The sequence below is a fragment of the Tachysurus fulvidraco genome, chromosome 19 (genome assembly GCF_022655615.1).
Source record: "Tachysurus fulvidraco isolate hzauxx_2018 chromosome 19, HZAU_PFXX_2.0, whole genome shotgun sequence".
NCBI lineage: Eukaryota > Metazoa > Chordata > Actinopteri > Siluriformes > Bagridae > Tachysurus > Tachysurus fulvidraco.
The window spans coordinates 7,361,229-7,567,896 of NC_062536.1; the positions used below are offsets into that span (position 1 = coordinate 7,361,229).

The window sequence follows — 206,668 nt, forward strand, 5'->3', positions numbered from 1 at the left end:
TGGTTGTGTGGTCTTAGTACCTGCTCAAGACCAGCAGTAAGACTGGAGGTGGAAGTAGGGCTTGTAGCACTGTTCACTGCTGATTGGTTGCTCGTGCTGTGTTACACGATATGGGCAGGTTTTAAATGCTACAATACACAATATTTCCAGACAAAGTGCGATCCCAAAGAGTAGTCAAACGATCCAGGCAAGGGTCAAACACCAGAATAGCTACCATGATCAGAGAGATTAGCAAGCATTTGAATGTTTGCATGCACATGGGAGATCTGGAGTGGCAGAAGATCGCCCTCCTGTGGCATGGAGGTATATAATCCCTACATAGGACCCCTTAGTGCAGAATCCAAAATCTAGTGGGTGGAGTCAGACCTCATTCAACTTGTCTTATCTGGGCAGAGTCCAACCAAAAAACCAGAGGGTGAAGGCAACTGTGTGTTTGTGCTAAATGCCATGTCAAAGTCAGGGGTGAGGGATTAGAGGTTAGCTTTAAAGGCTCATAGTCTATTATATGCCGTGGACTATTGGTTTTGTACCAAGTCTGGTACTTTTTTCTTCTTTAAAATTGTGCTATCATGAAGCACACAACGTTAGAGTCTAACTTTAATTTGTTATGTTAAAGTCTAACTTCTTGGTTTTTTTCTTTAAAGTGTTGCATGTCCAGATCGTGTGTTTGGCTGGTGTTAATTTCTTTACTTGAGTTTAACAGACTGTTTATTTTTTTTGCTGTTGTTGTTTTTTTAACTCACATTGGAAGCACTGCTGTGTAAAATATTCACTGTTTCCACAACAGGACTTCCGGGATGCGGTTGCCAAAGCGACCCGTGCCAGTGGGAAGCCTGTGGTGGAGGAGCGAGTGCTGAATCAGATCCTCTACTACCTGCCTCAGCTCTACGAGCTCAACAAGGACCTGCTGAGAGAGCTGGAGGAGAGAGTCGCACACTGGTACACACACACACACACACACACACACACACATGCACACATTGGGAACAGCTAACCATCATTACATTTCCACATAATATTTTGCTACCTGGGTCTCTGCAGAGTTAAAGTTCTTCCCTCAGCCTTGTAGACTTTCAAATTTCTCAGTATATGGATGACTGCTTGTTTTGTTTTTTCTATATTTTTAATATATGAAATCTATATTGTGCCGTTATGAAGCCTGTTCAATTGCAATCTTTAAGAAAACTAATTGGATGGATATCTAATTGAGGTTTTGTAATTAGACTGAATTGGTGCCGGTTTATGTACTTAGAGAGAACGTTAGTGCTTGAGTAATTTCTCGACAAAGATCTTGGAACACCATGCTATCAAACAATGGGAAACTAGAAACAGCATTCCTGTATATGGAGAGAAACACCTCCTGTAAAACAACTCTCCCATTGCTTTCCTCATCTTCTCTGATTACAGTCACACCCCGATTATCACTGCAACACGGATGAATTTGATATGCAGGGAATTCAAGTGCCTTTTAACACAACAACATTCATTCATTCATTCATTTTCTACCGCTTTATCCGAACTTCTCGGGTCACGGGGAGCTCAGGCGTCATCGGGCATCGAGGCAGGATACACCCTGGACGGAGTGCCAACCCATCGCACTCACACACTACGGACAATTTTCCAGAGATGCCAATCAACCTACCATGCATGTCTTTGGACAACAGCATTATGCCCTTAAAAAGCATGATGGTTTATTGTTTTTGTTTTTTTATTATAAAGAGTTCAAGCTAGTCCACTAAAGGATTTGCTTTTCAGGTGTAGCACATTGTCCTCATGTTAGCACACAGACCGCAACATTAATTTTTTTTTCCATGCTGTTGCATGATCCTAAATATACAGGTCGGATCACCAGAGGCTGGCGGACATCTTTGTGCAGAAGGGACCGTACCTGAAGATGTACTCTACGTATATCCGAGAGTTCGATCGCAACGTGGCTTTGTTAGACGAACAGTGCCGCAAAAACCCTTCATTCGCCACAGTTGTCCGTCAGTTTGAGGTAAGCGTGTACGTTTGTGTGCGTTACTAATCGTGATTGTGAATGTTGGACCCTTTTTATTTTAAATATTCCGTCACGCATGAACAAACGAATCGTGATTTTACAAATAAACGTTCAAAACAGAAGAAGGAAACTGCCATTTTTCACATATACGTCACATCACAGTGAACCTCCTTGCTTTGCATATCCTAACGTTTTATGATACACCGTCCCTGTAGCATAGACGGTAAAGAGCTTAAACCACTGACTCTTAATCAGTAGCTATAACTGTTACCTTGCTGCTTTCTAATATCAAAGTCATCACGTTTTGACCAAGACCTAACATGAGTAGCCTATACAAGGTCCCTGTTATGTTATGTTATCTCGATTGACCCAGATGTCCTGGTTGTCCTCCAGTGTTTAAACGTGTAGCCTTCTATACTACATCCTTTCATCCCAGACGGGGTGCGTCCTAATATGTCCCGATCTGGCCAGTAAATCAGGCCAAATGATAGAGACAGCACTCATAAATATAACTAATACTACATCAAGATGATAGTTCACTGTGTAGGTGTTGCATTCTATTGAGTATTAGAATTACACTGTTGTCATTTAGGGATAAAAATAAGAGATTTCTTGTCTATGCTGAACTAAAGGACATCATCTAGGCCCTAAGATGACTAATTACCTATCTATCCCTAACCTGAATGTCCTATTCCTATAAGTCTTATTTACCCAATAACAAACCCAATAAGAAACAAAAACTATTTTTCTCTCTTTGGATATTTTTCATCGTAGATACATTTTATACTACTTTTACATTTTATAAACTTGTGCACTCCAATCTTATTACACTAATAATATAGTAATCATTAATACAGTATCAATTTCTGACTTGTTTAATCCTATAACATTTCTGTCCAACTCCCTCAGTCATTCTGCAATAATGATTTGGTTTAATGTGTTTTTAAATCAGTTCTAAGCTTCATATGCTGCTGCTGCACTGGCTTCAAATTCAGGCCTGTTAGAGCAAGAAAACCTGAAAACATGCAAGACGTGTCATCCCTGGAGCTGAAACATAACACTACACATCTAGTCTAAGATTGATTTTAGTTTAAAATGAACCAAAGTGTGAAAGTTGCATGTTTTTTTTTCTTTCCTCTATGTCCTTGTAGACCAGTCCTCGTTGTGCCAGTCTGGCTTTAAAGCATTACCTACTGAAACCAGTCCAGCGTATTCCACAGTACCGACTCCTGCTGACTGGTACGTGACACCCCGCTGCTCATAAAGCAGATTACATCTCAAACATGCTAAACGTTTTTCATAATAATGCTACAGTTTGTTAGCTGGTTAGCTACAGACCTAAGATAAGCTATATATAAAACAGTCTGTATGAAAGTGCATCTTTCTTCAGTTCTGTGTTTTTATTTACAAGGGACTAAATAACAATTGTATGGTCATCATCGACATCTATAAACATGCAAATAATCTCAGATGGCAACAGATTCAGTGCTAACATTCGGTCCAGGTGTGAAGTAATAAGAACAGCCTTACTACATGTTCAATTATTAAGAGAGTAATGGGTTGCCAAGTGTTACTAATGAAATGCACAAGATTAGATCATTATCAAGAAGTGCCTCTACATCTATAAAAGCAGAACTTTTAACAGTTTGGTGTTGAGGACTCGGGTGTCATGCCAAGAAGAAAAGGGACATGGTCTGGGACAGATTATAAGGCCATCTCTAGTCAGTTCAAAATTCATCAATCTACGCTGAAATGGATTGTTTACAAACGGAGAGCCTTCAAGACAGTTGGTAGTTGTCTTTCCCAGGAGTAGGTGTTCCAGCTCAGTCAGTCATACAATTTAACATGGGGTTAAAGAAAACCCCAAGAACTACTCAATGTGAATTACAGGCCTCTGTGAGCATAATAAATATTTATGTTCATGACCACACAATCAGAAACAGACTGAACAAATATGGCTTTCACAGTAGGGAGTCTAGGAAAAGGCCCCTTCTCTCTTAAAGAATAAGGAGCAGACTTGATCGAACAAACCATAAACGTTCTAGAACAATATTCTTTGGACCGATGAAACCAAGGTCGAGAACATAGCAGATCACGACAAACACCTCATACCGGCTGTTAAGCACGGTGGTGAATGAGTTATATTTTAGGCTTGTTTTTCAGCCACAGGACCTGGGGAATTAGCTCCACTTTATACAAGCAGCGTAAACTGTTCGGAAATCTATATGAATGACTATAGAAGAGAAAAAATTAAAAAATGGCCAAGTCAGACCTCCAGAGCTGTGTCTTCAAACATAACTGAAGTTAAACAATTTGTAAAGAACAGGGGGCCAATATTTTTTTTCAAAATATGCAAGAGTGGCCACAGAAATCTTCTACAGAAAACATTTACATCAAGTTATTGTTGATAAAGATGGTTAGGCTTGTTGTCACCTGAGGCTATTTGTTCGTTTATAGAAACGAGGACCATACAATTGTTATTCAGGCCATGACCACTAAAACCATAGCGTTAAAGGAGGATGTACTCACTTTTTTCCCCATGACTGTATAATTATCTTAATAAAACTAAGTATGACAGCATGTTAAAAATAAATAAATAAATTACAAAAAAAAAAAACACACAATCGTTTTTCTGCCTTTCAGATTATTTGAAAAATCTTCCTGAAGACTCGTCTGACTATAAAGACACACAAAGTAATTACACACACACACACACACACACACAAAATCCTGAACTTAGATATATACAGAATTCACCTTCCAGTATTTCCAGTGAAATTAGTAGCTTGTATGAGAGTAAAACTTGACAGGACATGCTGTAATGGGGAAATAGTACATGACGAGTTGGTGCAGTACACCAGCTGATGGGGATTGCCTTTAACACCCTGAGTTGTGCTTTACTGGTTTTACACCACTGCCATTTGTCAACATATAAATGAACAACATCTCATGATTTATAAACATTCATAATTACATGTAACTCAATGGAACTTCCACGAGACAAGTTAGCTCCTGTTATCGTTCAGGGCATAGCAGCTCTAAACAGTCATTTTATTTTACCAGACTTTGTTTCTTATTTAAATTAAGATCATCAGCATTTAAAAAACACACACACATTTCATCATGTTTGAAAGGATACCTTTGTCCGTGACAGAACATTACTTATAACTTAATGTTAAATCATCATCTAATAACCAAACATTTTTCTTTGTGAAATAATCCAGTTATTATTAGCCTTAGATTATTTCCCATCATTATCATTTCCATCAGACAAGTCCCCGAGCTGTTGCCATAGAAACATAAACGGCTTAAAACAAGCACATCGATATACTGTATAGCTATACTTTGAATCACAGCTGGAATGCTTTTGTCTGAGAAAATGACCAACCACATTCAGTTATCCTAATCAGACAAATCACATTCGACCAATCAGATTTCTCCATCTGGTTCACTTTTACTTTGCATCTATACTCAATGAAACATTCATAACGGTTATATTATTACAGTACAAATCTATACAGAAAATATTTCTGTAGTTTTGTGGTTTCACTTCTCTAGAAATTTAGATTTACTGTTAATACTGCTGCTCTTTCAGTACTGTATACAGTGCAACACAGTTTATAGAGCAAATGCTGAATGAGGAAGCGAAAGAGGGAGAGGTTTCTGGTACTACAAATGTAGAATTAATAATCTCTTAAATTCGTTCCTGTGTAAAATTCTTATATAACATGAATATTCATTAACTTTGTCTGATTTTGCTTTTTTTTTCTTCCGTTTCGTTTTCATGTAGCCGCTCTTGGGGTGGTGAAGGAAGTTGCAAATCATGCCAATGACATCATGAAACAAGGGGTAAGAGACAGAGCTCATCCTAGCAAGAGAAGATATCTCGAAACTAGTCAAATGCTTCTAGTATTACTTATTATAAGTTTACAGTCATCCCTGATATAACGTTATTCACTGTAGTTCTAGGCATATTACACTATTGGCAGATAATTAAGCTGCGCTCTAAAAACGATTGCTTAAAATGAACAAAACAATCTGACAATAAAACAAGAAAAGCTTAAAAAGTCTTTACATGAACCCTAATAATGTTCTTTTTGCTTTACTATAATCTTGTGATAAGAAGTAGTAGATCAATTCGACTAGAGTCTAGACATGTTTAACTTGCTAAGATGTCTTTTTTTCTATGCTGGTAGTGACTTGGTTTAATGAGGTTCTTCCTTCTTGTTTGATGATCACACGTTCATGGTATATAATACTGTGGTTATTATACTGTAATATAATTACTGCAGTATTAAGCTACATCACTTAAATAGTCAGTAAAATATTCAGGAAAATAGTGTTTATATACCGTGTCATAAACAATGCCAGCGAGTCGATGTGATATTTGTAAACAGCGAAGTGTGGCTTGAGGCAGAGGTTTGGTTTTATCAGCAGGGATTTTGAGTGAGACAGATTTCCATTCATTCCATTAGTCAGCTGAATGAGCCTTGTTCTTATGGGTAGCTAAAGCATGACCTCTTAGCCATGATTAAATGATTCAAATGCGGAGGGGGTTAGTGGGAAATAAGTTAGTTAGTTAGTGTTTTGACAATATTACGACATTTAACAATTTAATCCTTTAATGTGTCGTGTTTCTGATGTAGCAGAGAAACACGACACATTAAAGGATTAAATCACTCCTAGTATTTTGGTGTATGTTGTTGTTCCCCAGGATTTAATGCTTTCCTGCTTTTTGTTTGTTTAATGACTAAATACGTTCCAATTCTTTTCTTTGTTTTTTTCATTCAGGACAATTTCCAGAAGTTGATGCAGGTTCAGTGCAGTTTGAACGGACATCATGAAATAGTGCAGCCTGGAAGGGTACATGTTAAATCCATCTCTCTCTCTCTCTCTCTCTCTCTCTCTCTCTCTCTCTCTCTCTCTCTCTCTCTCTCGCTCTCTCTCTCCTGTCTCTCTCTCTGTCTCTCTCTCTTTCTCTGTCTCTCTCTTGGCCTCTCTCTGTCTGTTTCTCTCTCTCTCTCTCTCTCTCTCTCTCTCTCTCTCTCTTTCTCTATGTATATATATATATATATATGTGCTGTAATTACTGAGAGTGAGAATTAATGGACGATATTCCTGCGCAGGTGTTTCTTAAGGAAGGTACGCTGATGAAACTATCCAGGAAAGTCATGCAGCCCAGAATGTTCTTCCTGGTGAGAGAGGGATTTTGTCTTTTGTATTCTTTTTTTAAACATTTTTTTAAAAAAGGATTTTTTTTTGTTACAGTGACACTCTTTTAGATGTGCATGTAAATATGTGTTTGGAGCATGAATATTAATACAAAAGGTGGAAAACCAGATGAATTTGTTAACTAGCCCCATGGTGCTTTTACCCAGAAATGTAATTTCTCAGGCAAAGAAGTTAGCCTTTGTAATCAGTCACTATATTTATTCTACACACGTTTGCATGCAGAAGGAGTTTGTTTTGGTAGGAACAAGATACAACATTCAGCAATACACGGGAGTGGCAACAAAAGTGTAACTGTGCACAAAGAATGTGTAATTGTTTGGATCATGTAGGCAGTCTACAATAATAAACAATTAATAAAAAACATTCAATGTTCTCCCTCTCATTTAAGTGTCTCCAACCATACCCCCCCCCACCCCCACCTCTCTCTCTCTCTCTCTCTCTCTCTCTCTCTCTCTCTCTCTCTCTCTCTCTCTGTGTATAATTGTGCGCAGTTTAATGACATCCTGCTGTACACCACTCCTGTACAATCCGGCCAGTATAAAGTAAACAGTATGCTGTCTCTGGCTGGTATGAAGGTCAGCAATCCTGTATTTTATTCAAACACACTGATATACACACACAGAGACACACACACACACACACACACAGGATAATTAATGAGTGTGTTTCCTGCAGGTAAGCAAGCCCAGTCAAGAGGCGTATCAAAATGAACTGAACATTGAGAGTGTTGAACGTTCTTTCATCCTGTCTGCCAGGTAAGAAGCGCACACACACACACACACACGCACTGGAATGACATTAAACACATGCCTAAGCTGGTTTTATCTTCTCTAATGTGCTTGTTCAGCTCAGCCACAGAGAGAGACGAGTGGCTAGAAGCAATCACTACAGCAATAGATGACTACACAAAGAAGAAGATCTCGTTTATCTCCAGCCGAAGCCAAGAGGTGTGTGTGTGTGTGTGTGTGTGTGTGTGTGTGTGTGTGTGTGTGTGTGTGTGTGTGTGTGTGTGTGTGTGTGTGTGTGTGTGTGTGTGTGTGTGTGTGTGTGTGTGTGTGTGTGTGTGTGTGTGTGTGTGTGTGTGTGCGCCTGCCTCTTGTATATTTGTTAGGCCTGAGAGTGTTAGTCAGACTGAAAGCAGGACTCATGCAGAGTGGAAATGTTTAAATCAGACTGAAACTGAAAAAGAAAGGTATTGAAAAAAGGTGTGTTAATATTGGAGTGTCCTGCACAGAGCCCTGACTCTGACTCAACCCCACTGAACACCTTTAGGATAAACCGGAACACCAACTGAACCCCAGACCTCCTCACTCTTACACCATCAGTGTCTGATCTCACTAATGCTCTTGTAGCTAAATTATCACTAATCCCCACAGACACCTCCACTAATCCCCACTGACAACAATTTTAGCTCCATTTCCACTGGCACCATGTTGTCCACTCACATACACAGTCATTGTGTTGGATTCATTTCTGTTGCATAAACAGTGCTTTAATTGCGAGAATGACAAACAGCTCCAGTTGTGCAGGAAGAAGGAATAGAGCAAAAAAAAATGCACAAACAGGATTATAGAGTTTTATTTGTGCTGTAAGTGCTATAGTGTTATATATTACACTTTCCTTTCAGGGGGCTCAGAATTCCTAGCCAGTAAATGAGAAATACATTGAGATCCTTGTGTTTGCATCACTGTTGTAAAACACACACACACTTTATATGTAAAAGATGGATAGACAGAGTCTGTGTAGACCACCCTGAAGCTCCAGTATTATAAACTATTACTCACTGTTACACTGCTGTAGCTCATCTCTGAAGGTCATTTTTAGGTCACATATTACATTTTACTGCAAGGTGTCATCTCTCTGCTTTAAAGCACACAATAAATCTAGACATATTAGAATGAAACTATAATTTTCCACCAACCAAGACACCACACACTAGTTTAACAACTAAAGAATTGTTAAAAACATGCGGCTTTACACGCAACCAGTTACTCAGTGTGTATTGCAAATTATAGCAAGTGACCCTCAAATATTTAGATATTGGATGTTCACTAAACTTGTTTAAAATACACAGACTTAGTGCTAATACACACTGTAGGTGTTTTGGTCTAAAGTTGGATTGAGGGTTAATTTGTTAGGTTTTGTTAAGCAGGAAAGTAGACAGGAATACATGTCGTCTTCACCCTGCATCACGAAGTACATTCCTGATTATTTCTATCATTTAGGGTTCTATGTGCACTTTTTGAGCCCAGAAACTAGCTCCACGCCTTTCTCATCCAGAACGATGGGATATCTTGTTGTAGTGCCACATGACAAAGTGCTCCTTTAAGTCCAATCACATAAAACTTGAATATGAAACAGGATGGCAGCATATTCCCCTCGTGCACCAGAGATGCTTTCTATATTGTGTGTGTGTGTTTTTTTTTTTTTTACATACAGTCTGAGGAAGTCCCAGCTGACGATTCTCCACTGGGATCTAAAGCTCCTATCTGGATCCCTGACCTCCGCACCACCATGTGTATGATCTGTACCTGCGAGTTCACGCTCACCTGGAGACGCCACCACTGCCGAGCCTGCGGAAAGGTCAGGGGTGAACTCGGGTCTGGAACACAAATATGGAGACATGATCATTAACATTTATAACATGGCTTTGAAATTTTGTTGCGCAGGTCGTGTGCCAGGCGTGCTCGTCAAATAAATATTATTTGGAGTACCTGAAGAATCAGCTAGCACGAGTGTGTGATCAGTGTTACGTCAAACTACAGCAGAAAGATAAAGGTCTCGAACGAGTTTAAAACCGTTAATGCCGAAGGTGAAAGCCGTGTCTTGTCTGACTGATCTTTGTCTTTGGTTATCTCACAGGAGAGCAGTCCGAGGTGGCTGTTTCACCCAGCGGCCGCAGCTCGGCCTTTTCCTTCTCTAGAAAACAAAAGAAGATTCCCTCAGCGCTGAAAGAGGTTCTATTTCAGATATTCTAATAACATTAACTCTATGTTCACAGTGCTTGTGTGATTTTGGGATTTTTTTTTTATAATTAATAAGGTTTTTTTTTTGTATACGTTATCTTAAGTTAGCTAGACTTTGGTGTCTGATTACCTCCTTCTGCTCTGGGTGTATTTGTGAGACATCGGTCCTAATTTCTAAATGGAGACCCAAAGCTATGGGACTTTCTCTATAACTATAGTGCTACTACATTTAAGGTGGCATTTTGGCTTCACGTGAGGCCTCAACGATACCTCACACGTCTGGAGGTTTAGGAGACATCACCTTGATACCATTTCCTCTGTCAGGTTTCTGCCAACACAGAGAATTCTTCTATGAGCGGCTACCTGCAGAGATCGAAAGCCTATAAGAAACCGTGGAAGCGGCTGTGGTTCGTCATCAAGAACAAAGTGCTTTACACGTATGCTGCTAGTGAGGTATACCACTCGTACTGGTGTACCGTTCTCTTTTTGCCAGGATTTGCCTCTCAGGCTGTGTCCTGTGTGTGAATAAAAATGTTGCTGCTGTTTGCGTGTGTCTGTGCTCAGGATGTTGCAGCTCTGGAGAGCCAGCCACTGCTGGGCTTTTTCCTGAGGGAAGAGAAGTCTGGACCAGCAGAGAAGCTGCAGTTTAAACTCTACCACAAAAACATACTGTATTATATCTTCAGAGCAGATGATATCCCTACAGCTCAAAGGTATACATACACACACACACACACACACACCTGCACACACTGTCAGTACTTGTGACAACCATAACCATATAAACACTTTCCAAGCAAAATAACATCACATAAATCTTTAAGTCTTGTGCACATTCACTGCTGAAGTTAGTCTGGGAAAAATTTTCATGTAAACACTGTTGAGCGTTTTTTTTTTTTTCTTAAACTCTAACCATTTCCTGCCATGTGAACATTTTTTTCTGCTGCAATTAACATTTTTCTGTTTAAAAGGCCAGTTGTTTTTAATGGGAAAAGCTAAGAGAATATGAAAATAAAAAAAATTAGCTTCTGTTAGTGGGAATTTCACTTTGTGCCTTTTTCATTAAACTTCAAGTCTGTTCATTGTAATTAGGTTTCTGTGTATGTTCTTGCCATGATTATGTGGGTTTCTATTTTTTATTTATTTTATTTTTTTATGCTGATCTTTAAAATTAAATATGCCAGCACACAATTGTCACATTTATTGTCAGATTAATTTTTTTTAATTATTATTCTTTTTTTTCTTTTTTTTCAGGTGGATTGAGGCATTTCAGGAGGCTATGATTCTTTGACTAACGTGGATATAAGTAGTTTCTTAGAACTCTTTTTATTTTTCCAGCCTGCAGCAAGAAAGTAAAGAACTGTGCCTGTACTCAAAAAACACCAATTAAAGTATTAAAGTGTTAAAGCAAGTGTGGAACAAAGGATGCGACTTATCATCCAAAGGAGCATGGCTTCCAGTTTTTCTCCATTTATTCTGTTCTCAAACAAAAGCAAAATATAATTGGAAACACCAGGACTGTCAGAAAGCCAATAGCGTTAATTTCCTGTTCCTCAGCTGAAGCTGGATTCTGCCTCACATTCAAGTCTTTTTGTATGCGTGTGTCAAATAAATCAAACGGATATCTAGGTCAAATGATTAACTGAGATCTTACATTAAAGATACCAGAAATTAGTCAGATTCTCTAACATTTAACAAGCTTTGCACACTGTCCAGACACCTGAAATGGCACTTGAACATCCAGTGTGAAGTTCTGGGAAAGTGAGGAAGCCTGTAAGTGTGGAGAGTGTGTCAGAAAGGTCACGTTTGATCACCCGTCAAATGTGGACGGACATGCACAAGTAAGTGTGAATATTCAGTGCCTTGAGTTCTTCGTCGAAGAGTCTGCATTGGTGCATCATAGGAGATGTAGGATACCACTGTAAAAGCCAGTAGTCTTTATCATTATTATTATTATTATTATTATTATTATTATAAGCCTGAAACAGAAAGAAACCACACTTTTATTTTATGTTTAGCATTTTTAAACATCTTTTTAGCTGTTTTGTATAGGACTGACAGTAAAAAATTAAACTATGATACTGGGAATAACTGGATGTATGTGTAAATAAGCTGTATATGGTAATATAATGCAGGTTTAATGCAGTTCTATTTATAACAATTCAAGATTGTCAGTCTCCTTAAATGAATTTAATGAATTTTGTAATTTAACAGTGTCAGGTTTTCAGCAAGCGAATAACTGCGTAATATCACTGAGTGATAACGAGCATAGCCTTGTAAGATGTCTTGTAGCACACTTTGAGAAAACACTGCACCTTGTGCCATTTTGTATATTAAAATGTTGGTGATTTAATTCTTTACTGGTTTACACAATCACACGGTTTGTTTGGAAAATGTTGGGAAAGGGTTATTCTAATAAAATCAGTCATTTTTTGTGATTTTTTGTCATGTTCTTTGAGGTGTTATGATGTTGGAAAGCATCACAGCACTGAACACTATGTTTTAGGGGTAAAACTGCTGTTTTAGTCACTCATCCCTAAGCTGATTGGTCAAGGTTTGCTTTTTATTTGTATTTTTCTCCCTCAAAACCTATTTTTGATAATGTTTTAACACTCAAATCAAACCCCAACACAAATGCACATTGTGTTCAGTGTGGCATGTAAACAGGTGTGAATTACAACAGTAACAAACATCAATTCACTTGTTTATTGTATGTTTAAACTATAACTAAGTAAAATACAAGGAGATCCGGATCATATTTAAGTTAACCATGAAGTTCTTGCAGCATGATATAATAATAAACATAATAAAAAAGCAAATGATAATTTTTTTTGGAGCACACTTCCTCGATGAACGCCTTCATTCCGCTGCGCACGCGCAGTAGCATTTTTTAAAGCAAAAGGGTCGCGAACTCTGACCTCCCGGAGGCGAAGCGGTTTAGGAACAAAAATTGACAAAAAACAGTGGATTTTTGGTGATAAAATATCGCGTGACACGGTAAGAGCAAACGCTTTTAAAAGTAGACGTTCGGTTCCACGCGTAAAGTCTCTCTCAGCGGTGTAAAAGTGCGTCGTTGCTATAGCTTTAGCTTTAGCATGTTAGCATGTCAACAACTTCACTCCGTTTCTCTTTTATTTCGCCGTTTCGTCTCGTTAAACTCAAGTCGTTACATCACGAGGTTTAGTTCAGTCTGCTGAGGTTTGTAAAGCAGCTCGCGTTCGTTCCGGTGTAAATATTCACCGCTAACGCCTCTGTAGCATCTGTTAGCCGGTTAGCATCGCTAAATTAGCTTCGGAGCTAACTCGGTGCGCGCGCGCATGCATCTGAAACGCACGGTTTGTTCAATCGGTGCAGAAAGTGGGATATAAAACATAACGTAAGTCGTGTCACAATGTACGTGCGGCGTGTAATTCACTACTCGGCGTGTGTTTAGTGCTCGTAGTGAAAAAGGAAGCAGCGCTGGGATTCCGTTATTAGCGTCCTTTAACCCTTCAATGTTGACCTTTCACCCAACAGGAAAAGCCCGTTATTTATCTTCCGTCTCACGTTTCTGATCAGTTTGTTTGTAGTCTTCTGTACACTCGGGTTCAGTCACTTTTTCAACGTGTCAAATGAAATACAGTATTAAAATTAAACATGTCAACTCAATGCTATGCTATGTTATGCTATGCTATGCTAAATGTGCCTGCATGCTAATCAAACTAAATTGGATGGCAAAAAAAGGAAGTCTATCTTTTATCAATATATTTATTTGTTTTTGGGTGTAAACGTTTGTTTGTTTGTTGTTATTGAACACCATTAGGAATTTCTTCTGACTTTAACCCTGGTCTGTTATATCACACGTTACTTTCTTCCCTGACATACAAACAAACATTTCTTTGTTACATAGAGGTTTTATTTTTTGTTTGTTTTTCTTATTCCCGACTCAACTCATCAAAGTACAATTCATAGCCAGCAAGTCAACAATCTGTAATACAACTGGTGGCTAACATGGTACATACTTTACACTGTATTCTTCTTTTATTCAGATTTGGGCTAAGTGAGTTTATTTTAGTGCATTAGGTAAGATTTGTATTTTTGTATCTGTTTGTTTTTTCCTCCTCGAGCCCACCTCATTCCTGTCAATGTACATGAAGCGCCGCCTCCAAAATGATTGACAAGCTTCACTGATCCAATAAAACTTGTCTTTGTATAGGTTCTGCATTGTAAGAGAGAGACAGAGAGTTTGTGTGTGAGTGTGAGTGAGTGAGTGTGTGTGTGTGTGTGTGTGAGAGAGAGAGCGTGAGTGAGAGTGAGAGGAAGAGGAAGAAAGAGAGTGAGATGGGGAGTTGCATTTAAGCCCAAGTGGTGTGTGGGGTTATCATGGCAGGGGAAAGTCCCAGAATTCAGCTGGTGTCAGCAGATGGAGGTCTGCAGGTAATGGACTATACTCATATAATAATCATAATGTAATTTCTGCTCCAGTTTCTGATTTTTACAAACACGTGTGTGTATGTGTGTGTGTGTGTGTGTGTGTGTGTGTGTGTGTGTGTGTGTGTCAGATCGTGACAGATCAGCAGCTGGGCCAGAAACTCCAGATAGTAACAGCATACGATCAGGCGGGGGCCGGCAAGCAGCAGTTTATATTAGCCAATGTGGATTATCCCAATCAGGACAAACTCCTCCTAAAGCATGACAGCTCACCCGGGAAAGTCTTCCTGACTTCATCTGACGGATCAGCTGTCAATCAACTGCTCTTCACATCACCTGAGCTGACAGGTCAGCAGATACAGGTAAGAAATATGTTTAGATAAAACACACACACAGACAAAGGGGGTGTTAGTAAAAACTTAAGTAATAGAGCATCCAGAGTTTTGCACATACCTCAATTACTTTTTTCCCCAAATATAAATTAATTATGCATTAAGAAAAAAAATTACTTTTTAAAAATAGTTTGCTATAGAAGTTTTTTTTTTTTGAGTGACAGGGTGCATTAAGATTTGCATACAGCTTTGTATACTAAATGTATTTCTATTTGTATGTGTTGTTCTACCACAGTTTGTCACTGAGGGAACAGAACAAAGCTCTGTTAAGCCTGTGGTCGAGTATTGTGTAGTGTGTGGAGACAAAGCTTCAGGTAAGTGAGTGCAAGCTCACACACACACACACACACACACACACACACACACACAAACCTCCTGTCTGTGAGATTTCTGACAGATTTTGGAGAATACATTAGAAAAATGTTGGGAATACTACTACAGATCCGGTATAGTAGATGTCTCTGAGCATAGTTAAACTCTTATCTGATTGGTCAGAAGGTGTGTTATTTTTGAGTAACAGCATGCCAAGGAAAGTTCCAGCTATAAGAGGAATGTTTAATATTAATATTAATGAGCTTATTTTGTGTCATTGTTTTCATATACTGACTTTTAGTTCACATGAAAGTCTCAGTGCTTCATAAGTCATGGTGCTTTGCAGATGACACCCAGATATACTTAGCCCTGTCCCCTAATGACTACAGCCCCATTGACTCTCTATGTAAGTGTATTGATGAAATTAACAGTTGGATGCGTCAAAACTTCCTCCAGTTAAACAAAGACAAAACCGAAGTCATTGTATTCGGAAATAAAGATGAAACTCTCAAGGTTAACACACGACTTGACTCTAGGGGTCTAAAGACACAAAATAAAGTCAGAAATCTTGGTGTAATTTTAGAGTCTGACCTTAATTTCAGTAGTCATGTGAAAGCGATAAGCAAATCAGCTTACTACCATCTCAGAAATATAGCCATAATTAGATGCTTTGTCTCAAGACAGGACTTAGAGAAACTTGTTCATGCTTTCATCACCAGCAGGGTGGATTATTGCAATGGACTCCTTACTGGGATCCCCAAAAAGACAATTAGACAGCTGCAGCTCATACAGAACGCTGCTGCCAGAATTCTGACCAGAACCAAAAAATCTGAGCACATCACTCCAGTTCTCAGGTCCTTACACTGGCTTCCAGTTACATTTAGAATAGATTTTAAAGTATTGTTACTGGTTTATAAATCACTTCATGGCTTAGGACCGAAATACATTACAGATATGCTAATTGAATATAAACCAAGCAGACTACTCAGATCATTAGGATCAGGTCAGTTAGAGATACCAAGGGTTCACTCAAAACAAGGTGCGTCAGCATGTAGTTATTACGCCACCTATTGCTGGAATCAGCTTCCAGAAGAGATCAGATGTGCTTCAACAGTAGACACTTTTAAATCAAGATTAAATACACAACTCTGCATTTACTGAATGAGCGCTGTGCTGCTTCACACTGACTGCACTTTTCATCCAAATCACTTTTACTCCTGTTTTATTCTTTTTAACATATTTTAAACAGTTTTTATTAAAATAAAATCATTTTAAAAGCAATTATTTTCTTTAATTGTTCTTTGTTTTTATTATGATTTTATCGTGTGCCTTATTTCTACATATATACATTATATATATATATATATATATATATATATATATATATATATATATATATATATATATATATATATATATATATTCTCTTATAAATTGTTTTTTTAATTTCTATGTAAAGCACTTTGAATGACCTCTGTGTATGAAATGTGCTATACAAATAAACTTGCCTTGCCTTGCCTTGTTTTTTTTTAAGTTTTCCAGCATTGGACTTGGAGTTTTTTTTTTTAGCTTTCTGTTTGCTATGTAAAATGCCAAGCTGTGATCGAGACATTTATGTTTTAAGATTGAAGTCTGTGAGAGAGACATTTAAGTTTTGTTTGTGTTTGTCCTAAAGGTCGTCACTATGGGGCAGTAAGCTGTGAAGGCTGTAAAGGCTTTTTCAAGCGAAGCATTCGCAAGAACCTTGTTTACACATGCCGCGGCTCAGGGGAGTGTGTGATCAATAAGCATCACCGCAACCGCTGCCAGTACTGCAGACTGCAGCGCTGCATGGCCCTCGGCATGAAACAGGATTGTACGTCACACACACAGCAGCATGAACACATCTCATGTTCACACACTGATTCTCTTATTGAGTGAGATTTCACCTTTACTGACTGAAAATGTGGGTACATTGTGCTGTTTATTAGACACTCAAATGTGACAAAGGTCTTTCCACTGAGCAGATAATCTCTCAACTTCCTTTCATTGTAAAATGTTTGTTTTCTAATTACATGTGCATGGTGTAACAGTCATTTAATTTCAATATAAAAAGATAGATTGTTTTATTCAATTGAAGGTTTTGTAAAATTGCTCCAACTGTTATAATATTTTATGTAATATTCTAGGCCCTGTACAAAAACCGCTTAAAGACCCTGTTCTTTTTTTATTTTCTCTTTTTTTTATTTAAATGATTGAAATGCGCTCTGTTTTGCATTCGTCTCTCAGCCGTGCAGTGCGAGAGGAAGCCAGTGGAGGTGACGAGGGAAAAGCCAGCCAACTGCGCCCCCTCCATCAAAAAGATCTACATCCGCAAGAACCTCTGCAGCCCCCTGGCCGCCATGCCCACCTTTGTAAACGAGAAAGAAACAGCCAGGTTTGTGCCTTCTGAGAGTTGTGCTTCAACGTTCATATACGTGTCTATGCTGTGGTAACAGGACAGTGTCGTATAAACCAATGACTAAGAACAGCTCCTATTTTGCTCCAGCAGGAAGAATAGTTAGAGGAAAGAACAGGGTTTTAAGGCGACTATAAGTGATCTATAAACATATCTCACATTACTTTATTTCTCTTTAACAACTTTAGAATTGTTTATTGTGTGTTTATCGACAAGTAGTATACTGTACAAGATTGTATTTATAGAAGTATTTTTCTTCCTTTTATACCAAGTTGTTGTTTATTTGATCAAATCCAACCTTTTTTATGTTGCACAATATAAACATTATATATGTATGTATGTATATATATATATATATATATATATATATATATATATATATATATATATATATATATATATATATAGTTTATTATATATATATATTGTAAGCATGTACAGGCATCACACTTCTCTGTTCTTCCTATACGTATTGAAACACTTCCCGATTCAGCCAGTCAGCATGCAGAGCATTCCATATTCGCCTGACCCAGATTCCTTTGAAGCTATGCATGAGTTATAATTTAGGCTTAAGATTGCACTTTTTTTGTTTAAACAAACACATTTATATTTGCTCTGCACAGGTCAACCAGTGTGTTAAACTCCAACATGCTCCTGAACATCCAGCAATCTTTGTCTAAGTTAGACAACACAATCCTCATCCCTTCCTCACCAGATCAGGTAATGCACATGCACACAGTTGTTGCAGTTATCAGAATATCTTTGCTAGTATTTGTTCTATAGACAAACAGGGAAAAATTCTTTGGCATTTTCTTAATCTCTGTGTATATATGTGTATGTGTGTGTGTGTGTGTGTGTGTGTGTGTGTATATGTGTGTGTGTGTGTATATGTGTGTGTGTGTGTATGGGTGTATATATGTGTGTGTGTATATGTGTGTGAGTGTGTGCATGTGTGTGTGTGTGTGTGTGTGTGTGTGTGTGTGTGTGTGTGTGTGTGTGTGTGTGTGTGTTCTATTATGAAAGGATACCAGACTTAAAATTGAGAGGTTTTATATGTAGACAAAATCAAAAACACATCAAAATGCTTCAGCAATAATTAAGGGTCATTTCAGTTTCATCTGAGCTGTTATTTTGTGGTACTTTCTCATACTATGTAAATGAAAAAACGAGACTATACTGTGAATATATTCAGCGTGAATATTTTGCACCCTCGTACAGAACGACGAATCTCAGGGCGATCTCAGCACGCTGGCTAACGTGGTCACATCTCTGGCCCACATGAGCAAGAGCCGTGAGGTTACGGACAGCAGCGCCGACCAATCAGGACTGGAGACCATGAGCACAGAGGGAGGCTCTGTGACCGAAGTCCAACCGGACGAGCAGAATTCCAGCGAAATCACTCAGTAAGAGAACAGAGTCTTCCTCTGTAACTGATGGACAGAAAACCCAGAGCAGTGTGGTGTTAGTAACATGTGTCTATGTGTACAGAGCCTTTGACTCATTGGCCCGAGTTCTGCAGTCAGAGGATGGGAACAGTTATGCTATAGAGGGGAACGTTTCAGAGGAGCACAGCGCCACCATGCTGGAGCTGGAAGGACCCCTGCTTTCTGACATGCATGTGCCTTTTAAGGTCAGAGGTCACCATTCATCTTTCTCTCTTGTAACCCCAAACACAAAGCTGGAACTGGACCTTACTGTGAGAGTCTCCAACCTGCTCATGTTACTTTAATGCAAATTAGGACCGAAATTTTAAATAGGTGTTTGGTAACATAAGACTGAAATGAATGATTTTGAAATTTAAAATAAAGCCTAATGGAAATGTGTGTTTGTGTGTGTGTGTAGTTGATGATGCCCTTGCCTGTGCCGGAGTTTCTTAATTTGAACTACATCTGTGAGTCAGCGTCTCGCCTGCTGTTCCTTTCCATGCACTGGGCCCGCTCCATTCCTGCTTTCCAGGCTCTCGGGTGAGTGCGAGCTTGTGCGAGAGTGCGTGCGTGTGCGAGAGTGCGTGCGTGTGCGACAGTGCCTGCGTGCGAGCGAGCGAGTGCGTGCGTGCGAGCGAGTGCGTGCGTGTGCGAGAGTGCGTGCGTGCGAGCGAGTGCGTGCGTGCGAGCGAGTGCGTGCGAGCGAGTGCAAGCGTGTGCGACAGTGCGTGCGTGTGCGACAGTGCGTGCGTGTGCGACAGTGCGTGCGTGTGCGAGAGTGTGAACAATGAAAAATACAAAATTTTAACAGTGTTTCAGGCTCAAGGTACCTTAAGTCTGCAACCCAGTGAACCAGAGTTAATGTACTGAATGATAGAGACTTGAAAGCACTTTTGTACGTCTCTCTGGATAAGGGCGTCTGCCAAATGCTGTAAATGCATGTGATAGAGAGACTGCGTGAGTGTGTGTGAGAGAGAATGTGGGTGTGTGTGGGTGTGAGAGAGAGAGAGAGAGAGAGAGAGAGAGAGAGAGAGAGAGAGAGAGAGAGTGTGTGTGTGTGTATTTGATCTCTTCCTTTTACAGTATTTTCTGGGATGATTTTTCACCTCAATTTTATCCACTTTATGTTTGCTCTCACTATTTATGCCCCTAACATATCTCTCTCTCCCTCTCCCTCTCCCTCTCCCTCTGTAGGCCAGAGAACGGGATCACTCTGATAAAGGCATGTTGGAATGAGCTGTTTGCTTTGGGCTTGGCTCAGTGTGCTCAGGTCATGAACGTGGAGATGATCCTCAGTGCCATAGTCAGTCACCTTCAGACCAGTCTGGAAGAAGGTAGAGGTCACATGACCGCATAACATACAGTCGCCAAGTCTCTTTCGTTAGCTCCACACATTGTTCCATAGTGCAGTATTTGAACAGGCAGCTTTAAATGACTAAAAAAAATAACTTTAAATGAATAACTTCTGTGGTCATTGGAGGGAATCTCAAAGCAGATACAAGCGAGTCAGCATTTTGAGGGAACCTTGCAGAAAACAAGAGCACACCATTACATCAGGATAACATTGGATTTAAAAAAAAAATCTTTTTTTGTGACTTAGATCAAGTCTATGCTTCTGATTGTATTAAAATAATGAACATTGTGTCGATAAAATAATAAATACTTTTTACGATCAATTATTAAAATTTGTTGAGCGAGTGACCTTGTGTGGTCTTGATAGTTCACTCTGGAGAAAATCTGTATAACGATGGACACTGTGTGTGTGTGTGTGTGTGTGTGTGTGTGATTATTTTTTTGTATGTGTTAGAGAAACTTTCTGCAGAGAGAGTAAAGCAAGTGATGGAGCACATCTGGAGAATGCAGGAGTTTTGTAACAGCATGAATCGTGTGAGCCCTGATGCCTATGAGTACGCCTACCTCAAAGCCACCGTCCTCTTCAGCCCAGGTAACAGAGCACTTCACGCTCAAGCTGTGACATTGTTTTTCCTGCACCGACAGTTTTTTATCCTGCTCACAATACTCCACACTAACTCTATCAGTGAAAATGTAGGAGGGGGGGGAGGGGGGAATGATCAGAGCTTGTAGAGTTATTATAATAGCCAGGATTGAACCTGAAGCAGCAAAGAAAGATCTAAGAGAGAAAAAGGTTAGAGAATGAGATGAAGAGCTGATTGTGTGTTTGTGTCATGTGGTAGATTATGCTGGGGTGGACAGCAGTCTACAGATCGAGCGCTTCCAGGAGAAAGCTTACATGGAGCTGCAGGACTACGTCAGCAGGGTTTACCCAGAAGACACTTATCGGTAACTGCCACGTTCTGTACTCGGACAGGGCCTCGCTTTGGTATACACCCACAATAGAACTATTAAACATTTTTAGTGTTACAACCAGAAACTGAAATGGAATCATACGTCATGAATGTATACAGATTAGCTAGTAGGATGACCAATCTAAAAATGTACAACTTTATTTAGATTACTTCTAGTTATCCGCCATCAGAAGTCACATAATCAGTTGAATGGAGTCAACCCACCGTGCGATTAATATTCAGTGATTCAGAGTTTGAGATCATGTAGACAGAGGAGCTGTCTGAGCAAGTACAGACAAAGCTGTGGAACTGCACCGGTCTGAGTTTGGTCATTTAAATTAAATATCGAAACATCCCATAGAGCGGGCATCACCAAATGGCGGACCGCAGTCCGAGTGACGGGTCTGCCCGGACCTGTTAAAATTCTAATATTATCATATTAAGCATCTCCTTATTATAATCTAATATTATAAGATTATATAAGCTCTTTGATATTAATAAAAAGATAAATCTTTTGTTCATGCTCAGTTAATCTAGTTATTATGACAGGAGCGTCATCAAAAGCCAAGCCAAAAACACATTGTTTCTGTTCCATACTCCAGAGCAGAAGGTGGCAGTAATGCACCTAATTACGCTGGCAGGACAATTAAGATTCAAACTGCTGGCAGGACAGGAACATGTCCATTTCTCTCACTAGGAACGGAAGATGGAAAGGGAGTAAGGAGAGGTGGAAAGGAGAGAAGAAAAAGGGAGCTGCTCAAAGCTCTGCACATTTATTCAGTAAATTCTGCCCTGTTCTATTTTACTTGAAATGTTCTTTTGCCTAATGCTCCTGTGTTATTAATGTAGTTAATGTTTAAAAAAGGGGCAGCTCAAAAGTCTTTTGTTTATTTTTTTTTTCTTAAAGATTAAAAGCACTTTTATTTTATTCAGAAGATTCTGAATGTTTTACATTACTTGAAATATAGGCCCTAAGTTCAGGCTGCACAAAGCTGTGTTTGCACTTTTTATTTATTTTATTCAGAAGAAATTCAGTGTCTGTTGTCTGTTACTTGACATGTAGTAAAGACAACTACAGGATTGTTTTCCATTCAAGTGCCATACAAGTTCAGACTTTGAAAACACTTGAAATTTAACAATAAATGATATAGAAATGTATGTGCGTTATTGATTTTATTAACATGAGGGTACACTATTTTAAGTGACAATGTAAGATTCGGACCTTTGCTTGGAGGAAATTTTAGTAATTGGACCTCTTTGAATTTTAATTGAATACCCCTGCCATAGAGTATCATTTAACCCAGTAATAAAGACTGGGTAGAGTTAATGTCACAGCTTTGACTCAAGTTTATCATCCACTAAATGTCAGTAAACAGGCATTAGTGAGAGAAGCAGAGACTCTGAACAGAAGTCAGGCTCCGTTTTGGAGTTTGATAACATCGTGTTGTGGGGATTTTATTATTTTTTTTCATCAGACTGGGAAACTGGAGCAAAAAACTGATGTTCATTAACGGTCCGGTCTCCGTCCATGCTGATATAGATGTAATTCCAAATGACTTTAAGTTGTAATTACATCTAAAGGTGGATTTACCAAGTTTTACCTGAACGGGTGAATACTGTACTTATGCAACAAAAAACTGAACTTTGTGTCACAATAATAATAATAATAATAATAATAATAAAAGCAATTTGTGACTTCAAACGTAATATATTTTGTAAATCAAATGATAAAGATCCTTGTTAAAAACATACAAAAATATACAAAGATGCAAGGGGGTGAATATTTATGCAGAGCATGATTTTAATATTCTTTTTTACATAAATTGTGTTGAATGCAAGTCTAAGATAATCATTTAAGTGTCTCCTACCATAACCTCTCTCTCTCTCAGTCTGTCAAAGTTGCTGCTCCGCTTGCCTGCTCTGCGTCTGATGAGTGCTGCCGTGACTGAGGAGCTGTTCTTCGCCAGCCTCATTGGGAATGTCCAAATCGACAGCATTATTCCCTACATCCTCAAAATGGACTCCACCGATTACAACAGCCAATCAGCCGGCACCACAGAGTGACTCAATCCCCATCCGCAAAAACACTCCAATCAGCCTCAGGGCCACAGTGCCTGCTGACAAACTGCACCATCATCTCACTGCCCTAAAAGTGACCTTTTGACTCTGAAGAAGCAACCAGTAAGACATGGCCTTTTGACTGCGCATGGAGCTTGAAGGTCAATGTGTTACTAGCTGGTGCATGATCCCGGAGTGCTCGATTTGCAAAGGTTCACTTAAAGGAAGTGGCTAAAAATGTATGAACTGTGAAAGGACATAATTGAAGCTTTATCTTGCTGTATTTACCTGAATTGTGTATATAAGTGTAATAAATGTCACTCTTATACGGAGATAATTACACTCTTCCTGTTATTGCAGTATATTATCACACTAAAATATAAAACCCCCCATGTGTGTTTTAGAAATGATCTAAGATCTTGTGCCTAAAACAGTGGCACTGTGCTGCTATTAATGAAACATGCCTTGCTGAATCTACAACAAAGTTTTCCAAGAACAGTTTTCTTCCTCTCCTCCACAGCAACTTCAGTGTGGAACGTCAGCAACTTAGTAGCATTTTCTTTTCTTTTTTTTTTAATTTATATAAAAGCAACACATCTTGATTTTAACCATTTATAATTACATTCGATGTTGTGGAATGTCCATGATTATAATTTTCTGTTTATTATTATTATTATTATTATTATTATTATAGCACCTCTAAACCGGTATTCCCTCACCAGCCACTCCTTTACTTTAACTCATGATGATAGAGTCTCATGGAGGAAAACCTACTGGAAAATGCCGAGTGCTAACACAAGACTCCTGCTATAAATGTTAAATAACCATCTAATTACAGAAATCTTCACCCCATCAACAGGTATGCACTTCTTTATGAAATACATTGTTACTGTAGAAATGATAATCTAATAAAAGAAGTACATTGATTATAAACTTGTGATTTTGCCTTTTAGTCTGAACCATATTCAGAGCTGCTCTTACAGAGAATTAATCAACATCTGACCAGATTCAGGTGTTCAGGGATGTAATATAATATATATATAAAATATAATATGATGTAATATAAATAGTAATACATGTTATTATTATCAACCAATAGTTATGTTTTTACTCTATATCATTATAGCCTGCACTTTAATATTAATTAACAGGCAAATTAAACATGGTTGAAAGATTCCCACACGATTACACCTGTTTTTATTTGCTAATAAAAACACTGAATAGTACAGCTGAGAGCTTGTTTTGGTGAGTGACAGTAGATTGGTTCTTAGTAGCCAATCACAGTGCAGTAAGCGGCATAGTATAAGCCAATCAGAGCGCAGTAGGCGGTGCTTGTCAGTAGTTTGTCTATTATGGCTGAGTATGTTCACTTAGTCCGGAGAGCCGTTAGCCAAGTCACCGGTCACGGTGGGGTTAAGGGTCTTTTCCTGCAATTTTTCAGGTCGGTATGAGAACAGCAGCGTGCTCTGAATATGTAAAGAAGAAACTGGAGATTTAAAGTCACAAAATAAGTAAAATAATTCAGTAAACTGTAATGACCTCTGTGCTTAGCTTAGCATAGCATAGCTGCTAGTTAGCTACGTGCTAAATAGGTAACAAGTCTTCATTAGTGCTTGGTGTGTTTACATAGGGTAAGTTTTATAGTGAGTAGTGATCATGGGGTTTTTGTATCTTAATTTGTGGGTTACACATCCACATGTTAAGATGGGAAATGGTTAGATTTGTAAACACAGCTGATTTAGTCTTACTGTGCTCTTAGCCAGTGCTGCTGATATTCTAAATATCAGCTAAATCTAAACTCTATACACATCAATGTCACGCGTGTACTGTATGAGCTTGTTGGTTGCTTCTGTAACACGTTCCACTCTTCTGTGTAGGCTTAACACTAGATATTGGAGTGTGTCTGTGGGATTAGTGATCATTCAGTTACAAGAGCATTAGTGAGATCAGACACTGATGTTGGAGTGTGTCTGTGGGGATTAGTGATCATTCAGTTACAAGAGCATTAGTGAGATCAGACACTGATGTTGGAGTGTGTCTGTGGGGATTAGTGATCATTCAGTTACAAGAGCATTAGTGAGATCAGACACTGATGCTGTAAAAGTGAGGAGGTCTGGGGTTCAGTCGGTGTCCCAGTTCATCCCAAAGTTCAGTGAGTCGGGGCTGTGTGCAGGACACTCTTCTTCCAGTCAAACTGTAACACACTATGTTTTCATAGACTGAACAGTTTTTATAAAACAGGAAGGGGTCTCCCTCAAATTGCCAAAAAGATGGAATCATACAGATGTTTTAAATGTGTACATTATGCTTTATCCATAACATTAATCATGGGAAGGAAGGAGGCCGAACCTTGCCAAACAGCCCCATTATCCCTCCTTTACCAGACAGCACAGCTGGCATAATTCAGTTCAAGCAAAAACTCCTTCAATAATGCGTTCCAGCATTCACATGGGATCGTTTGTCCATACATTTTACACTCTACTCTCTTAGCATTGTGCACAGTGGCTTGTGTGCAGCTGCTTGTGCATGAAAAACTCGTTTCATGAAACTGATCTTGTGCTGAGGCAGAAACTCTCATGAGTCATACTACAGCGGCCGGTACAAATAACTCGGCACCTTTCCTGTGAGTTTGTGTGGCCTGATGTGGTCATGGTTGAGGTGTTGTTGCTCTGATACACTTGCATTTCTCTGTAATAGCGCTTACAATTACAGGGCAGTGATATCATGAATTAGCTCCCTAGGTCGTGAATCAGTGACTTTATTCTGTACTGTACTTTTTTTTTTTCCTTTTCTTTTTTTTAACAGGGTAAATGATGTAAAGACAGGAGCTCTGATCGGCACCGACAAATACGGCAACAGGTACTATGAGGACAAGATGTATTTCTTCGGTAAGTTCTGAAGCGCTTTCTAGGGCTGTGCATAAGAATCTCTGAACTTAAACAAAAAAGAAATCCTGGAGGGAACGAAGGTAGATTGTGTTGATGTTCTGTATTTTGTGAATCTGCATTTGGTCTAAATATAATTCAATACAGAGTACTAATCACCGCTTCTTTTGATGTCTCTCCTGCAGGCCGTCACCGATGGGTCGTCTACACCACGGAGATGAACGGCAAGAGGACACTGTGGGACGTTGACGGCAGCATGGTGCCTGCAGAATGGTAACAAATCTCACCATCTCCCTTGTGTTACATGCTGCACATTGTGTTTTTATGATGTCAGCTGTAGCTGTGTATGAGTAAGGAATTCGCTCGACAGGCTGTGTGCTTATACGTGATGTGTGATGCAGTACAGAGTGCTTAATAACCTTAAAGTGGATTATTTGTTGTTCTGCTCAATAGCACAGCGATTAAGCAATGATTACAATGTTTAACAGACAAGTTATATCCTGTTATCACCTGCTATATAAATGATAAATGATCATTCCCTCACCAGCATCTCTCTCTCTCTCTCTCTCTCTCTCTCTCTCTCTCTCTCTCTCTCTCTCCATGTGTCTCTGTCTCTCTCTCTGTCTCTCTCTCTTTCTCTCTCTCTCCCCCTGTCTCTCTGTCTGCTTGTATCCCCCTCACGCTTAAAAAAAAAAAAAAAAAAAAGCAGCTTGTAAAGTAACTGCCAAGTAAAACCCCTCTGTTCTGAGCACTTTCTCATGCTGAGACACTTTGCAAAGCATCCTGATTGTTACAAAGTGCTGAGACTGTTTCTGTAAAATTGAAATATCTCCTAAAAAAAACAAATGAAATGAGTCTTCGATGATGTCGTACCTGCACCGTAGATGTCCATGATGCCTATTTTTTTGATGAGTATTTTTGAAAAATCAGCGATGCAATGAGGCCGTGAAACTTGAACCGCGAAGTGGCGAGGGATTACTGTATACCAAATATATATCCACCTCCACCACCCATGTGACCAAATCTGGAAATAGAAATCACAATACAAAATAAAAAGCAAACATTTTCAGAACTTACATAAAGGCTTCTGTTCACTACAGGAGCACATTGTGAGCTTCAGCAAATCATTTTCTTTTTTCTTTTTCGCCCTCAAATATGCATAGAGGGGAAATCAAATCAGATCGAACTGAAAATAATCCCAAAGTACTGATTTGCCTCTGGTGCAAATTGGGACCGAGTTGCATGTTTGGTTTCAATTAATAAAAAAGGAAGAAGCTGATAAAAGTTATATTTTGAGCATCACCTGGTTCAGTAGCTGTCACTATGACAACAGTGGCATTTGGCTGGATTTGGATAAGAAAGTGAGAAACGGCCCAAATTTCTGGACCGTTGTTTGGGGCGTGAGAATTCATTCTGACTCGTCGCTGTTTAATGAATTTCTCAGGCACCGCTGGCTGCACTGTATGACTGAGGATCCTCCCACCACACATCCTCCAGAGCCTAAGAAGTTTCTGGCTGAAATTCATCAGATCAACGTGAGCGGAACGTCCGCCTGCTACGTCCCGTACTCCACCACTCCTAAGAAAATCCACGAGTGGGTACCGCCTAAAGTTGGACAGCAGTGAAGTTGTGTAAATTATAGCTGGGATTTATATGTGTAAATGATTAAATCTACAAAACCTCATTTTAGTGTGTGTCTGTTTTTTTTAATCTTTTAAAAAAAAATTTAATCACAATATTGTTGTTTTTTTTTTTTTGTTTGTTTCTTTTAATTAATGAGTAGCTGAGAGATGCTGAGCTTTCGTATTGCTGTTACTGTAGTTTCTGAAGAAATGTGTTGGACGACCAATCGGAAGGTGGTGAGTTCGATTCCCACACCCGTCTGCCACTGTGTGGCCCCTGAGCAAGGCCCTTAACTCTCAAAGTGCTCAGTTGTATAAAATGAGATAAAATGTAAGTCACTCTGGATAAGGGAATCTGCTGGAAATGGAAATTATTTTGGTCGTTTTCATTAATACAGAACATCTTTAAGTTTTGTTTAACTATATAGACGTCTCTCTTTAATTCAGACAAGGGTTTTTAGTTAGGTTTTAATCCAGTCACCATGCCAGGATCATGTCAAAACACTGAACTTTTGTCTCTAAATATTTCTGGGTTCATGTGGTGAACCCTTCCCTCTGAAAGCTCTGACTATAGCCATGTCTGAACCTCCTGGGAGAGGCAACCAGATGTTGGGATATCCTGGTAATTGGTGTTTTGTCAATAAAATGATTCACAACATGTTCTGAATGGTAATATTTTAAAATATCACTTATTGTTCTAAGGTTGACGATAATTCTGAAGGTTACTGTGTGTATCCTCCAAAAAAAAAAATTGCTGTTTCAACGATGTTGTGAGAACGCTGGTCCAAAATGTTCATCAGATTTTCAGGTAGGTTGAGATCTGACTGTGTATGATTTCCATAATCATATCATTTTTCAGTACAGGAGAAACGTATGAAGGTGATTAATTTGCAGAGACGCTTCACTCTCAGGGGACAAGCTGACCCAGATCCGAGCCAAACGTTTTCATGATGTGTTTCAATTCATTCCTCTGGGTTTTGAAGTGAAGAATTCCATGTCATTGCTCCCATAGCAACAGCTAGTGATGTGAACTGAGATGTTGTGAATGTTAGGTCTCAACACAAGAAAGGAGACAAAAGAAAGAAACCCTTCGTTCTACTTTCGGTTTCTTGGTTCTAAACAGCTTTTGCAGGACAACTCGGCAATATATGAGAAATCCTAAGCGACTTAAACCCTTGGGTGCCTGTTTGTTTTAGTGTTAATTACACTAATGATGAAAGTCAGTGATTCTAGAGAATGTATACACTCATAATGTCCACTTTAATAGGAACACTTGTAGACATGCTCGTTTATGCAGTTATCAGTTGAAAGCTTGACAAAAGACCTTGATTTGTTAAGTCTGTGCACATGTTACTTTGAGTCATGCTGAGAAGCTTTTCTGCCCACCACACTTAGTTATTCAGTTACTTATATCCTTCCTGGCTACTCAGACCAATCTGGCCATTTTCCTCAGACATCTAATCAACAAGGTGATTGTCCCACAGAATGTTGATCACTGTGTGAAACCTAGAGACGGTTGTGCGTAAAAATCCCAGCAGTTCCTGAAATACTCAGTATGGAACCAACAACCATGCCACGGCTACAGTCACAGATGCCACAACTCTCCCCCCATCCTGATGTTTGATGTGAACATTAACTGAAGCTCTTGACCAGTATCTGCATAATCATGTACATCGTGTTGCTCCCACATGATTGGCTGACTGAATAAAATATTTGAAAGGAATTGTTTTTCCTGTAGAGGACAGTGTTTTCTTAACTTTGGTATTTCTCATTTTGACAAATTCTGGAACAGTCAGACTTCTCTAAAATATTAAGTAAAAACATAGCAGTAATGGATTAACCTGCAAGGTTAAAGGGAATACTGAGTAAATTATTACGAATTTTTTCCTGTGGAATTTTAGAAGGTATATGGTAGAGGGTAAACAGGGTTATGTTCAACCTGAGGGGAAAAAAAAGTGCTTCTTTAATACCCTGAGTGTCATTTTGGCTTAGGCAGGTCTGCTCTTTTATTTTGATTAGTAAGCGTGTGTCTGTTTTATTGGCTCTCTTCTGCCTTTTCTCTCACACTGTGTTAAATGGCTGTCTGGGGTCATAAATTATGGATAAACACACACACGCACGCACACACACACACACACACACACACACACTGAGCGGCAAAGTTTAACTTTGCAACCCGTTCACAAGCAGAGGAACCTTTATCAGTACACTGTGTGATTATGCAAGCAAATACTTGGCCTACTGCTGTTGTTTTTATGATAGCATTAAGATAGCTAATAGCATTTTAGTGTAAATGAGGCCATCTGCCCTCATTTCCAAACACAGCTTAGAGTAAATATAGCATATGTTCCAAATTCTCTCTCTCTCTCTCTCTCTCTCTCTCTCTCTCTCTCTCTCTCTCTCTCTCTCTCTCTCTCTCTCTTACACACACACACACACACACACACAAACTTATTCTTTCGTTTATACAGTATTATCCAGTGTGCATTCATAGCATGCACACTATTTCTGTACTTTCTGTGTGCGATTTCTTTAAATAAATGGTCTGGAGAAAACACAGATGTACACAAAAACTGACTCATCATATCTAGCTAAATATTAAATATAGTATATTAATATTACTAATCAATATTATTATTATTATTAATAAACATTAGTTTTTATTTTCTTTGACACTCAGATTTTTTGTTGTTGCAGATGTCTTAAAGTTTGTTTTTGTTTTGTTTTGATTTTGATTTTTTTGATTTTTGATTTGTTTTGGATGTTTATTGAAACAAGAGCAACCACCCCACAAGTAAGAAAAATATGAAGAATGGTATGAAGTTCTTTCTAGCCCAGATTGCAGAGTCGAGTGAAACATTGTAGACAGAAGATTGTACTTCACTGATGCTTCCTGAATATGTCAGCAGTAGCTGAGATGCTCCCCTTTTTAATACTCTAACTAGTGTAGATAATATCCTTGCCATTAATCAAAATACAATGACTGGAACCCTTGTGGAAAGTTTTAAATGTTTGAATTATCAGGCAGGTCTGTGAAGTCAAAAACTTTGAAAAGCCAAACACACACACACACACACACACACACACACACACACACACACACACACACACACACACACACACACACACACACACACACACACACACACACACAGTTTTCTTCATCTATAATTCAAGTGTGTTCGAGACAGGAACCTGAATCATTCATAAAGTGACAGCATGAGCAGTGTGTGTGTGTGTGTGTGTGTGTGTGTGTGTGTGTGTGTGTGTGTGTGCCAGATAATATTATGCCATCAGTCAAGCAAAATGGTAGCAGCCATTCTGCTGGTGTGTGCACACATGCATGTGTGTGTGCGTTTGTGTGTGCGTGCTTGGTCTCACATAAGTCTTTCAGCTCTTTTTATCGTCTCCATCAGATGAGCTGAAGTTCTGAATAGTGATGTCACACTGCAGGAGGGCTCGGTGGGTTGATGGGCCAGAGGTCACTCTCTGGGTCACGTTGCTTCAATGCTCCTTTTATCTTCTCTCTCCCTCACTCACATGCTTTCTTTTTGCTGTCTTTTGCTTCAATTAAATTAATGAATTGCATATACCAGGGTGATTCCATAAAACAATGAAATAAATAAATAAATAAATAAATAAATAAATAAATAAATAAATAAATAAAAGAAATAAATAAAAGAAATAAAATAAAATAAAATAATTTTTTTTAACCATACCCAGGATTTGGGTATTTGTTTCACAATCATTTAATGGTTGGTGCTAATTCAGTACTGACAAACAAATAACAATAAACAATACATTGTAGAACAAAACAAGATTTGAGTGCAGATAGTGCAAATCCTGCAACAGAACTGATTCTCTAAAAACAGTAACAGCAGTAGTGTGGAACAGTAATGACCATAGATTAATATCAGAATTAGGAGTGCATATTTAATGCCATGGTAAAGTATAGTGTGTGAAAACATGAGAAAGAACCTGAGACTTTAAAGTTTCCTTTGCAATAAAATGTTTTGTTTTTTTGTGTAAATCGTGTACACTGTTACTGGTTCTACTGCCACTACTGAAACTGTCACTATAACTGTCTATAAATGTCAGTGGTGCTACTGCCACTACTGTAGTTGTCAATAGCATATATGTCTGTGGTGCTACTGTCACTACTGTAACTGTCACTAGCGTACATGTCAGTGGTGCTTCTGTCACTGCTGTAATTGTCACTAGTGTACATGTCAGTGGTGCTTCTGTCACTGCTGTAATTGTCACTAGTGTACATGTCAGTGGTGCTTCTGTCACTACTGTAATTGTCAATAGCATATATGTCTGTGGTGCTACTGTCACTACTGTAACTGTCACTAGCGTACATGTTAGTGGTGCTACTGTCACTACTGTAACTGTCATTAGCGTACATGTCAGTGGTGCTACTGTCACTGCTTTTACTGTCACTAGTGTACATGTCAGTGGTGCTCCTGTCACTACTGTAACTGTAACTAACATACGTCAGTGGTGCTACTGTCACTACTGTAACTGTCACTAGCGTACATGTTAGTGGTGCTACTGCCACTACTGTATCTGTCACTAGTGTACATGTCAGTTGTGCTCCTGTCACTACTGTAACTGTCACTAGCATATATGTCTGTGGTGCTACTGTCACTACTGTAACTGTCACTAGTGTAACTGTCAATTGTGTTACTGTCACTAGTTTAACTGTCACTTGCGTAACTGTCGCTACTCTAGCTGTCACTAGTGTACATGTCAGTGGTGCTACTGTCACTACTGTAACTGTCATTAATTAACTGTCACTACTGTAACTGTCACTAGTGTATCTATCAGTACTTTAACTAACACTGTAACTGTCAAAAGTTTAACTGTCAATTATGTTACTGTCACTAGTTTAACTGTCACTACTCTAGCTGTCACTAGCGTAACTGACACTACTCTAGCTGTCACTAGCGTAACTGACACTACTCTAGCTGTCACTAGCGTAACTGACACTACTGTAGCTGTCACAAGTTTACCTGTCATTGGTGTTACTGTCACCAGTGTCACTAATACTGTCACTCTTGTAGCTCTGGTGCAAAATTAAACAGATGTTTCTACAACTAATGCAACTGGCACTGGTGCTAACTGGCACCTTTGTAACTGGTACCAGTGTTACTGTCACTGGTGGTACTGTCACTAGTGTAACTGGCACTGGTGTTAATGTTGCTGGTGTTACTGTCATTAGTGTAACTGGCACTGGCGTCACTGTCACCGATGTTACTGTCACTATTGTAACTGGTGTAGCATTGTAGCTCCAGTGCAGAATTAAATAAGCATTTCAGACACCAAGCATATCTAAGACTAGTCTGCTTCATTAGGTGTAGGGGAACATTATCTTTTTTTTTTTCAATTGTATTTCATTTCAAAGGTTAAGCAGGTTGTTCAAGAAAGTAAATTTACAACAAAATCTACAAGAAATCTACAGATTACAGCTACAGAGGAAATTCACTTTTACCCACATCCTGTAGTCCTTTATCACACAAACAAAAGTACAGGCTCAGAGTTTGTCTCTGGCTGCAGGCATGCTGACGTTAACCTCCACAAGTCCTGATGTTAATGGATATGGATTGGATCATTAATATCTAAGCTTTCAGCACAGCGATCACAATAAATTGAAAGAGAGAAGTAAAAGAGTGTCACAAATGTGAATGAAGTGGCTGAAATAACCTGGCCAGACTGGAGACACTCTCATGTTTATGTAAATTTCACATGGTCTTTACATAACACCACCATTTCTCTATTTTCCACCCACACACCATCTGATCTATATTATACATTTATCTGGAGACATCAATCAAAATGTTCCCTGTTACTATCCTCCATTCAGTGAACAACTGCACATTTTTCTACATCCTGGGCCCATCTGTTAAACAGGAAAAACTGAATGCTTTACATTCCTGTAACTAAGAATCAGCAATGCTAAAAAGACAGCACAGACTTTCATCTGGCTTGTTGGCAGTTTTAATAAACATAAGAGACATTAAAAAAATGCTTTAATTGATCTATTTAGACTTGTTGATTACATGGAAATAATTTGCCTGGGCATATTTAGACACTTCATATTTTATGCATCATCAATTTATTTCCTATGATTCATATATTTTCCCCGTTATTTGCATATTTAAATGTACCTCACTATTTATAATGATCAACCGTTAAGTGTATGTAAAGGTGCTGATACGATCAGTGGGAAATCTGAGTTCTTATTGAACATATGACGGTGTTAATATGTCCTAAGTTATATGTAACATGATGGTGTTAATATGTCCTAAGTTATAAAAGATAATTAGGCTCCAAATCACTAACGTAGAGTGTTCTTACAGAAAGTTTATTAGGTAGAGATGGAAGATGAGATTACGGTAGGTTTCAGTATTTGTGTTTTTATAGAATCATGACTTCTTGATAGATGAAGACTGGGTTGGAAAATGTACTGAAAAAATATACTTTAAAATTAGGAATAATGTGTATGACTGAAATATATCAAGCCAAATATGTACTGAAGTGAAAATAAAAAAAGTTGCTACTTTTAAATATATTTATTTTCACCTAAAATTGCCAGATGATTTTAGTTGTAACTATTAACAACTACTTAATACATCAATGCAATTCTGCTTGAAAATATCGTTTTATCTCTGTAAGTTTGCTGGTGTTATGACTGTCACTATATTATTTGATAATTAATTAATCAGAAAATAAATTAATTTGACTTGCTGCCTAGTTTGTAATGCTAGTCTCACCTGGCATTAACATAGAACACATACTGACTGGGTTAAAAGTGCTAACTTAAGTTGAATTTGAAAAAAATGTGTTGGTTTAAAAAAATATGACCTCAGGTCACTTTCTTCAAATTAGACAGAGTTCATACTTTCTAGTTAGATAAAGGTGACATCTTATTTCATAGTCATTTGCGTACTCCAGCTTATTACTGTGATAGGGCCAGTTGCATTATGCTTAAGTCAAAGCTCATCCATCTTCAGTAGCAGATAAATAGGTTTATTATTATAATATAATTATATATATATATATATTGCATAGCATCAGAAAATCACCGCAGGTGGCTTGGTAATTGATTAGCTGCTACTGTACACTGAGCTCATTTGATTGATATACCCATAGCATCCAGTCAACAGTTGCTTTGTAATGAGTGTTGTGAAGGTCTAAATAAAAAGTGTTATGAAGAAACGTTTTTCTTGAAAATGCAATTGAGTGGTTTTTCCATAAAAATGAAACTCACACAAAGTATAAATGGCCCAAAATAATGCTCAAGTATAATTCAAAGGTACATTTATAACATTTTCTGTAAAAGTATATCAGGCAAGTCATTGTTCGTTATAAAACCAAAAATGGTAATCATAATAAAACAGATGCACTGAAACAAGTGTATTCAGATAGCAAGAAAGCTAATGAACTCTTTCTTCTTGTTTCCTGTTCTCTAATGTGGTAGCGATTTTGTGTCATTCTGCATGACTGAGTCCATTGAAGCTTTTTGGATAATTAGTGTTTGATTGAGTTTAATGGAAGCCCAATGTTATCTAATGGTGAAAAATAGACTCAGTTTAACACTACTTAGTAAACATAGTGGAATGTAACCCAGGAGAATACACTGGCCTGTGTCAGTCTGTGTCAAGCTGGGGCACAAATATATTCAGTGCAGGTTGTTCCAGTCAGATGAACAATGATAAAGTCAGGCAAATGACAGAGTCAGTAAGTTTTTCAGGAAATCTGAGGGAACAAACAGGAATCTCTAGGAATGTTCATGTGGGTGTGTGTGTGTGTGTGTGTGTGTGTGTGTGTGTGTGTGTGTGTGTGTGTGTGTGTGTGTGTGTGTGTGTGTGTGTGTGTGTGTGTGTGTGTGTGTGTGTGTGAGTGATACAGCGAACCAAGAATACAAAGTCCTTACAGTTATTTATACTGATTTCAGGATTTTTAAATGCACTTTTTTCCTTTTATTTAAATATCGTTTCAGATATTTCAAGGTAGCAAATGCAAGTTAGCCTGCTAGATAGCTAACTTTGCTAGCTTTGTAGCTGCGACTGATATCTAAATCATTTATTCTGGTGAAGAAATCTTATATTTGTTGGAATTGTGACAGAGAAATTTAGACAGGAATTTAGACTGAAATACTAGTATTGCTTTATTAGGAATTAACAAGAGGGTTAGTTAGCCATTTAGTTATATTCATACATTCTGACATTTTAATGATAGTTAAAGTTAAGTTGAGTAGAAAATGTACACAAATGAATGAATGAATGAATGAATCAGTCAGTCAATCAATTAATTACTTAAATGAGCTTACTGTCATGTTCATGAAAACCTGACTTTTGCTTGGTGCATTATCATTCTGAAAGTAGTCATTAGGAGATGCACAGAGAAACAATAGACCCTTTAAACCTTCCTCACAACATTAATCACCATCACCACTTCTGAGGGCCTGTGGACTTTACCACCTACATGTCAGAACAGAAATTGAGATTCTTCAGACATTGACCAGCTGACATTTTTTCTAAACTTCAACTGTCTAGTTCGAGTAAACCTTTGCCCACAGTAGCCTCGTATTCCTGCTCGTGGCTGTGAGGAGTGAAATTCGATGTGGGCTTCTGCTGTGTTGTGGCACCAACAACCACACCACAAAGTCCCTGAGATCACATTTATATATAAACAGTAACTGGAGCATTTGACCTGCATATGAATAATATATATTGTGCCACAGCAATGTGTTTGGCTGATTGTATAACTTCATGAATAAATATGTAAACGTGTGTAACCAGGACTTTTTCTACTGCAAAGTTTTTCATAATGTGTCAGTAAAAACAAGGCTAGAGATGAACTACAGTTGAATCACTGAGCTGTGGTGTATAGCTTATTATGCAGTTTGATGGAAAGTTCAGTTATGGCATTTACACAGTTTTCCACAAAGGTTTTTACTTCACACATTTAAATAATCGCACATTATGACTCATTAACAACAAACCCAAGTGTATTTTTGCTAGCTAGGTTTCCATAGCTAGGTTTCCTTTACTTACTACAACTACATTAGTGTTAAAGAGTTATGAGTTAGTAACTAGTAATAAGTAGTAAACTTAATTCTTAACATGTCTTGGCCGATGGACTACATTTATGTTTATTTATATTTTTCTTTTAAGCTGAACTGCTGTTTTAAATATTTATAACCTAATCCATCTGATTAAAGCAGACTGAAAATCATTGACTCACAGTGAAACTGTGTTAATATGGAATAAAAACACTGTCAATAATAATCGTACGTAATCACATTTGTGTGTAAATTTTAATTTTGCGCAGTTGGATCCCAAAATTTACGTCATCACGTTCACAGGCATTACCATCCGAGGGAAGATGAATCGATTCCACGAAATGCGCATGCGCCCCGCCCTCTTTTAAACCACTGGCGCCGAAATGGCGGATCAGCAGCCAAGCGCTCACTCATCGCATCGGGTTTTTTCCTTCCAAATTCGGACATGTTTAAGGGTTAGTTATCACTAATAACAGAGAGGAGTAATATTACAGATATAGGTTAACTATAGTAAGTAAGATTAGCTCTCAGAGTAAGGTTACATTAGGGGCTTAAAGAATACAGCTGTTTAGGAGGTCATCACTGCAGTCTGTAGCGTGATGAGATAGGCCTACATAAAAGACACACACACAGACACACACACCTAGCCATTTCCTGCAGCACTGACTGCCCATTTGACTTGGACCTTCTTACTTGTGCTGACTGTCCACTGATATTGGACTGGTTCGCCATTTTCTGTTGTCCAACACTTAAGGTGTTGGTCAACATTGACACCAGAATCAGGGCTGAGTGCAAAATGTCACCTAATGGAACCTGATAAACAATAAAATATGACTTTAACACTTAAGTAGTGAACACATATTGTATGACCTGTGTATTCCAGTGCATGTACACAGCTGTTAGTAAGTTAACACTTAAAATGGCTAATTCTTTTATGTAGGCCTATCTCATCACGCTACAGACTGCAGTGATGACCTCCTAAACAGCTGTAAACTTACCTGAGACGATGAGCAGTGTTGTAATGTAACGGAGTAAAAACACTTCGTTACTGTGCTTAAGTAGAAATGTCATGTATCTGTACTTTACTTCGCTATTTAAATTTGTCAACTTTCACTTTTACTCCACTACATTTCCTAGATAAAATGTATACTTTTACTCCGTTATATTTCCACTAAGCATCTTCGTTACTACAAAATAGAATCAGAAGAAATGTGTGTGACTGCAATAAGAGAGGTTTGGTGAATCACTACTCCTAGATTGCATTGCACGCTGTACGGAGAAACACAGGTACGCGCAGTGTGCACGCGCAGTCAGAGCTGGAGGCGTTAATGTATAACGTTAATCGGAAAGCTGCAAATACAGCAACCAAAAGCAGTGAAATTTCACTATTCTTATTACCAGAGTTGTAGCACAAACAAAATATTAATGCAAACAATCCATACAATACTAAATAAAAATAACATTTATTGATCTGGTCTTTGTGAATATTTGTTTATTAATGACTGCATTCATTGGACACACTGTTTGTAGAGAATACACACACATGAACTGATTTGATTCAAGACTGGCCTCATTACATCATGCATAAAATCTTGGTGTCAACTTTTGCCATTTAATAATACCATAACTTTTGGCTTACTATGTAGTCATATAATATATAATATAAAACTCTTCTTGCTTTAAATTCTCACTGAGGGCTAAAACTCCTAAAGATGAAACCCTAGAACCGTCCCTGATCTTATACCTACCGAAGATCACTGAAATTTTACTTTTACTTCAAATACTTAAGTACATTGAATATCAGAAAATGACTTTTGATACTTAAGTACAGTAAATATCAGATACTTTAAGACTTTTACTTGAGTAGTATTTTGAAAGGTGACTTTCACTTCTACCAAAGTCTTTGTCTAGTATGATACTTGTACTTTTACTCAAGTATTGCTTTCTAATACTTTATACAACACTGACGATGAGTGAGCGCTTGGCTGCTGATCCGCCATTTTGCCAGTGGTTTAAAAGAGGGCGGGGCGCATGCGCATTTCGTGGAATCGATTCATCTTCCCTCGGATAGTAATGCCTGTGAACGTGATGACGTATTTTTGACAGTTGTTTCGCAGACCGTTTTCGTGTGTGAAAAAGAGGTGTTGTGAAAACAAGCGTTGTGTGTGTAAACTGTCATAGTCGTACATTTTGGAGTTGTATTTGAACAAACACACAAAATCGCGTATCTGTAAACTGTCGTGGCCGTAAATTTTGGGATCCAACTCCGCAAAATTAAAATTTACACACAAATGCTTTGAATTACGTACGATTATTATTGACAGTGTTTTTATTCCATATGTCAATGGCTTAGTGTCACTCAAGTATCCTTAAAAAGATTGTTTTATATATATATAAATTTGCAATCATTTGCTGTCAGTAAAAAGGTAAAATACAGCCGTACAAACTCTCGATATCTGTAATGCCAAATTAAGTACATGTAGTGAATTTTAAATGTTTGAACCTAATACTAATGCTCTGGTTTAAGGTACAAAAAAAGCCTTTAATGCAGACACTTCACTGACACTTTACTGTCTGTAGCCTGAAAGACTTGAAATGTGAGATATGAGCGAGTGAGCATGTGTGCTCTATCTCTCAGCTCAGTGGACCGTTTAAAAGTATACGTATGGGACAGATGAAATTCATTTTCATCAGTCCATTTTTTTATATGAGTTTATGAGGCTATGTTCACAGTCTCTTCACCGACCTCTTTAATAAAATCTTATTTCTTTTTATTTAATATATCCCTTGATTTTTGTGTTTTAATCTTATGCTATAATAATTTACCCTTAACAGTTTTATTTAGCATGCTAGTGTTCCCTGAATTATTTATTTATTCAATTCAATTCAAGTTTATTTGTATAGCGCTTTTTACAATAGACATTGTCTCAAAGCAGCTTTACAGAACATAAACATAGAGCAGAAGGTAAACATAATTAATGATAAAGGAATTAACGAATAATAAAAGAAATAAGAATTAACAGAATAAAAATTCTAGATTATTATTAGTTGTATATAGTTCAGTGTGTATGTATTTATTCCCCTATGAGCAAGTCTGAGGTGACTCAGGCAGCAGTGGCAAGGAAAAACTCCCTTAAATTGGTAAAGGAAGAAACCTTGAGAGGAACCGGACTCAAGGGGGAACCCATCCTCATCTGGGTGACACTGGGGTGTGATTGTAATATACAGTCAGTTAAATGTTGTATTGGTGTAAGGATCATGGACTTCGGATCTCCTGAGTACCACAGAGTCTAACTGGAGATGTCTCAGGATTCTTAGAGTCGGCCTCGGCTCAGTGGACGTCCAAAGGCTTCGTCCCACAGAGGACGTTGGGAGCTGGTACAGTGTCTGGATGCCTCGGGATGGGTACAAAGAGAGAAGCAGTGGAAAGGGATTAACATATCTGCTGTTCATAAAAATGTGCTGGTCTGATGTACTAGTGCATGATATTATGGGATGTATTATGTGTACGCCTGACTAAAGAGATGAGTTTTTAATCTACATTTAGACTGGGAAAGTGTGTCTGCGCCCCGAACACTATCAGGAAGACTATTCCAAAGTTTGGGAGCTAAATAAGAAAACGCTCTACCACCTTTAGTAGACTTAGATATTCTGGGAACTACCAAACGTCCTGAGTTTTGTGATCTCAGAGAGCGTGAAGGATTGTAACGTGTTAGAAGAATAGTTAGATACATGGGAGCTAAACCATTAAGAGCCTTGTACGTAAGTAGCAGCAGTTTGTAGTCAATTCTATACTTAACAGGTAGCCAGTGTAGAGATGATAAAATTGGGGTTATATGGTCATACTTTCTTGTCCTAGTGAGAACTCTGGCAGCTGCATTTTGGACTAACTGTAACCTATTTATTAAAGATGCAGGACAACCACCTAGTAATGCATTACAATAGTCCAGTCTAGAGGTCATGAACGCATGAACTAGCTTCTCAGCATCAGATACAGACAGGATGTTTCTCAGCTTGGCAATGATTCTAAGGTGGAAGAAGGCTGTTTTGGTAGTATGAGCGATATGATTTTTAAAAGACAAGTTACTGTCTAATATAACACCGAGGTCTTTCACTGTCGAGCTACTAGTAACAGTACATCCCTCTAAATGGGAGTTAAGTTGTGAGAGTTTCTGTGCACTGGTTTTTGGACCTATGAGTAGTATTTCTGTCTTATCGGAGTTTAACAATAGAAAGTTGCAGCTCATCCAGTCTTTTATCTCTTTAAGGCACTGAGTTAATTTGGACACTGTGGCTATTTCATCTGGTTTTGATGAGATATATAACTGTGTGTCGTCAGCATAACAATGGAAACTAATCCCATGTCTTCTAATAATGTTCCCTAATGGAAGCATGTATATAGAGAAAAGCAGAGGTCCTAGAACTGATCCTTGAGGGACCCCATAATTAACTGGTAGTAAACTGGAGGATTCACCATTTAATTCTACAAAATGGTATCGGTCAGACAGGTAGGATCTAAACCAGCTTAAAGCCTGTCCATGAATACCTGTGTAATTTTGTAAGCGATCTAGAAGAATGTTGTGATCTATAGTGTTGAATGCAGCACTAAGGTCAAGTAGAACTAATAGTGACATACAGTCTTGGTCCGAAGCTAAGAACAAGTCGTTTGTAACTTTAACAAGTGCAGTTTCTGTGCTATGATGGGGCCTGAAACCTGACTGAAACTCTTCAAGGATGTTGCTCTCCTGTAAGAAGGAGCTCAGTTGAACAGACACAACCTTTTCAAGTATTTTAGACATAAACGGAAGGTGTGAGATAGGTCTGTAATTTGATAGTTCATTAGGGTCTAAGTTAGGTTTTTTGATGAGTGGCCTAATAACTGCCAACTTAAAAGACTTCGGGACGTAACCTAAAGATAACGAGGAGTTAATGATATTAAGAAGAGGCTCACCAGCTTTATGTAACACTTCTTTCAGTAGTATTTACTATGAGGAAATACTTTTGGAATGGTACATTTCAAAGCATCAATTTCTGTGTAAAGGCATCTGTTAAATGCTAGAAATGTAAATATAAATATCAACCATTTTTGGTCTGATTTTATTTCTGGACAACGTAGGAGAATGTGGCTAACAGGTATTTAGGGATGCTATTATCCTTCAGTTTAGCACTGTTTAGCACTTATCAGTATGTTAAGCAGGTCCATCAATCTGAAGTCTTCAGAACTTCAGACAGTTTGTGTGCTTTCTGACACTATGACACACACTACACCAAATGTTCTACAGATGTTGACAATGTAAAATATCTCAAATGTGGTGGTTTGTCAACACGTATTTTAGTATCAGTGCACATCTGCATCAGACAAATGGTATTACTGAGACAATCAGTGTGACATGAGTGTGTGATGATTCAGACATGCAGCTTGCATGGTACTAAACTGGAGGCTATAATATTTCCTCACTTGTTAGTCATATAAGCCTCTTGGCTCTAATATAGAACTAAAGAGGATATATTTGGACATCAATCATTCTGATTAGGGTGGATAGAGAACATTTTGTATATCTCCTTCTTTCATAATTTCTTTTTTTTTTTTAACTCCCACAGAGATGTCTAGCTGTCTTGTTCTTTCTGCTCTTCCCCTCTCAGAGATTTGTATTCACATGGAGATATTAGTACAGCAATTTAAATCAAATGATTTGTGCTGGGAGATTACATCGCATTGTTACTGAAGCAGTCCACATAAAGCCAAATCTTTACTGGATGCACCGAAAAAGGTAAATGATTAATACTAGAGCAGGCTCCATCTGTTTAGGAAATTTCAGATTTGGACTAATCTCATCCATGAAAAGTCATCTGAAACATGAGTTTATAGCTGCTGGTCTGTGCTGTTCAGAATATGTCCTGCCTGAGAGAATGAGAAAATTAAAAACAGCAACATGAAGCACAACAGATGATCTTAGGCTGTACATGATTTTTTAATCCCAGGTCCTTTAAAAATTAACTAAAGCCGTGAAAGCGGTTCTCCGCTGAAACATTTATGCACGCAGGAACCATTGTGTCTATCTATTGCAAGAAACGATCAGATTTCACACTAGCTCTCTTTTTTTTTCTAGTGAGACATACTGGTACTTTATAGCTTTGTTGCAGTCAGACAGACATGGGCAATTTCAAATTTTTGTAGTGAGAAAGATTGAAACAACCCAGAAGACATCTGATGTTATCTCTGTGGAGGTTCTATCAGCCATGGCTTTACTGCATTCTGGGATATTTGAGCTGTGGTTTTGCTGTGCTGCTGATCAGGTGTGATTTGGAAAAAAGGCTGACATTATGCAAGTCTGGATATAGATTCTCATTGAAACAAAGTGCATATTTCCATAATTTCCAAGAAAATAGCTTCATTTCGTCTGAACTTGCAGGTAAGTGTCCTAACACATCTGTTTTCCATGCTGGGCCTTGAGTTTAACCATACATTTTAATGTTTCCTGTTCTAACCCACCTATTTTCCCTTCAGGGTAAAGCCTGTTAGTGAACATATTATTCATGTTAACTGTGGAATCCAGGAAATCACTGGATCACAGTGAACATTGGTTCTGTAGTATACATCTTTAATGATGTCCCACAACAACATGACATCTCATTTGTTAAACTGAGCAAAGATACCACAAAGCTGAAAGTATAGAATCAATTATTTTTTGTTATTACTCATCGCTTGCCAGCCATAGATTATATAGTGTTGCTGTATTACAGTATTATAGCTTGCTATTAGCTAAATTATTTTATTAACATTTGTGAGAATGAAATGCTTATCAAGCTAGGTTTTTCAATTCAATTCAATTCAAGTTTATTTGTATAGCGCTTTTCACAATTGACATTGTCTCAGAGCAGCTTTACAGAACATAAACATAGAAAAAAAGGTTATTATAAGGTATAATATAAAGATGAATATAATACAAAAATTCAAGATTAATATTAGATATATTTGAATGTTTGTATTTATCACCAATGAGCAAGTCTGTGGTGACTCAGGTGGCTGTGGTGAGGAAAAACTCTCTTTAATGGAAGGAAGAAACCTTGAGAGGAACCAGACTCAAAGGGGAACCTCATCCTCATATGGGTGACACCGGAGGGTGTGATTATAAATATACAGTCTGACTAATGTTGTAATGATGCAAAATACCACATGGAGTTGGCATCTCCTCTTTAGAGAAACAGTGGAGAGGGATTAACGTAGCTGCTGTTCATAATGTATCATAATATATGTTTGTGTTATAAACGTTGTTTCAATGCAGTTTATGTTGATTCTGCATCGTAGACGGTTCTGCACATTCATCACTGAGCATAATGTCTCAGCCTCAGATGCTCCACTCCCCAGACCACAAGACCTTTCTGGCCACAATACTCAGAATCATGGAGTCAACCATGATTTTTCCACTGAATGTAGGTTTAGTGTTAAAATGTACCCGACTCAGTAATAAAAGCTCGATTCCTACCCCATTAAAGTGACTGGTATCTAAGTATACAGAGTACATCGTTTATTCTGGTGGCAGTGAATGTACTTGCTAGCTAATTTTCATATTTACACCACTGAATTCACATGTACTCCGACTTATGTAGGTAAAAAGAAATATTTGACTCCAATCGATTCATGAGTCGTAAATGAGAATCGGTTCATTCACGAATCAAACCTTAACCAGCCAGAAGGAGGGGCGAGTGTCGGTGAGCGCGCGGAGGGGCGCGTGAACACTTAGAATAATAATGAATGTATCGGCTGAGTCGGTGCTTCGGTTTCAGCTTGAGCTCGAGCGCAGTCGGATTATCATCACGAGGGGCAGAGAGAAGGAGAGTGTGTGTGTTTCTAGAGAAAGGAAGCAAGAAAGAAAGAAAGAAAGAAAGAAAGAAACAGAGAGAGAGAGAGAGAGACAGACAGACAGAGAGAGAAAGCAAGCGCGCGCGCGCCCCGTTCATTCCACTCAAATAATGTAGACGAAAGCAGCAGAGACGCCGAGTGATACTGTGTTTATAGCGGAAAGTATGTTCACAGTGTCGGTGCTGCAGCTGGGAAAAGTTCAACTCAGACCCCTACAGAAGACTTCAGGGAGAAAATGGTACAGAACCTGGTCTATGTTATATTCTGTGTGTGTGTGTGTGTGTGTGTGTGTGTGTGTGTGTGTGTGTGTGTGTGTGTGTGTGTGTGTGTGTGCTACGTGCGTGTGAGTGTATATGTATGCTTGTGTGTGTCTCTTTCTTTCTGTCTGGGTGTGTTTCATGTGTTGTGATATCGCTTAGTGATTGAGGTTGGGTACACACACACACACACACACACACACACACACACACACACACACACACACACACACACACACACACACACTCACTCACTCATGTAAAGTTGATATATATGATACATAACTAAACAATCATATATACGTATGTAATATATATGTAATATATAATATATAAAACCAAACTCACTATTGACAGACTCAGTAAATCAGTGAATATATACACACACAGGTATATATATATATATATATATATATATATATATATATATATATATATATATATATATATATAAAACAAATGTGTCAGGGTTCACACACTGTTGAGAAGTAGCTGACAGTTAGCTTTGGGGTTTGAGTGTGTGTTAGTGTGAGTGTGTGTGACTCTCGAATCATGTGTGAACTGTAACATCACCAGCACTAAACTTTTGCAAGGCTATAAACGATGCCACTATGTGCAGAGCAACCTTCATGAATGGCCCTCATTAACCTCATTAAACACCTTTGGTATGGACTTGAACACAGACTCCACCTGGACCACCTCACCCAGCATCAGAGATAACTTAAGACTAATTTGTTTTTATCACATTTTACTTTCTTCTGTTTTGCTCCTAAATTACGTATATGTAAAATTTAGTAGCAAAGGGTTTTACCTTGTGTCAAACCCAGGGATCGTATGACTTTCATTCTTTTTAATTATCACCGGCTTCCAGTCAAATATCCTGTTACTTTGAAGACACTCTATATTACCTGTGAGGCTGAAGTTTTTCTCTCTATAGACCTTCTTGCTCTTTAGACTCTAGTTACAATCTATTGTGCTCAATTGAAACCAGCCTATTATTTCTTCTTGTTGCTTTTGAAATGTTTTTTTTTTTTGTGAAACTAAGAATTTCTACTTTTGGTTGATTATTGCAGAGGTTTAGACATTTTCCATTATATAAGTCCGTTTTTTTTTAATCGATCTTGTTGTGTGTGATATTGTGCATTAGAGTATGTTTGTGTCTGACTTCATCTGCCTGTAAGAGCGATTGTACATTGCACAAGTTCTGAAGTGATACGATCTCGTACTTACAGTCATGCATGATTTATTAAAACTGTTGGTGTTTCATCTAGCTCATGATTACCAACGAAGCCATGAGACTCGATGATGTGTGATCACACGTTATAAGTTAAACAGCATATGACGGTAAGTGTGTAATTGTTTTCTCCAGAAGTATTTTAAAAGCTGTAACTGTCCCAGTTAGGTGTTAAAATTGGACTTTTCTTCCGTAACCTTCACTTGAGAAACTGCCTTGATTGCCGTTCTAGCTGAGCTGGTTATCAAAGTGCTGATTGCTTTAATTCATTCAAAATGCTAATCAGTACGTATAAAGTGAAATTTTATCTAAGAGGAGAATAGAACACGGAGGATGGGGATGAAAATTCAGGACTCGGGTGGGGGGGATCAAAAGGTTTACACTCGTTGATAGAAGAACAAGAGCACGATTAAGCCTCGGTCATGCAGTGATCTTTGTGCACTGAGAGTTCTTGGAGGAACAGAGCAGAACCTGATCCACTCAGGAATACTCAGGATCCAGGAATTTTTCTGGTCCTGCATGCTCGGTCATCTCTAGCTGAGAGTAATATGACCAAAATGCTCAGGCATACAGAGCCACAACAAACAAACCAGGTGTAAAGTGTCCTTCAGTAGCATGCTCGGAATATGATGAATATTTAAGAGGAATACCTAAGCGGCTTCCAGTGCCATGGAGTGAGCTCTTTGGTTAAATAACTGTGCATTTACGCATGAAGTAGCTAAACTGGTTCGAGATGGTTTGAATAATGTAAGTGTACGTGAGTCAGTGTTTTACTCCTGTGGGGTTCATTAAGCCGTACATTAATGAAATGAAAGCACAGAACCCATCTTATCAGACACCTTGTAATTGAATGGCTTTAACATCGCAGCTTGACATACTCTTAAGAGATTCTAGCGAGGAACCGACTCGGTAATTGTGAGGTTTATGGATTTTTTTTTTAGTCAAAACAAGCTAGCCATACCCTGTTAATGTTGATTTATTCCATTCTAATAAGAACATTGTGTCTATGAGTTGTTATGAAACAGTAGTGTATATGAAACGAATGCTTGATGACCTGTCTGGCTCTTATAGCTGTTCCCACGCAAAGAACATTTTATGCGTCCCATTTGGCAGATGCTTTTTTTTTTTTCTTTTCCAAAAAGGATTTATAGTTGAGCTGAGCAGATGAAGGTTATGGGCTATGTTCAACAGTAGCAGTTTGGCACTATTCATTTCAGTCCAAAGACTTAATTACTCAAGTGTTTGTGGACACCTATATGTGGATCTTTCACTGTTTCCATGAAGTTCTGCATCCCAGATGTCTTCACCCAACATCAGTGTCTTGATCTCACTAATGCTCTTGTAGCTGACTGATCTAGAGGCTGAAGCCAGAAGAGTGGAGGCTGTTATAGGATTAAAAAGGGGTCACGTTCATATTTATGCCCAATGGGATGTTCAAGAGCAGATATAGGATTAATAGGAGCAAAGTGAAAGTGTGTCACGGAAGTAGCGATCCAGTCTCTATCCCAAAATATCCCACATCGAGTATGTTTTTAATGGTATAAATTAAACATATAAATGAAAGACATGTGAGACCTCTGATTGAAGAAGCAGCGGAAGGTTTAAGACCATATTTATTCTTTCTGTTCTGACTGGCTACTCATTCTGCCCCAGGTATTTGTTTTCACTTCTAAGATAATGGAAGAAAGACCCAACTTAAAATTCTCTTTTTGTATCACCTGACTCGTCTTGTATCACCTGAGCGGTCTACATGTTAACCGTGTTACTGTTTACCATGCCTATGATGTATCCTGCAGTTGTTTGCCTCATCGCTTGTGCACCAAGTGACCACAACAGAATAAACAAACTACCGTTGTGTGTCAGATGACATTGGAGTATAAACACTAATGGTTTTTCCTGTTACAAACAGTATTTGAGTCTTAAACCTTACAAAAGGTCTTTTAATCTGTATTTTGGATTTTCAGGATTAGTGAATCTTTTTGAATGTATAGTGAGGGATTTTGGTTGAGATAGAGATCATGACAACCGTCACACCAGTGACGGAGCCTGTTTAATGCCAGTGCGCATGAACTTGCTAAATGTTTCAGTCTGAATTGGACACCAGATGGACAGAAGTGTTTAGGCTTTGACATGTCATTTAGTGAATGCTGCATTTTAATCTTTCAGATGTATTTAAGATACTAAGATGAGTATGTGAACAATGCTGCTTGTGTAGCTGCCGCACACACACACACACACACACACACACACACACACACACACACACACACACACACATGCACACGCAGAGACACACACACACACAGGGTACACTGTAAGATTTTGCACTAGTGATAAGAGATAAGTTCAAATTCCAACAAAGACCGACCCATGAGAGTTCATAGATCATAGTCATCATCTGCTCTGAGTTACACTTAGAATTATTAGCAGATTGCTTTCAGTTAGAGAGGTGACAGACAACAACTGACAGCTAAAGACCTCTTTGAGATCTTTGGGTAGAAGGGATGACCTTAACACTAACCGAACATAGGCATCATCTGTGAAGTTGTGCATTAATTACAGAGTGCTGTTAGTTTGTGTCAACATGTTCAACTGTACTACATTGTCTGTTTCCTGTGTCTCAAGATGTGTCTCAGCTGTACACGGCACGAGTTCCTTAGGATTTACAGCACCAGGAGAACATGTGCTCTCACACACTTTATAGACCTGATGCTCAAGGCAGTCATAAACGTTACAGTCATAAACTTTTCAAGACACGAGTACAAATGGAGTTCTGTCGCATTCAAGTTTTGCTGACGCCTGAGTTTTCTCATGACAGTTTATTTCTCGTGTGTCCAAACACGATAAGGATGTCATATAATAATCACTTACCTACATAATCACTTCACAAGCGTGATTATTAGCTCATATACTGAGCACCTCATAAGCAGCAAATGATTTCTGACTAACTTATTTACTAAAATTATTCTGCACTGTTTGGTAAAAGCAGTCAGGAGCACATCACAAAGACAGGAAGCATGTGTTAGCCCTCGCCCGCTGAGATTTATGCCTGATGGGTATTGTGCGACAGGGGAAATTAGCTAATGGGTGGGGAGATTCAAGGGACCTTAAAAAAAAAAAAAGATCCCTTATTAGTGGAAATCACACTCACGAGAGCAACTGTTTATTAAACTGCATTCATGAATGTGACAAAAAGTGTGTTCATGTTTTATATTTGACAAATATTTTGTCATCTCAAAGGTGGTTAGGTGTGTATTCAAAGTCATTAAGGCGGACAGTTATGTCCACATACATACACAAACACACTAGTATGTATGGTGTATAATATGGGATCGGCCATTACAACCACACAGATGGAATCATGATGCCCTCTCTCCCTTCCCTCTCTCTATCTCTCTCCCTCCCTTTCTCCCTCTATCCCTCCTCTCTCTATCTCTCTCTCTTTACCTTTCTCCCTCTCTCCCTCCCTCTCTCTATCCCTCTCCCTCCCTTTCTCCCTCCCTTTCTCCCTCTCTCTATCTCTGATTCTGATTTCTCCCTCTATCTCTCTCTCTTCCCCTATCTATCTATCTATCTATCTATCTATCTATCTATCTATCTATCTATCTATCTATCTATCTATCTATCTATCTATCTATCTATCTATCTATCTATCTATCTATCTCTTTCTCCCTCTCTCTATCTCTCTCTATCTCTCTCTACCTCTCTTCCTCTCTCTCTCTCCCTATTTCTCTTGCTACCTCCATCTCTCTATTTTTCTACCTCACTTTCTCCCTCTCTCCCTCTCCATCCTTCTCTCTCACTCTCTTTGTGATTCTGATATATACAAATTTATGCCCTTGCGGTGACACCGTGATGTTCGTATTACACCTCACACATATTTCATGTTTCTAGAGCGTGTGTTTGTTGCCAAATGAAGCACCGGTACTGGCAGTACCTCTCCACTGAGTCAGATTTGTGGAGAGGGGCTGCCTTTTGGCAGCTATTTTATATTCTCCCACTTGCCCATTCATCCAGCTTTAATTTATTACCTCATCACTATGGTGAGTATGTCTCTATAAGGACTCCTTGCACTGAAATCCCCCAGCACTCGTGTAAAGCTTTTTGAGCAGCAGTGCTGGCAAAGTCCATTGTTTGTTTGGGGACATTGTGATAGAACGTGTCGAGTTGGATTTGTGAGTGTGATTCGGTTATGTAGTTCAACTCAGCTCAGTACACACCTGCTATTTACAATACAAAGGGCAAGCTGTGTGTGTGTGCACGTGCATGTGTGTGTGTTAATGTAAGTGAGACAGAAGGGTACGGTAATGGTGCTTATACCACAGTATGATTTAAATTCTCAAATCAGAAGACTAACATGAACATTATGTTATATTACTTCAAGTTGAGTTTACAAACGTTTTTAAGGCAGCAGGTGAAATTTCGTTTTTATGTCCAACCACCTTGAAGTGTTTTTAGTGTATTAACATAAAAAGAGGCTGAAGCGACTGTTTATATCTATAACGTAAGTAATAACAGGAACCAACTTGTCTCGTGGACCTTCCATAACTTTCATTAAAATATAGAAAAAACTTTTTTTTATTATTTAAACAGTGTAAAAAGTGTTGGAATTGTATTGCGGTTGTATGTGTTTGTGTGTGTACGCGTGTGTGTGGGTGTGTGGCGTGTTTCCACATTTTCTTCTAAGCTTATGTTTATTGCTTAAACTCAGGTGTGTGTATAATGAGTTTGCAGTGCCATGTTGCCAAGAAAACACTCCAATTATTTATAGGTTTTTATAAGACTTAATATTTCTAAGACTTAGAAATAAGTCCAGTTGCCAAATTATTTGCTTTGTTTACTTTAGGGTTCTTCACCTTAAACTATAGACCTTAATAGGTATTTATTCCTTACAGGGAAATTACCTTGCCCTTTAAAAAGGAAAATGTAGGTAAATGTAAGTAAATTTAAGATGTGACACAAATTCTAATCTGTTACAATACAGTGTGTAAAGCTAGTGTAGAGGTGTCTCTCCCTCTCTGAGAGACGCTAGGAGAGAGCGAGAGGCGAGCGAGAGGAGAGAGAGAATGAGAGAAAGGAAGAAGAAGGGGGGAGAAAAGAGAAAGAGAAGCTCCAGCTCCCTCTCCCTCCCCTCTCTCTCTCTCTCTCTCTCTCTCTCTCTCTCTCTCTCTCTCTCTCTCTCTCTCTCTCTCTCTCTCTCTCTCTCTCCTCCCTTATTCCCAGCAGTCTTATAAACTGTATTATTAACTACGGGTGAATTTATTGATGCTACAATGCTAGTGTGTGTAGCCAGACCCCACCCACCCAAACACACCCACACCCACACACACACACACACACACACACACACACACACACACACACACACACACACACACACACACACACACAAAGACACCAAAGCACAGCAGGATTTCTGCAATAGGGTTTGTTGAAAGAACAATAAACTTGTAACGCTCAGATAGTGTAAGAACACATTTGTGAGAATTTTACCCTCAAATAGTTTTTTTTTATGTTTTAAATCAATAGTTTTGAATTACAGGTCCCTAAACGATTGGATCGAGGCTAAAGAAACTAAGAACAGGTTTCAGTTAGAGGCTAATAGCAGAGTTTAGCCAACTAGTTTATTTTAAGTGAATAAGGATCTGGATGAGTCAGCATGCACTAGCTAGCTAATTCACTACAGCTAACTTTAGCTACATCTGTGTTGTTGAGGATGTGACGTCGTCATGCGGTGTCAGAGGCATGTGTACTAGGAAAGTAATCTGTATTAAATGGGCTGGTTTTCTGAAAACAGTTTTTCTTCATTTTATGCTAAGCTAACTGCCCAGTCATGTCAAGCCTCAAATAAATGAAGAATAATGTGTGTGTTTATTTAAGCCATTCAGTTCCATGTAATGTTTGAGACATTTAATAGTTCCTTGTATCGCTGATTAATAACAGTTGTTCCTTCACCGCTGCCTTTTTTTTTCTTTCTCTTCACATTAATGAGACAAAAAAAAAACAGAACACGCAGTCTGTCATGAAAGCAGAAAGACCTCGGCCATTAAAGCCTTCACCCCATCAGCTATTACGCATTGCTCCTTGTAAAATAATAGGATTAAAAAAAATAATATCGGTATCGATTATATGGAGACATACGAGGTCCTGTGAATTAGTGGTTACTATGGAAACGTTGCCGTATAAGAATAAGCTCATTATTATCCAGCATGTCCTTTGTCTTGCAGTCGCATTATGGTCACAGCTGCTGTTCAGGAAAATTAATCTAAACCTTCTGACCAATCAGAATCGAGACTATAATACTGCTTTGGCATCACAGAATTTAACACATGTTCAAGATGGCCTTGTCTTTCAATGTGTGTGTGTGTGTGTGTGCGTGTGTGTGCGTGCGTAGCTGATGGTGAGGACTAATCCACATTTCACATTTCTTAAAGTAATCTCACAGGATTTCATACAGACTCCTTTACTTCATTGCACATCACATTCCATTACCTCTTCTTATTTGATTCTTTTTATCTAATTTGGTTCTTTAGTTTATTTTTATGAGGAATGTCTGGGTTTGTTGTATGCCATATGTACCTGTGTATGTGACAAAAAAAAATCTATCTGTAGTAGTCATTGTGTAATAAACATTGTTCAAGTCCGTTTGCATTGATGTAATTTCCCCTGAAACAGGAAGCCAGTCTGGGACACATCGAGTGGCCCCTCCACCTTTTTATATAGCCAATAGCATTTAACTTACCTCACAGCCCCGGCTAAGACATACTTAGACAGTTAGTTGGGGTGGAGAACTTCATATTCTAGAGAGTGTTTGATTGGACAGAAAATCTAATGAGAAGCTGAAGAGCAGTACGATGTCACGAGAAGAGACCGCGACATCTGAACGCATATATCTTCTAAATGCACATGGTCTTGGGTGTTGGTGCACACTATCTTATAGATATCGTTAAGGCTAACGTTAAACCCCCCCTCCACAAAACTTCAACTTGATTTAATGGGGACTTGAAACATTTGGTTGGGCTTGGAATTAGTCACTTCCAGCAGGGATTGTAACTACCAGGATGGATCTTTGTGGAAGTTTATGCAAATGTCTTTTTTGGTGTCTTTGTTGTCCTAATCACACAGCAGCCTGAGGCCGAAACGTCTGCGTAAACACATTTTGCAGTGTGTGCCATCGTGCAGTGGATCTGAGCCTATTTGATTTTTTTTTAATGCTTTTTTGGACGCTGCCCGGCGTAGTAATTTGAAGATTAGTTCTTTATCAGTCACATTTTCAGTGATAAAAGCTTCTGTAAGGCACAACGCCAGAGGCTGAAGTTTAAAGTCATTGTGTAAAGTCAGTGCTGCATGTCACATTAAGCTTAAAGAACTGCTTCTGTATTTAACACCACACACACACACACACACACACACATACATACACACACACACATACACAAGCATACATACACCAGCATGACAACTTTCCTTCGAAACACCACCTCCTCTGCTCCTGGCAAACTTGAATCTGTTCAGGGAAGTAGGGATTACAACTGAGAAAGGGAGAGAGATGTGTCTTTATTGGCATTGGAAGCCCATGGAGAATTAATTGGAGAAATCAGTCAATGTTTTATATACACAGGTCCAGAGTTACACCGGCTGTCATTGTGCTTTATTGACGTTGGCATGTAGGATGTAAATTGGGTGCACTGTCTTCGTGTTTGTATTTAATTTCTGTTTGACGACACATCCAAGCGTATACAGTGCAACTACATACATGCAAATCACAGACCAAGATAGCTGATGATCATTCAGTACACAGCCAGGTGACGCCACTGAGAAGCGCCTACTGGTCTTTCCAGAATGACTGTATTCTGGGAATCAATAAACCAGCTTTAATTCGGCAGGCATTTATTTCCAGGGATTTCAGAACAGCGTAACAGACATTGCGTCATCGGGTAGGCGTGGCCTAATTGATAATCTAACCCTAACCATAATTGTATTTTTTGGTTGTTTATATGTTTTCTAAAATAAATCTACCTGTATGACTGTTTTGTCCTTGTTAGTATGCTGGGTTTTTTTTTTTTTTTTTTTTGAAAGAGGCCGTTTTTTCGAAGACCTCCGGAAACACGCCCACTTTACGTCGTGGCAACGAAACCCCTGAAATTTATTGACTGCCCTTTAATTATAGTAACAAAACTTTCATCTGTAAGTATTTGTTTAGACATTTTATTTTATCGTGTCACTCAGTTGAGCTTTTATACAGTATGTGCTTTGTGTTTTAGATTATTCTTATTCTTTGCTGCTCAGGTTAGTCAGATTGACAGATTATCCTTGTAAATTTTTTTTTTTCTGCTTCACACATCCGAAGTAGGAAATGACATCATTACAACCCGCAAATGACCACTTACAAGTCTCCAGGAATACAACATTAGCCCCGGGGTAGATGTGTGTATGCGTACATGAGGGTAAAGAGAAGAAGGCCCGAGACGTTTAAAATGCTGCCCCGCCTTCTCGGATACTTTTGCAGCTTATTACGTTAGTCACCGAACACTTTTGTAAACGAATCTGGATTCAGAGAATCTATGTATAGCGAGTGATACGACATGCAGAACTCGATTACAAGGTTCTTCGCTAAAAGTTAAGTAAAGATCACTGGGATCAGGAAGGACAGCTGCAGAATCTGACCAGAGGATGTTGATGATGAGACAGATGTGCAGTCACAATCCAGCTGTTTCTATATTAAGCATATGGCAGAAAGGACATGCAGTTCAACTCAAGGTTTGCATGTGACTTGGTGGACAGTTTCACCGGATAAGAGCTCGAGTACTTGACACTCGGAAAAACAGGAACGTACGTTTTATCTAAAGACCGATGTCTCTGACGGTTGTACATTAGCGAGAGAGTTTCTGGTTATTGTAATCCTGTAATCTTGAACTACTCTGCTGTTTGGGTTTGGAATGTCTGATAAAATATAAAACGTACAAATTGTCCACCCACTGAAGACATTTATATGTAGAATTTCCTCCATAATTATACAGCGCTGCTCGCAGGCTGGAGATGATTCAGTAGTTGGTCGACAGAAAGCCTTTCTCTCCAGACACCCCAGAGTGTCACCATTCAGCTGCACTAATATCGCTTCCTGTTTAAAAGACTGAATAATTCTGTATCAGCTCTGTTTGTCCCCAGAGAAATCGCAGTCCAGTTTGAATACCCAATGTATGTATATCGACGAAGTAATGGTTTTGCCGCAAAGACGTCAGCTGGTCGAATTAGTTCAGCTGAACCTGAACATCCACTGGTGATTGTATTGTAAAGTAAACGGAAAAGGAAATGATAGCCAAGTATCGTAATCCAGTCTTTTTCTGTAATGCGTGTAGACCTGTTTAGGAAGTTTCTGCTTTGTGTCATCTAAAATTTTGTTAGATTATGTATTATGCAAACCACACACAGATGAGATATCTGAGCCGTCATTCACACACCGCTGTTGTCTCTGCAGTGTGCCGCTGATGGTGTTGAGAATGTTCGCATGTTTTTTTAAGGCACGGTTTGCGCGACGTTAGTGCCAGCGTAAGGTCCCTAGAGCGCATTATTAATTGATTATTAATCTCTGTCTCTCTCTCTCTATCGCTCTCTCTCTCTCTCTCTCTCTCTCTCTCTCTCTCTCTCACTCATTCACTCACACACACACACACACACACACTCACACACAGACACATGTACACACACGTACAGACACACACACACACACACACACACACACACACACACTCACACACAGACACACACACTCACACACAGACACACATGTAGACACATACACACTCACACACAGACACACACACACACGTAGACACATGTACACACACGTACAGACACACACACACACGTACAGACACACACACACACACATACATACAGACACACACACACACGTAGACACATGTACACACACACGTACAGACACACACACAGACACACACACGCGCGCGCACACACACACACACACACACACACACACACACACACACATACAGACACACACACACACATACAGACACACACACATACACACACACACATGTACAGACACACGTAAAGACACACACACGTACACATACACACGTAGACACGTACACACTCACACACAGACACAGACACACACACACACAGACACACACACTTACAGACACACACACGTACAGACACACACACATACAGACACACATGCACAAACACACACGTACACACACACACGTACACACACACACCTACATCATGCTTATTTCTAATGGAGATGGAATCATTTTCTGGTGATTTGCACACATTAAGCTGTAATGTGTAAACTCTTTGTCTTTGACCTTTTCTCCTCCTCCTCTTATGTGCTGGTGTGAGGCCACGTAAACCATGATTCAAACCGTTATGAGAACAGCTGCAGATATTCCACAGTATGTATAAGTACTGTGTTCTTTCTAAAACATCTCCACATCCCAGTGGTTCATTTACTGGCTAACATTATGTGGGAGTTATTTGTGCTCTGATTTTGCCGTTAATAAGCAACCATAAGGACTATTTTATTTAAACTTAGTGTTGCATTTCAACTCCCCTTCAAAACATTATGCTTGATGGAAAAAGCTATTTCGTGAACGTTCTTCTTCCTCATGACTTCCTTTTAATTATCTGGGTAATTAAATATTTAGTTTAATTGGATGAATTAATTCTGGTTCTTATTGCAGCCATTATGCTGCTTCTCTGTACAGCTCCTTTCTTATCTTCCCTCTTCCTATTCATTATAACAGTTTTCCAGACTGCTAGAAAACTCACATGTTTACCTATTTTCTTGCCTTCAGCCTCTTGCACTCTTTTCCCCCCAAACACAAATATGTTGCATGTGTGAGATAAAGGATCCATCACAGATCTGTGTGTATGTAAAGGTAATGACCTAATTCTTGAAAAATTGAGCTCTGTCTATTGCAGCATAGCAATCATATCTGAGAGACTTCCTTAGTATTAATAAAAGGCCACGTCCTTCTTCTTAAGGTTCAGGGTGTTTTATTGCTGGCTGCCAAGGGAACTGTTGCATTTTTGTTAATAGTGAAGATACAGAATTGTCTTTTATTGTGCGTGAATGAGCTAGTGCGTGAATGAGCGAGTGCGTGAATGAGCGAGTGCGTGAATGAGCGAGTGCGTGAATGAGCGTGAGTGCGTGCGTAGGTGATAGAAGTGTCTGTGTATTAGGACTTTAATGAAACCCAGACCCTGCCTCTTTATCAAATCAGCTTCAGTAAAATGTTTCCCTAGGTATATCATGGCTTGTTTATTTAAGAGCTCAAGCTAAAGTTGACGTCACACACACACACACCAGATCTTTGTAACCAGACTCGCCAGGAGCAGTTTGGATAACTGCTTCCTCCTCCTTTTATCTATTTGATTATTATGAATAGAAATGGAATCAGTAACACTGAGAGCTGTGTATTCTCAAGCACAGAGACTACGAGTCAGGATGTGCTCTGGCACTCAGCACTCATTTAAACAGCAGTATCCTACACTCTGGTTCAGAACAGACCCTTGGGCCAGTTCTTTAACCTGTCTGACTTGAACGTGCTCAGCACACACACACACACCTACAGGCAGGATTTCTGGCTTGCGTAAGACTTCAAAAGCACCACAATTGAAAAGATGTTGACGACCATGACTGAGTCTATAATAGATAGTGTTATTAGCTGACATCTCCTGAGGGGTTAGTTTATGTTGCTTCAGTAAGGAAAATTAGAGATCATTTTTTGCGAGTTATTATAATGTCTAAAGCTGTGTATTGCACAAGCTGCTCTTACACTGAGCGGATGTTATTGCATAATCTAATTGTTGAAGCTTGATCTTTTCCCTGGGGCTCTGAGGGTCCTTTTGAGGGTGTGTTCAAGACAGACTGCCTCATATAGCACATCTGCAGTGGTAGTGTCCTCTTTAGTAAACTCATTTACTACCTGAGTGTAACTTTTAATCTGGCCAAAAAGACCTGACTTGAGCGTTCTTGCTGCTCACAGGTTTCAGTTTCTAGTCTCGCAAACCAGACTATTATCACACCAGGTGTTTTCCAAATAAACATGGCCAAGGACTGTTTCCAGTGACAAAAGAAGACAAGAGCCACGTTCACACTGCAGGTAAAAGTGGCCCAAATCTGATTTTTTTTTGGGTCCAGTGACCAGGTCAGACTTCTTCAGGAGTAGTGTGAACACTCAAATCTAGCCCAGATCTGATTTTTTTCAAATTAGATTCAGACCACTTCCATATGTGGTCCTGAATCAGACCCAAATCAGATTTTTTCCAATGTGGCCGCAGTGTGAACACCCAAGGCGGATTTGATGCGACTTTTACGTCAATCTACATCGACACTTGTCACAATTATGCGCCGGCGAGTACGCACACAGACGTGACTACGCCTACAAAATGGATCAAATATTCAGAAGTTGCCCTCGACATCCGAAAATGTTCAAAAACGCTGCGTCTCTGTGCTGCCATTACACAAACATTTAGAAAGAAAAGCGAAAATGCTTACTTGCTCCATAAGCTCGCCAACTTTAGCGCAACGGCGTGCTGCATGTGACGTCATTGTTATTGTTCGTTTGCGCATGCGGGTCAGTTCGAAACAGCAGACAGTTCACACTGGTATCTGATATACTGTAGGCCACATTTTAAAAGGTAATGTAAACAGCCAAACAAAAAAATCAGATCTGAGCAAAATATCTGAATTGAGCATTAAGACTTGCAGCGTGAACGTGACCAAAATGACTGTCATGGCCGATGACTAACCGGGCGTAACATCAGTGAACATTTTGTTAACTTTTTACAGTCTAGTTACCATAATCATGCTCCAAATTGCACCAGAGACCATAGTGTCCTGTTCAGAACCAACGCACAGAAGCACTGGAAGCCAATCAGACTTCAACCTTCAGAATAGTGTACCAGAGGTTCTGTGTGCTGTGGGCAGAGCATCTGCAGTCAAGAGTCATTATTTTACTTGTGTCTATCTCTGTCCACAGTCGGAGCGAGCAACCGAGGGGGTCATTCAGCCAGGCGTGATGCAGCGCGGAGTTTCAGACTTGTGTCTGGAGCTTGAGGCTGATGCGACTGTTCGAGATGGAACACGTCCCCGGCTGGGTCTGGACAACCTGCAACAGAAGATGTTGAAGGTGACTGAACAGCTGCGTATCGAGCAGGCCTTGAGGGACGAGAATGTGGCAGAGTACCTGAAGCTCATTGATACCGCTGACAAGCAGCAAAGCAGTCGCATCAAGCATGTGTTCGAGAAGAAGAACCAGAAGTCCGCACAGAGCATCGCACAGCTGCAACGCAAGCTCGAGCAATACCACCGGAAGATCAAGGAATGCGATACTGCCGCCTCGGCCAACGGCACCAAACAGGCACAGATGCCTAGTAAAGATGTTAAAGAAGCTAAAGAAGCATCCAGGGACAGCCTGAAAGACTGCGTCAAGGAAACAGGGGCCAGAAGTGCATGTACCCGAAACCAACATTTGGACAAGGTGAAGACAGTGGGCCCAGGGGTCTCACTCTCGCCACCGTTCTTCTTCAACAAGTCACGAGGCATCGCCAGCCTCATCCGCAACAAATTTGGCAGCGCTGACAACATCGCACACCTGAAGAGCACAATGGAGACGGGAGGCGGGCTGAGAGCCGAGGGGGCGGGACGAGCACTGAGCGGCAGCGCCACGCTAACGAGCAAGCCAAAGTATCCGAGCGACGATGAGTGTTCAACAGGCACATCAGCTTCAGCAGAGAGCAGTGGGCACGGCGGACAGGCCGAGGACGGACAGGTGGAGAGTGTAAGCAGACTTAGTGATGCTCTGGAGGAGGTCAGGGAGCTTCGAGACGCACAGGGTCACCTCACCGAGGACATCGAAAGTCTGAGGAACCAAGCCAAACGTAATTACGGCTTCATCTCCCAGATGTTGCAGGAAGAGCGCTACAGGTACACAGACCATTACAGATGTTAGAATGATGCTCACAGGTAAAAAAATACCACTGCAATGCTTAAAATCCCAAATTATTTTCCAGTACATTTAGGTTAAATAACCTTCGGATTATCTGATATAGGAAATGTTGTACTTTTACATTTACTACATTTTTTTGTACCATTTCAAATTAAACAGAAAAACCAGCAGAATAAATGTGTGAAAGTTATTAGATGTGTGAGTAGTTAAAAATTTCCTAAAGATTTATTTATTTCATTTCATTTCTTTTTTTTTTCTGGATTAATCTGAAGTGATGCTTTATTGGGTGCTTTATATACTACACTATTCCCATTATTCCCACTACAGTATTTTTCATTTTTCACGTCACACACACACTCTCACGCACCACGTCTCCTCTGGTAGGTGTGAACGACTAGAGGATCAGTTGAACGACCTGACGGAGCTGCATCAAAACGAGACCACCAACCTGAAGCAGGAACTAGCCAGCATCGAGGAGAAAGTAGCCTACCAGGCCTACGAGCGAGCCCGTGACATGCAGGTACGCACAGCACACACAAACACACTGCAGTCTGTCTAAATATTCAGCCTGTATGAGACAAATATCCCAAATGAGGAACATTTCTTTCTTGCATAACCGTGACGTAGCTTTTTAAACCAGATGCAACCAGGAGCAAGCCACACTGCTGCAGTCACACATGCTCGTTCTCTAAACTATGCTTTGTTGTATACGTGCTGCATGTGGCTGTTCCTTTATTCAGTGTGCACTCCCTCATCCTCCCTGGTGACTCATCACCCCTTGATCTCAGTATTAGAAGATTCTGTACAGCATTTTGCTCACATACAGTACGAGTTATCTGCATAAACTTTACTGCAGGAGGCACGTTATTCTTCTGTGGTGTCATTTCAGGGGAATGTTAAAAAAAAGGATTTAAGGGTTTAGTGTAGATGGCTGTGAATATTTATAGCTATGGACAACCAGTAAAAGTTGTCTTTACACTCAGACATTTATATTCGATTATACGGATCATGTTATACTTTTATCGTAGGAAAAAAAAAGAATCAGTTCGGCTAAAAAAAAGTATATATGATCAATGTGGCGGGGCATGTTGGCTTATTGGTTAGCACGTTCTCCTCACACCTCCAGGGTTGGGGGTTCGATTCCCGCCTCCGCCTTGTTTGTGGAGTTTGCATGTTCTCCCCGTGCCTCGGGGGTTTCCTCCGGGTACTCCGGTTTCCTCCCCCGGTCCAAAGACATGCATGGTAGGTTGATTGGCATCTCTGGAAAATTGTCCGTAGTGTGTGTGTGTGTGTGTGTGTGTGTGAGTGAATGAGAGTGTGTGTGTGCCCTGCGATGGGTTGGCACTCCGTCCTGGGTGTATCCTGCCTCGATGCCCGATGACGCCTGAGATAGGCACAGGCTCCCGGTGACCTGACAAGTTCGGATAAGCGGAAGAAAATGAATGAATGAATGATCAGTGTGGACCTTACAGGCTCACAACCACTCTGCTAAATTTCTTAGGATTCAATATTTATTTATAAAAGACTAAAGAGATTATGCATATGAATACTCAATATGAATGTTGTGTAGAACTTTACACCATGGAGAACAATCTGATCTGTTCATTTAAATATCAGATGTCTAATATTTGACATCACACATCTCAGAACTGCTGTTCACCAACAGAGAACCTTCATGCTAAAAGGTTAAAACTCGTATGTCATAAAGAACTGAGCTCAGTATAAATAAAGCTCATACTTTAGAACAGGAACTAAAAACAGGAACTAAAAAATTCTGTATCTTTGGCCCAGGAATTAAAATCAAATCAAGATATGCTGCAAAAAACAAAACAAAACAAAAAAAAACGTGTCTGCAGTTCCACAGTCTCTGAAATGTTCCTTTGGAAAAATTCCTGAGTTCACTTCAGCAGGCCCGTGGCATCAGGAGATGTTTGTTTGTACACACACACACACACACACACACACACACACACACACACACACACACACACACACACACACACACACACACACACACACACTGGCACTGATCACAGAACTCTGTTGTGTATCTTGAGTACATCAAGTGAAGGGAAGCAGTAATGCACAGCAGTGTTAAACAGACTGACGAACTCTTCTCTATAAAACTTTCTGCTGTCTGCGTGATTGTTGTCACGATCATCTACAACTGAAACCACTATGTATTCAGGTCTGGCCACAGTATCACATGGTGTTTTGCTGCCTCTTGTCGAATCCCACACTTTCTGTCTTTCTCTTGTTCGTCTGTGTCTGACTTTTTCCTGATGTGTCTGTGTCGTCGCTGTAGGAGGCATTGGAGGCGTGTCAGACACGGCTCAGTAAGTTGGAGTTACAGCAGCAGCAGCAACAGTTGGTGCAGCTGGAGAGCACAGACGCCAAACTGTTACTTGGAAAGTGCATCAACATTATGCTGGCCATCGCCACGGTGATCCTGGTGTGCGTCTCTACGGCGGCCAAGTTCACGGCACCACTACTGCGCAGCCGCCTGCATGTGCTCGCCACTTTGGCATGCATGTGTTTGCTTGCACTAGGCTGGAGCCACTGGGAACATGTTCAGTGCGTGGTGGAGCAAATTCTTCTGACCAGATGAAGGAGGCAGCCCTGCGCATGTGTGTGTGTGTGTGTGTGTGTGTGTGTGTATGTTTCAGATTATGATTCGGGACACTGGTACACGGGTCAGGACTATTCCGATTTAACTTTACATCTTTACACAAACTTAAGATTTGTGTGTGTGTGTGTGTGTGTGTGTGTGTGTGTGTGTGTGTGTGTGTGTGTGTGTGTGTGTATGTTTATCTGCTCCAGGACTCTGTAGGAGGTGCTGAGGTTTCCATCTCAGTAACTGTACTGTATTATTTGTTCTGGTTCGTGCAACATGCAAATGTGGAGGAATTCTCAGAAGTGCAAGGAAACTTGAGTCTATAATTGTTTTATAATGAGGTTAATATCCTCCTTGTGACCACAGTATGCAGTCCAAAGTAGAAATAATTGGTTTGGCTCCAATGTTTACTTTTACTTTGCCAGAATTTCTTTACTGTTCAGGGTGAAGTGGGTAGAGCTAACCTTCGATAAGGGTTTGGTATGCTTTACTCTCACCAATGACGAGCAGTCTAGGGAGCGAAAGCAAATGTAGCATGCGGAAACTACTGTGTTAATTGTGTAATCGAGTAGCGGAATAGAGAATAGGGCCATACTCACACCATGCACCTACTCCCTGGGAATGCAATAGTCTGGAGTTGTAAATGGATACGGTTTACGGTGAGGTGAGGGATGTTTATTTATCTATTTAATTAAATCACTCCTAGTGGTCGAATCCTTAAAACTCTGTCAATGATCATGTTTTGATTCACTGTTCTGTGTACTTACAGTCCTGGTGTAAATATGTTCACCTGCACCTTGTGTGGTGGAAGTCTTTATGGACAACTTTTCCTTTAGAGCAGGAATAAACCAAAGCTCAGCATTCACCAGCTCTCATAAATGCAGTGTGATGCTCACCTTCAACTGTGCAAGTACACTGTGTGTGTAGGTAGGTGTGTGTGTAGGTGTGTGTGTAGGTGTGTGTGTGTGTGTGTAGGGGTGTGTGTGGATGTATGTAGGGGTGTGTGTGGATGGGTGTGTGTGTGTGTGTAGGTGTGTGTGTGGATGTATGTGTGTGTGTGTGTGTGTGTGTGTGTGTGTGTGTGTGTGTGTGTGTGGTTAAGCCTTGAATTAAGCAGTGGAATGCTGAGCTGTGTAATAGAGTGAAATGTAGGTCTTTTTAAATGAAGGTTTTAAGGACTATTTTTATACCTCTGTTATTCAGAATCTGTTTTGATGAGTCTGTGAATACACTGATTAACTGTCTCTCATGGTGTTTGTGTCTTCATCACCTCCTTTCAAATTTGTAGGACAAACACCTTTGGTAATGTTCTACTATACATTTGCTTTTCTTGCTGAATGACTGATTACAATCTTTCTAATCTAATCTGCGAATCTGTAACTTCAGACCACTTTATGGATGGAGCACACTTCATTAATTGGGTTCAACCCATAATAAGCAATCATTTCACTTCCCAGATGTAGTTGATCAGCCAGATTAGGTTTGGTGTATGTCTGTTTCTTTAATTCGACACTAGAGCTGATGCCAAGGAAGCAGTGAAGATTTAGAAGCAGCATACCTATAAATATTGTCGCATCACTGTTGGAACTGAGCATCCAGGAAGTCTCCATGGTGTTCACCAGACGTTTAACACAGGTAATGTCTGACCCAGTAACCGCATGCTTGTGGTGATTTTTTTCCGATGCACTGAACACACATCTGTATGAGCCTGTATGAGCACAGGTCTTGCCACATGGCTCAGTTTATCACTTATATTGGGAAGAAGCGGCTTGGCAGTGAACATTGTGCAGGAAAATGAGTGAAAATCCACATAGCCAGTGGACCACTGATCAGCTAAATATTGATGACTGAACTATTCTGAGGAGATAATAATAAACATGACAACACACGACATGGTGGAGAACGAATGAAAACGATCACAATGTGCAGTGTTGTAGGCTGACACATGCTCGGGGGTGGTGGTATACTAGAAAGAATTGAACAAGTTTGTAGAGATACAGTACGTAGGTGAATGCTAATCAAACTAACAATGCTAAAGAAAACTAGTGGGAAAAAGTCTAGAGTTTCCTTCACAAAATGAAACGAACACGCAGGCAGAGAAAACGAGTGAAGGTTGGCGTCATCTTTGGGGAACATCTATTAACTTGAAGAAGAAGGAAAGATGGCTGTGTGACAGCGGTGTGTATACAGTGTGTGTGTGTGTATGTGCATATATATATATATATATATATATATATATATATATATATATATATATATATATAAATATATATATATATGTAAATGTGTATGTTATAGACTTTCACTGCTACTGTAAAAATGTGTTTATTTAAGAATGAGATAACTATGACAAGAAAAACTGTTTAGTCCACATTTGGGGGTTAAAATGGCAAAAAAAAAAAAAAAGTCTTTACTTCACAGGTTTGTTACTACATGTTTGTCTCCTTGTAGCTTAGATGCAACAAAACAATGTTACCTCAGTGTTCCTAGTCTCTCTGCATGAACTTAATGAGTTCATTTTGGGTTTCACAGAATGTAAAAGTGTTCCTGTTAACAGTAGCATTTCTTTGTCGATGCTTGAATAATTAGTATTTTTCTCCCCTCTTGTGCTAGTTGAGAGAAATACACTCAGATGTGACGATAACACCGTGTTGCCTGTCTAAAGCACTGGGGAGAAATCATTTTTTTTGGTAGTGGGATTGTAGTTTGCATCACTGCTTCATTGTCACTGAGTTTTTGGCTGCAAGGACGTAAAACCACTAAACGAAACAGTAGTGGTTTCTATAGAGTTCTGTAGTTAAAAAAAACCTGTCCCGAGTGTAGAGAGAGAAAAATACAACCCCAAAAACTGCAAATAAGTAAGAATCCGGTGATGTCTTAGAACAAACTATACTAGCAATGTCATAAACATGCAAACTGACTGGGATTAGGAATATTCAAAGGAGAAAATAAAGGAACATTATTTAGAACATGTCATTTGATTCTAAAACTTTTTTTTAAAGATGTTTAAGAAATAAAACTTGATGCATGTATCCAGTCACATGTAAAAAACACATTTATTATGCTATTGCCAAGAAAAGACAGACAGTTCCTTATAATTCCAAGGTTCTATTTTAATAGTAAGGAGAGTAAAAAAATATTATTCATAGTTTATATTTAAAACCTCTTCCACTGGTCTCTTTTTCGCTGGAGATTTTGTAATTATTGGACACATATTTATTCGTAAAATGTCAGACACACACACACACACACACACACACACACACACACACACACACACACACACACACACACACACACACACAATTATAAAGCAGGAGACAGTCAGCTTGTGTGGGTTTGACAATTAATAATAAAGTTAGGAAGCTGTAGTTAAAGCTAAAAGTTTGTTTGTTCCTCTTTTATAGTCTACTGTTAGTCTACTTTGGTCTCATATGCAGGTAAAATAGTATTATAGATATAGAACATATAAAATTTTCAGGGTGCTTTGAACTATTGGACTATTGGTAAACATTGTTAATGTATTAAATTGTGGGCAGTTAGTAACACGAGGGAGTCTTTGTAAGAATGAATTTAGTTTTTGTAAAAAAAAAACAAAAAAAACCTTTACATTTACTTAATTTCCAGCTGCGTACTGGGGGCATACATGTAGAAATAAATAGTATTAAAAATAAGTGCTATGATTTAAGTGGAAAAAAAACAAGTCAGATTATTGCATTACCTTAATTTTTTAAATCAGCTTGCTATTTGTAGCAATGGACTAGGTTAATTATTATTTTTCATCTTTAATTCCTCTATCTTGTTTTCACAATGTTGAATAAATAAGTTGATGCTTAGCAACCAAATGTGCCAAACATATCAGGGATGAAAATAACTTAAAAAAAAAAATGCTTACTTAAATATTAATCAAAGGAAAATGATCTCTCTAATGAACGTATTACTTTTTACTATACGTGACTCTACAATGCATTTTAAAAAAAGATTATTTCTATTTATTTGTATTTACATCTGGTTACTTGTTACCATATGGAAATTCTGTATGTTTGGCTGTTTATGGTACGGATACTGAATGAAAAATGACAGAAATCAAAGCAGGGATCGTGTTTTCTGTGACACAACTTTTTTTAAACAAATCATCTTAGACCTCAAATCTAATCCCTGTATTTTGATTAGCTTAACCTTTAAAGGTGTATTTTATTTTATTTTTTAAATTTATCGATTATTATAAATTTTGCTCAGTTTTTGAGTTTCTCAGAAGTGAAAAATACTGGCTTCGCAGATGGGTGTGTGTGTGTGTGTGTGTGTGTGTGTGTGTGTGTGTGTGTGTGTGTGTGTGTGTTGGTACCAGAATGTCATCATTACTCAGCTTAATGTTACAGTCAAAACAGGTATTGTATAATACAAGTAAGTCTAGAGGGGAAAGGGGTGTGATTAAATTAATTCAGTGTTAGAAAGAATCAATTATGTGGTGTTTATAAATGAATCACTTTTGGGATCGTTGTTACTGACAGGTGCCGTAAACCGTGACACTGTGGCTGAGCTCCTGTAGCAAGGCCTGTGCTTCTTTCTCCAGCTCTTCCACCTCCTGTGCTTTCTCTTCCAGAGTCCTCTGATTCACTGAGAATGACCGCTCCAGCTCTGCAGGAATACACACACACACACACACACACACACACACACACACACACACACACATACACACACACAGTAAATACACTACAGAGGTGAACCTTAGGTTTGTTAGTGAACCTATTTAATTCACAATCCTTTAGCTTTCAATTAGATTCAAAATCAGTTAGTAAATTATGAACATTTTGATTCAATACACTTCCTAAGAAACATACAAAGTATTTTTTCCTCAAGGAGATTTATTAATGTTATCGTTCTCTGACCGTAACCTTCAGTGGGTCTCGCTATGATACTGTGACACAGTATTACTGTATTACAGCAAAAAGATGACAATTTTCGAGATTTGTTTAAATTCTTGGTGCTAAGAAGTTCTTACAAATAAAATAAGGTTTTACAAATAAAAATCTTCTGGCATCAGCACCAGATTATTAATAGTATTAGAACCGAGAAAATATTTCTTCATATATGATCATGTGAGTAAATCATAGCTCTTTTAATTTTAAGATTTAAAAAGATTCAAATCTAAACACACTCAGAAAATGAAAGTGAGAGTGAGCGAGAGTTAGTGTGAGCGAGAGTTAGTGAGTGTGAAAGTGAGTGAGTGTGAGAGTGAGTGAGTGTGAGAGTGAGTGAGAGTGAGTGAGTGTGAGTGATTGTGAGAGTTAGTGAGTGTGAGAGTGAGTGAGTGTGAGAGTGAGTGTGAGTGATTGTGAGAGTTAGTGAGTGTGAGAATGAGTGAGTGTGAGTGATTGTGAGAGTGAGTCAGTGTGAGAGTGAGTCAGTGTGAGCGAGAGTGAGTGTGAGCGAGAGTTAGCGAGTGTGAGCGAGAGTTAGCGAGTGTGAGAGTGAGTGTGAGAGAGTAAAAGAAAGAATGATTACCATTTAAATTCTGTAATTTTTTGATGGCGTCAGTGACTAAGTCTTTTGCTTCCTGCTGCAGCTGTTCTGCTCTCTGGCGTGCATCAGACACACCCACCGCTTTGTCCTCCATCAGGCCACTAACTGACTGGAACTTAGGCTTCACCTCTAAATCTAGTGTCTGACACACATACACACACACACACACACACACACACACACACACACACACACACACACACACAATTATCCAGATGCATGCAGATATCTTGTTTTCTAAATTCCTCACTGCTATCCAATTCTTTTGTTTTCTTCTTTCCTCTCTACTATCCCTCCATCCACCCCTGTTTAAGAGAGTATCAGGTTACCCGTTTGGTTTGCTCCGTGTCCTCAGTGGAGTCGTCTGCTTTGCTTTCAGCAAGTTCTGCTTTGTTAGAAATGTCCTGTGTTTTCTGTCGCACTGCATCCACGTTTGTCTTGAGCTCCAGCAACCGCTGAGTGGCATTACTCAGCATAAACTCAGATTCAACTGTCTCTGATTCCACCTACAGAACACACACACACACACACACACACACACACACACACACACACACACACACACATACACACTTAAAGTAAAGTACTTAAAGACATAGAAAAGATGCAGTTGGCTGGTATCCGAGCCTGCTTCCTAGCTGAAATACGATATGATGTAGAGAGCCAGCTGACAAACAATGAACCTCAATGGAATCTTTTAACAAAACCTTCTTTATTTAAGAAAGCAGTTCTTTACTCAAAGGAACTAATGTCTCTATCTCTCTGTCTGTCTGTCTGTCTGTCTGTCTGTCTGTCTGTCTGTCTGCCTATGTCTATCTATCTTTCTCTATCTATCTATCTCTCTATATCTCTATTTCTCTCTCTCTCTCTCTCTCTCTCTCTCTCTCTCTCTCTCTGTCTCTCTCTATCTCACACACACAAGAACGTAGAAACACACACTCACAGTGGTTATTAGTTGCTTTGCATTCCCCAGGTCTATCTTGGCGGCTGTCAAGTTCTCTTCTGCTGCAACTTGAGCTTGGTCGGTCTCGTTTAGCGTTGCCGTCACTTTGCTCACTTCCTCCCTCAGGTGTGTAGCTTCATCACTGCAGCACAAACAGCATGAATGTAGGTAGTGTAGCTTACATGACTACAGTATTATATGTGTGTGCATACAGACAAACAGCATGTTTATATATGAGTGTGTGTGTACCTGATGGTGCGTGCCTGTTGCAGCAGTCTCTCAGCTGTTTGAGCTTGTTCAGCACTTTGAGCCAGAACATCATCCACACCGGTCAGACTGGCGACGTGCTGCCGGAGCTCTGTGGTCACGTTCTTCAACTCGCCAGCAACCACCGGCATCTTTACCTTCAAAACCTCATCAGACACAGCTTCAATCCGCTCCAGGTCTGTTCCACCTACACACACACACACACACACACACACACACACACACACACACACACACACACACACACACACAGAGTCATGTTCATTCCTATAACATCTTTTCAGGTAAACTTTTTTTTACAAATTTTTTTCAGACGGTGTTTTTTGTTTGTTTGTTTGTTTGCTTGTTTGTTTGTTTTATGGACACCGATGAAGTAATATTCCCAAATGATATCTGTAGTAAAAATGACAAATTTGACAGGATTGACAGGATTAGGTGATCCTTTATTTCTAAAAGGAATGAAAACTCATTAAGATTAAATTTCTTTGACAAAATCGACCTGGCCTTAAAGGCAGCAACAGACACAACAGCATATTACCAAAAAATTTTTTTTTTAAAACAACAACCAAACACTACAGTGTTAATACTGTGTGTTTAACAATATTGTGTGTGCAGAAATACTGGAATGAACACAGTGTTATAGCAGACGTTACATGAGATATTGTAAAGTATTGTGCAAAACAGCAAGCGACTGAAATGTGAGACGCCATAAATTCACTGCAAGTCTAAGTGTTTCTGTATGCTGTTGCATGTTGTTGAGGCATTACATTTTACGGTGATCTCACTATGCAGCTACCAAACGAGTATTTACAAGATTTTTTTCCACAATTAATCTTAACATACATATTTTGACGTGTTTTGTCCATTTTTTTTGTCAAACAAAACACACTTGTGTAAAATGTTCTAGTTTCCAAAGTTCTGTGGCACGTGACCCATGTCTTTGGGTCTGTGTATGTTCAACTCTTGTAGTTTTCACTGCTGCTAATTCTGTTCCTTAAAACTCTGGTCAGTTTTCGGGTTGCTTTTCTTGTTTTATGACTACGCAGAGTAAATTTCATGCCTTAAATAAAAAGCAACTGTGTCGAATATTAAGTCACTAACTTGCCAACGTGCTAATGAGAAAAACTGCTGACTAGGATTTAGTTGATGTAACATCCTAAAATTTCCTATAATATAACATAATTACAGCCTATAATAATATTTATGGGTTTGTTATAGCCCAGATTCGGGCAGGAAAACATCACTTAATATATCGCTACAATTCTGTTTTGGGTATAGAATAAAAATATATATAAAAAGTGTTTGCTTACTTGAAAGAAAGTCTCGTATCTGCTGAATTAGCTCTCGTAGCTCCTGATTGGTCTGCTCAACTCTTGCTTTGCTCTGATTGGCCTTCAACAGGATGTCCTGTGCACTGACTTTACCCTCGTCTGCCCGTCCTTGAGCAGCTGAAACCTGTGTCACATAAACAACTTGAATAGATTAATAAATACATGGAGTTTCCTGTCATACGGATACGTGTGATAAAACGCACCATCCTCTGGAGCTTATCCACTTCTTTTAGCGAGTCCATGATGTCCTTGTCCAGGTCTTTAGCTTTTTTCCACACATTGTTTGTTTGAGTAACCACACCTTCACAGTCCTGTCCTCCACACTGAGGCTCACCGTCTTCACCCACACACCCGAAACCTCCGCATTCTCCACAGCCATTTTCACTCATCTCTCCACCACACACCTTCACAAAAACAGAGATATCTCACTCGGACGATTCATAACAAATCTAATGAGCATACTTGTTATTAGAAGTTTATTTTAGCCTATTGTTCTTTTCACTACATAGCAAATCACACACACATTCACACACTAAAGGCAATTTAGTGATGCCTATCAGCTTACAGCATGTCTTTGGAATGGGAGAAATTGAAGGAAAACGCTGATACTTCGGGAGAACATGCAAACTTCAGGGAAGAAATCAATCCAATAACCCAACTGGACCCAAATGTTGCCATACTTTTCAGATCTTTATTTGCAAAACATTTTGGACCCCATTTATTATGTTCCTTCACAGTTATCTACCACTTTGTGTTGATCTATCACATAAAATCCCAGTAAAATACATTTTTTGTTTGTGGTTGTAACGTGACAAAATGTGGAAAGGTTCATTCATTCATTCATTCATTTTCTACCGCTTATCCAAACTCACGGGTCACGGGGAGCCTGTGCCTACCTCAGGCGTCATCGGGCATCGAGGCAGGATACACGCTGCACAGAATGCCAACCCATCGCAGGGCACACACACACTCATTCACTCACACACACACACTACAGACAATTTCCCAGAGATGCCAATCAACCTACCATGCATGTCTTTGGTCCAGGTGAGGAAACCGGAGTACCCGGAGGAAACCCCCGAGGCACGGGGAGAACATGCAAACTCCACACACACAAGGCGGAGGCGGGAATCGAATCCCCAACCCTGGAGGTGTGAGGCAAACAGGTGTGCTAACCACTAAGCCACCGTGCCCCCCTGGAAAGTTTCAGAGGGTTTGAATTCTTTTTTTCATGTTGGTTTACCTGCTGGCTGAGATGTGAAACATCCTTTGGCTCCAGCTCCTGGTTCAGAGTTTTCAGTAGCTCAGAGTCCACCCGTTGTCTGAGCTCAAACTCTCCCGTCACTGCATCGATTCTGGCCTGTGTGGCTTGCCGTAGACCAGCTGACTGCTCCACTGGGTTGTGTGTGTCTGTGGTGGCCCTGTTCACCTGGCTTTCTGCCTCCACTGACTGCTGGTAATATTCCTTAATGCTGTCTACTGCACCTGTAAAACACCCAAATCACATGTTAGAAGGAAACCAGTAAAGCACAGGAAGAACATACTTACATACGCCACACATACACAGAGTGTCTAAACCACTGCATGCCTCATAATATAATAGATTATAATAATAATACAGTGATCCCTCATTTATCGCGGTTAATGGGGACTGGAACCCCTCGCAATAGGGCCAATCCTACTTCGCGGATTTTGTCTGGCATCCTGGGAAACTGTTTTGATTTTATTTTTTTCTATGAATATTTTTGAAAAATCAGCGATGCACTGAGGCCGCGAAACTTGAACCGTGAAACTTGAACCGCGAAGTGGCGAGGGATTACTGTAATATACTATAATATAATTATTCAATAACAGTTGTAACGACAAAGATACACAGAAAGCCAACAGTACTCTTGTTCCTACCGACTGGGTCTGAGTGTTTCATGCGCAGCACCTGTTGCTGTGTGTTATTAATGCTTTCTTGCTGTTTCTGAGTGTCCAGACTGAGTGATTCAAGCTTTTCTGCGACCCTGTCATGTTCCTCAGAGATCTGATGTATGTCGACCTCCGAATGGTTCAGGGAGCGGTCCAGATCAGACACGAGCCTCCTGATAGAAACCCACAGAAAAAAGACAGATACTGAGAAAAAAAAATAGATGTGAAGTAAGAGAACGAAGGTAAAGGAAGACGGAGACTGAAATCTTTAGTGAAAGTGGATGACTGCATTAAAGATGTGCAGTGGTGAAAAAAACAAATAGAAAATAAGTAGAATCTTACTCATGAGCTATTATGCTTTATTGAGATTTTTCCTATTTGGGTTTTCCTAATAACTCTACTAATGAGCCGAAAGAGTCGCAGGTTGTCAATACTGCAAAAATATAATATTGCAGTAATAATAAATAATGATATCTAGTTTTACAGATAAACAGAAGTGTTTAGAAAAAAGGCAAAACATTAAAGTAACTAATTCCACCCATGACTTATAACCATATGATAATGCTGATTGATTTATAAGATTGTAGGGTGTGTGTGTGTGTGTGTGTGTGTGTGTGTGTGTGTGTGTGTGTGTGTGTGTGTGTGTGTGTACATACTTGGACTGCTGCAGAAGCTCTTGAGTGTGTCTAAGAGTTTGTTGAGTTTTGTCATCCTCTAGGATCTGAGTGAGCTTCTTGGCTTCACTTTCCATTTTGTCTATCGTGCCCTTATAGGCTGCTGTCACACCTGTCACTTTCAGGTTTTCCACAATGTCCACCAATTGCTGCGTCTGATTGGTCAGCTCACCCACGGTGACATCCCATTCACGGAAGCACTGATGGCACGGCTGGCAGTCTGGGAAAGTTCCCACATAGCCCCGTCCACAGGAGTCACACCGCTGACCGGCTACACCCTTCACACATACACATGCTCCTGTTGACTTGTTACATTGTGGTGTAGAGATACCTTGGGGGTCACAGTCACATGCTGAAACACACACACACACACATGAGTTCAAAATGCTTAAGTGTGTGTGTGTCACAGCTGAGACAGTGTGCTGAAATCTACATTTTCTACTTTGATTGTTACTACTTGTACCACTTGTACATGATGTATGTGTGTGTGTGTGTGTGTGTGTGTGTGTGTGTGTGTGTGTGTGTGAGAGAGAGAGAGAGAGAGAGAGAGAGAGAGAGAGAGAGAGAGAGAGAGAGAGAGAGAGCGTGCACATGTTCTCACATCTGTTTAGAGGTTAGGGTGGGAAAATCTGAGCTAGAATCTGAGTAAATTTTTTTTTTTCATTTTTGTAAGGAGCACGCCCAGACCTTGTGTATTTTTCTGCCATGGAATGTGTGTGTGTGTGTGTGTGTGTGTGTAAGAAAAAATGAGTAACTCTCAAGACTAAGAACTTTCTGCCTAAAAACACACATGTAAGCTAAGTATAGACAAGCTCAAAGTTTCTGATTTAAAGGTGCTTTAGATGAAATGTGCCAAAATTGATCAAGAAAACAAATAAAAACGATCTAAAACATCAATAGGAGACGACGCATAAGATTGAATTAAATCTTTTTACTCATTAAACTCTCCCGATGTACACAAACTCAAAGCTCCGCCCCCAAAACCTCACTACAATTGTATATTCATCTGCTTGAAAGGCAAGTTCTCTGTAAACTCTGTTAACACACAGCATTGTGCCCATGTAATAAAATAGTCAACTAACAAAGAAAAAAGGCTTATCTACTTGATTTGCAATGTAAAGCCATAACCGGTGTTTCCTTTGGTTTTAATATGTGTCTTGACATATTACATAACAGTCATACAGCCAGCTAAACAGGGAAGGAGGGAAAGTTTTAATCTCACCATGACACTTGACCTCTGGATCACCCCAGAACAGAGCTCTACACTCATCACAGGTTCTGCCACCGAACCCTGGCATACAGGAGCACTGACCGGACATCTGAGGAACACATCTGAGGAGGTTAGTACGTATGTGGCTGATTAAGCAGTGACAGAGTGAGCCTGGATAAACATCAAGGCTGAAGTGTGGCTGGCAAACATCACTATGAGTCAACAGGATGAGAGGAATTATGCCATGTGAGAACACAGCCACATGCTGTACGCTATCAGGATTTTGTGAATGATTTTTATTTTGTAGAGATTGTGAGATCAAAATCCCTGGATTAACATCGAGCAACTGGTGGATGCTTAATTAATATCACTAACCCTGAATCTCCTGCTTAGGTTGTGCTCTGTCTAGCTTGTAAATTGCCTTGAATGAAATCATCCATGAATTAAACAAACTTTACATTTACTGGCTATGGTATGATCCGAATGTGCGGATAGAGTAGAAGTGTAACAAAATTACACTGATTCTGTTTCTCTATTTAGATTTAAACTCATTGTGGGTAAATTCTGTGTATATTCTGGCCCAGACTATTCCTCAACCTCAGATACATCATTCGAGTTCAAAAGTCACGAGTTGTGTACATAACAGTTTTTTTGGTTCTGTGTGTCTATGATATTTTCTAATAAATGTAAGTCTACTGATCAACAAATGAACAAGCGAGTAGCCTAATACAAGCCACTGCAGTCCCGATCAGGCGGTTAATAGAGTGATGGAATGAAAAGTGAATGCTGTCTTTCGTTGTCTCGTTCTTTTTTCTGTGTGCTCTATATCTGCCCACTTGCTTGCAAGAACAGGAACGTCAAAACCACAGGATCCTGATGCCCATCTTCAGTATCAACAACCCTTAAAAATCGTTTTTTTTAAATTCAGGATAATGTCTCAGTGTTTAGTTACATCCCTAGCATACGTGTTTGTGTGTGTGTGTGTATGTGTGTGTGTGTGCTCACCCCATCGCAGGACAGGCCATAAGAGTGTGTGGGGTGACACTGGCATGGCTCGCAGCCTTTTCCACTGTGAAAGTTCCAGGTGTTGGGGGCACAGTGGTCACAGTGCTGACCTTCTACACCCGGAAGACAAGGGCACTGCCCACTGACCTGTTCACACTCACACTCACCATCTACACACCTGTGACTATCAGTGCCCAAAGGCTGGCACATACACTCTAATCACACACACACACACACACACACACACACACACACACACACACACACACACACACACACACACACACACACACACACAATAAAGATTAAAACAAATAAACACCTACGGACATGGACAAACAAACACACACACAAACACCTACTTACTCTGGCATTTCTGTGTACTCGCATCTCCATAGTAGCCATGGCGACAGCGATCACACGCCTGGCCCACAGTGTTGTGCAGGCATCTGAGGCAGGTGCCTGTGCGAGCATCACAGGACATCGGGTCATGCATGTCAATGTTGCCGTTACACCGGCATGGGTGGCACCGTCCACCTGACACTAATGGGTTTCCATAGTAACCAGGTGCACATTCCTCACACCTTGGTCCTGAGGAGAGAAATATCATTGTAATCAATTAAAGCATCGGAGTAATGAAAAATCTATATAAATATAAATGAATAAACACTCAATTTTGTCCGGAATAATGCATGTTGAAATGAGATGCATTACAGTTTGACTAGTTGCTAACAATACACTCTAATATCAGGTCTGTAGCTTGATGTGAGCATTAACTGAAGCCCGTAACCTGTAGCTGCATGATTTTACCCACGGAGCTGCAGACACATGATTGGCTGCTTGCATGATTGCACAGGGTTACATATATTTCTAATACAGTACGATGGTGGATGTTGACGCCAGAAGGGCTGCTGTGAGTATTTCAGAATCTGAGATGTTTACTCGTGTTTACACAGAATTGTGTGAAAAACAAAGGACATCATGATTGCAGAGTGTAGCAGTTATTTTTGGTCCGTATTTACGCAGCTCCGGTTCAAACAGCTAATCTATTTCACTGCTGCGATGTGAAGTTTGGTCTGGACAAAATCCATTTCTGTGTGTGTGTGTTTTAGAGTGCAAATTAAGGCACTGAGTTTGAACCTAAATCCTGTTTGTATCAGTTATACTTTCAGTGGGGAAAGTCACTGCTTTGCACAGATCTCTGGAAACCATTAGCACATGGCAAGTTTCCCACCCTAAAGGCTTTTTACTTACTGAACATACTGCCAGATTTCTGACAGAGTTGTTTACGTTAGGATCATTTGGTTAGTTCTTTATGAGATAATATATAAGACGTTCATACAGTCTTGTAGAAATAACATTTTAGAGCAACAAATAGTCATAAATATTTATCCCTCAACCGAGATGCAAAAAAAACAACAAAAAAACAACAACTGCACAGCTAGACGTTTTTACATTAAAGTCAACATACGAGTGGCTTATCAACATATGACATTAGTGGCACATCTGCCAGAGACCTCTACCAATAAAATCAACTGAAGATCTACATTAACGATAAGCTTAATAAGCTTAAGACTTCCTCTACACTAAACATTTCAGTAATGCCAGCATGTTTTCTTGTTTTTGTTTTGTTTTTTAAACATAACCAGATTTGTGAAAAACTGTTTGAAAATGATGTAACTGATTCTCTTGCTGGACTGCAAAACAACATATTCCAAAGTTAGCTATGCAACTGTAGAGCTTTAAACCCACATAGTTGTAGGCTAATGTAGGCTCTCATGAAGACTATGGGAGAAACAGCACATGTTCACTTGCCATGTTTTTATCCAAATCTAATTACAAATGATCCACATTTTACTCCAGGCTCAGAGGATGTTCGATTTTAATCTAACTAATTAATAAAATGTTATTATGAGTTACCTCTGGCTACACTCTCTCTCTCTCTCTCTCTCTCTCTCTCTCTCTCTCTCTCTCTCTCTCTCTGTCTGTCTGTCTGTCTGTCTGTCTCTCTCTCTCATCTCTCTCTTATCTCCCTCTAACTAATTAATAAATCTAACTAATTAATAAAATGTTATTATGAGGTACCCCTGGCTACACTTCGCTCTCTCTCTCTCTCTCTCTCTCTCTCTCTCTCATCTGCTACACTTCTCTCTCTCTCTCACTCATCTGCTACACTTCTCTCTCTCTCATCTCTTCCTCAGCTCTCTCTCATCTCTCTCTCTCATCCTCTCTCAGCTCTCTCTCCCTCTCAGCTCTCTCTCTCCTCTCTCTCCCCTCTCTCTCTCTCTCTCTCTCTCTCTCTCTCTCTCTCTCTCTCTCTCTCTCTCTCATAATTGCTTTCATGCACAAAGTTGTGGTGTGATGACATTTGACATATCTGACATATTGAAGGGATATGTGCTTAAAAAAGTCCCTTCAGTTCAACTCCCAGATGAACTGAACATCAAATCCTTATTTCTCTCCTGACTCAATAATCAGTTCTTTTTAGCATTTTCATAAAAAAATGTATTCAGTCTATCTTTAATGTTACTGACACCAAAGCAAGTGATGGTTGTACCATGAACACAGAACTAAACGCTTAGAAATCTGTTCTAATACATACAATAGCTGCAGCCTATTTATCGGTCACCTGCTATATATCAGAAATGTTTTTTACCTTTGTATCCTTGGCTGCAAACACAGAAGAGCTGGAGTGAGTTGGGGTTTTGGTAGCAGGTATCTGCAAACTGTCTTCCACTCCCTGGGCCTTCTGGACACATACAGGGCCGACAGCGGTCACCGCTGCCTAGTAATGCGTTGCCATGGTAGCCTTTCTCACACCTATGAACATATTAACGTTGATATTAGAAAGATGCCACAATGCCCACCACAGTACTGTCATCATAATTAGGCTTCAAAATGCATGTTTTATTTCCTGTTGTATCTTTAGGTAAAAACAACACTAAAGAAAATTGAGAAACAATTCCGCAGTCACAATCCTAGAAGTACTGTATATCATGTGAGAAGTCAGCCACATCTAAAGTCTATCCCTAATGAGCAAGCCAGAGGCAATGGTGGTGAGGAAAAACTCCCTGAGATGATATAAGGAAGAAACCTTGAGAGGAACCAGACTCAGAAGGGAACTTCATCCTCCTTTGGGTTACACTGAACAGGAAATAATCTAAATGTAGATAATGTCATTTGTACAACAGTTTGTAGTCGAGTGAAATTAAGCAACCATGCAGATCAATCTCCAGCAGAGTGCACACCGGGCGACGAGACTCCAACCAGGAGTAGGGCGTCAGACCAGGGGTAGCGGTAGGGCGTTAGCTACATCCCCTTTTCCTTCCTCCTTTTCTTATCTCCTAGTGTGTAAATCATACTATACTATACATCTCCCTCTTTGAATGAATGCTGAATCAAATCACATACTCGTACCGATATTTGAGAGCTAATTTAGAGACGACACTCTGCATAGTGTAATGTAACATACTTCTTTAAGCAAAGCTCTGACTAAAACTATGGGCTTTAACCCCTTTAAGAGACATTTGAACCCTGGTTATCGTAATAAATATACACAACGTCTAAAAATCACCCTAAGTGTATAATGTAGCTTTAAGACTGGTAAAACTACCTACTGTACATTAAAATGTTTTGCTGCAGATTCACAGGAATCTAAACAACAATCATTTCCAAGTCTATTCAATATTAAGGTGTAATATACTAAACATATTTTATATCAAAATGTAGAGTTTTAAGGATAGATTCTGTGTACCTCTCACACTGGTCTCCTGTGGTGTGGTCTCTGCACTCCAAGCACTGGCCTGTGTGAGGGTGACAATGATCTTCATGCCCATTACAGAAGCAGGGCTTGCACTGGGGAAAGCCCCAGTGTCCGGGCAGACAGTGAGCACACTGACGTCCGTAAACACCAGGTAAACACAAGCACTGGCCTGTGGTCGAATTGCAGAAAGCGTTCATGGAGCCCAACGGGTCACACTCACATGCTGGGAATGACGAGAGAGAGCACAAATACATACACAGCTAAAAAAAGTACAAGTGATGCAAAAAACTACTAATGATTAAAGCAACAGAAAAGTATTTTACTATTTAGTACATTTAATATTTGAATATTAATAATCCTATCATTTCAAATTTACTAAGGGTTCTAACAATAATTCAGATTATTTTATGCATTATTACAGAATAACCATGAATAACCTGACTCATTTGTGTGAGATGTGTGTATGTACTTACGCCTGCAGCCAGAGGGTCCGAGTTGAAGGGTGCCCAGGGCACAGCGGTCACAATTCCTGCCCACTACATTCGGCCTGCATGGGCACTGGCCACCATTAGGTTCACACATCGTACTGAGAGAGCCTAGTGGGTCACACTCACATTCTGTGTGTGTGTGTGTGTGTGTGTGTGTGTGTGTGTGTGTGTAAGAGACATAAAAACATACAGAAGCTTTGTCATCACATGACCCAGGTATAATCCATATGCAATTAAAGTGTGTATTGCACAAAAATGTTGTAAGCATTTCTATTAGATGCAGCATTTCACACACTTTAAACACAGCTCTTTTGCACATTAAAGAGCAAGTTGTGCTCACTTTGTATTAAAGATGGCAATTATTCTGCACTTAATTCTGGCAATCATCTATGGCCCGGTGTGTGTGTGTGTGTGTGTGTTTGTGTTTGTGTGTGTTCAGACCCATAGCTCCCTGGTGCAGCAGGGCAGATGTGCTGAAGATGTATTCTCTGCAGATGTTGGTCATGGGTAATTTCTGGACACTCTTGCTGTTCTCAAGACAGCGGTATTTCTGAAACATTTCCCACGCTTCCTCTCTGTCAGCTGCCCCTGAGAACAGCTCCAGATCTTGCACCACAGGCAACAGCACAATCTAGAAAGAAGTCAGAAGTCAGAATAACTTGAATAGTTGTGTGGACATGGAAGTGTACAGTAACTGATAGAGTAACAGTAAAGAAAGAGTGAACGTTTATGTATATGCAAGATCATCCAGCATAGACTGAGAATATCGGGTCATTAAAGGAGAGCCGAGAACTTGATTAGTCAAGACATTTTTTTCTTTAAGCCTTCAAGGATTTAAGTGATTGTTAGGATTGATTGTGACTGCTGTGATGTCTGAGGTGAGAGGTGTAATACAAAGACGATTACTCACAGAGTCAATCAGTATGTGTGGCTCGTGATGAAGATCATTTGATGAAAAAAGCGCTAGAATCATTTTCACTGTGTATTTCTGGCCCTTTTCCAAACACAGTGGCCTGGGCAGTACCACATACCTGTAAACACATGCACACACACACACACACACACACACACAAAATATAAATTTAAAGTCATACAGAACATCAGTGACTTCTTTATTCATTTATTTAATTTAACTGTAGCTAAAAAAATATGCCTTCAAATCACTCTGAAACCAGCCAGAGACTTTGTTCATACGGGAGAACGTTAGAGCTGCAGTTCATTCTTTCAGTAAGCAAATGTTACTCTGATTAATAATAACAGAAAACAGCATGACGGCTGAATGTGTGTGTTCATTTTACTCTGTTAAAATCTGACTTTGTTTAACTTTAGTGATCTGACCGCCTTGGTGATGAAAATGATTTGTGTAACTGACTGTAAATGTACACAAGCTCTACAGTACAAAGCTTCTTCTCTCATGTAAAGAAGTGAGAAAGAAGAAAGCACTGAAGACAACATGGAGACAAACACCACTCACATACATAAAAATGACACTTCAATAACAATACACACACACACACACACACACACACACACACACACACACACACACACACACACACACTACCTGGAGCCTGGAGGAAGGGAGGTCATCTGATGGTCAGCATAAGGAGCTGAACAGTGTGCAGATGGGGAGGGATGGCCAGCACGTACCACATCTATCCTTACCTGCTCCCACACATCAGGCAACTATGTATGCACACACACACACACACACACACACACACACACACACACACACACACACACACACACACACACACACACCAAAACCCTTAGGAACAGATTATTCATTTCATGCAAATTTTGTGTGTGTGTGCACTTGTGTGTGTGTGTGTGTGTGTGTGTGTGTGTGTGTGTGTGTGTGTGTGTGTGTGTGTGTGTGTGCTCTGGACTGCAAATCAAAGAAGGCATTGTGACACTCCCTTTGTCACTTCACCTCAATTACATATTGTGTTTTTAATAGAAACAGAGAATACAATAGAATATAAACATAATGTATATTATGTATATAAAATAACACAGTTGACATCCATGCTAGTAAAAAGACAATATAAGTAGTAAATACAGCTGGAGTTAGAGTGCGTGTGTTACCTGAGGTTCATAGCGGATTAACAACTCATATTCCATAGACTGTGGGATGTTGTCAATGGTAAACTCAAGTGTTTCTCCTTCAGGTACGTTGGCGAATCCAATACCAGTCCAGGTCAGGGGCCGATCTACGGGCAGAGTCCTCGCCACCACAGTCACTGCCTGAATACAGTTATTGCACAATAATTACATTTGGCACACACGTGTATAGCTAATAAGCCGTTTTCTCAATCAGCCAAATGTTATTGTGTGTAAAAAAAAGTCTTTTTGTGTGCACTTGCTTTTAATACACCGATTCTGATTTCCTGATTCGTTTAGTTGATTCATTTGCTATATCAGCAATAATAACAGTAGTGCTAGCTGAAAAGCAAGCCACAATGTATGACAGGCTGCAATACTGAAGGTGGGTGTCACAATTACTAGGTTAAGAAGTCTGTTATCTGATCTGTGTAATGTTATTCTGTATAATTTGATTCTGGGGTCATTGAGGGGGTGTCGAAGTGATTTGCATTGATAGGATATTAAGACTTGGCCAAAGTTGGAGCAAGAGCTGCTAACCTCTACTATTAGCATTTTATTGTTCATTCAAATCTGAGCCCATAGTTCTCTCCCGAAAATGTTCAGATTGCTCTTTTCAGGTCAGATACCGTGAACAAGGCAGACGGTATGTGAATGTACTTCATTAAACAGCCACTAGGTGTGAATATTGGTAGAAAGGCCGCACTTGTTGCTCTGTGATGGATTAGCATCTTAGGTGTTTCTCTGCCTTGCGCACAGTTCCTTGGACAGACTACAACAGATCTGCATTGTAGCACTGTATCATGTCATGACCACCACCACAGCAGCAGAGGGCTCCTCCTTGTTTGATATAACAAACAAAACATAACATCCTATTTTGCAGTCACTTACTGTTTATGGACTACAAAATGACAAAAAAAAGCTCTCGTTTGTTACTTTTATGCTCAATTTGCTCATAGCTTTCATTTCACTTCTTCACTTCCTGTCTGCACATTTTGGATTTGTTACTACTGAGATAAATCTTGCCCTTCACCTTGTAGACTGACCCCTAAACCCTGACCTAGATAAAGGAAAACAAAGTTTTGTCACAGAAAACACTGATTTAGTGAATATTTTTGAGATCTTGGGATCTCTATGGGGAAAATTACCAATATATTGTTGCCCTTTGCGTTAACACAAGTACAGATGTTGGGAGTTTCTTTTTAGAAAATGTGTGATCCTCATACTCCCATACTCCCTGGGTATGACTAACCGGTTTGAATTTTGCTTCCTCTCCTTCATAAGTGTAGTGGTCAAGTGCAGTGAAATAATAACCAGGCTTTATGTTGTCACAGCGCCTGCCAAACATGTGCTCTCTACACACACACTGCCCCGTCTGTGGAGAACAACTACAGAGACAGAGAGAGAGAATGTTGGAGAAAGTCACACAAACACACAGTGCTGATAGATTAAAACAATATATGTTCTCATCATGTGAGGAAGGCTGTTTATTCTTACTCGTTGTTCAGAGCTCCTCCAAAATCACAGTCACATGGCCGACAGCCATCCTTATCTGTGCTCAGGCCCCAATGTTGAGGCTGAGACCAAAAATAAAAACACTCATTTGAACATAAGCACATGTTCACTGATCTCGACTCATATTCATACAGACATAAACATTACTCTCACCTGACACTGGTCACAGTTTCTCCCCGTGACCAAGCGTTTGCAATAACACATTCCTGTATCTGTGTCACAAGGACTTCCTCCAGGAAGAGTACCCAGAGGATTACAGCTGCATGCTGGATTTACATGTACAGACACACACCAAACACAGAGAAATAAACAGGAAGTATTTCATAGTTCAAGGTTGTTATAACCCAAAGATACAAAACAGATGCGTTTGTGTGCATGTGTGTATGTCTGTATACACGTGTAAGTGTGTATGGGTTAGTGTTTCCTCACAGAGGCAGCCTAGCGGGTCTTGGCCAAGTCCGTAGTGTCCTTGTTTGCAGTGATCACAGCGTTCTCCCTCCACATTCTGTTTACAGTGACACTGACCGGCGATCAAGCCCTTCATTACGTCAGTCACGCTGTCACACACACCACCGTTCAGTGAGCCCCGTGAGTCACAGTCACATGCTGCAAACACACAATTAAGCAATCAATTTTCATAATTATGCTACTTTTATTTGTATATGCACAGAAGAGACAGATGACCGGGTTGCACAGGCAGTGTCATAACCAGCGTTGTAATGTAACGGAGTACAAATACTTTGGTACCATACTTAAGTAAAAATTTCACGTATCTGTACTTGACTTCGCTATTTAAATTTGTCAACTTTCACTTTTCCTCCACTACATTTCCTAGATAAAATGTATACTTTTACTTCCCGCTATCGTAGATAGACGATCACCCCGACGATAGTGGTGAACAGGGTGAAGAAGATAACATTATACACCCGTGGCCGTATTTGCAAGAAATGTTTCTGTACATTGGAATGAAAGATTCTTCCTACCGGATGAAATGCCTCTTATGCCTACCGAAAATCACTGAAATTTTACTTTTTTACTTTTACTTCAAATACTTAAGTACATTAAATATCAGAAAATTACTTTTGATACTTAAGTACAGTAAATATCAGATACTTTAAGACTTTTACTTGAGTAATATTCTAAAAGGCAACTCACTTCTACCAAAGTCTTTTTCTAGTACGATACTTGTACTTTTACTCAAGTACTGCTTTCTACTACTTTATACAACACTGGTCATAACAATCAGAACAAAACTTTGTTTAGATTGTGGTTCTCGATACACAACAAGATGTGTGTTTATTCCCAACCTGTCCCATCTGCTTCCTGTGTTTGAATTATTTCCCTGCCTTTACACAACTCGAACAACTCTGAAACTGTGGAAAAGGTCTTTCAAGCAGATTCAAGAGTTTTAGACCGATCTTTGCCAGAGGTCAGCAACACAATTGGACGGCACTGGTTGGGGTTATATTAGTGTTAGAAGTTGTTTATAGAGCTAGCTGTTGTGGCTTCGTGGTTAATATGCAGAGTTATAGATCAGAAGGTCACGTGTTCAGATCCCAGCGTTGCTTAGTTGTATCTTGCCTGAGTAAATGTATTGACTTGACAAACCTTTCTGTAGAAACATGGCTCAGTGCCAACAATAGAATATAGAAAGGAAGTTCACACAGGCATCCTCAAGCTACTAGATAACACAAGTAGCTGACAGGTCAATAATACAGTTCAACTGTGCATATGGGTAATATAGTGTGAATACATATTTCTTTGCATAGAACATGATTTATTAAGTTATTCTTTTACATGAGGAGGTGCAAGAATTCAGATCTACCGCATTCCATGTGCATACAGAAAACTTTAATGGCAGAATATTATCTTATATATAATTATATATTATTATATTATGTAATTATATAATATATAATATTATATAAATTATATAATATTATATTAAGAATATTATCAGGAGCTCTCATGCCTCTCATTATCAATCATGTCAATTTAATTACCGTTTTCTTATGTACAGAATTAATGCTTAAATCTAAAGTGACATAAAAAGTGACGTGACATACGGCTAAGTACGGTGACCCATACTCAGAATTCGTTCTCTGCATTTGACCCATCCAAAGTGTGCACACACACACACACACACACACACACACCGTGAACACACACCCAGAGCAGTGGGCAGCCATTTATGCTGCGGCACCCGGGGAGCAGTTTGGGGGGTTCGGTGCCTTGCTCAAGCGCACCTCAGTCGTGGCCGGCCCGAGACTCGAACCCACAACCTTAGGATTACGAGTCAGATTCTCTAACCATTAGGCCACAACTTGCCCGCAAGTCTAAGCAAGGTATTTATATGGGTGTCTACAATACAATATTAAATACCTATTTATTAATCCTGTGATTTTTTTATTTATTCTCTTAGTTCTTCCACAACAATCTAGACCTGCTTTAATAAAAGTAAAAATCTGTAATTAGTACTGATAGTAATAATACTATAAATAATTAGTACTAGCCAATTAACACTAAAGGGGATACTATATACTGCATGTAGACAACAAGCATAGATTACCTAGTTGCAGTATGTATGTAAATTTAACATCACCCTGATGATCAGGATTACTTACGTTCACAGATGCGAGGGTCTCTTATGTCCCTTTTGGGATGCAGGTAGTAGAAGGGCTTGCAAACCTCACAGTGCTGCCCCTGTGTGTTGTGTTGACAACCATCACACACTCCTCCACTCATGTTCCCCGACGACACATACACGGCCATGTCGAAGTGACACGAGTATGCGTGCTGGTTACACTCACACCCTGAAATATGCATACATATGCAACAACATATCAGTAACACAAATTTATACAGACAATAAGTGTACATCTGTGTGTGAAACTCACGCTTGCACGGATTGGCGTTTCGGCCCGCTGCTGGTCTCCATGGTGTATCTTGATAAAAGTCTTGACACTTCTCACAGTTTAAACCAGTGGTGTGATGATTACACACACAAAGACCATGTACCTGTGTGATCATGAGCACACACACACACAAATACACAAACACACACAGTGTGACCTTGATTTTGTATGCTGATTGTACTGAAGATTTTTTTTCCTTCAAGGATGTGCTAGATGACTCCACCTTACCATGCCTTCAGGCCCTGCATCGATGTCGTCCACTGGTGCACACTCGGAGGCGTGGCCATAACAGAAACAGCTGCCGCGGACAACCATGTCATAAAGAGCATAGTAGTACTTCTGCTTTACCTCATCTCGGCCATCCAGAAGATTATCACCCAGAGTGTGTAACTTCACCATCCGTACTCGCAGGCTAGTTATCCTCAAGATATCTACACAGATGCGATCACACATAAAAAAGTCACCAGCTACCATTAGCTACATAACAATGAGTAACTAATGATTATGTAGCTAATGGTAGCTGGTGACTTTTTATTTGCATACACTTAATCCTAAAGATATATCCATAAGGTTCAAGCTGTGATGTCTCTGTATAAAGGGGCAGGATTTTTTACTACTTACCCTTGATTCGTTGGCTGTAGGGATCAGGAATCTTAAATTTTGGATCAAGTGCCCTGAAAATAACCTAAAACCACACACACACACACACACACACACACACACACACACACACACACACACACACACACACACACACACACACACACACACACAATGGCTCAAGGGTTTACTGAGCAGTGTTGCTTACACAAACATAATCTGCATGGAAGAGTCATCAGAAGGAAATCTTGTGTGCAACCTCATCTGATTTACACAAAACAATATCAGGATAAGTGAGAGGAAACAAATGGCACAATAATAATAGCACAATAATAATAATTTTAACCCTTAGTCAAGTATGTGTATGTGTGCACGTGTGTGTTATGGAGACCTCTCCCTCTGTTGAAGGCTCAATATTAGAGTATCGGGAGTCACAGATGACATCATCAACACCCTTCACTGGTCCCTGGGATATGTGTGGAAATGAAGCAGAGCAGTTGAAAGCAAAGTAACGGTACACCTGCCAGGTCTGGCCAAAGTCTGATGAACGCTCAATCACCATGGCAGCAGGACGAAATGTCTGTTTGTAGAAAATATCACAGACATACACACACACACACAAAGACACACACACAGACACACACACACACACAGACCTGACTCAAAAGATGAAACACACTTACAAGTATATTCCAGATTCCTCAATAGCAGGAGATTTCTGAGGTAACATATCATGTATATGTTAATGTGTGTCTGTTACCTTAAAGGTCATGATGATATGTGTGAAGTGAAATTCAGCTTCTAAGTCCAGTTGAATGGCCACATTTTCCACTCCTGAGACAGAAACAAAGAGCTGAGTGTGTCTCAGGTTGATGTTTTAATTAACCTAACCTTGTATCTGAACTTCATCTTCATTATTAACAATATAATTAATATTAATGGAAATATACTAATAGCCGGTGTGTGACAGGACATGGAAAGAATTGGTCACTTTTTTGTTTCAGACCGTCAAAAAGTAATCAATTTAAACAAACTTTGGTTTCACCAGAGATCCAAATAGGTCAAAAGACCCCAAGTTTCCAGTTATTATTTATAGTGTATATTAAGAATAATTTAATCTGACCACCTTCTTCTTCATCGTTAGCTTTGATACCACTTTACACCAGACCTCAGTAGCACAGCATCCTACATGCTCTCTTTTGTAAAGGTGGTGTTTTAATGATTTAATTTAATTTAATTTTAAATGGTGGTTTAAGAAACAGTAATATATATATGCCCTAAATTGTTCATTTTTGCACTGTATATCCATAATCTAAACGGCAGATTGATGATATCTCAAACTGACATAAAGTGTAACATAATGAAATAAATAAAATAGGAAATAATAAAATGTATATGTACCTTGATGCTCATAAAAATCTTATGTGGCATGTGATACATGAACTTGACTAAACTGTCAAACCCTACCATTGTTATGTGCAGCAAATCAACTGGCAAACAGGTTTGGTGATGAAGGGTACACCTTCAACTGTATCTCTGGATAAGCTTGGGTAAACATGAACCTTTCTTATGACTCATAAGAAGTGAATTCTCTCCAGATGCCAGAACTAACATTCCAACAATTCTCCACCCAGTGGTCACAAATAAATCACAAATTAGTGATGGAGCAAAACTGCACATGAATCCCATCATTCAGTGCTGTGGAAAGTGGCCACTAGAGACCCACTGGGAAAAAGTCAGAAATGTTCCCACAACCAGCTGCACCACTCATCCTTTTCTCTTTTTCATTCCCACCCTTTCCTCTTTTCTTCATCTTGGCTGAACTCTCTCTCTGTTTCCCTGCTCAGGGGTCCCACCCCAAGGGACAATGTGTAATTCTACAGGAAGTAGGACAGGATCGAAAAGCTTCAGTACTGAGCTAAGAATTCCAGTGCGTGGTTTTTATGATATCCACTTCACATTATGTTTTTTCACTACGTACATAACGTTTTTATTCGTGATCGGCTCAACCTCATATGTACACAGAACACTCACCGTTCTCAGACTGCCACCATGTTACGAGACGGTTGGGAGTAAAGGTTGTGACCACGTTGTCAATGGTGTGGCTGTTGGGGTGTGTGACCTTGTTGTAGAGTCCTCGAGAGTCACACTCAAAACACTTCTCAGCCTGAAGATGGATTGAGAAAAGCATTTAGGAATCAGGGTAGAAGAATGTGTACACCAGATGTTTAGGTCTTGCACCTGGTACTGTCTCTCTTACTCATATTTACAGTATACCACACTTGCAAACGTGGATCAGATGACACAACATCCAGTGTGTAGTGAGTAGAATACACTATAGGAATATAGGAAATAACTAATTTTTTTTTTTACAAATATATTATTAAAATGGTGTGAAAAAAACAACAGATAACAATTATATCAATGTCGTGTAAATGTAACCTGCCTGTAAATTTAAAACAAATAATAAATGGTAAATTTAAAACAAATAATAAATGCTAGTGAAAAGCTAACCTAAAGAAAAAAAATAAATAAGAGTTTATTAGTAACATGTTCCAGATCTTTAGAGCAAAAAATAAGTATGTCTATCTATATTGATTCTTCTTGATCTTAGTGCCACTTTTGACACTATAGATTATGCAATTTTGATCACCCACTTAGAGACTATCTTTGTGGTTTCTGAATCTGCATTAAAGTGGTTTAAGTCCTAACTTTCTGACCGTAAGCAGTTTGTTGTGATTGCAAGTCTAAGGTTGGTGTGGTGAAATCTGGTGTTCCTCAGGGATCGGTTTTGGGCCCATTACTTTTTAGGGTTTACATTTATCCATTTGGCCAGCTTTTAAGATCACTTGGTCTTAACTATCACTGTTATGCCGATGACACTCAGATCTATATACATTCTAAACTTGATGTCAATATGCCTGTGTCTTTTCTCTCTCAATGTTTTACTGAGATTAAGAAATGGATGTCTGAAAATTATCTTTGTCTGAACAGTGACAAGACTGAAGTGATGCTGATATCAGTTGCATAAAGCAGAGTCCGTAACCTTAAGTTTGGATGGCTCAGCTTTACAATTCCAAACTAAACTAAAAAATTTGGGGGTGATATTTGACGCCAATTTAACATTTGACCATCATGTTCGAAACACTGTCAAAGCATAATTTTTTCATCTCAGAAACATTTCCGAATTATGTCCCATGTTGACTTTCTCTGTGGCTAAAAAGCTAATCAACACTTTTGTATTTTCAAGTCTTGATTACTGTAAAGCTTTACTGGCTGGAGTTCCTAAAGCTACCCTAAGTAAATTACAGTTGGTACAAAATTTAGCTGCTAGAATTCTGACTACGACCAGTGCAAGGGAGCACAATACACCTATCCTGGAAAAATTGCACTGGCTTCCTGTTAGTTTTCGAATTGATTTTAAAATTCTCATGCTCACTTATAAGGCCTTGAACAATTTGACCCCTCAATATCTGCATGAGCTGTTATCCCCCTACATACCTTCACGTGCTCTACGCTCTTCTGAAGCTGGTCTTCTAACTGCCCAAACAACACGGCTAAAAACTATGGGTGATTGGGCTTTTTCTTCTTTGGCTCCCAAACTGTGGAATTCCCTGCGCTCAGAGATTAGCAATGCAGAATCCCTGGGTGTTTTTATATCTTATCTTAAAACATCCTTTTTTGGGGTAGCTTTTATGTGACTCGTTTGTTTGTTATTTATTGGCTTTTTATTTTTTTGTATAGTTAGTTTTAGCGTCTGTAATATTATGTGTATCTTTTAATTTCATCTTTTATGTCAAGCACTTTGAGAAGCTACTTTTAAAGGCACTATACAAAATAAAGTTTATTATTATTATTATTATTATTATTATTATTAGTAGTAGTAGTAGTAGTAGTAGTAGTAGTGCAATGGTGTTGTGTTTTGTCCATTTAAAAAAAAAGTGGTTTAAAATGTTTAAAATGTTCTGTATGTTCATGTATAGTTCAACACTGCTCTAAGAACATTAGCCATGTTCAATAAACTAAATTTAAAAGGATTATATCAAGCCAGAATCAGCTGTTCTCCTTGTGTAAAGAAAACAAATCTGATTCTTAATCTTAAAGATAAGGTCTAATGTTTGAAAGTATTTTTCAACATATGCTGTAGATTCTAATCTGATTTCCCTGGAAGCATGTGAAAACCTATTGGATGTGGAAGTTTAGGTTTTCTTCTTCTTCTAACGTATTCTGCCACTTCACATTTGAGAAGCCATAAATATTGTGAATGTACACTTCACCGAAACAGTGTGAACATGTTTTTGTTTAGGGTACTTCATAAACATCCCTAGCCTAACATCCTGCCAGTTGGCTGAAAACAGTCTTCCTAAAGATTTCTAAACGCTTGCTAGCTAAGTGTGATTTCCTCATACTGAGAATGAATAGCATTCTTTGCTCCAGCGCTGTAGCAATACAGACTAAAGCCTCATCAATTTGGTTTGCAAGCAGATTAGCGACCGTCAAAGTGTTCTACATGCTCCTGCCTCACGGTCTGTATGGAGTCTTCAGGTATGGTGTGATTTTTGTTTCTTTTGAAGGATTAGAAAAGTTTCAGGAAATAAACAACAAAAAAGAAAATAAAAATGAAAGAAATTTTAAAAATGTGGAAAATCAAAAATGAACAAAATCACACGATGAATTTCCTTTCCAGTGTGATTTCAAATACATAATAACTGAAAACTTTACTAAATTCAATTCTTGGCCTAAGTTCCTGTTCTCAATCTGTTACGTCTTACACCCCTGGTTACGGAAAGAATGACTTTAAATCACTAAAACAGCAGAATATCTGTGTAATTTTATTTTCCCTTTGATTCTAGCAGCAAATCACACTGCAGTGTAAAAGGTTCTGAAAATAAAAATGAAAAAATCAAGTTTCTGGTTAAATAGAGTGTTCTATCTTAGGTGTACTGGTTTTCCGGTGAACAAGGGAGATATGAAACACTGGATCGGGAACACAGAATGATGGCTTTTGTTCAGAATGAACTAAAATGAAATATGACCACTACAATATACAATGAAAAATAGCTTTCCAAGTCTAGAACATATGTTTTCAAATGTTATAACTATGCAAAATTCTCACTACAAATTCTGCATTTCAAGCTTACAATTTTCCAACAAAGAATTTAGCTCCGCCCACACAACTACTTAACTGTATGGAGAATAACAATTTATGTAGGTTTATGCATGTTGAGTAAGTAAGCACTTTTCAAGCGATAGTGTCGTTGCTCAGGGTCTTTTCAGTCCTAACTAATACATTTATTCACACCGAATATGTATGAACGCCTGTGTGTGCATATCTCCATGTACCTGACATGAGAGATACAAGACTATTAAGCCACTGACATACTGGAATTTATAGCTTTATCTTCTCAACGCTTCCTTCTTAGTCGCACAGAATACACAGAACATTCTCAGTGTGGATTACAGTAGCGTGTGTAAGAGCTCGGAAAGAAGCCTGAGGGCGGTTGGGTCATTCTGACAGAAAGAAATCATCCTCTGCACATCACAAACTCTACAAAGGGACCAATTGTTGACCAGAGTGGTTTTTTTTTTTTTTACTACAATAGACAGAAATAGTGACGTCTAAATTACTCCAGGAAAATAGAGACAAAAGCAACAACACCAAAAAACAAGACAGAAAGTGAAATACATTTTCTGAAAGTGATTAGAAATTAGAACAATCTGATCAGTTGTAGATTTCTAGTCTTTATTTGGCATGTATTTATCTCTCTGCTTCTGGACATCTGTGTAATTGCTACTCTGTGGATCTAGGAACAGTGATCTAATTCACACATTTAGCAGAAGGGAAATACAAGCAGGATTCAAGATAAGACGAATGGTACAGTAAGAAAATAGTTTTCCTTCTTAGCCTTAATGCAGTCAACTAAATGGGACCAAAGTTTGTTCTTTTGCTCTGTTGTATGTATGCTAATGCCAATTATGCTAATGTTGGTTTAGGTAATGTCAGCTTTATAAAATGAGATAAAAATATCTCTGTAATAGAAATCTTGGTACATTGATTTTTACATACACTTTGAATTTGATGAATCCATTACTGGAATCCGTCTATCAGTGAAGGCCACTGTGACCCACTGTAAGTGAAATTCATGCAATAAAGTTAAAGGCATAATATTGTTAGTTGAATTGTGTTCAGTTTTGTTACCGGAAGGTTGCTGACAATGCAGAAGCGTTCGGGAGTGTGCAGCCCGCAGGTGGACGAGGCTGTAAGGCGATGAGCTCTGCCGATCAGCAGGTCGCCTGTGGCAGGGTAACAGCTTCCCTCTGAACACATATTGTTGGCCTCAGGAAGAAGCTGTGCTGGGACAGCTAAACCTAAAGCTACAGGAGAACAATAAGAAAAAGAGCTTAGTGCTGTACGATTGAAGGCACACACACACACACACACACACACACACACACACACACACACACACACACACACACACACACACACACACACACATCCTGGAAAAATAAGCCAGATCCCAAATGGAAACCAAAGTGCCCAAAGGAACCCCATGAAGACAGGAAGAACATGTGAAAATAATGGAATTATTGCATTGTCCTAATGGAACATGTTTGTGTTTGTGAAATCATATTGTACAGGATAAAAAGACATTCTATACAAGTGGTTGGGAATCTATGGCACATGAATTCAAGCAGCAATAGCTAGTGTGCAAAAAAAAAAAACCAATTGCTCTTAGATATGTTTATAGAAAACTGATGCCCTGCAATTGTTTAAAAAAAAAAAAAAAAGATCAAATGTTAAGAGACATTTTGAACCCCAGCATGCAGCTTTTGAAGAACGGTAGCCAGTGGACAAACTTCCCTCATCTGCTTGTAGATGCCCACAGCTGGCTAACATCACAGTAATAAATTCCTTTAAAAATCCTGATGGTGAATTTCCCAGACAAGGAAAAAATCATAGAGAAAAAGATGTCCTAAATAGTGCATGACCATGCTGTCCTGATAATATGTCAGATAGAGAGAGTACAGATAAAGGATCAGGCTGCATAATTCATTCCATATTGATTCATCATGCTTTATATTTATATGTTTTTGAGTTGACTATGGAACAAAATTATGTTACTGTTATTAAAATATGTTATTTTTATTTTAGTTTTTTGTTTTAATGATTATACTAGTAAAATATTTTTCAATGGCTTTGTTGAAAAATGCATTTGCTAAAGATAAAAAGGGCTCTTTGTTGAAGATCGGTTCCTGATCAGGTTTAACTGAAATACCAATAGGATTTTTAAAGGAATTTATTACTGTGATGTTAGCCAGTTGTGGGCATCTAGAAGCAGATGAGGGAAGTTAGATTTAAGCACTAACAGCTTTTTAGATTCTTCCACTAGACTTTAATTGGACCGTAGAAAAAAGTAAACAAAATCCAAAGGAAGAATTTGAAAAGGTAAATAAGTGTAAATAAGTTAAGCCTGTTGCTTGTCTGATATGGCTATAGAGAGAGAAGAAGATCTAGGATTTTTTAAAGCACAGATTGCTTATAGTCTGCAGATCAAACCTTCTAAGATACACATGCATGCGCTACAGCTATAGCCTAATTAGGGTGATAGTAATTAAAATATCAACATTACAGGTACATAAATAAACGTGTGTGTGTGTGTGTGTGTGTGTGTGTGTGTGTGTGTGTGTGTGTGTGTGTGTGTGTGAGAGAGAGAGAGAGAGAGAGAGAGAGAGAGTGTGTGTGTGTGTGTGTGTGTGTGTGTGTGTGTGTGTGTGAGAGAGAGAGAGAGAGAGAGAGAGAGAGAGAGAGAGAGAGAGAGAGAGAGAGAGAGAGGAAAAGTTACCATCTCTTTGCTGGATGTCATCATGTTATTTAACTATTTAACTTTTATCAAATAAATAAAGCCTTGTTTTTAGATAAAAAGTTATTCAAACTTACCCCAAATCATGGCACACTGTAAAATCCGCATTGTTGCATTGAGGTTGTTTGTGTTTATTGTGAAAGCCTTGCAGCAGAAGTCAGTGCTGATGCTCTCACTGTACAACTGCTGTGCGTGAGAATCAGCTCGAGGAGAACGGTCCCGGGTGGAGCAGGGTTGCCAGATCTTCAGCAATCGTCCAGTTCAAACTGCTGTTTAAATTTCCCGTACAATGACTATAAAAACAACACTGGCAAATGATCGCATGTTTAAAATCCATCAGATAAGGACGATCCAGGGATTTGACAAATAGCAAATAGCAAATAATAAATAAATATGCTCAATAATTGGATTATAAATTGGTTTCTTCTTCTTCTTCTTCTTCTTCTTCTTCTTCTTCTTCTTCTTCTTCTTCTTCTTCTTCTTCTGGGGGAATGCTATTGGATTTATTAAGTTATTGGCTACTATTATCAAATAATATGAAATCTATACCACTAGTTTAAGATGTAGTGCACTATTATGTTAGCTCTGACTTCTTTTTGTAACTAGCTTTAGAGCAAGCAGTTATTTGTTAGCTGTGTGCTTTTTGTCACAGATGGGGACCTCATGCAGACTATAGATATAAAATATGATTGGATTGGATGATTCCATAAGTCCTACTTTTCTATCCCATACTCCCATAAAATTTGTTAGAAAGTAGTACAAAGGATGAGTTTGCTCAACCTGGCAACACATGGTCATAACCCACGCCCTACATACTAAAACAGATGTCAGAGGAACAAGAGCAAGATGCCAAACCCTTGGAGTCACCCTAACACTATCAGCTACAACTGAGCTGGTTCACTGATCAACCTGAGGGAATTTCTTTAAGAAAATATTTCAGGATTTGGGAATTTGGTTTAACATAAAACTTTACATGGAAGACAGCAGTTTTACTTACTGATAAACAAAATCATGGCCAGAGTCCTAATTTTCATAAATCATGTTTAAGTGCTGAGCTGTTTGTCATCATGTCAGCTACGTTATTTTTATCCACTTTGTGTTGCTGTAACTTACATTATAATAACGGAGTATGTGTGTGTATATATATATATATATAGTGTCGCTTGAAAGTTTGTGAACAGCTTGTATAACAGTGTAAATTTGCTGTTCCCTTAATGTCTAAACCGCTGGCCACAAAAGTGAGTACACCCCTAAGTGAAAATGTCCAAATTGGGCCCAAAGTGTCAATATTTTGTGTGGCCACCATTATTTTCTAGCACCACCTTAACCCTCTTGGGCATGGCGTACACCAGAGTGTCACAGGTTTCCACTAGAGTCCTCTTCCACTCCTCCATGACGACATCACAGAGCTGGTGGATGTTAAAGATCTTGTGCTCCACCACCCTCCGTTTGAGGATGACCCACAGATGTTCATTAGGGTTTAGGTCTGGAGATAAGCTTGGCCAGTCCATCACCTTTACCCTCAGCTTCTTTAGCAAGGCAGTGTTCATCTTGGAGGTGCGTTTGGGGGTCGTTGTCATGTTGGAATACTGTACTGTGGCACAGTCTTCGAAGGGAGGGGATCAAACTCAATGAACTGTGTGAACTGTATCCCTAGTGTCAACAGCACTCATGCAATCCCAGACCATGACACTCCCACCACTATGCTTGACTGTAGGCAAGACACACTTGTCGTTGTACTCCTCACATGGTTGCCACCACATGCTTGACACCATCTGAACCAAATATCTTGGTCTCATCTGACCACAGCACCTTTTCATATATCCCTCCTCCTATATATTTTTTAGTCAAAAGACATTCTGTGAAATTTCTTGTGTACTTGTTTCCCCTTACTGTATATACGTATGCATAGTATACAGTACACTTCAGTTAGCTACGTTCTTTAGCTCCAATGAAGGGAAATTCTAATGCTGTAGCATACAAAGACATCGTACACAATTATATGCATCCAACATTGTGGAAGACACACATATGGGTCTGATGTTCTGGTGTCCACAACCATTTTTAGTGTGTAGTGTATAACATTATGTTTCATGTGAAACAGCAACACCATTTTAATGTGTGAACATAAAGCCTTGAATAAATTTCACTATTCATCATGCTATGTGGTATAAAAAAATAAAACATTACTTATCATGAATTTAACATTACAGCAATGGCTTGTAGTTATAGCGCCCCATGTTGGTTAAAGAAAGTAGGACCCAACACAGAATTTGTAGAACTCAGTACACAGAATGAATACATTTTACAAAGCTTTATTTAGTTATTCATTTTTTGCATTCTGTTCAATCTGAATGTATACTTGATTATACTGCAGAAAATATTCATTTGTATTTCATACAATTGAAGAAATTCATTTTTTTTTCGCTGTCTGTTCTTACTTCTAAGGAAAAATAATAGCAGATGAATTCTTACTGGCCTGCTAGCTAAATATATTTTAATCTGTTTTTGTTAGATTATTTACACATATTAGGGGGGCATGGTGGCTTAATGGTTAGCATGTTTGCCTCACACCTCCAGGGTTGGGGGTTCGATTCTCCGCCTTGTGTGTATGGAGTTTGCATGTTCTCCCCGTGCCTTGGGGGTTTCCTCCCCTGGTCCAAAGACATGCATGGTAGGTTGATTGGCATCTCTGGAAAATTGGCCGTAGTGTGTGAGTGTGTGAGTGAATGAGAGTGTGTGTGTGCCCTGTGATGGGTTGGCACTCTGTCCAGGGTGTATCCTGCCTTGATGCCCGATGACGCCTGAGATAGGCAAGTACGGATAAGCGGTAGAAAATGAATGCATGGATGAATTTACACATATTAAAGCTGCACTGTCATTTGTATGAAGTGTTTATACCAGGGGTGTACAGTCTGATCTGTAAAGAGCTGTAGAAGCCAAAGACAAACTAGAATCTACTGAAAGTTGATTAAACTGATTTAATGAACTGGTTAAACAGTTGGAGTCATACTTTTGTGTGTTTTCTATTATCGATTACACAAAGCAAAACTCATGCCACTAGAGTCGGGCCCGTGGAGCGTCACTGCAGAGGTGTTGGTATAAAAAGTCCAAAATTTTCTCCCATGAGTTTTCTTGTGCATATGAATGCAGTCGAGTCTGTCCACCCCAAAGCATGATCACTGTGAACACACAGAAACATTATATACTGTATAAATAACAGTAAGATTTCTTGATATGACTGCACGTACAGTACCTTTATCTTTGTTTTTAACCGTGAAGTTAGAGGCTCTGTGGTGTGGCATGTAGGGCGGCTCTATCAGATGACCTGCACCAGGATAGACGAGGACACTGAGCAAATGCCGATTCCCTGCTTTTTCAGTTATTTTCACCATCTGAGGTCAAAGAAAAGATATTAATAAAGAGGTTGAAAATGCCTGTGGTGATCACATGTGGCATTTCTGTCCAAGTCGATTTTTGTGTCATCAATTTGAGTCCCATCATTATGATATATCTGGAGCACATTTTTCCAAGGAAAAGTTGAATACATCACATGCTGAAAGTATCACATACAAAGTATTAGTTAAGAGATGTAAACACTTGTGCAAGCAGAGCATCGTATGTTTTTTCATATTTATATCCACTGTACAGTTGCACTATGTGGGCTTACAGGCACTGACTAATTTTTTATTTTTTTTTCCTACTATTACTAAACTTTCCAACAGGGTTTTTAGACTAAGAGTATTCTTACTCTGACCAAGTGAACCAGTATAGTGCCCAAGGTTTATATACTGTACAGTTTTGTAATAAAGTCAATAAATGATGTGGCTATAGTCTTATATTCTCTGTGGTCATGCAGGTCTGTGTGAGTTTCTTACATCTTCAGCTGACTCCAGTGAGGCACAGTTCTGATCATCATCACCAACAACCAGAAGAAAAGGACATCTCATGAGGCCAACCTGTGTGAACACATGCAGGAGTAGTTTAGATTAAGTTAAACATCAGTAATAGGATGAGTAAGATGCTTTCTGTCTAAAAGCTACTGTAGGATGCTACAAAAAGTTGCTTACATCCAATTTCTCAGCTGGATCTGTTGGAATGGGCAAGACGAAGTCTCTCCAGATCAACTGATTGTCCTCTATACGAGTTTTATAAAACATTCTAAAAATAATTCAAAACAATTGTAAAATTTTTGATGTACAGCAATAAGCTTGATGCTTCCTTCAAATAAAGATCAGATTTGAGCTCAGAGCCCTTGTAATAAAGATTTCTGATCGCGTTGTTCATTGTAAAATACATACAAAAAGCTTGCAAACATGGAATGAAAACTTTGCTTCAAAATTTGCTTTTAGCAAAGAAAGCTGTTCATTTTGAGGAGGTTAGTGAACTTTATTTTTTCACTTTGTGTCCCTTCCTCTTCATATTTTATAGCGAAGAATGTCATAAGTGAGCAGCGATGGTTGCAGCGAATGATGCAATTGGGATGCAGATGTCACTGGTGCATTATGGTACCTTTATAAGGACAAAGTTGTAATGTTGTCTAACGACTGAATTAACTATTTGTATATTACCCTGACATGTATTGCCATGGGACCTTCTTTGTATGCAGCCTAAATAGCAAATCACAAGTCTGAAGCTAATGTACAGGAAAGTGGGAGTTGGTAAAAGTGCCCTGAAATGATGAACAGCATGTATAATTTTTGTGTACGTACCTCTGAAACCTTTCATAGAAGTCAGACAAAGAATCATGTATAGGAATGACATGACTGCAGCTGATGCATACACAACACCGGGGCTGCAACATAATCACGTGGGAAGAGTGTTTATAACCCCTAAATGGCAGATATGTTACAGAGAGCAAGTAAGAAATTACACACACATTCAAGTTACACAGACTTTCACACACACAAGTTACACACACACATTCACACACACACAGCACTGATCAGCCATAACATTAAAACCACCTGCTCAATATAGTGTAGGTCTCTCTTATGCTGGACTCAATGAGGCACCCAGGTTATGTTATGGCTGACTAAATTACAATATTTGGTTGCATATCCCTATGGAAAGTGTACAAGCATATCAGTAATATTCATTTTGTTTATTTATTGTATGTTTAATAGAAAATCACCTTAATGACAGAGGAGTTGGCAGCTAGAGATAGAGCAACAATACCACCAAATGAGAGGCCCAACAGAGCTACTCTGTCCCTAATGACCATGGGATGCTCCTGCAAGATCTGATATGCTACCTACAAAAGAGAAGGAAAAACATCCATGTGATCTATGTGCCATGATGTGGTGAGCTCTTAAGAATTTAGGTTCTCTCTTCAGGAAAGCTCTCTCTCTCTCTCTCTCTCTCTCTCTCTCTCTCTCTCTCTCTCTCTCTCTCTCTCTCTCATATATACATATATATATAAACATAACAACAAAAACACAAAAATGTGCCATTTGTGGCAAATAAAAAACATGTGCACACAGAAATCAGTACTGTATGTAGTTAAGTGTAATCACTGGATTGGACTTTGCTTCCTGTTTTCCTAACAATGAGCAACTCATTTCTGCTGCAAGTGATTTATGACAAATAACTAAGGCTGGCTACACATTAGACAATTTTCAAATCTTTAAACAGCTAAAGAAAGATTATAACATTGGAGACTGTCAAGCGTGACTTCAGAAGAAAAACAAAAAAGTTGAATTGAATGGGAAAATATGGGCGAAATCCTGGCTGCGAAGACGGTGTAGGTGCTTCATTTGGCTTGAGCTGTGTTGTGATGTGCTACCATGTTTGTGAGTTGTAAAAGTACTCTACATCCTTTTGGACGATGCTTCCCAGGCTGCTTGCTCTCATTGGCTGTTGTGGGTATTAAAGCTTCCTGTGCACTTACACCTCTCAGGCTTGAATATATGTATGTGCAAACCATGAGATCATAAAGAGCTTTGGGTTGAATCACCTCAAAGTAAATGTCATCAACGTTTTCTGAAAACAGATAGTCCAAAGCTAAAGCAACAAAGCCATGTGATGCCAGGAGGGCAGCTCGATACTCCACCAGGCCTCCACCTCCTCCCCACATGTCCAACACACACGGAAATGGGCCAGGACCTGGATTAACATGAAGGGTATATATATATATATATATATTATATATATATATATATATATATACACACACACATACACACACACACACACACACAGTACTGTGCAAAGGTTTTAGGCAGGTGTGAAAAAATGCTGTAAACAAAGAATGCTTTCAAAAATGGAAGTGTTAAACATTTATTTTCATAAATGAACAAAATGCAGTGAATGAACAAAAGTTAAATATAAATCAAATCAATGTTTGGTGTGACTGCCCTTTGCCTTCAAAACAGCAGCAATTCTTCTAGGTACACTTGCACACAGTTTTTGAAGGAACTCGGTTGACAGGTTGTTCCAAACATCGTAGAGAACTAACCACAGATCTTCTGTGGATGTCGGCTTTCTCACATCACTCTGTCTCTTCATGTAATCCCAGACACACTGGATGATGTTGAGATCATTGCTCTGTGGGGGCCGTGACATCACTTCATGCTGATTTGAAGGCAAAAGGTAGTAACACCAAATATTGATTTGATTGAGATTTTTCTTTTGTTTGCTCACTTTGCATTTTGTAAATCGACAGAAATAAACACTAAGAAATATAAATAATGAGTGTTCATTTCTGTCAATTTACAAAATGAAAAGTGAGCAAACAAAAGAAATTTCATCGCTTTCATCTGTAATTTACTCACATGCTTTATCCAAAGCAACATACATTTGAAACATGATACAAGTCAGCAGGCAACAGTGGTAGTGATGCTGAGATCTGAACTCACAAAGCAGCTTCTACCCAGTACTAACTGTTTGTGAGTTGTGTACCTGGAGGGATAAACAAAGTTGCTCGAACTCCTTTCTCACGCACATTGACCCTCTGCACACCAGGAGCTATGTACCACCTTTCTATGATGATAGTCACTAATGGTTTGAGTTGTTCAAAGTCCTGAGCGATATGTCCATTATACACAGAAATGTGGAAAATCATTGGTGAAAGGACATCTTGCTTTCGCAACCTGAATGACACAGATTGAGACTGATTAGACAAACTGCAAATGGTTTAAATAAACATTACAAGAAATGGATCTAACTTTCTGTAGACCCCGAACATGCACACAAATAAAGACATAAATGGCTATTGGAACACAAAATATATTTTGGCCATCCCAGTTTCTGAATTCAGACCTGTGAACAGAACTGAAGACAGCGAACAAATACAAATGAGCATGAAAAGTTATAAAACACGGAACATGCAACATGCAACAATGTTTTGCATTAAAAAATAGTGTGCAAACAAATAATAATTGCAGTATATTTGCATTTATATTACATAATAATTGATCTTGATTAAACGCTGTAATGTGACATACCTCAGTCCCTTTCGGCTACCTGGTATTGGCCGCAGACTCCACATCAGTGCCATGGGCTCCACACCTGTATATGTGCCTCCCACGCTGGAGTCCTTTGCCACTGTGTGCACATGTGTTCATATAATAGTCTCTAAATGCAGACTGAATAATTGTGTTTTTTGCTGAATTTGAATATAAAATTTGAGTAAAATAATGCAAATGAAAATTCCTTAAAGAATAATTAAGTGATACATATTTTTCCTGGAAATGTGTATTGCACTGTGTTGGTATCAAAATTTGGCTTGCGTGTTCTGTGTCCTCCAAATTTAAACTTAATGAAACTATATACTGTGATCCTATGATATCTTTTTTTGTCGTTCTTCCAGAGCTCTGAAATGAGCAGCACAAGATTGTAAATGAAAGTGAAGGCTCTCTTTAGGTCTTGTTATATGGTACTAGACTTTAATGATGCTTCAATACTTTTTAAACTGAATAAGTAATGTACTGCTGTGTTGTATATTTATTTTGTTTTTACAATAAATCATTGCAGTTAGTTATGAGTGCTTGATTCCCACTCCCCCTTATATTGGCTTGTGTAATACTTTTAATGTTTAAAATTGTTCCTCACAGTGTTTCATATGCTACTGGGTTTACACTTACAAACTTTTGACTTTTCTAAAACCCTGTCCTGACCGGATTCACTTTACACTGGAAGGCGAGGTAATGTATTTATTTCCAGAGTATCTCTCTCAGGTTTTAATCTGCTTACAACCGTGGTGGGTCTCATCAACAAGAACGACTGTGTAACAAGTAAACTAATGCTTGAAACAAATGCCTTATTACCATGTTTCCCAACAACCAATTACTGATTACAATGTTTCCCAACAACCAATTACTGATTACAGTGTTTCCAAACAACCAATTACTGATTACAGTGTTTCCAAACAACCAATTACTGATTACAGTGTTTCCAAACAACCAATTACTGATTACAATGTTTCCCAACAACCAATTACTGATTACAATGTTTCCCAACAACCAATTACTGATTACAATGTTTCCCAACAACCAATTACTGATTACAATGTTTCCCAACAACCAATTACTGATTACAATGTTTCCCAACAACCAATTACTGATTACAATGTTTCCCAACAACCAATTACTGATTACAGTGTTTCCAAACAACCAATTACTGATTACAGTGTTTCCAAACAACCAATTACTGATTACAGTGTTTCCAAACAACCAATTACTGATTACAGTGTTTCCAAACAACCAATTACTGATTACAGTGTTTCCAAACAACCAATTACTGATTACAATGTTTCCCAACAACCAATTACTGATTACAATGTTTCCCAACAACCAATTACTGATTACAATGTTTCCCAACAACCAATTACTGATTACAGTGTTTCCAAACAACCAATTACTGATTACAGTGTTTCCAAACAACCAATTACTGATTACAATGTTTCCCAACAACCAATTACTGATTACAATGTTTCCCAACAACCAATTACTGATTACAATGTTTCCCAACAACCAATTACTGATTACAATGTTTCCCAACAACCAATTACTGATTACAGTGTTTCCCAACAACCAATTACTGATTAACATGATTCCCAACAACCAATTACTGATTAACATGATTCCCAAAGAACAATTTGTGACTGCAACTGACTGACCATTTCCAGACCTGCCAACCTTGGAAAAATTTTTTGAGTAGCAACTTACTGCATCGACACGGCACAAGGTCATGCACATTTGCTGGTCAGTGTTGATTAAGTTCACACGCTCATTCATAACAAATTTTTACTATATTTTCCTATATAAATACTGGCAAATAAAGTAAAATTTGATCTGTTCGTAAAACTTAAACTTGAGGCACAACACCGGTCAAGAACTTCTGAGGGGCATATACTCGCTTCTTTTTAGATTTGCTTCCCTCTGCCTCTCTGTCAGTATCCTCATCTGACATCATGTGCATTACTAACTGAAAGGCACACACAACACACACACATCATCATCATCATGTTTTTCATAATAGGTTTCCATGCGCATTTGCATGGAAACACTTTGTATATTATTAATATGTTTTAAGGCACAAATGGCATGTAAGAAGATTTGCATTTTACACTACTGATGTACAAAATGTACAATAACAATACTTGGCTGCTAATAAAATAAAGAGTATAATGTTATGTGCATGATCGTTTGTGTATAATATCTGCATACTTTTTTAACAACTCTATGTATTGCCATAAATTAGATCTAAGGAACTAAACAGTAACTTCATATCTGACAACACATACATGTGTTAATTTTCACATCAATAATGCAAGACTTCACTATGGTTTTGACTGGCTGATCATATTATAATACCTCCCTCATACTTTCTGCTTCTATTTCCCTGCTTTTCACAAAAAAATATGATGTCCATCAGATGTGATCTACAGGAGACAGTAATAATCGAGTCAGAATACGATTGATATTTAAAAAATTACATTAGTTTCATCATGTTATAGCATGACTGCGTGCTATAAAAGGGATACACAAACGCTCGCGGATATTGATAGTGACGTGACATACGGCTAAGTACGGTGACCCATACTCAGAATTTGTTCTCTGCATTTAACCCACCCAAAGGGCACACACACAGCAGTGAACACACACACCGTGAATACACGGTGCTCAAGGGCACCTCAGTCGTGGCCGGCCGAGACTCGAACCCACAACCTTTGTGTTACGAGTCAGACTCTCTAACCATTAGGCCACGACTGCCCCATAAACTGGCTCTTATTAAAATAAGGTGCATGTACGTTTGAAGGTTTAATGTGACAACCATGTGTACATTATGGAGATGTCCTACATTAATCAACAGACTCTGATAAAATAGGTTACCTGTCACACTGCCATGTTCGTCGCTCACATAGTGTCCAAATGCGTCCCACACGTCCTTGTCTTCTGAATGATGCAGACAGTGAAGGGTCACCTCTTGCTGCGGGTTCAGATTTGTCACAACGATCCGGAGTTTTTCGTCCACGAGTCCCCGAGTCGGTTCAACTGACAGCAAAGGGCACGGGCAACCCACCACCATCGCTGTCTGAGAAGATCCATGACGTGCCATTGCTGATTCTATATAATCTCACAAAAGCTGTCACCTAAAGAGCTCACCTGTTTGCAGACAACATAAGGCCAGCAGTCTTTAAAGTGTGCCAGCAATTGCGACACTGTAACAAACTTCTTTTGAATCGAAGAATGCGGAAGTGACGCGTGTTGTGGCGCAAACCAAGAGCTCCCAGTTCCAGTATTGAGATTCATTTATTATTTCCTAAACACACGCACTGGTAGGTTCAGAAAAATACTGCATTGTTTACACATTATAAAGTATTACCTGATCTCGTATTAATCCAGTCAGTAGTGCTGCTTTATGTAGGCAGGTTTAATACATGTTTATTGTTATTGTTCATAACACTTAACTAGATACCAAGATCAGATGTCAGTTGGCTTACATTTAACACAGATTCATTAATTACAGGTATTGGAGTTATTTTATATAGATTTGTTGTTAAAACACTCCTTGGTTTATTACACACACGGCTAATAATTTTAAGCTGCACAGAAAGGAGGCTGCAAATACATAACCTTTCTTCTTAAAATAAACTGTGTCCTGTGTTTAAAAGATTAAACACTTGTAATGTAATTGAAAAAACTATGTAAAACCTATAACTGTCTCTGGAGGGCAGCACTGGTTTGTTTGCATCTGCAGAAGCTTCATTTATTCATTTCGATTTTGGTTTGTTGGCTGAAATTTATGCAGCAGGCTACAAACTGAGCAAATTTTGTACGGTACATTTTTAACAGTATTGCTTAAGTAATATTGATCATTTTAAAGTAAACCTGTGACCCCCCCCCCCCCCCCCCAAAAAAAAAAAAAAACTGTGATCAACTATACTGTATATAGATGGAGAGATAATGAAAGGAGAGAATGTAAACAGGAAATTTATATAACATCCAAAACCGAGGATAATAGGGGGATTTTTCTTATTTGGCCTGTTGCACATCTTAAAATAAAAAGACTAGATGACTTCTATGAAATCGCTGTACTGAATAGCACATTTTTATTCTAATTTATATAATTAATTATGTAATTATAATTAATATATATAAATATATATTTATATATAATTAACAGTCTAAAGCATCTGCATCTGACTACATTTTTTTAGCCTTAATTAATAAATGACTTTCAGGGTAGTCATGAAAACAGAGAATGCAAAAGCATTTGAATAGCTTTGTTTTCTTAAGTACTGTAAATGAGTCTTTAGTTCATGCGCATGCAACTGTTTCTTTGCAGCACGACGGCACTATTGTGCACGCGCGTTGAATGTAACGTGCACGGCGCTTGGCGCGTTCTCGCAACAAAGATTTACGCAAGATTTTGCATTTACGTTGTTTTCGTAGCGAACTTCTCTAGACGACCTATTTTAAGCTGCATTTTAGCAACAGCGCCCTCTAAGGTCACAACATACGATAGATCACAGATTTTGGTGTCACACCGGCACACAGTTTATATAAAGCAGAATTTATAGTGCTGGTAAATTTTTAACAAAGCCTCAATTGTCTTGTTTTTATCTTAACAGGACCAAACCTGGATAAGTTATGCTTGGTTTTTGCGTTAAATCTTACCCAGATAGTGCTATTTTCTGATTGGCTATTGTGTAGCCTCCTTTTTTGATTGGCTGATAAGTGTCAGGCTCGACTAAGAACTGAGATGCGTTTGATTCCTGTCCGGTTCCATAGAGACAGCGGTGTGGACAGATACATTTTGTGCGCTGTGGCATATTTAATATATGATAAATAGTCAAAAAGTTTTTCTGCGTGAGAAATACAATGTGTGGCAGGAGAGCGTGACAAAAGACCCAAATGCGTGACTGTCACTCTCAATGCGTGATACTTGACAGCCAGTGGTGTAGTCGGGGCCATACGCACGTACACGGAGTATGCTTACTTTCTCCAGAGCTGTCTGCGTATAACGACTTATGTGGCTTAATATTAGCGTATACTAGGGCTGCACGATGTGGGGGAAATGTCATATTGCGATTATTAAGGTCAATATTGCGATTGCGATATGCGATTGTGATATAATAAACAAATGGTATCATGAGTCAACTTGCTTGGTTCTCAAGGAAAATGCACACACAGATTACTGATAATGCTGAAATTTGTATTTCTAAACTCAAACAAGCAACAACAACAAACAAATGTAAAACGTTTTCAAATTAAAATATAAAATAACACATTGATGCTGATTAATGAAAAGCCTAAGATCAAAACTGTAGGAATACACTATATATATATATATATACTTATATATATATATATATATATATATATACACGTATATATATATATATATATATATATATATATATATACGTATATATATATATATATATATATATATATATATATATATATATATATTATATATATATATATATATATATATAACATAACAACAAAAACACAAAAATGTGCCATTTGTGGCAAGTAAAAAACATGTGCACACAGAAATCAGTACTGTATGTAGTTACACTAAGCAAAGTCACTGGATTGGACTTTGATTCCTGTTTTCCTAACAATGAGCAACTCATTTCTGCTGCAAGTGATTTATGACAAATAACTAAGGCTGGCTACACATTAGACAATTTTCAAATCTTTAAACAGCTGTGTTTAAATGTGTGTGTGTGATTGATATATATATATACACACACAATCAGAAGTGGCTTATATGAAAGGCAAAGGCCTCTAGATTATGCTTATTTTACCAAAATAAAATCTTATCATGCCTTGATTTTTAATTATTTAATTAGGACAGAAAGGTGGAGCCTGAAGTATGAGAAGGAGCACCATCCTACTGAAGAATTTGCCCTCTCCTGTGGTATGTAATGGGCAGCAAGAATGTCTTGATACCTCAGGCTGTTGATGTTGCCATCCACTCTGCAGATCTCTCGCTCGCCCCCATACTGAATGTAACCCCAAACCATGATTTTTCCTCCACCTAATCTGACTGTTTTCTGTGTGAATCTTGGGTCCATGCGGGTTCCAATAGGTCTTCTGCAGTATTTGCGATGATTGGGATGCAGTTCAATAGATGATTCATCAAAAAAAATCAACCTTATGCCACTTTTCCACAGTCCATGTTACAATAGATAGAAAAAATGTTTGGAACATACTGTAACTGAACAAACAATGCATAATTGAATGACAAAATAGTTTTTAATATAAGTGTATGAGTGCATTATGGTAGAGCTTTTCATTAGCATTGCAAAGGTTGTGGGTTTGAATCCCAGGGAACACAGATATGATAAAAATGTATGTAACTCAAATGCACTGTGAGTTTCTTTGGATAAAAATGTCTGCTAAAAGCATGAATGTTAACAGCCCTGTTTACAGCCCTGTTTAATATCATTACACATTCGCTATCTGATGAGCTAAATTTTGACTTGCTACTAGCAAGTCATTAATTTTCAGTAACCTGAAAGTTTAGAAGCAATCATTAATCCCTTCAGAGGCAGTTGGTGGTTTTCTGTCAGCAGGCAAGACCAGTAGGACCAGTGATTCAATCAACGTTACTGTACCAATAGAACTGAAGAGGAACTGATTTTGCTCTATGACCTCTGATCTAAATTCACCTTGGCCTGCTGTTATATCCTGACTCAGCCTCTCCTCATAAGTAAACAGGACATCAATAGTGTCTGCCATGTAGTATCAGTGCTTACATTTAAAATCCTGTCAGTCATATTCGTTACAGTTTCAGTGTTGGCAGAAGCTGCACTTCAGGTTGGAGCAAAATAGAAAAAAAATACTCTTAAAAATAAATGTAGCAGGAAGAAACAAAAACGGGTTTTCACAATGATGCTATAGAAGAACCATATTTAAGTAAATTTGGGGGGTTATTTAAAATAATTTTCATAGTGCCTTTATTATTTTTATTTTTATTAATGAAGTTTCTACTTCAAAGAACCTTTTGTGCTAGTGCTTCTTTTCCCCATTAAAACAGTGTATTTGGGTCACTGGATTTGTATCAGACTGAAATAAAAGAATACAGGATGATATTGCTGTGATATAATGCTGTGATATATTGCTGTGATATATTGATTTGTTATGATAACAAATGTTACCAAGAGTGATAAGTAGTACAGACACTATTTAATCGACACGTTTGAATGAAATTTAATAATAGGGAATTAGGTCAGGCTTCCCATGGAGCTTTAAAGCCATCACTCTCGTTCTGCTGTGTTTCAGAGAAATCAGGTTTCCTACATCAGAACACACCCTTTGCTGTGTGACGCAAAAATGGAAATATAGCTGGAATGCTAGAGAGTGAAAACATTGTAAGAAACCAGATCTCCTTATTTTCTCTGAAGGGTGTGGATTTGTTTCACTATATGCATTATATGGTTTCACTATATTCACTATATGGTTCTAATGAGGGAAGGCGGGGCGACGGGCGGTTTGCCGCAACAACCCTGTTGTGTGGTGTTTGCTAACAGTGCCTAGACCAGGAGGCAGTGTATTAGGAAAGGTGTGAGTAGAGACAAGAAAAACTTAAGTAAAGTTGGCCTCATATTCACAGATTCGATTTTCCCGAGTCAATAGCTCCTGAGCTAAAGGGTGTTACTACACAAATAACACCTCAATTTTATCGTAGTAATGTAATTTTCCTCAATATCAGCTTTCCTCCACATTGGACAAAATACATAAGTCTCTATGTGCGAACACCGAAGAAACAGATTGATTCCAAGCGACCATCTGCAAAGTGTAAAAACCGAAAAGCGAATACAAAAAACAGTCAATAGCTTTACTGTAATACACTGTACTGTCACCAAACTCATAACACACATCACTGATGTCCTAATACATATACTAAAACACTTATTTTGGGGAAATGTCTTTTTGTTTAATTTTTATGATTTTTCATACTATAAAAAAATCAATAACTTTTTTGTACTACACTGTACTGTCACCAAACTCATAACACACATCACTGATGTCCTAATACATATACTAAAACAATTGTTTTGGGGAAATGTCTTTTTGTTTAATTTTTATGATTTTTCATAATATAAAATAATCAATAAATTGACTATTATGGACATTATATTCAGTAGCTTTACTGTAATACACTGTACTGTCACCAAACACAGATCACACATCACTGATATCCTAATTGATATAGTACAACACATATTTTGGGGAAATGTCTTTTTGTTTATTTTGTATGATTTTTCATAATAAATAAAAATCAATAAAATTATGAAAAATCATAAAAATAAACAAAAAGACATTTCCCCAAAATAAGTGTTTTAGTATATGTATTAGGACATCAGTGATGTGTGATCTGAGTATGGTGACAGTACACTGTATTACAGTAAAGCTATTGATTTTTTTATATTATGGAAATTCATAAAAATTAAACAAAAAGACATTTCCCCAAAATAAGTGTTTTAGTATATGTATTATGACATCAGTGATGTGTGTTCTGAGTTTGGTGACAGTACACTGTATTACAGTAAAGTTATTAATTTTTTAAAATTATGAAAAATCATAAACAAAAATCAACAAAAAGACATTTCTCCCAAATAAGTGTTTTAATATATGTATTAGGACATCATTGATGTGTGATCTGAGTTCAGTGACAGTACAGTGTAGTACAGTAAAGTTATTGAATATTGTAAGAAAGATTCCTCCTCGCACTTGTCCGCATCCCTTTAGCTCTGCAAACAATAGGAGCGCTCCGGAGCACTGAGAGAACAAACCACACGAGTGAAATCAAATCTGGTTTATTCCAAATAGCTGCTCAAAGAACTGAGCGACAGAACACAATATATAAGCAATGAAAATACAGTAAGCTATGGTGTATGACATAAGGCGGAGGCCAAGTTTTGTCAACGTAGATAGGGGTATGCTAGAATGCTGCTTCCTCACAACTCTTATCCAAGCATTGAAGGTCAGAAGGCCTGTACATGAGCAAAGAGAAACTGAGTGTCCTGCGAGTAATCTCACAAGCAGGCCAACCTATCTTGTCTTTTCATCCGGTCAAGAGCACTAAAGGAACAGGATAGATTCAAATCAAGAACATTAAATCAGAAGAGGTGATGATGACATATAACATATAATGCAGAAATACAATTTTACATGACAGAGAATCCTCATTTTCTATTCCCTTAAGATTATGGTTACGTTATCAGCAAGCCTTACCATCCTGCTTATGTTTGCAGAAACACAGGGTACAAAAACAAGAAAGCAAGAACACACTTATCACAGGTCAGCATGACCATAGTGGGGGGAAGAACACATTCAGTCCGACATAGAAAGAGAAAGGTAGAAAGAAAATGAAATAAGCACAAAAATTAATTACCATAAAGAAAATTCATTTCAACAAATATAATTTCCATAATAGTCAATTTATTGATTATTTTGTATTATGAAAAATAATAAAAATTAAACAAAAAGACATTTCCCAAAATAAGTGTTTTACTATATGTATTAGGACATCAGTGATGTGTGTTATGAGTTTGGTGACAGTACAGTGTGATACAGTAAAGCTATAGATTTTTTTAAATTATGAAAAATCATAAAAAAATCAATAAAAAGACATTTCCCCAAAATAAGTGTTGTAGTATAACTATCAGGACATAAGTGTTGTGTGTTATGAGTTTGGTGACCATACAGTGTAGTACAGTAAAGTTATTGACTGTTTTTATAGTATTCGCTTTTCGGGTTTTGCACTTTGCAGACGGTCCCTTGGAATCTGTTTCTCAATCGTCTGCACATAGAGACTTGTGTATTTTGTCCACCGCGGAGGAAAGCCGATTTTGAGAAAAATTTGGTTTTAGCTGCATCTCTACATTACTAAAATAAAAAAGAGGTGTTATTTGTGTAGTAACACCCTTTAGCTCAGGAGCTATTGACTCGGGAAAATCGAATCTGTGAATATGAGGCCAACTTTACTTAAGTCAGGCAAACAGCAACATCAGAGGAAATCCAAAAACAGTATTCAATAATCCAGGCGTGGGTCAGGGCACGTAGCAAACATTCATAAACACGAAAACGACGGAACCGATAATACACTCAGAATGCTAACAAACTAACAATACTTCGCGACATCCAGGATTCTGAGTGAGCTTAAATAAACCAGGGGATTGCAAATAGGAAACAGGTGTTCTGAGTAGGTGGTGCAATGAATTGTGGGAAATAGCGTTCTGATGCTAAAGTGCAGCAAATCCTCAGCAGGCCAGCAGAGGGAGCCCTCATGGCTCTCATAACATTATCATTGAATACATTGATACTGGTCGCAGACTAGTTATACCATCATTCTAAACACTTTGTTGGGGATATAACAACAAATGCATTGACAATTGAAAAAAATGCTAGTTTAAGTAGTTCAGAAAGCATTATTTAACCAAGAAAGTAACTGAGACATGGTAATGAGTTTGCTAAAGAACAATAAGTATTAAAGCATTTATTATATGACCGGAAAATTCACCACTCCAAACTTGTAAAGCTCACTATAACCCCTGCCATCTCCATCACCAGCTTCCTTACAGGCAGGAAACAACACAAGATTGGGAGGTGTTATCTCCGGTATTCAGACAATCAGCACTGGTGCTCCTCAGGGATGTGTCTTCTTCCTACTGCCCTTCTTCCCCTATACCAGGGTTGGCAATCTTAAACACTCAAATTTTCTTAAACACCCATTTCCCACAGAAAAAACACAGGGAGCCACAAAACCCTTTTAACATCTAAAATGAAGATAACACTGCATATATCATTTTTTTACCATTATGGAAAGTATAGAAAAAACTGTAGGGTGTTGCACTTATGAAATTAATAAACTGCTACTGAGTAAACCAAATTTTATTTCTGCAGGCAAACAAAAATATTTGAAACAGTTTGAACTAACCTTAAGAAAAAAGACGCTAGGTTGAAGGTTACTTTCAAATAAAATGTTCATGTCTAATTGAGTCCTCTTCGTATTCATGATCAGGGCTCTCATGTTTTGAAGACAGGCAAGCGTGACATCTCCAACCCCCCCGCAACCCCAATTTTTTTTATTGGTTGTTGCGTTAAATCTTTCCCAGATAGTGCTATTTTCATTCCGCCCCTTTCCCCGCCCCCGACAGCTGACTTCACTGAGCGTTTACAGGGAGGAGAGTTTACTTCATCAACAGAAGCTGGTGTCATGCTGAAGAAGACTTAAGTAAAGTTGGCCACATATTTACAGATTCGTGTTTCCCGAGTCAATAACCCCTGAGCTAAACGCTCTTATTACACAAATAACACCTCTTGTCTATCGTAGTAATGTAGAGAGGCAGCTACAACCCAAAATCAGCTTTCCTCCGCGGTGGACAAAATACACAAGTCTCTATGTGCAGACGACTGAGGAACAGATTCCAAGGGACCGTCTGCAAAGTGCAAAAGCGAATACTAAAAAAACAGTCAAAACTTCACTGTAATACACTGTACCGTCACCAAATTCAGCTCATACATCACTGATAGTTATGCTACAACACTTACTTGACAGAAAAGTCTTTTTGTATCATTTTTATTATTTTTCATAATAAAAAAAACAATAACTTCACTGGAATACACTGTACTGTCACCAAATTCCGCTCACACATCACTGATGTCCTGATAATTATACTACAAAACTTATTTTGAGATACCTTGCTTTTTGATTATTTTTATTGTTTGCATTATAAACAATATACAACAATATACATTTCCCTGTGATGTAAACTTCAATGTGTAAATCAGCTTTTGTCAAACATATGTAATCCTGCTGCTTATATAAGAGCTATTACAGATATTGTTAAACTCTATGGTTTCTGTACTTGCTTTAGCTCAATGCACAATGCACAATACCAAGGGATATGTCCCCTTGGTATTTGTGCTTCTGTCATCCCGAGGCATTTTATGTTGAACCATTTTGTGCAGGTTCCACACTGAATCTATAAGGGGGGAAATATGTAAATTATATCTATAAAATATTTGCTTTAGGAATGCTGTCAATATGCATAAACATATTGAAATATTTAAATACTGTAAATTTATCCATACACTCCCTGACAAAAGTCTTGTCGCCTATCCAAGTTAACAGATAACTTGACTTCTAGTTGATCATTTAGAATCAGAAGTGGCTTATATGAAAGGCAAAGGCCTCTAGATTATGCTTATTTTACCAAATAAAATCTTATAAAATTTTATAAAATCTTATCATGCCTTGATTTTTAATTATCTAATTAGGACAGAAAGGTGGAGGCTGAAGTATGAGAAGGAGCACCATCCTACTGAAGAATTTGCCCTCTCCTGTGGTATGTAATGGGCAGCAAGAATGTCTTGATACCTCAGGCTGTTGATGTTGCCATCCACACTGCAGATCTCTTGCACGCCCCCATACTGAATGTAACCCCAAACCATGATTTTTCCTCCACCTAATCTGACTGTTTTCTGTGTGAATCTTGAGTCCATGCGGGTTCCAATAGGTCTTCTGCAGTATTTGCGATGATTGGGATGCAGTTCAATAGATGATTCATCAATAAAATCAACCTTATGCCACTTTTCCACAGTCCATGTTACAATAGATAGAAAAAATGTTTGGAACATACTGTAACTGAACAAACAATGCATAATTGAATGACAAAATAGTTTTTAATATAAGTGTATGAGTGCATTATGGTAGAGCTTTACGTTAGCATTGCAAAGGTTGTGGGTTCGATTCCCAGGGAACACAGCAAATCCTCAGCAGGTCAGCAGAGAGAGCCCTCATGGCTCTCATAACATTATCATTGAATACATTGATACTACTCCATCCAGGGTGTATCCTGCCTCGATGCCCGATGACGCCTGAGATAGGCACAGGCTCCCCGTGACCCAAGAAGTTCAGATAAAGCGGTAGAAAATGAGTGAGAGAGTGAGAGTACATTGATACTGGTCACAGACTAGTTATACCATCATTCTAAACACTTTGTTGGGGATATAACAACAAATGCTTTGACAATTGAAAAAATGGTAGTTTAAGTAGTTCAGAAAGCATTATTTAACCAAGAAAGTAACTGAGACATGGTATTAAAGCATTTATCATATGACCGTAAAATTCTTCACTCCAATCTTGTAAAGCTCACTATACCCCCTGCTATCTCCATCACCAGCTTCCTTACAGGCAGGAAACAACACAAGACTGGGAGGTGTTATCTCCGGTATTCAGACAATCGCACTTTGAAACAGTTTGAACTAACCTTAAGAAAAAAGACGCTAGGTTGAAGGTTACTTTCAAATAAAATGTTCAATGTCTAATTGAGTCCTCTTCGTATTCATGATCAGGGCTCTCAAGTTTTGAAGACAAGCAAGCGTGACATCTTCAACCCCCACCCCCACCCCAATTTTTTTATTGGTTGTTGCGTTAAATCTTTCCCGGATAATGCTATGTTCTGATTGGTTATTGTGTAGCCTCTTTTTTGATTGGCTGATAAGTGTCAGGCTCGACTAAGAACTCCAGGAGATGCGCTTGATTCCTGCCCGGTTCCATAGAGACAGCGGTGTGGACTGATACATTTTGGGCGCTGTGGCTTATTAAATATAAGATAAATAGTCAAAAAGTTTGTCTGCGTGAGAAATACGATGTGTGGCGGGAGAGCGTGACAAAAGACCCAAATGCGTGACTGTCACTCTCAATGTATGTGTAACGAGTCTGTCTGTGTTTCCCCCTGTTTCTGTCTGCTGTCATTTCCCTGCTGTTAATTGTTGACCCTGCCCACCTATCTGTTACCATGGACATTAACTACAGTCATTCTCTTCCCCAGGTGTCTTGTCTTAGTCTGTGATTGCCTCTGTCTTGTGATTGGTTCTTGTTCCCTATATATACACTGTTTGTTCATTCCCCTGTTGTGATTCATTGTTGGTGTTCAGCGTATCCTGTTCAGCGTATCCTGTTCAGCGCATCCTGTTCAGCGCATCCTGTTCAGCGCATCCTGTTCAGCGCATCCTGTTCAGCGCATCCTGTTCAGCGCATCCTGTTCAGCGTATCCTGTTCCCTGTCCTGTTCCCTGTCCTGACCTGTTTTGCCTGCCTGTTTCTGTTCATTAAAATAGTAAACTGCATTTGGATCCTCACTTGCCTTTGTCTCACCATGTCACATCGTGACAGAACGACTCACCCCATGGATCCAGCAGTAATCCTGTTTCGTCTACATCAGGAGGACTCCCCAGTCGAGGAATATACGGAGGTATTCGTGGACCTGTGCAATCAGGTAAACTTCGACAAGAAGGCGCACAAGGATATCTTTAAGCATGGACTAAAGGACATTCTTGGAGGCCCGTGCTAACCGGCTGAGGCCCGTGCTAACCGGCTGGTCTCCAATCTAGCAGATACCCCGATGAGGTCAGCTCGGGCGGCTGGCATCCCTAAGTCGCCAGCTGGACCAGCCGGGTCGCCGGAACCGACCGGGTCGACGGAACCTGCCGGACCAACCGGGTCGACGGAACCTGATGGGCCGCCCGGGTCGACGGAACCCGCCGAACCGCCCGGGTCGACGGAACCAGATGGGCCGACCGGGTCGACGGAACCTGCCGAACCGAACGAGTTGACGGAACCTTCTGGACCAACCGGGTCGACGGAACCGGGTCGACGGAACCGGCCAGGTCGATGGAACCTGCCGAACCGCCCGGGTCGACGGAACCAGATGGGCCGACCGGGTCGACGGAACCGACCGGGTCGACGGAACCTGCCGGACCAACCGGGTCGGCGGATACCAGGAGGCCAGGGCGGCGCCGGACCGACCGAACCGAACCTGCCGGACCGACTGGGTTGACGGAACCTGCCGAACCGACCGGGTTGACAGAACCTGCCGGGTCGACGGAACCTGACGAACCGACCGGGTCGACGGAATCAGCTGAACCGACCGGGTCGGCTGAACCGACCGGGTCGACTGAACCGACCGGGTCGACAGGACCAGCCGAACCAGCCGGGTCGACGGAACCAGCCGAACTGGCCGGGTCGACCAAAATGACTGAGTCGGAGAACGCAGTCGACATGGTGACACCCAAACTTCCTGAACTCTCTGCCTGGCCTGAACCTATTTATGTTCCTGTTTTATCTGTCCTGTGTTTCGTTTCGCTGGATTTGCCAGCCCTTCTACCTCCTGTCCCGGTTTACAGGCTCAGAGCACCACCCTGGCCACCAACTTCGTTATGGTCCCTGGCTCGGCCTGCAGCACCACCCTGGTCTCTGACTCTGCCTGGTGCACCACCCTGGTCGCCAGTCCTGCTCTGGTCTCTGGTTCTGCCTCTGGCACGACCATGGTCTCCATTCCTGCTCTGGTCTCTGACTCTGCCTGCAGCACCACCTTGGTCTCCGGTCCTGCTCTGATCTCTGGCTCCGCCTCCAGCACCACCCTGGTCTCCGGTCCTGCTCTGGTCTCTGGCTCCACCTAAAGCACCACCCTGATCTCCGGTCCTGCCCTTATCTCTGGCTCCGCCTCCAGCACCACCCTGGTCTCCGGTCCTGCTCTGGTCTCTGGCTCCGCCTCCAGCACCACCCTGGTCTCCGGTCCTGCTCTGGTCTCTGGCTCCGCCTAAAGCACCACCCTGGTCTCCGGTCCTGCTCTGATCTCTGGCTCTGCCTCCAGCACCACCCCGGTCTCCGGTCCTGCTCTGGTCTCTGGCTCCGCCTCCAGCACCACCCTGGTCTCCGGTCCTGCTCTGGTCTCTGGCTCCGCCTCCAGCAACACCCTGGTCTCCGGTCCTGCTCTGGTCTCTGGCTCCGCCTCCAGCACCACCCCGGCCTCCTGCTCGGCTGGCGCCGCCACTACACGAACCCGACCCGCCCTCCCTTTAATGCTGTCATTTCCCTGCTGTTAATTGTTGACCCCGCCCACCTATCTGTTACCATGGACATTAACTACAGTCATTCTCTTCCCCAGGTGTCCTGTCTTAGTCTGTGATTGCCTCTGTCTTGTGATTGGTTCTTGTTCCCTATATCTACACTGTTTGTTCATTCCCCTGTTGTGAGTCATTGTTGGTGTTCAGCGTATCCTGTTGTCTGTTCAGCGTATCCTGTTGTCTGTTCAGCGTATCCTGTTGTCTGTTCCTGTTCCCTGTCCTGTTCCCTGTCGTGTTCCCTGTCCTGTCCTGTGTTCTGACCTGTTTTGCCTGCCTGTTTCTGTTCATTAAAATAGTAAACTGCATTTGGATCCTCACTTGCCTTTGTCTCACCATGTCACATCGTGACAGAACGACTCACCCCATGGATACAAACAATCATGATACATACAAAAGCCACAACACATTTAGTATATATTTATTTACGTGTAGGTTCACAACAACATAAAATCTAACAAAGTGTCCACAGTGTACCACACATTTGGGTTTGGACATAAAAATTTTGGTAAAAAAAGTGAATTTATTCATTATTTACAGTTTAACAGGAATGAAAAGCTACATGTATCCTATATTTAATGCAAATAAATAAAAAAAAAGATGCATGTAAAACAAATACAGTGAATACATAAAGAGCCATGAAGCATCAAAAGTGTGTCATGAATATGAAAGAAATTTATACACTGTTTGTTCATTCCCCTGTTGTGAGTCGTTGTTGGTGTTTAGCGTATCCTGTTGTCTGTTCCTGTTCACTGTCCTGTTCTGTGTTCTGACCTGTTTTGCCTGCCTGTTTCTGTTCATTAAAATAGTAAACTGCATTTGGATCCGAACTTGCCTTTGTCTCACCATGTCACATCGTGACTGTTATGAATGAAACACCTGTCTCGCCTCCCGACCACCACCAGAGGGAACCTTCTCCCGAGTTTTAGTGACTTCGGAACTACATCTCCCACACTCCAACGCTCCTGCCACAATTACTTCACCAGCTGATATAAATCACCTGCTTCCTATTTAAGCTGAACTTGAACGCCATTTCTGTGTGAATCAGCCGACTGGGACAAATTTAAAGAGGTGTGCAGTAACAGAATGTCAGAAATTAGTAAGTCTATGGACGATGTAGAGGACTTCAATTTTAAGATATGTGAAGTTCTTCAAAGTACCTCTATAGAGGTAATAGGTAAGAAGAAGGCTGGTATCAGGAAGAAAGCCGTCCCATGGTGGAATGAGGAGTGTAGTGAGGCAATTAGGAAAAGGAATAAAGCGTTTAAGAAAGTTAGAAAATCATTCAATTATAATGAATTTATTCAGTATAAAAAAACACAGGCCATAGTGAGAAGAGTAATACGGACATCTAAGAGAAATTATTGGAGGGAATTTTGCAGCAATATTGGGGAAGATATTGAAATAAATGAAGTTTAGAGTATGATAAGGAAAATGGGAGGAAAACAAAGAAATAGCAGCATTCCTGTTTTAGTATATAAAGATAAACTAGTCATATCAGACAGCAAAAAAGCAGAGGTTCTAGCAGAAACATTTACTAAAGTGCACAATAGTTCAAATCTGTTAGATGAAATGAGGAGGCATAGGGAACATATCCTGAATAAGTACCCTCAACTACTGAAAGAAAAAGGACCATCTGGATGTACTTTAGACTCAGAATTTACTCTATATGAGCTGAAGAAAGCACTTGCAGGAGTCAAACAAACTTCACCAGGAAGAGATGATATCTGTTATGAAATGGTAAAACATCTGTCAGAGTCATCATTAAGTATAATCTTAAGTCTTTTTAATAAGGTGTGGGAGTCAGGGAAGTTACCGGCTGACTGGAAGCATGGTGTTATAGTACCAATAGCAAAGCCAGGCAAAGAGCATACTCAACCAAATAATTACAGGCCCATTGCATTAACTTCAAACCTTTGCAAACTAATGGAACGTATGGTAATGAGCAGATTGGTGTATATCATCGAGAAGAATAACATTTTATCACCATATCAAAGTGGTTTTCGGAAAGGGCGAAACACTATGGACTCTGTGCTGTGTATTGAAGCTGAAATAAGAAAGGCACAAGTAAACAAAGAAGTGTTAATAGGAGTATTCTTTGATGTTGAAAAAGCTTACGACATGATGTGGAAGGAGGGACTATTAATAAAATTAGAAAAAATGAAAATACAAGGTAGAATGTATAATTGGATCAAGAACTTCCTGTTTGGAAGAACTATACAAGTTAGGGTGGGGTCTGAATTGTCTCAGATATATCAAATAGAGAATGGAACACCTCAAGGAAGTGTTAGCAGTCCCATTCTGTTTAATCTAATGATTAATGATATCTTTAATCAGATAGACACGGGGATAGGAAGATCTCTGTATGCAGATGACGGCGCACTGTGGAAAAGGGGCCGCAATGTGGGGCATGTGGAAAAGTGTATGCAGAATGCTGTTAAGAAAGTAGAAAATTGGGCTAATGAATGGGGTTTCCGTTTCTCTGTAGCAAAAACTCAGGTGATCTGTTTTACAAAAAGGAATATCAATCCAATAATGAATATTAAAATGTATGACCAGCAATTGGAGCAGGTGTCAGTAATTAGATTTCTGGGAATGTGGATGGACTCAAAATTGAATTTTAGAGCTCATATTCAGAAAATGATAGACAAAGGTAAAAAGGCGATAAATGTAATGAGGTGTTTATCAGGAGTTGAATGGGGGGCATGTCATCAGCCTCTTAAAATGATTTACTGTGCACTGATAAGAGCAGCTATTGACTATGGCAGTATGGTGTATAGTTCTGCATCTAAAACTCACCTGTTAAAGATTGAGGCAATCCAATCACAAGCTATGCGAATATGTTGTGGAGCAATAAGAACGTCTCCAATAACAGCAGTACAAGTAGAGATGGGTGAAATGCCTCTGGAAATCCGAAGGCTCAAATTAAAGATGAGATATTGGATCACTGTAAAGGGACACTTGGATAGTCATCCAGTTAAAAATGTTTTAAAGAATTGCTGGGAATATGAGTATAAAAGACTATCAAGCTTTGGATGGACTGCAAATGAGGAAGCACAGAATATGGGAATTAGTGCCATCAATATTGCTCCTTCTGTAGCAACTTCAGCAATTCCTCCTTGGCTTTTCCCTTTGCCAGTAGTCGACACTAAGCTATACAAAGACAAACATAAAGAAAGAAATATGTTGACAAATATAGCAGTACAACAATACATCGAACAGTCATATTTCAGCATATTACAAATATACACAGATGGCTCCAAAGATCCTGAATCTGGAAGAACAGCATCATTATATTCCCCAATTCAAAGTCAAAATATACAAACGCATTTCAGATCACGTATCGGTTTTTACTGCAGAGATAACAGCAATATTTCTAGCACTCCAGTGGATAGAAGAAGTACAGCCAACAAAAACAGTCATTTGTACAGATTCCCTTTCAGTTTTGAATAGCTTGCTAAGTGGAACATCAACAGCCAGACAAGATATGATCATTGAAGTGATGCAGAGTCTATTTAGAATAAGACAGTATGGAATTATGGTAAAATTCCTGCGGCTACCATCACATATGGGTGTGGAAGGAAATGAGGAGGTAGACCATCTGGCTAAACAGGCCTTAAAGCATGCAGAAATTGACATTAAAGTGTCAATGAGTAAAACAGAGGTAAAAGGGATAATTGCAAAAGAAACAAGAAAGAAATGGCAGAAGGAGTGGGATAGTGGAACAAAAGGTAGACATTTTCATCATGTTCAAGAGAACGTAGGGCTAGAAAGAAGAAAGTTTGGCAACAGGAAAGAAGATGTTTTAATGTCAAGACTGTGTCTCGGACATTGTGCATTAAATCAGGGTCTATATAAAATGGGTAAACATGAAAATGGAAATTGTGATAAGTGTGGTCAAGCAGAAACAGTAGAGCATGTACTTATAGAGTGTGATGCATATGCAGGAGCAAGAAATAAATTAATTCAAGCACTACGATCGTTTGGTATAAATGATTTCTCCCTTCGGGTTCTATTAGGAAACGAATCAAAACAGTTTAGGATATTCTAGGAATTAGTTGTTTTCTCTCACTCTCTCTTTCTCTTTCTAACGCTTATCCGAAATACCTCGGGTCACGGGGAGCCTGTGCCTATCTCAGGTGTCATCGGGCATACACCCTGGACAGAGTGCCAACCCATCGCAGGGCACACACACACTCTCATTCACTCACACACTACGGACAATTTTCCAGAGATGCCAATCAACCTACCATGCATGTCTTTGGACCGGGGGAGGAAACCAGAGTACCCGGAGGAAACCCCCGAGGCATGGGGAGAACATGCAAACTCCGCGCACACACAAGGCGGAGGCGGGAATCGAACCCCGACCCTGGAGGTGTGAGGCGAACGTGCTACCCACTAAGCCACCGTGCCCCCCAGTTGTTTTCTTAAAACAAACAAAACTGATCAATAGAATTTAACATACAGTTGTATTAATAATTATTTTATTTTATTTTATTTTATTTATTTATTTATTTATTTATTTATCTATCTATCTATCTATCTATCTATCTATCTATCTATCTATCTATCTATCTATCTATCTATCTATCTATCTATCTTCCAAACCATTATGCGCTCCACACTCCAGTCCAGTAGGTGGCGGTAAATGCACCTAAAGTTGGTTTGCCATCCGCCAATAAAAATCAGAAGAAGAAGAAGAAGATTTCTGTGTGAAGTCTCGATTAGCTGCTGCTGTCGGTCTGAGCGGTTTCCTGTCTGTGTTTTCCTGTCGTTTTGACTCTGTTTTGATTTAATTCCGTTCTATGATTGTTTGCCGCCTGCCCCGACCTCCTGCCTGTATTACTGTTTCTGATTTTTGCCTCTCCTTCGATATCGTGTCTGCTAATTCTGATCTACGCCTGTTATACCTTGAGTTTGAATTAAAGAGCGTGCAAATGGATCCTCCGTCCCATGATCTGTCATTACAGTGACAGTGTGACACTTGACAGCCCTGTATGACATCAACATTTTAACTTGCCGGCTGCAGCAAAGCAAAAATACTAATCTGCTTCTGTATGTCGGATTTCGCAAGTCTGCAGTTATGACGCATATTTTGAGCAGTAAAAAAATTAAACACGGTTTATTTTAATGTTAAAAGAGCATCATAATATTAGAATTTAGAATTACATTTTTTAAAAAACTAACTAACTAAAATAAAATACATATAACTGCACTTCAAGTGTTAACCTCCTAAAAATTGCAGATGATACTACGCTCATTGGTCTCATCCAAGATGGCGATGAGTCTGCATACCAGTAGTAGGTGACGCGGCTGGTGCTATGGTGCAGTCAGAACAGCCTAAAGCTAAACACCCACCATACTGTGGAGATGATAGTGGACTTTAGGAAAGACCCCTCAACACTACTCCCCCTCATAATATCCAACAGCCGTGTGTCATCTGTGGAGTCCTTCAAATTTCTGGGCACTACCATTTCCCAAGACCTGAAATGGGAGTGTAACATAAATCTATCATCAAAAAGACCCAGCAGAGGATGTACGTTCTAGGTCAATTAATGAAAGTATGTTCTGCCACAGGAGCTGTTGATGCTGTTCTACAATGCAGTCATTAAATCTTTCCTGTGCACATCCATCACCATCTGGCTTGGAGCAGCAACAAAACAGGACAGGATCAGACTGCAACGCCAGAAAAAATAATTGGTGTCCCCTGGAATTGGAATCGTACCATACAAAAACCAGAAACTTGGCAAACTTGGGAAAATTCACTACTGACCCTTTACACCCTGGACACAACCTCTTTCAGCTCCTCCCTTCTGGCAGGTGCTACAGAACTTTGTTTACCAAAACTGACAGACAGGAACAGTTTCTTTCCCCAGGCAATCACCCTGATCAACAACTTACCATAATTATATTATTCCTCCATAATTATTATCAGAACTGTCAGTCATCACATCATCAGTATACTGTATGTTACACACACACACACACACACACACACACACACACACACACACACACACACACACACACTACTGCTGCTGTATATTGTACAAAAAATATAATACTGCACAATACTGTTATTTGCACTACCATGCACTTCTCACACTTTATGTACATAACTGATGTCATATATTGTGTATTCATATTTAATACTCGTAATGTCTATATTGTCTCACATCATCTGTATTGTCTTGTATAGTCTGTTTTGTCTTGTATAGTCCAAGCTAAATGTATAGTATAGTGTTATTTATGTCTGTACTTTTGAGAATCACAAACAGCTGGAACCAAATTCCTTGTGTGTGTCAACACACTTGGCCAATAAACTTGATTCTGATTCTGATACTGATATTGATTAAAAAATGTATTGAATCTTTAGTGTTAATGCAAAACTTAAAATCTAAAGTACTAGTTTAGTAGTACTTCAAAAAGAGGAAGCTATAGATGTACTTACACAGACATGGTTTGATGACAGACAGTGACTCAGCTGTTTGGACATCTAGAGCAAGTTCATTCCACTACCTACAGTAGGTGCCAAATCTGATGGCATCTTCAGGAAGCCAGCGTAGTGGGGTGGGGTGGAAACATTTAGATAGAAGATAGATAGAAGCCTTTATTTCTGATGAAATGTCTCCTAGAGATGCTGAGGTCTGAGCAGAAAGGTTAGTGTTTAAGAGAGAATACGTTGAGTGTCATCCACATAGCAATGGTATGAAATACCATGTGGAATCTGTATCCACAGGCCCATATTTTATAGACTGAGTGTTTATATAAAGACGAGAAGCTGTAAATACCTCAGGGTTATTATTGTTAACAATTATTACTTAAACTTCTGACACAGTCAGTATTTGAGCTTGTAAAAAGAGGTGCAATAACTTGGGAGTTTATTTACAGGATTTAATTTTTTTCTTAAACAGAATCTTACATTCAAATAGAAAAGATGGCTCATATTTAATGGTAAGCAAATGCAGCTCAAGTGACATTAGAGCAATGCCCTGAATGTTGAAATCCATCCTCTAAAAATTACCCATTTCCACGAAGTAGTCATCCACATCCGTTGCATGATGTAATTATTTTATTTATATATCATGTCCAAAAATAGTATTAAAAAGACATTTACATCATGATACATACAAAAGCCACAACACATTTAGTATATATATTATTTACGTATAGGTTCACAACAAAATAAAATCTAACAAAGTGTCCACAGTGTACCACACATTTGGGTTTGGACATAAAAATTTTGGTAAAAAAAAGTGAATTTATTCATTATTTACAGTTTAACAAGAATGAAAAGCTACATGTATCCTATATTTAATGCAATTAAAAAAAAGGGGGCATGTAAAACAAATACAGTGAATACATAAAGAGCCATGAAGCATCAAAAGTGTGTCATGAATATGAAAGAAATTTAATAATTACAAATCAGTTAGTTTAGATTGGGTTGAAGAATATCTGCTGCATGTATGTTGTAAGCTTGCAAATTTGATATATAATGCATAATGTTGTTGTCCAGGCATGTAATATGTTACGTTTAACTTGCTCTGGAAAGCATTTCAAACAGATAGAGGATCATCTGTATACATGTTCTCAGAAGCGTCTTTAAAAGGAGTAAATGAAGATTGGACGGAGTCTGGAGCACCGCTGCTCGTGACGTTCATTATTAAAGGATGTTCTGAGCCAAGTGTCAGGCATTTCATATGTACAGGATTGCCACCAGCTCTGTGTGACTTTGAACTAAAAGAGAGAGTCACAGACATCGTAATGAGTTTGTGAAAGTACGATAAGCATTAAGGCATTTATGTTGATTTACATTTGCATTGAAACCTTACCGTCGACACATAAAAAGGACTGCTACTGCTACTGCCACCCCAAGGATTACAAGCACTACAATCCCTAGAGAGATGCCCACTGTGTCCAAACATCAACAAAACAGAGAGAGATTAATAAAGAATGACAAAGAGAAAGGGAGAGATCTGAAAATGAAGCTACTGGGAGGTTAGAAACATGCATGAAAATGAGAAGAAAGATAGTCACACATCCGGTGGTACTTACAAATTTGTTTTCGATTGTCTTTTATTTTGTCAGTGACTCCTGAAAGACAAAGACAAAGAGAGGTTGTGAAGTGGTGACTACCTGTCTAAGTGAATTAGCAAAGAAAAGCACAAGCACATCTGTCTTGTTAAAGTAACTATCACAAGAGGAATCACATATAACACTCAAACCGCAGATCCACATCAGGAGTCGATGCCGATTTGATCCGACGTGAGCTGCTAAACTGACATGTAAGATGTACAGAAACTGACAGTAGACAGAGTTTAAAGTGCTGTTTTAATCGCTTTAAAATTAACTAAATTATTTATTCATTGGTTGATGGTTCATTCCTGGCACACTGGAGACAGTGGCATGGTAGTGTTTGTTGCTACAAGTGGATCAAGAAATTGCTACAACAGAAATTTGCTATGGTGCACTTAAGAGACACCAGCATGCAATTAAGACAGACAGACAGACAAAAAACAGTACACAGTACTGTAATACGACCTGGTTGACCTCTTAATCAAAAATAAAATGAAGTACAGTAACGATTAAAAAAAAAAAAAGGAAATTTAATGTCAAGGCAATAAACTTAAAGCTGTCATTAGCTCAAACTACATATATATATCCTGTTTATAATGATCTAATGATATCCAACTAATAATTAATTTAAATTCAATTAAAAATTCTACTTCCACTAGTACTAATGTATTGAATACAATTCTGTAGATCAGAAATAGGGCAAGGCTTAAACTTTAAGCAGCTCAGTGCATAGGAGGCAAAAAAAAAAAAACTACACAATACAAACTACATGAGACAGCACTCATAATTTTATCACACACACTTGAATCCAGTCAAACACAATCACGGTTTATAAAGACTATAAAGACACTCACAACTATGTATACACTCTTTGCTACCAGCGGTTACCAAGCTCTTTCACTTTGTGATACTGACACACTTCTTTCCTTGTCTTGGGTTCCTGTTCTGCTTTCCCTATGCTGTCTGACAACTGACTTCACCATTGCATGATTTTGGATACTGAAGTTCTCTTAAGATTTTGTCTGCCGTCTTGGAAAAATACAGTTTTTTTTTTTTCTTTTACTTGCGGCTGTTCTTGTGGCCTAAAAGAACTTTTGGTCTGTATGCAGTAAACAAACTGTGGCAGACTTGGACTTCCTTAATGCGAAACAACAGCAGCAGATAGACATGATCAGTCTGCAGATAAGACAGAGTCTCTGAGCAAAACAAAATCTGTTCAATGTAATTACCATCTAACCGATAAATTGGGGCACTATAGTTTAATCATATCGTGATAAACACACTTCCTCCTGTTTCCTGACCTTTTCCTTCTGCAATTCCAACCGGCATACAATAATTCACCAGAGGGCAAGGAGATTGAAGAGAGACGCCACAGCATCAAAAGACAGAGTTATTGTTATTCATTCATTGTGATTCATTAATTTACGCCTGGGAACTATACAGCGTCGTCTTATCAAGAAGGATAAGAGGCTCACTGTGAAGTATATATTGTTCACTGTTCATATATATATATATATAGTATATATTTTGTCAGGTGGCAAACAAATAATAAAAAAAAACTAAACAGGAAAATCAAAAATAACAGTAAACTGTGATGAATAGTGTGGTATAAATTAACAGTTAACAGGAAATAGGTATGTTAGCTCGACAGGCAGGTGAGTAAGAGTAAGCAAATGTCTATGAAGGTTTGGATTGTAAGATCTATCTTTTAGTATAATAATAGTATAATAATATAATGAGGTAGTATATTATTAGTAGTATAATAATATAATGAGGAGTTGTAGTGTTTTGGTGGTGTTTGTTTCATGGATGAACAGGAAAGAGAAAGGCTAGTGAATAGTACATTTAATTAGCATTTACACTGATCAGCCATACTAGTAAAACCACTGACCACAAGTGAATAACATTTTCTTGTTTTAATGGCATCTGTCAAGGGGTGTTATATATTAGATAGCAGTCAGTTCTTGAAGTTGATGTGTTTGGAAGGAAGTGGGGAAAAAGGGTGAAAAGGGTCCCATTATGATAGCTAGATGAACAGGATTAGAGCATCTCCAAAATAGCAGGTCTTGTGGGATGTTCATGTATGCAGTGATTACTACGGTACCTACCAAAGGTGGCAAAGGAAGGATAACTGGTGAACATAGTTGCCCAAGGCTCACTGACACAGATTGGGAGCAAAGAATAACCTCTCTTATTCAATCCAAGAGCAGAGATACTGTAGCACTAATTGCTGTAAAAGTTAATGCTGGCTATGAATAAAGGTTTGAGAACCATAGTGTATCTCATCTTGCTGAATGTGGGGCCGTGTAGCCACAGACCAGTCAGAGAGCTCATGAGGTTTACCATGAAAGTGCCCACAATGACATCAGAACTGAGCATGGACCAATGGAAGAAGGCAGCCTGGTCTGATGAATCATGTTTTCTTCTACATATTTATGTTGTTTTCCTGGAGAAGAGATGCAATGTTCTGTTGAGAACACTCGGTTCCTGCAGTCATGTAGATGTTACTTTGACGCATATCACCTACCTAAACATTGTTGCAGACCAAGTACACTCCTTTATGGCAACAGTACTTCCTAATGACCTCTTTGAGCAAGATAATGCACCCTGACAACCTGCAGAAATTGATATGCGGAGCTTGACAATATAAGGCTGGTGGTTTTAATGTTATGGCTGATATATTGTGTATATAATACAAAGTGACATATGAACCGGTCTAGATTCCACTTGAGAGAAAAGAATAATAATTTAATAGATTATGATGCCAATTTTCAGCTGTTAAACCTGGATAAAGAACAGCTATATATGCTGGGAATTTATGCTGACCATATCCTGTGGTAATGAGGCTGCTAGATGTGGACATAGTGATCAGTATTTCTTTCTCAGTCGTGGATGAAGATGTAATTCTAGCTGTAATGGGTGTGGTCACAGATGTCTCCTCCATTGTTGTGGTCCTCTGATAGGTTTGGTACGATGTCTGCGACGTTGTGGTAGCTTTGTGTGTTGTTGTGAACACAGTTTTTCCTGTCATGGGAGTGTATCATACAAAAAAAATATCAGCAACTCCCCATGCAAACAGACACAAACACACACATACAGCACAGACATCCACACACCCATACAGTTTCTTACACCATACATACCATTTGTTGTGCTTTGTCCTTTTTCCTTCATGCCAGTTACCTTCTGTGTTAGACTGGACTGTGACGGAGAGACAGATGGAGTCGGTCCGACTAATTCTATAATATAACATTCGACATGAGTCAGAATTAAAATGTGCTCGGACAGCCATTAGAAACATTTTTGTAATTTTGTATAGAGTATGTTTCATTGAAATAAAGCTAAAATCAGAAAGAGATGTGCATGCAGAAATACATGAAAATAACTGATCTGACACCATGGCCCGTATTTCTGAAAATCCGTAGTGCAAGGCATTGCTCTGCTCCTAGTGATGGAATTCTAAGCAAATTCTTAGAAATGTGGGTGTTTTCTCTTAAAATTAAAGAGAAGATCCTAGTAAAGATAAAAGTTATTCATAAAGCATCTTAACCCTTAAAAAGGCTCATTAGATCAAAAAGTCTTATAAGTAGGAAGTGGGACTTTTAAGAGTTTCTTTAGTGGAGGAGAGAATGGCTTAAAGGGGACGAGTGAGAAGAAATGTGTTACATACAATATTTTGTAATGATAACGAGTTAAGAAGATACTACAGATTAGATCATGTGGGGATTATTTCTGTAATCAAACAGTCTTCAAAAGAATGCGTCATTCGTAGTAACGGGTTTTGCCCAATCTCCTCTCTAAAATAAAAGCTGATTTGTGCTGAATCACTCTTAAGATAACATTCCTAGTTAGAATTTCTTAAGATAAAGCAGAATCTTTATGAATACGGGCCACAAATTGAAATCCAAACCAAATGTCAAAGAAAGGTAGACAATTTATAAAACAAAGCATAGGATATTTTTATTAACGTCAGTCTGTCTAAAAGTTTATAAAGCTTACTAGCTAAATATGATTTCATCACTCAGGGAAACAATCTTATGCTTTGATGAATTGTTGCCATAGTGAAATAGGCATTGCCTAAATAATACATTTTCACATTTGGGGTTAAGAGACACGATGTGTAGCATCTGATATTTAAATGATATTAGAACACCGGGAGCAGCCTTAAGGTCAAGGGAGTCCAATCTTCACTTGAAATCCTAGTGTAGGCCAGTGTATGTCGAGACAGGACATTAAAGACATAGAGTATGTGCTAAATAAAAGCTTAACACTTTTTAAAAGTCTGTCAATCATCTGTCTAACTGCTGAAGACAACATGTGAGTATCTACACAGATCAGCGTGTATTCTGTCTACTGTAATACTATATATATATTTATATACCAATTGTGATATTGTGCCAACCTGAGACTGCATTGTTGTGGATTGATATACACACACTATTATACACCACTGTAAGCAAATGTATGAGGTCACTTACGTATGCATACTAGAGGTGGAATGTTCCTCCATGTGTTATTTTCACATTTAAAAAGGTTGGAGGATCCAACTTTTCTGGAGTATCCTTCTGTACAGTTCATGCGGAACCTGTGAGTGACATTTTTCACTATCTTTGCATTTTTGATCTCTGGAGGATCCCGACAATTTCCTAATACAAAAAAAAAAGGAATAAAACATTTCAAACACTGATACAGCCTCAAGCGCACACACACACACACACACACACACACACACACTGAGATAATATTATGATTTATGAATATGCAATAAGCAGACAGTTAGATAAAAAGGTCTATTATATATACACACACAACATTTCTCAAGGTCCTTCAGGTAAAACTGTAGTGTTGTAAGTAAGTAAGTAAGTAAAGTTTATTTATATAGCACCTTTCACAGATAGAATCACAAAGTGCTTTATAAAATATAACAATAAAACTTAAAAGTACAATAAAACAATCTTACAAAGTAAAAAGAGAAATTTATAGAGATGATAAAACTTCAATTTTAAAATAATAAAACACACTACAACAGAGATGAAACCATAAAAGCCCAATCAGCTAAGCTGTCATAAAGTGAGAATAGTGTAGGTATGATGACTGGGGTACAAAGAAGGACTGCAACAAACAAAGAAACCCAAATATATATTATGATGGTGTTCCTAATAAAGTGGCTGGTGAATACAAACATATTTATTTGTCTTTACATGAGAATTTGCTTCGAATTAAAATTACAATGTTATTTGTCACGTACGTAACCATACGCATTACGCCACATAGTGAAATGCTTTTGCACTGTTTGTGAAAACAAAAATTAACAAAGAAGTGCTTTGTTCAATCCAGAACAAAGAAGTGCACATTTGCTCTGGATTAAGATTCACAATAGAAATAGAAAACAGAGCCTTACAAAAGTACAAAATACAAAAAACTGAGAGATGACAATATAAAAACCAAAACCAATAAAAAAAGTGTTTTCTTTAAACTTCCTTATCTAAATAACACCACAACATACTGTAGTCAAGTCTATGTCAACATTTGCTCTGCTGTTCTGTGAAGTTCAGATCACTTTAAAAACAAAACCAAATATTATCAAAAGACAGAAAAACATTGTACCCATTAAATTTGTACCCATAATATTGCCATAAAGGAAAAAGCCAAAAGTTAAAAGGAGATTACATTGTCTCCTCGGTTGACATGCTCAAGTTTATATAATCACACATGGGCAGTCGTGGCCTAATGGTTAGAGAGTCTGATTCGTAACCCAAAGGTTGTGGGTTCGAGTCTCAGGCTGGCCACGATTGAGGTGCCCTTGAGCAAGGCACCGAACCCCCCCAACTGCTCCCCGGGCGCCGCAGCATAAATGGCTGCCCACTGCTCCGGGTGTGTGTTCACGGTGTGTGTGTGTGTGTGTGTGTGTGTGTGTGTGTGTGTGTGTGTGTGTGTGTGTGTGTGTGTGTGTGCACTTTGGATGGGTCAAATGCAGAGAACGAATTCTGAGTATGGGTCACAGTACTTAGCCGTATGTCACGTCACTTTAGATTTAAGCATTAATTCTGTACATAAGAAAACAGTAATTAAATTGACATGATTGATAATGAGAGGCATGAGAGCTCCTGATAATATTCTTAATATAATATTATATAATTTATATAATATTATATATTATATAATTATATAATTATATAATATTCACGGTGTGTGTGTGTTCACTGCTGTGTGTGTGTACTTCGGATGGGTTAAATGCAGAGAACAAATTCTGAGTCACCGTACTTAGCCGTATGTCACGTCACTTTCACGTCACGTCACATCATTTCCTGGAATCATATCACACCACATAGCTTTGTTACTTGATAACCTGTTTGTACATTGCCTGACCTTTAGCCTTATATGACAATCTGAATTAGTTTGTAGCTGCCAGTCTCATTTAATTCCCCATTAATATCATTTTACTATTGTCTGACATACAGACACATTTCTACATTTAATACAAAAACATTTTATTGCTGCATTTTAATGAAGTTTTAATGAAGTTAAAATTTAACAAAGTTCACTGGACAGTTTCATTGACAGTTGGATACTTTTGGCAACATGAGCAACATCGACTACTGGAGACTAGATGTGGGTATGGAGCGACTTGCTAAATATAGAGCGACTTGGTATAGCATCTGAATTTGTACACAGATGCACAAATCTCCTTCAAGACTGTTCTATTTTAACTGTGAGAAAAGAAATTTGTTTTCAAGTGAAATATTAGTAGTGCCATCCATTTTAACGTTATTACTATGCCAATGGTAGCCTACTGGTGGCTGGTGACTTGCAGCAATTAAATCAACGGATGTGTGAACGTAGCTGAAGGCTTCCCATGGCCTACATGGTCTACGCCACTGTTTATAAACATGAGCACTCGCCTTTCACTCAGATTTAAGGTGTTTCCCATATATTTGGTTAGAGTTGCATTAACAAAGTGAGCACACTGAGTGTCTTAGATGGTGCAACATGGTCTTGCACAACATGGCATAGCACATTTAACCTATGGAAGCTTGTAAAATAAATATGAGGTCACTGCACTGTGACAAAAATCAACCCCAGCACTGACCAATTTACCGAGTCAGATAGTCAGTGACTTCAACAATTTACCACATCCTTTTTACTATGTATTCTATAGAAGATTCAGAATGAAGTAACACAGAGTGATTCAAGCTATGTGCCATTTCAGGCTCATTATTAAATCCACAGTAAAAACTTGTTTCTTGGAAGCTGTAGGAAAGTGCAATGTGGTGTTTAATTAAACGGCTGGAGATGTATGGTGTACCAGTTTTTGTATGGTGTACCAGTATTTGTATGGCGTTTTTGATAAAGTTTTATGCTTCAACTTCAAATTTTGATTAGAGTGAAAGATTGAACTGTTAATTAACTGAGTGAATGATGGACACAATACCTTGTTGTGTTGTCAAGTGAAGAAAGTGAAAGTGTCCCATTTCATGTCAATTTCCATTCAATTCTGAGATGGTATTAGTAAAAGCTGTGCAAGCAAAAATTTTTCCTGTACGAGCTACACTTTGCAAGCTTCCTTAACTGACCACATCATTTCCTCTGTATATATAAGAAGATCCTACTTTGTATACTCCTTAAATGTTGCATGCAAATGTATAATGCAGAACTACAACCTGAACAGAAAACAGAGCTACTGACCAGCATAAACAACGTGATACTTTCATGCTCAACAAAGAGCGTATTTATTTATATAATTTATAAATTAAAGGGGGAGGGCCTCCAGGGTCGGGGTTCGATTCCCGCCTCCACCTTGTGTGTGCGGAGTTTGCATGTTCTCCCTGTGCCTTGGGGGTTTCCTCCGGGTACTCCGGTTTCCTCCCCCGGTCCAAAGACATGCATGGTAGGTTGATTGGCATCTCTGGAAAATTGTCCGTAGTGTGTGCGTGAATGAGAGTGTGTGTGCGCCCTGCGATGGGTTGGCACTCCGTCCAGGGTGTATCCCGCCTTGATGCCCCACGACGCCTGAGATAGGCACAGGTTCCCCATGACCCGAGAAGTTCGGATAAGCGGTAGAAGATGGGAGAGTGAGTAAATTAAAGGTACACAAATCTATGCTGAAAAAGTCAGCATGATCTGTTGAACAATATAGTTTCCCAAGTCAAGACTAACTAAACCTGAGGTAGAGTCTGGCAGTGAAAGAGTAAACAAATATAACTAGATGAATATTGAGATATAGAGTATATTTAGATAGAATTGTAATTCCGCCATGAGGCAGCTTTAAGAGTTGTACTGACTGTAACTCATTGCACATGCAACTGATTTTTTAAAAAATTTGGATTCTAATGTAAACATAAATATATATTTGATTTGCAGTGGTACAGCTGGGGGACACAGACTAATTTACTGATGATTAAAATCTACTATAATAATAAAAGTACAGCAGTCAAAGTGCCCCTTAAAGAGAAATCAGTACAGAGGTGGCCCTTCACACCAATAAGGGTAGTGGTGGCTCAAACAGCATTAGAGGCTCAGGGTTCAAGCCTCAGCACTGCCAAGCCACCACTGTTGGGTCCTTGAGCAAGGCCATTAACCCTCATAGCTCCAGCGGTGCTTTATCATGACTGACCCTGTGCTCTGCCCCCAACTTCCAAAGTCGAAATATGTGAAGAAAGAACTTCACTGTGCTGTAATGTATATGTGACAAAATAAAAGCTTCTATTCTACAACAGAGTCTTTCTGTCAAATTAATTTAAGCATCTAATGCTTAGATCATAATGCACTTATTAACATGCGTGTCAAGTTACAGTATCCGGTAACAAGTAGTCAGTCAAAACACGCAGCTCACACTTTCATTGTGATAGTAGATAGAAGTCTTTCTTAAATCTGTCTAGTTTGTGTCATGCCAGAACACCTTTGATGTTGATGTAATGTAGATTGTCTATATATTTTCATGTTTCATGTTCAACAGGACAATATAAGAGCTTCAGAATCATGTCTGGTGATTTACCTGTTGTGTGCTTTCTGAACATTTAGTGTGCTCAGTCGCTTTATAGGAAAAGGAAAACAGGTGCAAGCGCTTACATATACGTTAGAATGCTGCACCTTTATATTAAATCCTTCTGTAGTGAATAAAAAGTAGAAGAAAAATCCACCAATCACTTGCACCAGTCTTTCACTATCACAGTGCTAAACTTCACAGTGGTCAGATCCCTATCTCACCAGATCTGAAACACTTCAACTAGCACTTCCTTCTATTTAAACACTTCAACTAGCACTTCCTTCCTTTTAAAAAATAAATAAATAAATGAAAGAAAAAAAAGAACAGTGATTTAGGCTTTTGGTATCTTAAGTCTGTAACTTAGTTAACCTGCACTTTTGTACATCACTCTGGATAAGGGGCATCTTCCAAATGCTGTAAATGTAAATGTTTTTAATTTGCTGAAATGGAAACTGCCTTTACTTTTCTTTATGTTATCACTGGGCAGCAGGATCATATCATAATCTTATGCTGACTGTTATTGTAGCAGCAGGGTGAAGCTTCCTCTCATCTTATTCAGAATATCTGTGCATTGTCCAAAGAAAATGTACCAAAATGTAAAAAAAACAAAAAAAAAAACCAAAAAAAAAACCCATGAAAGACAAACAACGAAGTTTAGATGCGGTTAATAGAATGTGGCATTCAGAATTAGTACCAAGATTAGTGTTTGGACAAATTGACATAAACGTAGAAAAATAGTGGTATAACTATTCTTATAATAATAATAATAAAATATAACATCTTATAACATATAAATAAAATAATAAAATATAAAGAAGTCAGAACTTCTTAAAAAATAAGTTAATTGGTTATATTATGGTTGGGAAAATTCCACCAGCTAAAAATATCGGCAAAAGCAGAAAGTTAGGGTTTCCCCCTAAACCTTCCATGACCATGACTGTTGTAGAAACAATAGAACACTTTTCCAGTAAACAGTATTTAAAGTGTTAAGGTTTTTGGCAGTTAGACCTGCAGGTACAGTGAAAGCATCCCCTGATCCCATTGTAACATCAACTCGCTGCAAGCATTTACCTGTTGCTCCTGTTGTAATGTCAGGTATGTTTCGTCTACAAATACTGTATTTTATAATAAACTATATGAGAGATTGATTTTAGGACATATTCAACAAAAAGATCACAATAGTTTACTAGCTGCCCTATTTCGGTTTTAACTAGATAAAATAAGCACTAGATTAATTATTAAGCTGATTAAAATGTATGAGAGATAACATTATTTGATTGGTTTTATGTAATAAACAAGACAAATTTGTAATTATATTTCAATTAGCACCAAGTTGCCTAATTTTAGGCTGGCGCCTAATGTATTAATGTTAGTGTTAATTTATTTATAATTAAAAAAAAAGATTTTTCTGTAACATTATTGTAGGCTATTGTCTAGCACTGGAGTCACATGCATTTAATATTCACCATTCAGTACTTTGTTTATTTAAACTATTATTATTATGATACTGAATTGTCATGTTTAAGTCTAGTAAGGATGAATTTTCCTTTTGCAGAAAAAACATAGCTGACTGAAGACATTTTTTGCTGAAATATAAACAAAAACTGCTCAGATGATATGCACTCTGTAACCACTTTTTGGGTCAAAAGACTTTTTTGGGTCAAGACTTTTTGGGTCAAAACAACACACAATGTTATAATGGACATATATTATTCAGGACAATGTTATAATATTTTAAGGATGATGAAAGTTTTATCTCACAGTTCACTTTATATCTACAGATTTTGGAGTCATCTATGAAATTGTAAATGACTGTAAATAGCATTAAGAATGTGGTGCAATTCATGACTTACCATCTCCACCGGTGATGATGGAACATTCGGATATGATGAAGATGAAGGTCAGTGTGGATGCGCGCATATCCAGTGTGTCCAAGTTGTCTGAGCTGAATGTCCTCATAGAGCTTTCTACACATTTTAAGAAGTACACTGATGTGGCATTGTGTGTGTGTGTGTGTGTGTGTGTGTGTGTGTGTGTGTGTGTGTGTGTGTGTGTGTGTGTGTGTGTGTGGTTGTGTGCGCGCGCTCGCCTTTCTGACTGTGCGCGAAGGAAAAAACTTTCACTTTCTCTTTGGTAACGCGAGCTTGTACTCTTGGATTAAAAACAAACACGACGCTCCTTCTTTGAAATTCATTTTTAGAATAAGTTTCTCTGTAATGAGATCCAAGTCCACACACACACACACACACACACACACACACACACACACACACACACACACACACACACACACACACACACACACACACACACACACACACACACTAATTAAGGCATAACTGGCAATGCAATGGAATATACTGAGCAAAACTAGTCTAGACTCAACACGCAGTCAACACGGCTTACTTCGATGATTATTTATTTCCTACCTCGAGTCTGGTAGTGTGTTTATTATGACAGCACCGGAAAATACCTGTAGCCGAGAGCGCCGGATATTACTGATGAGATATACAGGAACATGTGAACGCGGCTTCCGTTATTACACACGTCACCAGCTTTTATTTCTGGGTTGGCGTTGCGTTTTGTTGTTGCTTTTCTCTCTCTTTTTTTTTGTTGCGTTTTTTTTGTTGTTGTTGTTGCTTTTCTCTCTCTCTTTTTGTAAAAATTGTTATTTATTTATTTATTTGTTTGTTTGTTTGTTTGTTTGTTTATTTTATTGCATTTAAATTTTAAATGTTTTATTTTATTAAATTTTATAAAATGTTTATTTTATTAAATGCTATTTATTTGTTTGTTTGTTTAATTTAATTTAATTTAATTTAATTTAATTTAATTTAATTTAATTTAATTTAATTTAATTTAATTTAATCATTCATTCATTCATTCATTCATTCATTCATTTTCTACCGCTTATCCGAACTTCTCGGGGGGCACGGTGGCTTAATTTAATTTAATTTAATTTAATTTTATGTAATTTTTAAGTAGAACTATTACTTGTCTTGTGTGAAATGAAATCCAGTTTTTTTCACTGCTTGTTATTTTATCATCATGACGTTTTTAATTATTGTTTTTTTTATTATTATTCAATATTCCCTCAAAATTTTAAACCATAATGTTATAAACAGTTACGTTTGCCAAACAATGCTTGGTTTTTATTTATTTACATTATTACATTATATAAAACTCTTCTTACCAAAGCCAAAAAAGGAGTTGTTGGGTTTTGGGTACCTTAATTTAATTGTGATTGTGACGTCACACTCCACAGTAGAGGTTAATAGCATCAGGTTGTGTGTGTGCAGAGTATCACATCTATATGTTTAGCTGCCGATGGACCGAGTGATGAGAAAGGTGGGAGAGGTGTGATCATATGGGCAAGCAGTGTCAAGAAGCTTTTATAATCATTTCAACCATACTAACACAATACATAAATAGAACAACGTAGCCTAGTGCAAAAAGTGCAAGACAAAACAAGATCAAACAGACAATAAAATTTCACAAATACTAATCTGTTTGCTTGCAAAATATTGTGTCTCTCAATACCTCATTACAACTGCACGGTTAATAAAGCATTTCATTTTTTATTTTGTGGTTCTTTCATAAGATTACTGAATTAACTGTGAAATTTTTTTGTCTGCATGCTCTAGTCTTGTCTTGCACTGTTTGCACTAGGTTACACACTATGCACTACTTTACGTGGCTAGCTTAATTTACTTTTGAGTGTTTTTATGTACCTCTGTGTTTTTGTGTTGCACCAAAATGGTCCCTGGAGAACGTTGTTTTATTTCACTATGTATTATGTTAAAATATATGATCGAAATGATTATAAAAGCTTCTTGAACTGCTTGCCCAGTATGTGAATCACACCTCTTCCACCTTTTTCATCACTCTGTCTATCAGCAGCTATTTTTAGATGTTTCTGTGGTCAACACAAATACTCTTCCTGTCCATAGTGTGATATATGGGCTTGACGGCTTGGTGCAGTGTTATAACTGTTATAAACAAATGAGAATTAATGAGAATAACTGGTTTAGATAGTAGGATTATAGATAGCTTTAACTGGAATGATCTAAAATCTTTTAATCAAATTAATGTTAATCTTTGAGATCTATTTCAGCCTGCTTGAACAGGATGTCTTCACTTGGAGGGTGTACACGAGTAAATAGATTCAGATTTATTGTCACATTAAAACACATTTACAACTGCATTTATTCGTAAGATTTTTTTTTAAAGAAAGCAAAAAACAACTCATAATTTACATTAATTTGCTCTCCTATTCAGCTCCAGAGCACCTTGAAAGAAGCAGTGTGTGCCGGCACAGGCTTTCATGGGGTGTAGAGGAAAATGGATATCAACAGATCTACAGGTCAATTTCTTGCCAAATAAAGTTTATAACAGTTCTAATCATTCATACACTTCTTTTGTACTTGTGCATGTACAGTTCTGCCCTCAGGGAACAGCATTCTGTTTCAAAGCAAAACAGAGTGACATGATACTGTGTATTGTGGACTATCATCTACAAAAGTATCACATTTCATATTCTAACATCTTAATATAACGACTACAATAACACATGATCCTCTTAAGACAAACATGACTGCAGTTAACTGTCTCTGTTTTATACCTCCACACAGTTATTCTATGAATGTTAATAACTATATGATTTAGAAATGAATGACTGACATTTATGACGAGTTTATAACATAATGACACACTATTTGAACCTGTTGCTTTTAAATGATTTAAGCTGTGAGAAGATTTAAGACCCTGAAGGATCTGGAGAGATTCTTTATAGAGGAGTTCTCTGAGATTTCATTAACTCTATAGAGGTTGCTACAGTGTATTTGTGCAAAATTAGGTTGCACAAAGCACTAAATGCACAAAGAATTAACTGCAGGGGTTAAAATAGTTTGCCAATAATTTGTCAGTGGAAATGATTTTGGCCGACTATATTTTATTTTCAAAAATATATACATACCCATATCTGAATGAAACAACTTCTCTTAATTTTGCATGAAAAACAATACGTTGTGGGCTTTCTAATACTTTTCTGTCCTGTACTTTTCTGTATTTTTGTCTTTTGTCTTGTTTGTCCTGTCTGTATCTGATGCTGAGAAGCTAGTTCATGCATTCATGACCTCTAGACTGGACTATTGTAATGCATTACTAGGTGGTTGTCCTGCATCTTTAATAAATAGGTTACACTTAGTCCAAAATGCAGCTGCCAGAGTTCTCACTAGGACAAGAAAGTATGACCATATAACCCCAATTTTATCATCTCTACACTGGCTACCTGTTAAGTTTAGAATTGATTACAAACTGCCGCTACTTATGTACAAGGCTCTTAATGGTTTAGCTCCCATGTATCTAACTAGTCTTCTAACACGTTACAATCCTTCACGCTCTCTGAGATCACAAAACTCAGGACTTTTGGTAGTTCCCAGAATATCTAAGTCTACTAAAAGTGGTAGGGCGTTTTCTTATCTAGCTCCCAAACTTTGGAATAGTGTTCCTGATAGTGTTCGGGGCGCAGACACACTTTCCCAGTTTAAACGTAGATTAAAAACTCATCTCTTTAGTCAGGCGTACACATAATACATCCTATAGTATCATCCACTAGTACATCAGACCTGCACATTTTTATGAACAGCAGATATGTTAATCCCTCTCCACTGCTTCTCTCTTTGTACCCATCCCGAGGCATCCAGACACTGTACCAGCTCCAAACGTCCTCTATGGGACGAAGCCTTTGGACGTCCACTGAGCCGAGGCCGACTCTAAGAATCCTGAGACATCTCCAGTTAGACTCTGTGATACTAAGGAGATCCGAAGTCCATGATCCTTACACCAATACAACATTTAACTGACTGTATATTACAATCACACCCCCCAGTGTCACCCATATGAGGATGGGTTCCCCCTTGAGTCCGGTTCCTCTCAAGGTTTCTTCCTTTACCAATTTATGGGAGTTTTTCCTTGCCACTGCTGCCCGAGTCACCTCAGACTTGCTCATAATGGAATAGATACATACACATTGTGAACTATATATATATCTAATAATAATCTAGAATTTTTTTTCTGTCAATTCTTTTACTTTTATTATTTGTTATTTCCTTTATCATTAATTATGTTTACCTTCTGCTCTATGTTTATGTTCTGTAAAGCTGCTTTGAGACAATGTCTATTGTAAAAAGCACTATACAAATAAACTTGAATTGAATTGAATTTATCTTGTCCTGCACTGTCTTTTTTGTCTTGTCCTGCACTGTCTTGTCTGTCTTGTCCTGCACTGTGTACACCAGGTTGCACAGATACACTTTATGTATCTTTATTTATTTATTTTAATTTTTTTATGATACCTTTATTTAACCAGGGATAAAATCACATTGAGATAGATATTTCATTTACAAGTGAGCCCTGGCCAAGGTAGCAGCACACAATAGACAACATAAAAACAAATTAAGTACATAGAACAATAATCACAACACACACATTTCCAACAATAAAACAAGACTAAAACAAGATTAAAAGCAAGTGCAGACAGTTTGGAATGTTAGGTTGAGATACAGCTTAAACTCATTCATTGAGATAAGTACACTCAATTTCAATGATCTTTGAATCTCATTCCAAGCAGTTGATGCACTATAAGTAAAAGCAGTTTTTCCAAACTCTGTCTTCATTACGGGAGCATTTAAAAAAATATATCTACTTGAACGAAGGTTATGCCCTTGACTAATGACAGTTAGTAGACTATTCATGTAAAAAGGAAGCTGGCCAATTATGGCCTTGTACACTAATATAAGCCAATGCTTGTATCTTCTTAAGTAAAGCGAAGGCCAACCTACCATTTCATACAGTGCACAGTGATGAGTATAATGAATGGTATGAGTTATAAATCTTAAATCAGATTGATAAACAGAGTCCAATGATTCTGTAAAAAACATCTCCATAATCTAAGACAGGTAAGAAGGTAGCTTCCACCAACTTTCTCTTTGCTGACTGTGAAAAACAAGCACTATTTTGAAAGTAAAACCCCAGTTGTAACCTTAGCTTAGGCAAAAAAATGTTTAACATGTAACTTAAATGATAAGTCCTCTTCCAACACAAAACCTAGATATTTATAGGAGGAGACTAGCTCTATAGCATTACCCTGTAGAGTGGAAAGCGATGGAAGATAAGATACACACTTATATTACCTCGAGAAGATCATATATTTTGTTTTCTTATCATTCAGAACTAATTTTAAAGAGATAAGGTTATGCTGAACTATTGCAAATGCTCCGTGCAACTTTAAGATGCAGCTATTAATGGAGGGTGCAAAGCAATAAATGATGGTGTCGTCAGCATATAAATGAATGCTTGCATGTAATAAATTATCACCAAGATCGTTTATATATAATGTAAATAACAGGGGACCCAAAATGAACCCCTGTGGCACACCAGATTCGATACTAAGCTTGTCAGAGAGAAACCCCTTAATTTGCACTCTTTGATACCTGTTCTTTAAGTAGTTCCTAATCCAACCTAATGCAGTTTCAGAAAGACTGATACTATGTAGGCACGATAGAAGAATACCGTGATTGACAGTGTCAAAAGCTTTAGCCAATCATTAAACACTGCAGCAAATGATCTTCCACTATCTAGGGCACAAGTAATGTCATTTAGAACTTTCATAGTGGCAGATACCGTACTGCGATTCTTTCTGAAACCGGACTGATACCTGAACAAAATGCTATTGCTAGATAAAAAATTCCTTTAGCTGTTCACTGACAATAGTTTCTAAAATTTTGTCTTTCACTGATAACTTGGAAACCGGTCTATAAATATTTAAGATGGTTGGATCTCCACCTTTCAGCAGGGGAACAACCAAAGCAGATTTCCAGACATCAGGAATAACATTCTGATCCAATGACAAATTAAAAATATAAGATAGTGGGCCAGCAATAATCTCAGCATCTAATTTCAAAAAATATGGCTCAATTTCATCAGGTCCTGCAGACTTTTTAATATCCAGGTTTTTAACACCTTTAAAACTTCACTTCTTGAAATAGTAGAAAATTTAAAAGTAGAGCTGTCTTCTCTCAGAGGAGGAGATGGATTTGGTATAACAATCAGAGGAATTTCATTAAAAATTGAACTTGAAGAAATAAAATACTTATTAAAAACATTTACCATATCCGTCCTACTAGTAAGAAGGCTATCTTTTACTAAAATTTGATCAGGAAAACCAAATTTTAGTAAAAGATAGCCTTCTTACTAGTAGGACGGATATGGTAAATGTATCCGTAATTATATAATAATTATAGACCGATTTCCAAGTTATCAGTGATAGTCAAAATTTTAGAAACTATTGTCAGTGAACAGCTAAAGGATTTTTTTTTTAATCTAGCAATAGTATTTTGTTCAGGTCTAGGACTAACTTACTAAGCCCTTATAGCTCTGTATTTGTGTTATGTGACACCCTGATCCTGGAGAGACGTTGTCTCATGTCACTGTTTACTGTGACAGCTGTATATGGCTGAAATGACAATATAAAGCTACTTGGCTTGACTTGACTCACAGTAGGCGGCGGTAAACCAACCGCCATAAAACCATACAAAGAAGAAGAACAAGAAGAAGCAGTAGTGTAGCATAGTGATGACGTCATGCAGTGCGACGACAACAGCAGGACGGTGCAGTTGTAGCTTAGCATGTTGTGCTAATTCTCTGGAACATCCCGAGCTTTGTGACTCTTGGTAAGTATTTATTCTCAGTAGACTTACTTACTTACTGCGGTAAAACTCGAGCCTGAGTTAAAAACCCGATGCTTATTATTTGTCGGATCTGTGATTGAAGTGATGTGTGTGTTAGCTAACGCATAGCTGTGCTTTACATACTAGTGCTGTTACAGGGTATATAAGGTCTAATACCGTCTACTGTTTAAGTCTCAGCAGCAGTGCTGTTATGGCTTTGTGATATGGAGAGCACATTTAACGATATACTCATGTTGATCATATATAACAGCGTCTATAACTAGAGTTAGTATATAGCTGCCTATATTAGTGTAATATATATTAATGTAATCATGCTTTTCTTTCTTTTCCGTGTGTATGTGTGTGTGTGTGTGTGTGTGTGTGTGTGTGTGTGTGCAGGAAAACATGTCTCTATATGATGATTTGGGGGTCGCGACCAGTGATGCAAAAACTGAAGGCTGGTCGAAAAACTTCAAATTGCTGCAATCCCAGCTTAAAGTAAAGAAAGCTGCCCTGACGCAAGCAAAGGTACCTGCTGTTTTAGTGGATGTGATAGTCTAGTGGTCAAGGTGTTGGATTACTGACCAGTAGGTCATGAGTTCGAATCCCACCAAGCTTGCCACAGCTGGGCCGCATGATGTAAATAGCCAATATGAGGATATTGAGTGTTGCGAGTGTCATGAGTAGTTCTGAACCACACAAGATGTTCAACTGATTGTAAACAGGGATGTTTCCTGTTTAATAGGAAAAAACAAATCAAACCTGTTATGTTACCGTCTTTTTGTTGATTATTAATTGCTTCAGGTTATAACTGAAGTTTCTCGGCGATTAGTGGCAATTTTCAATTGTTTTCTATAAGAAGTGATACATTGCATGACCTGGAACTGACTGTATTAAATGGAAGATGTAAACATCACAGACGCGTCAGTAGTTACAGAATCAAGTTTTGACGTGGTCCTTGGTCTAAACTGTTGAAGCCAGTGAGGTGTTCTCTATAAACACTAACATATTTCATGACATGAACAGCAGAAATCTGTACATTATCAATATGAAATCCCGATCCTGGTAAATCAGACATTTGCATATTAGAACCTGATTGGATTATATATTTTATGACCCAACAACTCTTACCCCCTTTTCTGAGAAACTATAGGGCAGAAACCTATAAGATTTTCCACACTTTGTCTACTTCATGTTCTCAGATTTCTCCCTAAAATGATTTCTCAGTTAAAATATTTACAATGACTCGAATGATACTGAGGTTTTTCTCACGTGTTTTACAGACACAGAGGATGAGGCAGTCAAATGTTCTGGCACCGGTCATCGATCTGAAGAGAGGAAGCACTGTAGATGACAGACAGATCTCAGACACACCTCCACACACAGCAGTGGGATTGAAGGTGAGGACTGTTTATATACAGGGTTGTCTTTGGTTACAAAATCTAATCAAAATTATTAAATGATTTTATGAACAAGTCTCAATGCTATTAATGTTATATGTTGTGTTTTAATGTGCGTGCACTTGCGTATGTGTGTGTGTGTGTGTGTGTGTGACAGGACCCTGCGCCCGCTAGCTTTTCCTCAGGCGATGTCCTGATCCCGATCGCTGATGAATATGATCCCATGTTCCCCAACGACTACGAGAAAGTGCTGAAGAGACAGCGAGAGGAGCGGCAGAGGCAGAGAGAGCAGGAGCGCCAGAAGGAGATAGAGGAGAGGGAAAAGTATGTGCATATATTACTTTAATCTTACAATATGTACCTCTCATCTGTCAGTAGTTGTTTCATTTAAGCTCCGTCTTTCGTTTTAATAGGAAGCGCAAAGAGCGTCACGAAGGAAACGCGCCCAGCGGTTTCTCTCGCTTCCCTGCAGAGGCAGAATCTGACGAAGATGAGGAGTATGAGAAAGAGAAGAGGAAGAGAAGTGGGTATCTTTTGAAACTTCTGCGTATTCTCTTGCTGTCTTAATTTCTTACATATTAGACATAAACATGATCCCCATTGTATACAGTAAACAAAGAAAGACAAATCCATGCTCCATACTGATTTCCAAATGAAAGGTACTTGACATTTAAATACAACACACAAGATCTGGCACAAGATACACTACAGAATGTTTTTTCCACAAACTAGTGGACAATTTCGACTGTTCTTAAGAATATTGGTATCGCATCCTCATCAAACTTTATTCAATACTAAAATATAATCTTAGTGTGTTCAAAATAATGATTTTGTGTGCAACGGAATAGAAGACAGTCAGTTAAATGAAAACGTACGTAATTGTAGTGTATTAGATCAGTAGCTTTTTAAGTAGTAGAAAGAGCGGGGATTTTTGTTCCTTCATTATAAAATGCCTTGCTTTTATCTCGTCAGAGATGAAGTCTGATCACGTCATCTAGACAATACTTGAACATAATATGGTTTTATTTTGACCAGTGTCTTGTTTGGCCCACAGATATCGTTGGAGCTGCGATTGCACCTCCATCATCTCTAGTGGAGAAAGACTGTAAGTAAAATTCTCTAGCTGTTGTGTATTGTCTACTGTAACTGTGTATTGTTTTGGTGTCTGTTGTGTAGCTACGATGTGTTAAGTGTACTACACTGTACATGATGGTTCATATTATCTGTACATATGTTGGTCTTACTGCACACTGTAGTTTATACTTGCCTCCACTAGGGGGTGGTGTTGTCCTTATTTTGTCATGCTGGTGTTTCACAAAGCTTTTAGCTCATTTAAAAAAATCTCTGTTAACGTTAAAGAACATTTGTAGTAATTAAATGTATATATAAAAAAAGAATATATACACGTCATTGTATTTTCTCAACTTCTACACCTTCCTTTATTTACCTTAACTGTATTTCATTATTTATATATCAAGGTTTTTATATTCAGTATTTCTGACAAATTCTTAAGTGAAGGACTGAAACCAGAAGGAAAGAAACACAAATAGGGTGAATGTCACTGATTCTTACGATGTGTGTTCTCTGTAGTATCAGCGCCATACTCGTACGAAGATGAAGGTCGTCAGCGGTCCAAAGCAGCGATTCCGCCTCCTGTTTACGAGGACTCTGAGAGACCGCGCTCACCTCCAGGACCCACCAGCTCCTTCCTGGCCAACATGGGGTCAGTGTCATTGCTGAACGCTGCTAATTCCTTTCTCTTTTCCTTTAGTTAGACTAGAGCCTGACTTCCAATCCAGTGTTTGCTTTTTCACTATTTAACTCTTGACAGGACAATTAGAGCTTTTATTGTAACGTGAATAAGTACAGTGTAGTTAAATGTTTTTCACATTTCCTTGTTTATTATTAACTGGAGTCTAAGCACAGGCTCAACCATGCTGCAGCACTCCAGGAGCGGAGAGGGTTTCTAAAGGTAGACCAGAGTCTTCCTCACTCAGCCTCCACTCTTCCCCATTTAACTCTTTATCTACTAAAAGAATGAGATAGCTAAGTGTTAATGCTCTTGAAGCTGACTTTGTGTATCCATAGTGTTCCTGAACCAACCAGTATCGTATGCAGAAATCTAAATCAACGGCTGGCTGATTAACCGCACGATATATATTCGAAACATTTTACAAATGTAGTTAAAGTTGTTTAAGTAGGACGTGAGCTACCTGGTACTTTAGAGAAATCATTAACATGGTTAGCACGACTCGCTATCAATCGAGTGGTTATGTTTGTCAATCGAAGTATTGTCTGATGTGCATGTGTTTGTACTGCAGAGGGACAGTGGCTCACAAGATTATGCAGAAATACGGTTTTCGGGAAGGCCAGGGCTTGGGCAAGCATGAGCAGGGGCTGAGTACTGCTCTGTCAGTGGAGAAAACAAGCAAACGGGGTGGAAAGATCATCATTGGAGACTCGACAGAAAAGAGTGAGCTCTCGTGCAATCAGACACACTCACTAATCACGATAATCACACACTCCATCCAGGCCATTCAGGATCTGGATCTAGCACTGGACCTCTCCTCTTCGCTGTTTTTCTGCACACCATTTTTGCACTGACATTTTAACTCTGCACTGTCACTTTAACTCTGGACCTGCACAGCACAGTGCCACTTTATACACACCATAATGCACATGGACACTTTAAGGACAATAAAAAACATACGCATTTATGTACATGTATATACATTATTTTTCACTTATCTTTTCATGTTTTATTATTTTATATAGTTTATACTTTTTTTTTATTTATCTACCTCCTTATGCTTATACTTTTTTTAATCCATAATGTTTGAATACCCGACACATGCAAAAAGCATTTCACTGCATGTCGTACTCTGTATGTATGTGTATGTGACAAATAAAATTAGATTTAATTTGATTTTGATTTCCTCAGCTTTAGTACACTGTATAAGTAAATTTGGGTGAATTATGTTTCTGTTTATCAATGGGAAATAAACCCATATTTAGGTTCCATGGTTATCATATTTCAGATCATGTTTAATCTTTCATGGACTCTTTAATCATTTGTCTAATGTGTGTGTGTGTGTGTGTGTGTGTGTGTGTGTGTGTGTGTGTGTTTCTCTCAGCTGGAGGACCTAGTCAGAATGCAGCCGACACGCCTGGTTATATTGCTGCACCAGGAGGTTTGACTTCTCTAGCGCATTACTATCTCAGCTACACATCCAGCGTTTGTCTTTATCTCATAGATTTGCATGTCTTTACCTCGTATCTTACGTGCTCTAACTTTAAGCGTGGGACTTTAAATGTTCCACACTTGGTTAAAATCGGTTAGTCCCTTATTCATGCTGGATGGCTAGCTTGCTGCACTCACTCTATATGTAGCTCTGTGTATTTATCTGTCTTTCAGTATAATTTATCTGCCTGTGTGTCTGTTTTCAGACTTGCTTGTGTGTGTAAATCTAGAAGCTCGAACAAACAAACGTGCTTCTCTGTATTTCTGGCTATTTCTAGCTTTGCAAAGAAATTTCAAATAAATGAATAAATAAACGGGTGTTTCCAAATGATTAGAAAGTCCTGAAATGGTGACATTGTGGCATTCTAATAAACGATTACATCTTTGCTGCACCGGATACAGTAGACTTATTGTTATATAGTATAGATCATGACGTCCTACAACAGGAATATCTCCTGGAATTCACTTCAGAGAGAATCACAGAGCTACATTTCGGTTCAGTTCAGTTGAAAGAAACAGTTGTGCTGTAACACAGGGTTCCTGACGTGTTCCTTTGTCGACAGATGCAAAGAAGAACGAGGTCAACCCTCTGACTGAGATCCTGAAATGCCCTACAAAGGTGGTGTTATTACGGGTAAGTGATGTCAGGCAGCATGTGATAAGTGAGAGTGTAAGGACTCTTATTTATTTAGTTATTTATTTATTTATTTATTTATTTTTAATCCATGCATCATACTGTATGTATGTACTAGTGGTGAGATTTACGTGTGTGTGTGTGTGTTTGTAGAACATGGTGGGAAGAGGAGAGGTGGATGAGGACCTAGAGGCTGAAACAAAAGAGGAATGTGAAAAATATGGCAAAGTCATCAAGTGTGTTATCTTTGAAGTGAGTAATTGGTCATATGTGTCACGGCTTCTGTTATTACTAAATACATGCACAAATCTTGGCTAAAACAGCTAAGCAGACAGTACAAGATCGCACGCTGAGTGTGCTTTTTAGGTAATACTACAGTGAAGTGTGAAAAGATTATGTACAAAATCGGGCTCCTGATAATTCCTCCTTTTTATTTCTTATTTCAATGTAAATAAATCCTTACACATCACTAGCTAACACAGTACGCTAATTCCGACTAGTTTCGAGTCAGATCAGCAGCACACATATATAATAATGTATAATCGAAGTGCTTTTTTGATACTGAAACTTATTAGTCAGTCGGAAAATTATAATCGTGCCAGATTTTATGTTGTTCTACTGGCTTTAAGAGCATATTTCATCATAATCTAAGTACACAACACGCATGTCAACATAGACAACATAGATCAGGTGATAAAACAATGCTGAATCTAAGAGCCGGACCAGCAGCCTGTGGGTGTTCGGTGATCAGCTGTTTTGGTGGTGGAACACGGTGCTCAGATTTCAAATGAGGCACTGGCACTTTTTCACAGGAACTCATGTCTAATTTCTGTCTTTCTACAGTTGTACAAATTCTGATCCATGTGTGTGTGTGTGTGTGTGTGTGTAGATTTCGGATGTGCTAGATGACGAAGCTGTGAGAATATTCCTGGAGTTTGAACGTGTTGAGTCGGCTATTAAAGGTGAGAATTTTTCCTCTCCACCTTTTTGTGTCTATAGCCGACAGACTTCACATCAAGTGGCTTTCTCATTTCTTTCTCATCATCTCATCTCCCTTGTCCTTCTTTTATTCATTTGTAATAAGTTACATCACATCCCCTGTGGAGCCACGTCCTCCTAACCCTAACCCCGACAAAGCAAAACACTTCTCTGTATCTGTTCATTCATTCGTTCACTCGCTCAGACATGGACTGCGGCAGCTCGCTCGCTAAGGTACTGTATTAGTGACCACAAGGTTAAGGAACACTTAATCCCCTCAGATGTTGAGCTTTAGGCTTCGATTGCATTTAGTAGCTTTGGATAAAACCTTCTGCCATGTGAATAAAAAATAAAAAAATACACAACTTTTTTTTCTTTGCACTTCTGCTTCACCTCTTATTAGCACTGTGTGTTGTAAGTGAATATGGACGTTCAGGGAAAAACTTGATTCATGGAGTTATGAGTAAAGACAAGGAATGACGCATTCAACACACTTCACTGAAACACCTCGGAGTGGCAGACAATCTGTAATGTCTATAAACAATACAAGCTGCACTCTAACTTACTTTTCTGAGAACGACAGGAAGCAAAGGTGCTCTCAGGAGCACCGTCATTTTAGTAGCATGGAGGCGACTATCTTACATAAAACATGTCCAGGATAACAATAGACCAGGATCTATTCGTCGCCATAATTGTGCTCACCAAGAACTATGCCGGCTTTGTTCTTGTCATTTTGGGATTACAGTATATAAAAGAATGAAATCTGAAATCTTGTCCTCTTTAATTAGTTTTTAGAATTTTTGCCACTAAATGTGTTCCTTTGAGCTTTAACCAAGCTGCTTTGCATATAGCACAAATAAAATATGTTTGTCCTCTTTTCTCTTTATGACCACTTTTGGTTATGAACATTAAGAATACTGAAGCCTCAGTGCATTTATCCATTTTTGTTTACAAGAAGAAGAGATCAATACTCGAATGAATTATCTTACTGTCTTTAATATTAGGATTAACACAACCAGGTCACAAGGTAAATTATTTTCCTATGACATCATGACCTGACGTTTTATTTCAGGTCACGATGAAATCACGTCTACCAAATACACGAGTCTATAAACAGTCATTTCCTCACCAGTCCTGTTGTTGGTGAATTTGATGAGACGGGAAAAAAAATCTTTTCATGTTACTAAGAATGAGAGAGAGAGAGAAAAAAAAGCAACAGTTTCGGTCCTGAACTCTTTCCTGTCCCTGACAGAGCTCTGATACCCATAAGGTTAATAACAACACGACAAAAAAAAAAAACATACTGAAAACTCCATACTCCTTATTTCTTAATACTGCTAAATAACTAAAGTTTAAAGAGTTCCATGAGAATGAGCTGTCACTATAGAGACAGTATCGTGTTCGAGCAAGCGTATTTGATTTAGACCTGAAATTGATATCCGACTCACGCTTTTATAGAGAATTAATCTGCACCTTTAGATTTCAGGACTTTTTTCCCCTCTTAATATTTTTTCCTCATATAACTTAAACGTTGCATAAAGATTGTGAATGACTGTTCCTGTTGTTTATAGATACATGTTTATGAATGCGCGCCGGATAACCCGTATCTGGGTGTGTGTACATTTTCTTTTTCAGCCGTGGTGGATCTGAACGGAAGGTATTTTGGAGGTCGAGTAGTGAAAGCCTGTTTCTATAACCTGGACAAATTCCGTGTGTTAGACCTGGGAGAAGTGGTGTGAGTCACACGAGCTGCGTAACATCCCTCACTTCCTCACTGTGGGAATTCCGTGGGGAAAAAATGTCTGGCCCAGTTTTTGTACATAGCATGGATGTTTTTTCCTTTTCTTCCTTTCACATATTTGTTTATATTGAACATTAGCATATTTAACTTGCAACCTGATAGATTTCCTTTTTTCCCCCCTCCCTTTTTTAAAATATTCCCTGTGTTCTGCATTCAGTGTGTATTACAGTGAACATCTCATTCTTGATTCATGAAGAAGAAGCATACTGTGTTATAGAAACCCAGGAAATAAACGGTGTAATTTGGAAACCTTCAGTTTTTTTGTTTGCTTGAGTGTGTACGTGTGTTTGTTTAACTGGTGTTTAGTTTAAATGGTAAATGGTTCTCACTGGGAAAGTGTGTATATAGTGTCAATTGTTCTTTACCATTTAGTACTTTGTGTGCCAAGAGCCATGTGATTATTTTCAGGTGATCTACATAAAATGGTTTCATAATGTGCTATCCATGCTTGGAGACAAGAACATGAATGAGAGTGAATGAGTCCTGGTTCTTTAGTTATGCAATGCCACTCACCTGTCCCTCTGTGAATACGTAAAGTAGGGAACCTACATACGGCTGATGTCATCGCAGCTCCTGTGAGAGTGTCGTGCGCTCATCTGCCGACTATTGATAGACCCGAGGCCTGGTTTATATGTCCCTATCTTCAGAGGCCATTCCAGTCCAATAGACTTGGGATGTAATTATCCACCATTGTTCTATCCAAGTGCAGGTTTATTCAATCAGATCATACAGTTCTGACAGGAAGTGGATCAACTGGACTGGAGGAAAAAATAAAGATACTACTTATAACGCAAAAATTCATTTATGAACATTTTGGTGTTCAAATGGTGTGATTTGAAAAAAAAAAGGTGTCAATGAAGTTATGTAACTGCTAATTAATTATGTAATCTGTTATGAGAGGTGTTCGGGGACTCGCTGAGTTACTGTTCAACACCGTGGGGATTTTACCTGGAACAGAACAGAGAGTGAAGGAAACGGACACATCATGTGCGCTAAGAAACAAGACAGAGAATGGCCTGCATGTACACTTAAAAATAAAGGTTTTTAAATGATTCTTTAGTCAGTTGTATGATCCCAAGACCCGTAACATCCATGGAATGTTTCAATTACTCAAAATGTGCTTTGTGGGGGAAAAGGCTTCAAGAAAAAGAACCATAAACTAGAGAACCAAAAATAGTTCTTCTATGGCATATCTGTGAAACCCCTTAATAGGTTTGTGATCTTAAAGTCTTTAAGTATTGTATTGTTTTTGGTGTCGAAAGCTGCTGATCTCCTGGGATTGTCATACTTGACACAACAGTCTTTGGAGTCTACACAAAATGGTGTGAAACCAATCCAGTGAGTAGTTCTTTGGGCAGGAACGTAATGAGAAACATCAAAGGAAAGACTGGCTAGAGTTGACAGGAAGGCTGTGGTAACTTAAACGACCACTCATTACAGCTATGGTGAGCAGAAAACCATTAGCCAAGAATAGGAGTCTGAGGCTACAGTGGGCAACCCAAACTGGACAATTTGTAAGAAGACCAGCTACACTGTTGCCTTAAAACATACACTCAAATGTGGATTTGGCAACTTTTTTTATTATTATTATTTTGTTTATATATTATCATTTATACCCACTCTCCACTTTATTAATAACGCCTGCAAACCTGCTCTTTCTAACGGTCATCTAATCGGCCAATCATGTGACAGTAGTGCAATGCATATATTAATGCAGATACAGGTCAAAAGCTTCAGTTAATGTTCACATTTAAAGGACTGAAAATAAAATAATAACCCTGTTTGGTTTCTGTGTTTTTGCACCAATGATGCTTTAGATTCTTGTTCTTACTTTACAGGACTGTAACCTGGTGTGGTCTTCTGCCGTTGTAGCTCGCTCACCTCCATGTGTGATGTGTTATGCAAGCAGAGATGCTTTTCTGCTCACCACAGTAGCAAAGAATGCTTATTTGAGTTACAATAGACTTCCTGACAACTTCGAACAGTCTGCTCATTCTCCTCTGATCTCTCTCATCAGCACACAGGAGGTTTTGTTTTTCACACCATTCTGTTTAAACTCTCAAGACTGTGTGTGAAAATCTCAGGAGATCTGAAATACTGAAAATCAGCATATCACAAGCTAAAATTTAATACAAATTTATATATCTTTAATAAGCCCTTATTTTGCCTGGTCATGGTTGCTGTTGATTAAGGAGGTTATTTTGGGAAGAGCACACACACACACACACACACACACACACACACACACACACACACACACACACACACACACACACACACACACACACACACACACACACACACACACACACACACACACTTGTACACTCATGAGTTATTTAGAGTAGCCAAGCCACCAATCTGAAGGATAGAGGAACTCTGATAAATCCACAGAGATGCTGATTAACATGTAAAACTCATCACAAAGAGTAAAGGGGAACTCTGGGACCAATTCCAGTGTAAAATGCACACATGCATGATATACAAAATATCTTGTCTAAACGTACTTTGTGAAATTGCGAGTTTCTATATTATTTCAAACAAATGTCTGCTCTAGTATCATGCACTGGGGCTCAGCATGCTTTAGTTATTTATTAGTGAGCATGACTGCACGTGTAAAATCCATCAGGTCTAAACTACACAAGTGGCCCTAAAGTGATGGTGAGGATGCTCTGTGACTCACACCCTACACATTCACGCAGAGGTACGTGCGGGTTCGCGCGTGCACCAGGCGGGACGTTTGCTTTTCTAACAAAAGGAAGCATGAGTAACAGGTACAATGATATATTGTAGGTGTAAAATAAGCAAAGTTTTAGCTATGATACCGAAAACACAACAATCCCACTTTGCGAGATGGAATACAGTTAGACGCGTTAACACAAATAGTTTTGTTTTTAATGGACTAAATAATACACGTTGCTCGGATGGATGCCAGAGCATTTCATTAAATAAACCAATCAATATTTGTGTCGCACGTTTCCATAGAAACCGACCATCTCATAGGATGATGGAGACGCGTGACAATGTACAAATAATATATATATAAGACTATACAATAATACTGTATAGAACTGTTATATCATATCACATATTGTAATTTTTTATGCATCTGCACTATTTCATTTATGTGTATCTTATTGCATTTATTCACTGTACATATGTTGAAATAATAGATATTATGAAATAATAGATACATGTAAGTCTATCCAAGATATTTTCATTTCCTTGGTAATGTATAATTATGCCGAATATTCATTTATAACCATGTATAGCATGCATTATACATCACACATTCATGTGTTCATCTCTAAGCTTCCAAACGCATTATTTTTTTATTTATTGTAAATCAAAACTGAGATGAATAATTCAAATGTTTAATCTTTTTAATGTTGCCCTAATTTTGAACATTTTTTTTAATTGCATAATTTTAACTTATTTGAATATGATATGAGCTTTATAATGTTTTTTTTTTAACTTATGGTATCGGTAATGGTCATTTCTATTTACAGAACAAAACTGAAAACCAAAGCTTATGGTTATTTATAATAACAGCTTAAATTAACACCCACAGATGAGTAAGAAAGTCCATGCAAAGTAAAAATGTCCTTAAATAAAGTTGACAGGAATGCAGAGGTGGGTAGACTTTTTGTTGCTGGTGATGCAGTGACACTCTGCACGTAGGCATTTGGGAGGAGGAGAGGATGATTTGGTGCTCTGGTCAAATCCTTGGTTAATTTATTATAGGGAATAAATTAGAACCAGGAGGCTTTTACATCCCAATACGGCTTCTGACCTACGATTCCACTCACATGGGCATTTTAATCACCGATGTTAGGAAGTATTTGGTGAACATAATAGAGAAAAAAGAAAATTTGGACAAAAGTTTGGTGAATTTTGATTTTTTTTCCCACCGCAGCGTGGCGCACCGTGTTCATGCCCTGCGCACGTGCTCACAGGCACCGAATGGGGGACGGGGATGGTGGGGGATTCCGGCCCCTCCCCCCTCAGCTGCTTTCCAAAAAGTCCCACTTCCTGCTTTTAAATCGATTCAGCAAGTCTGTTAGTTTAAACACACAAGTTTTAAAAAACGATTGTAAAACGTTTATTAGGTTCAACATCTCCGATATTTATTCGATATCTCAACTCCAAGCACGTTTCCGTAATAACGGTTGCCGTGGTAACGTGAAAGACTCCTTATCGATCCAATAAATTCCTGCACGTGAGAGCGTGAGCTTTTTTTTTACCCAATCACGCTGCAGGAGGCGGGGCTTGTTTGGCCGGCGTCGAGAAATGACGTCACGCACAAAGTCACGAGGGGGTAGAACGCTTTAAAACGCGCACCTGCCGGCTCACGAGCTCCAAATGTGAGCGAGGAAAAAGAGGAAGGAAAAGAGGAAGACGGTGTAGAAATACGAGCAGAGAGGTGCTTTTCGTCGTCTCTTACGTTACTGGACTTGTTGAAAGTTTGTTTACGTGATGACAAGAGAACTAACACAGACTAGGATCCAAAAGATCTGGGTTCCATCCAGGGATGAGAAACAAGCAGTGCCTCGTAAATGTGAGTGTGTTTATTATCTGTGTGTGTGTGTGTGTGTGTGTGTGTGTGTGTGTGTGTGTGTGTGTGTGTGTGTGTGTGTGTGTGTGTGTGTGTGTGTGTGTGTGTGTGTGTGAGGATGAGGAGGATGAGGAGGATGATCATTATATTCCACTGTGTGGTATTTATCGTTATAATGCCACGTGACAATAATAAAATAGTAATAATAATAATAATAAAAATGTTTATTGTGATTATATTTGCTCATAACAGAACTGTGTGTAAACTCTTTCCTTTTTTACGTGATGTTAGAATAATCTGTCCATAAGTTTATATAAAGAATCGACTCTTATCGAAATGATTCACTTTTTAAATTTGACACACCGGTAAAATGTACGTATATAAAAAAATACTAATATCAATATTAAAATAATATTAACAATAATTAACAAAGCACGGTGTTAGTTTTAACCGAATATGCTGTTATAGTTGACAGATTAACATTAGTATCGATTCATGAATAAAGCAGGAGGCTTTCAGAATAGTCGATGTCCCCATGGCAACCAGTCAAGATTCGGTTCAGTTTAACGCCATTGATTGGAAATGTATTCACTGCTGGACGAGATGCTCTACACAGGGTGAGAACTTTCCTGAGAATCCCTCCAACGTTAATATTAATGTAGGAATGCTGACAAATTTCAAATGGTTTTATAAAATGGAAAAAAAAAAGTAAATAAATAATGGGATTAAAAAAAAAAAAGTAAATAAATAATGGGATTATGACATGGAGCTAAACAAAATGACTTAAAAAATAAATTGGGGAAAGTCAATAGAGCTTACTAAATTTATATATATATATATATATAAAATTATTATTATTATTGTTTTTTTTATTCTATTGTGAGTTTACCTCCATCTGTTTTAGAGTCTTTATTATGCTGGTTTTAGTAGACTGTGCTGTTTGCCATCCCTTAGGTCATAAAACCATTGACATGTTTATTTGAAAGGAGGAATTACAAATGCATACATTGGTGTGAGGTCCTCCAAAACCTGTCAGAACAATTGCCAATACAATACAATAAAATGGGGTTTATTACTATGCCCTTAATGAGGCTGAGGGGTGAGAATGTACTATCCAGACGCAGCTCTGTCTCACGTATGACCGATCAGTCTGAGCCGTGGAGGTTAATGAGATCAGCACTGTTCTGCTTACTTTGTGGCTGAAGAATCAGAACCAGAATCGGCTTTATTCAACAAGTGTGCACAGACACACAAGTAATTTGTTGTGGCTTTTAAGGTGCTCTTGGTAAAGATTACTGGAGTTTACACACTTTTTTGGACCATTCATACTTTTGCCTTTCTAACTGATGAATGGAGACATGATGTTGTTAAGATGTAGAAAAGTGACCATTGTAAAACGCATACAATACAGATTTTTTTTAATGATTCTAATATACTCAGAAAATTGTAGTGCAATAAACACTACTATATTATAAATATGTATGTTATTATAATCACCCTAAACAAATCTGATTAACATGCTGTATTAATCTATGTTTTTTTCCCCAACTATCCCACTTTTCTGTTACAGCTAGTGGAGGTCCCGCTTTGGCCAACTCCCCGTTAGTCATAGTGATGGTTGGTCTGCCTGCCAGGGGCAAAACGTACATGTCTAGGAAACTTACTCGCTACCTCAACTGGATCGGCATCCCAACCAAAGGTAAACCAAATTCCAAAAATAGTCCTACCCAGATATTTGCATTTATACAAACGCAAAATGCAAGTGAGGCAGGTTTCAATCCCAGCTGAGAGTTAAGTGTTTTCCCAAAGCTCTCTGTTAATGTGTTAATGTTTGCTGCACTTTCCATCTGTATTTATACAGTTTTTAATGTTGGCGAGTATCGCAGAGAGACAGTAAAGAACTACAGCTCATACGACTTCTTCAAATCAGACAACACGGAGGCAGTCAAAATACGAGAGTACGTCAGACACCTTATATTATGCTAGTCAGTAAAATGAGAACGTAATAAATTAATCATGTCATCTGTTTTGGCCATTTTATTTTAGACAATGTGCCTTAACTGCCCTCCAAGATGTCAAGCTGTACCTCACTGAGCTGGGTGGTCAAGTTGCAGTAAGTATCTTCCCTCTTGGCATGTAACTCCTGTACTATACACCAGGTACAGATTCTTACTGGTATCATTGTCTATAGGTTTTCGATGCTACAAACACCACCAGAGAAAGAAGAGACATGATCCTGGAGTTCGGTGCTGAGAATAGCTTTAAGGTTGGTTGTTTCATCACAGCATATGTCATAATGCTTTTTTTTTAAAGTGACTTCCAAATGAGAAACAATAGATTTATTTATTTTTTTTCTTTTTCTCCCAGATCTTCTTCATTGAGTCTGTATGTGATGACCCCAATGTCATTGCAACTAACATCATGGTAAGCTTACTGATAAGCAGCGAGTCTGAAAAAATGTCTACTAATAAAATAAATCTTGACTAATCTTGATCTATCCTGACTAATATGAACTTGCTTTCCGAACAGGAAGTGAAGGTCTCCTGTCCTGACTACCAAGACTGTAACAAAACAGACGCCGTAGAAGATTTTCAAAAGCGGATCGAGTGTTACAGGGCAAACTATCAGCCTCTGGATCCTGATGATTTTGACAGGTACCCACACAAACGCATGTTTATCTCGAGTTGTCTTCATTTGATATCATAAATAACACTTCCTGCCTCGAAGTTTCACATAAATGGCCTTTCACATCTATAATTAATCAATGGGATTTTCAGGGAAAATTATGGTTTTTGCACTAAAAGAAGCGAAAAAAATTAAGGACAATTTCAGTGCTTTTTGTGTGTGATTTTTATATATATATATATAAATATAAATAAATATATATATATAATTTAGTTTTTAATACAATTTACTTATAGTAGATTTATTCCTACATTTATTTATTTGTATAAAAGGAAAGTGGTGCTCAGCAAAACATTTACAGTATCCATGACTAAATAGTAAAACAAAAAAAAGTTCAGCAGAATTCTCTATCCATTCTTAACCTCGATTTCCCTTTCCTGTCAGGAACTTGTCCTTCATCAAGGTGATCGACGTGGGTCGCAGATTCCTAGTGAACTGCATCAAAGATCACATCCAGAGCCGCATCGTCTACTACCTAATGAACATCCACGTCCAACCACGCTCTATCTACCTGTGTAGACATGGTGAGAGTCAACACAACCTGCAGGGCCGACTGGGAGGAGACTCGGGCCTCTCTAAACGTGGTAGAAAGGTACGGTTAACAGGATGGATATGTCTTTTATTTTACATTTTAGTTGAGCTGTGCATTTAAAAATACGCTTTTTAAATACTTGCTGCTTTATTAATTGAAACACTTTCAGTATTTCTATAAAAATGACTCGCACATTACACTTTTGGAATCGAAACTCATCAAAACAAAACTATCTGTGCCAAAGAAAAGCTACTTAATTAGCTGTTTCCTAGCTGTGTGCTAATGTGAACTAGCATAGAGGAATTCTATTCCATACACTATTTCAGAATAGCAGACTTCACACAGACTGTGACTGCTCTGAACACTCTAACTAGGGCTAATACATTTAAAGTAAACAACAAAAAATAACAACTGCTTCTGTATCATTTGTATGTGTTGACAGTATTCTGAACACATGCTTGCAAGGAAGTAACAGTAAACCATACAGTGAATCTCTGAACACCTGGGACAGCGTTAAGTGAAGTTACTTTTTAATATTTTATTTAAAACCTGATTCTGATTCTTCTTCTTCTTCAAAATTTGTTCTATTTAATACGTTTTCTCTCGTTCAAACTTTTTAGAGAAGAGAATTATTATTCTGATGTGAACATTTAATCAGCAAAAAGTTTTTTGTTTTTTTTTCCGCTGACACTTCTGCAACTTACAGATTGTGTAAGAAAGATTTTGAGGTCAATCACAGGGAAGCTGTCCTTACTAACAGATCTGATGGGAAAACAATGAAAACCAAAATTCCAGGTTCTATCTGAAAGGATTCCTGGTCTGGAATACTGATGCATATAGAATACTGCACCCTTGCATAACTTGCTTTAATAAAATTGTAAAGTAATAGTACAGCTCACAGTAGTAAAAGAACTTTCCGGTAAGTTTGAGGTTCAAAATACTCGTGTAGTGTACTAGTATGCTATGTTACTAATTTGTAGATTTGCATCTGTCTTTCTGCAGTTCGCTGGAGCTCTGGCCAAGTTTGTCTCAGAGCAGAATCTGAAGAAACTGAAGGTATGGACAAGCCAACTAAGGCGAAGCATTCAGACAGCAGAGGCGCTGAACATCCCGTACGAGCAATGGAAAGCCCTAAACGAGATCGACGCAGTACGTTCTTCGAATCGTCCATTTTCCTTTTGTTTAATCTCTTGCCAGAAGTTTTTCTCGTAAACCGTACATTTGTTGTTTATGTCGACAGGGTGTGTGTGAAGAAATGACCTATGAAGAAATACGGGAGCGATACCCAGAAGAGTTCTCTCTCAGAGACCAGGACAAGTATTATTACCGCTACCCCACTGGGGAGGTGAGTGCCATCGACTCACAACTCACTCACGCAAAAAAGCTGTCGTATTACACTGATAAATATATTTACTGTAATTATAATCCATATGCAATTCATGTATAAAGAAGACTGAGGCAATAGACTAAATGAAGTGGCTTTTAAATTAAATTCGATATGTTTAGGATCTAGAATTCTCAAAATGCTGGAACATTTCTAGAACAATAAGTGTCTTAATATTTTGAACTGGGACAAATGTTAAGACTGTTCTATATTATACCATGTGCTCAATCCTGATCGGGCAAAAATTGTTCATTTATTTTCAATGTCATCAGCTTTGACAGTAGATAACAGCTGTAACTATCATTTGTAACGATAGTGATACACAGGGACTTGCACGATGGACGCTACACATAAATATATTTAAAATATCAAATCACTGAAATGCTCGATTTTTGGGGAGAATCACCAGTGTGTGGATTGCGGGGATAAGGCGTGGGCTGCTAATAGGACAATATAAGTATGCATTGGAACATGCTGTTTATTTTCCACTAACACCACGTTATGTTTTTATAGTCCTTACATAAAAATAACTTGATGCTCTTAATTACAATACCACATAATTGCAGCACCAGTTTTAGCAGTGTACATGTAATACCACCTCTTGGATTTGTCTACAATGAGCACACTTTGAAGCATCAGTGGTGATTGTTCTTCGCTGAACATTTGTCTTTTTATTTATTTATTTTTTAATTTCTCTCTGCAGTCCTACCAGGACCTGGTGCAGCGTGTAGAGCCAGTGATCATGGCGCTTGAGAGGCAGGAGAACGTTCTAGTCATCTGTCACCAAGCTGTTATGCGCTGCCTCCTTGCCTACTTTCTAGACAAGAGTGCTGGTGAGGCATAATGAATCCCTCCTGATTAGCTACTATGTTTGGTTTTGGTACTAAGGGTAGGGTTATGGTACTAATCCTTGGTTCTTTGGCTGCAGATGAGATGCCGTACCTAAAGTGTCCACTTCACACCATATTGAAGTTGACTCCAGTGGCTTATGGTAAGAACCTTTTCATTATTTCAGTGCAGTTAAAATCTTTCCCAGACTTTGTCACCCAAGAATATAAGATGCAGCCCAAAGATTTTGATTGCATTGCAATTTGATAACATTACAATTAGGATAGATGAAAATATTATGTTATAATATGTATGTTCAAAAGTAGAAACTAGACCATATCTTATAGTCCAGTAAATATATCAGAATGAATCCATAATATAAAGGGCGGCTATTCTAACTGGTGTGTTTTTTGCTACATTTTCAAGGATGTAAAGTAGAGTCCATCTCATTAAATGTTGAAGCAGTAAACACACACCGGGACAGACCTGAGGTAAATACGACACGCAAGCAGAAATTAACATGCGAAAATTCTACCAAGTTAAACCTCAAGCATAATCATGACTTCTTTTTACTTTCTCTGTCTCTCTTTAGGAGATAAAGGGAAGTCAAGGCACGTTAATTAGGAGGAACAGCGTGACTCCTCTCACGAGTCATGAACCCACCAAGAAGCCTCGTATCGATAGCCTAGATGACACGGTCATCCCTGAACTCGCTCCAGCACCGATGAGCTTCTGTGCCAGTGCAAACAACTCCCTTGCTCTGTCCACACAGGTACGATAACAAACCCCAGTGTGTGTATTTGTGTGGATGTTTGTATAGACGTGGTGACCTGGAGTGCGTTCGTTGTGTGTGGTTTTCCCAGACTGCCACACTCTTATTGCTCGTCTGCTACTAACAGAGATCCATGTGCTCTAATAGTGTAGTCACACATTTCCTCATTTTCTCTCTTTTATTAACACTACAGCAATGGCTTGGCCAAGCTTGTCTGTAAGTATCAGTGGCATCCGTCTTTCTTCTTTTATTTAATTAGACTTAATTTATCTTAATTGGTGACATTCAGTCATCAGTGTTTTTTATTTATTTATTTATTTATTTATTTATTTATTTTTTATTCATAGAGTGAATAAAAAATTCCAGATAGAACCTGACTAAAGTAATATTTAATATAATAATCTAACTTTGCAACATTATATTATTTAGTAATTATACTACACCTGTCCTCATAAGGTCCCCATTTACAGTGGGATCACTTCTGGCATTTTCCCCTTTGCTTTAGCAGTCAGAGTTAAAACTCATTTCTTTGTATGTATAACCCGTCTGTGTCTGGGCTTGCTGTCCTTCTTTCATCCGTCAGTCAACACCTTGCATATTTTCTTACTGTCTCATCTATCTCATCTGTCTTTGTTCTGCATGCCTAAAGACGCACTGTGTTCCACTACTTGACCGTCATATCTTTGTTGCTGTTTCAGAGGTAATATCCGTGCCTCTGGTGCTAATTAAAAAGCTGCCCGCTTTTAGTTCACTGACTAGACAGCGATTTCCATTCGCAACGTTTCCTGCGTGCTTGAATTGTCATTTGACCTTGATATTCTTTGTAAATTTCCCTCACCTCAGATTGCACTGCAGGCTGAAGGGAGGGGTTCGGTTACCGAGGTCAAACAATTTCCCCGTTTATAATCAACACAAGCTAAATGTTAAAGGGGTCAAAATCAGACTTGTTGTAGAACACCCTAGCACATAGAGCATGGATACTGAGGCATGTGAGAACACTGTGCAACAAAGTAGATTACTGTTTTGTTTGTATTTACCAAGAATTCAGCACTGTCAGTTCTACTGGTATTATACACATGCTGTTCACTTTATTAGGAACACCTTCTTATAGAATTAATCACCCAATCTGGAGTTGGAAAAATACCTGTTTTTCCCATCTGTCCAGTTTCAATATGCCTAATATTCCCGTTGTTGGCTGACGAGACTAAAACACACCATGCTGTTGCACACTTCTGCTGTAGCTATTGTTCTCGGACACGGCTTAGTGGAGGTTTTCTGATTTTCACATCATTCTGTTTAATCTGTGGACACTGAGCCTGAAAACCTATGGGGTAACAATATTTTCCAAACGTGATTGAGTGATTAAGATCAAGGCTATAAAATGGCTTCGTAGCTAGTTTCTTGCTATTTTATGGTTTGTTTCGACTTTTGTTGAAATTTTATAGATTCATCATCCACCACCATCATCTTCACCATAACGATGGTTTTTATTCAAACTGATTATCAAAGTAAAAATTTTTGTCCTTGTTGTTGCAGGACCTGAAACATCACATCACCGAGAAACACGCCCAGCTCTGTCAGTGAGGTGGATGACGTCGCATGACATTGCATTGCTTTGATGACATTCTGATGGGAATTGACAGTAACTTGCAGTGTAGAAACAATCTGAGTCTCTCCATGCAAGGACAAGGACAAAAAATGGGCACTGAGCGACTTTTTACACTCAAAGGGGAATTATGAAGCACCTGTGTGTGTGTGTGTGTGTGTGTGTGTGTGTATGTATGTATGTATGTATGTATGTATGTATGTATGTATGTATGTATGTTTCCAAAGCACACTATGCCTCATGTAAGGCCATAGATACAAAGTTCTTTACATATCTTTTTATTGTCTTATGATTGTTATTATTTCCTGAGTACTGCTGCTGGCTTTAGGAAAACAAATTTGTTATAGTTGTGTTCAACAAATGTACGTTTAATAATTTCGGAACATTTCTGTGATGAAAGAGGTGTACGTATGATTTCCATGTTGCTAGTTGTTAACTGGAATCTGTTTGTCTTGACAGGGTATTTATGATTGTTTATTGCAATGAAAAGGAGGGGATTTTTTTTTTTTTTAATAACTTGAAGTGTGACTGAACAAATTCCATAGTGCCTAGTGCTTCGGCTTCCAGGCCGACGATGCTTTCCGGATCTAATGATCGAAGATCGTACTATTATCCTATGTTTCTAAGGAGAAAGTGACACGCGTTTAATTTCCATATGCAGTTAATGTAAACCAAATGTTTACTGTTTGAATGCCATTGATTTCTTTATATATTTCATAGGCAAAAACAAGCTTTACTATTTACCATGTCAGGCAAGTATTATTTCTAGAATTTAGTGAAGATTTCATGCACTTTGAGGAGCCGTGGTTAGGCCCAAATGCTATTTCTATAAACCTAACAGTGTTGGTGCGATGTACTTTATTGCTCTTAAACACAGTAAGAGGTACTATTTTCTGTTTGCTTTGGACTTGAATACTGTGTTTTGTAATGCTGTATTTTTTTTTTCTTCTTCCTGTTAAACTATTTATTTTTTAAATACAACTTTTCATTAGTATTTTGAATATAAAGCACCCTTGTTGAGATTACTGCCACACTTGCATGGCTCTTTAACACAATGTTAGATAAGGAAAAAAATGTATTTGATAGACTAATAAATAACCTGAAGGAAATGGTATTGCATTTATTTATTTATTTTTAGTGACGTGACCTACAGATAAGTATGGTGACCCATTCATAATTCGTTCTCTACAGTTAACCCATCCAAAGTGCACACACAGCAGTGAAAACACACCCAGAGCAGTGGGCAGCGATTTATGCTGTGGCAGTTGGGGTGGGGGGGTATGGTACCTTGCTCAAGGGCACCGCAGTCGTGGTATTGCTAGCCTGAGACTTGTACCCACAACCTTAGGGTTAGCAGTCAAACTCTGTAACCATTAGGCCACAACTTCACCACACTGGTTGTTTCTACAGAACTTTCTCATTTCCTTTTCCTTGTTTTCCCTAAATGGTCATGAGCAGAACTTGTCGTTAACTAAGCGCACAGCTTGCGTTGGCCCACAGCCTGTCTTTATTTAGAGTGTCTGACAATGATTCTGTATCTCTCCAACATGCTGTCCTTTAGCTTACTGATTACTCCGCTCACGATTTTCTCATTTACAAACAGAACACGCAGCCCAAGCCATTTTAATTTGATCAGTCTTAGACATTCCACATCAGTTTTGTGAAGATAACAGGATAGCAATACTGAATGAGTCATTTAAATCATGTGCTATCTTTTTAAAGTGCAATAAATAGAAAGTAAACAAGGAAATGGTACAAGGAAATGACTCTAGCATGTCAGTAAAGTGGCCCGGATGCAGACCTAGGAAAGTTTGACCAATGGATCAAAAATGTATATGAGCAAGTGTTAAGTGAGTTAATTGATTTAAGTTTTCTTAATTTAGAAACCATATTTTCTATAACAGATCCCTGAAGGTGATCATTAGGCTTGGGACTAGCTACAGCGCTAGAGAAAGAGTGGAGTTTGATAAATCATACACAGTATAACATGTAGTGAAACTGTATAAAAACTGTATAAAAGTAAAGTAAAGGAATAATGAGAGGCGCGAGTTCGGTACAAATTAATAAGAAAAGAATAGATTAAAAATAGAGGTATTAACTGAATATGGTAGAGTGATGCATGTGAATATGAACATAATGTCATATTATATATTGTGTACTGACAACATGGCTTGTTTAAAGATGCAGGGACATAGAAGTATGTTGTGTTCCTGGGTTGAGTTATCGATTACAAAATGGACATCTCAATGACGCTAATCAGAAGCGGTAACATGAACTCACTAATATGAAACCATGACAGTTTTAGTTGATAACTTCTGATCTAGACAATTTCACTGGGGAATCATGGTGGATTAGTCGTAAGCACATTTGCCTTTCACCTCTGTGGCTAGGGGTTTGATTCCTGTGAAGTTTGCATTTTCTCCTTGTGCTTTGGGGAGTTCCTCTGTGTACTCTGGTTTCCTCCATTCCAAAGTCATGTTTTACAGACTGATTGGCATATTAATTGTCCCTTGTGATCGACTCCTGTGTGGCATAAGTAATCCGGAAAATTCTACTAATGCAGATTTGTTTGCATAAATATATTTACCAGAGATCTGGCTGATTAAAACCGATCCCAATACAAATACCTCCACTCGTACTTAATCTCTTCCTTACATTTATATGAATGATATATAGCAAAATGATTAATAGGAAATAGAGGTTTATATCTACTCATTGTTCATTGTCTGACTTATTAAATTATCTTGAGAATGTAAAGGCTGAAACCAGCTCCCTTTGTCCAAGCCAAGCCAGTTTACTGCCGAGACAATAGACCTTTTCACCATCAATATACTATTTATACATGATCATACTTTCCACAGACACACACTCATACACTGACTTGTGTGGGACACTGACATATTATAAGTAATAAACAATTATAGGCTTGATATAAACTCAGCAGTGAGCCATGCGACAGCCTTTATGACCAAGCATTTCAAATCTAAACTGTTTTGTAACTGGAACTTAAACAAGCAGATATGAACAGGAAGTGACTCGACCTAATAAAGCGGCGATTAACAAATATATTTACGTCCCATGTTACAGCTTGTTATTATCATTAAATCTAGCTAGATACTAATTAAATACTCTACACATTTTGAATAATTTGCAATAGGTTAAAGTAATATAATGAAAATATATCATGGGTAGAAATACAGACAACCCTGGCAAATTGTCAACTGTAATAAGCCCATGCCAGTTAGTATCTTATCAACAGAGTTAACTGCAGGCTGGATCATCAGTGGTGAGAGCTGTGTGGATGTGACAGTAGTCAGGTACAGCATTATGAGCTCAAACATGTATTTATAGGACAGCATTTAGTCAGCCTGAAGACTCCTTACGACAAGTTGTGTGCACTCTGATTCCACAGCACAGAATCACAAAGCTTGAGCGTTAGATATTATATAAATGAAAGGAGTGTGTTCATCAGTGCTTAAAGTAACCAGTTGGTGTTAATAGGTTGAAATAAGACACTTGTGACACATTATGACTTTTAACCATTTATTTATAGCATGCGTTTACTTGTAATTAATAAAAATTGAAGTGAAATGTCAGCCCTTGCTTAGTAGAAATGCTTATTAGAGACAACAAGAAAATAGCTTATGAAGCATCATATAAGGGTGTGTGGTCAGCATCAAACAGGAAGTAGGCCTCAAAATCTTAAGATAATCAAAACTTCATCACACACACACACACACACACACACACACACACACACACACACACACACACACACACACACACACACACACACACACACACACACACTAAAAAAAGCAATATACCAATGAACATACAGTTTTTGTCAAAAGGTTTCATTAAAATGTTTTGAGTTATTATGACATAAAGGTAACTGGCACTTTTTTTTTAAAAAATATAATAAACCTTTTTTCCCCACATATTTATAGTAAACATATATCTTTAAAAAAAAACCTGAAACCATCCTGCAATAACTAGGACTTGTTATTGCATTGCACTGTTACTTAACATGTCATATAAATTCAGCAACATCCTTGAATAAGTAAATCAGCTTATTTTGTACACATCATACTAGTATCTGCTTAATCATAGTGCATGGGAGAGTATTAGCCTCAAAAAGAATAAAAACAGGAAACTCAGTTTGGCAGCGGTGTTGAAACCACAGCTTCCTCTTACCAGTGTAAGCATTCATCTGTCTTAACCTCTAGCAGAACAAAGTTGTCCATGTTCATATGAATGTATTATTGTTGGAATAAGATTAGACACAATTATGTATGTGTGGTTGGGTAACAAACTGAGGCAGCTGGAGATTCAACATTTGCTACCGACCTGACATGACTCGGTATTAAACCGAGTCATCTTTATGGAACATTTTTCGTAGTGGTGGCAGTTTCATTTTAATAGTGTGGAGTGTGGATGTGACTTCTCTCATGTCCGCTTGTTAGACCAGCGAATAAAGGAAGAGAAAAGCTTTGCACTCGATGGTCTGGGAAAGACCATTGAGAACATATTTTCATTTATATAAGCAAACGATTTAAGCAGGGGAAATAAGATGACGTAAATCCCTTTAAAAATATTTTGGACTCCAGGAGCTTGGATGAGATGTAGCATTCCCATGCATGATCCAGGTCTTTGCTTTCAGGTCATGTATCTCTGAACATGATGGGTTGCATTAAGTATCTTACATTTACACACGGATGTTCCAGTGGTTTGATACGATCCACTTAGGAGTGCCTACTTGAAATAGACCGATAATACGCTTTATAGAGATTAACAGACAGATTAATTAGACACCCGGCAAATGTTCCCACGCTCCTTAGCATCATCGTCATCAACATAGGCTAAAGAGACTTGTACCCATATGGATGAACAGGTCAATGAGTGCATTGAGACCAAACGCACAGACAGAACTGAGTCACTCAGGAACAAACACCTTCCTAGGCTGGGGGCAGTAATTGCTTATATAAGCTCTCAGTGTGTTATTTAGGGTTCATGGTGATTAGAAGGCAAAAGGAAAAGCAAAGTAATGCTGACTTGCACAGTTGACCTATAAGGCATCGCTTTTCCTGAGTCATGGGAACACAGAGCTAAGTGCATTATTTAAACTACAGGAATATAGAGACGGTGTCCTTGTGATTTGTCCTTCTGTGCCATAGTCTTAACGAGCGAGCGAGCGAGCGAGCGAGCGAGAGAGAGAGAGAGAGAGAGAGAGAGAGAGAGAGAGAGAGAATTGACTGACCGCACTAACTGGGCTTTGCATAAAAAAAATCTGCATATCATAAAGAAATATGCATATTGGGATAAAACCTCTGTCACAGGCTCTGTCACACCACAAGCCCTCAGTACAGATTTATGACATAATATGAAATAATTCAGAGTCAAATCCAAATATTAAGATCATCATATAAATGTGTACAATAAAATTCTGACTGTTTACTGGAGTTGTAACCTTTTTATTAAAATCGTCACTAGGTAATAAATATAACTCCATATTAACTCCATACTTAACTCCATAAGTAATAAATATAACTCAAAAAAAGAATAAATAGTTCTGATTATGAATATAATAAATAAATGCATAAAGTCTAAATATATAATGATAGAATCGGGTGTGATTTACACCATTGTAGCAAATAAAAAAATGAATATTTAAAATGTATTCATTAAAACATTAATATTCAGTTGTCTCTCCATCTCTCAATGCGTTACAGGCTAGCTCTGAACCAGCACTCGGTTCTTTTTGGTGGAAAAGGGCTATTTGAGGTTTCAGCCTTCACACGTTGTGCCAGTGTCCAGAGGAAATAGAACTCTGTTGACCCAGAACGACAGCCAGACAGTGGCCCAGTCAGGAGATTAGAGGCTTTATCCCTGGTTGGGGGACAGAGAGAGTAAGTGAATTGCAAAGCCGGATTTTCAATAGTGTCGAACAATGAGATAATAGCCGACTTCTCTTGAACGATGCTGCATTCTTCTCACGCTCAAGAGCAAGACACCAAAGGTGACAGGGACGATTAAGAGAAACGACAGGAGTTAACAATATGACGATAGTGATCGTGTTAAATATACAGCAGTTTGTTTTGGTCAACTAATTTCAGCAGAGAAGTGCCGTTGCAATAGTACTGATATTTGGTATAGCAGCATTAGGATGTCGCAGCGTCTATCGTTTCACTTGTCTGCTCTCTACATTAAAGTTTAGTGACGTTTTGATACCCTGAAACTGTTATGACACTTGTGCGTTGACATGACATGGCAACACACAGTGCTTTATCTTGCTGTGGATTCTTAGGGAAGTATTTTTTTCGATGGAGCCAAAATGTACAAAATATAATATGGACATATTATATCTAAAAAGTCACACATTATCAATAGGAGATAATAGAACTAAAGCGATATCATAATGTTGTATTGGATATCGGAAGATGATGTAATTACATGTAGCCCTTTCACAGCACAACGTGATTGGTTTAATTATACCACATCTCTGCCGAACGCTCGGTTCTGATTGGACAGAAATTTATTCTTTAATTTGATAACAGCAGCTATGACAACGGTTCCACTTTATATAAATCTAATTGTTTTAAGGTTATTGGTTCTACACTGAGAGAATACACATGGAATTGCAATAATAAAAATCATGTATTTGTTATGGTGAGATTTTCTACAAGGAGATGTTTATTTAACAGTTTTTGGAAGGAGTCAGAGGTAAAACTGGGAAAAAATGTTTACTGATATGGGAGAGTCTTCAGGAGTCTTCAGCACTTGGCAACATGCTTTCTAAAAAAATTTTATTAGCTATTAATTTTTATTATTATTATTTTTAGCTTGTCCTATTAACTTCACATTAGGGAATGGAGCTTGGTGAGGAAATGACTTTTTATAGATGTTGCAACATAAAAACATAAAAAAAAAGTGCACTTTTCACAGAGATTCCACAACATTAACATAAAATTGTAATAATCATTGATAAATTGCTGTGGTATAAGAGGAATAAAATTGTGTTAATGGAAATGAGTCAACTTTTGTGATGGAAAAAGAATTGTTTTCATCTTACACTCCATCATGCTCTAATCCATAGCCCCACAGCATCATTCGTACATGAATTACAGGCTATAATTGATTTCGGGAGCCATGCACAAGCATGAAAGAAGCTCATTATGGTTTCATATGGAATGAAGTGCAGAATAACCTGATGCACATTGCAACTGGTGTTAACTTGGAAATAGAATTCAACGGCAGAAAGTCTGATTATTTTACTAGCAGATTCTCCTACATCGCTGCTACATTTTATAGCTGTCCTTATTTTCCAGTAATCCCTCTCTCCATCGCTCTTTTTCTCTCACATGGCTGAATAATTGATTCCTGCGTTGTGGTGTGCCAGAGATCACGTACTCCACTCTCTGCACTTTCTCTTGCCAGTCTCATTCCCCACCCCTTCTCGCTAGTTTTCTAATATTTTGCATGCCGCTGATGCTAGCCAATACTCACATTCACACAGCGATGGAATGAGAGTCACTTAATTCTGCATGACCTACATAATAAGCAGATTATACTGTCTGATAGATTTTGTCTGATGGTACTGTAGCATCAACAAGTGAAAAGTAAAAGTCTGTTCTGTGGTACAAGTTAATGTCATTATTTCCCCAAAGTGGAACACGATCAGCAGTTGAAAGCAGCACATTAACAGGAAAGCAACCTTGGAAGTCTTTGGATAATGTCAAATTATTCAATACACACTTCTAGGTCTTATTTAACTTTGCACAGGCACAAATATACACTTTCGGTGTAGATTTTATTCCCAATTGTTGGCTCACTGTCTGCAGTCCAGCGTGCCGTTCATCTTTGGCAGTGTGGATATGCAGAATGCCAGCACTTGCACTCAGTAGGTTACTAAAGCTGGCTCTGGGGGTGGAGCAAACACAGGGAAGGTGGCGAGAGTCTGAAGATGGCATAAGAAGATTGGACAAGAAGAGAGAGAGAGAGAGAGAGAGAGAGAGAGAGAGAGAGAGAGAGAGAGAGAGAGAGAGAGAGAGAAGAGACACAGGTAGACGTGCTCCCTCTCACATACTGTGGGTAGGCAACATGGAAATGGGCATGGGCTTTTTATAATGCCAAGTAAATTAAACCCTCGCTATAAATTTTTAAACACCCAAACACTTATGTAATACAATAGTTGCTTTAACATCTATGAATGAGAATAAGTTGAATAACAACATTAGTAACATTTAGTAACATAACATTTGACAAAAAGAAAATAAATGTAAGTAAAACTGTTTGGTCAATAAGGACAACTTGATGACCTAATGAGCTCTGCAGAAAATGGAAAACCCACATAATAATGGAGGAAAATTTTTACAGAAGATATGGGCTAAAAAAAAATGAACAATGACACCAAATAAGAGCAAGAGCAAAATCACACTTCCTCTACACGTCTCAAAAAGTTCATGTCATTAGGCGGACGTGCGAAAAGACAGGAAATCTTTTGATTTATTACACCACTGGTTGTCAACATTATACCACTTGTTTTCAACATCCAACTGTGTGTTTACTCTGTGTACAGTTTGTTGCGATGATGGTTCAGATTTCAGAGCTGAAGAAATTGAGACATGAGCCTGTTACACCCTGTTAAACTGTATAACATGAGTGTCAGCCTTAGCTCAGGTTGTCCTGAGATGCACTGTTGTACCAAAACTTCCAGACTACACACACACACACACACACACACACACACACACACACACACACACACACACACACACACACACACACACACACACACACACGTGAGGAATGATAGAATTTTTTAGAAGCAAGCACTGTGTGTGTGTGTGTGTGTGTGTGTGTGTCTGTGTGTGTGTGTGTGTGTGTGTGTGTGTGTGTGTGTGTGTGTGTGTGTGTGTCTGTGTGTCTGTGTGTGTGTGTTCCTGAATATGTAGAAGAGCCAGAAAAAAAGGTACCCGGTTCAGCAAGATATTCCTGACAGTACAATATGCTTTTAATAAAATCTGTGCACTTGTTTTTAAATAATGAAAGGATGAAATCATTTAAGTGGTTACTGAGGTATAGATTAAATCCTTATTACATATAGATTATTATTCCACATACATACAATATATACATTTCATGTGAATAATCTAATGTACTAAAAAGTCCCCAAAAACAAATGATACAGAATTGTACTACAGAAACATCCTATGACACCTGGAGCTAAAATGCAATGCATATTGATCTGTAAATGGCTATTCAAATGTCAGCGCTCGGAAAATCTGAATTTCCAATATACACGAAGACAAAAAAAAACCCAACAGAACTATAAAACACGAGATTTGTTCAGGATTGTGTGAATCTCCAGAGTCACAACTCTAATTTGCAATAATTAATTTCAATAGTGACATTATCTCAGGATTAATTCATCACAGGGATTTAGGAAATAAGGGCATTACAAGTTCTAATTATTGTATAGAATTGCTTAAATAAAAACGCAGTCCACTTGCATTAGTAATCCGTGTGTTTTTATAATCGGAGTGTGTCTCACTGGAACAACTCGTCTAAGCACCATCAGTCTCTGCTCGTATATTTCTCTAGGCCAAAGATTAATTTACACACCAGATTAAAATCAACAGGGAGGATACGCTGCAGCAATATATAATCTAATGAATTATAAAAAATGGGCTATCCTATATTTTTCAAATGATTACTTTTAGGACCTAAAAGTAAGTCATTCAAAAAAAGTGTAAAACATTTCAGTATTTATGTTGCCAAGAAATAAATTCTGAGTATAGGGAGCCATAATTTCTCCCATAATAAGTGTTTAGTTTCTTAAAAAATTCTTAATAAGGATGTATTAAGATTGTTACTATTATATTTCATGTTCAGTTTCCATCTACTGCGTCATTGTTTTTGGTTTGTTCAGTGCTATGGGGACATTTCTGAGTAGACTTTGACAATAGAGAGTTTCCTTTTCAGAAAGATTTCTACATATAATCACCTTAAATGGATAGAAGAATTGCAATCTGCAGAAACATTAAGAAACCTTTTTTTCTTGTTCTTAAAATAATCTCAGTTTAGATGACCTTCTTCTCAGCAGGTTCAATTTGGAGTTATTAGAAACGTATTACTTTGTCAAGACTTGATCTTAACAGAATGATTTGTAAATGTTCAAAATCTAATTTAGTGCCTGTTCCATGCTCCCTGGTTAATGTTTGGGAGTTTCTTGACTTGTTCTCCCTGTATTCTTTCTGTGAGTTATCTAATCTACTGCCATCCCATAAACATGTGGTAGGCTAAGATAAATGACCTCTAGGTGTGAACTTGTGTGTGTATATGGAGTGTGGTGATGGACTGACATACCATCCAAAGTGTATTCCTGACTCACGCCCGGTCTTCCTGTAATATGGCTCTGACTCTACCATGATCTTGAGCAAGATAAAGCAATTCAAAAAAGTCCAAATTGCTAACTTAAGGTCTTATTTTAGATCGCTGTCTTTATTGTTGCTTAGCTTCTTTGGGTTCAAGCTTTTAATGTAAAACTTTAAAGCAGATGGTTTCACTTTCAAAAAAAAAAACATTACAAGCAGAAACCTTTTAGAAAACCTTCGCCATTGACCTCTTGAAGAACTCTCTGTATTCTTCCCACATTACCTCATTTGTTAATGTGTACATGTACTCAACACTGGAGTTTTCCAATCTCAGTTTTCAGGCTGATAAACACTATCTGACAGAAATCTTTGTGAACTTGACCTTGACATATTTTTTGCTAGGGTTTAACAACATTTTTGGCTCTCTGAATGGCAGTAATATGCGTTTAACACATACGTATATTTTAGCACACTGTCCTTTCTTTTGTATCCACTGCCATGTCAGTAGACCTTAATCCTGTTACACACGCTCATTAAGGATCATGCAGCATTTCCAGTGTCTTACGTCACACTTGTATCCGTGACTCAGTACAAATTTACTTAGTGGATTAGTTCTACAAAGGATGTATAATGTAATTTACATTATAAATGTCAGTAAACTTTTAGAAGAGGTTAATGCGTTTTGGTATTTTGGACGCTAATTTAAAATGACACAACCAGCCACACTTGTCACTTTTTCATGTCTAAAGTGAAAGAACAGAAAACAGCAAAACTCTCTATAGATCCTGCGGTGCAATGTTTGCACATGCTCCTATTTGTTTGATGCTCTATGCACCTCTGTGTCATCACCGCATAATGCTTATGGTATTGGTATTATTATAATGAAAATCTGGCTAGTTAATATGCTAGGATAGCATTTCGTGCTAGCTAACTAGTCAGATAAGGCTGTATATCTCAGTCACTCTACTGAATAGCCAGATTTCCACTGATGTACCTGAGACATTTTGCTCCCTTGAATCTCTTAAATGGCTTAAATATGTATGAATGTACAAGCTTTCATAGTGCATCATTGTTGCCACCCAACAAGAACAAATTCATCAGTAGACATTTTTTATTTTTCATTTTTCGAGTGCTTACATATAGACAATGTCGTAAAATACTGTAGAACTACATGGTACTACATGGTACTACATGCTATTACAAGAGGTATGTAATAGACCAGACCTCAAAGCCTTGAAGAAGGTTTCCGAGTACCTCATAGTTATCGTTTATTATCTGATTATCTGAGGCATTATCTAGTAGGAGGGAGGGTAGCCTAATGGTTGAGGTGTTGGGATACTAATCAGAAGGTTGTAAGTTCGATTTCAGGTCCACCAAGCTGCTACTGTCGGGCCCCTGAGCAAGGCCCTTAACCCTCAATTGCTTAGTTGTATAAAAAATGATATAGTGTAAGTCACACTAGATAAAGGTGTCTGCGAAATGCTGGAAATGGTCTTAGACTGTAAGTATATCAACAAAGTTGGCAGGACTTACACCTAGACAAGCTAGAGACACCGAGACTTAATTGGCTTTTTCAAAATACTAATAAAAAGCTTTAATACACCCCACTAAGTCAACAATGACACATATCAGGCCTTCTTACAATGGCGGCATTAAAAACCTCTGACTCAGTTTCCTCTACCAGATAACCATTAAGTCACTTTTCCTTCCTTGCTTTCACTGGAATTGAGGAGTGAATGTGTGTGCAAAGAAATGTTCAGACGCTGCTGACACCAAGTGGACAATTACAGACACTGCACTTTATAGTATGACATTGTGTCTTGACTAACTAGTTTGTGCTTTAGATCTATTTACACACTATATAAAATAAAAGCTTGTTTATAAAAGGATACTACTTGCCTTGTCAAGCAAACCTTTTTTTTTGTTAATTAATGTTAAACAAATTTGGAAATGTAGATGTGTAGCTTTCAGTTTGTAGTTAATTTGTGCTCATTTAGGTCCTAACTGTAACTATAACAATAACTATAACTTATATGAAGCTATAATTGTTTGGAAAAACATGGATAAGCTTAAACCCACACTACTGTAAGTGGGCAAAAATAAGCAGTATTAATGTTCCATAATTTTCCTACTAAAAATGAACTCTGAACTAAAATGGTCCAAAGAAACCACACCATAATGTTACTGCTGCCCACTGAGTGCTTGGTTAAAAGCAAGGAAGAAGTCAATCTAAGAGAATAAGACTGCCTTCTGCAATTTCACAGAGAGACGACTAAGACACTGATAATGCGCTTATAAAAGTCATATGTGCATTTGATGGGGTGGCAAAGTTCAATGCAGTGGTTAGAATGCATATCAGGGTGTGTAAGAGAATATGACATGGCTTAGCTTCCTATCTAGGATTTATTGCTCTGTCCCTGGATAAATACTACTGTAATGAACTTCCTTTTAAAAAGAAGAGCACCCCAGAGTTCTTTCAGTGGGAGATAATGAAACTCCTGAATAACAAGGAAAGCATTGTCACAACCCTGGACTATATCCTAGTCTTCTCAAATAACCCCGAACAACATGAGGAGAAAGCAATTCCAATACAGGGCTCAAACTGAACAAACACTTTGCTATTGTGTCCCAGCCAGAATGACCATGCAATCTAACATAGCTGAAGAGGGCAATCTAATATAGCTGAAGAGGTTACTTTATATTATATCTATACTTTATATATCACTAAACCTGCTCATTAGGGATAAGGATAAATGTTTAGTATTTTAAATTTGAAGTTAATATTTTTGAAATTAATTTTAAACTTTAATTATATATATATTAATTTATTTATGTTTATCCTTATTTTTTCTTCTTATTATACATTTATTTCTTTTTCTCTCTCTTCCGTTTCAATGGGGATTGTTAAAAGCGCTATACAAATAAATTGAATCAAAGTGAATTAAACTTCAAAAGTTATGCCATGTGTCAAAGAGTTACCATTACAGTAAACCAACACTATTTTTTTTAAATCTACTGTATTGTCTAACCAACTTCTATAAACAATGTTGAACCAGTCGTTACTATATCATATTTAGTTCTTCCAAGTGCTGTTATCTATGTACAGTATATATATTTTTTTTTACCTTGAGGTCAACTAAGGCTCTCCTCACAATCCTTACCATAATATCTACATACTTTTACTACTGGAATTAGTTACACTGTAAGATGCCATCACCTGCTAAGTCATCACAGCTAGCTTAGCAAGTCTGTTTTTAACTGTTGCACATGTTCAGTGTATCAGCAGTACAGCAGTATACAGTCTTTCTGTTGACTGGAAATAACTTCTGCATGAAACACAGTGCATATATACAGTATGTATATAGTAATAAATTAATAAGGAATCATTTCTACCCAGCTATGATGTACACCGTGTGGCCTAATAATGTTTTTGTAGCCCGTTTGTCTTGGTATTTATTTATTAGCACGTGTTGAAATGTATTTCTATTGGTTTGACATGCAGAATTACAGATGTCTTCCTGTAGCAGTCAGTGTATGTGTAATATGAGAGCACTTGCCATTGTACAGTGTGTTCACCTGGACGTGTCACTCTGTCCTTATTCTGGGGTACGTACGAGTACACCGAGTCAGTGTTCTGTGTTTTTACAATTGAATTAGATTTGAATGTAGTTAACAGGATATAGTCAATATATTCCATGCTGTTTTTGTATCATTTTGCAATATTTCATACCCTTTATTCTTACTTTCATTTATGCACATAAAAGTGCAGCAATGATGGAAATCTGAATCCAAGTAAATGGAAAGAAAAAAGTCAAAGAAAAGTTCCTTTGTGAGTTTTTTCTTGCTATCATTGCCTCTGGCTGGCTCACTGGGGATAAATTTCAATTTAAAATTTAGAATTAATATCCTGAAATTATATGTTCATGTTAAGCTGTAAATAAAATTATTATTATTATTGTTGTTGGTGTTTAATGTGAATTATTACTTTTATTATCCTAGACTAAGAGTTTTAACATGGAGTAAATACTACTTCTCAGAAACGTTAACTATTCTTGCAACTATCCGTCTCATTTTCTTTCAGACAGACACAAAAATGACGGCAACATAAAGAGTTGTGCTCTCCATGCTACTGACTACAGATCTATTATTACTGCTGCTATAAATAGCAAGCGCTCCACCTCTGCACTTAACAGGAGGAGGCGCACACTACTGAGTACTCGCATGTCCAGTGTTTGATCCAAATGCCTCTTGCTCTCACACGAGCAACAAAACCATACCCAGATCACACGTATACATACACTCACACACCACCATGGTGAAGTGTCTGATCCGGATCAAGACAAAAGTCAACGTTCACCTGCGGATGATTAATCATTGTTACCGAGATGTAAAGGTTCGGGTGCTGACGTTGGGCCCTAGACTTCTGGGTAATGTTTTGGGTGCTATGCCCATCATACCCTCTCTACCAGAGTCCAGTAGCTCCTCAGGGATCAGCATTTCTCCATATGGACGAAGCCAAAGAGTCACAGGTAATACTTAGACCCATTAAAAAGCATCAAGTGTATATGATCTTTGTTCAAGGAGAAAATAGTGATGATTACGATTTTTGATAATCTACGATATATAACAGGAATTCTCCATACTGATGATTGTCGAGCTCCAGTTGATGAGACAAGTGCAAATGTTTAATGCATGAAATGTAAAACAACTAATACCATGAAGTTAACCATCGATCTAAAGAGAAAACACAAGGCAAAACATATATAGAAAAATAACTACAAATTACAACTCATAAAACAACAAATGCTTGACAATAATACACTGAAACACTAGGAATTATTTAACTTGAAAATTTAAGGTTGCTAATCCGAGTGAAATTGAGGAGCAAGTGATAAGTATTTATATTTTATATTTATAATCAGACCCTTCAGTGTCACCCAAATGAGGATGAGGTTCTCTTTTGAATCTGGTTCCTCTAAAGGTTTCTTCCTCTTCCATCTAAGGTAGTTTTTCCTCACCACAGTCACCTCAGTCACATCAGTCTTGTTCATTGTGGATAAATACAAACACATTTAAATAATACTAATACCAATACTAATCTAGAACTAAAATTTTGTATTATGTCTTATGTTCTGTAAAGCTGCTTTGAGCCAATGTCCATTGTTGAAATGGCAATACAAATAAATTTAAATCGAATTGAATGGGGACACGTGACATGCTGGGGATGATAGGAAATGTAGTTTAACTTCATTGGCAGCTACCATGACAATAACAAAATGAAAAAGTGAAAGATGACTTACAAAACTAATAGAGTCTGTGTTTTGTGTTCATTACATTCATTTCTATTTTTTTCCTGCACATTTTCAGTTGAATACAATTCAAAACAAACAAAGAAAAAGAAAATGTTTGTGTCACATGCCCCTGGGGGTAACCAGACACCAATCTGAGAACCTCTGCTCCATTTTATATGCTAGAATATAACAACAACAACAACAACAACAACAACAACAACAATAATAATAATAATAATAATAATAATAATAATAATAATAATAATAATAATAATAACAACAACAACAACAACAACAGAAATTATTTTTTAATTGTTTACATGGTTCTGACTGAAAAATAATCTTTACTGAATGTTTGGGCCAAACTGTTCAATGCCAAACAATTTTTGTTTAAACATCACAAAGCCATGAAGTGGTTTTAATGCAGGAGGAGGGGCTGCTTAGGAAAAAGTTTGTCTTGTCAGTGTTCTCATTGCAATAGTATTTAATCTTTAATGCTGTACAGAACATGTTACATTACAATGTGCTCCAGAATGAAAGGTCTGAATTCTTAAACACAAAATCTTTTCTAAAGAAAGCACCATGTGTTTGTTATAAGGAGGTTCAGCGTGGAACCAGTTACAGACTGAGACCTTGCTAATAAATTAACAGACCATCAGGGTAATGTTAATTAAGGTCATGTGTCGACATGATTTGTGCTCTTTAGACCAACAAAACCAAAAAATGTCTCAAAACAAGGAATCCGTAAAATGCAGAGAAAGGAGACATCCAAATTGTACACTTAACCAAAGGAATCGTCCTCAGTCAAGAAAGAAGAATAAAATAGTACAATGAATACAGGATTCTGGATGTATGCATATCTCAGAAATTATTTGAATCTGTTAGTGTTCACTTTTTTCTATAGCAGTTTTTCTGACCAAGCCTTTTCCATTTACATCAGACATTTACATAAAAAAAAAAAAGGTGTGACAAAGGGCTTTGGCCAAGTCTGGCCTTAAGTAACTTGCTTTGGAGGTGCTAGAAATCCTGCTTAATCAGCCTGTAGAATTTTGGGTAACCAAATTCCTCAGCACAGAAGAACTATCACTGAGTTGCACTGCCACCCAATGCTGGGTGCCAGTGGTATACCTCAGCCTCTTACACCAGGAGTATTTGCTATAGTGTTAAGTGTTTTTTCATTATTGTTCTCAACGTTTGAGATTCTGTGTGCGATACCATAACTTATGGTATCTTTATCAATTCTTAAAGTGAAGTGACATACGGCTAAGCACTGTATGGTGGCCCATACTCAGAATTTGTTCTCTTGGTGCTTTGCTCAAGGGCACCTCAGTCGTGGCTGGCCCGAGACTCGAACCCCCAACCTTATGGTTAGGAGTCAGACCCTCTAACCATTAGGCCACAATCTGCCTTAAGGCCTTTATTGATCTATGTAGCATACAATTGTGTACAAGCCATTGCTCATTTATGTTTGCGTTACAGCCATAATTTTCTATTGTTTTAAAATGCACTTACTGTCCACTTTATAGGAACACTGGTACCCCTGTTTATTCATGCAATTATGCAATCAGCCTATCATGTAGCAAGAGAAAACTGCAAAATACTCATGATTAAAGTTACAGAAAGTTATTAAAATAATTTTTATTTTTTTACTCTCTCAGATTCGTCACATGTAAGCAGTCAGTCCTCGCCTGTACACTCCATCTCTAGTAGCACTTCTTTACTGAGTACATACAGTGGTCCAGAGGGTAAACATGGGCAATCACAATTCACAGAAGAATCCCACAAGTGCTCCAATGATGTGTTATTCACACCAGAATTCAATAGCACACATGACCAAGATGTGAGGAATCTGGAATCAGTCCCTGAGAAAGAAGATTCACTCACCTGCAGTGGAGACCATAAACCTATAGGAAAACTGGGAAAACTCACTGGGGGCACAGAGACACAGCAAGCTGTGGAGATGATGGGCACGTTGGCATGGCTTGTCTTAGTGACGCTTACTTTGCTCTTCGCCCTTCTCCTGCTTCTCATCGTTCTAACAGAATCACTTGACGTGCCTTTTCTGAGAGACATCCGCGAGACACCGGAATTCCAGCGACTCCACTACACCTACTTTTGTCCGCTGAGACGCTGGCTAACCTGCACACTGAGGTGGATGGGGGTCCAACTCATAAAGGAATGATGGGATATAATGAGCCTCTCTATATATTGTTGGATGCCCTGATATCTTTGTTTTTTGTTTCATTTTTATTCATTTCTGTTCCTTTTATTCACTTTTCGCTGGTTGTGTATTTATCTATTTTTTCTTTTGGCTGCCGAGATGAAACTATCCACCGAGCTTTGTTTATTGTAGCTAAAATCTTCCAGATGGGTTTCCATTGATCATCATCATGAGATCAATGAGAATGAGATCAATTGTGAGAAAACTAATAATGGAACAAAAGAAGACCTTTTCCTGTTTAATTTAAAAAAGGACAATTGTGAGGAGATTTTCCAGATGCCATTGTATGTCGTAATGTACTGAAGGGAAGCAAAGAAAGGATTCAAGAACAAGGCTCAATGTAAAGAAGGGTTCAAATTTGAATAAAAACCAAATTAAGATGTACAAGGAAGCATACAGCTTAATTTTGATATGGAAATAGAACGAAAAAGAGGGAAATGAGTGTTTTTCGTATGATGTGTAAAGTCGTACAGGCAGTGATATTTATGATTATTGGTTGATTTCTGAGCATCCAATATTCTAACAGTGGTGATGATCAGCGGAGTTTGAGTTATACCTATATGGAGATTAACAACACAGGATTTTACGCTGAAGAGGCATCTTATTAGGCATGGCGATAGTTCAGACACAGAGAATATGCTATAGTCACTAACAGGAAGATGGCTCTTGAGATTTAAGTTGATCTGTACTGTAAAAATTTGATCTTATCAAATATATCCAAAGATACTAAAGAAAGCAAAAAACAATGCCATCTTTCACTAAAAGTCACTTGTCAAAATTTAATTAAAAAGTCTGTTAGATTCTTAAATTTGGACACTATTGTGAGTAATCAGTAGCTATGAAAGAAGTCTTCTATATTAATACATATACTGCAGATCAGTAAAGTCCAGTTCTGTATGTCATCATGATGACATGATATGTCATCACATACAGAACTGGACTTTTCTGTCATTTTGGCTTACAGGATGGTTACAGAACTTTGTGCTGTAAAATTGTAAAATGAAGTGACATTCATTTTGTATGTAGAAAGGTACATGTGTTACAGAGTTTAACGACATGACCTACTTGAGTGATGCCAGCAGAAACACTCCCTGTAAAGGGGATGCAAAAATCCTAGGAACGGAAAATTCTGGGTTAATGTAAACAAAGTCTGGAAAGTATTTCCCTAAACAACGTCAAAGCCTAGACAGAATTGGTCTGCTAACACCTCAATAGCAACAAAAAAAGAAAACATCTGAGTAGAAGTGTCCCAAATCTCCATGAATGTGCATCTATGTGGTATATTCACCAAACAAATTAGTCGAGCAACATAGGCAATACATGTAGGTATAGGAACGGTGTGTATAATTAAAAAGCCCTAAAACTAATTGTAGAATAAAAATCAGTTCACTGTTGTTTTGTTTTCTGTGTTTCCTTTTTTAACAATTTGGCAAAAATGTGCAATACTCAGACAAGATCTCGAATAGATCCAAGCATGATGGCATTTCTTTTGAAGGTTAAGGAGCAGCCGCTTGTCATTCATAAGAAATGCTTATACAAAGAAACTGATGTAGAATTGAGGAAAAAGAGTTGAGTTTCCATAAACCTAGGCTAAAGTCATATCTTCACACATGTTACCATACGTGTCTCGTGTTAAGTCACTTCATTTCCATAAGAGGTCATAATTGGTTCAAATGCTCGGTGTAATTCACATAATCCAGCCAAATTTGGGCTTCATCAAAGGAAAACAAATGTCTTTTATTTGGCCAACAAATTCCTTAAACTTAGATGAAAACGAACTTTAATTTTATAATACCCCAGCAGTACAAAAAGAACCCTTCTTATACAAAATAAAAGCCTGATACCAGCATTTATGGCAATATATGGCAAAGATTTTTTGGTAGACAATTTCTGAGTATTGTGTATAACAAATTAATTAAGAAATAGAATATGTTGAATGACAGTGAATGTTTATAGCTTTGAGAAAAAGGTGGAGTGTTTCAGAAAAGGTGATAAAGGTGATTTTACATTCAGAATTTATATTCTGGAGCAGTTATATATATAATGTATCTAATGCCTGGAAAGAAATGTACTCAGTTTATGAAGGATTACTGGAATGTAAGAGAATATGTACACAGTGTAGGTCGGTGTCCATATACCTGGTTAGCAAATTCCTGAAGCTTGTGCAAAATTTACAAATGCATTTATTTCAGCTATGACAATGCTAGAGAAGTATCAATTAAAAACTTAACATAGTCATGAGGCTGGAAAATAGAAATTTGAATCTGAAGCAACAAACAAATCACAATGACGAGCATCTTTCATTTGCATAGTTTACATCTCCTTTAGCAGAAGATCTCTTTTGCATCTGTTTGTTGGCTCAGGTCTTTTAATGCTAGACACTCTTCTACCACTTCATATGACACAGTTTATATCAGGGCTCAAACACGCCAGAGAGAGAGATGAAGGCTGCTCACATTGTACTTTTTTTAGCACCTCTAATAGGATCTACAACATGCCTGTTATTTAGGCAATATGTTTTTGTGGACAGTTATTCGCCTTGGCTTGTCGCTCAGACATACTGCAGACAAAAATATGATGACCTTGCAACTATTGACAGCCAAGAAGAACTAAACAGATTCAAAACTGATGTAACAGATCTTTCTATTCGAAGCTGGACTGGACTTTTCAAGAACCCGAATCAGATGGACTACACTCGGTGGTCTGATGGAACTGTATTTGTATTTGGCCAATGGCAAGCCGGTAAACCAGAAAGCAGGGCTACTGAACATTGTGTTTCTATAGAGTCTGCTCAGTTAAATGATTATCATTGTTCATCGAGTCTTCCATTCATATGCTACACATGGCAGCCTACATTAATCATGGTGCAAGATCTGAAGACCTGGTACGAGGCACTGGTTCAGTGCAGAACACAGTACACTGACCTGATCAGCCTGAGCACAGACACAGATCTCTTTCATGTCAATAAGAAAATCAGCAACATTCAGAACGTTACTTTGTGGACTGGTCTGAACTTTTTGGATGGCTCATGGTTTTGGGTGAACAACGAGACTGTGACAAACCTATTCTCGCTTGTTTCATGTCCCATCCAACCTTTCCGTTGTGGAGCAAAAGTTGGAGTTGGAGGTGTCTTGGAGAATGCAGACTGCATGAAGAAAATGAACTTCATGTGCTACCACATACAAGGGTATGTTTATCGATTACTAATATCAGTTACACTGAATGTCAGAAAGCAAATCAATAATTTGGTGTAAACTGGTATTTATTTTTTTACTAAAATTTCTTTTATTTCTCTCTCACAAGGGGAAGTGGTCAAAACCGATCAAGATAAAGAAGAAAAAAAAGAGAGATTTGTGATGTTGACTTTAATTCTAAATGTTTGTGTGTGTGTGTGCATGTGAGAGTGTTAGTAAGTTAGTGAGTGAGCAACAACAATGCGAATTGAATTCATATAAAATGAATCATAAAATTTAGTTAGCAAATCTTTCCTTGATATTTCTTGTCATTTATATATCTTGTGTTAGACATATTTTCCTAATCTGTAATAAATAATATTAGCATGTATAAATTCCTAGATTGGCTATTATTTAGTGTGTATTATATTATAAATGTTGAATAAAATTAGCATGAATGACCAGTACCATTATTGTTTAAAGCAATCATGTAAACATTAAGCACATTCCACTAGCCCTCTTTTCTCTCCCTCTCTCTCCCTCTCTCTCCCTCTCTCTCTCTACTGTTACAAAACACTTACACCTTCCATAAATGTTAAAATAAATGAGCACAGTAAAATTAACATACGATTTATATTACAGCCGAGAAAAGGATTCTGAGCCTCGCTGTAATTTATAAGAATAATGTACAGTATACTTACAGACCAATCAGATCTGAGCTGCCATGCTGTGGTAAACAGGTACGATGTAATCAGTAACAGAAACTAACCTCCATGTTGTCCTAACCTTTACCCTCAAGACTCCTTCATAAAAAAGACAACTTCATCTTATGAATAGTTAAGAATAGTTTTGGTTCGCTTTTGTTTTTGTGAACAGTAGTTTATAGAACTGTAGTCAAAGAAAGAAAAATTATGAGAAAGTGATGAGATTATAGATATAAGCAGATCAAAGTAAAAAAAAAAGTGTATTGATGTACAACACTAAAACAAACAATTCGAAACAAAAGTCCAGAACCAATAGGATTTAGTGATTTAAATTCAGAATATATATATATATATATATATATATATATATATATATATATATATATATATATTTATATATATATAGAAACTTAAACACACACACAAACACACACATATATACATACACACACATATATATATATATATATATATATATATATATATATATATATATATATATATATATATATGTGTGTGTGTGTGTGTGTGTGTGTGTGTGTATGTATGATACAGTTTTGGAATTCTACTGGTTTAGAATTAACAAGCTGCATATGCACTATTTTAAAGAATATATTAGAAATATGAAATATTATATTATATTATATTATTAATATTATACTAAAACATATTTATTCTAAAGCATGTCAAAACTGATTAAGTTTGTGTAGTGTTTAGTTTGTGCTAAAAATAACTGTTGTAATCATAAAAGACCCCGATGCTCATAATGAACAACCTATCAAGGACTATCTGAAATTATATTATACAATTGTGGAAAATTATTGATTGAGAATCACATTGTTTGGTATCACACAGAAGAGGGTGGGTGGCCTTTTGAGTCTGGTTCCACTCAAGGGTCTATTTCTTCCTCGTCTTATCTCCGGATCACTTATTTAAATGTATTTCTTCTTAATATTGCTTTATTGTTGTTTACTGTTATTTTTTTATTGTTTGTTTGTTTTAATTAGTATTGTGATCTTGAGTGACATGAAAGGTGCCAATGAATAAATAAATAAATAAATAAAATAATAATAATAATGATAATAATGATGATAATTATTATAATTATTATCATAATTATCATCATTATTATTATTATTATTATGAGTATTATGAGTACAATACTATTGTGATGATGATGATGATGATTAAGAAACTAAATCTACAGCTATATTCATATGCTTCATGACAACATGTTTCATGAAAGCTCAAGATCTTTGTAAAATATTAGTAATAATTGCCATTTTTAACTAAACTTAGTTAAAAGCACTAAGTGGTTAGCACGTTCGCCTCACACCTCCAGGGCCGGGGTTTGATTCCCGCTTCCGCCTTGTGTGTGCGGAGTTTGCATGTTCTCCCCGTGCCTCGGGGGTTTCCTCCCCCGGTCCAAAGACATGCATGGTAGGTTGATTGGCATCTCTGGAAAATTCTCCGTAGTCCGTAGTTGATTGCGTGAGTGAATGAGAGTGTGTGTGTTCCCTGCGATGGGTTGGCACTCCGTCCAGGGTGTATCCTGCCTTGATGCCCGATGACGCCTAAGATAGGCACAGGCTCCCCGTGACCCGAGGTAGTTCGGATAAGCGGTAGAAAATGAGTGAGTGAGTGAGTGAGTGAGTGAGAGTAAACTACCTGTAACGAGTCTGTCTGTGTTTTCCCTTGTTTCTGTCTGCTGTCATTTCCCTGCTGTTAATTGTTGACCCCGCCCACCTATCTGTTACCATGGACATTAACTGCACTCATTCTCTTCCCCAGGTGTCTTGTCTTAGTCTGTGATTGCCTCCGTCTTGTGATTGGTTCTTGTTCCCTATATATACACTGTTTGTTCATTTCCCTGTTGTGAGTCGTTGTATTCTGTTGGCTGTTCCCTATCCTGTTCAGTGTTCTGACCTGTTTTGCCTGCCTGTTTCTTGTTTTGTTTATTAAATATTAAAACTGCAATTGGATCCTCACTTGCCTTTGTCTCACTGTGTCACTACCAAACATTTTAGCAGTATAAAAAAATGAAAGGAATATGCCTATATAAGTAAATCCATACATTCATATATTTTTTTTTAATTTGTAGACTATATTCTTTACAGGTTTCTTAAAATACCTTCATCACTGCAACATTGTGTCACAACATTTCACCAATTTCAAGACTCCATTATCTCCAGTTAAAACAACATTTACAACAAATAATTGTCTAATGACAATACCAATTAATCACATGGGCTCTGCAATTAAAAACATAATAAAACTCTTTCACACACAGATCCACACATACTCAGCTGGATTTTTACATGTTAGTACACTCAGGGCTGAAACGAATTCTATAATCCACATGTGCATGCATACAAATTGCATGTTTTTATTAGTGCAAGTATGTGGAATGGTTTAGACAACTTACAACATCAGATAAAGCTACTATAGTATAGTACTTGCTTTACAGATATTACTTTATTACATGTCATCTGTGAGCGTGCGTGTGTGTGTGTGTGTGTGTGTGTGTGTGTGTGCGCGCGCGCGGTCCATGTATCTTTTTAACTACAGGGTAGTTAAAAAAAAAGCAGTCATGAAAACAGAGAATGCAAAAGCATTTGAGTAACTTTGTTTTTTTTAAGTACTGTAAATGAATCTTTAGTTCAATGCGCATGCAACTGTTTCTTTGCAGCACGACGGCACGCGCGTTGAATGTAACGTGCATGGCGCTTGGCGCGTTCTCGCAAGAAAGATTTACGCAAGATTTTGCATTTACGCTGTTTACGTAGCGAACTTCTCTAGACGACCTATTTTAAGCTGCATTTTAGCAACAGCGCCCTCTAAGGTCACAACATACGATAGATCACAGATATCGTTGTCACAGCGGCACCAGCGAATTTTGATGGAAGGTACTGAGGGGGAGTAATATACAGGTTATTATTTTTATGAATAATCAAATAAAACTCGCTCACTCGCTCACACTAATTATTTAGGCTAGGCTGTATGAAAATGTGAGTCAGCGTCGGCATTCGGCAACTTCATCTTTTCAGCCGATAGTCACTCAGAAAGCACTTAATAAATAATTAAAATGTCTTTTCCCCTGACGTATTCATAATCAATTTGCTGGTACTTTGAGACAATTGTTTTATGCGCAAGCTTGAGGTGGAATATGCTACTGCCAATATATTAAAGGATGGTTTAGTATATGATCATTAATCAGTTTAATATAGGCGAACGTACTGTACGACTAGTTCACAAGAAATATCTTTAATTGGGGGCATGCCTACTTAGCACAAGTGCTCCATTTTTAAAATAAAATGCTATATAATGACATTACAAAAAGTGAGACAGCTGCAAATTACTTCGTTATTGCACTGCACGAATTAGGCCTATGCATGCGTAAAGACTCAAATGTTCTTTAATTATTTATTTTGTTTGTTTTTTTATTATCAGCGTATATATATATAAAGGCTACAGACTGCTGATCCCAGGAAAAAAAAATCTGTAGGGGGTGCTATAGGGGTGATTTTGTCTTTCTCGGGGGTGCTGAAGCACCTGCTACATAGATATATACACTAGATGTCACCTTGTATACAGCAGTACATTGGTACGAATGCGTCAATAGACCCGCCATCTTGGTACGGGGGACCCCCACCTCTTAATGCATCAGCGTCAATGTAGGCAAAGCAATAATATCACTATAAATCGTCATGAATGCCATTTCTAGGTTTGTTTTTTTTTTTGGTTCATTCCAACGGTCAGACATGTATTTATTATTAAGTCCAGAGAAAATTTAAGGTTTTAATATGAAGATAATCTACTTTTTCACATTATAATGCACAGTGCTAATAGGTGTAAGTTTATTACTTACATTCTTCCACTTGAGTAAACTTCATATGAACAATCACTACTTACCTTATAGCCTACTGCATGTAACACTGCTACAATGGTGTGTGTGTGTGTGTGTGTGTGTGTGTGTGTGTGTGTGTGTGTGTGTGTGTGTGTGTGTGTGTATGTGTGTGACCCGCAATACTTTTGTCACATTAAATAAGTATGTAATAAAGTCACATAAACAAAAAAACAAAACAAAGTTTGACTTTGAGGATGAACTTGTGTGTTACACTGCCAACCTAACTGGTGACATCTTTCCAGGACTGTCAGCTGAGTTAACCATTTAAAACTAAGTGTTTAGTTTCCCTGCAACTTGTCCATGACTGACGTCTCTTTTTATCACTTGGGAATCTACAAACAGATTCAGATTATTTTATTTAATACCATGTCAGCGATCAAAAGCTATTTTCATGTCAAAATTCTATTACAATAACACAAATATCATATAAATGCAATAAAAACAAAACAAATATAAACAGCAAGTCATATTATACATTTTTTTATTTTAATTAACATACAATAAAAAAAATCCAAACCCTTTTCGGACATATGTCATTAAATCTGTCCTTAAGAGGAGTAACTTGATAAAAGAGCATTCTGCTTGTGTTAAGTCCAGGACAATCTAATAAAATATGTTAGACAGATAAGGGAATCTTACAGAACACACATAAAGTTGGGTCTTTTCACCTTTAAGCAAAAAAAGCATAACTGTTAAAAACTAACGGGTAGCTACTAACTAACATGGATTAGATTAGATGCGGTCGTTAACCAATGACTGAAACAAACCAATGTAACAAGAAATAAAATTAACATTCAACATTATAAAACACATTCTCACACATTCTCACTTGTGTAATGTAATCCCTTCTGTTTGGTTTTTAGATTTCTTTCATTTGAACAACCAAACGCAGCACAGAAGTCCGGCATCGTCCATGCATTTGAGGTAAAGAAGCAACCGTACAAAGATGGCGGCGGTTTTGACGCATTTTTAGGACCCCAAGGCGACATCTAGTGTATAGATATCTATGCACCTGCTATAGGACCTCATGACTCAGAGGTAGGCTATATAATGTAAGGGAGTATGTGGGGTCAAGATATGGGGAACATATGCACATTTTCACAGATGCTTCAAAAGATCAAAAAACAGGTCATGTGGGTTCTGCATTCATAATTCCAAAATCAAAAGTATAAGAACAATAAGATATCGGATCGTTTATCAGTGTATACAGTAGAGATGTTTGCAATAGATTAGTGAAGTTAAAATATTCAAGGCAATTATATGTTCAGATTCTAGCTCAGTAGAAGTCAGAAACTAGACAAGACTTGGTAATATAGATTATTCAAGAATTATATTCACTTAATCAAATTAATGTAAAAGTCGAGGTTTTGTGGGTTCCGGCTCATACTGGCTTAAGAGGAAATGAAAAGGCAGATGTTTTAGCTAAAAAGGCCATAGAACGAAATTAAATCAATAATCAAAAATAATATTCTGAAAATATGGCAACATCAGTGGGATTCAAATATAAAAGGTAGACATTTCTTTCAAATTCAGCCAACAGTGGGTAAAGGAAGAGTGTCAGGTAGGAGTTGATCTGAAGAGATCATAATTACTAGATTAAGATTGGGGCATACAAGATTGAACAGTACTATGCTAAGCAAACGTCCAACAGGTCTATGTGAGGTATGCAGTGTTGTATAAAGTACTAGAAAGCAATACTTGAGTAAAAGTACAAATATCGTACTAGAAAAGACTTCAGTAGAAGTGAAAGTCACCTTTTAGAATATTACTCAAGTAAAAGTCATAAAGCATCTGATATTTACTGTACTTAAGTATCAAAAGTAATTTTCTGATATTTAATGTACTTAAGTATTTGAAGTAAAAGTGAAATTAAAATTTCAGTGATTTTCGGTAGGCATAAGGGGGGGGGGGGTTCTGGGGTTTCATCTTTAGGGGTTTTAGCCCTCAGTGAGAATTTAAAACAAGAAGAGTTTTGTATTATATATTACATGACTACATAGTAAGCCAAAAGTTATGGTATTATTAAATGGCAAAAGTGGACACCAAGATTTTATGCATGATGTAATGATGCCAGTCTTGAATCAAATCAGTTCATGTATGTGTGCATTCTCTACAAACAGTGTGTCCAATGAATGCAGTCATTAATAAACTAATATTCACAAGACAAAGACCAAATCAATAAATGTTATTTTTATTTAGTATTGAATGGATTGTTTGCATTAATATTTTGTGTGTGCTATCAACTCTGGTAATTTCCGCCGATTAACGTAAATGCCTCCGGCTCTGACTGCGCGTGCACTCTGAAATCTAGGAGCAGTGATTCACCAAACCTCCCTTATTACAATCGCACACATTTCTGCTGATTTTATTTTGTAGTAACAAGTAACGAAGATGCTTAGTGGAAATATAACGGAGTAAAAGTGAAAGTTGACAAAGTTAAATAGCGAAGTAAAGTACAGATACGTGAAATTTCTACTTAAGTACAGTAACGAAGTATTTTTAATCCGTTACATTACAACACTGGAGGTATGTGGTGTTAATGAAACAGTTGTAATAATATGCATTGTGGGAGATATATTGTTGAAAGGAATGAATTAAAAAATAAACTAATGAATAAGAGTGAGCACTGTAAGATAATACATTTATTAAATCCAGGTAGAAATATAATGGCAATAATGTTATTTTTTTTGTAAAGTACTGGTTTACAAGCGTATATAAGTGGTTTTATTTATTTATTTGTTTGTTTGTTTGTTTATTTTTCTTTCCCGCCATGAGGCTGAGTGAGGAGCTAAACACGCAGCGCCGGATGAAACTCTATGAAGCATATATGTGGGTATAAGAATAAAGAGTGATTGTATTGGTAATTTGAGTAAGAAATCATGGGGAGAGTGTCAATGGTCCTTTTGTGCGATAGGTGGCGGTAATGCACTTAAATGTCTGCGATCTGCCGTACATAGATATATATACACTAGATGTCGCCTTGTATACGGCAATACATTGGAACGAATGCGTCAATAGACCCGCCATCTTGGTACGGGGGACCCCTCCTCTTAATGCATTAGCGTCAATGTAGGCAAAGAAATAAAATCACCATAAATCGTCATGAATGCAATTTCTAGTTTTTTTTTTGATTCGTTCCAGCGGTCAGACATGTATTTATCATTAAGTCCAGAAAAAAAAAAAAGGTTTTGATATTAAGATAATCTACTTTTTCACAATATAATGCATAGTGCTAGTAGGTATAGGTTTATTGGTTACATTCTTTCACTTCAGTAAACTTTAAATGAACAATCTCTACTTACCTTATAGCCTACTGCATGCAACACTGCTACAATGGTGTGACTATACATGTTCATTTAAACATTTAAATTGTATTGGTTTATTAAATATGATACACAAAGCAATTTGCAGGTGGAAGCAAATCACAAATTCAAGAGGAACATGATGTGAAAGTTAGATAGTTGAGGTGCCAAAGACCGTTCAATCTTATATTTACTCCTTTCCCGCAATACTTTTGCCACATTAAATAAGTATGTAATAAAGTCACATAAACAAAAACAAAAACAAAAACAAAGTTTGACTTTGAGGCTGAACTTGTGTGTTACACTGCCAACCTAACTGGTAACATCCTTCCAGGACAGTCAGCTGAATTAACTCTTTAACAAAAAAAAGTGTTTAGTGTCCCTGCAACTTGCATGACTGACGTCTCTTTTTATCACTTGGGAATCTACAAACAGATTCAGGTTCTGATTATTTTATTTATTACCATGTCAGCAATCAAAAGCTATTTTCATGGCAAAAATCAATTACAAAAACACAAATATCATATAAATACAATAAAAACAAAAATATAAACAGCAAGTCATATTATTCAATTTTTTAATTTTAATTAACATACGATAAAAAAAATTCCAAACTCTTTTCAGGCATAATGTCATTAAATCTGTCCTTAAGTGAAGTAACTTGATAAAAGAGCATTCTGCTTGATCTCGCCCCCTATTGCATGTTTTTCGCCTACATGACCTACCCAACAAAAAGTGGTACAGCTCCCACATACTTTGACACACAGGGGTGAGCCTGGTCTCATTGGAAAGAAGAGATTCTCTAGTTTCAGAAACTAGATTGATTTTAGGCCTTACTGGCACAAAGTTACAGAGGCTAGAATGGAAGTTTTTCATTTCCGCCTGAGTTGTTTACCTGATAAACTGATTAATCTTATGTTTCTGGAACATGTTAGGGACCAAATAACAACTGAGGGTCATAGACACATGTCTTGGCTTTCACCAAAAAAAATTTCAAGTCAAAAGACCAAAAAATGGCTTCAATAAAAATATTTTTCTACGGACATGGTCGTCTGGTGCAGCGTTTTTGTGTACTTGTTTACTGTATAACTTTGAATTAAAAGACTGCATGCTCAGTTCAATTTTTCAGAGTTCCTCGAGGAGCCAGTCTTCATACAGTGTTGCCGAAGCATTATTGGCTGCAAAACATGTGTGGAACAGTGGCAGGAGACCTCTGTGTACTGTGCAAAATGTAGAGGGAACACCACAGGCAACATTATATTTGAAGTTAATGGTTTGTCAGAAGCATTTTCTGTTCTGAGATATCTTTTTGAAGAGGAGTAGCATTTTGCACTTTTTTACTCACAAATAGGCATGTTGTATTTGACTTTGTTTTATTGATTCAAAAATTGAGTTGTAATGTTAATTTATTTACATGTTTAGGCTGGTTATGTGATTGGTGTTCATTGTTCTTGTTACAAATTTACATTCTGTTCAAATAGAGCAATCTGCTTTTCACACATTGCGCTGAGTTGTGGTTAGTTAAAGCAATGCCTGGAGCCAAGTCATTGTTCACTGCTCTAGAGAACAAGTCTGAAATGTCTGAATATTGCTCAGCAAACTAATTCTCAACTCTATGTTTGTCCTATTCAGTTGAAAATGGATCAACTCCAAAAGTTGAATGTGTGGTCAGTGAGGATCCCAGCTGTTGGCTGTAAAGGTCTGCTGCATCAACTGAATGAGGCAGCAGCTCCTGTGGGATTCTTTTGGGACATCCACGGCCAGCCAAGTCATTTGGTACAACTTTACCTGTAAAATAAAGAACAGACTGTTGGTCTTAACTTATGAATGTTTATTGTGATTATTGTAATCTTTGCAACACTGTTTTATTTCACCTGAATTCGGTGTGCATTCCATGACTCCACCAGCCTTGTAAGACCAATCTGGCACAACTGGCCAGTCAGGTTTGACACACAGTATCTCACAAGGCTGTCGTTCATGTCTATTTCCTCTAGATCCACCAACTGCAGAAGAGCTGTCTTCAGTGGATAGTTGACATGACTGTTGACTTCAGGCCAGATTCGTTCAACTATATGATTCTAAATTTGCAACAAAGGTTCATCAGTCAATCTGTTATGGTGGTTAATGAAAAATATGTTATGACCCATTTGGGGAAAAGTAATTATGCAGAATTCCCAGTAAATCTGTAAATGTATAAACCCAGCAGTCATTATGCACATTTACACTTGGTCCTGCTTAAGGACCATTTTCCCAAATGGAATGTAACATTAAAAAAAACAATGTAAGAATTTAAATGTACTTAAAAAAAATCTGTTCTTGGCCGAGGTTAATTTTGATTTTAATTTAATGGGACCCTAAAATTCAGAAAGCATAGAAATGTAAAGACAGTTTGTCATGTATGCAAGTAAACAGTATGCTGCTGAAGCAAACAATAATAGTAATAATAAAATCAGGCATACAAGTAGTGTGCAGCTGAAGCATCCACAAAAACTACTGAACTGTACCCTTGTGGATGAAGTCTATAAATAAGGCCTCTCCTGATTATGGTGATGAGATGTCAGCAGCTCCTGCATGAAGAGTGTCAAATAAAACTCCTTGCCATGATCTACTCGCACCTGGTCCCATATACCATATTCAAGTACTGCAGGCCTATTGGATGAAAAAGTCAATTTTAATAAACTTTTTAAACGTAACTGTTCCAAATCAGTTATTTTCTGTATAATTTTGTTCATAACAATGTAGGTGTTCAACAGTTTAGTCACATTCTTAGCCGTGTGTATGCAATCCCTTTAGTGTTCACAACAAGACATAGGCTGTTCCCTCAAAACATCTTCATAGATGGCAAGGTTGTTTTTTTATAGGCATTGTAGAATGAGACCTTTCTACATTGTAGAAAACAACCTTTTTGCTGAAGCCATCAATGGCTAAAACATGGGTGAAATGTCTTTTTGTTGATTTTTTATGATTTTTCATAATATAAAAAAATCAATAGCTTTACTTTACTACAATGTACTGTCATCAAACTCAGATGACACATCACTGATGTCCTAATACATGTACTAAAACACTTATTTGGGAGAAATCTCTTTTTCTTTATTTTTTATGATTTTTCATAATATAAAAATCAATAAACTAATATTGACTATTATGGAAATTATACTCAATAGCTTTACTGTAATACACTGTACTGTCACCAAACTCATAACACACATCACCGATGTCTTAATACATATACTAAAACACTTATTTTGGGGAAATGTCTTTTTGTTGATTTTTTATGATTTTTCAAAATTTATAAAAATCAATAGCTTTACTGTACTACACTGTACTGTTACCAAACTCAGAACACACATCACTGATGTCCTGATACAGGTACTAAAACACTTATTTTGGAGAAATGTCTTTTTGTTGATTTTTTATGATTTTTCATAATTTTATTGATTTGTATTTATTATGAAAAATCATTAAAAAAAGACATTTCCCCAAAATACATGTTGTACTATATCAATTAGGATATCAGTGATGTGTGATCTGAGTTTGGTGACAGTACAGTGTATTACAGTAAAGCTACTGACAGTTTTTTGTACTCGCTTTTCGGGGTTTGCACTTTGCAGAGGGTCCCTTGGAATCTGTCTCTTCGGTGTTCGCACATAGAGAATTATGTATTTTGTCCAACGCGGAGGAAAGCTGATATTGAGGAAGATTAGGTCGTAGCTGCATTGTAGCTGCCTCTCTACATTACTAAGATAAAAAAGAGGTGTTACTCGAGTAGTAACACCCTTTAGCTCAGGAGCTATCGACTCGGGAAAATCGAATCTGTGAATATGGGGCCAACTTTACTTAAGTGTCTGTGTTAAGGGATTTGTCAGTGTTGTAAGGATTATGTTGACAGCGATTACTTACAAATAATGGTAGGCTGAGGCTATTTAGTGTGATTTATTTACTATTTGTACAGTAATAAGCGGGCATAAAAGATGCCAGTTGAAGACCCTTTGGGGATGCAGGACATATGTGTGCATATAGGCCTACATGTTAGTTCTCACACTCTTTCTTTCTCACACACACACACACACACACACACTAAAAACGGGGAGATATAGCAAGTACATACCTCGGTTATAGCTTTTGCCACCTCTAACTCCAAATGCGCGTCGGGGAGTCCCATCAAACGTAAACCATTTTCAGCACAAAATCTCCTCACATTTCTTGCAGAACATCCTCTTGCTCCCCCGCTTTCGTGTGATATCCGCGCAGAGATTTCTGCAGATGACAGGCCTTGTTTTGCCATATCTATTACCATAACCGAGTACGGTTCCAAAGACATTTTAGTCTGGACTAAAGCAACATTAGCACAATCTCAAATTTGGCGCTGATCATGTAAATGACCACATCCGGTCTCGGAATATAAAAAACGAGCCTTTTTTCGTTTCTGTTTTCTGGTGATTTTTTTTTTTTGTTATTCGAAATATAAAATGAAAACCAAACCATTGTTAAAATTTTACTCATCCGTTTTTGACCATGAAAAAAAACGCGTTGTATTTCAATTGTAATTTTTGTATTTAAAAACGAAAATCAAATAGCCACTTTTTTTCTTTTTTAATACCAGTTTCTAAATGGAAGGTTGAATGACCAAAAGATACACGGACCGTGCGCACATCCTTCAGGTGTTCTTAAGGCGAGCCATTCCAGGGTTAATAAAGGAGAAGTTCTTGAACATAGTCTGGTCCACACTGTTGATGAGTGTCCGATCGGCACAGGATAGCCGAGGCTTCTCGTTAATGAACTCCTTATCAAAGTTACTGCAGTCACTTGGTGATTTCTACAGATAGTAACAAGACCATTAACATATTTGTATGGGGTCAGAATTGTTTCGTTATTCTGAATAAATATACTATGATCCACAAATAAATATAAAGAGTTTCACAAATATTTTTTAAATCAACAAATGCACAAAAAGCAAACCGTAAATATATGTTACAAATTTCACAAAAAGAAATTTAATTCTCAAATAAATAAAATGTGATTTGCAAATAAAAAAACTATTTATAAATATATATAATTGTATTTTTTTAATGGCTTCCTGCTCATTTGTGAATCGCGTTCTGTGCAATTGTGTCACTGCACGCATTTGTGGATTGTCTGTGCTGACCAATCGTGGCACGGTCTACCTCCAACCAATCACGTGCCACGATTGGTCAGCGCCACGAGACCGTTGGTACCTGCTAAATGCCATAAATCGATATGTTTTATGCCATAAATCTAAATGCTTCTTTTCACCATAGGTCTAATTCATTATACCACCTATGCATCATGGATGTAATCCATATCACGTGCCACGATTGGTCAGCGCCACGAGCCCGTTGTCCGATTGGCTGGAGTAGACGGTGGGCGGAGTCCACCTATTTGTGGATTCTTGTGCACTTCTTGAAGTTAGAAATGTTTAAAATCCACAAATGCACAGAACGCGATTCACAAATGAGCAGGAAGCCATTCTCAAATAAATACAATTAAATATATATTTATAATTTTTTTTATTTGCAAATCACATTTTATTTATTTGTGAATTTCATTTTATTTTGTGAAATTTGTAACATATATTTACGGTTTGCTTATTGTGCATTTGTTAATTTAAAAAATATTTGTGAAACTCTTTATATTTATTTGTGGATCATAGTATATTTATTCAGAAAATCGAAACAATTCTGACCCCATATTTGTGCTATCAACTGCTGTTGTAGTGTAGTTTGTAGTGGAAACTGTTGATATAGGGTTGTTTACAGAGTGACTGTGTGGTTGCATCCTCCAGACAAATATAGGCAAATTTAATTAAAAACTATAAAAGAGCACTTTGACAGTGCAGATAGCCTTTAGGCAAATAGTTCAGGAATGAGTCAGTATTGACTTTATTTGACTAAGTACTGGGTGCTTTTCATGATGGCTCATGTCAATGCGATTGGTCTAAAAAGTTTTGTTCACTTCTATTATCTTGTCCTTCTTGAGAATTGAAGTGATACAAAAAAACATTAAAGCAGTCTGGGACCCTGTATAACTGTAAGGAGGTATTAAATAAAATCAAGGTGAATACAGAGACTAATTGATCTGCACAGTGTCGTCGGCTGGCAGGTTTGACACAGGTAGGGCCAGCAAGTTTCCTGATATTCCGCTTACTAAAGAGCCTGAAATGATATCATCCAGCTTCACTGAGTGTGATGGTTGGGTGGAGGGAGAATGGAAGGTGGTAGATGTGATTGGGGACTATGCAAAGTAGTAATACTTAATACTAATACCAATACTAATCTAGAACTAAAATTTTGTATTATGTCTTATGTTCTGTAAAGCTGCTTTGAGCCAATGTCCATTGTTGAAAGGGCTATACAAATAAATTTAAATCGAATTGAATGGAATTGAATGGGGACACGTGACATGCTGGGGATGATAGGAAATGTAGTTTAACTTCATTGGGAGCTACCATGACAATAACAAAATGAAAAAGTGAAAGATGACTTACAAAACTATTAGAGTCTGTGTTTTGTGTTCATTACATTCATTTCTATTTTTTTCCCTGCACATTTTCAGTTGAATACAATTTAAAACAAACAAAGAAAAAGAAAATGTTTGTGTCACATGCCCCTGGGGGTAACCAGACACCAATCTGAGAACCTCTGCTCCATTTTATATGCTAGAATATAATAATAATAATAATAATAATAATAATAATAATAATAATAATAATAATAATAATAATAACTGGAATTATTTTTTAATTGTTTACATGGTTCTGACTGAAAAAATTTACTGCATGTTTGGGCCAAACTGCTCATCGCCAAGCAATTTTTGTTTAAAAATCACAAAGCCATGAAGTGGTTTTAATGCAGGAGGAGGGGCTGCTTAGGAAAAAGTCTTGTCAGTGTTCTCATTGCAATAGTATTTAATGCTGTACAGAACATGTTACATTACAAACTGCTTCAGAATGAAAGGTCTGAATTCTTAAACACACACAATCTTTTCTAAAGAAAGCACCATGTGTTTGTTATAAGGAGGTTCAGCGTGGAACCAGTTACAGACTGAGACCTCGCTAATAAATTAACAGACCATCAGGGTAATGTTAATTAAGGTAATGTGGAGTTTCAAGGTCATGTATCGACATGATTTGTGCTCTTTAGACCAACAAAACCAAAAAAATGTCTCAAAACATCTTATTAACATCAATTCTTAAAGTGAAGTGACATACGGCTAAGTACTGTATGGTGGCCCATACTCAGAATTTGTTCTCTTGGTGCTTTGCTCAAGGGCACCTCAGTTGTGGCTGGCCCGAGACTCGAACCCCCAACCTTAGGGTTAGGAGTCAGACCCTCTAACCATTAGGTCACAATCTGCCTTAAGGCCTTTATTGATCTATGTAGCATACAATTGTGTACAAGCCATTGCTCATTTATGTTTGCGTTACAGCCATAATTTTCTATTGTTTTAAAATGCACTTACTGTCCACTTTATAGGAACACTGGTACCCCTGTTTATTCATGCAATTATGCAATCAGCCTATCATGTAGCAAGAGAAAACTGCAAAATAATCATGATTAAAGTTACAGAAAGTTATTAAAATAATTTTTATTTTTTTACTCTCTCACATGTAAGCAGTCAGTCCTCGCCTGTACACTCCATCTCTAGTAGCACTTCTTTACTGAGTACACACTACAGTGGTCCACATGGTAAACATGGGCAATCACAATTCACAGAAGAATCCCACAAGTGATCCAGTGATGTGTTATTCACACCAGAATTCAATAGCACACATGACCAAGATGTGAGGAATCTGGAATCAGTCCATGAGAAAGAAGATTCACTCACCTGCAGTGGAGACCATAAACCTATAGGAAAACTGGGAAAACTCACTGGGGGCACAGAGACACAGCAAGCTGTGGAGATGATGGGCACGTTGGCATGGCTTGTCTTAGTGATGCTTGCTTTGCTCTTCGCCCTTCTCCTGCTTCTCATCGCTATAACAGAATCACAACTTGACGTGCCTTTTCTGAGAGACATCCGTGAGACACCGGAATTCCAGCTACTCCACTACACCTACTTTTTTCCGCTGAGACGCTGGCTAACCTGCACACTGAGGTGGATGGGGGTCCAACTCATAATGGAATGATGGGATATAATGAGCCTCTCTATATATTGTTGGATCCCCTGATATCTTTGTTTTTTGTTTCATTTTTGTTCATTTCTATTCCTTTTATTCACTTTTCGCTGGTTGTGTATTTATCTATTTTTTCTTTTGGCTGCCGAGATGAAACTATCCACCGAGCTTTGTTTATTGTAGCTAAAATCTTCCAGATGGGTTTCCATTGATCATCATCAATTCTGAGATTGAGATCAATTGTGAGAAAACTAATAATGGAACAAAAGAAGACATTTTCCTGTTTAATTTAAAAAAGGACAATAGTGAGAAGATTTTCCAGATGCCATTGTATGTCGTAATGCACTGAAGGGAAGCAAAGAAAGGATTCAAGAACAAGGCTCAATGTAAAGAAAGGTTCAAATTTGAATAAAAACCAAATTAAGATGTACAACGAAGCATGCAGCTTAATTTTGGTATGGAAATAGAACGAAAAAGAGGGAAATGAGTGTTTTTCGTATGATGTGTAAAGTCGTACAGGCAGTGATATTTATGATTATTGGTTGATTTCTGAGCATCTAATATTCTAACAGTGGTGATGATCAGCGGAGTTTGAGTTATACCTATATGGAGATTAACAACACAGGATTTTACGCTGAAGAGGCATCTTATTAGGCATGGCGATAGTTCAGACACAGAGAATATGCTATAGTCACTAACAGGAAGATGGCTCTTGAGATTTAAGTTGATCTGTACTGTAAAAATTTGATCTTATCAAATATATCCAAAGATACTAAAGAAAGCAAAAAACAATGCCATCTTTCACTAAAAGTCACTTGTCAAAATTTAATTAAAAAGTCTGTTAGATTCTTAAATTTGGACACTATTCTCTACTATTTATTTTGGCTTACAGGATGGTTTCAGAATTTTGTGCTGTAAAATTGTAAAATGAAGTGATATTCATTTTGTATGTAGAAAGGTACATGTGTTACAGAGTTTAACGACATGACCTACTTGAGTGATGCCTGTAGAAACACTCCCTGTAAAGGGGATGCAAAAATCCTAGGAACGGAACATTCTGGGTTAATGTAAACAAAGTCTGGAAAGTATTTCCCTAAACAACGTCAAAGCCTAGACAGAATTGGTCTGGTAATAAAACCTCAATAGCATCAAAAAAAGAAAACATCTGAGTAGAAGTGTCCCAAATCTCCTCATTATATAGTTTGAAATTTTCCCTCCGATTAATTTATCCTTATATTTACAGTTGCTGTCTTGCAAAATTCTCAGAAAAACATTGAACATAATTTAAGACCTTGGTGTGATTAGTCTGGTGTCTAAAATAGCCAGTAAATGTAAAGTAAATGTAACTGATATTATTCTAACACCTAAATAATTAAATAAAACCTATGTGAATGTGCATCTATGTGGTATATTCACCAAACAAATTAGTCGAGCACCATAGGCAATACGTGTAAGTATTAAGTATTAAGTGTAAGCCCTAAAACTAATTGTAGAATAAAAATCAGTTCACTGTTGTTTTGTTTTCTGTGTTTCCTTTTTTAACAATTTGGCAAAAATGTGCATTACTCAGACAAGATCCTGATAACTTGCTCTGGCATTTCATTTAAAGGTTAAGGAGCAGCCACTTGTCATTCATAAGAAATGCTTATACAAAGAAACTGATGTAGAATTGAGGAAAAAGAGTTGAGTTTCCATAAACCTAGGCTAAAGTCATATCTTCACACGTTACCATTCGTGTCTCGTGTTAAGTCACTTCATTTCCATAAGAGGTCATAATTGGTTCAAATGCTCGGTGTAATTCACATCATCCAGCCAAATTTGGGCTTCATCAAAGGAAAACAAATGTCTTTTATTTGGCAAACAAATTCCTTAAACAGATGAAAACGAACTTTAATTTTATAATACCCCAGCAGTACAAAAAGAACCCTTCTTATACAAAATAAAAGCCTGATACCAGCATTTATGGCAATATATGGCAAAGATTTTTTGGTAGACAATTTCTGAGTATTGTGTATAACAAATTAAAGGAAGAAATAGAATATGTTGAATGACAGTGAATGTTTATAGCTTTGAGAAAAAGGTGGAGTGTTTCAGAAAAGGTGATAAAGGTGATTTTACATTCAGAATTTATATTCTGGAGCAGTTATATATATAATATATCTAATGCCTGGAAAAAAAAAGTTTATGAAGGATTATATGTAGAGAGAGAATATGTACACAGTGTAGTTATTACACTCAAAATTCAATGAGTTCAAAGTAACCAATGCCTCTGGGTCGGTGTCCATATACCTGGTTAGCAAATTCCTGAAGCTTGTGCAAAATTTACAAATGCATTTATTTCAGCTATGACAATGCTAGAGAAGTTTCAACTAAAAACTTAACATAGTCATGAGGCTGGAAAATAGAAATTTGAATCTGAAGCAACAAACAAATCACAATGACGAGCATCTTTCATTTGCATAGTTTACATCTCCTTTAGCAGAAGATCTCTTTTGCATCTGTTTGTTGGCTCAGGTCTTTTAATGCTAGACACTCTTCTACCACTTCATATGACACAGTTTATATCAGGGCTCAAACACGCCAGAGAGAGAGATGAAGGCTGCTCACATTGTACTTTTTTTAGCACCTCTAATAGGAGCTACAACTTGCCTGTTATTTAGGCAATATGTTTTTGTGGACAGTTATTCGCCTTGGCTTGACGCTCAGACATACTGCAGACAAAAATATGATGACCTTGCAACTATTGACAGCCAAGAAGAACTAAACAGATTCAAAACTGATGTAGCAAATCATCTTTCTATTCGAAGCTGGACTGGACTTTTCAAGAACCCGGATCAGATGGACTACACTCGGTGGTCTGATGGAACTGTATTTGTATTTGGCCAATGGCAAGCCGGTAAACCAGACGGCAGGGCTACTGAACATTGTGTTTCTATACAGAATGCTCAATTAAATGATTATATTTGTTCATCGAGTCTTCAATTCATATGCTACACATGGCAGCCTACATTAATCATGGTGCAAGACCTGAAGACCTGGTACGAGGCACTGGTTCAGTGCAGAACACAGTACACTGACCTGATCAGCCTGAGCACAGACAAAGATCTCTTTGTTGTCAATAAGAAAATCAGCAACATTCAGAACGTTACTTTGTGGACTGGTCTGAACTTTTTGCATGGCTCATGGTTTTGGGTGAACAACGAGACTGTGACAAACCTATTCTCGCTTGTTTCATGTCCCATCCAACCTTTCCGTTGTGGAGCAAAAGTTGGAGTTGGAGGTGTCTTGGAGAATGCAGACTGCATGAAGAAAATGAACTTCATGTGCTACCACATACAAGGGTATGTTTATCGATTACTAATATCAGTTACACTGAATGTCAGAAAGCAAATCAATAATGTGGTGTAAACTGGTATTTATTTTTTGACAAAATTTTTTTTTTATTTCTCTCTCACAAGGTGAAGTGGTCAAAACCGATCAAGATAAAGAAGAAAAAAAGAGAGATTTGTGATGTTGACTTTAATTCTAAATGTTTGTGTGTGTGTGTGCATGTGAGAGTGTTAGTAAGTTAGTGAGTGAGCAACAACAATGCGAATTGAATTCATATAAAATGAATCATAAAATTTAGTTATAGCAAATCTTTCCTTGATATTTCTTGTGTCATTTATATATCTTGTGTTAGACATATTTTCCTAATCTGTAATAAATAATATTAGCATGTATAAATTCCTAGATTGGCTATTATTTAGTGTGTATTATATTATAAATGTTGAATAAAATTAGCATGAATGACCAGTACCATTATTGTTTAAAGCAATCATGTAAACATTAAGCACATTCCACTAGCCCTCTTTTCTCTCTCTCTCTCTCTCTCTCTCTCTCTCTCTCTCTCTCTCTCTCTCTCTCTCTCTCTCTCTCTCTCTACTCTCTCTCTACTGTTACAAAACACTTACAACTTCAATAATTGTTAAAATAAATGAGCACAGTAAAATTAGCTTACGATTTATATTACAGCTGAAAAAAGAATTCTGAGCCTCGCTGTAATTTATAAGAATAATGTACAGTATACTTACAGACCAATCAGATCTGAGCTGCCATGCTGTGGTAAACAGGTACGATGTAACCAGTAACAGAAACTAACCTCCATGTTGTCCTAACCTTTACCCTCAAGACTCCTTCATAAAAAAGACAACTTCATCTTATGAATAGTTAAGAATAGTTTTGGTTCGCTTTTGTTTTTGTGAACAGTAGTTTATAGAACTGTAGTCAAAGAAAGAAAAATTATGAGAACGTGATGAGATTATAGATATAAGCAGATCAAAGTAAAAAAAAAGAAGTGTGTATTAATGTACAACACTAAAGCAAACAATTCGAACAACACTTTTTTTTTTACTTTGATCTGCTTATATCTATAATATATATAATATATTCTTAATATATATCTATAATATAGTCTTGGGATTCTACAGGTTTGGAATTAACAAGCTGCATATGCAATATTCTAAAGAATATTATATTATTAATATTATGCTAAAACATATTTATTCTAAAGCATGTCAAAACTGATTAAGTTTGTGTAGTGTTTAGTTTGTGATAAAAATAACTGTTGTAATCATAAAAGACCCCGATGCTCATAATGAACAACCTATCAAGGACTATCTGAAATTATATTATACAATTGTGGAAAATTATTCATTCAGAATCACATTGGTATCACACAGAAGAGGGTGGGTGGCCTTTTGAGTCTGGTTCCACTCAAGGGTCTTTTTCTTCCTCATCTC

General features: G+C 38.1%; 10 protein-coding genes and 2 long non-coding RNA genes across 22 annotated transcripts in view; 9 read left to right on the forward strand and 3 right to left on the reverse strand.

Annotated features, from left to right (window-relative positions):
* Positions 1 to 12,635, forward strand: part of fgd6 (FYVE, RhoGEF and PH domain containing 6) — a 36,429-nt gene extending 23,794 nt beyond the window's left edge. For both annotated transcript variants that reach the window (XM_047804339.1, XM_027153977.2), the window contains exons 6-21: positions 788 to 939; positions 1,840 to 1,996; positions 3,151 to 3,238; positions 4,643 to 4,693; positions 5,790 to 5,848; positions 6,791 to 6,862; positions 7,126 to 7,194; positions 7,723 to 7,806; positions 7,907 to 7,986; positions 8,079 to 8,178; positions 9,671 to 9,814; positions 9,901 to 10,009; positions 10,094 to 10,188; positions 10,522 to 10,650; positions 10,762 to 10,910; positions 11,452 to 12,635. In XM_047804339.1, the coding sequence (XP_047660295.1) occupies positions 788 to 939; positions 1,840 to 1,996; positions 3,151 to 3,238; positions 4,643 to 4,693; positions 5,790 to 5,848; positions 6,791 to 6,862; positions 7,126 to 7,194; positions 7,723 to 7,806; positions 7,907 to 7,986; positions 8,079 to 8,178; positions 9,671 to 9,814; positions 9,901 to 10,009; positions 10,094 to 10,188; positions 10,522 to 10,650; positions 10,762 to 10,910; positions 11,452 to 11,488 (1,575 nt within the window). In that variant the 3' untranslated portion in view covers positions 11,489 to 12,635. The remainder of the gene's footprint in view (positions 1 to 787; positions 940 to 1,839; positions 1,997 to 3,150; positions 3,239 to 4,642; positions 4,694 to 5,789; positions 5,849 to 6,790; positions 6,863 to 7,125; positions 7,195 to 7,722; positions 7,807 to 7,906; positions 7,987 to 8,078; positions 8,179 to 9,670; positions 9,815 to 9,900; positions 10,010 to 10,093; positions 10,189 to 10,521; positions 10,651 to 10,761; positions 10,911 to 11,451) is intronic.
* A 298-nt stretch (positions 12,636 to 12,933) lies between these two features.
* nr2c1 (nuclear receptor subfamily 2, group C, member 1) lies at positions 12,934 to 23,878 on the forward strand. Its single transcript, XM_027153981.2, has 14 exons — positions 12,934 to 13,194; positions 14,393 to 14,613; positions 14,739 to 14,969; positions 15,235 to 15,313; positions 16,987 to 17,166; positions 17,580 to 17,727; positions 18,372 to 18,468; positions 18,967 to 19,151; positions 19,237 to 19,378; positions 19,591 to 19,712; positions 20,367 to 20,506; positions 20,980 to 21,117; positions 21,368 to 21,473; positions 23,368 to 23,878. The coding sequence occupies exons 2-14, from the start codon at positions 14,560 to 14,562 to the stop codon at positions 23,540 to 23,542; spliced, it is 1,797 nt and encodes a 598-aa protein (XP_027009782.1). The 5' UTR covers positions 12,934 to 13,194; positions 14,393 to 14,559; the 3' UTR covers positions 23,543 to 23,878.
* A 945-nt stretch (positions 23,879 to 24,823) lies between these two features.
* Positions 24,824 to 28,105, forward strand: ndufa12 (NADH:ubiquinone oxidoreductase subunit A12). Its single transcript, XM_027153865.2, has 4 exons — positions 24,824 to 24,977; positions 26,342 to 26,424; positions 26,607 to 26,694; positions 27,866 to 28,105. The coding sequence occupies exons 1-4, from the start codon at positions 24,889 to 24,891 to the stop codon at positions 28,044 to 28,046; spliced, it is 441 nt and encodes a 146-aa protein (XP_027009666.1). The 5' UTR covers positions 24,824 to 24,888; the 3' UTR covers positions 28,047 to 28,105.
* A 16,708-nt stretch (positions 28,106 to 44,813) lies between these two features.
* Positions 44,814 to 66,376, forward strand: tmcc3 (transmembrane and coiled-coil domain family 3). Its single transcript, XM_027153879.2, has 4 exons — positions 44,814 to 45,215; positions 59,488 to 60,434; positions 60,841 to 60,976; positions 62,762 to 66,376. Exons 1-4 carry the CDS (start codon positions 45,213 to 45,215, stop codon positions 63,062 to 63,064), a joined length of 1,389 nt encoding a protein of 462 aa, XP_027009680.1. The 5' UTR covers positions 44,814 to 45,212; the 3' UTR covers positions 63,065 to 66,376.
* On the reverse strand, positions 66,163 to 95,427 carry lamb1b (laminin, beta 1b). Its single transcript, XM_027153878.2, has 33 exons — positions 95,270 to 95,427; positions 93,527 to 93,702; positions 89,362 to 89,494; positions 88,088 to 88,161; positions 87,719 to 87,907; positions 87,349 to 87,412; positions 86,956 to 87,158; positions 86,710 to 86,830; positions 86,437 to 86,625; positions 84,242 to 84,418; positions 83,966 to 84,078; positions 83,795 to 83,874; positions 83,550 to 83,685; positions 82,283 to 82,441; positions 81,756 to 81,877; positions 81,102 to 81,222; positions 80,633 to 80,822; positions 80,177 to 80,320; positions 79,695 to 79,926; positions 78,597 to 78,760; positions 76,307 to 76,531; positions 75,941 to 76,155; positions 74,948 to 75,044; positions 73,708 to 74,077; positions 73,040 to 73,224; positions 72,381 to 72,622; positions 71,341 to 71,541; positions 71,117 to 71,261; positions 69,789 to 69,993; positions 69,540 to 69,681; positions 68,926 to 69,102; positions 68,579 to 68,738; positions 66,163 to 67,708 (listed from the first exon to the last, which is right to left on the reverse strand). The coding sequence occupies exons 1-33, from the start codon at positions 95,298 to 95,300 to the stop codon at positions 67,572 to 67,574; spliced, it is 5,319 nt and encodes a 1,772-aa protein (XP_027009679.1). The 5' UTR covers positions 95,301 to 95,427; the 3' UTR covers positions 66,163 to 67,571.
* Positions 95,428 to 97,491: 2,064 nt separating this feature from the next.
* On the reverse strand, positions 97,492 to 105,903 carry LOC113647293 (bile acid-CoA:amino acid N-acyltransferase-like). The gene is made up of 10 exons (XM_027153974.2): positions 105,527 to 105,903; positions 102,638 to 102,737; positions 102,093 to 102,283; positions 101,149 to 101,297; positions 100,327 to 100,446; positions 99,905 to 99,987; positions 99,263 to 99,353; positions 99,071 to 99,151; positions 98,449 to 98,587; positions 97,492 to 98,374 (listed from the first exon to the last, which is right to left on the reverse strand). The coding sequence occupies exons 1-10, from the start codon at positions 105,750 to 105,752 to the stop codon at positions 98,253 to 98,255; spliced, it is 1,302 nt and encodes a 433-aa protein (XP_027009775.2). The 5' UTR covers positions 105,753 to 105,903; the 3' UTR covers positions 97,492 to 98,252.
* A 19,720-nt stretch (positions 105,904 to 125,623) lies between these two features.
* Positions 125,624 to 138,201, reverse strand: il15ra (interleukin 15 receptor subunit alpha). 4 transcript variants are annotated; one of them, XM_027153956.2, is made up of 8 exons: positions 138,061 to 138,200; positions 137,485 to 137,842; positions 131,124 to 131,291; positions 129,789 to 129,884; positions 129,472 to 129,669; positions 126,625 to 126,663; positions 126,402 to 126,480; positions 125,624 to 126,306 (listed from the first exon to the last, which is right to left on the reverse strand). In XM_027153956.2, exons 2-8 carry the CDS (start codon positions 137,588 to 137,590, stop codon positions 126,126 to 126,128), a joined length of 867 nt encoding a protein of 288 aa, XP_027009757.1. In that variant the 5' UTR covers positions 137,591 to 137,842; positions 138,061 to 138,200; the 3' UTR covers positions 125,624 to 126,125. The 4 variants fall into 4 exon arrangements, with proteins under 4 accessions (XP_027009757.1, XP_027009758.1, XP_047660115.1 ...); XM_027153957.2 differs by having other exon boundaries at positions 138,105 to 138,155; XM_047804159.1 differs by lacking the exon at positions 138,061 to 138,200 and adding an exon at positions 138,038 to 138,052.
* LOC125139631 lies at positions 136,653 to 137,949 on the forward strand. The gene is made up of 2 exons (XR_007138687.1): positions 136,653 to 136,726; positions 137,413 to 137,949. It is a non-coding gene; the product is annotated as an uncharacterized LOC125139631 (long non-coding RNA).
* A 6,008-nt stretch (positions 138,202 to 144,209) lies between the features above and the next one.
* Positions 144,210 to 152,669, forward strand: rbm17 (RNA binding motif protein 17). The gene is made up of 13 exons (XM_027153927.2): positions 144,210 to 144,363; positions 144,760 to 144,888; positions 145,644 to 145,760; positions 145,918 to 146,084; positions 146,174 to 146,283; positions 146,815 to 146,865; positions 147,351 to 147,483; positions 148,082 to 148,233; positions 148,895 to 148,951; positions 149,565 to 149,635; positions 149,789 to 149,887; positions 150,525 to 150,597; positions 152,249 to 152,669. The coding sequence occupies exons 2-13, from the start codon at positions 144,766 to 144,768 to the stop codon at positions 152,350 to 152,352; spliced, it is 1,257 nt and encodes a 418-aa protein (XP_027009728.2). The 5' UTR covers positions 144,210 to 144,363; positions 144,760 to 144,765; the 3' UTR covers positions 152,353 to 152,669.
* A 4,065-nt stretch (positions 152,670 to 156,734) lies between these two features.
* On the forward strand, positions 156,735 to 165,885 carry pfkfb3 (6-phosphofructo-2-kinase/fructose-2,6-biphosphatase 3). Of its 6 annotated transcripts, none has more exons than XM_027153925.2 (16): positions 156,735 to 156,972; positions 158,540 to 158,668; positions 158,831 to 158,927; positions 159,016 to 159,082; positions 159,161 to 159,235; positions 159,337 to 159,393; positions 159,499 to 159,623; positions 160,039 to 160,246; positions 161,189 to 161,335; positions 161,427 to 161,531; positions 162,274 to 162,403; positions 162,499 to 162,561; positions 162,825 to 162,889; positions 162,991 to 163,170; positions 163,364 to 163,386; positions 164,707 to 165,885. In XM_027153925.2, exons 1-16 carry the CDS (start codon positions 156,891 to 156,893, stop codon positions 164,711 to 164,713), a joined length of 1,560 nt encoding a protein of 519 aa, XP_027009726.2. In that variant the 5' UTR covers positions 156,735 to 156,890; the 3' UTR covers positions 164,714 to 165,885. The 6 variants fall into 6 exon arrangements, 4 of the variants coding, with proteins under 4 accessions (XP_027009726.2, XP_027009727.2, XP_027009724.2 ...); XM_027153926.2 differs by lacking the exon at positions 164,707 to 165,885 and adding an exon at positions 163,820 to 163,889; XR_007138571.1 differs by lacking the exon at positions 163,364 to 163,386 and having other exon boundaries at positions 156,737 to 156,972; positions 164,707 to 164,939; positions 164,977 to 165,885.
* A 13,404-nt stretch (positions 165,886 to 179,289) lies between these two features.
* LOC113647298 (FERM domain-containing protein 5-like) lies at positions 179,290 to 186,842 on the forward strand. 2 transcript variants are annotated; one of them, XM_047804123.1, is made up of 3 exons: positions 179,290 to 179,681; positions 182,102 to 185,851; positions 185,968 to 186,829. In XM_047804123.1, the coding sequence occupies exons 1-2, from the start codon at positions 179,465 to 179,467 to the stop codon at positions 182,623 to 182,625; spliced, it is 741 nt and encodes a 246-aa protein (XP_047660079.1). In that variant the 5' UTR covers positions 179,290 to 179,464; the 3' UTR covers positions 182,626 to 185,851; positions 185,968 to 186,829. The 2 variants fall into 2 exon arrangements, with proteins under 2 accessions (XP_047660079.1, XP_047660078.1); XM_047804122.1 differs by lacking the exon at positions 179,290 to 179,681 and having other exon boundaries at positions 182,626 to 185,851; positions 185,968 to 186,842.
* An 18,122-nt stretch (positions 186,843 to 204,964) lies between these two features.
* LOC113647300 lies at positions 204,965 to 205,377 on the forward strand. The gene is made up of 2 exons (XR_003441635.2): positions 204,965 to 205,228; positions 205,346 to 205,377. It is a non-coding gene; the product is annotated as an uncharacterized LOC113647300 (long non-coding RNA).
* Positions 205,378 to 206,668: the final 1,291 nt, after the last annotated feature.

What these genes read in the sequence shown, in the direction of transcription:
- nr2c1 (XM_027153981.2), top strand. Translation starts at nt 14,560, where the DNA reads ATGGCAGGGGAAAGTCCCAGAATTCAGCTGGTGTCAGCAGATGGAGGT. An exon ending in TGACAGGTCAGCAGATACAG is followed by an intron (nt 14,970 to 15,234) that starts GTAAGAAATATG and finishes GTTCTACCACAG; the next exon opens with TTTGTCACTGAGGGAACAGA. An exon ending in AATTCCAGCGAAATCACTCA is followed by an intron (nt 19,152 to 19,236) that starts GTAAGAGAACAG and finishes CTATGTGTACAG; the next exon opens with AGCCTTTGACTCATTGGCCC.
- ndufa12 (XM_027153865.2), top strand. Translation starts at nt 24,889, where the DNA reads ATGGCTGAGTATGTTCACTTAGTCCGGAGAGCCGTTAGCCAAGTCACC. An exon ending in CTTTTCCTGCAATTTTTCAG is followed by an intron (nt 24,978 to 26,341) that starts GTCGGTATGAGA and finishes TTTTTTTAACAG; the next exon opens with GGTAAATGATGTAAAGACAG. An exon ending in GGACAAGATGTATTTCTTCG is followed by an intron (nt 26,425 to 26,606) that starts GTAAGTTCTGAA and finishes TCTCTCCTGCAG; the next exon opens with GCCGTCACCGATGGGTCGTC.
- tmcc3 (XM_027153879.2), top strand. An exon ending in TTGCAGGAAGAGCGCTACAG is followed by an intron (nt 60,435 to 60,840) that starts GTACACAGACCA and finishes CTCCTCTGGTAG; the next exon opens with GTGTGAACGACTAGAGGATC. An exon ending in AGCGAGCCCGTGACATGCAG is followed by an intron (nt 60,977 to 62,761) that starts GTACGCACAGCA and finishes TCGTCGCTGTAG; the next exon opens with GAGGCATTGGAGGCGTGTCA.
- lamb1b (XM_027153878.2), bottom strand. Translation starts at nt 95,300, where the DNA reads ATGCGGATTTTACAGTGTGCCATGATTTGGG. An exon ending in AGACCCTCGCATCTGTGAAC is followed by an intron (nt 84,419 to 86,436) that starts GTAAGTAATCCT and finishes GTGTGTTTGCAG; the next exon opens with CATGTGACTGTGACTCACGG. An exon ending in CGGACCCTCTGGCTGCAGGC is followed by an intron (nt 79,927 to 80,176) that starts GTAAGTACATAC and finishes CGTCATTCCCAG; the next exon opens with CATGTGAGTGTGACCCGTTG.
- LOC113647293 (XM_027153974.2), bottom strand. Translation starts at nt 105,752, where the DNA reads ATGGCACGTCATGGATCTTCTCAGACAGCGATGGTGGTGGGTTGCCCG. An exon ending in GGTAGCCGAAAGGGACTGAG is followed by an intron (nt 102,284 to 102,637) that starts GTATGTCACATT and finishes TGTGTCATTCAG; the next exon opens with GTTGCGAAAGCAAGATGTCC. An exon ending in GGTTAAAAACAAAGATAAAG is followed by an intron (nt 98,375 to 98,448) that starts GTACTGTACGTG and finishes GTGTGTTCACAG; the next exon opens with TGATCATGCTTTGGGGTGGA.
- il15ra (XM_027153956.2), bottom strand. Translation starts at nt 137,590, where the DNA reads ATGAGGACATTCAGCTCAGACAACTTGGACACACTGGATATGCGCGCA. An exon ending in AGACAATCGAAAACAAATTT is followed by an intron (nt 126,481 to 126,624) that starts GTAAGTACCACC and finishes GTTTGGACACAG; the next exon opens with TGGGCATCTCTCTAGGGATT. An exon ending in GTCCTTTTTATGTGTCGACG is followed by an intron (nt 126,307 to 126,401) that starts GTAAGGTTTCAA and finishes TCTCTCTTTTAG; the next exon opens with TTCAAAGTCACACAGAGCTG.
- rbm17 (XM_027153927.2), top strand. Translation starts at nt 144,766, where the DNA reads ATGTCTCTATATGATGATTTGGGGGTCGCGACCAGTGATGCAAAAACT. An exon ending in GAGATAGAGGAGAGGGAAAA is followed by an intron (nt 146,085 to 146,173) that starts GTATGTGCATAT and finishes TCGTTTTAATAG; the next exon opens with GAAGCGCAAAGAGCGTCACG. An exon ending in TCAAGTGTGTTATCTTTGAA is followed by an intron (nt 149,888 to 150,524) that starts GTGAGTAATTGG and finishes GTGTGTGTGTAG; the next exon opens with ATTTCGGATGTGCTAGATGA.
- pfkfb3 (XM_027153926.2), top strand. Translation starts at nt 156,891, where the DNA reads ATGACAAGAGAACTAACACAGACTAGGATCCAAAAGATCTGGGTTCCA. An exon ending in GTGCTGAGAATAGCTTTAAG is followed by an intron (nt 159,236 to 159,336) that starts GTTGGTTGTTTC and finishes TTTTTCTCCCAG; the next exon opens with ATCTTCTTCATTGAGTCTGT. An exon ending in TGGCTTGGCCAAGCTTGTCT is followed by an intron (nt 163,387 to 163,819) that starts GTAAGTATCAGT and finishes GCATGCCTAAAG; the next exon opens with ACGCACTGTGTTCCACTACT.
- LOC113647298 (XM_047804122.1), top strand. Translation starts at nt 185,106, where the DNA reads ATGAAGGCTGCTCACATTGTACTTTTTTTAGCACCTCTAATAGGATCT. An exon ending in ATGTGCTACCACATACAAGG is followed by an intron (nt 185,852 to 185,967) that starts GTATGTTTATCG and finishes CTCTCTCACAAG; the next exon opens with GGGAAGTGGTCAAAACCGAT.